General features: G+C 40.8%; 32 protein-coding genes, 6 long non-coding RNA genes and 2 pseudogenes across 71 annotated transcripts in view; 21 read left to right on the top strand and 19 right to left on the bottom strand.

Annotated features, from left to right (window-relative positions):
* The window catches only part of LOC115744513 (protein SMAX1-LIKE 4-like), a 4,810-nt gene extending 3,360 nt beyond the window's left edge, over positions 1-1,450 (top strand). Inside the window, exon 3 of the mRNA XM_030679730.2 lies at positions 1-1,450. This exon is cut by the window's left edge and continues 191 nt beyond it. Coding sequence (XP_030535590.1) covers positions 1-1,393 — 1,393 coding nt within the window. The 3' untranslated portion in view covers positions 1,394-1,450.
* A 1,730-nt stretch (positions 1,451-3,180) lies between these two features.
* Positions 3,181-15,743, bottom strand: LOC115744515 (protein TRANSPARENT TESTA 9). Of its 4 annotated transcripts, none has more exons than XM_048278153.1 (22): positions 15,300-15,743; positions 13,739-13,790; positions 13,580-13,656; positions 13,359-13,492; positions 13,171-13,267; positions 12,982-13,039; positions 12,358-12,466; positions 12,115-12,238; positions 11,845-12,031; positions 10,690-11,012; positions 9,285-9,373; positions 9,130-9,200; positions 8,473-8,583; positions 7,518-7,583; positions 6,874-7,011; positions 5,900-6,005; positions 5,750-5,818; positions 5,546-5,604; positions 5,171-5,330; positions 4,445-4,611; positions 4,090-4,299; positions 3,181-3,566 (listed from the first exon to the last, which is right to left on the bottom strand). In XM_048278153.1, exons 1-22 carry the CDS (start codon positions 15,350-15,352, stop codon positions 3,243-3,245), a joined length of 2,784 nt encoding a protein of 927 aa, XP_048134110.1. In that variant the 5' UTR covers positions 15,353-15,743; the 3' UTR covers positions 3,181-3,242. The 4 variants fall into 4 exon arrangements, with proteins under 4 accessions (XP_048134110.1, XP_048134111.1, XP_048134112.1 ...); XM_048278154.1 differs by having other exon boundaries at positions 3,182-3,482; positions 15,300-15,742; XM_048278155.1 differs by having other exon boundaries at positions 3,326-3,454; positions 15,300-15,741.
* Positions 15,744-21,739: 5,996 nt separating this feature from the next.
* LOC115744565 lies at positions 21,740-22,337 on the top strand. Its single transcript, XM_048278313.1, has one exon. The coding sequence runs from the start codon at positions 21,883-21,885 to the stop codon at positions 22,087-22,089; it is 207 nt and encodes a 68-aa protein (XP_048134270.1). The 5' UTR covers positions 21,740-21,882; the 3' UTR covers positions 22,090-22,337.
* Positions 22,338-52,256: 29,919 nt separating this feature from the next.
* On the top strand, positions 52,257-71,630 carry LOC115744586 (calcium-transporting ATPase 10, plasma membrane-type-like). Of its 3 annotated transcripts, XM_048278169.1 has the most exons (36): positions 52,257-52,425; positions 53,006-53,092; positions 55,111-55,324; positions 57,553-57,669; positions 57,757-57,796; positions 58,301-58,407; positions 58,733-58,864; positions 59,023-59,112; positions 59,587-59,656; positions 60,037-60,107; positions 60,189-60,272; positions 60,363-60,440; positions 60,529-60,600; positions 61,283-61,366; positions 61,462-61,544; positions 61,635-61,743; positions 61,817-61,872; positions 62,089-62,131; positions 62,228-62,311; positions 62,591-62,728; positions 62,804-62,869; positions 62,968-63,066; positions 64,135-64,245; positions 64,773-64,943; positions 65,397-65,456; positions 65,891-66,055; positions 66,137-66,253; positions 66,761-66,859; positions 67,389-67,526; positions 67,626-67,726; positions 67,914-67,959; positions 68,037-68,171; positions 68,874-68,981; positions 69,067-69,158; positions 69,378-69,469; positions 71,174-71,630. In XM_048278169.1, exons 3-36 carry the CDS (start codon positions 55,163-55,165, stop codon positions 71,314-71,316), a joined length of 3,363 nt encoding a protein of 1,120 aa, XP_048134126.1. In that variant the 5' UTR covers positions 52,257-52,425; positions 53,006-53,092; positions 55,111-55,162; the 3' UTR covers positions 71,317-71,630. The 3 variants fall into 3 exon arrangements, 2 of the variants coding, with proteins under 2 accessions (XP_048134126.1, XP_048134125.1); XM_048278168.1 differs by lacking the exon at positions 53,006-53,092 and having other exon boundaries at positions 55,096-55,324; XR_007198235.1 differs by lacking the exons at positions 53,006-53,092; positions 68,037-68,171; positions 68,874-68,981; ... (1 more) ...; positions 69,378-69,469; positions 71,174-71,630 and having other exon boundaries at positions 55,096-55,324; positions 67,389-67,500; positions 67,914-67,964.
* Positions 71,237-74,200, bottom strand: LOC115744588 (choline monooxygenase, chloroplastic). Of its 2 annotated transcripts, XM_048278170.1 has the most exons (8): positions 73,848-74,200; positions 73,540-73,585; positions 73,171-73,306; positions 72,344-72,418; positions 72,040-72,252; positions 71,677-71,772; positions 71,377-71,464; positions 71,237-71,290 (listed from the first exon to the last, which is right to left on the bottom strand). In XM_048278170.1, the coding sequence occupies exons 1-7, from the start codon at positions 74,140-74,142 to the stop codon at positions 71,384-71,386; spliced, it is 942 nt and encodes a 313-aa protein (XP_048134127.1). In that variant the 5' UTR covers positions 74,143-74,200; the 3' UTR covers positions 71,237-71,290; positions 71,377-71,383. The 2 variants fall into 2 exon arrangements, with proteins under 2 accessions (XP_048134127.1, XP_030535695.2); XM_030679835.2 differs by lacking the exon at positions 71,237-71,290 and having other exon boundaries at positions 71,373-71,498; positions 73,848-74,199.
* Positions 74,201-76,541: 2,341 nt separating this feature from the next.
* On the bottom strand, positions 76,542-78,395 carry LOC115744501 (protein MANNAN SYNTHESIS-RELATED 2-like). Its single transcript, XM_030679718.1, has 4 exons — positions 78,309-78,395; positions 77,856-77,941; positions 76,921-77,500; positions 76,542-76,838 (listed from the first exon to the last, which is right to left on the bottom strand). Exons 1-4 carry the CDS (start codon positions 78,393-78,395, stop codon positions 76,569-76,571), a joined length of 1,023 nt encoding a protein of 340 aa, XP_030535578.1. The 3' UTR covers positions 76,542-76,568.
* Positions 78,396-86,694: 8,299 nt separating this feature from the next.
* LOC115744590 (plant intracellular Ras-group-related LRR protein 6-like) lies at positions 86,695-91,053 on the top strand. Its single transcript, XM_030679839.2, has 3 exons — positions 86,695-87,018; positions 87,911-88,080; positions 89,851-91,053. Exons 1-3 carry the CDS (start codon positions 86,806-86,808, stop codon positions 90,524-90,526), a joined length of 1,059 nt encoding a protein of 352 aa, XP_030535699.1. The 5' UTR covers positions 86,695-86,805; the 3' UTR covers positions 90,527-91,053.
* A 1,708-nt stretch (positions 91,054-92,761) lies between these two features.
* LOC125314538 lies at positions 92,762-107,990 on the bottom strand. Its single transcript, XR_007197998.1, has 3 exons — positions 107,589-107,990; positions 105,279-105,281; positions 92,762-92,772 (listed from the first exon to the last, which is right to left on the bottom strand). It is a non-coding gene; the product is annotated as an uncharacterized LOC125314538 (long non-coding RNA).
* On the bottom strand, positions 93,116-93,910 carry LOC115744591 (oligosaccharyltransferase complex subunit ostc). The gene has a single exon (XM_030679840.2). The coding sequence runs from the start codon at positions 93,793-93,795 to the stop codon at positions 93,265-93,267; it is 531 nt and encodes a 176-aa protein (XP_030535700.1). The 5' UTR covers positions 93,796-93,910; the 3' UTR covers positions 93,116-93,264.
* On the bottom strand, positions 94,602-95,257 carry LOC115744592 (pathogenesis-related protein PRB1-3-like). The gene has a single exon (XM_030679842.2). The coding sequence runs from the start codon at positions 95,189-95,191 to the stop codon at positions 94,667-94,669; it is 525 nt and encodes a 174-aa protein (XP_030535702.1). The 5' UTR covers positions 95,192-95,257; the 3' UTR covers positions 94,602-94,666.
* Positions 103,217-109,431, top strand: LOC115744589 (nucleotide-sugar uncharacterized transporter 1). 3 transcript variants are annotated; one of them, XM_030679837.2, is made up of 8 exons: positions 103,220-103,633; positions 103,730-103,886; positions 106,051-106,202; positions 106,323-106,531; positions 106,610-106,703; positions 107,997-108,163; positions 108,245-108,415; positions 108,951-109,431. In XM_030679837.2, exons 2-8 carry the CDS (start codon positions 103,808-103,810, stop codon positions 109,228-109,230), a joined length of 1,152 nt encoding a protein of 383 aa, XP_030535697.1. In that variant the 5' UTR covers positions 103,220-103,633; positions 103,730-103,807; the 3' UTR covers positions 109,231-109,431. The 3 variants fall into 3 exon arrangements, with proteins under 3 accessions (XP_030535698.1, XP_030535697.1, XP_030535696.1); XM_030679838.2 differs by having other exon boundaries at positions 103,217-103,886; positions 106,023-106,202; XM_030679836.2 differs by having other exon boundaries at positions 103,220-103,886.
* A 2,027-nt stretch (positions 109,432-111,458) lies between these two features.
* On the bottom strand, positions 111,459-114,569 carry LOC115744587 (auxin efflux carrier component 2). Of its 2 annotated transcripts, none has more exons than XM_030679832.2 (6): positions 113,284-114,569; positions 112,812-113,136; positions 112,548-112,633; positions 112,276-112,433; positions 112,015-112,091; positions 111,459-111,916 (listed from the first exon to the last, which is right to left on the bottom strand). In XM_030679832.2, exons 1-6 carry the CDS (start codon positions 114,536-114,538, stop codon positions 111,850-111,852), a joined length of 1,968 nt encoding a protein of 655 aa, XP_030535692.1. In that variant the 5' UTR covers positions 114,539-114,569; the 3' UTR covers positions 111,459-111,849. The 2 variants fall into 2 exon arrangements, with proteins under 2 accessions (XP_030535692.1, XP_030535694.1); XM_030679834.2 differs by having other exon boundaries at positions 112,812-113,133.
* A 4,425-nt stretch (positions 114,570-118,994) lies between these two features.
* On the top strand, positions 118,995-120,091 carry LOC115744509 (WRKY transcription factor WRKY51-like). Its single transcript, XM_048278067.1, has 2 exons — positions 118,995-119,818; positions 119,905-120,091. Exons 1-2 carry the CDS (start codon positions 119,127-119,129, stop codon positions 120,089-120,091), a joined length of 879 nt encoding a protein of 292 aa, XP_048134024.1. The 5' UTR covers positions 118,995-119,126.
* A 3,329-nt stretch (positions 120,092-123,420) lies between these two features.
* On the bottom strand, positions 123,421-132,658 carry LOC125314781. The gene is made up of 2 exons (XR_007198211.1): positions 132,543-132,658; positions 123,421-123,455 (listed from the first exon to the last, which is right to left on the bottom strand). It is a non-coding gene; the product is annotated as an uncharacterized LOC125314781 (long non-coding RNA).
* On the top strand, positions 126,250-127,082 carry LOC115744512 (transmembrane protein 230-like). The gene is made up of 2 exons (XM_030679729.2): positions 126,250-126,608; positions 126,717-127,082. Exons 1-2 carry the CDS (start codon positions 126,419-126,421, stop codon positions 126,836-126,838), a joined length of 312 nt encoding a protein of 103 aa, XP_030535589.1. The 5' UTR covers positions 126,250-126,418; the 3' UTR covers positions 126,839-127,082.
* On the bottom strand, positions 129,161-130,856 carry LOC115744511. Its single transcript, XR_007198209.1, has 2 exons — positions 129,888-130,856; positions 129,161-129,758 (listed from the first exon to the last, which is right to left on the bottom strand). It is a non-coding gene; the product is annotated as an uncharacterized LOC115744511 (long non-coding RNA).
* LOC115744510 (homeobox-leucine zipper protein HAT22-like) lies at positions 132,086-133,907 on the top strand. Its single transcript, XM_030679726.2, has 3 exons — positions 132,086-132,965; positions 133,225-133,304; positions 133,413-133,907. The coding sequence occupies exons 1-3, from the start codon at positions 132,561-132,563 to the stop codon at positions 133,633-133,635; spliced, it is 708 nt and encodes a 235-aa protein (XP_030535586.1). The 5' UTR covers positions 132,086-132,560; the 3' UTR covers positions 133,636-133,907.
* A 3,341-nt stretch (positions 133,908-137,248) lies between these two features.
* On the bottom strand, positions 137,249-141,753 carry LOC115744507 (protein trichome birefringence-like 5). The gene is made up of 5 exons (XM_030679721.2): positions 140,911-141,753; positions 139,480-139,672; positions 138,562-138,755; positions 138,064-138,222; positions 137,249-137,856 (listed from the first exon to the last, which is right to left on the bottom strand). The coding sequence occupies exons 1-5, from the start codon at positions 141,429-141,431 to the stop codon at positions 137,517-137,519; spliced, it is 1,407 nt and encodes a 468-aa protein (XP_030535581.1). The 5' UTR covers positions 141,432-141,753; the 3' UTR covers positions 137,249-137,516.
* A 558-nt stretch (positions 141,754-142,311) lies between these two features.
* On the bottom strand, positions 142,312-146,484 carry LOC115744508 (extracellular ribonuclease-like). 6 transcript variants are annotated; one of them, XM_030679724.2, is made up of 8 exons: positions 145,969-146,372; positions 145,581-145,732; positions 145,434-145,498; positions 145,259-145,323; positions 144,667-144,753; positions 144,456-144,586; positions 143,945-144,050; positions 142,312-142,891 (listed from the first exon to the last, which is right to left on the bottom strand). In XM_030679724.2, the coding sequence occupies exons 1-8, from the start codon at positions 146,183-146,185 to the stop codon at positions 142,722-142,724; spliced, it is 993 nt and encodes a 330-aa protein (XP_030535584.1). In that variant the 5' UTR covers positions 146,186-146,372; the 3' UTR covers positions 142,312-142,721. The 6 variants fall into 6 exon arrangements, with proteins under 6 accessions (XP_030535584.1, XP_048133843.1, XP_030535583.1 ...); XM_048277886.1 differs by having other exon boundaries at positions 145,581-145,821; positions 145,969-146,213; XM_030679723.2 differs by having other exon boundaries at positions 145,581-145,827; positions 145,969-146,201.
* A 1,352-nt stretch (positions 146,485-147,836) lies between these two features.
* LOC115744615 (histone H3.v1-like) lies at positions 147,837-152,018 on the top strand. The gene is made up of 5 exons (XM_030679875.2): positions 147,837-148,513; positions 150,585-150,764; positions 151,291-151,455; positions 151,547-151,666; positions 151,787-152,018. The coding sequence occupies exons 1-5, from the start codon at positions 148,430-148,432 to the stop codon at positions 151,898-151,900; spliced, it is 663 nt and encodes a 220-aa protein (XP_030535735.1). The 5' UTR covers positions 147,837-148,429; the 3' UTR covers positions 151,901-152,018.
* An 850-nt stretch (positions 152,019-152,868) lies between these two features.
* LOC115744502 (basic blue protein-like) lies at positions 152,869-153,423 on the bottom strand. Its single transcript, XM_030679719.2, has 2 exons — positions 153,195-153,423; positions 152,869-153,086 (listed from the first exon to the last, which is right to left on the bottom strand). Exons 1-2 carry the CDS (start codon positions 153,421-153,423, stop codon positions 152,869-152,871), a joined length of 447 nt encoding a protein of 148 aa, XP_030535579.2.
* A 766-nt stretch (positions 153,424-154,189) lies between these two features.
* Positions 154,190-157,126, top strand: LOC115744503 (annotated as a pseudogene).
* Positions 157,127-157,958: 832 nt separating this feature from the next.
* Positions 157,959-159,805, bottom strand: LOC115744523 (pre-mRNA-splicing factor ISY1 homolog). The gene is made up of 2 exons (XM_030679745.2): positions 159,241-159,805; positions 157,959-158,714 (listed from the first exon to the last, which is right to left on the bottom strand). The coding sequence occupies exons 1-2, from the start codon at positions 159,650-159,652 to the stop codon at positions 158,224-158,226; spliced, it is 903 nt and encodes a 300-aa protein (XP_030535605.1). The 5' UTR covers positions 159,653-159,805; the 3' UTR covers positions 157,959-158,223.
* A 155-nt stretch (positions 159,806-159,960) lies between these two features.
* Positions 159,961-160,730, top strand: LOC115744524 (mitochondrial import receptor subunit TOM7-1-like). Its single transcript, XM_030679746.2, has one exon. The coding sequence runs from the start codon at positions 159,999-160,001 to the stop codon at positions 160,233-160,235; it is 237 nt and encodes a 78-aa protein (XP_030535606.1). The 5' UTR covers positions 159,961-159,998; the 3' UTR covers positions 160,236-160,730.
* Positions 160,731-163,829: 3,099 nt separating this feature from the next.
* Positions 163,830-168,512, top strand: LOC115744521 (methyl-CpG-binding domain-containing protein 2). 2 transcript variants are annotated; one of them, XM_048277882.1, is made up of 5 exons: positions 163,830-164,025; positions 165,219-165,851; positions 166,550-166,603; positions 166,741-166,898; positions 167,919-168,512. In XM_048277882.1, the coding sequence occupies exons 2-5, from the start codon at positions 165,238-165,240 to the stop codon at positions 168,152-168,154; spliced, it is 1,062 nt and encodes a 353-aa protein (XP_048133839.1). In that variant the 5' UTR covers positions 163,830-164,025; positions 165,219-165,237; the 3' UTR covers positions 168,155-168,512. The 2 variants fall into 2 exon arrangements, with proteins under 2 accessions (XP_048133839.1, XP_048133840.1); XM_048277883.1 differs by having other exon boundaries at positions 163,830-164,026; positions 165,207-165,851.
* LOC125314780 lies at positions 166,987-167,401 on the bottom strand. Its single transcript, XR_007198210.1, has 2 exons — positions 167,276-167,401; positions 166,987-167,224 (listed from the first exon to the last, which is right to left on the bottom strand). It is a non-coding gene; the product is annotated as an uncharacterized LOC125314780 (long non-coding RNA).
* A 2,186-nt stretch (positions 168,513-170,698) lies between the features above and the next one.
* On the top strand, positions 170,699-172,572 carry LOC115744505 (annotated as a pseudogene).
* A 779-nt stretch (positions 172,573-173,351) lies between these two features.
* Positions 173,352-184,055, top strand: LOC115744642 (DExH-box ATP-dependent RNA helicase DExH10). Of its 3 annotated transcripts, XM_048277135.1 has the most exons (18): positions 173,352-173,675; positions 174,500-175,508; positions 176,663-176,977; positions 177,091-177,195; positions 177,310-177,378; positions 177,625-177,792; positions 177,884-177,955; positions 178,066-178,182; positions 178,481-178,690; positions 178,800-178,958; positions 180,604-180,693; positions 180,772-180,864; positions 181,060-181,213; positions 181,927-182,075; positions 182,151-182,246; positions 183,004-183,096; positions 183,707-183,858; positions 183,980-184,055. In XM_048277135.1, the coding sequence occupies exons 2-17, from the start codon at positions 174,528-174,530 to the stop codon at positions 183,815-183,817; spliced, it is 2,982 nt and encodes a 993-aa protein (XP_048133092.1). In that variant the 5' UTR covers positions 173,352-173,675; positions 174,500-174,527; the 3' UTR covers positions 183,818-183,858; positions 183,980-184,055. The 3 variants fall into 3 exon arrangements, with proteins under 3 accessions (XP_048133092.1, XP_030535778.1, XP_048133093.1); XM_030679918.2 differs by having other exon boundaries at positions 183,707-184,055; XM_048277136.1 differs by lacking the exons at positions 183,004-183,096; positions 183,707-183,858; positions 183,980-184,055 and adding an exon at positions 182,428-182,917.
* A 523-nt stretch (positions 184,056-184,578) lies between these two features.
* On the bottom strand, positions 184,579-186,600 carry LOC115744644 (cytochrome P450 CYP73A100-like). Its single transcript, XM_030679922.2, has 2 exons — positions 185,663-186,600; positions 184,579-185,557 (listed from the first exon to the last, which is right to left on the bottom strand). The coding sequence occupies exons 1-2, from the start codon at positions 186,526-186,528 to the stop codon at positions 184,813-184,815; spliced, it is 1,611 nt and encodes a 536-aa protein (XP_030535782.1). The 5' UTR covers positions 186,529-186,600; the 3' UTR covers positions 184,579-184,812.
* Positions 186,601-188,102: 1,502 nt separating this feature from the next.
* Positions 188,103-191,869, top strand: LOC115744645 (pentatricopeptide repeat-containing protein At3g42630). The gene is made up of 2 exons (XM_048277137.1): positions 188,103-189,573; positions 191,026-191,869. Exon 1 carries the CDS (start codon positions 188,120-188,122, stop codon positions 189,374-189,376), a length of 1,257 nt encoding a protein of 418 aa, XP_048133094.1. The 5' UTR covers positions 188,103-188,119; the 3' UTR covers positions 189,377-189,573; positions 191,026-191,869.
* Positions 191,870-193,007: 1,138 nt separating this feature from the next.
* Positions 193,008-198,289, bottom strand: LOC115744643 (U-box domain-containing protein 35). Of its 2 annotated transcripts, XM_030679921.2 has the most exons (11): positions 197,896-198,289; positions 197,691-197,812; positions 197,475-197,596; positions 196,813-197,006; positions 196,667-196,721; positions 196,145-196,436; positions 195,480-195,581; positions 194,822-195,250; positions 193,451-194,212; positions 193,237-193,312; positions 193,008-193,148 (listed from the first exon to the last, which is right to left on the bottom strand). In XM_030679921.2, the coding sequence occupies exons 1-11, from the start codon at positions 198,074-198,076 to the stop codon at positions 193,141-193,143; spliced, it is 2,343 nt and encodes a 780-aa protein (XP_030535781.1). In that variant the 5' UTR covers positions 198,077-198,289; the 3' UTR covers positions 193,008-193,140. The 2 variants fall into 2 exon arrangements, with proteins under 2 accessions (XP_030535781.1, XP_030535780.1); XM_030679920.2 differs by lacking the exon at positions 193,008-193,148 and having other exon boundaries at positions 193,193-193,312.
* Positions 193,640-196,621, top strand: LOC125314796. Its single transcript, XR_007198229.1, has 3 exons — positions 193,640-193,776; positions 193,842-194,227; positions 196,163-196,621. It is a non-coding gene; the product is annotated as an uncharacterized LOC125314796 (long non-coding RNA).
* Positions 198,290-199,715: 1,426 nt separating the features above from the next.
* Positions 199,716-209,048, top strand: LOC115744548 (26S proteasome regulatory subunit RPN13). Of its 3 annotated transcripts, XM_030679781.2 has the most exons (13): positions 199,716-199,860; positions 199,939-200,026; positions 200,118-200,177; positions 201,889-201,927; positions 202,246-202,320; positions 202,411-202,477; positions 205,847-205,928; positions 206,053-206,171; positions 206,267-206,290; positions 207,590-207,684; positions 207,764-207,841; positions 207,928-207,982; positions 208,708-209,048. In XM_030679781.2, the coding sequence occupies exons 2-13, from the start codon at positions 199,940-199,942 to the stop codon at positions 208,848-208,850; spliced, it is 924 nt and encodes a 307-aa protein (XP_030535641.1). In that variant the 5' UTR covers positions 199,716-199,860; position 199,939; the 3' UTR covers positions 208,851-209,048. The 3 variants fall into 3 exon arrangements, with proteins under 3 accessions (XP_030535641.1, XP_048133576.1, XP_048133577.1); XM_048277619.1 differs by lacking the exon at positions 199,716-199,860 and having other exon boundaries at positions 199,879-200,026; XM_048277620.1 differs by lacking the exon at positions 199,716-199,860 and having other exon boundaries at positions 199,879-200,026; positions 208,668-208,736.
* An 828-nt stretch (positions 209,049-209,876) lies between these two features.
* Positions 209,877-219,547, top strand: LOC115744608 (TORTIFOLIA1-like protein 2). Of its 6 annotated transcripts, none has more exons than XM_030679869.2 (8): positions 209,877-210,219; positions 210,682-211,492; positions 212,087-212,281; positions 212,363-212,465; positions 214,475-215,130; positions 215,520-216,209; positions 216,622-216,787; positions 218,639-219,187. In XM_030679869.2, the coding sequence occupies exons 2-8, from the start codon at positions 210,842-210,844 to the stop codon at positions 218,644-218,646; spliced, it is 2,469 nt and encodes an 822-aa protein (XP_030535729.1). In that variant the 5' UTR covers positions 209,877-210,219; positions 210,682-210,841; the 3' UTR covers positions 218,647-219,187. The 6 variants fall into 6 exon arrangements, with proteins under 6 accessions (XP_030535729.1, XP_030535728.1, XP_030535725.1 ...); XM_030679868.2 differs by lacking the exon at positions 218,639-219,187 and adding an exon at positions 219,293-219,547 and having other exon boundaries at positions 209,879-210,163; positions 210,704-211,492; XM_030679865.2 differs by lacking the exon at positions 218,639-219,187 and adding an exon at positions 219,293-219,547 and having other exon boundaries at positions 209,879-210,163.
* Positions 219,548-220,273: 726 nt separating this feature from the next.
* LOC115744527 (probable serine/threonine-protein kinase PBL17) lies at positions 220,274-227,559 on the bottom strand. Of its 3 annotated transcripts, none has more exons than XM_048277618.1 (7): positions 227,410-227,559; positions 227,196-227,328; positions 226,543-226,874; positions 225,823-225,958; positions 224,218-224,354; positions 223,793-223,916; positions 220,274-221,010 (listed from the first exon to the last, which is right to left on the bottom strand). In XM_048277618.1, exons 2-7 carry the CDS (start codon positions 227,302-227,304, stop codon positions 220,499-220,501), a joined length of 1,350 nt encoding a protein of 449 aa, XP_048133575.1. In that variant the 5' UTR covers positions 227,305-227,328; positions 227,410-227,559; the 3' UTR covers positions 220,274-220,498. The 3 variants fall into 3 exon arrangements, with proteins under 3 accessions (XP_048133575.1, XP_030535610.1, XP_048133574.1); XM_030679750.2 differs by having other exon boundaries at positions 227,196-227,316; XM_048277617.1 differs by having other exon boundaries at positions 227,196-227,548.
* Positions 227,560-235,259: 7,700 nt separating this feature from the next.
* On the top strand, positions 235,260-237,186 carry LOC115744526 (beta-amyrin 28-monooxygenase-like). Its single transcript, XM_030679748.2, has 3 exons — positions 235,260-236,292; positions 236,428-236,615; positions 236,709-237,186. Exons 1-3 carry the CDS (start codon positions 235,332-235,334, stop codon positions 237,006-237,008), a joined length of 1,449 nt encoding a protein of 482 aa, XP_030535608.1. The 5' UTR covers positions 235,260-235,331; the 3' UTR covers positions 237,009-237,186.
* Positions 237,187-251,715: 14,529 nt separating this feature from the next.
* On the top strand, positions 251,716-255,805 carry LOC115744473 (serine/threonine-protein kinase STY13-like). Of its 2 annotated transcripts, none has more exons than XM_030679682.2 (3): positions 251,716-251,995; positions 252,451-253,453; positions 255,173-255,805. In XM_030679682.2, exons 2-3 carry the CDS (start codon positions 252,543-252,545, stop codon positions 255,510-255,512), a joined length of 1,251 nt encoding a protein of 416 aa, XP_030535542.1. In that variant the 5' UTR covers positions 251,716-251,995; positions 252,451-252,542; the 3' UTR covers positions 255,513-255,805. The 2 variants fall into 2 exon arrangements, with proteins under 2 accessions (XP_030535542.1, XP_030535540.1); XM_030679680.2 differs by having other exon boundaries at positions 251,716-252,000.
* A 605-nt stretch (positions 255,806-256,410) lies between these two features.
* LOC115744474 (serine/threonine-protein kinase STY13-like) lies at positions 256,411-260,451 on the top strand. 2 transcript variants are annotated; one of them, XM_030679683.2, is made up of 3 exons: positions 256,411-256,637; positions 257,083-258,091; positions 259,809-260,451. In XM_030679683.2, exons 2-3 carry the CDS (start codon positions 257,181-257,183, stop codon positions 260,146-260,148), a joined length of 1,251 nt encoding a protein of 416 aa, XP_030535543.1. In that variant the 5' UTR covers positions 256,411-256,637; positions 257,083-257,180; the 3' UTR covers positions 260,149-260,451. The 2 variants fall into 2 exon arrangements, with proteins under 2 accessions (XP_030535543.1, XP_048134248.1); XM_048278291.1 differs by having other exon boundaries at positions 256,411-256,639; positions 257,086-258,091.
* LOC125314917 lies at positions 258,326-258,698 on the bottom strand. The gene is made up of 2 exons (XR_007198261.1): positions 258,584-258,698; positions 258,326-258,515 (listed from the first exon to the last, which is right to left on the bottom strand). It is a non-coding gene; the product is annotated as an uncharacterized LOC125314917 (long non-coding RNA).
* Positions 260,452-261,544: 1,093 nt separating the features above from the next.
* Positions 261,545-269,590, bottom strand: LOC115744475 (zinc finger CCCH domain-containing protein 16). 5 transcript variants are annotated; one of them, XR_007198260.1, is made up of 10 exons: positions 269,328-269,590; positions 268,844-269,009; positions 268,591-268,688; positions 268,390-268,485; positions 267,157-267,250; positions 264,896-265,110; positions 264,619-264,719; positions 262,759-262,834; positions 262,261-262,343; positions 261,545-262,217 (listed from the first exon to the last, which is right to left on the bottom strand). XR_007198260.1 is itself a non-coding variant. In XM_030679686.2 (10 exons), the coding sequence occupies exons 1-10, from the start codon at positions 269,369-269,371 to the stop codon at positions 262,621-262,623; spliced, it is 1,005 nt and encodes a 334-aa protein (XP_030535546.1). In that variant the 5' UTR covers positions 269,372-269,590; the 3' UTR covers positions 262,258-262,620. The 5 variants fall into 5 exon arrangements, 2 of the variants coding, with proteins under 2 accessions (XP_030535546.1, XP_030535547.1); XR_007198259.1 differs by lacking the exon at positions 261,545-262,217 and adding an exon at positions 263,289-263,371 and having other exon boundaries at positions 262,258-262,343; XM_030679686.2 differs by lacking the exon at positions 261,545-262,217 and adding an exon at positions 263,293-263,371 and having other exon boundaries at positions 262,258-262,656.
* Between the last annotated feature and the right edge of the window lie 4,879 nt (positions 269,591-274,469).

Raw genomic sequence — 274,469 nt, 5'->3', positions numbered from 1 at the left:
GTTTGCTAGCTCGCCATTGAAGCCTAATCAGGGTTCCAATACTGTGCCCCGTTTCAGACGGCAACAATCCTGCACCATCGAGTTCAATTCCGGTGCCTGGGCTGAGGATAAGCATGGTAGGCCAGAACCAAACTTGTATTCTCTCAAGAACACCGAAGGAAAGGAGGTGAAGATCACTCTCACTCTTGGCCATTCCCTTTTCGATGATCCGGGGAAAATGGCAGAGCAGAATATTGAGAGGATGTTGCTGCGAGGGAACATGCGACGGTTGCTTCAGGATAATGTGCCGTGGCAATCTGAAACAATTCCTGCAATTGTGGAGGCCTTGTTCGATGCCAAATGCAGCAAGAAGGATAGTTGGCTACTGATTCTGGGAAATGACACGGTCGGAAAGAGAAGGTTGGCGCATTCGATCGCAGAGTCGATGTTTGGGTCGACTGATTTCCTTTTCCAGATTAACATGAGAACAAAACGTGGTAAGGAGGCCTCATCAGATGAAATAGAGGCAAGGACCTCAAAGAATGATGACAAACTTGTGGTCTTGGTGGAAGACATTGATTTGGCAGACAAACAATTTATTAGGTACCTTGCTGACCGATTTGAGACTGGAAAATTTACAGATTCAAGCCAGGGAGAACAAAACCAAGGTCAAGTTGTGTTCATATTGACTAGTGGGGACTCCACGGGTTATGATGGTCGAATCAGACAGAATTCAGCAGTTCAGATGACTGTAAAGGTCATTGAAACGACAACCAAATCCAATCACAAGAGGAAATCCGAGTGGGGCTTGTTAGATAAGATGAAAAGTCCGAGAACCGATGGGTACGAGGGCGCATATTGGGGTTCTTTGGAGAAAGGGAACATTGAGGGAGTTCTCTCGAGGCAGTCCAGCTTCAATGCCATTGATCTAAATATGAAGGCCGACGAGGACTATGAACCTGGCGGGAAACCTGAGGACTTGAGCCCCAATTCCAGTGACTTGACCCGCGAAAGTTCAGGCGAAATCCAATGCCCACGGACATTCCTGGAATCCATTGAGAACCGGTTCACCTTTAACCGAAGCCTGACTCGAGATAGGGAGACAACGGAGTTTTTCTTGTCCATGGTAAAGAAATCTTTCGAAGGGGTATACGGGGATGGAAATAAGGATAGGTTTAGTGTAGAGGAAGGGGTTTTAGAGGAGATAGTAGCTGGTGGGGGTTTTTTTCTGAACAGTTTGTTTGAGAAATGGTTAAAGGACATTTTCCAAACAGCCATGCAAATAGTCACAAGTAAGGGGAGGGATGGTATAAGTTTTAGGCTCTGTTTAGGGGGTAAAGGTGAAGGAAACTTGGAAGAAGGGTTCATGAGCACATGCCTACCCAAGAAAATCCAAATTTCCTACGGGGACTAATCGGTTTATGTAACTTGCTAATGTTCATAAGGAGATGTGTTTATTTGGTTTGGTTCACTCTCTTTTGTCAGCCTTTTCTCTACAGACTCTCTCTCTTATGCGCGCACCCGCTCGAGGAATTGATGAGCCATACAGGAAACACATATCAGCTACGAATACTACTCATGTGAATAAACTAAAAGCATGTGTTTCGGAGTTACGCGTTAGGGAAAAAAAGGAAGTTAACAATCATAAATATTCATCTGAATCTCAGAGACGGTGGCTAGATGGATATAGCCAATTTTGCAGGCAAGAAATTTCCCTCAGCATTTTTGTAAGAATCGACCATGCTGAGCTACACAACTATGATCTGTAGTTTGCTTTGAGCTTCTTGAGAGTAGGGAGCAACTCCGTCCAAGACTCTTTCAGGTGATGATTCACGTACGAACTTAAATTGATCTTTCATTCTTGCATTTGAACTAATTGATTCTTAGTCGATCTCAGTTTCCCATCCTTTTGAAAGCAGGCCGTCAGGTGATCCTTTCGGTCCCTGTTAACCAAATCAAACCCGCAGCCGCCCCCCCTCCAACACTTCTTCTGAGATAGAATCTATTTCTCTTCTTCAACCCTCCTGTGCATAACATCCTTCTAGTATTAACCTCGACCGAGCTCAGTTGCTAGTGCAAGAAAAAAGGGAGTGTACGCTAGTGAGGATCAGCGTCCCCACAATAGACATTAAAAACTCGATGACCAGTCGACAGTTGTGCATTAAGAATGTGCATACTAAGCTATGAAGTGGTGGAGCAAAGATCATAGAAGATAACAAAGTGGGAAGCTTAGGACCGGGAGGATGTGGAATTCACTTAGCAACCCAAGTTTATAAAGAGCCCTTTCTTTGCATATACAATGTTATCCTGAGCAAAATCGAGTCTTATCATTTCATCCACTGTTTTAACTGTGCAATAAGTGGTGACTTGTATGATGAAGCATTAAAACCAGAAAAGGGTTCATCATAACCTTTTCTATTGGCTTCTATAAAGACAGAGGAACGCATCTTCTTCTCCACTACGAGCCAATGACACTTTCTAGTTTCAAAAATCCTTTATTTAGAATCTGCATCATTACTTTTGACTCTAAAGGCTTCATAATAAACCAAGATATCATTGCATCGAACGGCGGATGTGGGACCTGTCTTCCTATCATAGAACACATAACTATTCACTCTCTCTCCACTTTGGGATATGACGATCAAACTTGCACCTGCTTTAGAAAAGTTGTCAAGTGTCCTAGTCCCTATTTCATTGAGAAAATTTTGTCTATAATATGGGAACGATGGGCATGCTCCCATTAAAGTCCAGTACCTAACATACTACTTTCCTTAGAGATTGATTGATGATCCATTAGCTGGACCATATATGTAGAATAATCGTACAAGTATTATATTTTTTGTATTCAATGAGCCATGGATGTCTTCAATCACTTTCCTTCAGTTGACAAGTCCCTGACCCACCTCATTTCCCTCCTTTAGCCACTACTTCAGGCCCTCCATTTTCCTTGGTATTTGCTTTTGTATCTTGTTAACGAGTGCCCGTTGGGCACCAGTTGAGCTAACTAAAAAGGAAAATGACACTTGGACATTCACTGAGTTTTAATAAGGGCCCAAGGACACTCATTAACATTTTCCTTTGCTTTTTAATGGCCAAGGCGAATTCCACTGGCAACTTCTCCCTGCAATTCTGTGGCTGGTATTTGCATGACATGAGAATTAAACCTGCATTATAAGGTTATTGGATTTTAGGTGATCCAGGAAAAGAGTTATCTTTCCCTGCTTCGACAGAACTTCGAGGGAAACTCTTGAGTACAAACATAGTCAATGAGAATATTCACTGAACCATCTGTCTGAAATCTTCTCTTCATGGTTCTGTGTATCCGCGAGCTCCTTTACAGTTAGATAGAAGGCATGACTGAATGAAACAGCACATCCCAAATACGCGTGTATAGCAGTTGCAGTTATGCAAGAAAACTGTAGAAAGGCAAAACTCCGGAGGCAACGACCTATACCATCACTGTCCTGAGTATCACCTGCACAGCAAGCAAATGACCTCCCAGCCTGATGATCATCCTCAAAATTCAGATTATGTTGAATTATAATCTCTCCCAAGATTCCAAAAATCGGAAGCACTTTGTCCGGTTCCTTAAATCCAGAAAGTAACGGCAAAAATTACTGCAAATTTTGGAAGAACATGCCATATATGCAGGTACAAAATGTTCTGAACAAAGTAGGCACTCTTGATCTTGGGAAAAAAACTGCTCTGAAAAATTCACTAATGACTTTGTCTGAGAAGTACAATGATTTTACAGCTTTTGACCCGTTACAGCTTTTGACCCCTGAAATATACATACTCTTGACAGCAGCTGCTAAAGAAAAGGGAAAAAAACCCATAAATAGAAAATCGAGCTCAACACTCATATACAAAGAATGACACAGAGGAAGCTAATCTACATTTTGGCGTATCTACAAGAAGGGCTCCTATAAAGGGTGAATAATCCTAATAAATCTCACCCCCACAAAATGTGAACTATTTTTTCAGCTTAAAACCAAGAAATTAATTGTTGGGTGGAAAGCTTTCAGTTTAAGAGGAAGTCTCATGCTGAAGAATGTCAGATAAACCTAAGGCATTTTCAAGGTCGAGTAAAGGTTTTAGCCTCTTCTCTACCTCATTACTCTGCAGATCTGTCTCCTCGACAATCATAGACAAAGCAGTCTTGCATGACTCCTCATCCCTGAATGCCAGGGTCCACCTCCCATCCACCATAGTTCTTGACTTCACTTTTCCATCTGAAGTTTTTGTGGGATCCAAAGAGGGTATTGAGGACGGGCGGATTCGCAAGTGTAACCACTTTGGGTGCTTATCATCAATTCTGGGCTGAGGACACAAGGAAGCAAACACGTTTACGCAAAATTTAAAAGCCGTCTTTGCGAAAATAAGATTCCTCATCATCAACAAACACAATCTATTCAACGAAATAAGTGACAAAACAAAAACAACACAATTGCATCAGCTTCCATACATTTGAACCGGCCAAAGGTGCAGCAACACGAATAATTCCATAGTTCTGCTTCAATGGTAATTCTTCAGCAAGAATAAGCCATCCTGAAATTCCCGCAGAGACAGCAAGAAAGCGAAAGTGACGTTCTTTACCCCTCTCGAAGGCAATTCTGCACGGCAGAGCATCAACTGCAGATGACCATAAGCAGCAACATCAAGTAAACCACATAATATCTGACATCTTACAAAGTTACACAACTCTGACTTGTATGAAATCTGAAAAGTTGACAAAGGGAAAAAAGATGTATCTCCTCATGAACTTGACTCGAACCTCGAGAATTAACTCCAGGAAAAGGGCGTTTTACATTTTCTTTTTTAATCGAGCCCAATTGTCGTAACCTTCAGTCTTCAAGTTTGGTAAGGTACTAGTATTCAGCAAAGCATAAACGAAAACAAATCCATTCATGAATCTATCTGATTTCTAAAAACAGTAACCTTTGAAGCACCTTCTTCAAAACTAGTTTCTAATAAACAGTAAGAAATGATATATGTATTCTACAAGAATCCAATTTCCAATCTACAATGAGGGGAGTAAAGAATTCTCACAAGCACGCTTTGGGTGGACAGTCCACCATTTGTCAACAATGTGAATCCTTTACCGTTGTAACTCGACTTCAATTTAATAGTAACATTAAATTCTAGATAAATCCATAAATCAGTAAACTTTTGAACTAATTCTTGGACTTACCAACTTTTAATTCAGTACCAGGCTTTGGAACAGAAACATCAAGCCCAGATGTTTTTGCACGTGAATTTTCAGGGTGATCACCTTGTGGATTAATAGAAGGCTGCTCTGGCAAAGGTCTACCAAGGGAAAATAGTTGAACTTGATGCAGTAGTACAAACACCTAAAACCAAAGGCGGAAACTATTAGGTATATAGAGAACCACTCGGCTGACAATAGACAGAGATATTCTCTTAGAAACTGAATGCAACCACGTGAAAAGCAAAGCAAGGCTTTAGAGGAGGAGAAATCTAGAGAAGATCATTCCTCACACGCCACTAATGAAATGAACAAAAGAAAGAAGCAATATATCAAACGTTAATGGAGACAGAAACAAACCTTTACCACCTCACACATCCGTTCACCAGCAGGAATGGATGATTCACTTGGAGCAACCTCTGTAAGAAAGAGAAAGACTTATCATCTGCAAAGTGGAAAAGTTATATGGTACAGAGCACTGTGTAGAGTACACCAGTGAGATGCTAAAAAAACATAGTGGTGAGTATTATCTTATCTTCTGGGAGAATAACTAGTGGCTTTTACCTTCATGGAACTTCCACTGTGACAAGAGTATGCTCTTAGGCTCCTTTCTGGGGGATGAAGCCTCAATTGCTAGAAATGGAATGTAATTATTCAGACGCATAAACAAACCACATGTAAGACCAGACAACGTTTGGAAACTATGTCAAGTACCTCTTTTGCACTTCTTCCACTCATTAATAATAATTGTTAGGACCATATCAGGCCATAATCCTCTAGCCTCCTGTAAAAGAGCACAAGTACAGCTCCTGTATGATTCCTGCGTAAAAAGGCTGCCGAGTTATTCCTCAACATTTGTTGGCTTGTCATTAGAATAGAAGGATAAAAAGACATAACAAATGAGAATTCCATGACACGTGAAACTTGTTTGCATCTTCACCACACAATTACCTGAACATATCAGCCATAGCAACTTCCAAAATTTCTCATTCATGGTTTGAAGGCAAAAATAGCGACTAAAAATAATACACCTCCAGAGCATCAACCAAGAAAGAAGGAAAACAAAAGCCGGTGTTAAAACTAAATACACAAAGGATACCATAATTCCCAGAGTAAATGCTTTGCAATTTAATTATGAACGCAATTTGCTTATTTATTCTCACTCCAGTTGCACATGCTATCACTGCAGCAAACCCACAATTCACCAAAGCAGCACTCATCCCAAATTTAGGGATTTGCTCGGAGAGACTCTCTCCACAAAATAAAGAGCATCCCAGTGGATAAGGGCCTATTTCGTAACAATTCTGATCCCGGGAACAATTTCTTAGCAAAAATGATTTTTTTTTAATTCTGCTCCTGGAAACAAAGAAGTGAATTTTTTTTGCTTCTTGTTTCTGTTCCAAATCTGTTCCCTGGCCACTTATCTATTCCCGGGAACAGAAAAATTAACTAACGTTACCAAACAGATTTTGTTCTTTTTCTGTTCCCGAGAGCAAAAGAACATGAATTGGAGAAACGGAAGCGTTACCAAACAGGCCCCAAGATTGCTTTGGTCACTCTGACACCACTTACTACTTCATTTTCAAGAACAAACAACAATAAAAGTTCATCAAGAGTGATTAAATGCAGCTATTCAAAGGTTACAGTTTACGATTATATATCCCGCTACATTCAGACGTGACACTTACTTTGAGCAACACCAGATGATGACTGCTAAACTCTGCCTCGCCATGAGGAAGCAATTGACGCAAAAGCCAGCCCCCATCCCACAATGTCTCTCCTGGTATATTGGAGCGACAGAAAAGAGCAACCAACGCATCTAGCACCTTCAAGAAAGGTCACCGACAAAAGGCAATTCGTCAATTTCAAAGTTAAGGAATGCTCCAAAAATCTTTGAAAAGACAGTCAAACAATTTTATACTAGTGTGGAAAACAAGCACATCATCCAAACATCATCGCGTAAAGTTTCATAAGAAGTCCAGACAATTGAGAACAAAAGAGTGCATCACTCTTATTTCACCGAAAAAAAAAAAAGAGTGCATCACTCTTACAGCTCACAAGTAAAAGGGCCGACCTTCTAAGATGATCTTAGCCAATAAATATGAGTCACAAAACACAAATCGCTTCCTAAGTAATCGGGTTAGTAATAGTTGGGTTCAACCCAAAAACCAACATGCTAAACTGAACTGAAATAAGGACTAGATGAGTATTTGAAGACAAAAAATTAACCAAAGAGCGAGTTGGTAATCACCAGGAAAAATTACAGACATATCACAAAATAAAATTCTGACTAGCCCTCTAAAAGAAGAATTTTGTTCGATAGCCAACTTACCTGAAATCTAGGACACCTACGGGTTGATCGCTCGGCCGTACTCGAAGTTGACACACAATACTGGTCCTGTTAGATGGAAAAGTGCAGAAGAGAAGTGTAAGGAAGTTGCCACTTTTTTATTAATGTCATGTATGCAGAGAGATATCAGAAGGAAGTAACAACCAAGAACAATATTGACAGTACAACAATGACCCACTGCAGAATAAAAATCTTCCTAACTTAAAACTGCTCCAAAAACAAAATATTGTGCCTAGGTTATCACCAAACCATAGAAAGAAAAGAAATACAAGAGACATGAAATCAAAGGAAAGCCAAATCCTCAACCTTCAGAAAAGGAAATAGTATTCTGATATGGAAATAGTACCTACAAATCTTGAACATCATTTTGAAGGACTGCCCCCTATTAAATGAGCCGGAAGTATACGACGGACCAATCATAATAAGATCAACATTAATAACACCAATTTGAGAGATCAGATACACGATTAAATTAAGTTTCTCCATCTTTTCTTTGAAGGGCTGGGGAATGGGGCTACAATAGAGATAAGGCACATCATAACAAAGCTGGACATATGATGGATACAAAACCAAGAATCATCATAAAATTTGCAAATCCCAAATTGGTACAAACGCTAAAAACAGAAATGGGTTTACCCTTCACAGGACAGCTTGATGAAGTTCTTGCCCAACAATGTAACAGTACGTATTAGATTTCCGTATAACACGGCAAGAAGAATTGAGAGCTTTTTCCCACTAAATGCCAAATTGGTTGCATAAGCAGATACTTTCACATCACTGCACCCTAGTCAAACCAATTTCCTCCAAGCTAGGATTAAAGACATAAGTATAACAGAAACATTCGTATAAGCGATGTTCATACATCAAACTTATATAAAGCTAAAGGAAAAGGCACAAGAATTGAAGCAGAAAGGGAGGGGGAAACATCAATTTATACCTTGATTCTTTGTAGATAAGCGTCTAGTTCACCACTTAATCCATCTTTCATTAAAATGCTTTCAGAAGAAAACAGTTGCTCTTCACCAGAACCCTCGCCAACCAAAGATTCCTACAAGATAATAGGCAGAAGAGAACACTAATAACAGAGGCTTCAAGCACAATGGAGTACGAGAAACAAACCTAGTTGGCTAGACTAATCAATATCATCTACTTAAAATGGTATTAGAAAAACGACAATTTGTTTTTCAAATGAGCTAAAAACAGCAAAATCTCATTGAAGAAAAGACTGATATTGAAAAGAAAAACTGACCAAAGATGCACATGAGAACAAATTCAGAAAATATTAACAGCTTGATGATCTCTTCATAGAAAGCTTTTCTTCAACCAACAAGTTTAGCATATCTCAAGATATTGCAAATGTGTTTATAATGGACCATCAACAAGTCTTGATCAGACGGCGAAATCCTTCAAATTATCACTGGATGAATTTTCAAACATTAGTTTTTTGAGGTCCAAATTTCTTGCATAACACTAGGAATTAATATCGTTTAAGTAACGTGTAATTGATAAAGCAAAAACACGAATATTACAAGCAAGGCACTTTGCTAAATTCATTTACAGAGTGCTAAAGCAATGAAGAATCAATAATGCTTACCAGCAAGAGTTTCTTCTGCTTTTTGCGCTGAGGAAGAATTCCAAGAGCATCCAGCATTGACTCATCCAGTTCTGTAAAAGCAAATGTTGATGATAAATGGTATTATATACCCAATAAGGATTTGTAACCAAGCTGGAAAGATCCAACCGTAGAACCTTTTGTCTGTAACAACATGGCCAACACACTCAACGAACCCAAAACTTGAAAATTGTTCCCATCTCTGATGTACAAAAGTAATGTCTCCCTGCAAAGTTATAATGTAAGAGAGAGAATAATGGAGAAAATATTGACAAAAAACTTCTGCTACTCTGCTACTTCAGCATTTTTCATATAGAACGGCATAGAACCAATTACAGAACTATGAAAGGGATCTCACTCAGCAAAAGGACGAGATAAAACACTAGGTGGCACATTTATTCTATCGTTTGGGTCGTTGTAACAAGATCGTAACCATAAGACTCAAAAGATCGCAAGTTAACAGTTTCTTTGCCATAGACAACGGTTGTTCATATTGTTTTCAAATAAGCTTAAGCTATGACGGTTGCCAAAGAAATTGAAAAGATTGATTTGCTTCATCTTTTCAGAGGTTACGTAACCTTTCCAGGAGTAGAGTGCTGATAATGATATACATAGAAGTGACTTAAAAAAAGAGAAGCCCACAACGAGGAGTTCTTAAATGAGGCGTCCCAATATAAGTCCATGAACTATTGGGAAGTGCAACACTGAAATTTCAGCATAATCCCCTGTTTCTTCATAAACATCCAAAGGTGTCTATCTTGTCTCTCGAAGTAAGTCTTAGTCATAGACAACACTCCGGTTTGGATATTTCATGTGAGAGAAACCTCAGCAATTAATTAGCTGATCCTTCTCTCTACCTCAGTTAATAAAAGCACAAAAGAATTCTTACTGTCTCAAGGAAAAAAAAAAATGAAGGAAAGTCATCAGAGTTGTGCAACCCAGCACGTCAATCCCAAAAAACTCACTCTAATGCTTATTTATCGAATTTGATTTTTTTTCTACTCTTCCAATGTCCATGGAACAGCAATTCCTGACCCTTAATCAACCATCAAAGAAACCCACAACTTGCAGTTAAGAAAGCTCACAAGTTCTTTATTAGTCCCTAATTAACAAAATCTGAGCGGTCCTTTCAGAGAAGAGGCCATCAAATTTGCAGCTTCTAAGAACTATTTAAAACAATAACAATGACAACAATATAAAAAATCCATGTTCATGTCATTGACAACAATGTAAAAAATCCATGTACATGTCATTGGGAAAGCATTCCAAAAGCATAGCTACACAATTTTTCTCTATCAACTTCTGAGCATGGTCAAAAAGAGATAAGGGAATAGAGCTTCCCTCTAATCAATTTCCTTTTTCAATCTAATCCAACATGAAACAAAAAGGAGAATGTACAATTGGCTCCATTCTCGAACCTAAATTAATGGATGTAAAAGCATATGGCAATCCTAAAGATCCGTAAGATCAAATGTGGATCCAAAATAATAAATACTACAAATGTTAAAGATCTATGGAAAGCTAAATCACACGTCATGTTACCTCAATGCAACAGAGGAATCAATACTAACATTTGCCTTGATGGCAGCCTCTTCATGAACTTGTGTACCACTAGTGCAGTCAACCAGATGGGCCTTCAAGGAATCATTTTCACTGCCAAGCCTTTCGTTGTCAGATGGTTCGCTTTCATTGGTAAGTTCATGAACAGATGAGAAACCATTGGCTTTATTCCCAGAATTTGCGACGAACACCTCCGGAGGAATAAAAAGCCCAGCAGCTATACTATTCGCCAAATCTTTGATCTTAACAATATGAAGGATGCAGCAAATCAAGTACAAAGAAGTGACAGAACCAATCTTTACTTCCTGCACTTATTTAGTACCAAGATATAGAGAAAAGATTAATGCCACACAAATCAATCAAAATGGACGAACTTTATAAGAAATTCCAATTTTTCCACCACGGTTCTCTAATCACATTGCAAATCATGCATCGAACACCTCATTGCTCGAATTATCAAAAAGAATAAAATCAACTAATAAAATTGGTAAGGGAGACCAATAGGTAAATAAACAACATCTCCTCACTGAGGGTTCATTTGGTATAGCTGTAGCTGCATTCAAGCAGTGTTGTGCTGTAATTACGTCCTAACGTATTGTTGGCAAAACATATTTAAAGCTGTAACACTTCCAAGCTGGGTGAGCAACTTTGTAGAAGCTACTGGGAGATGTTACAACTGTAGTTATGAAGATACTTCAATGTTGCAAAGTGGAAGCCATGTCACTGTGATATATCGATTCCTCGCAACAATTACTTGATTTACCTTGTGATAAGTCATAGAAGTTCCAATGATGGGTATTCTTCTTCAAGGCCATAAGATGATCATAAAAGATCCTATATTCCTTTTTTTTCCTTGTATTCATTGATACTAATGAGATGCCAAAGGACCTAATAAAGCCGATTTGAACAGACCCAATAGACTCAAGTGCAATCCAAGTCTAATTTATTTGATATATTTGGTCAAAAGTTCAGTGTAAGTTTAATTTGGAAGAATATAACAGTATTGGAATGAGAATTTTAAATCTAAATAAATGGGTTTAGAATGGTACTTTATAAACAACACTAGCGGACACAAGAACCATGATGATCAGAAGAGGAAAAAAAAACACACTGAAGTCAAGAGGTTAAGTCATTTACATAAGTAGGTTCTGTCTTCAGAGAAGGAAGGAGCAAAGGGAACACCAAATGCTTCAAAAACTTGTCAGTCAATAACCTCCCAACATCAGGAATACCAGCAGAGGTGATATCGCTAAAATAGTACAGAGCATCCTCAAGCTCATCTACTGCAGCAAGAATAGTAGATGCTGGTTCCAGACCAGATTTTCTGCATACATAACCATAATAGTTAGCATTTCAGGGTGTTCCCCTTGATATACAAAAAAAATGGTGAAGCACCCAGAGTCTTACTTCAGAGCATCTGAAACCAATTCACTCAACTCCAAGCACTGCTTGCAGAAGTATTTGACCAAGGTTGAAAAATATTTAGACTGTGGAGGGTTGGCAACAAATCTGTTCACAGATTCATCACCAACTAAAGGCAAAACAAAAAAATCACAACGTAAACACATGGAGCTAAGCAAATTGGCACTAAAAAGAAAGGAACAACAGGAGCATAATAGTGAGAATATAAGGAGACAACCGGTAGCTCACCATGGTAAACATTAAGTGAAAGAGCACGTATGGCTGTACGGACCATATTTTCTTCATGGAAGGCAAACCGTATTGCCTCAGTATATAGTGGGAAAGAAACTACGTCATCCTAGATGTTGCACAGTATAAAAGAAATTTTAAGATAGAGAGAGAGGGGGGGCAAAAAAGCAAATAAAAATTATCTTGGAATGGAGAATCCGTAAGTCAGTTAAAGGTTGAAAAAAAAAAAAAAGCTAATTGAGCATAACCGGTCAACCATCAATTGCATTAGCATATGCAAAAGGGGGATGGAAAATGAACAGAAGAAGAGAGGCTGGGAGTAATAACTGGTGAAAGAAAGTAGGAACCAGAGTCAGGGATGATGCCAAGTATCAGATGTAAAAATAAACTCTTTCCTTTTATCGGTTTTCTTTTTCTCTTTGCTTTCCCTTTTTTTCTTTTTCTTTTTTTGCAGGGGGAAGGAAAGGAAAAATTGATGAAAAATCATTCTCCTAATTGCAAAAATGAAGATTGCAATACAGCGATGCCGCTACTCTTCACTAATAAAGACAATGAAAAACTTTAGCAACGAAGAATATGCTGGGCGGGACGAGGAAAACAGAAGACAGAAAAGAACAAACTCACATCTTGAGTCTTCACCAGCAGAGAAATTGTGTTTTTATTTAGCTTCCCACTTATTGCTCTTTACATGCCACAATATGTAGGAACATTGAGAACAAAAGAAAATATCAGTTAAAATTACAGTTACAAAGGGATGAGAAACATAAAGAAAAGTTACCAACTACTTTGGTAGTAAGGAAGTAGACTACAAACCTTAAGAAAGATATATAGTAGGATAGTAGCTCCTCATTGTCAAAGTTGAATGAATAGGTTATTAGGTAGTTGATATGCTCATTGCTGAACATATAATCTGCAACATATCCATGACAGTCTTTTAATCATCGTGTTGAACAAACATAATTTCAAAGCCGAATTTAATAAGCTGCAACAAAGAAATTTACATATGGCATGTTCACTTTTAAGGTTTTGGATCATTATACTCAACGTCTGAAGCAACTGAAGTGAAACACTGACAGGTCTACTAATCTTCAAAATTCGTACAAACTCGCCCATGACTTGCTTCTCCATGAAAAACCTGCAGCAACCAGAATGGCACAATATCAGCTGGCATTTCCCCATTTCAAGTTTTCTAATAAGAAAAGGTAAACCTTCAAAGTCTCACTCAAAAAAGGCGGAGTCATGCTGATCGCCATATGTTATCAATTCCGCAATCGATCGCAGAGCCTCAATGACAAAATCCTACATGATCAAATACTGTTAAAAAGTGCATGAGAAGAACGTACTATTTAGCAAGCTCAAATTAATAATTTATCATCATTACCTTGTTCACCTCGTTGACAACTTGGATTCTAAAGAGTTGATCAGTTAAATATCTGCAACAGATAGGCTTCAGAAAAAACACTGCTCTGATAAATGCAACTCAATGCTCTTCATAGAAGTACATGTCACGTGTATGTGCACATTAATACTCCAAGAACTCTATTGCTGAAAAGTCCTGTCGCATAATTGTTTCAATTTCTACTTAAGATTGCCCACAAAAAGACTAGCACTACCGCAGTTACTCTCATTTTGGATTTCCGTTCATTCAAAGATCTGTTTGTTTTTCCACCTTATTTTCTACACGACAGACTTTGAAAAGGAGCCTGCCAAACACCGACATATATAGCGCACATAGTGGGTACCAATCAATAAAACTGCTGAAACCCAGAGTTGTCCGTCAGAAACTTTCGAAACCACAACTTTTTGAACTTCTAAGGCTTACCATCTCAAGCTTGAGCATCTCAACCATCTGAGTAGTATTTGGAAATGAATGTCATCTAAGTTCAGTAAATTATATTTGAAGATTCAAAGCAGCAAGCTTTAGATAGAATCAAGTTTCAAGTATACCTTGAACATGCTCAATTTGACTAACCTCAACTACAATGATTCAATCTATCTACACACTAGACATACAAATGCAATTTTCTCTATGCATCACATAACGATGCATCGAGGTCCTTTGAAGAGCCATTTGAGAGAAACGTAACATGAACTTTGCAAAGTATGACAGAATGGCTTCTCCTTCGATCAGAGATAGTGCCTGGTTGTGCCATGGCAATGTTGGTTTATACTGCACTTTGATGTTGGCACCTTACTTTTGTGTCAAGTTTCATTCGGAATCTATAGCCATCAAAACATCTTAGCTGTTGCACTCGCTGTTCCTAAAGCTTGTTATCACGGAATTAGAGGATAGATTGCAACAAACCCCATATAGCAGCAACCAGTGATTTTCTTCCTCTAATTCTCCAAACCCGTTGACACACCACGAGAAGTAACAATGAGCACTTTACTACAGATTCTATCTAGTCAATGGCAAATTGAACCCTAGACGTCCGGTCCGCAGCATGCGTTAGGGACATTGATGCTCCTCCTGATGAGACTAAGTAAATCGCGCACACTCTTTCTACAGTATCATGTCATCAAGACGTCCACGCTCGTCAAAATTGGTGCAGAGAACCAAAAGAGGCCTGACCAACCAATGACAAGATGTGCACATCTTTATCCAAAGAAGGTTAACTTTACTACTATTATTTTCATCATGTTTAAATGCAAACTGAGGAAGTAAACAAAATAAATAAGAGAACCACAGAATGGACGAAATCACAAGAGATTAGCTTTTGCTGCCACCTTCACATTCACGCGCTAAGTAAGAAAACCGTCTCATGGAACAACAAAAATGACGATCGCCAGCAATTTACTTAGGTCCTATCTACGCTATAATACCGACCACGCAACTCGTACACCAGCAAATTTTTCGCCTTGCAACCGCTCAAGCAAGACATTTGACAAACGAACGTACACGATATGTATAAATGGAAATTCATGCAGATTGCATTGCACACCTGAGCTCGTCAAGGGAGAGTCGATTTCTCGATCTCCAGAAGCCAAGCCACATGATTTGGGACAATCAGGCTTCCGGATTCCGCATGCTAACCAAGCTTCAATTCGCTCCGCAACGCATATAGTTCAAGATTAGAGACAACTGAAAAAAGCTCGAGGAGGAGTGAGATTTGGGAATTGAAGGGTGGAAAGGCTATGGGATGGGACGTGATCCGGGGAGGAAGAGAGCAGAGAAAGCTGAAGGGGGTCTCCGCTCGCTGATGATGAGAGGAACGATAATGAAGGGTGGCAAGTCCGGCGAGTGAGAAGAGAAACGAGCGAGAAGATTGAGGAAAGCGAAGCAACGAGAATGAATTGGCCGGAGACACGGACACGGACACGAACACAAACAAAAAGGCAGCTTCGGCGTGCGAGGACGAGGTGGAGCTGGCAGCCTGGCAAAGGCAATTTGCTCCACTTCGTATTCTAGTCGGATCCGAGATCGCATTAGATCCGAATGAAGCGTGGACACTCGAGGTTGAAAAGGAATATTCTTTTCCGACATGGATTTGGGCCAGCTCGCACGATACTGAAGAGGTCCGCCCATCAATTACCAGTTCATGCCACTCGGGCCCGCTACGGCCCTCATAACAGCAACCATTACAATTGATCCGACACGATTGCACGACAGGGCCTGGTCTGTGAGCCCGGCCCTACGGAATACATTGTTAGAACCGGTTCCCAGTTTTTAAAACCTGGAACCGGTCTGTTTTTCCGGTCTGACTCACAAATTTATCCGAAAACCCATTTTTCTTTTGTTCTTTTTTGTGTCATTTTTCACAACAAATAATTTGAGCAACAAAACAGTTCAAAGTAAAAAGATGAACGAAGGCGAACGACCGGAGGCGAGTCAAGAACGAGCGAGGGTTGCGAGACCGAAATGAGCGAGCAAGAATGAGGGTGAGTGTATCGAGAAAGAGAGAGATTCGTTAAGCGTCCGAGTGAGATTGGTGAGAACAAAAAAAGAAAGGAGAAACATGGAGAAAAAAAACTAAAAGAAAAACTATGATTTTTAGGCTTTATGAAACCTATTCCAAATTTGGTCCGATCAATCCAATTCTCGGATGATTTTTCATTCGAAACCGAGAATCGAACTAGTTCTAACAGAAAATTTGAAACTAAACCGATTTTCAAGACTGTCCGATTATACATCACTAATATTGATCGAACATTACTTTTGGATAGTCACGAGAAAGTTGTGTGTACACAATGCAATCTATCGATGAAACAAATGGAACCTCAGTTAAAGACCGCAGCCCAACATGTGTACCTTGATCTGTTCTACAAAACATGTCTCGGCAATAATTTCTCCTCCGGGAGGAGCGCCGCAGTTTGTGCCGAAAGAAAGCATTTAAAATAGCACAAAACAAAATTAAGACAAGTGCAAGAAAAGAAAGCAAGTAGAAAACGGGTAGAAGTACCCACGAACCAGAACCGGTTGACCGACGTAAGATCTGGCCAGCAGCAGCCTTCTTGTTCTGACAAAAAGCAAAACATGTAGTAATAATCATAAAAGAAAATCCTCAATTTCGGCACGCTTTTCATTTCGAAGTTACACCCAAACCTCGTGTGGGAAACACTAGATCAGGTCAAGAAAGCACCCCGGTCATCAAACGCGGCTAATACTGGCGGACGGTGTCGCGGTCGCATCGTGGAGCTAGCGGAAGTGCGAGCCTATCCACATCATCCCGACCAGTTTGATAAAAAATCATTGGTGTTGACGCCGTATGTGTCATATAGGACTAAAATTGTTAACATAGATGATTTTTGCATTTTAAAAAAAAATGAACATTTGCTATTTTTGTAATAATTTTTTTTGTTTTTAGTTTTTCATAGTGACTGCTGAGGGACGACTTGCTCGTGGCCAACAAAGCCGCAATGGCCTACTCCCCCACCTAGTGATCGACAACCCTCTCGTCGGCCACAATGGAAAAACAAATACTAAAATATATAAAAAAAAATCTTTAAGAATTGTCAAAATTATCCTCGTCGGCACCGGTCGTGGCACGTCGGACGGTTAGCATCCATGTCATTGATTTCCGATCAAAGAGATTATAATGGTCAATTTAAAAAGTTTAAAATTGAATTTGCTTCTCTATAATAAATTTATGATTTTTTTTTTTGGTAATTATTACTAGAAGTAGGAGTAAGTTGTTTCTTCCTGGCAAACTATGTAAGTACTTTCAATTGCGTGTGCTTACAGGTTAATAGGTGCGAATTTCAAGACAAATCGTTATTCCAACAAATTTTCCTATTCCAATCTATAGATACTCGAGTAATACCGCTCCAGATCACAAGCGAATCTACTAAGGCTACATTTGTTTCACGGAAAATGAAATGTTTCTGAAAAATGTTTTCTAGGAAGTCTTTTTCTAAGAAAATAATAATATTTTCCGGTGTTTGGCTGAAAGTTGAAAACAACTTGGAAAATGTTTTCCGTCGTTTGGTGAAGAAAATCAATTTCTATGACACATAAATTTTTTATTTTTTAATTATCTTTTTACTTTTTTTTCATTTTTTCAATTTTTTTGTTGCATAATTACATGGCTATGGAGGAACACACACATATATAAATTTTTTATTTTTTTATTATCTTTTTATTTTTTTTTCATTTTTTCGAATTTTTTGTCAAACTTTTTTTTTTTTTTAAAGGGAAGTGGAAGGTGTGAGCGCACTCCGCCATGAAAATGGCGGTCCCCTACCCCGTTTTCATGCTCTGCAAGCAAATTTCGCATCTCGTCCGCAACAACAGCAATGGATTCGAGAAATTGAACAACGTTAGGGCCGTTGCTCTGGTGCTTGCCGCCGCCACTCCTCTTCGGAGCAATCTTGCACCGGTGCCTCGAGTGGCCGGCTCGAACGAGGCGGGCGTGGCCACGCAGGTCCGACAGCATAGGAGGGGGCTTGGTTGCGGCCGAGACCGGGAGCACAGGGGGGAGGGATTGGAGAAGAACCCGAATTTGGAGGAGATTCTGGGGCTATTGCCAAGTCTGTCGCATTGGTTGATCCTCGGGAGCTTTCGGGAGAAGGTCTTGGCATCGTCGTCATCTTTAGGGATGGAGGTGCAGAACGCTCTTCCAACCAAGAACTATTGTTCGTCCTTGTGTCTGCTTCGTTTTGGGAGGGGGGAGAAAGAGAACGAGAGAGAGAACAAGGATGGAGGAGAGAGAACGAGAGAGAATAGGGATGAAGAGAGAGAACGTGGACTGAAGAGGGAGAATAAGGATGAGGAGAGAGTTTTTTTTCAATGTCAGAAACTTACGTGCCCACAGGGCTAAGATGGAGGGGGGAAATGATTTTCATTTCTCAAGACGAGGAAATCATTTTCTTTAATTTTAGAAGATTTTATCAATTGACCAGAAAATATTTTCCGTTGATCACTCATTTTTAGTCCCCCAAATACCGGAAATTAGAGAAAATATTTTTCAGGAAAACATTTTTCGTGAAACAAACGGAGCCTAAGTTGAATGATAAAGTATAAGACTTTATTTTGTTGGACCTTGGACATTATTTGTGAATGCAAGACGAATTACTAATTCAGCATCGAACACAAGATTTTACCCTCCGTCGTGAATAGACAACTTTACATTTATTAAATTTGCCAAAGGCACGCTCAGCCTATGGTAGTTTCAGGGTGGGGCAAGGCAAAAGGAAATACACATATTTAAGGATGTGTTTATTTCACGAATAATTCCATGAAAAAAATAATTTTCGGGAAGTCATTTTACAAGAATATGGTTTGTTTTTCTTTGTTTAATGATATGTGACTGAAAGTATATTTCAGTGTTTGGTTCTCATTTGAAATATGATTTCAATCGCATGACTTTATTTTAAGTAATTTTAAAAACTTTGAGTTTTTGTTTTAAAAATATAATTTTATTATTTTCTTTTGTCTTCTACCTAGTTGGGCAAGCTCAAGCTCTTGAGCTTGCCAGCTTGTGCCTGTGGTTAGTCATCGATTGTCACCGAAGGAAAAAAAAAAAAAAGAAAAAAGAAAATATTAAGATAAAATATTAACAAATTCGATATGAGTAATTCCGAAATGTGGTTTCACCTATTTGGATTGGGAAATTCACTTTTTTGATTTTATGCATGAATGTTAAGTGTTTTCAGTTGACTTGTCATTTTTGCGAGTTCAAAAAATGAATTTCCAAAAAACACTGTGATCGAAACAAACACACTTTAAGAATTACTCTTGAAAAAATTATTGTATAAGCTTTAGAAAAAATTTCAAATAATAACTCAAAGTGCCTTCACTTTTCAAATAAGAGACTGATGTGGATCTTATTTTAATTAAGGGCATGAAGCACCCCCTTTATTTTAAAGAAAAGCCTGAAGTGAATATTGGTTTAAATAAAGGCATGAAGTGTGAATATCAGTACCAAAAAAAGGCATGACTCATCAATTGATTAAGGGCATTTTCGTCATTTCCATTTTTTTTAAAAATTAAAAACAAGTGCAAGTTAAAAAAAAAAAAAAAAAACAAGGAAGAGAAGAAGAAGAGACAAGTGGGAGAGTTGCCTCTTGCTTGTAGCTAGTGCCTCACGAACCAAAGGCGAGGGCCTATTGGCCCTTGCCAAAACCAAAACTAGGTGGAGGCGAGCGACCCTTGCCCAGCCACCCCTCACCCAAATCTAGCTCGGTGAGGGTCGCGGGTCCTTGCCAAGGCACCGGCAACTCTATCGGCGGCGCCTGATGGCCCATTAAAGGTAGGGCGGTGGCTATAGACGCCTATGTGTTCTTCTTCCCTTCCGCCTGTGTGTTCTTCTTCTTCCTTTTATTTCGGTTTTTTAGTTTTTATTTAATTTTACTACAAATTAAATTTAAGTTGTATTTTTATGAAAATGGACATAGTTGGTTGGAATATACGATCGGTCGTCCGGCCGACGAGGTTAGGCTCTCATTTAAAATAACCATATCCACTTCAGGCTCTTATTTAAAATAATGATAGTATTTTAAGTCTTTATTTGAAATAAAATCTACTCTAAATCCTTATTTGAGAAAATTATACCACTTCGAGCCTTATTTGGAATTTTACGTAGCGAACTCTGTATTTAAGGATTATTCTATGTTGTGAGGGCACCGTCACCGGGGGAAGGGAACGTTAACTGCGTAGGTGCTGACGTGTGGAAGGCGCAGTATCCATCCACGCGCGTACGTTAGAGAGGTTCTTCCATGGAAAACCACGGGCGTGCGCCGCCCGATCTCGGACTCTTTCAAACCAACGGGTCGACGACCCACGAAACGACAGAACGGGCTGAAGACCGAAACAGAAAATGTCAGTCAGTGGGCCAAACGTGTAGCCAGCGGGCAGCGGCTTTATGGGGGCTTACGTGTCGCTTCCCGAGACGCCGCCATGCGCACTGATCGAAATGACTTTCCATTGAATCAGAATTAGCAAAAATTAGGGTTAGACCTCGTGTTAATCATATGAAGGTGAAGCACGATCTTTTTATTTTTTATTTTTTTTCTGGTCTGGATTTGACAATTGAGGGACAGAAGGTGGGGCCGACGCGACAGCGCAGATTCAACCGAGGGCGTTTGGGGGGGGATGGATTGACCGCCTAAAATTCCCTTCCCCCCAAATTGAAACGTAACCGGCCTGGTATTTTTACCGTCATTTCCGCTTTATCATTTCTTTTCTCGGTTTTGATATTTTGCCCGCAGCAACTTTTTATGTCCATGTAAATAAGACTTCACCCGGCATTACGAACTGCCAAACTGTTCCCGAGATTGATGTCCGAATTTTATGATTATTCGGCCCCCCGATCCTCTCGAGAAGACTCCTAAAAGGAATGTTGGTATAAAGAGAAGACGCGAAATTCCAATACCAAGGAAATTACATGGAATGTGATATGTTCATTTTATTTATCTTCAATTCTTACTTCAATTTATATGAGGAAGGACGGTCCTCTGCGACTTAACCAACTATCGAAGCGTAAATAACAAGTTACAAATTAAACGATGAGGGCTACGATGAAAATGAAAATACTCATTTGAAGTTAAATTGCATTTTTGGGATGAAAAAATTGCTATGGCCTTCCGTGAAATAAATTTTCCCAACTTAGTCCTTTTTCTATTTTTTGGTCTGGACGGGAATAGAAGTGGGGGACCTCTCTACCGCCTGTGTCTATACTTAGTCCTTAACTTTGATTATTGGATACGTCATGTCATCTTAGTAATTTTCCAACCCCTTCTTCGAAAAGAAAACGGCATGTGGATTAAGTACGAGGGAAAAAAAACAGAGAAGCAAAGTGAAAGTCAATATTCGGTCATTAAACAAATAATTCCCCAAAATCGTCAATCCTTAGCTTGATCCGCAGAATATCCGATTGCTTTCACCCCCTCTAACTCTAAGCTCCACTCCGACCTACCTCTCTATATAAGCCCTCTGCCTGGGTCTTGTCGAAGGCGTTCCCCTCTGTTGAATTCCTCGTTCGCTTTTCCCACTTGGCTTCATCAATTTTTCTACGTTACATATAAAGCTTGGACAGGAGCGGACCGGACCCATCCGAAGAAGAAGAAGAAGAAGAAGAAGAAGAAGAAATGAGCGTGATGTTCATATGCGACGAAGAGGAAAAGGAACTGGGAAGGCAACAAGCTTCCGGTTCATGTCCTCACTGCGGGGGGAAAGTGGAGGCCATCGACGTCGAGAGCCATTGGAGATTCTGCTTCTTGCCCGTTTGCTTTCACGTCAAGCGTAAATATTTCTGCACTCTCTGTGGTCGACGTTTGGTCCTGAACCAGTATTAATTCAAAGAAATGGTCCATCTCATCTTTTACCCTGTTGGGTCTCTCTGAAAATCCTTTCTTCGCATGTTCAAAGAAGCAGCAGTTTCTGCTCTGCGGTAGAACTAAAGAAGGGTCGTTAGGCTGTGGCCTAGCTTAGCAAATGACTTGGGGTGGTTCTTTCATGTCTTTAACTAATCTCTCTGATGTGCTGGAGATTTTGATGTATCCATCAGTATCGCGTGTGACCAAGCTTGTCAATTTTGCTATTGCATGTTTCCCCCTTTTGCGCGCTTTGGACGGAGAAGAGTTTCGGTTTTCTCTCGTCGTGCCTTGGTTCTATCGAAAGACTTCGAAACGCATTGAAGAAGCAGAGGATAAAGCCTCTTTTTTTTTTTTTTTTTGTTCTTTTAGCTGAGAATCAGGAGGGAATCTGAGATTTTGTGTAGCGACCCATGTTTAATTTGGTCTCTGCTTCCCGACAGCGAAGAGAAGCGTCTGGAAGTCTCGATCGTTTGCAATTTCTCGAGTCTCCCAAGAGACGATCCTTCTACATCGTGCCCAGGATCCACATTGTTCTTGGGTTGCCTCCCTTTGGACAGTTGAACTAGGATGTCTGGAGTTTTTCTTTGCTTTGCGTCTTTCAAATCCAACAGAAAACGAAACGGACAAATGAGTTCGCCTCTTAAAATCGAATAGAATCTCTTCTGGTGGCAATCTTCATCAGTGATCCATCTAAAAAATTTTGCAGGCATTCGATTAGATCGTTGCATGGATGCTAGGAACTAAATGAACTGTGCCAAGTAGTACCAGATGCGCGAAAGCCGTATTGTTAAATCTCAAACCCAGGTAAAGCCGAAGCATGAACGCAGTCGGGCGAAGGGTCCTGCTAAATCGCCATCCACTACACCAGAATGTGAATAAAGAAAAATGACAATGATTGTGCAACAAAGAAGTAGCCGGGATCACAGATTTTTTGTTGGGGACGAGTGATTCGGGGACAAGGCAGGCGAGGAACTGTTGCTTTTTGGGCAGAGGTACGGCTTTGTCGTTTACCGAGCACGAGCTGGGGCCCTCCCAAGTTCTCAACCGGAAATGGTAATCAATCATTCACCCGGGAAGTGCAAAGAGCCATATGAGTTCGCAGCTTCTTTGTTGCTACCGGAAAAGATTCTCAACCATTGGAGCAACAGAATAAGATCTTGGGTCCATCCCATCTCTCTGTCCTCGAGGAACACAACAAGGCATGAAACTTCAGCAGCCGGATTATGGAATGGCAACCCATCTCGTCTCCCCAATTTGCAAGCAACTCTACAGCCCAAAAAGCTCAAGAAAGGATACCCAGAAACCACAAAGTGGAAAATTTATGAGTCCCTTCTTTGATCGTTGAACACTTCTCTCTCTTTTCGTAGGTTTTGCTTATGATAATAGGCTAATGACTTACAAGTTGCAAAGTAGCCACAGCTATATTCTAAAAGACTACAACCTATATGCCGTTCGGGTAACAAATGATGCAATACAGGATTATTCAGGAGCCAAGGGTTCTGAGAGATTTAATATATCCAGATTCATGGCATACTCAGCATTCATCCGATGCTTGTTCCTCGGTACTCCGTCGTGATTTCTCTCAGAATTAAGGTGAATATAACCTCCTTCCAAAGACAGTTCAAGCACTTTAAAATTGTCCTTGATGAACAAGATTTGCAGAAGAGCACTACAAGTCCTCAATGTAGAGTCAAAGTGAGATCTATTAGCTGTCATAGAAGATTAAAGTTTCCACAACCCCATGTGACGTAGAAAATTCTCTGGGAGAACGCTCGTACGACGAACAACTGAATAAAAGGGAAAACAACGAATCGTGCCATGCGATGCTTCGTCTATGTGCATCAATAGTTTCTTCGATTCTCTCCTAATTTGAAATAATTATTCAAAAATTTTAAAATTATTGCCGATTCAATCTCGAATATACGTTTTTTAATCGAGACATAAACCTTTTGTATTCATGTCAATTTAATCAATTTGATCAATTTTTTTTTGAATTGAAACATGAACATCGGTACTGTAGTCAGGCCATGGCGACGGCGAGGGCCACGACCCTGTTTGGGGCCCTCACCTAGTGATCAGCAACTTTCGCTTACCACCGTACGAACGTTCATGTCGGCGATTTTCAATCAAAATTGATTATACGGACTGAATTGATAAAAATACAAAAGTCTTTAACCTTTATTTTTTTTTTTTTGTGGATTTAGCTTTGATGTGTAACGTGAATCAAGGATACCCATAATTCGTTTTATTAATTTGGTTTCGCATTGATATCTAGAATTGGGCAGTGGATGGCCTGCTTTCTTGGTTCCAGAAAAGAAGAAGAGGTGCCACTTCCATCCCACGAGTTAAATGCGAGACGTTGAGAAAAGCTGCACTTGCGTCCTCCCCAAACCAAATAAAGAGAGTCATCACCTGCCACTACGAAATTGGGGAGGGTGTCGCATTCATCATCAGATCCGTGCAACACTCACGTGGGTCTGCAACTTGTACGTCATCCGCCGACGGTCGGTAAACAACATCAACACGGTCAATTAGATGCTACGTTAGTATCTACTAATTTTCCATTAAAATCAAGCTCAGGCCTAAGGAAAGACCTCTATGGTAGTAAAGCGACAATCCCAGAATAAGAACAATGGGATTGGGATTACCACTTTAGGAAGTTGCTGTCGAATCAATGCGTGCGCGGATAGTGATGATTCGGCCATTTTCGCGACGGAACATTAGTAATTTCATAAGCTCCATCAGCTAGTCGACAAACATTCATGACATTCTTATTTCTCAGCAAGAGGCCATTACTGCGTCAAATTTTGGTTCATGTACTCTGATATGGCAAGCTAAGCTTACACATAGGCGATTTCCTCTTATGGACGTCTTTCAGAATTAGGAAATGGGTAATTCTAAGAAAGATCAACCAAACTAGGATTTTGAATACTGGACGGTTCTTTTGAAGGATAGGGTTGAGTGGGAAGATATGGTCCAAATAAAACCCAATATATTCATGGACGGAAAAATTATCCAAAAAAATCCTAAATCTATTACACTTATTGTAGTTCGGTCTAAACTTTCGATTGTGTCAATTTAGTCCTAAATATTTTCACGTTTTGCTAATGTGGTCCATTCCATCAATTTTAGTCGGGAATCGCTTGCGTGGACTCCCATTGTTCTATATGACACGTCCAATGATGATGTGGATAAATTTTCTTGCAAAAAATCTATCTTCAAGCAATCTAACAACATGGACCAAAGATGGCCGTGCACCAAGCTAGATCTGCAATTTCCTAGATGATGATCGAAATTACTCAGACGCTTGAAAGTTGCACGCCCGGCTTCGGAAAAGTAGAAATAAAATATGAACAAGGCGCATGCATGCAATTTGCGAAATCTCCTAGAGGATCCCACGATGAGGATATGCACCGAGCACATTCTGAGGAAGCAAATGCTTGTGCCCATGTCTTACAAAGTAGAAAAGAGAGCAGCAATAGGATACACGAAGACATGACATGACCCATGTGCCCTCGATATTGACAAAAGAAATATGACAACCTAAAAAGAGTCCCTTTCTTGTAACTTCGGAGTGTTGATCGTAAGGGTGAACGATTTTCGGGTGGTCCGATTCTCACTTAAAAATCGAGAATCGAATTACGTAATCTTAGAAGTGGACCGCACCAGATCAATTGATCCAATCCGGTTCTCCGGTGATCCAATGAAATCGTGCACTTTTCCTAATAGCTGCTCTTGACGTTGTCAGCACCTAATCCGTGCTGGTTTCACTTATACTCGATTGGCTCTACATGCCCAGCGAACTCCAGGAGGAACGGTGACACCGAGACGAGATCATAAATGCGATCTTGCTTCTAGATCTCCTCCATCCATTGCTCGTGCTCCACGTGTACCCTACGCGCCTCCACTTAGTCAGGTCTATCACTGTCATCCCTTCTGTTGAAGTAGCATGGCATCCAGCAGGCGAATGCGCCGGCGAGGCGTGAGTTCAACCATACGCCTCTGGTGAAGTTCGCGTGGCAATATTCCGACGCACCGGTCGTCCTCGGGCCTAGACTGGTCTTAGAGATGTCGTCGACGATGACTAAATCGAAATCCAAGTAAATTACCATGCTGACGTAGGGCTCGAGTAGATCGGCCAAGTAATTCCTCGCATAATTGAGAGGTTGTTCGAGGGCTTGCCTAACTGAGGTTTGTGAAAGAAAGCGAGCGATCGGATGTGGGTGTGTGATGCATGAAGAATGATAGCGATTAGGTTTTTTCTTTTTTTTATTTAAATGGGAATAGGCTTTTTCAGATTCGTAAGGAATAAAAAATAATAATCGGTTTGATCTGGTGGGCGGTTAAACCCCTAGAACTAGGAACCATATCGAAATTCATTTGTTCCAATTTTACGGAACCGAAAACCAAATCGTTGATCCTGGGAATCGCCCAAAACTAGTATGTTTGGTCCGGTCCGGGTGGTTTCTTTTGCTCACCCCTAATTGATAGATATGTAGTGAAGATCACGGACGGTTTGGATGAATATGTACTCATGTATAAATGACGTATAGATGTATACCTTATGGCATGTAAAACTTTCTAAAAATGTCACGTCCATAACATTAATAACGATTTGTTGGTCGCCCAAATAAATCCATCATGTAGAACAAAGCATAGACAACCCATGTGGTATCAATGTCATGGGTTGACTTTTACTTCCTTGGACTGTTGGAGGATTGCTTTCTCGTTCTTCCGGATCATCAAAAGAGAAAGTGTTTAGAGAGAGAAGCTCTATGAAATAATTCTTTGTGTTGCTTCAAGGATTGGACGAGGACATCTCTATTTATACTAGAAAGCTTCTCATTACAACAGATGATCTATTCTTGATCTAATGGCCTAGATTGCATCTCTTCGTTCAATAACTGCCGGTGTTAAAGAAGAGAGTTCTGAAATGGGGGACAATTAATGAATCATCCGCGCCTAATAATATTCTAGAAAACCCTATAAATCAAGACACATCAAATCTTGTGGTCCACCTGGGCTATGTGGTCGATTGATTGGCTCACGAGACCCCCGGTCCGTGAGATACGCATGCTTCCTGCATTAGGCACCATTGTATCTGCAGATAACACTTTGTAAGGATCGAGACAGCAACGCTCGAAAGCACAAGCTCGTCAGCGATCCGCGATCAAGATCTCGCTCGAATTTGTGACGTCCGCGAAGGCAGAGCAAGCACGCATGCGAAGCCGAGCGCAATCGGTGGCGTGCATTGGGCCGACAACTCGGTGCTCACGTACTTGAACATCCATTTTCGATGGCGAAGAAGGAGCAGGACTTGACTTTTGAGATCCAGAAGCATCACAATGAGAAGCCCATGCAAGTCGGCCCGGTCTTAATTTGTAAACGAGTTCCAAAATCCTCTGGTTTTAGGCCGACAATCTCGTTTATCATCGCCCAGACCAAAGGAAAATCCATAAATTTGAACGAACATCAAAATTTCTTTCTAATCCATTTCAATGTTGAATTAACAGCCACTTTGTGAAGTCGAAGGATGAGAATGAAGACTAATCTTTTTTCCCTTTTGACCGAAAGAAGGAAGACACTAGTTCAACGAAGAGAACTCGTAAAGAAAGAAACTGATTTTCGCGGTACTAAGGGACCAAATGGAGAAAACCTGTGATGGACAAGGCCATTGTTATAAGATAACATGTCATTGTTCGAGTAGGAGCCAGCCAAGATCATCGTGATGTAAGTCTCCAGCCAGTCGTGATTTATTGGATGTCTACTTGTCTTCAACTTCAAGATTCTTAAAAAGTATCATAGCGTAGACAATTTACATATAAGTTTCGTTACTATCTTTGTTACTTTTGACGTAATTACAAGTAATTTGTGTTTTGAAGTCACTTTTCTAATTGGAGAATTTTTTTTTTTGGGGGTCAGAGATAGTAGAAGTTAACCGCCACGGTAAAACACTCACTTCCTCTTATAATTGGGTGGCCAGCTTGTTGGGCTCGCCCGGGCCCATTGAGCTAAAGCGTAAAATATGTGGGCCTGGCCTAGCAATCCCTGTTTTTGGGACTGGCTCGACCAGCCCTATCATTTTATTTTATTTTTTGGAAAACGAGATAAATGTTCCATAAACTTTGCTCTATTGTGTAACATAGTCATTGAAAATTGATAAATGTTCAATCTAGCCCCTAAATTATATGAAAATGTTTACTGTTGCCCTTTCCTTTAATTCGAGTTAACGAAATCTGCCGATATGACTTCAATTTCATTCAGATTGAACAAGAGGCAAAAGAAATTACACGTAGATTATCCGTGTAATATATTCATTCGAAAACATGATATGATAATCCACTTCATTAAATAACGATGGACATGTTAACTCATCATTTTCAAACATTCAATTTGACATATAATGATCCACATCATCAAACAAAGTTTGGTTTGTCATTTGTTCATAAACCACATTGAATAAATTAAAAGTTCAAAATCGACATTGCACATTAGGTCAAAGTTCATGGACCATTTAAGCATGATGAAACTGGACAAAGACACTTGGGACCAAACGTCAAATCCAACATGTCCACCGATCGTGCCTAAATTCCATTGTATAACAATGGGAAAATTATACAGATAATTATTAATTCATGTGGCGTGAGCATGGAAGGATATGCTAAAATTGGCCATCTCCAATTTAATTGAAATTACGCTGAATTTATAACGGAAAATATAATTAAAAAGATGATTATTTAGTAATTTCAAAATAAGCTTAAAAAAATTAGAAAATCGATGACTACTTACGAATGACAGTGAGATGATAGAAATCACCGTTCTTATAAATTACTTTTGGAAATTTCTCCTCTTATTTACTTGTTTAGCACACGAGCCTTCCTAACTTGAAAAGATGTGTTCAAGTGAAAATGACAAAAAAAAAAAGGACATTGTCAGTGACACAAAAGGTAAATAAAAATTATTCTGTTTTTCTGCGGGAAAAGATGACACGTGCCCAAAGGAACAAGAATCCTAATTTGATTGGTTAAAAAAAAGAAGGAAAAGTGAAAAAGTAAAGCGGAAGGGATAATGCTTTTAACCATTGGCTTTGGACATGGGGATAAAATATGAGATAAAGCTGTAAAATTGTACGTTATCTATGAGTGATTTATAATATGAACTTCGGTAAGACTTTATTTATTTCGCAAAAAATAAATAAGAGTGATTTTTTTAAGAAATTATTTCTCAAATCACTCATTTTTGCGATATAAATATATAATAAAATTTTTTCCCTCTGCATGACCTGCAGATTTGCAAGAAGATGTAAGCACATGAGAGTGTTTTATCTCACTTTCCAACACCCACCATCTTGTTTCATTTCCCTAAAAATCAAAACCTTCATTTTCCTGTCACATTTTCTAAATTAGTTGTTTAAAATTAAAGATAGCAATCACTCAAATAAAAAGGAAAAAGAAAAAAGAAAAAAGATAGTTGTGTAAAATAAGGCCCCTTTTCTTTTTTGAGAAGTCAATTCATTTATTGAATAATATGGCTGGGCATAGTATTTTCAATTAACCAATTTTCTATGAATTGTATCACTTCATGAAATGACATGCTAAATGATTTAACGAATATGAAGTGATCTTAAATCATTTCATATATATATATATATATAGAGACACTTGACATTCATATGGGACAAATTTTTTTATGTGAAATAGCCAAGTTTCATTTCAACGTGCCCCATGTAATTATTATTGGATTTTGGGGTCTATGGAAAGGGCCATAGTCCGCCCATGTAGGCTATCACAGTCTCTTATCCCTTTTGATAATTGCCAAGGAAAGTTATATTTGAACGTAAAAAGGCACGTTCTTTAACTGATGAAAGGGAAGTTACGTTCTTCTCAAGATGTTCATTGATGAAATGAAAGAATAGAGAGAAAACAGGAAAAACTCGCGATGGTTCTCCGCTCGTCTCCCTAACGTAAAACTGTGATCATAGTCTCTTTCGAGGATTGCAAGAGGAATACTTAATCCGTGAAAAACGAGGTATGTCCGTTACGTGATATACCTTTACGATCAATGATTCAATGAATTTCTTGGATATGTTTTCCATGTGATTCCGCTCTATTCCGCTGTTATGTTTATGAAATTTGTTCCCTTCATTAGTATCAAAGCATAGTCATTCTTGTTTCCTGATCATATTGAGTTGTGTCGTTAATTCAAGCACAAAAAATCCTTTTTTCGTCGGTACTGTTCACAGTTCGTTCGTGACTTTTTGTGCAATAAAAAAAAATTTGAACACATATTCGGAACGGGCTTGGCGACAACAGAAATTTGAGTGGTAGCCCATCGCGAGGGGACGCCGGGAGAGGCCACACGTGCGCTACGTGCTGCGACGGGATTAGGTCCCCGAGGTAGCGGAGAACAATTATTTTTTCGTGTAATTTCGCTCAGTGAAAATGGAATATAAGTACACCATTACACTCGTATTGACAAGATGAGCATTTTGAGGGGTGGCTTGTCGCCGGAGGTGGTTGGAAAAATCCGCACAAGCCGAAGGGGTCCGCTGTGCTTGGGATTCACGCGCCAATGTGCGGGGCACATGCTAGTGTCCCGGACCTGGTTTTACCTTATCCCAAACCTGGTTTAGTCCTACTCCAAACTTGTTTTTGACTTATCCTTGATGCAGCCCGCATCGAAGACAAGCTCACTTGGCCGAGGAGATCAGCCCGCATTCAAGCTCGACAAGTCGCACCGATATCGAAAGAACACAAATCGGAAACCACATCCGCGAGTCCACCCCGTAATAAAGGCTTTGTCATTTCCTACGCATTGGAAGCTTGAGGCTTTGTCATTTCCTATGCATTGGAAGCTTGAGAACACCTTGGGATAGTTACGAAGACGTTGGGAAATATCTCGCTCTTTATGGCTTCTAGTTTCTAAGAACTTTAATGTTTTATGGTTTCTATGTTCTTAATGTTCTCCGGTTTCTAGATTTGATTTTAGTATTTTCATTTGCGTCTCTTTGGCTATAAAATGCCATCTAATTGCTGTATCTAGCAGACAATCTTGATTAATGAAAATTTGCTTTATGCAATTATCCCGAACCTTGAAGAGTTCATACCACCCCCGAAAACCTAGAAGAGTTTTCACTCCGTCCTTGAAGAGTCGGAGGCTTTCAAAAATCTGCATCCTTGAAGAGTTGCAGTCATCGATCTAGAAGAATCGTTGTCCAATCAACTTCCTTGGAGGCCTAGAAGAGCAACCATCGAAGATCATAATTACTGCCCGCGTATGTAAGTTCCTCTCCCGATCCTTTTTGTTCGAATAGCCTATCCTAGGCTGCACCATTTTGGTATCAGAGCTTTGGAGGAGAGAACAATGCCCCCAAGACAAGCCAGACGTCGTGGCGGCCGAACCATCCCACTGGATGAAGTGCACACGCTCGTTGACAATTTACAGCAACACATGCAACAACAAATTGATGAGTTGACGCGGGAAGTTCAACGTCCGAAGGCAGAAGCAAACAATCCTCCACCCCGTTCCAGGACCGAAGATTCCTATGGTGACTCTTCATCTTCGGAGAGTGTTCAATCTTTTCGCGGTCAAAGGAATGCTCAACATCGCGTACAGAACGTTCGCGAACCGGAGTGGGAAAAGGAAGTAAAAAAAGATGTCCCAGAATTTTCAGGTAATGATTCTTCCGATGAAATTGTTGACTGGCTGACACTTGTGAATGAAGTTTTTGAGCATCGAAGTGTTCCGGAGGATCGTCGAGTCGGGATCATCGCTATGCGATTCCGAGGCAAGGCCATCGCTTGGTGGAGGCGTGAGAAGCAAACCCGCCAATCCGTTGGCAAAGCGCCGATCACTTCATGGAGAAAAATGGAGGACAAGATCCGAAAATATTTTCTACCTAAAGGATACAAAAGGGAGCTCTACCAACGGTACCAAAATCTAAGATAAGGTACGCGAACGGTGGACCAAGACACCAATGAATTCAACGAATTGGTGATTCGCAACAACGTCCGGGATCCGGAGGAGGTGCTTGTGAACAAGTACTTGAATGGTCTTCAACTTCACATCCAAGATGCCTTGGAACTCCTCGACATTTGGGACTTAGGAGATGCACATCAACGGGCACTCAAAGTGGAGCGTTCCCGCTCTAGGAGGCAACAGTTATCTGCCATATTGAGCCGAACCGCTAGGAGTACCACCGGCACAACCAAAGTTGCTGAGGCTACAATGCAAACCACTAGCAAGTCTTCCACTCAACCCAACATTTCGAAGCAACCAACAACGTCCAATAGACGTTGCTATTCTTGTGGGGAGTTGGGTCATCGTGCTAGCAATTGTCGAGTTAACAAGAATCGACCGGCCGGGAGAGCCCTCTTGGTGGATAATGATTCTGATGAGCATGTGGAGGATCCGCTCGAAGAAGAGTTGAACGATGATGAAGAAGCTGCGGTTGACGAACAAATATTGCATGCTGATTCTGGCAAACTTCTCATGGTGAGAAAAATTTTCCTCACTCCTCGTGATGATATTGGAGATAGGTGGCTACGCACCAATATTTTTCATTCCGCTTGCACAATAAAGGGGAAGGTATGTCAATTAATTATTGACTCGGGTTGCTGTGAGAATATAATTTCTGAAGTAGCGGCAAACAAGCTGAAGTTGGAATTGAAGGCGCACCCCACGCCTTACAAAATGTCGTGGTTGACGAAAGGCACCGAGGTAACCGTTTCCAAACGCTGCCTTGTCAATCTGTCCATTGGTTCTATTTATTATGACAAAATATGGTGCGATGTTCTACCGATGGATGCTAGTCATGTTATTCTTGGGCGACCATGGCAATTTGATAGGAGAACTACTCATGACGGTTATCGTAACACGTACTCTTTTGAGTTTGGAGGGAAGAAAATTACATTAGCACCTAGTAAGGAGCCTCTAAAAACTCCCGTAGTTGAAAATTCTTCATCCCCTACGTTGCTTACGATGAAGGATGTGAAAGGTGCTTTGAAAGGGGTTAGTATTGTGTATGTTTTACTTCATAAAATAGGTGTGGAGAACGAAGTTGTTTCTTCCAAGCCCCAACAAGTTCAGCCGCTTTTGGAAGAGTTCCAGGATGTTTTCCTGACGGACTTACCAGTAGGTCTCCCTCCTATGAGAGACATTCAACATCAAATCGATTTGATGCCCGAAGCCTCCCTACCGAATTTAGCTCATTACCGAATGAGTCCGATCGAACATGAGGAATTGCATCGACGCATTATAGAACTCTTGAATAAGGGTTTTATACGAGAAAGCCTCAGTCCATGTGCCGTTCTAGCTCTCTTAGTACCTAAGAAAAATGGTACTTGGAGGATGTGTGTTGACAAGAGGGCGATTAACAAGATCACCATCAAGTACCGATTTCCTATTCCTCGCCTTGATGATCTCTTGGATCAACTTTCTGGTGCGATTATCTTCTCAAAGCTGGATTTGAAAAGTGGATATCATCAAATCAGAATCAAGCCCGGAGATGAATGGAAGACAGCATTCAAGACGAAAGATGGGTTGTATGAATGGCTAGTCATGCCATTTGGATTGTCGAATGCGCCATCGACATTCATGAGGTTCATGACCCAGGTTTTGAAGCCCTTTTTGGGAAAATTTGTTGTGGTTTATTTTGATGATATTTTGATTTTTAGCAAGTCTACTGATGAGCACTTGCAGCATCTTCAAAAAGTATTACATGTGTTAAGGCGGGAGCGCTTGTATGCAGCCCCCGACAAGTGCTACTTCATGGTATCGCAAATCCTTTTCTTGGGATTTCATATTTCAAATAAAGGCATCTCGGTGGATGATACCAAGATCAAAGTGATTCAAGAGTGGCCGACTCCAACAAATGTGCATGAAGTACGAAGCTTTCATGGTCTCGCTTCTTTCTATCGGCGGTTTATTGCGCATTTCAGCACCATTGCGGCTCCACTCACTTCGTGCATGAAGAAAGGAGTTTTTGAATGGACAAGTGCGGCTCAAAAAAGTTTTGAACAGCTCAAAGAAAAATTGAGCACAGCCCCGGTACTTGCATTACCTAACTTTGATCTTGTTTTTGAAGTGCATTGCGACGCATCGGGTTACGGTATAGGAGGAGTTCTAAGTTAAGGAGGTCGACCCATTGCCTTCTTTAGCGAAAAGTTGAACGGTGCAAAACTTCGTTACAGCACCTATGATCCGGAGTTCTATGCACTGTTTCGCACACTTGAACATTGGAGGCAATATCCGATTCATCGTGAGTTTATTTTGTACACCGATCATGAAGCTCTCAAGTATATTTCGGGGCAGCAAAAGCTTAATTCCAGGCGTGCAAAATGGGTTGAATATGTCCAGGAGTTCACTTTCATCATTAAGCATAAGGCTGGAGTTCAGAATCAGGTTGCCAACGCTCTTAGTAGAAAGAAGAGCTTACTCCATACAATGAGATCTACTGTTCTTGGATTTGATTCTTTCCAAGAGTTATATCATGAAGATCCTTATTTTCCAAAATCATTCCCGAAGCACAAGAAAAGAAACTTGCTGATTTCACTGAATGTGATGGTTTTCTTTTCAAAGGAAATAGTTCATGTGTGCCTGATTGTTCTCTTCGGCAAAGGGTGATCGATGAAGTTCACCGCGAAGGACATTTTGGGCGTGACAAGACCGTGCAACTTGTTTCAGCCAAATACTTTTGGCCTCATTTGAAACGTGATGTACATCGACATGTGATGAGGTGTCGACGTTGCCAAATTGGGAAAGGACAAGCTACTAATGCTGGTCTTTATTTGCCCTTGCCGATTCCGCAAGCACCATGGGAAGATATCTCTATGGACTTTGTTCTTGGACTACCACGCACACTCAGTGGTATGGATTCGATCTTTGTTGTTGTTGATCGATTTTCAAAGATGGCGCATTTTCTTCCTTGCCGCAAAACTATGGATGCTTCCCGTATTGCCGAATTATTTTTCAAGGAAGTCTATAAGTTGCATGGCATTCCGAAGACTATTACTTCTGACCGGGACACTAAATTTCTTAGTCACTTTTGGCGGCAACTATGGAAGAATGTCGGTACTAAATTGCAATATAGTATCGTGTTTCATCCCCAAACCGATGGGCGGGCTGAAGTCGTCAATCGAACATTGGGAAATCTTTTGAGGACTTTGATCGATGATAATCCCCGCTCTTGGGAAACGCGGTTGTCACTTGGCGAATTTGCATATAATTGTGTTGTGAATCGTACCACTGGATATAGCCCTTTTCCGATCGTGTATGGACGACAACCAAACACCGCTCTTGATCTTGCACCAATTCCTTTTACTGCAAGGTTGAGTAGTAAAGTCGACGATATTGTTTCTCAAATGAGAACAATTCATGAAGATGTGCGCCAAAGGATGGAGAGCAAAACTGAATCTTACAAAATGAACATCGATAAACGGCAGCGTGAAGTTATCTTCGAACCAGGAGATTTTGTTTGGGCTTATCTGCCACCGGAGCGTCATCCCGTTGGAAGCTACAACAAGCTCGGTGATCGAAAGCTTGGTCCCCTCAAAGTTCTTGAGCGCATCAATCCTAATGCATATCGATTGAAGCTTCCTTCTCACATGAAGATACATGATGTATTCAACGTTCGGCATTTAACACCTTATGTGGGTGACTCAACCGATGATGACATGAATTCGGGGACAAATTCTTTTAAAGAAGGGGAGGATGATGCAGTCCGCATCGAAGACAAGCTCACTCGGCCAAGGAGATCAGCCCGCATTCAAGCTCGACAAGTCGCACCGATATCGAAAGAACACAAATCGGAAACCACATCCGCGAGTCCACCCCGTAATAAAGGCTTTGTCATTTCCTACGCATTGGAAGCTTGAGGCTTTGTCATTTCCTATGCATTGGAAGCTTGAGAACACCTTGGGATAGTTACAAAGACGTTGGGAAATATCTCGCTATTTATGGCTTCTAGTTTCTAAGAACTTTAATGTTTTATGGTTTCTATGTTCTTAATGTTCTCCGGTTTCTAGATTTGATTTTAGTATTTTCATTTGCGTCTCTTTGGCTATAAAATGCCATCTAATTGCTGTATCTAGCAGACAATCTTGATTAATGAAAATTTGCTTTATGCAATTATCCCGAACCTTGAAGAGTTCATACCACCCCCGAAAACCTAGAAGAGTTTTCACTCCGTCCTTGAAGAGTCGGAGGCTTTCAAAAATCTGCATCCTTGAAGAGTTGCAGTCATCGATCTAGAAGAATCGTTGTCCAATCAACTTCCTTGGAGGCCTAGAAGAGCAACTATCGAAGATCATAATTACTGTCCGCGTGTGTAAGTTCCTCTCCCGATCCTTTTTGTTCGAATAGCCTATCCTAGGCTGCACCAATCCTAAACCCATATATAACTAGTTCCAAACTGGTTGGTCTCCGATCTTTCTAAAAATTGCAATTTGATCCCCAAACTTTTTGAGAATTTCAATTTGGTCAATGAATTTTATCATAATTGTAATTTGGTCCTTGGATTTTTTGGAAATTATAATTTGGTCCCTGAATTTTCAAAAATTGCAATTTGGTCCCATGATTTTTCAAACATTACAATTTGGTCGGTGAGGTCAACTCTGACCGTTGACCACGCGTTGACCGAATGCGCTGAAACTTTAACTAGCTCGTACAAGCGCGTTTGAGCTTCGTTGGGGGCGTGCGAGATATTGTTACGTTCGTTTTTGGATTATCTACACTATGGTATAGATATTGTACATGTTTGATATATTTAAGGTTATCAAAATACGTATAAAACCCATGTACACATATTTTGGGGCATTTTTCTAGTATTTTTACTCGTATCTCTCTAGTTTTTGGAAAATGCACAATATATCTCACATGTGGATAACTACATAAAAATCATGTAGAGCATGTTTTATTGGTAGCATGTATAAAGTTCAGTGTACTTGCTATTTATACCTTGTATTCCGCAATTTGAGTATAATTCAATGAATGAATTATTTGTCTATTAGCTCAAATCATGTCATGTAATTTTATGATTACAAGATGAGGAGATCTTTGTATTATTTATGATCCTTTATTTGAGTGGGAGTTCTAGAAAGTTTTAGTAACTTTAGTGAACTCAATTTTACATAAATAATTATGTTAATGGTAATTTCAAACGAGGATTCTTAGGCGACGATTGGGAACATAGTGAACTCTGGAATCGGAGACCTTATGTGAAATTATTCATTATTATAATTAGTTAGTGAAAACTATATGTGTAAATGTTAGGCATCAATAGTTCATGAGTACATATCTATAGAACTTTATGTTCAAATACAGTGGCTATAGTATTTTAGAATATTGTAGCTGAGCTAAATAAAGGAGATAAATGAAACGGCGGAAATTATGAAAACTGGAATATGAAAATCTAGTTTATGCTATAAAACCAAGAAGCACTAAAAGTTCTTAATCTAATTATGGAAGAACCTAAACATGAGAATCTACACGATATATAAGGGAAAGAGAATCATTTGTTGCATGGAAAAAGATGAACTCTATTGCTAGCATTATGTTGCTGAATAGCATGAAAAATGGTTTTATGCATGAGTTCAAGCATTTAGGAAAATGCCAAAGTCAAGTGAGAAGTATTAAAGTTTAATTTGGTTAGATATCAATCACCAAGTTGAAACAGATCACTATGAAATTTGATAATTATATGATGCCTTAGGGGCAAGATTATGAAACAATTTTTGTGGGGCGTGTCAAACATAATAAATGAAATGTAAGATGCAGGCCACTTTTTGACTAATGAGCAGCGAGTGCAAGCAGTAATCTATTCTTTACCTCATAACTGTGTGCATATGAAAATCCACTTAATCCACAATAAATAGTAAAGACTTTTGAGGATGCTATGCGTCGTCTTGAACTAGAGGTAGACTGCCTTCTAGCGGATAAACCAGATATTGATATTTGTTATGCTGGTTCTAACTCAAATGGGGCTTCGTGCTCCGGGCGTAAGCTTCAAGGTGGGTTCAAGAAGTGGAAAGGACAAAGGAACAACTCTTTTATGATAGAAATCGAAGTTTAACCGACATGGAAAAGGAAAATGTCCTTTAAAAAAAAATATCTCAAAGATGAAATATTTTAACTGTGGTAATAAGGATAACTTTGCTCATGATTGTGGTGAGCCAAAGAAGCTAGAAGCTTTTTGTGCACTTGAGAGTGTTATTTAAGTCTCCAGTTCATTTTTTGTAACTGAATCACATTTTTTGTGAATTGTAAACTTAAGGGCCACAGACCATGTAGCGAATGACAGAAATGCTTTAATGGAATTTCAACGAGTTTCACATGAAGCAAAGTGGATAAATGTGGAAAATAATTCGTAAGTGAAAGTTAAAGAGATTGACACCTACCAATAGAATATGGGCGGTGGTTGCACTATGTTCTTACATGGTGTTATATGCTCCAAAAACTCGGCGGAATTTAGCTTTTGTGTTAGTTTAGGTTAAACTTGGTTTCAATTTGAACTTTCATAACGATAATGATGACTTGTCATTAAGAACAAGTTATTATGGTTCTGGATATTTTCTGGGTGGTTTCATTATGCTAATTATTAAGTACAATAATGTGAATGTTAATTATCACCTATTTACATCTTTTATGAAGATGTGTATATATGGCATGCTAGGCCGGGTCATATTGACCAATAAAGAATATTTAGATAAGCCAAAAAGAGCTTATTGGGCAATATCCAAAAAGTCGATTTGCCGATTTGTGAGCATTTTTTAGAGGGAAAAATAATGAGGAAACTATTTGAAAAAGGAACAAAAGCCGAGTTTCCTTTGCGGTTGATCCATTTGGACATATGTGGTTCAATGAATATGAAAGCAAAGCATGGGGCTGTTTATTTCATCACATTCATCGATGATTACACTTGATTTGGACTTTTTTTTATTTCTCATGAATCTAAGGCATGAGTTGCTTTGAGAAATTTTTTAGAGCTTTTAGAAAATCAATTTAAAATAAAAAAAATTAAGGTGGAGAAAATCTATCTGATTAGTTTACATGTTTATGTGATAAAAAGGAATAGAAAGGCAATTGACTATTCCAACGATTCCTCAACAAAATAGAACTGCAAAGAGAAGAAATAGGCCCCAATGGAAATGGTCGGATCTATGATGGCACATGCTAATTTGCCTATCACATTTCGGGGTGAAGTTTTTTATTGATTACTGTCTAGATATTTCTCCGTGTGCCTTCTAAATCAGTTACTTTCACTCTATATGAGTTATGGACAAGTCGAAAATAAGATTTGAGTTTTATTAAATATTGAGGATGTGCTTCGTATACACACAAGTCCTCCCACATGTATGAGAAACTTGGTCCTAGAGGTAAAAAAAAAGAGTATTTTCATGAGATGCTGAAGGCGCTCGAAAGGGTATGTGTTATAGGTGAGCAAAAAAATGATAGTGTAACTGAATTTGAACCACGAGATGTGACATTCTTAGTGAATGAATTTTTGAAAAAGGACGAGATAGGTGAAGACTATTCTTTAGATAGTGATAGTGATTTTACTAGAGCATCTCATCCAAGTGGGAGGAATGTGAGAAGTGGGGAATTTGTTTCGAACCAATCTCAATTGTAACCACTTGATATGAAGATGTCGTTGTTATCTAATCCGAGTGGGAGCATAATGGAAAATGATGTACTAAGTATACAATTTCCAATATAGCGAACAAGTCGCCAAGTAAGAACGTAATGGAGCATGAGTGTACGATCCCCAATTTGGCGAACAAGTCATAACAACGTTCTCCGTTGACTCGTCAACGTTTAGATATTGAAGGCAAAGCTTTCATGGTCACTCTATAAGAAAAGGATGAGCCAAGGAATGTAAATGAGGCTATAGCTTGCCGTAATAAAGAAAAGTGTATACAAGTAATTGAAGAAGAGATGGAGTCAATGAGGTCAAATCAGGTTTGGGAATTGGTTAATTTTCCGAACCGGCACAAAGCCATTGAGAACAAGTGGGTTCTCAAAATAAAGCGTAAAGCTCATAGGTTGATTGAGAGATATAAAACTCGTCTTGTGGTAAAATGGTATAATCAACTAGAATGAATTGATTATGAAGAGGGTTTTTCTCCTATGATGAGATTTACCTTAATTCACCTTATTATGGTAATAGGGATTAGTATGGATCTTGAATTACATCAAATGGATGTAAAGACTACGATTCTCAATGGAGAATTAAAAGAAGAAATTTATATAAAACAACTCACTATGTTTGTTACAAAAGGCCAAGAATAAAAAGTATATCGACTTTTGAGATCGATATATGGCCTTATATAGTCTTCTAGACAATGTATATACTTGTTTCGTAATACCGTAGCATATGATTTTATAATGATTGATGAAGATCATTGCGTATATATCAAAAGATCCAAAGATCAATATGTGATTCCATTACCCATATGTTGATGAAGTAACATAGTTTGTTAATATGGTCAAGAATTGGTTATGTTCCAATTTTGAGATAAAAGATATGGGTGAATCCGCATACATTTTTAAAGTTAAGATTTCAATATATTGTTCAAAGATATTGTGATATCTTTCACAAGAGATTTATATAGATAAAGTCCTTGAATAGTTTCGTTTGCAAGATTGTAAACTCAAAATACTCCTATTGTAAGAGGTGAAAGTTCGAGTCGTAAAATGTGTCCCGAGACTCTACAAGCAAAGGAAGAAATGAAAAGTGTTCCATATGCTAGTGCTATTGAAAGCTTGCTGTACGCTATGATATGTATAAGACCTGATATTTGTTATGCAGTTGAAATGGTAAGTAGGTACCAATCCAATCTAGGTTAAGCACATTAGATTACCATCAAGAGAATCCTAAAGTATCTGAAAAGTATTGTTGATTTTTTGCTGAGTTATCAATGTAGAGATCTGCGTCTTGAAGGCTATACTAATGTTGACTAAGGAAGAAGTTTAGATGAGAGGAAATCTACCTATGGGCTTGTACTCTTATTGTGCAATGGTGTAATATCTTGGAGTAGTAAGAAGCAAACGTGTATAGCCTTATCCACAATAGAAATTGTCTTGTGGTATTATTAGCAATAATACAAGATAGTGTTTGGGTTAAGAGATATTTGACTCGGTGAGGTGTTGCTAAGGATGCTACAGGTTCAATTATTGGTTAATTGTGATAGCCAAGCAGTAATATCTTACACTAAGGATCTATTGCAAAAGCAAACAAATAGAAGTGAAGCATATTTTTGTGAAAGACATGGTCATACAAAAAGTTATGAACGTGCAGTACATATCTACGCATAGAATGATAGCAGATCCTATGACGAAGTCAATTCACAGAGATATTTTCCTTGCTCATGTGTTGACAAAGGGATTAGTTCCATACATTGAAATCTCTAAAAGTGCGTAGAAGTTGTAGTACTATATATTTATGTTTCCCAAAGTTCACAATTAATGGTATTTGTTATCATTATTGATGCCTAAGAGTTTGTATGACATTTATGCATATTAGTGCTTAATGCATTATATTGAGAAAGTATATCGGATAAATAAGAGATTCGCCCACTCACGCGGATAATCGCCTTTATTTACTGTGTGACGAATAGATATAAGATGATTTCAAGCTTATTATCTAGGTGATAATTGAGAGCTTAAGCTTGAAATTTTTTGATGTCGCCTTGACAGGAGTGTTAAGATCAGGTCATAATAAGTTATGCTCGAAAGTGAAGTAACTACGTATTTTACTTTATTTGGCTTTGATGCTAGATGTGAGTTCCGATGGATTCTTTGAAAGGGAGTAGATTTGTGAACTCAAGCTAGACATTGAGTATATTTGAGCTATTATCCGTACAGTATTATTAAGTAGAAAGACATACGCTCCATGGGAAAGAAGAAAATACAGTAATATGTATTTCATACTACGTATGCATGAGGCAACCAATAAGAGTTGGCGAAAATTTTGATTTCAACTTTTAAGCCGCGTGAAACTCTTGAGGATAAGTGTTCCTCAACTAAGTTCCCTCACGACTCTTACTTATTCTCAAGATTTCTATTCGGTGTTCGCTATCTTAAGATGTTACCGATGGTCATGAGCTTGATTCGATCTAATGGGACATTTCTAGAAAAGCGAGCTGAACCGAGATTGAAAGACTAAAAGGAAGATGAAGATCAATTTATTTTGATATCACATTATATCTTTGTATTCACAAGTTGCCCAATTATGATTATTTGAGCTTAATCATAATTGTGAATACAATGTGTTTGAATACTCAAAGAGATCAAGTGAGATATGATGTAAATGTGATTGATTGGTCTAGAGTACTGCATACCGAATCTACTTTGAGGTAATGTGCCTATTTTGAGCTATTATATCCTCTCAACAGATGTATGGCAACGAGCTCTCATAATACGCTGGTTGCACGGATTATTTGTTGATATGAACCTTGCAAAGAATAGAAAGTTATGGATAACTATTCATAGGTGAGTGAAAGATGTTATATTTTGAGGGTGTATGGGAAGGACCGTGGTCCGCCCATGTGGGCTATTACAGCCTCTTATCCCTTTTAATAACTGTCAATGAAAGTTATCTTATATTTGAACGTGAAAGACACGTTCTTTAACCGATGAAAAGAGAAGTTACGTTCTTCTCAAAATGTTCATTGATGGAATGAAAAAATAGAGAGAAAACAGGAAAAACTCACGATGATTTTCTGCTCGTCTCCCTAACGTTAAACCGTGATCGTACTCTCTCTCTCTCGAGGACTGCAAGAGGAACACTTAATCCTTGGAAAACGAGGTATGTCCGTTACATGATATACCTTTACGATCAGTAATTCAAGTAAGTTCTTCGGCACATTGTCCATGTGATTCCGCTGTAATCTGCTGTTATGTTTATGAGATTCGTTCCCTTCAATTATCTTTTCATATGTGATTTTTTTGTTCATTCTTATTTTTACAATTCTTCAACTCTATTTGAGTTCTTCATGCAATCTTATTTGTGACATGTGAGAAGGAATGTTGAAATTAACTCACATTATTCATAAGCGATTTATTCATAAATTTGTATTCATGTCATCTCACTTTAGAGGAAAATTACAAAAAAAGTCCTCAACCTATTGCAGCTGTGCCAATTCAATCTCAATTTTTTTTTTATTTACCGATTCAGTCCTAAATCTTTGTAATTGTGCCAATTCAGTTCATCTGATGAATTTTGGCCCTACGGCGCCGACGTGGATGCCCGCTAGCCGGAGACCTAATATTTTAATATTTTTTAATTTTTTAATTTTTTCTTTTCTTTTCTTTTTTCTTCCCCTCTCCTCTTCTTCCTCCCTCCCTCCCATCTTCTTCCTCTAGCTAGTCATCGAAGCTTGGCAATCGTTCAAAGAATGGCCACCTCATCCTCCCCAAGGCCGGGCGAGGCCGAGCCTCGCCATGGTCGAGCGAGGAGCCTCGCCATGGTCGAGCGAGGCTCGCCTTGCTAGCCTAGATCCGGCGAGGTCAAGCTTTACCCGGCCACGACGAGGCTTGGCCGGCCATCGGACATTGGTGGCTGGTCGTTCCTCCGAAGAAGAGGGAGGGAAAGAGAGAGGAAAAAGAAAATAAAAAAATAAAAAAAAGTACAACATGTTACAAAAAATTCAATATATTAAAAAAATTCATTTTGGTCATTGGCGGGTGGGCGTCCACGTCAACATCGACCGGCCAAAGTTTGTCGGATGGGTTAAATTGGCACAATTGCAAAAGCTTTTAGACTAAATCGGCAAAAAAAAAAAGTTTAGGACTGAATTGACATAATTACAATAAGTTTAACAAGTGATTCCAAGACACCTACCAATCACATTTGATTTCGGATTATTTAACTTTCAAAGTAGCGATCTCACAACACGAAATCAGTTGGTGCATTGAAAATCACACTGTTTTTTCAAATGAATACTTAGTATTATGAGTGTCAATGATTTATTTAGGTTCGATTTTTCAAGAAAACCAAATTGAATTGAACCGTTAGGGTGCAGGTTGGAACGGAACTGAATCTTAACCTAAACTAAATATGAATTGAATAAAAAATCCAGCTTGGTTCGGTTCAGTTCGGTTTTTGAATTTTCTTTTTCCATTTTTTATTTCATTTTTATTTTTTTTTTTTTTTTTCTTTTTTGGTTCAATGTCGGCAGAGCCGCCACCCTCGCCTAGTCTTTGTCGGCCCTTTGCACCAAAAAAGGAAAAAAGAAAAGAAAAGAAAGAAAAAAGAAAAAAGAAAAGTACAAAAAGAATTGTTATTTTGGAGTTTCTCGGTGCGATTTGGTTAACCGAACAATACCGAATTAATCAAACTGGAAAAAAAATGGTTATTTTTTAATTACTCGAATCGAAAATCGAACCAAACTGAAATGCACGAAATTTTCGATTTGATTAGCGATTTGGTTTGATTTTTCGATTCGGTTGATATCCATACTTCATATGTGTGGTCGAGACATATGCTAACAAAATCACGTCGGAAACGGAACCGGATTCCCTAACATTGCTTGGCAATGTTAGGGGTGACATGATCGATCCGGGCCGTCCAAATAAAAAATGGATGGCCCGAATTGATTCACATCACTTTTTTTAAAATTTTGAAATTTCCTGCCAAAAAATCCCCCCCTTTTAAAAGATGATGTGGATGAATCTGGGCTGTTCATTTTAAAATGGATGGTCCAGATCCATCAATGTCACCCCTACCTTTATGGTAGGGGATCCGGATCCGTCGGAAACATCCTTGGAAATATAGCTGAAAGACTTCGCGTCCGAACGCAATTTCCGGAGAAAAGACTAGCAATATCAAATGGGTAGGGGGGGTGGGGGCTGGTAGTACTGGCAATGTCTGGATTCTTTGTAACTTCACATGTGATTTGGAAAAGTATCGTGGGACTTCACATGTCGTCTCCGGAAAGGTCTATAACTCTTTACCTAGCCAACCTGGATAAGAGTCAGCAGATGAACGTGGAGATGACTCAGCCTTCTTGAAATGGCTGAGCAAATCCAGACTGACTGTCGAGGATGGCGTGGAGCTTGGTCTTCGTGGAAGTCGTCGTGGCGCGTCCATCACGCCCGAAACTTTCATAGAATTTGAACCTCGAAGATATAAATAATTTATCCTCAAATGACATATTCAAAATTTTTGTTTCTTACGTCAGAAAAACTCTTATTACGGTTGTCTCCCTTCAACTGTTGGCATGAAGTGTTCATACCAGAAGGTATCAAAAAAGTGTTGTCCCCTATTTTAAAGATTCCTTTTGGTACCACCATTTTGCATGGATAGGTTGAATCTACGTGAAGAGAGCGTGTGCGTTGGGAATGGAGAAAAGAATTCCAGGAGGGAATGTCCGAAGTTTTTTTTTTTTTCACCGTCATGTCCAAAGTTGAAGAGGGGTTAATTAGGTACAACAACAGACTTGAGAAGTCGTGAATCATTTCAGCAAGATGGGTCCATCCAGCGTGCCGTTGGTTGAAAAAGTGGGGTGGGTGGCCAAATTGGCTCCACCCGAATGACGAACTCGCTCTTGAAACTTCTGGGCAGGAAGGGAGTAGAATCTCTGAGCGCTTCCCATAAGAAACTATTCTTCGGACCTCAATCCCGGCCATTTTAAAGCTTGGTCTTGTATCGGATAAGTATATACTTGTATATGTACGGCTCTGCTCTTCTCTATAATGGTTGAATAATCGTGCTCAGTTTGCCTTGGAAGTAAGTTAATGGATGCACAAGGAAAAGGACCGACGGAAGAAAGTTACAAGAAAACACATCGTGTTGGCGACGTCTAATCTCGGGTAACTTCCAGGAAATTTCGCAGCTGAGTCCCCTCGTATAAGTGGTTCAGTTGCAACAACCGGGGGTTATCACAATCGTCAGAGACAACCACCAAAGAGTTAGTGGGCTGTCTCATCATTCCCAAGCTTAAGTGCCTTCGGTGACACGAGCTCCGCACTGAAGCTATGGCTGTGCCCATCTAAAAAGAAGAAGAACCATCTTCTTTCACTGCTTCTCTGCATTTTGAAGGCAACCCCTCCACGTTTCCATTTGAATTCCTTCCCTACATGGATGCTCACATATGCTTCTCCGAGAAAGCCTTCCCGTTTCCAGGCTTTTTCGAAGGTCCTCATCGAGCTTTTCCGCTGATTTACAGGTTTGGTCGGTCGACCGAGCTCTAGCTTTGGCCACGACTGTGCGTAGATTTGGCAAAGGTGAGTCATTTTCGTTGGAACATTCACAAGATAACTTTCGGCTTCCCTTAGACGAACTTAGAACACCGAAAGTCCCCCAGGTAACGCGCTTTATCCCAAACTAGAATAGTAATTGTCAAAACACCCGGGAATGTTTCAAAAGAGTTTGGACAGACCCCCCTCCCACAAATTCTGCAATAGATACCAAAGCCAGTTGTTTATGATCTTCTGATCGATTGTATGCGAGACGCATCAGAAACTTCGAGCTCAAGTAAATTATGCAGCTTGAGTCAGAAGGCTTCATGGAGAAGTAGCTTATGGCCTTTTCCACGCACATAGCTTATTTTCAAGCATGTGTATAGAGAGATGCAACGGTGCACCGCCCTAAATTGACTACATCACCCCTTGCAGGATCCGCTCTCGATCTAGTTTTTACATTTTTTTGGCTTCAATTTTGTTGAAAGACAAACCTACCCACATTTCTGTCAAAGGATAGATGTTTAGAGAGCACAAACAATAATGTTTTAGGGAGCATTTTCTTTAGCATTTGCTCGACAATGATGGATGTTTAGAAGTTTTAATGTAATCGATGCTTTAATTTTTTTTTTTTTTAAATCATGCAGTGATGGCATGATAAATAGATAAAATCGGACTACTCGATTAACATAATAAAATGAAGGTTGAGCAATTAAGGGTGCGCATGAAAACACTTCTCCATGAGAAATCATTTTCCGATCAGAAGTTGATTTCTCCGCTTCTCCTCAAAAGTAGAAGTTAATTTTTCTACTTCTACTCCGGATTGACTTCTGATCAAAAAAATTAGTTTGATAATGGTTGAAAATTTCTACTTTTGAAACATTATTAACAAAATCTTCGGCGGCAATGGTTGATGGTGGAGGGGGTCGGCGGTGGTCGGCGGCCACGGCGGGCGGCAGCGGTGGTCGGCGGCGGCGGCGGCCGATGGTCGCAAGAACGGTGGTTGGCGGAGGTGGTGGTCGGCGGCGGCGGGCGGCGGTCGGCGAAGGTCGGCGGTGGTCAATGGTGGTCGACGGCGGTCGGCGATAGTCGGCAGTGGTCGGCGGCGGTGGAGGTCGGTGGCGGCTGTGGTCGGCGGCCGACCATCACAGAATCGGTGGTCGGCGGAGACGGGTGTGGTCCAAGAAGTGATTTTACAGCCGAGAAGTTAAAATTTTTGACTTCTCAAAATTGGCCAAAAATTCTATCATAAGTGAAAAATCTTACCAGAAATGAAAAATCAAACCAAAAGTCAATTTTTTTACCAAACGGATTTCTATTTCGATCAGATTTTTATCAAACACATTTCTCTGCCATATGGGCTTCCGGCAGAGAAATGCAATTTCTGAAATGTTTTCATGCGCACCCTAAAAGACATAGACAATAATGTAATGATACATGTCAAAGTTTTAAATAAACGGAATGCATACTAAAAGAAGAAGAGGAAGAGACTAGAAAAATGAGAAAAGCACATCAGGAGTGAGTTCCACATTCGACCTTTATAAATGTTGTTTGAGAGTAATACGGGTAGAGTTTTGTTTTCTGGTAAAATTAAAACAAAAAGAAAAAAAAAGACGAAAGAAAAAGTAAGAAATAATCTAAAATCAAGAATTAAACCCACAAGGAATAATGCGATCAATTCGAGGTGGTAAGGCATTGAGGTTGAGGAGTCGACAAAGGAATCGACAAAATGCGAGCCCAATTACAATTAAAAAAAAATTAGAATTACTAAAATCGATGCAAGCTTTCCAAAAGAAGAAGTTCGAATTACAAAAATCGGTGCAAGCTTTCCAAAAGAAGAAGTTATTCCTTGCTGGATGATAAAGCAATGCTCGAAGGAAAAGCAAAGCCAATATAGTCCGAAAGTGAAGGGAATACTTATCTGACCAAAAAAAAGGGAATACTTTGAAAAAAATAGTCAGCAAAGCTATGAGTGGGGGACTTGAGTGAGAAATTCTTTGGTCTATCTAACTAAAGCAATACATAAAAGCATCTCCACCTTCTTTCCATTCCCAGGGCTAAGGTCAGCTGATGATTTTGGGCAATCTGGTGGAGGGTATTAACTACTATTAAGCTCTGGGAATTGGTGAACAAGCTTCGGTTTCTTCTGGAGAGGCACGTGCCCCGGGGCTGTACTTGGTAAGCTTCCGATTCAAATTTCCATGCTTTGAGTGATTGAATAACAAAGATTCTGAGCGATTAGATTCCAGCTACCTGATCATCACTCGTGGCAAAGAATGCCTCAAAGGTCATCATATGAATGGATCGATCTCCTTCATCTGCTTCTCCTTTGTTGCATTCTCTTTTCCCTTTGTTGCATTCTCTTTTCCGAAGATGGAGGAGATTGATCCATTCATATGATGACCTTTGAGGCATTCTTTGCCACGAGTAATGATCGCGTAACTGGAATCTAATTGGTTAGAATCTTTCTTATTCTTTTCCGAAGATGGATAATTGTTCTCTTCTTTTCATTTTGTCTTTCGCTTCGCCCGACACTTATGAATTATGATGAGGCCATAAAGCATAAAGGGGGTTCGCTGTAAGGACTGACATACGATTGTACTAGCTACTGTCTAGGGGTGAGCATGGTTCCATAATAGAAGCGGATCTATCCATCAGTCCAGCTCTAGTTCTAGGGTATACATTGTAGGTTCTAAGGTCCAAAAATTGAGATATCGGTTACGAATTTATTTATACCTTTGGTAGAGTTTGAAAGATGGCGTCCAATGATGAGTGTCTAATAGGAAATCATTGGTCTAAGTTTTCATTTTTGACAATATTCATGATCGAGATTTTTACTTTATTAATATCTCATATTTTTTGTGTGTCTAAATATGAGTTGTGGTCAGGAATTGTAGTAGCAAATGATAGTCGTTAGAGATGATGATTCACTGTAAGGGTACACCTTGAGATCGACTCGAAACATGTGCGGGGTAGGTTCTAGGCTTCATGATATGAAAGGTAGGTTCTAGAGTCCCAAAATTGGGGAAGCGGTTTTAACAGGTAGATTCCACGTTCCCGAAGGAACATGGAACGACTTTGGGATCGCTCATCCCTACGACCGCATTCAAGCAAAAATTATACTAAGTTTAAAAGAAAATCGTAATTTCGGGCAAAATTGGCGAGAAGGGCTACATTGAAAAATTGTCAAAGGGTTTATGACTAAATTAGTCGGTTTGAAAATTTTATGGCCAAATTAGCTGCCGTAATTTAGGAATTTTTGGACAAATGTCCCGAGTATATAGTTTGGAAGCCCCGATTGGGTTCTAAAATTGAACTTGTAAATGAAAATAAACCAAAATTTTAGTACAATAAAGGAAATCAAATCATCTAAGCTATACTTTAAAATCACCTAAGATACTTATTTTTGGGAGTTGGTAGCTTTTAGCACAAGATTGCAAAGTCAACACCAGAAATGAAACATAAAAGGAAATAAAATAACGTCATAATCTCATAATATATTATTCTTGTAGGAACCAAAGAATAGAACAAGAGGAAATCGACCAATTGGATTGTTGCCTAGATAATCAGAGTAGTCCCTTCTTTGTGCGATTATCTCTTGGTCACGATTAATGTGCATCTTTCATTTGGACTAATCACGGCACCGCTAGGGTTCTGGATCATGATTAATGTGTATTTTCATAAGGAATTGTGCTAGAAATCACGGCACCTCTATAGTTTTTTGTCCACGCATCATTTGTATCCGGAAAATTGACAATAAAAAGATTTTTGCGAAATCACCTTCTATAGAATATGTGTATCTACTCGATTTAGTGAAAGTAGGAGGTGAGAGAATGTTCACTTCTATGCTCGCCACGGTAATTCACTTTGCCTCTGTGATTGTTACGTTTTGCATAGTTTTGTTCGACCAATAAATTTTTTTAACATTTATCATCTCTAAACGTCTCATCTTTTATTGATTTTGAATTAGAAAATGGATAAAGAGAGAGTATGTCTAGCTATAGTTTCTTTATTACCGTCACGCACACGCATGTAAAATGCACATATAAATTAAACAAACTTTTAAAAAGGGAAAATGAAAATATCAATATTAACATAACTACAACCGACTTTAACCCTTCACCTTGTCTTCTTTTTCGTGCCCTCGCTTTTATTATTTGTGGAGTTAAACAATCGTCCAAGATAGGAATCAAATGAAGGCGAGACTCCTATTGCATGGTGAATGAGATCCCTTTCTTATCTCCTTTCCCGACTAGCGTTCAAGCGTTAGATTAGATAGTTCGACAAGGTGAATTATTGTGCTTTGAGTCAATATGCCAAAGCAAAACCACATAAGCACTGTCAGGAAACCAGTGGCCACATCAGTGTCTCTTAGATGTTACTATCCTAGGTGGGCACTTGCACGGAGAGCAAGCAGCTTCGAAGTGTTTCAGACGCGTTGCCGACATCTATCTATGTATTCTTCTCTAGCTAGTGTCCTACTCGACCCCAGTGGTCGCAGTCAGTTGATGCTGAAGGCATTTCTTTTGATCGGAATATTACAGGAAAGGAGGCCAGGAGGTGATAGGATGGGATATGCTTTTGAGATAGTTGTTTCTTCTGGGTTTTCGGGATTTGGAAGAGCAAGTTGCATTCACCCTTTTAGTGAGGCTTTTCGAATTCCAACCAGGGGTTTCTGTATGATGATGGATGCAATAAGATGATAAAACTAAACCAACAACAAGAAAAAGGAAAAATACTTTGATCTGCTTGAGCTAATCCAACGAGCTAAACTTTAAGGATGAAATGGTAGAAGATAGAGAGGGGGAATTGTAACAACCTAGCTTGATTTTCAAGGGCCAAGCTCTCAAAAGATGTACTCAATGTGAAATTTCTTTTGAGAGCGATTCCTAGTTATATGAATTACTTTGCAATACCTCGTAGAGCTGAGCATAATAGATCGATCGGGTTGGGAATAGCATGGCTTGGCCCACGATTCGGTCCTGTTTCGAGGGAGCTCCAGTTTGGTTCTCGATTCCTAAAAGTGGAATTGGTATTTGAGCAATTGGTTCCCGATTCTAGTTGGGGAACCGGACCGATGGGTTGCCCAACTGGATCGACAAATTTTCTTTTTTTATTTTTAATTTTTTTAAATACAAAAAATAGTTTGAGGCTCCCAATCATGTTAATCAAATGAGAACAGAAGTTTTTTTTTCTCTATCATTTAATGCTATTCACTAAGTTTTTGAGAGGTAAATAGTGAACTTCTTTCTCTTTTTCTTTTTTTATTTTAAATTCACTAATTCCTTTCTTTATGTTAAACTTCGGTTTCACTGGATAGTCTTGGAACCGGACCGGTTGATCCGGTCCCCGATGCCGAAATTTTGGGAACCGAATCAACGCGGACCATGCCCACCTCTAATACCTCGAACTATTCTCCGAATTATGCACTTTAGCAAGTTATGCACCTTATGCTTCCCACCGGCGGAAATAAAGCGACAAATAGTTATTAAGGGAAATTCTTCTCATGCATACATATATACTCATGCATCATCAAAACCAGAAGGATCTTCGAGCATGGCAATAAAGTACAAGTACCGAGGATTAATATTCTTGGATTCTAATTCCACATATGAACGCATCAATTGAAATCGCAAAGAGAATTTTTGAAAGGTAGACGCGTCCAGTTAAAGGGGGAGCATTTGCATCTTTGATATTATCACCTACGGTAGAAAGGGAAGATTTGCCAGTTATAATTTCGGGATCCAGAAAATATAATTAAAGATCTGAAAAATATATTCTTTGGCGAAATCAATCTTTGAAAAGAGCGACTGTGAGGAAGAATTACGGTATCAATGCAGCAACCATGGACCCAACATTTCGAGAAAGGAAAGAATATCTATATCTATATATATATGCTTTCTGGTAACTTTGAAAAATAACCTAAGCATATATGCCCCATGACGTAATGATCTCGCAGGGGATAAAAGGGCCCAATCTATGCCGTGTAGTTCTCTCTGCCGACTTCATTCCTCAACAGGGTCGTTTGCGCTCCCCGTTGCCGATGCTCAGCAGTTCGGAAGCAGGAAGTGATCAGATACGACGTGGGCACGCCTAAGGTTTCTGCAATCTCCCTGAAAAGCTACAAGTCTCCAAAGGGTAAGTGTTGCGCACAGTGTTTCTATCCTTCCAACTTTTTTTTTTTTTTTTTTTAAAGTTAGAGGGAGCCCGGTTGACCTAGAAAAGGGGGAACAGGTCAAACGAGTTTGGTTAAATTATGAACGCTGATTACGCGCCTGAAGCGAAAGAGAGAAGAGAAACGAATGCTTTCAAGTGAAGGGCAGAGCGTGGCCTGCTGCATGATTGGGGAAGAAGCAACGTGTCCTGGACTCCTGGCATTCTTTAGTCGATTATAATGACTTCTGTTTTAAATAATGTTAAGACACCGGACCCAGACCGTGTTCCAAGTCCCACAAAGCTGTTTTCTCCTAGCTTCTGGAGATCTCTTGGTCTGCCTAGTGTGCTTTCCATTCTTCTATTACGTGGCGGGCCTGCAAGCCAACCATAAGATCTGAGCTGCCTTGGACAGGGTCGTGGCCACGATTATATGACGCCATCTGGCGCATGCGTTCTCGGATTGGACTTCCAATCACTCTGTTGTTGTTTCGCTCATCCCGTGTCCCAACATCATCTTCATCTTCTCCTTCTTATTCTCATCGCATGGTTCTTCGTCCTGCAGCGGCTACCGCCATTGTCTCCGAGCAGTTGGTTTCCTTGCTGCGAAGTTCCTGTCTTCCCGATACCACCTGAGCTCCATTCGTTAAAGGTAAGCATTTGCAAAACATCTCGTGATTCTTTTCAGAATAATCATGTGGATACCGCGTCTCGTCTCACTATCAGTATCGACAAAGACGGTAAAAGGGTCTCTTGATTTGTCCGCCCTTAATGCTTTCACGGCCGGGGATGACCTTATGACCTGACCGCCACCCCAATCTCCACCTACTCTAGCTAGTTTGGGATCGAATGCTATAAATCCGGTGGATGGATACCAAGGGATCCATCACACTTTTACCAGTCGAAAATTTTGCCTGGGTTTGGGGTACCTGGTAAGATCGCATGGCTTGTGGGAATGTGCTTCAGTTTAGAAGAAGGGCGAAAATGTCAAGTTTTGCAGTTGAGAAATTGCGGAAGAAGTTGACGGTAAGGACAGCGGGTATGTCGGGATTTGCGGTGGACTAATGACCGTCCACATTTTATTACGTCTTGCATAGAGTTTTGCAAAAGTTGCATTATCCGTCGGCAGAGTCGTATCGAAAACAGGAATGCCCGCAAATCGGAAATCTTGTCCTTTTCTGTCAAAGTCACATGGTCGTAATTGAGCGGAGCGGTGGTCCAATCGTAGCGTGCAACGGAAGGAAAGGGCGGTGAGCAAAAGCAGCTCACCTCTCTGAAAGCGAGGGGGGGGAGGTGGCACGCTGTGGTCGAGCCCAGTGTCACGTTCGATGCCCCCGAGTCCCATAGGATAGTTGATGCAGCCCACGGGGTTCCCCTGCTTTGTATTCGCGGTCACATGGGTTCGAACCCAACTTGCTCCTGGCCCAAGTCATTTCCATCTCCACCTTGAAAAAGTTCATGTAGTTTCCTGAACTATTCAGAATCATCCAAATCACTTTTTAATTCCCTTTCGAATTAGATTAGAACATAGGTCCTTGGAGTTTAGGTTATATACGCCATTTACGAGGAAGGTATTTCGAGTTACTTCTTGAGACGATCGTATCATGATTTGCTATGCTCAACACATACAATAATATGATATTAAATGCATTTGATTAAGATTTCTCGCTCAGATAGATTGGATTTATGTAAGAATTGTTATTGAAATAAAGAAGAATACATGTAAGGTTATTTTGTTTTAGATTTGTGTGAACAAGCTTGTTAAATAGGGAAAAACAAAAGGGAAAGCATATCTATCTTTTTATGATTTGTTTATTTTTCGGTCGAAGTGATCTGTGCATTGACAATTGTGATCTTTTCATAAATTACGGTTCCCGCTCTTATGCGGGTCTAAATTCGAGGGGCGGGCCTCGGGTATGAGGGTAACTGACAAACCGACCAATTGGAATATTTTCTGTGAGTCCAGAGGGGAGCGGTTGCATTTTGTGCAGAGAGGCGATAAAGAAATCAGTAGACGGTACCTTTTTTGAATCGTACGCCTCCTCCGTTGCCATTTCCATCGCATGCCTGTTTTTCACCCTTCCCCTCTCGTAACCGTCTCCTTCTCACATTTTCTTTCTTTTTAATTTTTTTTCCTTTTGTTTTTATTTTATTTTTTTTATTTTCCCTCCTCCTTCGGTCGCTAGCCACGGGCGAGGGAGGCCAATCGTCCCATTCCTTCTGCATTTTCAGCATCCCACCATTTCGCAACACCGACGGATAACGATCGTTGGGAAAACCGCTTCTAACTCACGATTCGAGTGCGTGGCCTCAATTTGAATCTCCTCACTGGGCGTGAGGTTGGTGACGGAGGGTGACAAATTACCTAACCAACCCAGTGACCGTGGCATCTTCTACCATAGAGGTAGGAGTGATATTGAGGGATCCGAGCCGTCTATTTCGAAATAGATGATCTGGATTCATCCACGTCATCAAATTTCAAAATTTTAAAAAAAGTTATGTGAATCAATTTAGACCATTCATTTTTTATTTGGACGGTTTGGATCGATTATATCACCCTTAACATTGTCACTCCTTTAGTCTTACTCCCTCTCTTTACTTGCGGTTTTGTTCTCACGAGTGTGCTGAGGCTGTGAGTGGTGTTTTTCATTTGTTGTGGCGGTTTTGCAGAGAAGGGACTCGAGTGGGTGACTGTCGGTGTCGTTCACCCCGCGACAGTAGAATGGATGAACCGCCCAGTATTTCTTCGCCCTACCGGCGTCAGCGTGATTTGGAGGTTGGAGGTGGACGCTCCGGCGTTTTCGCTGAGGATGAGTCCTCTGATGGTGCTTTCGACATCACCAGCACTAAACACGTCTCCGTCGATCGTCTCAGGCGATGGAGGGTAATCTATTCCTTTCTTTTCTGCATTTCTCCTTTCTCTTTTGTTTTCGTAGTTTTCGGCTGCAGTTGATCGCTTGCTATTTTAAACCTCTTTGTGATATCATCTCTCCAGTTGATTAAACGCGTTACGCGTCATTGTCCATATCTGTCCGTCTTCTTTTTAACGTAATACCTGCGCCGAATCATCGATTATATTATGTATGAATGTTGACTTCTTTGTTCTCTCTTGACTCGCACACCAAAATGAAGAGAATGATCTGTGATTTTTTTGGTCTGCGGGTCGTGAGTAGATGAGAAAGGCAGTTTGACATTTAAATTTCTTAGAACTTCTCAGTTGCTCTAGGCCGAGATCGGACTTAGTATTTAATTTGATTATATACATTGTTCATATTGCATAAGTGGAATTCGAGGTTCTAGTTACTCCATGTAAACCTAATATTATAATCTTAGGTGTGTCTGTTCTTTTTCTCCCCCATGAACTTTTGACGAATTAAACCTATCATCCATTGCCTCTCACAAAACGATTGAGGAATTGACCTGTAAGTTTGAAGTTTCTTGTAAGGTTCTTGGAAAGACGGGTAGGTTTTCATTGCACCTGTAAACAAAGTTGGTGAGGTCCTAGACGGCAGTCAACTAATACAATCACTCACCCACTCCTTATCAATGTAAAGATGTAGATGTGTTTAAGAAGTAACAAGGAAGATATGCTCAAGTATAGGTGACTCGGACCGTGTGACGTGTTTGTGGTGAGCAAAGTCTCAAGATGCTCAACTATTCAAGCTAGATAAAGGGCATGGGTGTGTGTGCTTCCAATATGTAAAATAAGGTCACGTGGCAGATTGATGTTCAATTGTACCTCAGGGAAGCAAAGAATGAAGCAACGAGTGTGTCTAGGAATATGAATGCAATTTTAAGGAGAACGTTTCGGTGCAATTGGACAAGTTGAAGGAACGGATTGGAAACTTTGATGGGAGAGTTCCTCAAAGCAAGTAAATATTGTTGTTCTTGAAGTTCCATATAATTTGTCGTGATGGTCTAGTTTCCTCCATTTAGAGGAGAGTAAGCAAACCACATACAAGGCATGAGTCTCAAGATATTGACATGATTGCCAAATTTTGGTGAAAATATTTTGTCGGTGGTCTATGACACAAATCATGGCCCCGTTGGACATTGCAAGATCATAGCTACTCCATGATATATCTCCCAAAGATTATGAGTTTACGACATTGTTATGAGTATCAGAGGTCTATTGCAATATAGTCTGTTTGACTTCCTTATTTGTAAACTTGGAGCTTGATTCTAGATTAAGATTAAAAGAGTCTATGGAAAATGGTTAGTGTTCCAAGGGGCTTCAAGATGGTAATTACTCTAGTATATTTCCCCAAGTTTGATTATTCTTATCAACACTAGAGGTCCATAGGGAGTTGCTCTGTTTGACTTTCTTATTTCTCTACTTGGAACAAGGTTTCACTGATAGATTCTTGGCTAGAAGAGTGTTAAATATGTTTGGATTATCCTTATTAAGATGCTCATGGAAGTGACTTTAGTTTCTGAGGGGTTCTGTGCATGTGAGTTGCGTGATGCAGGGCCTGTTTGCTTGCGCTTATCAACGACTTCTGACTAATATTTATGAATTCTCCCCCAGAATTCGAGGGAAAAAAACTGTTCAAGATTCCAAAATTATGGAAATATTTTGTGAGATCCTGCATGTTGACATTTGAATAATTTGAAAGGTTTTAAGTATTACTGATTACATAAAAGGAAAAGTGTGAATGGTGTAGAATTACAAAGGTAAAAGTTAGTCCAGTCACCTCAAAGGTCAAACTCAGAAGCTTTTTATGTTACAAGGGATTCCTTCTTCACGACTTGCTGTTTATTACCGCTTTTTCTTTTTTTGTGTTTCTCTTTTTGGTTTTTAAATAATAGTATCCAAATTGAGTTTCCAATTCATATATGGATGTCCTTTATCCACATCATATACTTGAATAGTGGGTATCGTCCTATGTCATGGCTCATATTTAACAGATCTCCATTAAACTTTTATCTTACAAACTTTTCAGACTTTATTCCTTGCCCCGTGACAATTTTCTATATTACTTAGGACGAACTATGATTTTTGAGTCATGATATAGAGGTCGGATGACGTCTAATTGCTTATGTGGTTGATAAATCATTTGGATTGTTGTGAATTCTTTTAATCCTCATTTACCTAATTATGTGTGCTTGTAGCAAGCTGCACTCGTGTTGAACGCCTCTCGACGATTTAGATACACCCTTGACTTGAAGAAGGAAGAACAGGTGAAGATAACGTTGCAGAAAATTAGAGCTCACGCTCAGGCCATACGCGTAAGTAGATTAGATCAGAGTTTTGATCTTTTAGAGCGACATCTTTTATGTACCTATGACATCTAACTGAGCTTTTCATTGCATCAGGCTGCACAGCTTTTTCAAGAACAATGTCGACAACCTAATGGTGCTTATTTCCCCTTCTTGTGCTTAATTGTCCCTAGGCGCAAGCTTTGATACATTCAGGGTGTCTTTCTCTTTGGACATAAATAAGTTAGTGAACTGTCACCATGCTCGTGCTATGCATGCCAAAATGGGGAGTAAAATAATCCATTACTGATGCGCAGGAGTAGTTTTATATTGCAGCTCTCCTTCAATTTAGCCATATATGGGACATTGATATTTCCATCCTTGCAGTGGTTTCTAGCTCCTCCTTCACCGTTTCCTTTCAGTATTGCTAGCGTGCTAGTTTGTTGACGTTTCTTTTTGTTTATAATCTCTTCTCATCTTCTATTGAGGCATTGAAAAGTCTGTAGAATCTATGTTCCTGAGTTGTACCATGTCTTTGTGCCAAAGACATTTTGGCATGAAAATGATTGTGTACATGTAGTTCACTTCTTTGGTTTGACATGATCACACTATGCAGCTGGAAAATCTTATGTAAATTCTTCTTTTCCTCCTTGTTTTCCAGGAATCTCAGAAAGGCCCATCCCAAAAGGTGATTTTGGGATCAGTCAAGAGCAACTTGCTTTGATGACCAGAGACAATAATGTTTCTACTCTGGGGGACTATGGAGGGGTAATTATCCCAAAAGAGCATGCTTCTGCTTCTGTTGAGAAAAATGTGGCATCTTGCCTTGGAATTTTAAGTGACATGTGTTGCATCCGACAACTGCTTTCTGTCTTCTATCCCCTTTCTATTGAGAAAACTGTGACTTTTCCAAGAGCTGATGTATTTTGCAGCACTGCAGCAAAGGGTGGTGCTAGAAAATCAACAAATAACTCGTCTCCTTTTTTCTAGTCAGAATAGTTAAAATTGTTCGAACATCTAAAAGAAGGAGGAAAAAAGTGACTTTGGAGATGCTTTTTGTGTCTGTGATTTAATCTGGCGATTGAATGATTAGGTTAAAGGACTAGCCGAGTTGTTGAAGACAAATTTGGATAAGGGTATTCATGGAGATGATGCTGATTTATTGGCTCGAAAGAACACATATGGATCAAATACATACCCTCGGAAGAAAGGAAGGAGTTTTTGGGTAATCTCTTTGACATTATCCCCATTCAATTTTTTTCCTCTTTCTTCTTCGGTTTAGACACACAGGTTTTGTTTGTTGATTAAGTGTAGACTACCTACTTTTCTCATCTAGTTGTTAATCTTCTCATCAGTACTTCTTTTGTCTTTTGTATCATGTAGATGTTCCTTTGGGAAGCCTGGCAAGATCTTACTTTGATCATACTGATAATAGCAGCAGTCGCTTCTTTGGTACTCGGAATAAAGACGGAGGTGGGCCTGGCCTGCTCACATACGAGTGGATATTGTGATTTGTCTTAGTTTCTTTCTAGTTGCTTTCATGTGTTCTCATTCGTTGCCCAAGCTGACATAATCAAAATAAACAAACGTATATGAAAGCTTTGCTGAAAGATTTTGAAAAACTTCTTGGTCCATATAATGGTCCTTTCTCGGATTAGTTTCCTGTGTATGCCAGCACAATGATGCATTGCCGTAGGGACAAAATAACTTTCTATCGAGATGGACCACTTATCACTTGTAAAACTAGTCTTGCAATTATTTTTTTGTCAAAACAAGTGAACACATGTATCTCTATCAGACAAGCGGTGCTTATGCCTCATCTGTCATGTGTCATGTGAATTCTGTTTTTTCTTTTTGAAGCCTTTGGTTTTTTTGTATGATCTATGAGTCTTCAATCATTTTTTATTCTAAGATTGATTATGCAATCTATTCCGTGTGCTTTTTTAGGGCATTAAGGAAGGATGGTATGATGGTGGGAGCATTGCTTTTGCTGTTATTCTCGTCATTGTTGTCACAGGTAGGATTCAGTTTGATTACAAGACCCGTTTGCATTGGATTTTAGCTAATTCCATCGTGGTGATGCAGCAAATGTTTTGGGTAACTGATCAGATGGTAGCTTAATATACTCAGGAGCATGTTATCATGCTGCATATTTTCTTCTGATTGATCAGATCATGACTTTTATGCCCAGGAGACATGTTATACTGCTGCATTGTTTTAGTTTCTTCTGATAAGGTTGCAGAATAATTCGACAAGAGAAAGCAATCAATGTGTTGATTTGCAGTAAATAGTTTAGTTTCTTCACTATGGATGCTGTTGACTGCTGTGAGATGCAATGACTTTGGAATTGTTCGTCATAAGTTAGTCTCTTAATTGGTGTTGGTTTTTTGTCTGCAGCAATAAGTGATTACAGACAGTCTCTGCAGTTTCAAAACTTAAATGAGGAGAAAAGAAATATACACTTGGAGGTGGGTACTTTTTATGAGATGTATGTCTTATGCTCTTCTCTTTCCCGTATGCATTTGGATGAAGGTGTTGCATGTTTATAGGTTGTCAGAGGCGGCAGAAGAGTGGAAGTTTCAATATATGATATTGTTGTCGGTGATGTTATTCCCCTTAATATTGGTGATCAGGCAAGTAACTTAAACCAGTTCTGGATTTGGTACCCTGCCCTTGTGGACGCTGGATATGTTCTTATATGTGATGTTTACTTTTCTCTCCAGGTTCCTGCAGATGGAGTCTTGATTTCTGGTCACTCCCTGGCGATTGATGAATCTAGCATGACTGGAGAGAGCAAAATTGTAATGTGTTGTGGATATTTTGCTCTCATTGGGCAATTAATCTATTCACAAGCTGGTCTTTCTTATTTAATTCTGTCATTTTGATCAGGTTCACAAGGATGGAAGAGATCCCTTTCTAATGTCTGGTTGCAAAGTTGCCGATGGCCACGGCAGTATGCTTGTGAGATTTTTTCCATTCTACTACTTTGCTTTCCTCAGCATACTTGTCAATGCTCTTATCTCGCATTACAGAGAAGATCTGTATTTCATGAGATAGCTTATTATTCTCTTGCAACATATTTCTACTGTACACGATTTTTTGCTAAATGTTCGTGGAAAATTGGTAGTTAGGAGTTCTTGAGCTAATTTGGTAAAGGAACATGACTCTTTCAATTTCAACTCTCTGTTTTGAAATAGAGGGTGGACCCTTAAAGTGATGAGTCACTTGTTCTTAGATAAGTAAATCCTGTTTGTTTGTAATCTTTTAGTTACTCGAAGGAAAAGAGAGGTGAAAATTTTATGTGGAAAGAAGCTCACTTTACTGATTAAAGAAAAGATTTTAAGAAAGTACTGGAATATTTAGAACGACATGTTTGTTCTCTTCTTGAAGCCACATCAAATTTGAATTGAATGAACCACTCCATTCCTTGGAACATGCACTTATACCCTTCTCTTTGCCTGTCTCTCAATGGATTTTAAGCTGCAAGTATCTGTATATGCTTTTGTCTCTTATATCAGAAGTTAGTTTGTCAAGATTGCTGCTTCCTGAGATGGGGTTACTCTGTTCCAAGTCCGTCTTTATCACAAATCAAGGCTTTATTCCAGCTGTATTCTGCCTCACATTTAAAATTTTTGCCTCTCAGGTGACGAGTGTGGGGATTAATACTGAGTGGGGTTTGCTCATGGCTAGTATTTCGGAAGATACTGGGGAAGAGACACCCCTGCAGGTGAGTTTCTTTAAACTCTTTTTATCATTTCCATTTTATTTTTTTGATAGATATGGATTTTGCTAGTCATTCTGATTTCTTCATTCTTATATTAGGTTCGGTTGAATGGGGTTGCTACTTTCATTGGTATTGTTGGACTGTCTGTAGCTGTTGTTGTTTTGGTTGTTCTTTTGGCAAGGTAACTGCTGCTGTTTAAAAAAATGCAATTGCAGTTAATTAGGTCCACAAATTGAAATCGTAAGATCTTACGAACTCAAGCTTCTTGCAGATATTTTACTGGCCATACAAAAAATCCAGATGGGACTGTTCAGTTTAAGGCTGGGAAAACCAGTGTTAGCGATGCTGTAGATGGAGCAATCAAAATAATCACTGTTGCAGTAAGTGTATTTCTGATGGAATAGTTTTGCAAATTATATCAGTTAGCTCTTAAATAACTTTTAAACTTTCCAGGTTACCATTGTGGTAGTTGCAGTACCTGAAGGGCTCCCTTTAGCTGTTACACTGACGTAAGTTTGTCCCCTATAATGAACTAATTTTTCAATGATATTTGTGCGGTCCTTTCCATGTTACTGTTGTGTTTTATCACATTTGATTTTGTAGAGTTTGATTTAGCTGGATAGTGTCTCATCTCAATAATAATCTGTGTGGTCTTTGAATGAGTTTATGTGAAAGTTTACAATGTTCATTTGTCTCTCATTTTTTACCTTTGATTCGATGAACAGGCTTGCTTACTCAATGAGAAAAATGATGGCGGACAAAGCTTTGGTATGGAGATGATTTTCCCCTCCTTACATCGACCTTCATTTGAATGTTTTACGGCAGTAAAAGGGAATTCCTAATCACCAATAGTAAAAATTTCAGGTTCGAAGGCTTTCTGCATGCGAGACTATGGGCTCTGCCACAACTATCTGCAGTGATAAAACTGGAACCTTGACTTTAAATGAGGTATGTTTTGTTACAGGTTGCTTTTTCTGATCCAAGCATGGTGTCAAGGACTCCTAAATTGCCGTTTATCTGAGTGCAAGTAGATTTGAACTATTTCAGAGCTGTACAGCTGTTGTAGCAGTGAAATATTCTTGCGCACAGATATCATATGATGGTGCTATTGATAACATTAGTTTTAGGTTAATAGTTTGACTATGAATGATCCTATAGTAAGTCATGCTTTTGGAAAGAAACTTTGAGACCCTTGATAATTTGAAGAAAATGTCCATTATGTGACAGATGACTGTGGTCGAGGCCTATGCTTGTGGAAGAAAAGTTGATCCTCCAGACAGCAACTCACAGTTATCGACTTCTCTGATCTCTCTATTGATTGAAGGCATTGCTCAGAATTCAAATGGCAGTGTTTATGTGCCTGAGGTGAGGCTGTAGCATCAGTAATGGCTGTTTAGTAACGGTTACCAATAATAACTTCATGTGTTTGAACTTCTTTAGACTGGGGGAGATGTAGAGCTGTCCGGTTCACCAACTGAAAAGGCCATTTTACAGTGGGGGATCAAGGTTCATGCTTAAGTTTTCTATTGCTTTCCTATCTTTGGTTCATCTATTTGATTCAGGTGCAATATCATGTTAAACTAATCATGATGCTTTATTTGCAGCTGGGGATGGATTTTGAAGCTATTAGGTCAAGATCCTCTATAATTCATGTTTTCCCTTTCAATTCTGAGAAAAAACGAGGTGGAGTTGCTGTAAAGCTGGTATGCTTCTCAGTCTTTGGTTTTAGTGATCATGAATGCACTGCCGAGGCGGACGTTTATAATAATTACGTCATGCACACATTGGCTTATGGTTATCGTATTGGTTTGTGAATCTTGTAATGCAGATTGGCTAGAATAAAAAAATCTAGTCTTGCAGACAGTACCAGTGTCATTGGAACAACTTTTGAGCTTGTACTGAGTTGATATAACAATAACTGAAGTTTTGGCAAAATGTTTGTGTACGTGAAAATAACTCATAAGACAGTGAGGAGTCTGTTGTGTTTGCCCTTGAACAGCTTTACTTTGAAGGCAGTATTAGTTTGGTGCTTTTCTTTGTGCTTACCATTTTAAATTTGTCTTAAGGACAATGACGTTAAGGCCTCCAAGGTACGGTAAAACTTCGGATCACAATTTCACATAGGGATGGCTTGGTTGGGGGTGTCTGAAGGACTATATTGTAATTGAATCTGGATTAGTAAGTTCTAGAAACTTTAAAGTACTTATCATTTCAAAGTAAATAATTATAGGTCTCCTGAGCTTAAATTTCTAAAGATTATATCCCAAGTCTATTTTTATAGCTATACTAGACTAAATAGAACAAATCTAAATGATATTGAGTCGACAAGATCGGCTCCTTCAATCATCTGATTTTGTCACGTAGGATGCGACTCCGCTTAAGATGCCAACATGATCAGATCTGGATATTGGTTAAGATGGAACAGTACATGGATCCTAGTATCAGATTTGAGATTTTACTCGCCATTACTATGGGCAAAGCCATGCATCCTTTCTGTATGATAGTCGTGTAAAGGCCATTAACTGTGGGGTTCATGAACCATTGAATCTCTTTCTTTAACTCTTTGGTGGTCTGAAGAAAAAAAGAATTTGCTGTTATAAGGGAACTAACTTTTGGTCTTGGCTAGTACTAGGTTATGATGCATACCCAAATTGCGCACAGTTATTGGGTTGAGCTGTGACAGTGTTAAATGTCCTGCATATTTGTGCTACAATTGTATAGTGATGAATGTAAGCCATAATTAATGATTGTTTTTTGTCTTTCATGCGCAGCCCGACTCAGAAGTTCGCATACACTGGAAAGGAGCTGCTGAATTAGTTTTGGCTTCTTGTACTAAGTACATGGATGCAAATGATCAAGTGGTAGCAATGGATGAAGATAAGGTTGGGAAATAATTGACTATTGTTATCTATACCAATTCAATGGCTGTTATGGTTTTTCTTGCCTATAGTACCACAGTACTATTGTAGTTTGCGATACTTTTTGACGAAATTTCATTTCTTTGCTGCAATGTTCTTTCTGTGATGGCATAGCACACACTCTGGTACTGCACTTATGTTCTTCGTGATATTATAACTTGACATGTTTCCGGTCTTATTTTAATCATTTAGTTTTGGAAGTTTTGTGAATTACTCATTACATTCCATGGGAGGCAGATCTTGAGTCCTCCGAACTACTCTTTCCAACACAACTATTCTTGATTACCTTGGTTTGCATGTGTATCTCATGTTTGGTACTTTTATATTCATGTTTATGTTTTTATTTATTGTTGAGGTTCTTAAATCTTCTCATTAAGAGATTAGGCTTTTTCCTAGTCTTAGAGGTACTGTGTAAATTGTTTTCTGGCCTGTCACTAGTCATTGACAGTATTGACGGAAGATCTTTAAATGAGTTCTTTCTTGTTTTGCAGAAGATGTACTTTAGACAGGCTATTGAAGATATGGCTGCGGGCAGTCTACGCTGTGTTACCATTGCATATAGACCCTATGACATAAAAGAAGTTCCTCTAGATGAAGAACAGTTAAGCAAATGGGCATTACCTGAGGATGAGCTTATTTTACTGGCTATTGTAGGCATAAAGGTATATTCTTGTCAAGCTTATTTTACATTATATTAAGTAAAAGGGACATTGATTTTTATTTGTTCTTATTTTGGTCATGAAAGGTTCCCTGCCTGATGATGTGACTTTTGGAATGTTTTAAATTGTTGGAGGTTTTCTGACATTCAGAGAAAACTTCTGCTTTGGATATTCCAGTGCTTTCCATGACCTTGAGGAGTTCTTATTGTGGACCTAGGAGAAGTTTAATGTTTGTGTCATTTCATTGACACCGGCTTGTTGATCCAATTTTTGTTTAAATGATCTTTTGGAATCCCGTAGAACTCTGTCTTGGTACAAGTGGCTGGCAAGTGAAGACTGAAAACATTTTCTTAAATTTGGCTGGATGCATTGTTAATCATTTGCTAGACTCACTCTTGGTATTGTGCAGTTTAATTGTAGGAATAATAAATTCTCTTATACGTTCATACCGTGCAGGATCCTTGTCGTCCTGGAGTGAAAGATGCAGTGAAACTCTGCCAAAATGCTGGAGTTAAGGTACTTGTAATTTTGATTATTTGTTAAGACCGGTTATTTGGGGATATGATCCTTCGTCCCTTCTGCTGTTTTTATTTTATTTTATTCATTGTTATTTCTGTAACTCAAGATTTGAGTTTCTCATCATTTGCATCCTTTTAGGTGGTCATATTGGATATTTATGTTGGTTCGATGCTTTTGGATTGAGCATAATTTATCCTTGTATAATGAGGTTATTATGAAGGCTAAGACGTTGAGATTCTGTTTATCGACCACGATTGCGAAGTGCATTGTCATTTAGTCGTATCAGTGTAGGGTGCTTCAAACATTTCTTTCTGAGGATGCTAATCATTGATGCTGGATTTCCAATAGTAATCTTCTGCAGCATGACAGATTGAGGATAGGTACTTATCTAGATGTGACCTCAGTATGAAATGCATCTTATTGGGTGATAGGTACGAATGGTTACTGGTGATAATCTTCAAACTGCCAAAGCAATTGCTTTGGAATGCGGGATACTAGATCCAGAAGCAGATGCTACTGCGCCAAACCTTATTGAAGGAAAAGCTTTTCGTTCCTTAACTGATACGGAAAGAGAAAAAGCTGCTGAGAATATATCAGTATGGCATTGCTTTCTTTTGTGTAATCAATAATGTCTTCTGTTCGAGGGTATGCCAACAATCTTTCTGTTCTTGCACCAGGTTATGGGAAGATCATCTCCTAATGACAAGCTTCTGCTTGTTCAAGCGTTGAGAAGGCGAGGACACGTTGTAGCTGTGACTGGGGATGGCACTAATGATGCTCCTGCTCTACACGAGGTTGACACCATTTTTCTGGGGGTTCCTTGGATGTGCTACTGGTGTTATCACCTTTTTCATTGATCCATGACTTCTGTCATTCTAGCATCTCTAAGATTCAGCAGACACACCAGACCAAGATGCCTTGAAGTCTTTTGACATAACTGGTTTATATAGTCTTCAAGTCCCTAGATGTCTCATAGCATCTTTCTTTTCTGTTTTTTCATAGTCTCATAGTATCTTGCTGCGCAGTCTGTTGGTATATTTGTTTGTAGTCTTGGAGTCACTCCAGAGTCTGGAAGTTGGCTTGTTCTTGCATCTCTTATAAGGTGGATAGATTGCAAGTTTTTAAAAAATGTAGAATCTTAGCTTGCCATGCTTTTAGAAAAAAATTTGTTGTCATGTATGGCTCTTGAGCATTCATTTCTTTGGTCCACATATAGCAGTGCACTAATGCTGTGCCTTGACTTTGAACTCTTTTCATCTAATAATTTGTTTCTTGGATGCCTATTTGATCTTGGAATTCAGGCAGATATTGGCCTTGCGATGGGTATTCAAGGGACAGAAGTTGCAAAAGAGAGTTCGGACATTATAATTTTGGATGATAATTTTGCTTCTGTTGTTAAGGTTGGTTAATCGACGATGATCTTCCATGGTATACTGCCTGAATTTAATTAAAATAGGAATTCAGCATGTTCATGACATATTTGACTTTTCTGAAGAGAGGTGTCAACTAATGGCAGATAGATATAGTGGAGCTTGAGTACATTAGCAACTTGGAGAGTTTTCTCCAAGGAAAGATTTGTACTAATTTGACTGGATTAAGATTGGTTTCATGCAACTTGACTTGACTTGGGTACCTAGTCTTTTTTTTTTTTTTAATTTCGGTCAGAAACTTGGGTACCTAGTCTAGATTTCTCAAAGGAGTCAATAGTAAAATTTCGCCTGCACATCTGGAGATTTTTTTATATGTAAAACTGCAATAGAATTGGGTCTTCGCAAATTTTTTCTTACTTAATGCTTAGTGGAATATTTGTTCCGCATTGTCAACTTAATGATTTTGACTATTGTGATTTATGATTTTGATTTCGGGGTTGATTAACCCTTAAAAAGTGCAGTGATGGTTGACAGACTTCAAATTACCTGTGGAATGTAGGTCGTCAGGTGGGGAAGATCTGTGTATGCAAATATTCAAAAATTTATCCAGTTTCAGCTTACAGTTAACGTTGCAGCTCTTGTCATAAACGTTGTTGCTGCTGTTTCCACAGGTGATGTTCCACTGAATGCAGTACAGGTACTCTCTCTTCCACCCCCACCCCCCCACCCCCTGTGATGCAGACCTCCACATGAGATTTGCTTTCTCTAGTTCTGAATTTTTTTTCTTTTCTTGCAGCTTCTCTGGGTTAATCTTATCATGGACACCCTTGGAGCATTAGCACTGGCTACGGAGCCTCCAACTGACCACCTTATGCATAGGCCTCCAGTCGGTAGGAGGTAAGAGTGAGTGCTTGTTTTGGGTGCAAGATACATCAAGAATTTCAGTCCCAAGCTTGGAGATTGTGTTTTTTCTTTCCCTGTTTCTTTAGATCTGTATCGCGACATCTTCACTTGCTGGAACCTGTTGTTTATCCCTTACTCTTTCTTTGACTATGCACTGACTGGCTGATTTTCTCAATTGCAGAGAGCCTCTTATTACAAATATCATGTGGAGGAATTTATTGATACAGGTATGGCCACTAACACTTCATACGAAAGAGTTTTTGCTGGCTTTTTGCTCCTAACACTGTAGAGTTTGGATCTTTAGGCTGCCTATCAAGTGAGTGTCCTGCTTGTCCTCAATTTCCGAGGTAAAAGCTTACTGAATTTGGAGCATGATACCAGCAATCATGCTAACAAAGTGAAGAATACACTGATCTTCAACGCGTTCGTCCTTTGCCAAGTAAGTTTGGCGCCTTACAGTCAAAGAATGCAGTACAATTGAAGATTCTGGGCTGCTATTGTTAAGATTACTTGTGCATTTAACTTTTATCGGAATTGAATGGGTTGGATCTCTAGTTAGGACATTTGGCAATATGATTATTTCATCAGCTGAGAAAGATTGAATGATCTGCAAGCTGTACTTCAACATTGAATCTATTTTCTTGTGCAGCGAAAGAAATTGATTTTCAATTGCTTGCAAGTTGGTTTCTCTGTGGCATTCTTGTTGTTTGAAGAAAACTACTCCCTCTGAGAGAGAGAGAGAGAGAGAGAGAGATCCCTGCAGTGTGCCTACTAGCACATTTTCTACATATGTATGGAAGCCAAACACTCCAGAGCTCCAAATTCTGGAGGGTGAGCACTTGGAAAGCATGTATATCATTCAGAGCCTGGATTCTCTCTTGTTTCTTGTTTGTTGACAATTAAATTGTTGATACCTGGACGGCATCTACAGTGCCCTTATTATAATTGGTTAGTATAAATGTTGCGCTGATTCTGATTCATATAGTCTGGGCATCAGCTCGAGGAGCACATTGATAATGGATTTTCATTTCTATCTAGGCTTTGCCTGTATTCATGATGCTATTATCAAGTTGATTGACAATTCTCACTATTTTTCTCTTAACCCACAATTTTGACAAGCATGTGAATGTTGAATCTTCAGATATTCAATGAATTTAATGCCCGGAAACCAGATGAGTTCAATGTTTTCAAGGGAATAACGAAGAATCGTCTCTTCATGGGAATAGTAGGTCTGACTCTTGTACTTCAGGTGAGAAACTTCCAGCTTCTTTCTTGATTGAGTTAAGATATCATGTAAGAATATCTGATGATCTTTTATCTTGCCTTCTCTTTAGGTCATTATCATAGAGTTTCTCGGGAAGTTTACTTCAACAGTGAGACTTAATTGGAAGCAGTGGATCATATCTATTGTTATTGCTTTTATCAGGTCTGTAGCTTGTACCATTCGAATTCTTATTATTCCCTACGGAGAGCTTCTTATAACGTTCTAATTCTTGTTACCTTTCTATTATATTTGGGTTTTGTTGGTGCATTGAATAATGAACATTATGGAAAGAACAATAACACCACTGACCACATGCTCTCTGTTAAATTTGTCGGCTCTTTACCAATGGTTCCTTTATGGTTTTCACTTCTTTGAAAACAGTTGGCCTCTGGCTGTTGTTGGAAAGCTAATACCCGTCCCCGAAACTTTGATTCATGTGTATTTTGCAAGAATATGCTGTCGACGAGGTAGAAGTAAGAGTTCTTTGCTCCTTTTCTGTGCGCACTAAGCTCCCAAGATTTTCAGTTGCCTAGCCGCTAATTTTCCTTTTCCTCCTGCAGGTTAACCGAGTGGTGGAACAGTGTGTGTGATAGGTTAAAAATACACTTCTGACGTAGATGGTTAGAGTTCTGATGGTTAGGCTGACTACCCTTTTGGAGATGTTTTTTGTCCATTGTACATATGACTTGGGGGGAATTTCTTTTTCATAAGAGTTTTTTTTTATCGATATCTCTCTGTAAATGCAATATTTGGATTAAAAGTTGAAATGTGGTGAATTGAAGGTTGCTACGTGCTTGCAGTTTGACAAAGTCCTGTCGACTAGAAAGCTCTAGTTATCATGCTTTTCACAGGAGAAGACGGGTTCAAGAAGGCTGCATTCGAAGGACAAAAGTGGGTTTCTCGAATAAGGCTCATTTCAGCCAAGCCATTGTTGCATTTGGCTTGGTCGTTATATATACACGCCGGCTTTAAGGTTCCTTACTTCAAAAAGCTTTTGACTATTTTCATCTCTAAGGCCCCCTTACCCGTGGGTTTCTTCCATTTTGGGGTCAGATGAGATCTCGCTATCTAAAGCATCTTTTTATCCCCTAAGCAAAGCTAAGCCGATTTATAGACCTATTAGAATTACGTTTGTTGGAACATAGAGAAAAATCGAAAGGCGTCATGGGTTGAGAGTAATTTCTGCTAAAGCTCGGATGGCGTTTATATCTCAAAGAGCCTGGAAATGGAAAGCGAAAAAAGCAAGGACTTTAGGTTTTTCACCCTCACCGAACAAAATATGTGCAATTTACCCTTTGAGGTTACGATAGACCAGGCCATGGAAATGGTACATGGCATTTTCAACCGTCGGCGCATATCGTCCACTGCAATACGCTGGAGATTCGAGGCCTTTTTGAACGCCTTCGCACAAAACAATGTCTTCCATCTGCAATTCCCCAAATACGTGAGGATCGTCGCATTGCCCATGTGTTGATCCCTACGGATTAGACATAATGTTTTACTTTCTTATACCTGTACTCTTTCACTATCCTGCAGACTTCTCTCTACGAAAATCTTGTCATCCTGTAATCAAAGGAAGCGGATGAGATGAATTACTGAAAATGACGTGAAATTTGGAGGAAAAAACTTGAACCTGAATAGCTATACACATCTAACTCGATCATGTTGAGAAAACTCGCATAATTGAATTTCCTATGAACTAGAACACCATCATAGGATTCAGCATCATGGTAAATCACTAAATGTGTGGACCAATGAATTGATGGATGTGAGTAGTGTCAAAAGGGAAGAGGGACGAAAAAGAATATGGAAACAGAAATCGTGGAGGACAGTGAAAACTGTTTGTTTTCACAAGATATGATAGTAGAATAGACGGGCATATGTACAGATCTGCGTCTTTAGCTACTTAGCTCTACTTTCAAAAGGCATGCTGCCCTATGATGTACTCTATTTGCCGCTAACCTTCCGTGGTAATAGCAATCACCCAAAGGGGTGAAGGCATGTATATTAAAAGCTGCATTATGAGTTCATGTATGAGATTAATGTTTTTGTTTGATGAGGTTACTACTTTTCCTAGATATTCTGGTTTTACTACGTGCACACTATTCCATTTTTTTTTCCTGCAACGGTACTGGAATTTCTGAAAGAACATTCAAAGTTGCTAATTGATACTCCAGGGACTAACTGGAATTTAGATCACCTTGAGAGAATCTTTCAGAAAATAGTCAAATATCACAAGGCATTTCCTGGGTCCCAGGGGCAGTACAAGATTTGTGTCCATCCATGGTCCGTACCTATAAAAACAGTAAACCTCAACTAGAGAAGAGAAGTAAGATTAACTGCTTTATCCATACCGAAAATCTGATGACTGAATTATCACCTGTTTATCATGAAATTGGGATAAATGAAAGCATAAAGAGCTTTCGCTCCAAGTCGGTCAAAATCATCGGCACTGCCGGCTGATCCACCTTCACATATTTGTAGACTTACTTTTTCATGTATCTAGGACGAAGCAATGACTAAAATGAAAACCATAAACAGTTGCAGATATTAAGTAACAACCATACAATAAGTTTTACTCTGTAAAAAGTATTGAGGATGATTCCAGGGAAATGCAGGAACAACGCTTACATATAGGGAATGGGCATTATGAAAATGTACAATTTGTGACCAGTCATACCGTGGTGGAGTAAGAGTCCAGCTTGAGACCAGACGCTAGGCCCTTGTGTGCATATGGTACATGATAGCCACCATCTAAATAATTGTCACAGAAAACCTACAAGAATGAACAATTTCTATCAGTTGCCTGAGAATCATCACTGAGACAAGGATTGGAATTTCTCTGTCAAGATTTGAAATCTGAATCTAGTTTAAAATTTTTAAAGGATGGTCAAATGATTTTAAGAAAGCTGATAATATAATCATCCTTGAAGCATTAGACAATCGAAGCAGTAAAAAATTACACTATACAGAGCAGAACCAAGGATACTGATTAAAACACGATAAGAGGCAGCAAATTAAAATCAAAAGAGCAGCTACAGACCTTCCAGTTACACTCAACGGTGTATTCACGACTACAAAGATAAGTTAGTGATGGATCGATGCAGCTGTTGCCCAGAATATCTACACAGCTACCAGCCCATTCCTTTGCTGCTATGTCACTTTCAACTTTGTGAGCGGGTGAAACATCTTTCTCGAAATTGAGAAGAACAAATGGGCCCCAAGTAGCTACTTTTAGTGGTACGAGCCCAAACTCCTGCATCACACAGCCGCAAGCAACCTCAATATCATATTATTTGAAAATGCTGCACAACAATAGGAATGAGATATAAGTAACAATTGCCTGCCTTTACATCAAAGTTTCGGATTCCTTTGATTCGAGTTGCTCTGAGGAGGGCTCCATTCAGTGCGTAAGTCCACCCCTGCGGAAAAAGCAAGATAACTTGGTCTGCTTATCACGTGGTATAAGTAGATTTACCATCACAAAGCTTGTATTTAGTTGTTAGTCTCCTCAATGACGCAAGGTATTCAAATTTCAAAGAGAAGTTCAACAAGAAATAGCAAGTGCCAATATAGACTTAGAAGCATTTCCAAAGTGCATCTGCATAAACGATCTACGAAAGCTTTGAATACTTTCTTCATGGGTAGATTGCTGATCTTTTTTGGGTCGTAAATGCATTCCAATTGTTTCAATAGCATGATAATGGAAAGAATCTGCTTATAAATCTATTACTTTCACCCAGCACGTTTTCTCTCAAACTCAACTGCTATGTGATGCGTTCATCATTAATCAAGTCGGGATGAAAAATGACTTGCCATTGCTTTTAAATCTCAAGATAGAGATCATTATAGGAAAATTTGGTGTTCCAATGTGCTATCAATAAGTTAAATACTCAAAGCAATCTTCAACTACGCTACTCTGTAAGCATTTATCACATGAGTTGCAGCACAATGAGATGCATTCCAAACAAGATAGAGTAAAGGTTTGCTTGAAATGAGCCTTTTGCTTTATCCATTCAAGAACACAGTGAATCAGATTGCCAAACTATCGGCATCGATTTCCTTTTAACCAACCGTCATCAAGGAACAAAAGTTTACAAGAAAATGGAAGAACAACCATATAACTCTTGACTTCTTAGGTTTAACATGAAAATGAAAATGAAAATGAACTAACATGGTATGGGCACACAAAGCACGACTTCCTGCCACTTCCTGATGCAAGAAGAGAAGCATGATGGCGACAGACATTGTGAAAGGCATGGATTTTTCCATTCTCATCTCGACACACCACAAATTCTACATTTCCCAATCTGCAGCATTTAACCATAACTGGGATTTTGGAAGTCATGCCTAAACAGAGAAACAAAACGGTAATTTAACTAGGAAAGGTGCTGTTTCTAATTATCTCACTCCTGTACATAAAAGAATTGTCCCGAGAATGAAAACCATAGCAAAAGGGAGAAAATTTTTCAGACTATGATAAAGTCAAGTGGTTACTCCGTGCCACAGAGCATAGTAATTGCTTACTGACGCTCCTCAGTACCTGCCAGTGAAGAAGTCCTGAGGCGATTTAACCTGATCCGTGTATCCTGACGGTCAAGAAAGAGCGACGACAGTATATGTCAGGAAACACTTAAATCCATAATCCAGTCCAACAATTAAAAGGAAAGTCAAAGTGAGATGTCAAAAGACAGGAAACAGAAGAACATAAATCCGGCCGGTTATGAAAGTCATCGTCCCGAACTGGATCGGACAGATACCCAAGGAACAAAGCCAATTCACGTCCTTAAGAACAAATTGAGTCGAAAGCATGAAGCTTGAGGAGAGGAAATGAAATCGAAGAGGACGGACCAACAGCCTGCCAGCCTCGATAGAAGACGCGATCGAGCTCGAGGTCGAGGAAAGAAGGGTCGGTGTACCACGAGCTCGGCGGAGTCAAGGCCTCTTCAATTGGCAGCTCCGGGTCGAAGTCGTCCACCGGCGACTTTGTTGCAGACGGTGCCACTGAGCCGAGACAAGTGGTGGGATGAGTCATGACTCGGTGGAGCGGCGTATGAGTGGTGCGGTGATTGAGTCGAGCCCTGCGAGATTGACAGATGAGCGGAGACACGGGTTTGATGACGAGCATCGTCGTGGCCATGGACATGGTTTGGTTGCTTCCGGTGCGGTGGCCGGGATGTTCGGACTGCGTTGACTCCCAGTTACTAGCGCCTTTAAGCTATCTTCGTTAGGCACGCCGGCACTATAATCTCTTCTCTTCCTTTTCGTTCGTTTATAGACGAATTTCCCCTTTTCATGCTCTTAAATTTCTGCTTAATATTAAAGCCATTAAAACCTTTCAGATTATTCAAATATTAACAGAAACAATTGTACATAACACTCTGACGATCCTTTTAAAGTTAAAATAATCTTTTTCTTTTTCAGATTTTACGGTAAAGTCAATGGCAGAAGTTACAAGCAAATGAAAAGAGCATCAATAATCGAATTTCGAGCTTTCTTAGTTATTAACGACAGTTATTTCTTTCATGAACAATCTATTTGTCTCTTATGTAATCGATAGCGTGAATATAAGAAAAGATGAAACTTATCATTGTTCTTTAAAATAGAGATACCAAATGGGTGGATCGGATCGGATCGAATATAGTCCTATCCATATTGACCAATTTAATCAGCTTTTATTCATATTCGTGCAAGTCTGATTTAATGATCCATATTCGACCTGACCCGATCCGTAGTACTTAAAAAAACTTCTATATTTAACTGAATTATGGAATTTCTTTTTTTTAATATTTTTATTTTATTTTGTTCTATTTTCTATTTTATTTTCCTTTTCGCCAACAGCTAAAGACAATGATCGAGACGTGGCATTCTACTTCTTGGAACAATTTTTATATTCTTTAATTTTATTTTTAAATTTTCTTTCTTTCTTTTACTTCTAAAAAAATAAAATATAATTTAAAAAAAATACAAATTAATAAATTTTACGAGCTGAGCAAATTGTAAATATGTTGGGTTTGTCTAGCTAAATGGGTTGTAAATGGATTCAAAGATAAACCCATTATCAGGCTTAAAATTCATACCCATTAACAATCAATTCACACCCATTAACACTAGGGGTGAGCAAAAAGGACCACCCGGACCGGACCGGACCGGGACCGATGGTCCGGTTCCCAATTTTAGGGAGATCCGGTCCGGTTCCCGATTCCTAAAATTGGAACCGGTGATAGGGTGGTCCGGTTCCCGGTTCCAAGGCCTAGGATCGGACCGGACCACCCGGACCGGACCGATCCTTTTTTAAAAAATTTTTTTTTTTAAAACAAACCGAACGTTTATTTGTTGTTTAGATTTAGGTCATTTAGAGTTCGATCCGAAGCCGTTAATTGAAGAGGCCTTGACTCCGTCGAGCTCGTGGTACACCGACCCTTATTTCCTCGACCTCGAGCTCGACCACGTCTTCTATCAAAATGTGCATCTACTTTTCAGAACCGTGAATTGGAAACCCTTAGAACAGCCTGAGAATCGGACTGGACCGACGGTCCGGTCCGGTTCCTTGCTCCAAGGGTGGTCGGTCCAATCCGCAGTTCCGAAAAGTGGGAACCAGGACCACCGGTCCGGTTCCCGATTTTGTATGGGAATCGGGACCACCGGTCCGGTTCCCGGTTTTGTATGGGAACCGGACCGGACCGGGAACCGCTTACCCCTAATTAACACCTCTACTTTTGGGCTTACCAGTTGAATGATGCTCGTAGAATAGAAATCGTGCACATGCACAGAATCGATCAACATTCCAAAACAAAGTTTATAAAAATACATATCTTTATTCTTCGAATTTGTTTCAAAAGGGAAAATAAATAAATTTTATAGAGTCTATTTTGTATTTTACGAATTTTAACTTGACCATTGCAAATTAATGGATTAAACGGGAAAAATGAACACATAACCATACGCAAACTTTTAATTTCCTTAATTATGGTATAGTTTTTTACTTCTTCCCAACAAGTCAAATAATGATTATTTTGCGAACAAATGAATAATTTGGGTGTATTCTATCCGATGTTTTAATATAAGATACATTTTTTAACATTGAAGGATGCGGTTAAATGAAGGACAAACAAAAAAGAAGAGGAAGATGAAAATGAGCAAGCGGTGACACATAGCAATCAGCTTCTCCTTGTGGAATGGCCATCTAAGATTCTAAGACAACTCCTCCAGCTTAGTCTGTAATTATTTCTTTGCTGTGGATTGTCAAATGAATGTGATTCTCTGATGAACTTGTTGTGTCCACAATGCTATGCTAATTGCTATGGTCCAATCCCGGCACATTCGCGAAATGCAAAACGAGAAACGAGAAATTGGGAGTACAAGGAGAGCGGCATAATGCAAAGAGAACACTGAGCTGATCATTGATGTTCAAAGGGGCATCTACGGCTACACCCGCCATTTTACACCAGTGGCTTACATATGGTGCGTACTTATTTGAGGCGTGAAACCTTATAAAACGCTATACATTGGCATTGAGAGATGGAGAGAAGGTGATTTGGCTAACTGCTAAATCCTGATTTTCCCAGGAACTCAACAGAAACATGAATAAGCATAGTGCTTCCTCTCGGAGATGTAAGGGGATATGTGACTCGAGGAGGAGGAGGAGGTCAACGTCGGCACGAGTATCCGGGTCCTCCCCGAAGCTATTCTTGACCCGGCAACCGTTGCATAAAACCAATTAGCCGAGGCAGGTATGAAGACATCGCTTTCAGATGCTAGATAGAAGTCGATAACCTTCTCGAGTTCGCAACTCGCACTGCTCAGGAACATATCCTTTTTGTCTGGTGGCATCAGAAACTCCTGTCACAGTTCCTAAAGAGGTACTTGATTTTGCCAAAGGAACTAAATGGAAGTGAACAGTTGTCAAAAACCAGTTCTATACCTTTGTAAAGGTTCTCGGGAAGATGTCTGTCAATGGTTTGAGATTCTTGTGCCATCTGGACTGAGTCACATAGATAGGAGTCTCTGTGCTAACACCAGTTTTGGTCAGAAACTCACCTACATCCTGTGCATGATGGCAAAACTTCATTTCAGCACTCCCACTTGGCTGACAACTCTTGCTTTGTGCAGCTTCAACCCTCAGGTCAACCGCAATAAATTGGCCATTTGACTCCCCTCCCAATGTCTTTAGTCTGCCAATCATTTGGTCGACGAGTTGCCGGACCTTGGTTTGCAGTCGGAGGGTCCTGAACATCGTCAAGCACGTAATTGGGTCCAAAACTTTAGTCGCTTCTGCCTTTTTCATGTTAATGGAAGACAAGGGAGTCTCAAGCCTTATACTTCCCTCTGCTTTGAAGAATGGCTTGATATGTGTTCTAATATAGTCTTTGGATACCATGTAAGGCACCTTAACTACTGCAAGCTTTCTAGAGGATGCCAAAGCCAGCTGATTCCTTGCCACTTTGACGACACCATTCAGTCTATTTGCAAACTCCTCAACGTCATAAATCTCTCTGAAATTCCTGTCCCAAGGTTGGTCATATATCAGCGATGTCGGTGTAAAATTGCAAGTTATTCAACTTTTCCATATCACAATAGAGCATAACTTTATGTGACATTATCAGTTGCAGAGTTTGAAATATGATTTCCAGAGCTATAGCATTAGAGGTCTCCCCGGAGCTAACCAGGACTGGAACTGAGGGGCAATCAAATGACGTTGTTATGGCGCTGAGCATCCTATGAAGTATCTATTAACTATGACATGTTCCTTATTTGCATTATACCATACTCAGAGATCAATAACGGCTGGCAGGAAAGGAAATAATATGCATAGCAGAAACCACCAAGACTGAATTTAGTGTGGAGTTCAGATTTGACCTCCTGTCTCCTGGTTTGCTGCCCCTGATATCGGGGAGCACAAGGCTTGCCCCCAACTCTCTAGCTACTAGCACCGCAACTGCAACCTGTAAAATCAGTAAAAAACTTTGGCATCATCAGGTTTCACCAAGAACTTAGCAATGTTCAACAAAATCTAGGAGAAGAGGCTGTGCAGAAAAGCAAAAAGATCAATATTTAGATCTCATGAGTATATGTCACAAATGGTGTAGATATCAATAATTTTCAGGGAGCAGTTGCTGATTTTCGTTTGGCCTCAAAAACTACATGTGCTGAACCGTTGATACCGTTGTTGCATAGTCTTCTCCAAATTGGCTGGATGTGCACGCATAACGCTTGTCAAGGGAGATGCAGAGTAATAGCTACACATATCACGTGAGCCGATGACAGGCTAAACATAGGAAAATATTTTATACTTGATAGTGTATACGATACCTGTAAAATGTGATATTCAGGGCCGTTTGTCAGTGAGAATGTTATGTAACCTTGCGATGGTTGTTGTCCTGTGACTAGAGAGCACATCATTAAAGGTTGGGAAAGTATAAATCCGAGTTCAAATCTAATCTGATTAAGAACAGCCCAACAAGGGACCTTACTTGGTGCAGAGATGTTCCAACATGGTTTAAGCCTATGACCGTCATCCATCCAAAACCGTTCGTTTGCGCTTGCCTGACTAACTAGGCTTGGCCCGGTGATCTTTATCTTGTTAAACTGAATGGTGGATCTTGCTGGATACTTTACCTTCATTTAAAAACAATAACGCAGGGATGAACTTCTGCAAGCACCCTACACCGCAACTTGTGAACTGGAATACTACCAACGTTTTAGTTTTTGGACAGTGGGAGACGTGTCAAATTTTAATTTCGTATGAAGGCCTTGTTCTTTGTTGCTGTTCTGTTTGGCTAAACAACTTGTGATGGCACGGAAAAGCTGAGAAAAGAAATTGAAGAGAACAGGTAATGAAAAGAATTGATCGAGTACATGAGCCGTTTCATGGAATTCTACTGCTGTCAACTGTCATAGCCGTGCTAGTCACCAATCTGAAGTCACGAGAATTTAGTCAAAAATGCAAGAAAAACAATGATTATATTGCTTAATCTCTATACAAAATGTTTGCGATCAGAATGAGAATGCCGCTAAGGGCTAACTGGTTTCTAAATGTGGTTGAAGTACGATGAGAAGTAGGAGGATGAAGAAATTACGGATAGAACATCCATGAAGTGAAGTATGAAGTAATAAAAGAGGTAGGAGAGGCATATACTTGGAGGGTGTCGAAGTGGTCACGCTTGATCATATTCCCCACCATACCAAACATTGACAGCGTGAGGAATGCGGCCATAACTTGCCTTAGATCTATGCCTCTCCCTCTCATCCTTCTCTCTCTCTCTCAACACACGCACACAACACAGTAACACACGTTCACACAAACACGAGTCACACAAAGACCACTGTGCTGTGTTCAGATAAGTAAAGCTGCAATATAGAGAGAGGGAGGGAAGAGGTCAATGAAGAAGAGGGGGGATGTTGACAAGTTTGGACAACAAGGGCATACGAGAGAGAGAGGCTACGTGCATGAGAACACGACGTGGAAGGCTTTTGGTGTCTTTTATTCTCTTTGGAAGATTATGCAAATGGCGTTTGCTTTCGGACTGCTTTCATTATCCCACCTCCCTGAAATCATTCACCCACCCACAACACGATGGAATTTGCCCCCGAGGATACAGCTACTCCAATCCAAAGAATCGCATTCATTTCCCCGGTTGGGCAGATGGGGCAAGCTGTCAGGTGGGATTACAGCACAGCTTCCCGAAAATGCTATTATTCTCTGCTCTTCTTCAGAAGCCATAAGCATTCCCTGAATTGGCCACAACACAAGGTTTTGAAATTGCATATCACTCGCATGAGGTTTATAAGCTTTTATAGTTGGCGTTTTAGGTTGGTTTTTCACTATAAATTTTACTTTTAGCATTGGAATTCTAGTACGTTAACATGTGTCATCGACCGGAGAAATAGTAAAAGCGACCCAGGTCAAGCCCCCTTTCGATCGTGTTCTGTACAGATCCAGGTTCAGGCCCAACTTCAGTTCTTGGTTGACTGACTGATGCTCGTGGGGTTAAGCCTAAATCTAATGCCACTGTGGAATCATGACGTGAGCAAGATATGAAATTTTTTTTTGGTCGAAGATTCAATATCAAGTTCGGTTGATATATGAAGATTCCAGTTCAAATATTTCTCGACGATCGTACTATTTCATCTTTTTAGGGCTAATTGAAAGATATTAGATGAGGAGTTAATTTCAGTTTATCTCGCTTTCTGAGAAAAGAACAAAAAATATTCTTAAACCTATTGTATTAATATTAATTCAATCCTAAATATTGTAATTGTATCAATTTAATCCTAAACCTTTAACGTTTATACCAATTCAGTCCACACAACCAATTTTGGCCGGTGATAACCGTCGTAGACGCCGGTCATCATACGGGGCATAATCGACGTTGATGAGAATATGTTTTTGCAAAAACAATTCACAAAAAAAAATTTTAATTAGTTTTTTCTTTTTTCAGTTTGATTTTGGCCGATAAGAGTCACTGGGGCTAGGGTCACAGCTCTCGCCAAATCTGGGCGAGGCCTTCGCTAGGCGCGGGCAAGGGCACAAAGGCCCCCCTCACCAGATCTAAGCGAGTAAGTGAGCCTTTCTAAACATTAAAGGCGTGTGGATTATAAATATGGGAGTGAGTCTACGTGCAATGCACACAAGTTTGTAAGAGCAGCAATTGGAAGGTTTCGATAGTTTAGGGTCTGTCTGGTAACATTTCTGATTAACCATTTTTTTTTGGTTTTTCGAAATAAAAAAGGAACATAAACTAGATTGTATACGTTAATTGATTTTTTGTTCCGAGGAACAAATTTATGTCCCCGAGAACATAAACAAGAAGTAAAAAAAGTAGCTTTTTTGTGTTCCCAGGAACAATAAGAGAAATAATATCATTTTAGAAAAACAAACTCGGTGTCACTTAATGTTTGTCTTTATAACCACGAGTCCACTATCGGTCACCGCCCGAGTTGCCGGCCGCCCGGCTGCCCGTTGCCACCGCCGGTCGCCGATCGCTGCATCCGCCGCCTCCATTGACATTTTTATAATAATAAAAAAATGGGAATATAATTTTTTTAGTGTCGTATCATATGCATTCATGCTCTTTTTCTATTTCGAGAATATAAATTATATGCAGTTACCAAACGTGTTTTTCTACTCAAGAATCGTTCTCGAAAATAGAATTAGAAAAAAAAAATCATTCCTGTTAAAAAAAATAATTCCCGAGGACAGAAACGTTATCACACGCGCGCTTAAAAATTTCTGTGTGACAAAGGCACCTACGCCGACAACCAGACAATATATTCTGGGCATAACTAGTAGAACGTAGCCCTAATTAGCCTCTTAAAGCTGGAAAAGAGAATGTGGGTATAAAATGCCTAGCCTTTGTAAAGGGGATTTGAACTTTCTCTTTTCCTTGTTAGTTCACGTTAAGGGTAGAAGCGGAATTTTCGATGAAGTTGGTTGTGCAAAATCAGGTCGTGGTTTAAAAAAAAAAAAAATTCAGATCGCCCGTCTTAATTGCTTATTTGGGCCTACCACACCCTAAGCAAAAGGCTCAGTATCTAGAATAACACAGACATAATTACATTCAAATCGATCCTCTCATCAGCATAAGAGAGTTTTGAACCATGCGATTTTCTTTTGTTTTCCAATGGACCATTATTCCGAGCTAAACCACCAGATCCGCAAGGAGTGGTAATCGACGCGCTTGCAATGCATGAAAATGTTGAAAGTCGAAGCAGGAATAAGAATGAAAATATAGTAAGGGCTCGAGACTTACCCTCGAAGTGGTTGCCACCAGATCTGGGTTCTCTGAAAATTAACATCGATGCTTCCTTCGTAGCCGGAACAAATACAGGAGCCGTTGTCGGAGTATGTAGAGACGCCCCTGGTGTGTTGCTTGGTGGTTTTGCCCGTGAGGTGAAGGCTCAATCTGCACTGCACGCAAAAACCCTAGCGATTATTGAGGGCTTGAAGTTCGCAGCCAAGTGAGAGAGAGAAAGAAAGTCATGTTTCTACTTTGGAGTCTGACTGTCCAATTTCAGTTCAGTTGCTTTTGGGAACAGATCATGCACCATGGGAAGTTACTGTGCTTATCAACAAAGACTAGGCCGCACTTGCTTCTTTACCTCATATTTGCTTGACCCATTGTCCCAGAGGCCAAAATAAAACTGCGGACTTGGCTGTTAATGCTCAACTTCGTCAGTCTCTTCCTCAAAATTGGGTTTCAAGACCCCCACAACTTCTTTTGGATGTTCTTTGTTCTGAGGCCCATTTGGATTGTCATTCCACATCATCTACTTGAAATGAAATGAAATTATTTTTTGACCAAAAAAAAAAAAAAAATGTCCAGTTCAACCCCCCTCATCTTTGCAAATCAACATTCAATGAATTCGAAAGGTATTTCTGTTCGACGAGTCGATGATAATATATAATAAGAACCGATCATCAATCACCATTTTGCTAAGAATATTAAAATGTTATAATCAAAGAATTTGTATTCAAATGCATTTGTTCATGTGGATAAAGAGCAGGTTCCAATGGGTTGGCTGACCTCAAAGCGCAATTCCATTTTCCAATACTACTTTTTCAAGCACGAACAATCCAACTCGACCGAGTTACCAAAGAATGGTAATGCAGATTACAAAACTAGGTGCTACGTGGTACGTAATGCATGGCTGTACTCCTCAAGATTGACGGGCATATCGAGTCCAATTCAACCAAGATTTTGCGGTGGGCTTTCGGACCATTTCATTCCCCCGCATGTTCTGCGGAATTCAAGCACGTTTCCTTGGAGTTATCGATGCTTCATCCAGATCCGATTGACCTTTTCCCCCTCTCGCTCATTTCATTCTTCTCTATTCATTCCTTAATTTTAAGAAAAATGGTGTCACAAGTTGGCGCATCATGCTACCGTTCAAAGCTTAGAGACCAGCAAAATCAAACTCGTTGGCTCGTCCAGGTTCATACACACCTGCGATCGCTCGAGATTGACGGGCATTTTGGGTCCGATTTCAATAGAATAAAAGCGACATTAATCGCCATCGACGGATATGTATCACAAGGAATCGTACTCATCCACCCAACAAAGCTAAATTAAGATTTAAGCAGTCGGTAGCATCATGTTTCCGCGTATCTCGCTCTCCATTAAAGTTGACCAAAGGAAGGGGTATGATCACCAGTTGGATCATACGAAAACGCAAAAAGGACCTTACAACACCCGGCAACCATACGTATATTTATATCTATATGTGTTCATTTGTCAAACAGCTTGGAAATCTCCATCTAATAAATAATTCGGATAAGGTTGTTTGTCCTCGTACGGAAATTTGTGAGATAGGTTTCCAATGGAAGCCGCCAGTGTCATCATCAATTTGATTGCTGTTCCTAAGCTCCCTTCCAATTTCGGTTGCGTCATGTGCTCAAGTCTTAACAGTACTCTCTTGTTCTTATCTGTCATCTCCGCAGCAGATGGCGTGGCTGATTAGTGCTAAGTAAATCAATCTTTCGTCTCCCGCATATACGCCAAATGATCGCCATTTTTCCACCCTCGTTGTACAAGCAATTCCTATAAGATAATACAACATGTCGCCGTAAACTTTGCCTTAAGATACTGTGTTTTTGACTTGCATTAGATGGTCGAGCCGAGCATGTCCCCCACCTTTGCCTTTCAAAAGGCAACTCCCTCTTAAACAAGTTTGGAGTAAGTTTAGCTCAGAAATGTGGAGACAGCTCGTCATGGACTGCCGTTTTGGATCTCGGGAGGAGAAAATTTAGGGGCGAGGGTCTGAGTAAATTATCCTCTCGAGTCTCGAGCCTATTTTCTGGCCACCCCCAGCGATTCCTTGCATCAATTCTCAGTGACCGACACAAAAGCATCGCTTGGAGCATGAGACTGAGGAATCTGCAATGCCTAAGTGAGGGTGAGATGTAGAAATTTTACTTGGAATTTCAGTGGGAGTATAATATGTATTTGGAAAAATTTCAAAAACTCATTTCTACTTTGGCACTCAATATTCATTATCATCTTCAATTTTTGCATCTCCACGCAAAATTCCCTCGCTAAAAGGACCAAAATACTTCTCCAAGGCATGAACCTTGATCCCATCTCTCCCCTCTCCGTTACTTTTTCCAAGGCTGCATTTGATTCTGCTTTAGAAATGAACCTTAGGAAGATGCAAAGGACTTTAACCTAAGGGGCTTTGAGAAAATGCAAATAGCATTTGGTAAAAATTCCTCTGAAAAATAACTTTGGGTTAAGTAGTGTTTGTTAAAAAAAAAATTGCCACTAAAAAAAAAATCAAACACTTCCTCGGCTTTAGTGAAGAGCTCGGGCCGCCACCGGCCGCCCGTCAAAGTCGCACGACCTCGGGTGATCCTCGATAAGGGTCGTATGACCTTGGTGAGGGGGGTCGGGCGGCCCTCGCCGGGGTCGCATAACTCCGTGTGACGAGGCCTGGTGTCTTGCAACCTAGGTGACCGTCGGTTGGTCGGTCATGACCTTAGGTGACAACCTCGCCGGCCTCTTGCCGGCCTTTCGCTAGCTTTTCGTCGGCCAGATCTAGCCTCATCGACCTTCGCGCAAAGAAGATACAATAAAAACGATGGGAAGAATCGAAAAACTAAAGAATTGATAAGGGTAGTTTGAAAGAATTGTTCTTATTAAAACTCGGTTTCAGCATTCCACAAATGCTGAAAGCCAAGGTAGGCTCTCAATGCTACTTTTTGGCCTAAAACTCCTTGGGCATGGTTGCCAAACATTCCAAATTTTTCTCAACAAGACTTTCAAAATGCTGAACTAAATACACCCTCTCTCTACTACATCTCTAACCGATTGAAGCCACCGCAAGCCCTAATTGAAGCCGTTGCAACCCCCAATGCCGACACCTCCATGTCAACCTCCACATCTTTATGTCCGCCCCTCCGCTTGGTCTCCCTTGTCTTCCGCCAAGTTAGCCATGGCTGAAGCCTCCAAGGTCCTGGCGCCATTGAGCTCGACCATATCTCATATGCAGCCAACGCCGATGTGAGGCTCAACTTGATCTATCGAGCTCGATAGATAGGGCAAACATGTACCATCATCAAGATCCAGGGATAGTTCATATTTGTCAATAATAGAGCTTTGCTACGCATATTTATATTAACTTAGACATGTCCCACGATGAAGGACCAAACGATATCTATAACTACATATATCGGGGTAAAATTTTGCTTGATACTTTTGAAAATACAAATGATTATCTTAGTCAAAATATCAAAATATACAAAACGGCAAGAAACACTAATCGAATGCCTAGTTGATCTAGATGTGACATATCAACAACATTGACAAAGTATACTAGCATGATCAATTTCTTCAACTGTAAAAAATTGGAAACCAATTGGGCAGGAGAACAACATCAAACCAACTATTTCATAGGCAGAGGAATTCCTCTGGCCACCGTGCTTGTCGTGGTTGGCAGCTCCGATTTCTTTTAATACCGGCGGCCAAAATAATCTGGCGAACTGAAAAATCGACATCTGACCAACAGCTAACGCACATATGGCGGTTGGTCCATATGTCCAAAAATAAATAGCTAGATATTTAGTTGCTGAAGAATCTTGCAATGAGGGCGGCCCAAAAGAAAATAATATAGATAGATGAATGACAGGCGCCGCCTGGTTTTAATAAGCCAACTCTCTTATCAAGGCGTGAATAAGATAGTCCGGAAATCGGCCTTCAACTTCAAAGAAGACGTAATGATAAACTCAACTTGTTATCACACCAAGAGAACGGGTCAATCCCAGCACCATCTGTACCCTCCCATGTGATCCATCGTGCCTATCATTGGCCAAACGAAAACTTTGCGATCATATCATATGTTTCTCTCCCATTTACATATCTCCGAGTCCGCTTCCTTACACCCACTCGAAGAAGCATGCCACGCCAGCAATTTGTGTAAAGTCGATATCTGTTCGAATTTATCTCCTTTAGAGTAGTTGGGTTATTGCATTCCGGATCATAGAAAACAAAAGTACGGGTTTTTCTTGTATTATGTCATTCACGTCTTCGTCTCTTAGTTCTCTTTTCTATGCGATGGGAACATCGACATTTAGCTTAAAGATCTTCTCCTACTTTAATGACTTAAATATCTAGATTACTCGGATGCTCGCTCAATTTAGATGGGATTAGTTTCGACTTGAAAGAGATTTTATCCAATTCATGGAAACGCAAATCAAAGGACCATCACATAATGAGCCCATAAGATATCAAGATGGTGAGGCGGGGGAGGAGTATATACCTTGGACACAAGAATCTTCATTAGAGGCTATTAATTTAATACACTAGTCAAGTAAATATGTACAAACATATAGTGGTTATATACATTTGTCAAATGTTTTGTTCGCTTGTTTGTTTGACTTGGGGGACAATGGGGGGGAAAAGAAATAGCAAGTGGGAGGAAATGGTCCGACGAAGGGAAAGATAAAAGGGCAAGGCAAGCTGCCGAGAGAGGCGGGCAGCCAAGGTTTCTCAACTGGAGTGATGGGTTGACTTTTGATAGAGGAAAGACACGTGGCGACGCAACCCTTCGTATACGGTCTTCGTCCTTTGAAGAAGCACAAGCTCATGCACACGTGTTTGTCGCCTTCCTCTTCTCCCTCATCCGTACGTCCTCGCCATCTCTCTGCTTATAAATGTGATGTACGGCTTCGCTTGTTTCTCTCATCCTCCTTCAAAAGCCCACCCCCTCTTTCTCTTTCTCTTTCTCTTTCTCTCGTCACTAGTAAATTCTGCGTTTTTCTCGTTTGCCTTCTTCTCCTCTTTTGTGGGTTTTGTTTTCTGGGGTTTGTTCGAAGATGATGTACGAGCAGCAGCAGCAGCAAGTGAGATTGGATTGGAGGAGGAAGACAGGGACAGCGGATCAGAGAAAGGGAGGATCCGCCATTATTGAGGAAGATGAGAGCCTTGAAGTTGTGGATTTGAGTGGCTTGTCCATGGAGTCTCTCCCTAACCCTACCCTGAATTTAGCCCTCGTTTGCAAGTTGGACCTCTCTAACAACAACCTTCAGGTACTCACTGCCTCTCTCTCTCTCTCTCTCTCTCTCTCTCTCTCTACCTGAATTTTTTTTGCTTTCTTCGGCCACCTCTTGTTGGATTTATGTCAGTAGTTTCGATCGTTACGTTTCCCACCCAGAAAAGGCCTATTTGACAAAAATTGACAGCATGCATGAAGGATCAAGATGGGAACTGAGTGCTTGTCTGGCTAAGTCAAACTCACCACGAAAATGCTACCCTTTTGACATATCTCCACGTGAGTGGCTGCGATAAATGCATGACTGCAAAGACAATTCAATACTCCCCCTCTCTCTCTCTGCAGTATTGATGATGAGTCCTTTTGACTTGGCCAAGATAAGGACAATGAATTTGGTGTTCCAGGATCAGTTTCAATACGCTTTTCAACTTTTCATAAATACCAGCAAATTTTCTTATAAGGAAGTTGGTTGTCACTTACCGTCTTCCATGCTTATCAACTCTCTCTGTCTCTGTCTCTGATTGTTTGTGTGACACCCTTTCACTTCCGCCAAAGGACAAATTGCCTCGGCGTTATATCCTCCGGCAAGGGAAGAGGATGAGGGTTCAAATCTTGAATTGTCGGGGTGTGATGAGGTTAGGAAAGAAAGTTCCTTCAAGAACTGTTAGGCCATTATCTTACGACTTACCAAAAACAACCTTTCGTTTCTTGAACCTTGATATGACAAACAAATCGTTAACGGAACAAAGTAGAAGGAGCTAGCCTTTGACCATTCAAGTTTAAGGGATGGTACTATTTGCATGTATTGAACACCTTCTCATCATGCCACAAAGCTAGCTTCAGAGGATCCCTAATAAGCTAGTATTTTGATGTCCTCCTGATGGTGAATGCGACTTAAATCTGGAGAGATGGAAATGAATGTATGGCAGACAATACCGGAGTCGCTGACGGCAAGATTGCTAAACGTGGTGGTGCTGGACGTCCACTCCAACCAACTGAAGGTGCTTCCGAACTCAATCGGGTGTCTCTCCAAGCTCAAGGTTTTGAATGTTGCTGGAAACTATCTTCGGTTCCTCCCCAGGACTATTGAGAATTGCAGGTTAATAATCCTAATCTCTCCTTCTCTTCCACTTCCCTTTTTTCTTTTTTCTTTTTTGCAATCTCATTACTCTAATGCTCATGCAATTATTGACATAGCACCATCAAAAGCTAAAAGCTGCTATTTTCGTTACATAGCAAAAGAAAAGGGCATGGACATTAGGAGTTTGAAAATAAGAACCCTAACGACAATTAGGGATTAAAAAACAAAGAGTAAGCCGCGAGCACAGGATGCTTTTTCTAATCATTGAAGTCATTTTCCCTTTTCCCCTATTGCATAAGCTGACCCTTTTAAAATCAGTTGCTAAGACTAGCATGTTCTGTTGTCTTTGCTAAGACTAGTAAGATTTTCATTTTGCTTATATGAAATTTTAAACTATAGATTGAGAGGAGATGAGAATCGAGTAATACTACAAGCACCCATAACCAAACAGCGTGGCATGGTTTGGATTACTATAACGATACTGTACGTTGAATGAGCTTATTAGCTTGTTTTCTTTTTTGCTATGATAATTGCATATTCTTGCATGTATTATTACCCTTCTTATATCGTTAAGATGCATCATTCATAGGATGAGTTTTTCTACATGTGTTTCCGGAGAGCATTAGTTCATAAAGTTATAAATCGTTAAAGTGTGCCCTTCAATGTTCTTGCTTCGCTAGTATGAATTTGTAAGTTGCCCCACCACCTGTCCTACGCATTAGAATTTTGGACATTCCAAAAGGCCGGCATAGACTACACAATGAAGCATGTGTTGGTCTATTCTAAGGCATGAATTGTTTTTTTTATATAGCACGGAGCAGAGATTTATCAATTTATCAGCATGCAAATATCAATTTATATATGTTAGAATAACTTTAGGGGCTATCACTTTATACAAAACCTTTGAGTAAATGGGTAAAGTCAATTCGTGTACAAGGGAAGAATCATTCTTAATTATACCAAAATGATCAATCCACGTGGGCTATAAGATAATCGGCTTAATAGATATTTGAAGTTGAACGCAATTTTCAGTGGCAAGAAATGCAGAAAGATTAATCGTCTGCCGGGAGAGTTGTGTTTATGTGCGACATAAGAGAAATCAGTAAACAAGACTACTGTATCTGCATATGAATCTTTAGTTGGAAAGAATATATACATTTCTGCAGAGGACATGTATAATCAATCTGTACAAACATTGACAAATCTCCACTGAGCTAAGTTTATTAATCGAGTTTGACAAAAAAAAAAGTATATTAATCGAGTGCCGGCTCATCACAAAAAACGTTTACATATAGTTTGAGGAAGTGTTGGCTTTGAAAGATACACACTTGTTTTGTTTCTTATAGCAAAATGAAGATGCCGATGTCAGGATCATCATATTTGAGTTAGGAAACAAGATGAAAAGAGTGATGTAAGTGACAACCGCCTCCGCAAATCTCGTGTTATCTCCCGGTAAAACTGGGATCTTTTGTCCCTTACATCAGACACGTTTCCCCTTTCTTCACGGGATATACAAAAGCCAAAGTAACCTTATATACGCAGGAGTACCTGTTCGGTAACGTCCTCTGACGGATCATGTTGTGGTCTGTTTTCTAAAGAATACAGTATTCTGCGTAAGTAGTAGAGGTTACTACTCCCTAATAGAAAATTTAGGATGTCCCGAGCCGTTGTTACAACTAATGTGATTTGAAAATGTCAAGGTCGCGATCGAGAGAGAGGGGTTCTTGCATGTTTCAACGTCTTGTAGGGTCATTAACAAGTAAACTACTTGTTCCCCTCGCATCCCAGATCACTTGAGGAACTGAATGCAAATTTCAACCAGCTTACGAGACTACCGGACACCATTGGCTTTGAGCTCCTGAACCTTAAGAAGCTCTCAATCAGTTCGAACAAGCTCGTGTTTCTCCCTCACTCCATCTCCCACCTCACCTCCCTACGCATCCTCGATGCTCGTCTCAACTGCCTTCACTCGCTGCCTGAAGACATGGAGAACTTAATCAACCTCGAAGTTCTCAACCTTAGCCAAAACTTCCAGTGCCTCGAGACCCTCCCCTACTCTATAGGCCTACTGTTATCCCTCGTCGAGCTGGATGTTAGCTATAACAAGATCACGGCCTTGCCAGACTCCATGGGATGTCTCAAGAAGCTCCAGAAGCTCTATGTCGAAGGAAACCCGCTCACTTCGCCTCCGCCGGAAGTCGTTGAGCAAGGGTTGCACGCCGTGAGGGAGTACTTGAGCGATAAGATGAATGCAGGACATCAAAGTCCAGTCAAGAAGAAGTCGTGGATCAGCAAGTTGGTCAGGTATGGTACATTCAATGGGAGCCAAGTTAGTAGAATGAACCAGGAGGAAAGGGAAGGGTTTATGGCAATCGACTATCAGAGAATTGCTGGACTTGCCTCGCCGAGATATGTGGGGAGGTTCTCACCGCGCCGCCTCTTTTCTCCAAGAAGAAGTCATTAATAATAGTTAACGTTTTGTAAAGTTTTCTACAGTAGTGGTATTGTGTGATTATGACCGTGTTGCCAAATTAAGGTCCGTCCATTAGCACTAGGGCACTTTGTGATACTATCTATTAGCGTCACATGATGGTAGATGAGCCCACATACATATACATAATGGTGTTCTTGGTTCATTTGGCTGTATGACAAGTTGCTTTTTTCCCCCTACGCTCATGTTGATCTTCAGGGCAAGACAGAGATCATCTTCTTGGCGAATAGTAATGTAGTGTTCCCGGAGGCTGTGTCCTTGTGCTGGGTGGAAGTAAACTTAACGAAACAACTAACCATCCCCTAAAGCACTTGCCAATGAACATTCCTCAGTTCCGTGGTTGTTGAGGCGTTGAGCTAAGCCATATAATGCACAACAAGAATCAATCAGAACTTTTCAGTAATGCAAACAACCAAAGTTTACACTGTCTCCGGTCTGAGTGGCGCTCAAGTTTACAGCTGCATCTTCACCAATACCGTCGGCACTATCCTTAGCAGATATTGTGAACACTTGTCTCTGATTAGACGCAGTCGTATGAGCAACAAGAGGCATTGATTCGCAGAGTCAGGGTTGCTTATTCACATTTAGCTAGACAATCAGATACAACAATGGTAATTTCGTGCTATTACTCTCGGATACAGTGCCTTGATGAGAGCAGCAATTTATTATGTAGCCACACAAATGACAATGCTCAATCTTGTGCACTGGTCCTTACGAGTTACAATCAGATCCCTGATATGGAAGTACGAGAGATTGGCTTTTTCAAGACAGTAGCTCAAAGGAATGCCCCCATAGAAGTAACTTACACACCTTAATCCAAGCTATTTGTATAATTTATATTGGATATAGATTTCTAGGGAGATTGTTGGCATAAACCCCCGGAATGTTGACATTCTCAAAGAAGTATGATCTGTAAATTCATTTTGTCCGGGTTTCAAAGTAAAATTATGCATAAGTATGCCCTGAATGAGAAATAAGTGTACAAATCAGCCTATGCATCTATTGAAGTCCACCAGGCCATTAATTCATCTAGTGTACAAATCTTGCTGCCAGTGCTGGCAGCAAGATTAAACAAGTTTCCTCCAACACATGGTTTAGACATGCTTCGAGAATCAGTTCTAGGCAACCGTTAGTCCTTTCAATGGTTGTGGAAGAAAGCATAATTCCCAAAACAATACAATATACAAAATAGGTAACTAGAGTACGAACAGACATGGCTATCGATGTCAATGGATATCTAGGCAGCAGAGGACCACAAGGTTCATCTGCTTGCTCTTCACAACCTCATCTGTGTAAGCACCTTTCAAAAGATTTGCTGAGTTTGGTTGAGATAAAGGCATCTCTGACTTCGTATAGTAACATTAATACCTTCTTTGAACAAAGTCAGAGGGGGTATATCAGAAGGCTAAGAAATGACAGACTCAAAAGAGATGCACTGATATTCAACTGAGAGAAGGATGAAAATAAACTAGGCCGGCAAGCAAAATAGTACAACAAAATGCTCTTAGGATGATAAGAGAGACTCAAATCAACCATGGTGAAAGTGACTAACTAGAAGCCACTCGCCATTGTTTAAAGGCACATGCCCAAGCATAGGAAAAAGTATATCTTTTCTTTTTTTAAAGGAAAACATGGTACATAATGTACATTTCAGCAAAGGGTGTAGAAAATATTGGCAATTAGCTTCGGACAATTTGAGAAGGTGATTTCTATATCCCTGAAGTTAAGCAGTTAAGGCTACTTGAAGATTTCGTCTAATGAGCAGCAAGATCAAGAGAAGTAGATATCTTTAGTCAATCAAAGAAAGGAAATACTAATTACGAGTGTTTGCACTCTTTTAGACGACCAAATCAGCCATCATGTGCACAAGGAAACAATCTCTTATAGTCACAAGTAAATGGAGAACTCCTACAGTAACAATTATGTAATATGTGCCCATAAAGTATTCTTTCATTGTGCAGAGTGTCTACATGCCCTGTTGCAATATCTCTTGCTCCTATAATGAGTCAAGCAAGAAACAAATTGGACCTAACTTATCTAGGGATACACAAATTCGTCAAGCGACATTGGCATGTTGTCTCGATGGTAACTCGAAACAGACATTGAGAAAGAAATTCACAAAATGCTGGAGATAATTAAACTATGTAAGAAAATAGCAGAGATACTAGCAAGTCATTAACAAACTATCTAGCTACATTCGCACTCGGAAGAATTTAATTCTAGTTGTTCAATGGGTGTTGACATGAATTGAGGATTAACCAGGAGAATTGCTCTCACGGAGAATTTGAGTCACCCAACAGTGAAAATAAATTCCTCACGCGATTTGCATCTACCCTTGCCTTCGAGCCGGCTAGCTCAATCTTTCATTCCCATGGTACAATGCGTCCAAACCTCAGCCGGCCATCTCTTTAATTCAAAATTAGCGAGGTTATTGCTGCTTAAGTCATGACTACTTATTCAGCAAATTTGCTTGAGGACTTAAACAGCGATATTCACAGTGGATGAGATAAATCCACAAGGATAATCTATGGAACACTACCTATGATGACACCAGCCGATAGCTATGCCAAATTTCCCAGCGTCATTACGATATATGATAGTAAATAATAGCAGCACAAAATCGACAATTGTATGTAGAGATCTCGAAACATGTAAAAACCTGAGAAGCTAGATTAAAAAGGAACGCCCAGCTCAACCTCAAGATTGAATCACTAGCTAAGATAAGCGGGGATCTTGATGCGAATGAAGAGCATACTCATGACATAAGCAAGCACCACCGACGAGATCCCGGCCGTCGCGAAGGACGTCTTCACGCTCTTGGCCCGATTCTTGTCCAGGGCGAGATCCATGAGCACGATCCCGACCCCACCCAGGACGAACATGAACCCAGAAGAGAGACCCTCGATGATGTACTGGCCGTTGACCCGACCGGGCATGAACACGACGGGGCGGACGGATCCGGTATAGGGGTCCTGGGTGGAGCCGATGCCGGGGGGCTCGACGATGACGTCGTAGACGATCCCGGAGACGACCATGAAGTAGGTGAGGAGGACGAGGGCGTAGACGGTCATGGGGGATGGGAGGGTGAGGGTGGGCAGCTTCAGGCGGAGGCGCGGCGGCCGGAGGAAGGAGAAAGGCAGGATCTTTAGGATGTGGAAAAGGGGGTCGATGGAGGCGGGGGTCGACGACGGAGGGTCGAGGGTGGAGTGCGGCGAATTCGGCGTCTCCGGCTTCGGGGCCATCTTGGGAGGTGGGGAAACGGTCGATGGATCAGTGCCCAGAGTCTCGTGTTTCAGTATTTTCAGATCAGCACGGACGACAGAGCTGAGGGAAGCTGACTCCTTGTTCGAAGTGTATGGTAATGGCTTGCTTTGGGGCTGAGGTTGGAGTGGAATTGGGCTGGTAATGTAATAATCATTCATAACGCCGGATAAGGCCTTGTATTGTATATAACGATTTTCGGTCCAACATTTGTCGCTCTGTTCTGAATCCGTATTTCCATTTCTCCGACCACAGCATAGCAAAGCAAATCCCACCAAAGATGCGCCTAATTTAAGTGACATAATTTTGATGGGGCATACAACATAGAGAGGTGAGCACAAGAATCGATCGGACCATAGAAACCGCCTGAATCGGACCTAGTTTACTAGGGTGCTGGTCCAGTTTCCAATTCTATGAAAAAAAAAAAACCGATAATTATTGGTTCGGTTTCCGGTTCTAGGGGTGGAATCGCTTGGACTGGACCGACTATTTTTTTTTCAATTTTATTTTTTAAGAATTTTTAAAGAAATCATTTAAACTTTTAAGTATTACTAGTACTTCTACACATATAAATTGTGAATATATATTTCAAGCACATGCAACAGGTTTCATTGGATTGCCCAGGATCCAGTCCTCGATTTCGGAGTAAGATCAACCGATCACTCCTAATACAGCATTAGTCGTGTAAAGAGCTATTACATTAATTAGTGCACTTTGGAAGAATCATAAGACACTAGGTGGAGGAGGAGGAGGAGGAGGAGAGGAAAAAGAGACCCAACGCTGTATTTGTAAAGATAAAGAGGAAGAGAAAAAAAAGCAGTAAAAGGATTCATGCGCTATGCATGCTAATGCTTAATTGATGTAAGGCCTTTGGCCGATGTAGTTGCCCGGAGGATAGTACTCGCACGCTATGAAAGTGTCGCCGGAGTTGCATATGATCTTGGAGCAGCCCACGCGGCGTGTCGTCCGCCACACCACCTGCGTGTAGTGCGTGCACTCCTGGCCAGAGCACGAGTTGTCGGCGTAGTGGTACCACCGCTTCTCCGCCACCCACGCCGCCGTGGCGTCCCCGGCGCTCCACCGCCCCCCTTGCCCCCAGAACAAGTTCTCCCCGAACGCGTACCCCGGGGAGTGCACCAGCCTGCAGTCCGCACGCCTCTGGTTCGCGTACGCTCGCGCGTAGGTGGCGAGCGACGCGTCCCACGCGAGCAGCGGCACTCCCACCGCCTTCCTCGCCGCGTTGTGGCCGTCCAGGAACTCCCGTATCATCTGCGCGCTGGTTGCCGAAGCTTCGACGGCCGTTGTCGAGAGGGTGGTGAGGATGATGAAGAAGCATGCAAGTGAGACGGCCGAGTGCATCATGGCGCGCGAATTCATGTGGAAGGAGGAGGACACGGCTTGCTACGTTCGGATGCTGGGGAGCTACCTACAGCTTATAGCTTCTTCTTGGATCAGAGTTCACGTTGTATCTTGAATCACAAGCCGAAGCTAAAGTTGCTTGCAAACAGAATGATGGAGGTGGAGTAAGAAGGTCCAAAGCCTAACTTAGAACTCGCACCTGGCTTCTTGGTTTGGACATGATGGTCGGGAGAGGTAAGCTTACGTTAATTGTTTCGAACCTAGAAAAATAATTAGTTGTATAGCCTAGAAAAATTAATTAATAAAAAAAAATATTTTCATTATTGACATTAATTTACGCTTGATTTGTTTTTGGCGATGATAGGGATATTTTTCAAAGGTTATTTTTCCTAAGGTCTAATCTACTTGGAGTGATTAATCAACTTCCGGGTACAAATTTGATGCGCAAGATTTCTATTGGCCGCCATTTGGACGGACCCCCCATGCGTGTTTCTGACTTTGTTGGCTTTAATGACCGACAATTCATCATTCTCTGTTGGGAAAAATAGTAAGGCACAAGTCGGAAAATAGCACATTCTAGTATTTGTCCCGACCGAATAATACATCATTCCGTTTTTCTTAGAGACAGTATTACATAATTTCGTAAGTTTACTAACTTCTTTTTCAGATTATAAAATTTGCAACCTGGGTTGAGCCACTGCACTGCTGCGGGCGGCTATCTGAATTGTACTGGATGTGTACAACTTTGTGCTGCAACAGTTCCTCCGATGCACGCTTGTAAAACAGAGAATTTCGATTCAACAAGTGTTGTTCTTTTCCTGCCCCGTGTCGGTTCTCGAAATGTCAATTGTTGCTGTCGCTCCTCTGCACATTTCACATAGGCTGAGTCTGTGCCCACCTTCGAATGGGACCCGAAAAGGATTTTTGTCCAATTGGGCAAAAAGACCAGCCTTGGATCGTACCATCACTTGATAAAAGCTTATGGCGAGTGGTGCACATGAAAGGATGAAAGAAGATCGCCTTTCGATTTTACGATTCTAATCATGAATATGGGTAATCGAGTTAACTAAGCACGATACAATTCTTCATGTCTAATTGATCCGCGGTAACTACAGAGCTATAAGATCGAGGGTCATTCATTATGATATGATTGTGCCGGTTCTTTTTTACATGCTGAATATAATTAAAGCCGTTAGAATGTCTAGGATTCGCAAGATATTTGCAATTGAACGTAGTTCGATAACACATATGTTATTGGGTGGGTTTGAGCAGTCTCTTAGATTATTGAATTTAGACGTATGTTAATGAGTTATTTTATCCTAAAAAAGTAGAGACCATCTTTTAATTTGTTTAATATGGTCATTGAACTTTTAGTTTGTTCAACGTGTTCCATGGACTTTAGGTATATGTTCAACTTAGCCCATGAACTATATGGAAATATTAAATAGTGTCCTTACATTTTCATATAATTCAAAGATTAAATTGTATATATACCTAAAGTTCAGGGATTACATTAAATTGGGTCAAAATTTAGGAACTAATTGTGTTGTGTTCCCAATAGAGCAATAATGTGACATCCCGAATTCCGACCCACTTTTGAAGCTATAAATGAATGAAATATCTCATTGATGTATTTCGGTCTAATCTCACTCGAAGTTGATCCCTCTCGAGCGTACTAACCAAATGGGAATGGCTAGCTAGGAAAATCAAGTACGTGGACCTAAGAACTTGATCCTGGATTGACTCTTTGGCCATGAAAATTGTCGAGGGAATATTCTGGACCAATATAGGCCGATCCTAGAATGATTAAGGAACGATTTGGATAATACCCTACGCTTGGATCACGGGTGATTCCGTTTGACCTCGTATGGGTTCCGAACGTCCCTAAATTATTTTCTAACGATCGTGTCCATCGGGACTAGTGATTGACCCTCGCAATTGAATGACAACCAAGGTCGCCATGGCTCGATTAATTCTTAAACGTGATTTTAATCACGGGTCGATATGCGTAACTCCTAAAAGCCGCCCGTTAGTTTGAGATACGCCGAAAATTCTATTGATCGAGATTGGTCACGAATCGAGCTTCGTAATTTGACGTCGGACCTTCGGGGGTTTCAATAAATAAAATTTTTGATGTTTCCTCATCCTACGTGCTATTCCTTCGCGGTTAGCCCCAAAGAGGTTCAGGAAAACTATATTTGGACTGGAAATGGGAAATGACCCATTTGCCCTCGAAAAATACCCCATTTTTCACTTGGAGCGAAGGGTATTTTGGTCATTTTTCCCTTTGGCCGAGATTGACTAGTCTTGGTGGGGAGGAAATTATTTTTTTTTATCCCTCTTGACTTTGTGGATCCAATAATTATCTTAACTTATATTAATTATTATTTTGGCCCCTTCTTCTTCATTTTTCAAGAGCACACTCTCTCTCTAGCTCACTTTCTCTCTCTACCTCACACTCCCTCACTTGGCCAAATTCTCTCTCTCTCACCCTCCATTGCCGAAAATTCTTCAAGCGCCGCCGGTGTCGCCTTGGACCGCCGGAGCTTAACTTTCACCGTGAGTCGCCCGGGACCGCCGAATCTTTGGGGGGTTTTAGCCGACCAAGAGAGCCGCCGGATTGGAATCAAATTTTCTCTCGTTTTCTCGCCGGAAAATTCGCTAGAATTGTGGTAAGTTGGTCCCTAACCTTATATTAGGTATCTAGGGTGCTAATAGACCATAGATTATGTAGTTTTGGGTGAAAAATTGGTGGTTTTTGGCCATTTTCATGCCTTGGCCGAAAATGGAGGGAGTGAGGAGAGAGAAACCATGGTCTTGAGATGAATAGTGAAATCAAGAGGGTTTGGGTGTGGTCAAAGCTTGACCATGGTTACTTTATGCCTAAACTAGAGTTACTTTATGCTATTGTTTAATCATGGTTAGGTTAGTATTTGACTCTAGTTAATTTTTGAACCATGGTTAGTTTGTATATTAACTAGGGTTACTTTTATGTGACATAAAGTTGTTATGCCATGGTACCAATTAAATGTGGCATGATTACTATAGTTTAGTACTATAGTCATAAATTAATTATATGTTAGAAAATTATTATTGTTCGGCCGTGATAAATTTCCACGTTAGTATAATTTTAGTGGCGCGTGATTTATATATTGCTACGTTAGCGTAATATGGTCGCATGACGTGGATTGGATACTATGGTAGTATTAATTGATCGGGTAGTCTGAATTAATATTTGGATTAGTGTGAATTAATCGGGTGATCCCGAATTATTAATTCTCTAACGTGAGCGAATCACGTGGTCCCGATCTATTCTCGGAAAATATGAGGGTCGTATTCAATCAAGTCGTCCGAGGCCAAAGTGAGCCGTATTCGTCCGATTGTTTGAGACCGAGAAAGTATGAAAGTCGTGTTCAATTAAGTCGTCCGAGACCAAAGTGAGTCGTGTTCGACTAATTGTCCGAGACTTAATCCGGTCGTGTTCCTATGTGTCCGAGACCGAGATTTATGGGTCGTATTCAATCAAGTCGTCCGAGGCCAAAGTGAGCCGTATTCGTCCGATTGTCCGAGACCGAGAAAGTATGAAAGTCGTGTTCAATTAAGTCGTCCGAGACCAAAGTGAGTCGTGTTCGACTAATTGTCCGAGACTTGATCCGGTCGTGTTCCTATGTGTCCGAGACCGAGATTTGTGGGTCGTATTCCTTTGTGTCCGAGACCCTGGAATATATATATAAGTAGAGCCGTGTTCTATAAAGGTCCGAGGCTCATTGTTATGAACTTGTATGATGGCGATGGAGTAACATGGAATATTCTGGAGTAACGTGGAATATTCTGGAGTAGTGTGGAATATTTTCGGAGTAACGTGGAATATTCTGGAGTAACGTGGAATATTTTGGAGTAACGTGGAATATTCTAGAGTAGTGTGGAATATTTTCGGTGTAACGTGGAATTTTCTATGACAGCCTGATGCGTTAAACACGGGCTTTGGATCAATGTGGATATTTATATTATGGCCTAATGCGTTAAATGCGGGCCCCGGAGCACGTGGAATATTTTATTATCGGACCGAGGCGTGGAACGCCGAATCGGGAGTAACGTAGAATATTTGAGAAGGTGTGGAAATTTTCGGAGAAAGAACGGAATTTTCTGGAATTAAATTGTGGAATTTTTAGTAAGAAAGAAGAGTTGTTGGAAATTGTTCATTGAAAATGTGTCTGGAGGCACTAGGGCCCTAATATAGGATTAGGGGCTAGCTTACTGAGATTTTATCTCACCCCGTCGTGGGTTCGTTGTTTTTCGGACCCTCCGTCGCAAGTATGAATGACCCGTCTCAAAGGTTCGGTATTCCCCGAGGTAATGGTACCGGGAGAAGATGGGGAGGCTGTAGAGCCATCGGATGCGGAACAGCCACCCGAGCTTGACGAGGATGAGTTGGAGGCGAGAGATGATATAGTACCGGATAGCGAGGACGAGGCCTAGGGTAGTTGGCCTCTTGACTTTTGCTGGCTGTTTTATTTTGGATGTATAGTAGGCTTCGATCACGTAATCTTTTTTTTTGTTCTAGTGGTCATAGGCTTGTACAGTGGCCTCCGAAGCCGTAGGTTTGGAAAATTGTATAGAACGTGTGGATATGTATATAAGTTTGTTTTTACAGTCCCAAGTCATCGTGATGTTAATTGTTTCTGTACGGGGATTCGTTTTTTGCTTCCGAATGAATTAGTTGGCCTTTGGATCCTGGAGAACTGTACATAAGCGTGGCCAGGTGGGATGTCGACGAGCTCGCGGGGTTCGGGTCGTGACAAATAACTCAAACTAGATCCCTATATTTGCATTTCAGGCTAAGCGAGCTCTTAAATCCACGGTTAACTCTACTTAGCAATGGTAGTGGTGGCCACAGGCCGGTTTGGGCCCGGAACCGGCCTATGGCCAAACTCGTAACCGGCCCGTTGACCGGGCCCGCCGATTCCAAACCGAAACTAGCTCGTCCCATATAGGCCTGTTACAGGTCCATGTTACGTGGAATTGGCTTTATAGCCATTCGAAAAAAATAAAAATAAGTGGGGCGGCTCTTTCCCCCGATCGCTGCAAGGCAACGGCCATTTCCCCCACCCCCTCTCCTTTTTTTTTAATTAATTTATTAATTATATCCTAACTATTATAAATACCCCTTTCCATTTTTCATTTTTTCTCATAATTTCTCTCAATTTCTCTTAATTCTCTTAATCCGCTTAATTCTCTCAATTTTCTGAATCCATTTTCCGCTCAATTCTCCTAAAAAATGGCAAGTGGAAGCAAACTTAGTGATAGAGGAAAGAGCCCGATTGGGGAATCCGATTATCCTCATGATCATCGTGATTTTGCATATTGAGGATACGATGTTGATGATATCAACATTATTCCCAACGTCAAGTACGTCCCAACCCAAGAAAGTTTTCATCTTCCTACGGGTATCAAAGAAATGTCAACAACAAAGGAGCCAGAACTGGAGGTTACATCCGACATATGGAAACACTTCACGAATGAACATTTAGGCACTATTGTGGGGCAACATACAAATTCATAGGTGGAGGCGGCTATGGAACATTTAAACGGCATCTAAGGTCGAAGCATCCAACATAAGCGGGGATAGACATCGGCTAACAACAAATTTCCGGGTACGTCAATCCTAACACTCCTCTTTTATTTTGTTACAGTGACAAAGTTTATAAAGAAGAATTAGCTGAATGTGTTGCCGTTGAACATTTATCTTTTAATTTTGGTGAAAATTTTGATGTTAATCATTTTATACAAACTGCAGCTACTCCACAAGCAAAGCCTATTTCGACAAATACACTTAAAAGCCAACTTTTTGATCTTTTTAAAAGAGAAAAATAAGTTTTAACAAATTTTTTTATGAATTTTAATGGACGTGTGCATATAGATAGCAACATTTGGAGTGATCTTTGGCAAATTCATTCTTATATGGGCATTACATGTCATTGGATAGATGATGATTGGAACATTCGAAAAAAAGTTATTGCATTTTCAAGTTTTTGATGATAGGCATACAACAAATAATATTTATGGAATAATTAAGCAAGTTTTAGAAGAATATTTTTTGCTTAATAAAATTTTTTCAGTTGGGTTTGATAAAGTCACGGCAAATATCCCTTCAATTATCGAGTTAGAAAAGATTTGTAAACCCGCTTTTGATGGATAATTTTTTGACATTAGATGTGTTTGCCTTGTTTAAATTTATGCGTACACGATGGTTTAAAAACTCTTGATGTTTTTCTCATCCCAATAAAAATAGTAGTTCAATTTTTATGGGAACATCTCCAAATTTTGAAAGAATGGGGTAGATTTTGTAAAGCAAATAGAAGAAGACCAAAAAGATTTTCAAGAGATGTTCCAACTCGTTGGAATTCTACATATGAGTTGCTTAATCAATCTTTTGCATATAAACATTTATTACGTACATTTATTTCGAATAATGTTTCTCAAATTAATTTATTCCCAAAAGAGTACAATATTTGCAAAAAAAATAATTAGATTTTTTAAAATTTTTTAATGATGCAACTTATACTTTATCCGATATTTATTATCCTACTACGTATTTATTTTTAATAGAGTATATTAATATTGCTGGTGTTTTTGAAGAAAATGAAAAATATGATCAATTAGGTCCAACTATTATAGCAATGCGAACAAAATGCTTGCATTATTATATCGAAATTCCTCTTATTTATTTAGTTACTTCTGCTTTTGATCTACGTATCAAATTAGATGGTTTTGGTGATTATTTGACTATGTATTATGAATGCTTACATTTGATTGAAATGGTAAATGTTAGAGCTATACAAACATCGGTTAAAAATGCAATAGTAGAATTGTATAATTAATTTTGTAGTAAATTTAATCTAGGTGATAGTGGATCTTCCCAACTTAGTGAGATACAAAGCAGGGACGTAGGTAAACTTAGTAGAGGGTACAAACTTCTGATGAATAGGCAAAAAAAAAAGGAGGGGGGAGCAATAGGAAATATTTTTGAAATAAAGATCTATTTAACTATTTCTTTTGAGTTTGGTGAATTCGAAGGCGGCACGGATTTCACAATTATAGATTGGTGGAAGAGGCATTCAACTCAATTCTCAATTTTTGCTCTCATCGCAAGACAGGTTTTAGCAATTCCTTGTTCAACAATTGCGGTTGAACAAGCGTTTAGCGTTGAAGGCAACATTTTGGACGATCAACATTCAAAATTAGCTCCGGATTCGGTGGAGGCTGAAACTTAGACAAAGGCTTAATATCAACATCAATAAATGGATCGCAATAATGAAGCCGAATTCTTCAATGATTGAGATACCATTGCCACTGCCACGGGTAGCGGTCCAATAGTGACGATTGAGGATGAGGTAAATATAGAGTTATCAAAGGTAAAAGAACTACATAGGCTTTGATTCTTCTATCCCAATAAAATATGTATTCGCTTAATGATAATTTATTAAGTTCAAGAACCTTCCCCCTTCCTTTTTTTTTCCCCAAATTTGATTACAATTTGTATTTGATAATTTATTATTTCATAATTTCATAATTTAATTTTTTAAATTTCATAATTCATTATTTAAAAATTAAATTTAAAAATCGAAATCAGAACCGGAATCGGCGGTTCCATTTTCGATTTTGAACGGGAATCGGGCCTTGAATTGGCCTGGAATTGCCGGTTCAAAACTGGAACCGGAACCGCCCCTTAAGTTCCAGTCGATTCCGGCCCATGGCCATCTCTAAGCAATAGGATGGTGCTGGAAAAGACAAAAGTAGATTGACAAATTGGTGTGAAAATGAAATTTTCTTTGATCATCTTTCAGTTAATTCATGCATAATTTCTGCAAAGGCTCAATCACTCGTAATTTCTAGCTGTCAAAACATTGGTATGGTATCATAAAGAAGCCCATTATGGCACATTAGTCACTTAAACTATCATAGAATAAGACCTCAAATACCGGACATTAATTGGGTCAATCCGCAATTAGACTTCATTACATTCGACAGAAACATCAGCCGAATTTTCGGTCCTCTGTCACTTTTATATTGAACCTCTAGCGACCGACTGCCGTCGCCCGACCGCTTTTCCTGTTGGTGACTCGCTGTTGTTATTGTCCAAGAAAGGTCAAAAAGGGGAGAGAAAATGGAGATAGTGGGCGACTGTGAGCGCGAGAGAGACCGTGATTTCCTCAATTTCTCCTCTCTCTCAACTCCATTTTCCGGCATCAACGCTCTTATATGACCACGTGTCCGCCCTCGATCCTTGCGTGCGACCGCTCCCTACCTTTTTGTTTTGCTCGCAATCCCTGTTTCTCTCGTTTTGGTGGCATTTTTGAACTCAAAACTGCGATCTTTCTTCTTCTTCTTCTTCTTTTTTTCACGCTACCCAGTACCCATCAACATCTGCCTGCTTCAGGAAAACTACTCCCCAGAAAGGTGTTACAGATTTATACTGATTAAGCACAGCAACTGCTGCTTCAGGACGATACCCACTACTCCCTTCCACTGAATTTTTGGGTTCGGGGGGTTTAGGGCTCTATCGGAACTGCTCGTTTGAGCATGTCATCTCAGTCGCAGAAAGAGGAGTGAAGCTGCTCTCCTTCATTATTTATGAAAATGCTTAGCTTCTTGCTAAAGAAAGATGTGAGGAAGATTCTGAAGCGCAAGGACAGCGATGTTGGTGAAAAAGGTAACTGCTTTACCACTTGGGTACTTGCTCATCAACTCTCAGATACTTGATTCTCGAGTTCTCGCTTAGTTTTTGCAATGCAGTTTGTTTCCCAGTCGTTGGAGTGGCTCGTATGTTTGATTTCATTGATCTGTCACTTTTCAGTTCTATTGAATCTCGATTTGTTAGTCTCTGTTAGATGATGCACATTTCATGCTCTCTTTTTTCTCGCTTCTCTGGCCTTGCATTTATCTTATGAGCTCTAGTCTTCCAGAAATCTGTTCCTTTTTCCTCTTTTCCGAGTTTCGGTCAATTACACGTGGTTTCAGTTTATCGACCTTTTTCAATTATCTGGCATTGCGGATAGATGGTAGCAGAAGTCTTCACACGACAAGTGTTATCATCTGGTCTAAGAAGAGATCAAAACATGTCCTTGATATAGGAAATTCCTTTCAATTTGAAATTTATCTTGGAGGTTTTGAGCCTGTAAGATGCAGTTGTGGTTATTTTCCGTGTAGGCTAGATTTTTGGCCGGAATGAAGGTTAAAAGGGTAAATTCTCTCCTTTTCCTCCTGTCGGTGGGTGGGGCATTGTACCGTGGAAGAGTTTACTTGTTTGCAAGCTCACATTGGCATGTCCAGTTGCTTGTTAAGTGAGATTAAGTGCCGTATAATTTTTCCGTTTTTTAATTTTTGCAGCAGAAAGCAACGGTGCATTATCCATGGAAAAGACTCACTTTTTTCTCTCAGTTGGATGATTCTAACTGACTACCCTTGTTTTAATTAGGAGTATTTGCTCTCTACTTTCCTCCGTTCAAGTGTTTCTGATCAAGTTATTCTCTTTTCAAAAGTTCCCCCAACCTAAGTAGAACCAACACCGACACCGACACCAACACCGACACGTGACACGACACGGCACGTCATTTAAAAAAAAAAAATAGAGGGTTCCGACACGTTGGGGCACATTGTATATTAAATGAATTTTATATGAGTTTTTTTCTTCTTCTTATATCGAGGATTCATGATTATGCTTTTTTTTTGCTGACTGGGTATGTTAATTTTTTTGTGGCTGGATATATGATTTAAGTATATGTATTTTTTATAAATCTATATTTTGATCCCCAATTTATTGAAAATACTTAAAATTAACCTCATGCGTGGCGAAATGGGGTGTTGGGATGCTGGACTCGCATGTCGTTGGGGTGTCTGGATTATAGATTGCATGTTGGAGAGTGTCGGGAGAGTCCGACACGACACGGAGGCCTTCGGAGAGTGTTGATGCTTCCTAGTCCCCAACTTCAGTATAGTAATGCTTTCTACGCAATTGCCATGCTTGGAATTTTGTCTCTTTGTTGAGTATGTGTTTGGGTTTCACTAATAGAACATCAAAGACTTGAAAAAGATTTGCAACTACATTCTTGTTCTTGCCTTTCCTTATTCTATATTTTTCATCCATTCTACATGGTAGAGGTACTTTGAGATGTCATACACGGTTTGAATCACAAATTAAAGCCTCATGAATCGCCTTTGATCATTTGTTGAGTGTCGATTTCTTAAGCAGTCATAAGTTTTGGGCCTCAGTAGGGGTGAGCATGGTTCCGGGGTATGGAAGGTAGGTTCTAGGTTTTAAAAATTGGGGAATCGGTTTTAACGGGTAGGTTCTAGATGAAACTTGTCTTTGTGTTTTTCTTGTTCTATGTTTTTGCGAGATCGTGTGGTATTCTATAGTGTCCGATGATGATTGTGTAATATGGAATCACGAGTCTCGGCTTCCATTTCCAGCGATATCCTTGATTGAGACTCTTACTTTGTTGATATTTCATATTCTTTGTGTATTTAAATATGAGTTGTGGTCAGTGGATTATAGTAGAAAATGTTGGTCATTCGAGGTGATGATTCATTGTAATCGTTCAATGAAGAATACAAGTGGAACATGTGACCGGGGAGTTAGGTTCAAGGTTCAAGGTTTCAAAAATTGGGGAACCTGTTTTGATGAGTAGGTTCCAGAGTTTAGGTGGAATCTCAACTGACCCTGGAACCGCTCACCCCTAAGCCTTAGGTGTTTTCATTTACTTTCGTGTATTGTGTCTTGGTTATCTGTGATCTATTCGAATAAGATTTCAACTTAAATAATTTTCATTTAACTGTAACGTTTTAGTTTTGCTTAAATTTCCTAATAAACGCAGGACGAGCGCTGGAAGACCTGCGGGCCTCTCTGTTTAATGAATTTCGCTCATCTGATGGTGCCAAGCGTCAGCAGCAACGCATATGTCGACCAATTGTTGCTCTTTCATTCAACTTTGTCGTTGCTGTTGGTATTATATTCACGAATAAACTGGTATGTGCCTCAGCCTTCATGCAATACCTATCTTGACAAGCATTGTCATGAAGGATTGCAATGTAGCCCATTGTCCGGCCTGGTTCAGTAAACAATGTTTCTAACTTTCTGGCTTTTCAGGTGCTTCAGAATGTTGGATTCCAGTTCCCCATATTTCTCACGTTCATACACTACGTAATAAGCTGGGTATTAATGGCTATTCTGAATGTTTTCTCGATCCTGCCTGCATCCCCTCCTTCAAAGTCAAACCGTTTAACTGCCTTACTCACTCTGGGGGTTGTGATGTCTCTGTCAACTGGCCTTGCTAATGTTAGCTTGAAATACAATAGGTGAGAATGGTTTCTTTATTCCTATTGTTACAGTCTCTGTTGGTGATGCATTGTATGTGATTCATGTGCACCCTTCAGTGTGGGTTTTTATCAGATGTCGAAGATTGCTGTAACACCATCAATTGTTCTGGCTGAATTCATTTTCTACGACAAAAGAGTATCTTTCTTAAAGGTAATTGTCTCATCTAAAGAAAAAGGGTCTCATTCATGTTTCTATGCGAAGTATATGCCTGAATATAACTTCTGCTTATGACATGGGAGAGATTGTCTAAGTACCAGTTTGATATGATTTGCAGTTTGTGGATGGCTTCAAGACTGACATGTTTAGTTCACTAGATAAATGATAAATGTAGCATCAAAATATTGCTGTTGCTGCTTCATTTATTTATTTCCTCCTTATAACAAGCTTGACAGATCTGAATTCTGGCCACGTGAAATTCTTGCCTCCCTTTTGAAAGAGGATAGATGGTTTGAAAGAGAATCTACCAAATGTTTATTTTGGGATGTAATTGTTGTGGATAGTTGACTTTGTGAAAATGATATTGAGGTTAATTTCCTTTGAAAGTTTGTATTCTGGTCATGCAAGATTTATATGATAGAACACTGGAAAGGTCAGTGTTATTTGTCTCATTTTATTTTTGGCAACTTTAATGTTGTTCAAGAAAGTCATCTCCATGTGCTTGAGGCTGTGAAGTCTGTTCAACACGGAATTGAGTGTTGGATCAACCTCAACTGGGTACACATACTTAAGTTATGCACTAGAACTTCGTTACTGGAGTTCTTGTGTATAATCATTTCGAGCATAGAAGCATATTCCCATCAAAGCTAACATGTTCCTATATAACACGTCCTCGACCAGGTATCACATTTCCACTGTTCTGATATTAGTTGTCCGATAGAGTGGCATAACAACTCGGGTTCTTACAGCTTCATATATCTTGATTTTTGGTGCTATTCTGCATTGGAGAATACTCTATTTGCATTTACCAATTCATCAATTCAACTCTGTTGCAGCAAAGATATCTCCATCAATCCTCCATCTCTATATGGAACCGACCTAAAACTGTAAAATCGTTGATTTTTATGCTTACTTTCGCCCTTGATTTCTGCTTTACATTTTCAGATTTCCAGCTCAATGAAATCAAAAGTCTTTCAATGAACCTTTTCACCATAAGACGAGTTTTGCAGTTAATCTGGTCTCTTGTAGCCTCTGTGGACTTACCTGCTGCACACACTTGCCATATTTTGAAACAGTATGGTGCTCATTAATATATCTCTTTACAGGATCTTCTGGTCAACCCATGCAGTGATTCAATTACTTCTAAGGCCTTAGATATATTTTATTCATCCGTCAGTGTTAGGTGATGCTATTGAGTGCATTAGAATATGCAGTATATTTTCTTTTACCGTTACTGAATATATATCCTTCTCCGGCTTTTTAGGTATCTTACTGTAAATTTTTCAGGTGCTTGCACTTACAGTTGTTTCCATTGGCGTTGCTGTGGCTACCGTTACAGATTTGCAATTCGACTTTTTTGGTGCGTGCGTAGCATTGGCATGGATAGTCCCAAGTGCAGTTAACAAAATTCTGTGGTCCAGGTTGCAACAGCAGGAAAATTGGACAGCCTTGGCGTACGTCATTTGTTTCTGCAAGGACATGTTCTTTGTTTTACGCCTTGTTGAAGCTTAATGTCTTCCGAAATTCTTGAGCAGGTTAATGTGGAAGACAACACCAATCACCTTGGTTTTCCTTGTGCTTTTGATTCCTTGGCTTGATCCCCCTGGCGCCCTCTCTTTTGATTGGACCTTGAACAACACAGTGGCCATTCTCATGTCAGCTTTTCTCGGATTCTTGCTTCAGTGGTCTGGTGCTTTGGCACTTGGGTAGGTGAAATCTGGCACTCATCTCAAGTTATATGTTGATTCTTGTTTGGCTCTACCTAGCTCTGATACATGATGTGGTTTGTCATCTACAATTGCTGTTGTTAGTTGCCTGTGGGCTCCCGTATTAGACAAAACAAAATTCTAGATATCTCAGGAGTGACCCTTCCCTTTTTTCCTCAATAGTGCACTGTTGAAAATGGTAGAATAAGAGATACTTTGCCAAGCTCTCATAGTTTTTGAAATTTTCACTGCTGACTCGATAGGGGACAAGGAGCTCAAAATCAGCTTCTTGTTGTACACACCCAGATGACTTTCCTTCTTATGTTCCCTTTAGCAGTATGAATATGAACACAAAAACTTGTGCAAAGGCTGCGGCATCCATTGATTGGCCGTATGGCTAGCTTGGTCAAACTAAGCACTCTGTTGAGAACTTCAAGTGCCTTCTGTAGGGCTAGTTGCAGAGTGTTTATCTGAAATATGTTAGCGAGGTTGTTATATCTCATCCACTCTCTCTCTCTCACATCCTCTCTCACAGGGCTACATCTCCCACAACACACGTGGTCCTTGGACAGTTCAAGACATGTGTTATTCTTCTAGGAAATTACTATATTTTCGGTTCCAATCCTGGCAGAACAAGCATTTCAGGGGCATTTGCAGCTATCGGTGGCATGTCCTTGTACACTTACCTGAATTTACAGAACCAGAAACAACAACCGAGCAAATCAACTTCCCGTCAAGCCTCTTTACCAAAGTCTAAACTGAAGAGAGAAAATGGCAATACTCAGGATGGAAATTTCGGGTCCGATGCAGTCTAGACTGCCACTCAGCAGTCACCCTCGATGCTCACTATCTCAGAAGACACGAAAACTTCTCTTAAACTGACCCCCTACACGTTGTTTCGTTCCATTTATTTAATTTCATAGGATGTTGCAGGATAGCTCTCTCCGTTCATGGCTAATTTGTAAATCCCACATGGGTAGCAAGATACATTCCTGAAAGGGATTGCTTGTTGAACAGCGCTGCCCTCCTTTGAGCTGAGGTGTGCATATTTTAGCAAATGTAGGAATTTAGACAGATTTTCCGACTCTGGCAGTGCATGTTTGGCATGCTATAATTGCCTGTAGCTTACAGTTTAGATGGACTTGTGGAGACGAATGATGCGGGACAAATTGGTAGGGTATGAAGTTGCACGACAGAGAAGCGAGCAACCTTAAACAACAGAAAAAAAAAAAAAATGAAAGCCATAAGAATGGCCATGTTGGAGACGTTGGAGGAGTGGGTTTGGGCCACTGGAGAGTTTGGTCAGTGGCCTTCCAACTCGTCCTGAATTTGCACCCAAAATGAATGTACAGAGTGAGAAGAGAGCTCGATAAAGGGCAGGTTCTTTGCAACTCGTTTCTTAAATTTCGATCGGTATCCGGTGTTATTAACAAAAGGAGCGAGCAACCTACATAAATCCCATAATAAAGATCTGTACATAAAGCAAAGGTGGACCGAGCTGTTCTTTCCCCCCGACAGCAGCTGACAGACCCCTGCTACAAGAAATTTAATTCAGTGGGAAGGCCTTGGAACTCGGAACTCATCAAGACGCTATTATTAGACACATCGATCCGTCCTAGATTTATGTGAAAACCCATTAAAGAGTTGTATTCAGAGAGAGAGAGAGAGAGAGAGAGGGAGAGAGAGAGAGGGAGATACAAATGTGGGTTGGGGCTCGGTTGGCGATGTTAAGGTGTCGGCTCCAGGGTCTACAGAATTTCTTCGGGCCCTTGTTATTTATCAAACCCATGTCTCCGGAATTGGCAGAGCGGCTAAGAAAAAGATAGAGCACAGTGAAACCCGCCAGAGTTGCATGAAATATGAGCTCATTAACCTATCTAATTGAACTCGCCTTCTGTCAAAATTCAAATCACTAAATTATGAGTCATCTATAACATTCTAGTTACTTTACATCACACAAATTTTTCGATTCGAGGTGAGACTTTGATAACGAAAGAGACAGTTCCAACAGCAGTAGCAATGAGATTAATGCGGATAGAAGGGAAAACAGTGATCCTGAAACATGATTGAGAGACCGTAAATTGTTTTTATTGGACACGTTTCAGGTTGCTTTAATGTCTTGGACGCGCATTGGCCCAGTCTGCTTTGTCTCATCCTCAGTTTTCCAATCTTTCTTTCTTTTATTTTTATTTTTTTTCAGTTCTTGGTCAATTTGATGGGATCCCAGCATTGGTTCCCAAAAGCTAACCTTAGATCTGAATTTGACGCGACTGTTCCCGGATAAGGCCAAAGCTATGTTTTTTTTTTTTCTAGGATGTACATGTACTTTGTCAGTTCGGACACTAGCAGTATTCTGCCTCTCCCCAACATCAAATCTGGCACATGAGCTCCTGCCGCAGTGCTCTTTAGATTTCAGGGTAGCAGTTGGTGTCTGAGGTTCACATGCTCCAGTCCAATGTATTTGTATAATCACCCTCGCTCGCTTCGCATATGAACCAAAATTTAAGCCCTTAACTGTTCAGTTCATTGAAGCTGCCCTTCTTTCTGTCGGTTCTTTCTGCCGACACAGAGTACCTCACATGGAAAAAGTGAATCGATCCCCACTCAATATCAACGAAACTCTCAACTCCTCATGTGACCCTTTTTTTGTTAAATTGCCAAGATGCATTCTATATGCTAAACTAAGCCGATCACGCATCGCGAATCCATAAGATTGAGAGAGTTGGTCTCGCTTAAGAGCGCCTTATCTAGATGATCCAAGTTCATTATGATGGATATAATCAGGTTAGGATAGTTATACAGGGACGGTTTTTTGACGACTTATCACAAAACAGTTCCTTCCTCTCACATTGTGCATAGTCAAGTTGAGTCATTTACTGCGCTGCCAAAGAGATGCTCTTACTACAGAAATTAGAAATAATTAGCTCGGAACAAACAATGGGATGCAAGAGCCCCTGCGAAAAAGTCAACAGCTTGAGGCTTAACCTATATATGGACCGGATTGGACTGGATTGGACTGGCTATGAGTTGAATAAAAGAAAAGAGCTACATTGATATTGGTGTGCACGCTACCAAAAATAAACTAAAGTTACACATAGATTTCAACTCCTATCAGGCACGATCTTCTAAGTCTCCCCTATCACTATCCGCCTAACTTGTCGCTGAGAAAACAAGATTAAACAAATTGATTACATTGACCAAACGAGCCACAAAGAAGGCTTTTACATCCTTAGCCCCATTTGATCCGCGCGACATGCTATCTTATGCTTTCGTCGAACTCATTCCAACGCAATAACTTTTGAAATAATGTGGCTGTTCATCGATCCAGCTTAGCCCGACTCGAATCGGAGTTGAAACGAGCAGTGCCGGGCCTACCCACTATTTTCTCTCTGAAACGAGAGCTGTGGCCCTCTGCATTAACTCGTCGCGCAAAGTCAGACCCCGAGAAGTACGTAGTAGAGGACTGTTATGGGCAAGGCTACCAGCATTCCGAAAATGACCCTGCACGACGAAGTTCATTAGCATTCAAACTCAAACGCAGTAATTAGCTAAGGTCGACTCGTGTAGACAAATGTGGAAAAGTTAATGGAGAAACTCACGCGGTGCTGAGTATGTCCGGATGAACATTATACTCCTTTGCGAACACAAAGGGAACGATTCCTTGGGGAAGAGCAGCCTGAGAATCAACAATAAAACAAGGGAGGTACATTTTAAAAGATTCTCTTCTTGTTTTGTTCTTGTACCTACGTACGTACGTACACGAACCCACACGAGGAGGGGTGGTTTCCGACAAGAGGAGGAGACTAATGGGGTCACTGTGAATTCATCAACAGTTGCTGTTAAGAGTCTGAGATTTTCACCTGGACGATGGCGACGTGCAAAAGGACACCACGAAGGCCGATGGCTATGGAGGTTGCCGCAATCACGGCAGGGCCGGTCAAGAACCTCACCGCCATTGAAAATGTGGCCACTGATTTCCCGCACGCTATGATCTTCGGTTGCAACGCCATGAACAGACCTGGTCGTGGGTTCATAATACTCTCCTTATGTCAATGATTTGTCTCTGGAAATTGATAACAACAAAAGCTCCTGAGTAAAAGGATGAGCCGACATTGCGGTCCTCATCACATACCTAGACTGAACATGGCCATTCCAAGACCAGCATCCGATAATATCGAGATGGATCCTTTTACTAGCGAGGGCATTTCGATGTTCCACCTACCAGAAAGAGAGAGAGAGAGAGAGAGAGAGAGAGAAACATAAGCTTATGTAGGAGCTCAGTTCAGTATGGAAACAGTGTGAAGTAACCTAGAAACGATAAAGTAAGTTAAACATGCTGGATTTTTTCGTACTCCAAGTTATAAGGACTTTGCATTTACTAGTAAGGCTATGGTACCTGAAAGAGATGAGGGACCAGGCGAGACCGAGGAGACTAGAGTAGGTGTTAGGGTTGCGGATGAGCTTCCTCCAAACCATGATGAGGATGAGCCTTGTCATTACGCTCGCCGGCGGCATCTGTTGCTTCTTCTTCTCTCCAATCCCATCTTCCTCGTCGGCCACCTTCTTCTGGCAGCTGTTGGCGTAAGGTGACCCATTCGCTGGGAACTTGCAAGCGCCTGATCCATCCTCTATCTGATGCTGTTCCACTTCCTTGTTATTGTCATCCACTATTCTCTTTCCTGGCGGTGGACTCATGTTCTCTATCAAATCCTGCATTCCTGCTTCATTGGGACAGGAAAAAAAAAAAAAAAAAGCAAGAAAGGCCTTGTTGATGATGGAAAAGAAGATAAAATTCTGAAGCTTCACCTAGGTACCCGTCAAATGCAAAAGGGTCACACTGAGTCGATCATTGGTAGTAGGTAATGTACCTTTGGAATTGGTAGGAGCAGTTTCTGCATGTTGAAGAGATGCGTTAGCAGCATCGACGAGACCTAGTTCAGTGGAAGTGGCTCTATTCACCGCCTGTCTCATGTTGCCTTCGGACACCGGCGACGCGCTTGAGCTCCACACGAACATATGCAGCTCCTTGTTGTTCCCACCGTCCTTCATCTTCTTCGTATTGCCGCTCGTCGACCCCGAAAACATCGGGTTTGGAGGCGGATACGAAGGGAAGACATTGTTACCTAGACCCCCGTTGAAGAGCTCTCCGCTGATGCTCCTCCCTCCGCGTCTTTTGGCGTTCGCGTTGTTGCTGCCGCTCATCTTCATCATCTCCTCGTCGAAGTTGGACGTCCTTGGTGTCGCCACCTTGGACGACTGCAACGAGTAAACGTCCGGGAATCCTCCCTGGAAGCTGTTGTTGTAGCCGTGCTTGGGACTCGCTGCTTTGCTCGCGAACATGGCGTAGAAGTCCGTTTGGTTGAAGCTCGAAGCCCTTGGGGTCGGTTCTCGGGACGACTGCACCGAGTATATCTCGACGCCGGTGAGGTTGGAGGCGCGCGGCGTGATGGAGTTGAGGCCATGAGACTTGAAGGATGAGATCATGGAGGAAGCGTTGGACCTGCGGACAACCACGTGGAGCTTGCCGTCCTCACCGATCTCGGCGTCGGCCTGCAGCGGCTCACGACCGTTGAGCGAGACGACGTCGGACTCGACCCGGAACGAGGTGATGGATCCCGCGGTCTCGGGGAACTGCTCGTTGATGAGGAGCTTGGCGCCTCGGTACTCGAACATGAAGAGCATGAGGGTGTACCAAATGACGCTCTGCATCACCACGATCTGGACCATGAGAGAGCCCGAGAAGTCGCCGTACATGGCCTTGAGGAGAGGAATGCCCATCACCAGCGTGTTGGGGAGGGTGGAGAGAGAGAAGAGGGTGATCGTCCACTCGAGGTTGCTGTGCTTGGTGAAGGCGTGCCAGAGGAAGAGCGCGAAGAGGATGACCACCTTCTGCAGGGAGTCGGCGGCAATGAAGTGGTAGTTCATGGCGTAAATGTTGTTGGTGGAGATGAAGTGGAAGGAGAGGAGGGGCACGGCGAACACAGCCACGAACCGGTTGATCCCCGAGCACTGGTCCGGGGTGAAGATCTTCCACCACCGCACCGACCCATAGGCCAGGATCATCGCCACGTAGAGCGGCACCACCGCCGCAAGCACGTCGTATATGTCCTTCCCGGTGATCATGGCAGCTGTTATAGGGGAAGATCGGTTGGCGAGGGAGCTGTTGCGGTTGCGAGTTGAATCTGTGCTTTGTCAGGAGAGAAAAGAAGATAGGGACGCATGAACGGGGACTCGAGTAGTGGTAAGTAAAAGTGCATTAGGGGCTGTGTGTTGGGATAAAGACATGTGGAGAACCAAAAGGGAACCGGAAAGGGACAGCAAAATGGGGGACTTTGTCACCTAATTATAGACGGGGCCTTTAATTCGTCTCGAAAATAATGCAAGATGAGATAGTTCATGTGCAGAAGGCGGTGGTGATGCAATGGGAACAGACAGTTTCTGTCCAGAAAAAAATCTTTCCTTTTTATCAAATTTCGAGAAAAGATGCACAAAGGGTGTGATTTATTGGAGGTCGATAGCGACCCCACATGGGCACAGAACGTCTTGCTGTCCCTGGATGCATGGCGTCGGCTCTGCGGCGGACAAGGTTTCCAAGGACTCAGTATTTGTTTTAATCAAAACATGTCTAGGCTAGGCCTTAGGAGGAGTTTGGCAAGATTTGGTGAGGCGGGGCCGGCCTTCATGTGCACTTTTTCGTTAGCTCTGAATTCTCACGATCTAGACTCCACGCGCATTAAACAAAAGATGACAACTCTGGATGCTGGCGTGCCCCCCACGTGAGGAGAATTATTCTAATCGAATCACCACTGCCTTTGAGGAATACTTTTAATGCGTGGAATTATGACGTCATTTTCCTTCTCCTTCTTCGTACTCGTCGTCTTTATTGCTAGAAAGAACACGGAGTTATGAGCTTTGAAAATGTTTGTTTGGAGCAAATCGGTTGAACGGAAGCGAATTGAGAATACCATGCAGAAGCAAAAGCACAAGTTGGGGTTATTGTCTTCTTTTCACTTTTAATGCATGTCCAACCAATTCTTCGTTGGATTCGATTCTTCATTAGATGATACGGGCCGTTCGATGGCTAATCATTTTGCTTATATATATAATGAAAGATCCGTTAGTAAGATGGAGCAGTCAAAGAAGTAGGCTAGTCGAAATGATTAGTAGGGCAACTTGGGAGGACGAATTTCAGTAAGCATCCGAGTTCCAAAGCTCACATGCGTGTCTCCTCGTGGACCCATTTTCCTTCCATTGACCTTAGGGATCTTCCGGCTCGAGAGATGTGTCAAAGAGGTTCCGAATCTTCTCCAGAGTATGGACACGTCCTGCTAGTAAAGTTGGATTTTCTCATGGAAGGAAGGGACCCCAACGCTGGAGAAAAGCGCAAGTCAACGCCAAAGCTTCAAGTGGGGGAAGCTAAGCTGAAGATTACTACATTGGACTCAAAAGTCAAAGAAAAAGCAAAGGAATAAGGCGCTTTTCTCCACGAGTCCCACGTTTCCGATGTGGACCTCAATCCCAGCCCAGATGGTTATTACAAGCCCAATTCAAAGTCAGCCCAGTACCCCGAATTACGCCTATTGATTTCTGGAGTATGGGCCTGAGGCAGAGCCGAGTCTTGATCTTTTAATTAGTATGGTTGCTCATGTTTGTAGCGAGAGCGCATGGACCACCGGATGGGAAAGCTGGGAAATGTCCCAACCCAACTCAGATGGCTTTGGATGAGGACTCAGATAGGGGTGAGCATGGGTCGGGTGGGCCGAGTCCAGACCTAGATCCCGAAACCGATCCTGTTATAACCGGTTCCCAGTTTTTAGAATCGAGAACCGATCCTGTTTGCCTTGAAACCTGTTTTGGAACCGACCACATTTTTGATCCGGTTCCAGGGTCCGTTCGAGAACCTGTTTTTTTTTTTTTTAATCAAAATAATATGAGTATCGATGAAATGAGCAATAAAAATTACAATCCACCAAAAGCAACAGTCCAAAATATAATAATAGATAATACGACGAGATGGGAAGAAACAGAGGACCGAGAGGAGGTGAGGGCCGTGAGGCAACCAAAAGGCAAGCGACGCTAGATTGGACACTAGGATTTCTTTCTTTAAAAAAAAAAAAAAACTAAAAACCGGTTCTAAAATGGGTACGGGTGGGTCTTCACTTAGAACCAAAAACCGAACCGGTTTCAATCGGTTCCCAAAAATTGGAATCGATTCCCGGACCGGTTTGAGCAAGAACCGATTCTCAACCCCGTTTTTCGGGTAGGCCGATCCAGATTCCGGACAGACCCGATCTGGTTGCACACCTCTAGACTCAGGCACTCCCCTCACCATCGTTATCATTACACAGCAATGTCAAATGTTCCAGGAAGTTTCCGTTGCCCCTGGTATTCCCACTTCTCTCACTGTCCATCTTCACCCGCTTTTCTTTCCAGACGAAGCGCGTCAAAATGCACAGCTTACGTAATGAGTTTGGCACAACTCGACTTAGTTTCTGGGAACTCTCCTTTGTCACCCTTTCCTTTCAGAAAGCATTTGAGCGTCACCAAGATCCAAACGCGGCCATTTTCGGAAAGGGGAATTGCACGAGTCCTCAATCATCGATGATCGTCTCTCGCAGAACGCATCGCCCATCCTTAGCTTTGCCTCGGCAAGTTTAACATCAACTATTCGCTCGGAACAAGTTCGCAACAACTTGGTCCAAAATCGTTCAGCGAAGCAGTAGTCGCTAACTATTGGCAATGGATCAATCGGTACGGTGCTCTGAACTCTTTAAGGAACAGCGCCAAACTGTAGTATTTTTCATCATTTAAAATCCAAAGTAAGGACATGGAAAGGGACATGAAATCGAAGCCAATTGAATGAATTTGAGAACAGAACTAAAAAAAAACAAACATGAGCAAGCAGAGGCAGAGGTGTTGTTTCGGACGAAAGTTCCCACTACGTTCCTAAAAAATCCAAAAACCGGGGAAGAGACGTGGAGAACTAATATTCTACGGCCCCCCACGTGGTGGTGGGAAAACCCAAGCCGGAGACGTCATTCGTTTCGTGGTACTATTCTATTCTCAGGTCAACCACTACGAAACCCACAGCGGCCGTCCGATGGTAGCGAGGGAGCATCCGACGGACGCGAGGAGCTCCCTTCCCCTGCGGGTTTCTCTCTCACAGCAAGTTGCTGAAAAGTCAGTCAACAGTTTCACTCGTGAAATTGAGATTGGTAATGTCAACACCTTGGGGGACCCACCCCCCACGCTCCTGAGCATGATACAAGGAGGAAACTTCTCCCACTAGGGTCAATCTCAATTCCACGCAAACCCCGAGAAAAAAACTAAGAATCCGCAATTTCCCACCCTCCCTCATCCTAGCTTGCACAGAACTAGCCTTTGACCCCCCTCCCCCGCCCAGAAATTACAAACGACACAGTCAATTTGTTTGTGCTCGGACTCAGTATTGCGCCAAGTTTTCCTCCTCCTTTCTCCTTCTCAATTGTCAAGTCTACACCAGCTTAACTTCGTTCATTTTCCCTCGGTTGTTCGTTAGTATTTTCGGCACTTTGGGTTCGGACTAATCAATAAAAAGAAGTTGGAATCTTAATGTAGCATTGTTTGAGATGGCTCGAGGCAAACGAATTGTGTGTAGGACTCTGTGTATTATTAAAGTGACAATGGAGTATAGTCAAACATGCAATAATGGATAGCGGGCGAATCCCATCCCTCCACCCGCCCCCCCACATATGACCCCACAATTTTTTTCTATAGTTGGAATACCACCATTGACATTTCTCGCATCCCATCATATTTGATTTAATTAAGAAAGCAAGTGGAATAGATCCGGGGGGCGTTGCACTTAAGAAAACGATGGGGGATCGTTGACTTTTGCACAGAGAGCAGGAACACATCGACGTGCGAAGAGAAAGAGGGGAAAAAAAAGGGGAGAGAGAGGGAGAGAGGAAATGATGGGTTCTCTCTCCATTGTTAGTTGATCAACTTTTTGACCCGTCTCTTCTCTCCTTCACAAAATTCAAACCCCTCACTAAATGCCCAGTACGACTTTAACCAAAAACATATTATATACTTGGTCAATAGTAGAGAGGAATCATGTTAACAATGCATTTCTCTAGTCATTTATCCCGTTGTATTTAATTTAAGACGCTATATAATAGCATAATTTCTCATATTTATGAGAAACTTCTTGATTCATCTCGAAAAGCCGTGCATATGAATTTCTCCAAAGAAAAAAAGAAGAAGAAGCTATCTATTTTGCTGAATCATAGCAATTGTATGACTGTTCTTCTCTGTTTTGAAAGGGATTTCGTGACCTCTATGCATACAAATGGCCGATTTCATCGCCACCCATGAGGGATTAAAATTTGTAAATCGAAATTTTGGATTTTTTTTTTTTTGGGTTGCTTTTTAATCTTTTTGGAAAGAGGACCCCACCACTAGATTTAATAACCGAGGCTTCCTAATACAGTGATAACTCCCCCCCACTAACTCTCTGCTTTTGTCGTCTTCCCCGCCACCTCATTGGCCTCGACTCGAGTAAGAAGCAGCCTTGGATTCTCTCTCCCACCTCCACCACCACCACCACTTTCCCCTTTCTTTTATATCAACCCGCTCTCCTTCCCCCACCCACTTCTTCTTCTTCTCCTCTTAAACCTCGTCCCCTCTCCACCCGTCCGGAGCTTCGTTTCTTGTCCGCGGATCTCGTCTGATGGCTGTGGATTGCGTGAAGATGGTGGACAACGAGAGGGCCATCCAAGAAGCGGCCGCGGCTGGGCTGAAGAGCATGCAGCATCTCATCTCCTTCTTCTCTTCCCCCCACGATTCCGTCTCCAACCACCCCCTGCCTTCCGACTCCGCCGCTCACCTCACCCACTTCACCGTCTCCAAGTTCAAGCAGGTCATCTCTCTCTTGAACCGCACCGGCCACGCCCGCTTCCGCCGCGCCCCGCAGAAGCCCCTCCCTCTCGATCTCGTGCCCGAATCCAAACCCGATCCGAAGCCCGCGGCCAAGCCTCTGAGTCTGAGCCAGACCCACCCCTCGCTGTGCCACTCCCAGTCGCTGTCGCTGTCCCAGTCCCAGTCGCAGGACTTCTTCAGCTTGTCTCAGCCCATGTCGTCCGCCACCTCGTCCTTCCTCTCCACTATCACCGGCGACGGCAGCGTCTCCAACGGCAAGCAGGGGTTGTCGCCCCCGACGATTTCCGCCGGGAAGCCGCCTCTGGCATCGACTCACAGGAAGAAGTGCATGGAGGAGGCCCTCTCCGCCGGGAGATGCCACTGTTCGAAGAAAAGGAAGCACAGAGCGAAGAGGACGATAAGAGTGGCGGCAGAGATACCGGCGGACCCGTACACGTGGAGGAAGTACGGGCAAAAGCCCATCAAAGGATCGCCATTCCCACGGTAAGCGACATCACCATCACGATCTATGTAAGCATCCTATGTTTGATTACGGATTGAAATGGAAACTGATGGATTCACGGATGCAGAGGGTACTACAAGTGCAGCAGCGTGAGAGGATGCCCGGCGAGGAAGCACGTGGAGAGAGCCCAGGACGATCCGAGGATGCTGACGGTGACGTACGAGGGGGAGCACCGCCACTCCGTCGTCAACGCCAACACCAACACCAACACCAACACCAATACCATCTCCTACGCCCCGGCCCCCCACTCTTGAGAATGGGGGAAGGGGTCCTGCCTGAGATCTGGTCCAAAAGTACCTGCCGTGGATGGATGGGTTCACGGGAAGCGCAAACGGCAGATCAAAAAAAGACAGAGACAGAGGGCGGGCCGAGAGTCCAACTTGTGCACGCAATTCAATGCAAACTTCTGGGTCGAAGAGTCGTTGGATGGGGTTGGGCATAAAGGGGCATCTCTCTTTTTTTGGCTGCTACTGTAAATTATAGCTGAAAACAAGAAAAATCAGTGGAAATATGAGAATGCAAGTTCGATTAGTCTTCCCTGTTAATCATTTTTTCTGCGTGATTTGTGGACTTTGATGGCTTTTGTTAAAGACTTTCAATTGCAATAAGCGAGACAGGATCCGATGTGGGGTTTCGCAAAAAAGAGCATCAGATGCCCACTGTCGAACGGAAAAGTCTGAAACCGTGGGTGGTGGTGGTGGTGGTGGTGGGGCCCCAATTTAATGTCGTGATTCGTGCGCCAAAGTCAAACATCGGGTGCCCCGCCATAATTGCTTCGTTGACCATGACCACTCCGAGGCCTGTCAGATTGTCACTGCGCGCTCTCTCTCTCTGCGCGTCTGTTTATTAAAGTCAAATGAATGGATTGGTTAGAAAAAACCGTGGGACCTTCTCTCTACTTTAATGAAGAAAACATGTCCAGATTTGTTCACGTAAGTGGACCGAGAAAGCAAGTCGGTTTTGCACACTCACTGTTCTTCTACTCTAATTTCAAACGATTTGTTGTCGTTTCAACGTCAGGTAAATACTCAAATTTCAGAGGGTCTTGGGAGTACCGTCCTGCTCCGAAGCGAATAAGAAGATGTGTACAGTAGAAATGTACGCATGATTTGGTACGAAAGTGTTTTCGTTTATGTTGGATCCAGCCGGAAGGAGGCCCAACAACATATATCGGGGCTTTGGCCAGCCCAAACATTTAGGCCCAGTAAAAGACAAGTGGCCACGCTTGAGTACTGACTTGACTTTGACATTTTTGGTCATTGGAAATCAACCAGCTGGGGAGACTACTTCCGGATTCAAGAAAGAGCGACGGTCGATTCAGTAACAAGTTCTTGGCGAGCTATATTTAATTAGATCATGTAGCAAACACTAGCAAAAACTCATCGATTGTTTACATATATGGTTGTTGGCACTCAAAATAATCTGTCGGTTCATACATGTGCTGCACACATGAAAAATCAACACACGTGCTAAACACGTGAGGAGCAAGCACCTCGACAGAGTACAAATCATATACGAAGTGCGTGAGGATTCTTGTGGGTATTGATTAATGAGAGACACTAAACAAGTTATCGATACCAACAAGGAACAATGCCATCTGTCCGGGTAGTAAGTGTGATACCCTAGAAAGCACCGATACTCTCTGGAGGTCTTCATACCATGTTGGATACTCTTGACACTCTCTGACATATGATCGACACATAATCGGTGCTCCAAACACACCAGCAACACGCGAATCCATCGTCCCGACACGTCATTTGATACGCATGAGGTTGAAACATTTTCAATAAATTAGGGATCAAAATACTTAAGTAATTTGCCCAATAACCTCAAAATTAATATATCCAGCTAGCCAAAAAAAAAAAAAAACTCATAAAAGAAAAGGAAGAAGAAACTCACAACTAATATTTTCATATATACATGATAATTTATCATGTTTATATAAATAAATACATTTAATATATAATGTGTCCTAACATGTCAAAATTCTCTTTTTTTAAAGAAATAACGTATCGGCATGTCGTGTCGTGTCGCGTGTTGTGTGCTTCTGTCAGTGCTACTTAGGTGATACGATATGTCCAAAGTAACGGAATATACCAAGGATGCATCAAGTAAGCCATAAATATGGACGCCAACGAAAAGTAGTTCCGCCAAAGATCCAAATACTTTTCGGGGAGCGCCAAAGAAGACGAAAAATCCTCCTCGAGTTACTTGGTAGGGATGCGGTTATCAACAGGTAGCGATTAGATAACTCCTTGAAAGTACGGCCCAAGAACCCATGTAGTACGAAGGACGTGAACACAAGCAACACGAACAAGAAGGTTTAGTTGCACGGTTAATCTAGAGGCTATCGAAAATTACTGAGATTTTTAAATTTCGAAGGTACAGAACGTGGACATGATTGGTCCGAGTAAGAAGGCAAAGCTGAAGCTAAGATATTGACAGTTATTTGAAGCTAAATAACCACTTAAAGACTTGGTCAAAAGAGTTCGTGGGAGATTATAGACATGACAATTATCGAAGCGCTAAAAGTTACAATCGTTAAAAGGCGGTTACTTACTCAACCATTATAGATATCACCAAACGTCCACAAAAGGTGCTCCCAAACAAATCAACAAAATTTATCTTATCTTTACTTATCGTATCGCACTTTACTTTTCTTAGCTGTAACTTTCAGATTCTCGTTGTCGAGTTAAACTCTGACGTTTATCTTTATCTTAGATTTTACACCATTGAGTCAAACTACGGTGTATTATTGAGGTGTATTCGGGCTTTGTCGTTGAGTTAAACTCCGGCATATTTTTGGTTATGTTTGGTTTGTTATCTATCGAAAGGAATTGTGCTTGCAAAGCCGTCTGGTTGTGTCAAGCCGGTTCGGTTTACGTTTATGCAATTAATTTCAAGTTCCCCTATGTGATTTCCTTCGAGTTGTTCTTATTAAGTTTCTCCATTGAGTTAAACTCTAGTTGAGACTATATTTGTGTAATTCTATCGAAGTCTTTACGGATCTCACGTGTTGATTTTCCGACTATTTGGATCTCTTACGTCGAAGATTTTCACTTGACTCTTTATCACATTTAAAAATTGAAGAACGTAATCGACCAAAGATGGGGAACTCGATTCGGGAACTCTCGCCTGAAAACTCGCTTAATTAGCTATTATGATCGACGTGGGTACAATGCACATGAGTTGGAACTAAACAGTGAGGTCCGAGCCAAAATGTGGACATAATTACACATTCTCTCAGATTTTAATCAACTGGGGATTCTAAGCTTCAGGGGATCAGAAAATCTAGTGATCATTCTGAGCTGCCTCGTACCTATCCGCTTGTTTGCTAATTCTATCTCAGACTTTCTAGGCCCTCGAAACTTTGGTCTCTCTCTAGAAATATACGCTGCATTTCAATATAAGGGAACGATCTCTCATCTCGACATAAATAATCGATCACCGCATCGTAAGAGCACTAGTGAAAACACACTTGATGACCAGAGAAGCATGTGATAATTGCAGCTTTTGTTGCTCGCTTGTGCCCTATTATTCCATTCCTCATGTGAATTGGATCTTAAGCAACCTCTTCTCTCTCTCTCTCTCTCTCTCTCTCTCTCTCTCTCTCTCTCTCTTTATTCTTTGTTAATTACTATATACAAACAAAACTGACAAGTTTCATGCGATTCGCTGTGTAAACAGCGACGCCGCCAGGGATTGTTTGGCCCTCACGACGCAGCACTATCGAATCAGGTGATTGCTGCATAAACCGGTAAGAACTGCGACAGGTTGCACAAGTTATCCATCAACCTGTGTTGAGCTGTGTATTTTGGGGGCGTTTGTAGCGAAAGTGAAGTTGTACTGTGAAGGTAAAAAAACAAAGGTGGAAAGATGAGGCGACGTAGCGTATGAGGAGTTGACTTTTGTATCGGCACAATTATGGCCGACACACGAGGAGCCCAGCCGCATCATGCAGGGAATTCTAAGGGAAAAGAGACCAAAATGAAACTAGCAAAGGTCCTAAAGGTTATTGGCACTATTCGGTTTGGGAAGGTGACTTTGAGAATTCGGTTCATAGATCGAACAGGACTGGAATTTGGCGGTTTGGTTGGGTCTGATCTTTTCCGAACCGAAGTGTTTTTCGGTGACTTCGGAATTGGAGACTTGCAAGGAAGAACACCAACATAGGTCGAAGGCGCCAACGTTATTGTTCACGGGACTTACAGATAATTGCATTAACTTTCAGTTATGAACCGTGCCTTTATGAACCATGCCCTTAGTCTGCCAACCAAAAAAGAACCGAGTTATGAATGAGAAATGCTCGCTCACTTCCATTTCCAGAGCGCAACTGACATTTGCTTTTCATAAAACATGGAAAAAGGTCGTTGTCATGTTGCGCCACTTATATCGTCCAAGTCTTGCACCATGATTCATCCTCATCACTCCCATCTGTCTCTCTTTCATCACCACTCATCAATTGCCTCTATGCACGCCTTTGTCTCTCTCCCTCTCTCAAAGCAGTTTGATCTCTTTTTGTATCAAAGATCATCAAACCCTCGGCGTCCAAGGAACTGGTGTAGTGGACTGAAGAGAATACGTGCCACAAGCAAGCAAACTGGGCTGCAAGTGGAGAAATCACACTTGGGAATGGGAGTCTCAGAAGAGTTGAGGCCATCAACCCCAATTAGAACCGTCATCGTCAGCTCTGGATCTAAGCTCTCTGACTTACCACCGCATGAGAGAAAACAGCTTCACTCCTCATCTCACGATGAAGACAGGTGCCGCACCCCCAAGTCATATCCTGATCCTATGACTGGCCGCGCCGCCAAGGCATGTCCACTGGCTCCGAAGAAACCTCGGCCTCCGAGGAGAAAAGCGTCGGGGCCGCCTCCTCAAGGATTCTTTCAGGTTCCACGCGATCTTGCCTCCGTCTTCCTGGTCATTGCCAAGCCCTCTAAGAAGATAAGATCAAGTTGAGAGAGATATCTTCTTCTAGCTCGCTGGTTATGGTAGTGTCATACATACGTACCCAACTATATCTATCAGCACTTTTATTTGATTGTACTCATCTTTCTGTTTTGTCATGGTGATTCGGTATTAGGCTTCTTTCTTCTTCTTATGGGTTTCCTTGCTAGTCCGTAAAGACAGCTGGTAATTTTTGTGAGAGATCTGAATGCGAGTCCACACCACATTGTTAGATTGTGTTTACAGCAAGCACTGGGCTCAGCACTCAAACTGTATAGGTTTCCGCATTTTGAGGGACAACTACAACTACGGCTTATCCATAAGCAAAGCAAGGGCCAGGAGACTCTGCTAGAAAACCATGCAAAGCAGAGACCTATAAGCCCACTAGACTTGGAGCTACCTTACGCCGTGCATCGGTTCGTTTCCGTCGAAAGTCATTTGCATTAGTACGACCGCATAGCTGAGCAAATCGAAGTGTAAAAACGACATTCAAACGCAATTCACGTGTGGAAATGTCGCTTAACTTGTAACAGATGTATAATTAGGAAAAGAGCATAAATATGAAATATGCGTCAAGCTAAGCCTTCATAGTCCATACAACTAGAAGAGTAACCTTGAGTTATGTTGATCAAGTGGCGAAAACGGCTGTGGAAACTTGGGCTCTTGCAATTTGTGATTGCAAGGTAGAGTAAACTTGAATTATGTTGATCAAGTGGTGAAATAACTGTTGATCATGGCACGCAAAATATAAAATTACAAGGTATAATATCTCTTTGTATAACATATTTTCGAAACGAAAGTCGTACAATTAGAAAGTATTTAACACAAGCTTTCCTACATCATCTTATTTGCATTTTTCCTTTGGAGGTTTACAAGATATTCCCCCACTTTTGAAGTTTTTTTTATCAAAATTTAAAAGATGGCAACGTTGGCGCCCAATCAAACCGTGGCGGCATACTATGACAAACGCTATCGTGGCTATTCAGGGGACGTGGATACCAAGTGAGCGTGACGTGGACGAATCACATGTTGACACTTGGCAATAAGAGCTGCGCTAGTGGCTAGTTGGCCTGGCCATTTGCTCATGGAAGGTTATGTGCTCCACGATTTTTTATGCTTAAATATATGGAAGCTGCTAGTTTGACAATCCGACGATATTGTAAGTTATCTTTTACCACACGATCTCCCAATTAATAAGCATTTTGTGCAAAATACGTGCTGATAGTATGTGGATCTGCAGTTGAGATTGTACATAGAATCATTTCCCAAACATATTCTTCTTCTGGTTTATTATTGTTTAGCAACAAGATATGTATGTAAATCGAGAACCTGCAGGCCAGGCTTGATTATGGGCCCGGTTGCCCAAGCCTAGTTAGTTTGTCCATGGAAGCTCAAGCTCGGCCTACCCGATGAATCGAGTCGAAAAGACCACTTTTGTTGTTGTCCTCCTGTCTCTGGTCCTCCTTTTGCTTTGAAAGAAGAAAAGTCATCCATCCCTGATCTTTTCTTCTTCTCGAAACAAACGAATTTGCAGAAACTCCCTTCTTCGTTCAAAGTCGAGAAACTTTTTGTTCAGCTCAAACCAACCAAGACCAGACCGACCCACGGTTTCTTTGCTTTCAGCTGGGGAAATGGCGTACGTGGACCATGCCTTCTCGATCTCGGACGAGGACATGATGATGGACTCCCCTTACGCTGTCAACAGCAGACCCCCCATCAAGGAGATCGCCCTCGCCGTCTCCCTCCTCGTCGTCGGCACCCTCGGCATCGTCCTCGGCGTCCTCATGGCCTCCTACCGAGTCGGCGGCGACCGTACCCACGGTACTTTCTCTTCCTAATGCTGCTTCTACTCTATTGCTCCCTCCCATTCTACTCCTCCGAGCTTTCTTTGTTATTTGATTCATTGCATTCGAACGACTTGCGCTGCAGGGGTGTTCTTCGCGATTCTTGGCTCAATCTTGTTCATCCCTGGATTCTATTACACACGCATTGCTTACTATGCGTATAAGGGATATAAAGGTTTCTCCTTTGCCAACATACCTGCTGTTTAAGAGGAGCTCTCATCTTTCGTCTTCTCGTCCTGTACACATCTTTCTCCTCTTTTGTTTTCCTTGTCCCTTCTTTAGTTTCTTCGGATTCGTTCTATGCTTACCTTCAGTGATTCCTGGGAAGTCTGTAGTAGTGTAATTGTTGATGTCGTCGTAGTGCAAGGGAAGAGTGTGTACATAGAAGAAAACAAACAATAACACCTTGCTCTATGAATAAATGCATTTGGATGTATGCTTCTCTGAGTAATCATAAGGACTCCCACCACTTTCATTGCTTTCTCTTCTCTCTAACAACGCTCGTACGTTGGCTGAACCCGTATTTGCTTTCTTTAATTTGGGGGTTTCTATGTCCTCCAGACTTAACATGTCATAATTTACCTCTTTCCTTTTACTGTAGTGTTTGGATAGACTGACCTTCATGGACATAAAAGGTTTAGAATAGTTGCTCTGAATTCATTTCTGATTGTGACTCATCTGGTGCATCCTCTATCTCGAGCGATGTGCACGGAGAGCAAAAGCACTCAAACGCTGCAGCGGCAATTCCACGCATCACCGAGTATCTTCTTGCATATGCTCGGCTAGTCCCCAGTGGATAAGAGCAGGAAATGAGAAAAAGACGGAATAATTCTTAGGATAGGATGATCCTTAGGAACACTGGTCAGAAAAATGTTCAGACTTCTGAGTTATGAGCCCTATGAGGAGTTAATAGAGGCGTGCTTTTGTCCAGTTGCTTGTACTTTGATTGCCTCATTTCATATCTCTTTTTTCCAGATTCATGTTCTGAAGCTAGATATCATTTTCAAAACACACACACAAAAAAAAAAAAAAAAGAACACCTGTCCTCTCTATTATACAGGGCATTTTAGTCCCCAATATTTTTTCTATGCAGCTTAAGTAGGCATGTCTCTTCAGAGTGGTTGCAAACTTCTAAAGGAATTCTATCGGGTTTCCCCTGGTGGTCTGCATAATCTTCTTTATCTCATACATCATAATTGAACTAGCAAACAGGCATTTCTTTCTTGAAAACTGTCCTCACCCTGATTTCATTATTCTTGAGCGACGTCTTTTGGTCTGCATATCCACTACTTCTTTAACTTTATTCATGTTTTAAACCTCCTTGTCCCTCATAGTCAATTTTCCAATATTACTCTCCCTGTCTGGTTTCAACCTTGCAATACGATCATGTAGATGTTTAGCTCTGTCCATCTCTCTTCCTTGTCTGTTTCTTTCTCAACAAATGTAATATACTTCTCTTTTGTCAATAAGGTGAGTTTGGGGGAAATCCCCTCTCCTCCCCTTTGATATGTCTCTTTAACTCTTGTATCTTTGGTGTTGCTAGTTGCTAAGAGTACTGATTACACTCATCATATTGGGCTAGATGGCTTTGTGATCTTTGTCCTTGTGCAACCACGCATCGCACTGGTCCTCTTATATACTTGGACATGTAGTTGTGCGATGCCAGATAATTTCATTGGTTTCTCTCCTGTAAATCTCAGAATCTTACAACAATGTTGAAAATTTCTTGAAACATTGGCTTTAAGAATCTTCAATTTGTTAGACCAGTCGAGAAGATAAGGCATGCATGTGGACTGGTTGTGGCCAAAGGACAAGTTTCTGTAAGCAGATATTGGATCTATTGGATCCCACATTTATCTGCCTTGATGGGCATGCCTGTGCAAATTGTGCTTGTAAGGCAAAATCTCTCTCTCTCTCTCTCTCTCTCTCTCTTGCACAAATCTCAAAACAGCAAGTGAAAGAGGCTGGTTTTGAGGAAGAAATGGTGAATATGAGTCTACTATTCTGGAGCTCATTTTTAACAACAATGGTCTTCTTAGATGTATAGTTTCTCTCCTTCATCTATTTCATTTTAAAAGGAGTGGAAGGCTCGGGAGAGTTTTTGTCAGGAGAGAGTTCAACTGAAGCTACTGCACTGATATCCTTTTCTTTGGTGATATTGGAACTATAGCCATGAATAGTGCTCCTTTTATTTGTTTCAGCTCCAGAAGCAACTCATTTGCATCTTTTTTCATTTCACAGATGGCTTCCTTGATCCTGAGAATCCATTCCATTCTATGGTCGAGTTAAATTTGGCCATGGAGATTCAAAGTCTCTGGTTGCGTTTAGTTTTGTTGTCTTTGGATCCGAATAGCTGTTTCTTTTCACGAGAACCAGCAAACCGTAGCCATTTACTCATCAAATTAAGTTGGAACTGGCTGATGAAAGGCAACCTTCAGGCATTGTAAATATCACAGTTGGAGAGTATGAAGATTGATGTTGTGGTTTAGAAGGCTGTAAGAATGTTGAATCAGGAAGAAATATTTATGAACATGGTTGTCATAGATTCTGATGGGGAACAGAAAATCCGTTTTCTTCGTTTTGGTATAGAATGTAAAGGGAGGAGGTCCATTCATGTAGTTTGACTATTAAAACCTGCAAGACATATCATCACAATAGACATCACACAGAGACTTGAGGAATAAAGAGCTGTTAGATTAGAAAGTATGCAACTGCATAGAATGACAATTTCCTTGGTCGGTCACTGTATTTGAGCAAGCAGATCACAAAGCTGAATTTTCTCTCAGATCTGTTATTATAATTCATCTCATTTTTGTGTATTACCGTGACAACTACGTCCTTTATGAAAGCGAAATGTTAGGAAAAGACGCATGAAGAATGTTGCTGATGACGCAAGCGACTAATACATGATTTTTCATACTGGAGAGTTTACATGAAAAGTTGGACAAGCATAATCTCCGGCGTTTGCTGTGTTTTAGGGGTGTTTTGGAGTTGGAGTTGGATGAGTTGTTACTCCATGGTAGTCGATGTGATACACGAGGTCATCCATCCTGTCATTGTTGCTCAAAGTCTGAAGTTCAGTGCTGCCCTGCCGAACATTTGATGTTTCCCTTTCATCATCAAGAACCTGCACTTATGTATCCATGTCATGATCATAGGGACTGAAGGAACCTGAGCAAACTGGAGAGATACGTAAGAGATGTGGCAGGTGAAGCTAAACTCAATATGTTTGTTGATTAGCAGAACAGTAATGTACCTTGAAGTTGTGGCTTTTGAGCTTTCTGTTGACAAAGGGCATGTTCAGATCTTTTGTCATCGTGGCTCGTCGTCCGGTGTCATGCAAAACTAAGGAATCAGCTGGCAAGCTTGAAGAGGAGCAGAGATAGAAGGCAGTAGTAATAAGGAGACACAGGGAGAGAAGTGAAGGATTCATCATCTGGAGGGCTATGCAGGTGGAGAGACGGGAAGAAAGAAAGAGAGTTGGATAAATCAGAGAGCACTCGCATTTGCGGAGAGTATATCATCAACATGATAGAGGGGAGTGAGGTGAGGACACGAGCTTCATACGTTATGGTTTGATGGGGTCTTTGGGTCAGTCAAATGAAGAAGCGAAGCTTGGGGTTCACGTGAGTGTTCCCATGCCAAACAAGACCGCTCATGACACCATGATTGAACCATGTTTTGTCTTGGTCCTTCCGGACGACCCTATCGGACCTACGCCATGTTTGGGATCTTCTTCCCCATCTATCTATATCTTTTACAAATTTACAATGGAGGTCTTGGGAATCTTTGATTTCTCTCTTGGTTTCAGTGCCCGAGATTGCCTGTCATCATGTGTTCCATCTGATCATGGTGAAAACAGTCACTTCTCAGTTTGATCCAACGCAAGTTACGCCCTTTTCTTTTTGTGGTCCGAGTGGGTTTGGCGTAGTAACAGTAAATGCCACTCATCAACCACCGCACCTCGATTCGATCCCTGACATTAGCGAGATGGGGTCGGTTTGACCATGGTCTTGGAAATGTTCGCAGAGAACACTGTACGTATGCAGAAGCAGACCATCTTTTGGTGTCTTTAGCACAAGAAACATGATTCACTGCAAGCAACAGTTTCATGCTCATCTCACTAACGTTTGAACCCGATAGATCTGTGTCTAAAATGCCTGAACGCCGTGCCTAAAATGTCTCAAAGCCGTGCGTTTTCCAGACCTGTGGCTGGAGCACAACATTGGCTTGTCCGAAACAGATCGGAGTGACCGAGTGAGAAATACTGAGGATTGAGATGGATGAAAGTCAAAGAAAAACACTATTGTGGGACTCGGGTTCTCGGCAAGCCCAACTATGGATATGGGTGGTGATTAATGGGACATCCGCTAACAACGTTAAAGTTAAAGCCAAGGCCCATCATCGTCCTTCTCATGCTCGTCCTAGTTTCCTGAACTTATTCGCCCGCATCATTTAATCCTCATTATCTCAACCGATGCTCGACAGCCATATTCCCCACTGTTAGGACGAAAGACCCTTCAAACTCCTGTTAAAACTTCATTGTCGGAGCAAACCCTGAGAAAAATTCTTCAACTTTCATTCTGAAAGAGGCGAAAACTGATCCTATGAAGCCACGTAACAAAGTGAAAAATCTCAATATGCCTAGCGGACTCAAATAAACAACACTAGATCATACGATGTCTTTCAATAAATGGTAAGATTATAAGATATCTCAACAACAATTTAGATTGAGAGAAACATTTCTTGGCAAGCTTCGACTTCATGGACCAATCCATACCGTCACACATGTATTCGAGGCAAGAAAATTTGACAAGGGCGATCCATTAAATTTGGGTTTGCAGCTGCTGTTCAGCTTGAGGATGATGGGCCTAGAAAGGCAGAACAAGAAATCTGTATAAAGGGTATGTACGGATGAGTCTACGCTCCCCGGAATCATTAGCTCTGATGACTTGAGATCAAGAAATTACCTGCCAAGACATACATACCTTAACGAAAACAATTCAATGGCTCTGATGATTTCTCTCTCAACGATTCCTCTCTCTGTAGAAGAGAAGTAGCTTGAACCAGTTCAACAAGTCTTTTGCTTCTGTTTGGGAACACCCGAGTAGTCAATACTGCATTTGCAGCCTGCCTATTCAAAGTAGTCACGCAGACAAACGTTTCCTCTCCTTCCGAAAGGCCAGAAAAGGTTGGTGGGATCTTGCGATTCGATTCTTCCTCTCCTTTTTTATTTTTATTTTTTTTGAAGGAGATTAGAGATGGGGTTGCGTCCTAATCTTAGCAATGGAGTAGAGTAGGGGCCTCGGAAGCAGCTTAATCAATTATCAAGGGGGCAATAAATTGTGGGCTGTCGTCCATATCATGCTAACTAGGAGGAATAAAGTGGGCGGTGACCACTACCACCACCACCAGCAGTCGCCTGAGTCGCCCTTATAATTAGCCCCTCCTCACTCTCAAACCAATTATGGACTTTAGTTAGAGGAGGGAGGGCCACGACGTTTTCTTCACCACAAATAATGGCGATTCTAGAATAGTTATGATGCCCTTGTTTGGACCGACTTTGAAAGAGATATCGAGAGACTCTGGGCTTGTTTGGAATTGGATGGGAATGTGGCAAAGTCAAAAGCATTCAAAGAGGGGGAAGTTATATCTTGGTTTCCTCAAAGGAGTCAAGTCCCCCCCCTCCCTCACCCAAATATTCTAACGCATGCCTTACTTTTTCTCCATTCTAATTGTCTCATGTAATGCCACACACACACCCAATTAAAGAAACCAAGTCTCTCCTCCCCTTCCCCCCCCAACGCATAACTGATTCGTTCCTCAATATAATCCTCTCTTACCTTCCCCCCTCACTTTTCCACTTTGTCAATTGTAAAGCAAAAGCACCTTTTGTTTTCTCTCTCTCCACCTCTCTGTGGTTTCGGCCATGGGAGATGTTGAAGAAGCATGCAACACGGGGTTGTTTCTCGGGTTAGGCGTCGGCGGGTGCGCGACCAAGCGGAAGGAAGAGAGGAAGAAGAAGAATAGGCTGAATAGTACTACTTCTTCTTCAACGGTGGGCTTGGGGCTCTCCTTCTCCATTTACTGCTCGTCATCCAAGGTGGAAACTGATGATCATCCCTCCAACAGCATTAATAACACTGAATATTCAACCAGGTCAAGCTTTCGCAACAGCTTTGACCAGTCTCAGGATGACCACAATAGCCCACCTCGCAGCAGCAGCAACAACGCCGGAGATTTTAGCGGCGGTGGCCGGAAGAAACTCAGATTAACCAGAGAACAGTCTGCCTTGCTCGAAGAGAGCTTCAAACTTCACACCACTCTCGCGCCGGTATGAGTCCATTCCCTCTTCTTTTTTCTTTATAATAAGTAAAGATTATTCTGCATCTAATTATCATCCATATGGAGATCATATGCGGGATTGACAAGAGCCATGAAAAATAATTGACCATGGATTCAGTTGGGATTGGGGTCTTCAATATCTTCCTACACATGCTTCTTCTTGTCATGACCCGGATATGTTTCGAGTCTATATGTTCCGAGAGAGAAGGCCAAAAACAAAAAGGAAAGTTCATCGATCTTCCATGCAGGCACAGAAACAATCATTGGCTGACCAACTCAAGTTGAAGCCTCGGCAAGTGGAAGTTTGGTTTCAGAATAGGAGAGCAAGGTCCAAGAATTCATTCCTTCTCTTCCTCATCTTTGAGATTTGGATCGTTCCTTGTATTACTATGATAGATATATGTATATGTATCTGAGGTCTGACTGATATTTGCAGGAGCAAACTGAAGCAGACGGAAGTGGACTGCGAGTTCTTGAAAAAGTGCTGCGAGACCTTGAGCGACGAGAACCGGAGGCTGAAGAGAGAATTGCAGGAGTTGCGGTCATGTTCGCCGTACGTCCAAGCACCGAAGACGGCGGCGGTCATGTTATGCCCTTCTTGTGAGATACTCGCGAGAGGCAATTCCGAAGCCACGAGGAAAGAGAATTGCAGTATTTGAGGCTCCGGGGAAGAAGGGCAAAACGAGTAGCAGAAGAAGAAGAGCGGATTCGGTCAGGCAGAGCGAAGCAAACAAATCGAATGACATCCTAGCTCATCATCTGATCATGGAGGAGCTGATTTAACCGAAAACCCTTGTAGATAACATGAGCGGAGAGAGGAGAGGCTACTTGGAATCGGAATAAGCATGGAATGTGCAGAGAATTTTTTGCATGTCCGTTTTCCATTTTTTTATGGTGAATAAATCTATCAGTAAAAGACTCGTCGCTTTCACATTGCTGCGTTTTGACCATCTCGCTCGCCCTCTTGAGGTAGGTTGACTGGCAAATTCTTTAATGGTCCGTGGGACGACGAATTGTCTTTGTTTTCTGCGGAGCAGTCGTCAGATTGCATTGTGCATGGATCCTCCCATGTCCATAATTCTGCGAAAAATTACATATTTCCTCGCGCAGGAAATATGTTGTGTCGGGGATTGAAATACGAGTTAATAACGTATTCGATATGTCGCAGGCAGATTCTACACGACTGTTTTTTTTTTTTTACTTTCTCAAATCATCCATCATAAGTTTGCACGTGCGCATACCTTTATGTTTGAGCGACAACGAACGATTAGGTGATGAGTAGTAAATAAGATGATGCGGCTCGATGAATTCTAATATATTTTTGCTCATGTTCTTGCTTTTCACCTTACCTTAAATATTAGCATTTGTGTCCAAATATTCTCTTTGCTGTGAAGATGAGATGATGTGTTCTCTTGAGGGCTTTCAATGGATTCCACTAAATTCTTAGAAATGGGGACATTAAATGTGGCTAAATCGAACTGTAATAAGAGCGATTGATGGAGGCCACGTGATTATGTGCGCAGCTTTGACCAAGCAAATTTAATGGGGTTTTGCTCAACGAGTTTTGAAGAGTCTTTCCTTCTCTAGTGAAAGTAACTGTTGGTTCTCTGAGGAACTTTGGGAAAAAACCATAAAAATCACGTGTTCCGCGGTTACTTTTCTTAATTGCGCTAAGCTTTGCTGACCGCGCACGGTCATGCGTCCGGTCAATCGACAAAAACCAAAGTCCCATGTTATGAATGAAAGCATTGGCAGCTTCGTTACTAAGACATCGGTTGCAAAATGAGTTACTTCACATGAACTTTGCGAGTGTTAAGATAATTTGTTTCGATCTCGGAAAGCATCTCAGTGAAGGGAAAGGTTCCAATTGATTAAGCGCGATGATTGCTATCCGTACACGGTCGATTAGTTACTTTGAACATCATTAGGATAGCATCGCATAACTGGAAAAATTGTTAAAAAAAAATCATAAATCTATTGTATTTTGACATGTCCAGTCTTAAATCTTTCCACTATGCTAATTGAGTCCTAAGCCTTTTGATTACGTGGTACGGCCGACGCCGACAGTTGACAATTTTTATAGTTTTTTTTTTAAAACTTGTGGGTTTTGTTTTTCATCTTTTTTTTTCCTTTTCTTTATTTCTTTTCCTATTTTTCTGCCAAGCCCAGTGAGGGCCAGTCAACCCTTTCCTAGGTCTGGCAAGGGCTTCGCGGCCCTTGCCTAGTGGCTGACTAAGGCCATCGACCCTCGATTGTGGTTGGCCTCGCGCGGACTTGATAGGAAAAAAAAAAGAAAAAAAAATTTCTAAATTTCTAAATGAAGATGATAAAAAATTATCCATATCAAAGTCGGCAATCCTACGTGGCATCACCGACGTTCACGTCGGTGATTTGTGTTAAAATTGGTTGGATAGACTCTATTGGCAAAATGTCAAAAGATTTATGACTCAATTATCAAAATTGAAAGGTTTATGATTGCATTGGTCAAAAAGTGCAATAAATTTACGACTTTTGGGGATAATTTTCTATCCGATAACTCGACGTTAAATCGTTAACCCATCAAAGAAAGCAATTTGGCGAAAAGCTAACGCATTCGCTGGGGTCGGTCAAACTATGTATATATTTTCCTTCTAGAACTTGCGCGAGGCGAAATCAAATCAAGATTAATTCCTAATATCAAACAACACGATTTCTTCTCTTGTTTTTGTATTGACAAGGAAGGGTAATCAATGGATGGCAGAGCCTGTAAACCTAACACGAAAGTACGGTGAGGGGAATGGGGTGGGGGTGAATCTATTTGCAATTCGGTATCTAGAAGCATCATCGAAAATCACCCACCAAATTATCAAATCATGAAAACAGTGATGAAGCTATAATAATAACAATAATAATAGTAGTAGTAGCATTAGGAGTGCGGTCCACACCCTCTTTGCTTCCTCGCCTCCCCCCCCTCTAGAATTAGTAATTACCAACGTGGAACTCCAAATCATTTGCTTAGACTGCCTCCCTCCCAGACGGCACAAGAATATACACATGAGCTACTCTCTCTATAGTCCTTGCCCCCACCCCCCAACCTTCGCCCTCCTAATCTAATTCATCTAGTTCGCCCCCAAATCAAAGATCAATTGATGAAATTACCAACCACGCCCCGCCCCGCCCCCACAGAAGGAAAAAGGGCTGCCCAAAAAAAAAAGGATTAAAAAAAAGGACTTCAACAAACACCATCTATAATTGAGTAGAGAGTATTATTAGCATCTAGTTCGTCACCCTCCTCCTAATAATGAAGTCGGCTAAACAAGTGGCTTGCCTCGCCATGTCAAGCAACATAGCGTGGGTAGTAGTAGCCATTCATTGGAACTTCGCTCGACATTAGACATAAACCCTCCATTCTCTTTCCGGCAACATTCTTTTTCGCTGACCAAGATTGCTAATTCCGTGTGCACCGGTTCGGTTCGGTTCGGGGACGAGTTCCGTTCCCTTGACCCTGTCGATCCCCACTTCCATCTGCGTCTTCCGGCGTGAAAGACAAGCAAGTCCCTCGCCTCGCGACAAAGAGATGACAGATAAAAAGTCAACGGAGCACAAACCTCCGTGGGGTCCACACCCACAACAGCATGTCTTGGAAAATCTAATCAGAAGCCCAGCGAAGTCAATCTTCGCCATCCCCAACTCCCCCGTTCAAAAAAGGGGGTTCTTGTCAAGTTTCCCTACAACTTCAAGCGCTGCTCCTCTCTTCGCTATGTGCCCCTCAAAAAAGTCTCTCCTCGCGACACAAGTCAATTCCACAAATCATTCCCTCTGTTTTTGAGGGTTGCTTACTTTTCCTGGGTGCATGATTGGCGGATTCAGCCCCGTGCTGGAATTTAACGAGCGACGAACCCCGTACATACGTCGACATACAAAAAGTCACCCGATCAATCTTAGTATATATCTAACGTTGCCCGTTCCCTAGGACGAATCGATGAAAGGGTGATGTGTGGTCTATCTTTTCTCTCGAGTGTGAATCATAGTTTGACTACGAGAGACGAATCGTGCGGTACAAACCGAATGCCTTACTGGTTCAATTGCACAACAGATTTCACAAGCAGTCAACCAGGGGGACGAGCTGATATTATATCTTTTTAAGACCAATGATTTTCCTGTCAGCATGAAACAGGGTTTTTTATCTTCCCATACCGGTTCAAGAGGACTTGGTCTCGAAATGATTTGTCTTTGCCGACCAATGTCGGGATGGTCCAATGAAGAAGTTAAAAGAGTCCTTGGGCTGGCTTCGAGTAAATATTAAGGATTTCTTCTTCCTTTCAGATCATCCGAGACAAGATTTGAGGGCCCTGCCTTCCGGCAGAAGTAACATGGAAATCTACAGAGGAGTTTGAATGAAGACCACCCCACGTTTTTGTCCTCTCTTCTTAGAATTCACTAGAGGTCAAACTCTTTTTCTCTCCACATGCGTACGCCCCATTTCACATGCTCCTCGCAACCTTGTCCCCGCCGTTGAATTAGAAAGAAACGCACATATATTATATTATATACTCACGTATTACGTGTAGCTTGTGGAAATGGTTTGTTGGAAGACAAGAGAGGCATAAATGAGCTCATTCCACAAATCGGGAACCCCGGGAAGGCACCAATGACTGCAATCTTGCCGTCTGGTCGACACCTTCCGTCCGCCGGTCGGGTTCTTACCATATACTGATGGATGGCCGTCCTTGCGGAAGTTGGTCAACCTCGTGACATTGAGAAGCATCACGGGAACTCGCATTTCCTTGATGACCTCCTCCACTATCCTCATTTTCAAAGGATAGTTGTTGAGGAATCCCCCACTGGAGATCGGTGCTGTTTCTCCATTACATGTCCCACCTGAATCCCAATCTCCACCTCTGTTTTCGTGAACATGTGTACAATACATCCTTATGTCAGTGGCTATCTTAATTATAATTGAAGACATTCATTCTCCGCAACAACTTCCATATTAGTAGCTCCTTAGAATTCATTATCTCAGGTAAAGTTAACTAGAAGAAAAGGTTCAACAAATGTGGACGCGAGCCAACTAAAAACCGAATTTTTAATGATGATTGTGGACATACCTGAAATGGGCAGATGAGTATCCCCGATAAAAGACCAACTGCTTCTCAGAATTCACATTCTCATCTATCCACTTTGCCCAGGTTCTCAAAGCCCTTCTATAAGCCTCTACTGCATCAAATTTTGGATAGACATAGTCACCTTCTTTATAATAGTTCTTCCTGCAAGAAAAAAGTCATATAACTACTTGTTTCCCAAAAATTCGAAGGACCAAAATCTGGAAGAATCGATTCTGTCACCCTTAAGTGTATCTAATCATCAGCATACACCAGAACACAAATGCAAGAGTTAATTATCGCTACTGCATTTGGAAAAATGAACTTGAGAAATATGAACACAAATCCGCAAGAAAAACATCCATAATCATCATATTTACCAAAATATACAGACAGCACACAAGCATAAATATAACTGACCAAAATAGAACCACGGCAGGTCAGATACAAGAGCAAACGTGAATTTGAATAGCATATCAACAAGATAGATGGCAGCACATATACCCTCTAGCAGTCTTTCCATGGGTCCACCAGTGGCCAGTATTAAATACGAGAATATCTGCCCCCTTCCATCGTTTAGCTGATTTGTCGATCCTATCTATTGACAGAGTTGGATTTGAGTTTCCTTGTCCATTGATACGCACTCCTTCCCTCACAAGAAAATGCGATCTCACAAATACCACCGTACAGTTATAATCCTGCTCAAGCAATTAAATGCATGTGAGTTAAATCCACAAACCATGATTTTCCTGTTTCTAATGGTGATCGTCTAGCATGCAACCATCCATGTGGAAGGCACTTGATCTCCTGAAATAGATATTTATTGACATACTTCTGATATTTTAAGTCACTCAAGCATCCAACAGAGAATGGAAACATGTGACATGCAGGACTAATTTCTAGATAAGTAATAACCTCTGTAGTTACTCATGACTTCGTCAAGTCAGAGTCAATCTCTGCAATGAGGATCGTTTCTCTCTCTAGGTCTTTATATCGGACATAAACATTGTCCATTGTAAACTCCGCAATCCTCACAACATCCGACATCGATGAAATGGTAAATCAAAAGATCGACACTTGCTACCATCCTCCAGTAATATTTCGAGGGAGAGAAGTTTGAAGGCATTTTAGGGCCTAGAGTCTAATTCTTTAATGTAAAGTTAGCTGGTTAAATTTGAAGTTTTTGGGTCACTGAAAACCCATTCTTCAATTTGGATCACTAAGGCCCACTTTTGTCCGTGAAGCATCTTGTTCCAATGCCATACTATGGAATGAGGAGTTTGTGCAATGAAAAACTACATTATCACCACAACAACTTGGTTGGGCAACAAAATGAGTAACTAGGATCAAACATTTTAATTCATGTCCCAAAAGTTCATTAAGTCGGCTCTGAATAACATAAAAAGCGAATAATCAAATTACCGTGAACTTGAACACATAGTATCCTCTTCCCTTGGTTATTTTGTGTCCATGGATTTCAGACATTCCATTCCTGTCCGACAGGCCTTCTCGTAGGAGGCATAGGATGGACTCGAATTGGTTGCGATTCATGGAGTCTCCAACCAGCATCAACCTTTTTCCTCTTAGTCTCACCAAGAAGTCTGTTGCATTAAACCTACAAGTGAGGCATTTGGCCAAATTAAAGAAACGAGTGAGCGTGGAAAGCATCACTAGATTTGATGATGACAGATTTATTGTCGACGGCAATTGTGTTTGCATGCATGTGTGTGTGTAGTAGTAGACTCACACACCCAACTTTGAGCAACAGCAAAACTTAAGTAGAAACAGGCATACTGTAAGGCACGTTTACTATTGAACAGCAGTAAAATTATGGAGAGAGAGAAATAGGATATACAGCAGTGCCAGCAACCTAATCATTCATATCTATCATACGAAAGGAATTGATAATTAAACCATCTAATATCAGAGATGAAACTAACCAAAACCTCATAAGAGCCCCACTTCCTCATCTTATCATGCATTATGTTCTTCTTTGTTTCTGAAGAAATGAACATATACATCTTCATAAACAACAAAGAAAGGAGAACAAGAAATAAAGGAATATGTCATCTCAAGCCGCCTAGATAACCAAATAGAAGTCTCTGCATAAACATAAAAGTGAAGACAATCATATGTAAATTGTCCACTCACGTGACGACGATCAATATCCCAACCACACTAGTCAACTGCTTCAGCAGCTGGTGTATTCCACACATGGTACCTCAGTGTCTAGATATCAGAAATATAGAATTAATATCAGAAATGTAAAATTATATCATCAGCACAAAAACTAACCCGAGAACTTTTAAGCTTCGGAACTCTACATCTAGGTATGAAGTGCCAATGTATCAATCACCGGCTTCTTGTTCAACATCTTGATTTTGAATATGAGGTAAAGACTAGTTTACAGCTTAGGCTGACGTAGTTAGATACTCTGGAATGGAGGCTTGACTACGCATTGTCATTACCTTATTTAGACACAAGAAATTCCGGTGATTCGTAAACCGACCTCAATCTGAATGAGTAAAATCATCCAATCACAAGTTGGAGATTTCATTAACCAACCATGAACTTTACTCACAGAAATTATTTGTTTTGAGTTGCAATCTATGTGAATGGATAAGGTTCTCGCTCTATCACGCTCGGACCAGTCGTCTGTTTCTTCCTGAAGCCTATGCTCCCTCATTTCCTCATTTTCCATCTACCCATCACAACAGCAGTAGATATTGAAACCATGACTTAAAACGACCAAGCCAGCTACCCTCACCCGCAATGTCCACAACCGCATCCAAGCGATTGCAGCTACCAAACATTGAACATAATGAGTAGGAGGAAAACAGCAATAGGCATTACCTGGGGAGATCGCAACCATCGGGCTTCCATCGCCATTTTAAATAGTCTGAATCGGGCCTTCCGTTGTTTTGGCAATCAAAAGCTTCGTCCACGTAGGGGCACAACCCAGGCGCGTAAATCGGGTACTCTTCATCCTTCACCCACGTCCCCATGTACAGATCACATTTCTTGAGGCTATCCGTCGTCAAGTCGCCACCTTTTTCAGCGACTGAACCAACAGGCGGAACATTGGAAACTGGGTTTTGCTCGGATTCGGAAATGAGGTCCGAATGTGGGCTGCCATCGACATCAGAGTCCGACGGCTCGACCGGAGAATATGGAGATAGGAGTTCTTGGTGGAGCGATGAGTTGGAGAGGGGAGAAGGAGAACGAGTTTGGGAGAAGAGATGACGGTAGAAGGAGACGGAAGGATGGAGGGAGCGAGAGCGCCAGTTGAAGAGGAAGATTGAGAGGAGGAACAATGGGAGGAAGACAGAGATGACCCAAGTGTAATGCTTCTTCGGAGAAGGCGATTTTGCCATGTGGTGAAGTAGGGAAGGGAGATGGTGAACATGTCCCCCTTCCTCTGGGAACGGTTTTACGCACACGAAGAGTGCGAGCGAGAGCGATCCCCCGTCAAGGGAGGACTAAATATGGATGGACTCACTGCTCATCAGGCAAATAGAAACTTCGGGAGATTGAGGAGGCTTTCAGTTTTATTTCCCGCAAAAGAATGCCTTCAAAGTAAATCGCGGACGCACGTCCCTAAAGAGGGAGGATTGGAATAGGCGACGAACAACAGCAGAAGAAGCAACATTACATGGTTTCTTCAGAGAAGACGATGTTGCTCTCCTTGGAGTTCCAACTTCTTGTTTCGGGAGTGTGATGGCCTTGAAAGTGTCGACAAGAAGAAGTCTTTGCTCACTATTCTCTGGACTCTCTAAGGTTACAACTCCACCGTATTCCTAGGTCAAGAGAGAAAGCAACATCACGTGGTTCTGTGACTTCTGTCCTCCTCTGCCATTCCTCTTGTAAGGGGCGATTCGCATGACCCGTCCCTTTCAAACCGTAAAGAGTTTACCGACATTCATTAGTTCTTTCTCTGCTGACTTCCAGAACATACAAAGTTTACATCTATTTGAGCATCTTACTTTCAAGAGTTCAGGATCATTTCCGTGTTAAAATGTGGCTTCAGTGCTCCTTCTCTGTCACCCTCTGGTCTCAGTTCAGGCCATCCCTTAAATCGATCTCCATCATTCTGCTTTTGAATTCCAAGCCACTCCAGTATTTCATTTACATTAGTCCCTTGAAAGAACATAACTCTTACTCCTGCCCCGTACGTCCAATGGACCATTCCACAGCTAAGACTGCAGATACGTCTCCTTGTGCTCTAAAAAGGGAGCTGAATTTTGAAAAATAAACTTACAACAGCTTGGAAAAGCACTTTGAATTTCGCCAGATTTCCAACTCAGAAGTCGGATCGTTTAAACCACGCAAACCACTTTTTTCTTTATCAAGATATACTTTGATTAAGAAAACGAAAGAAACAGAACGCCACAACCCTTCGCAGCGCACCATCTTCCTCTCAACAAAATCCAACTCCAAAACATGAGAAGCAGCTAAATAAGTAGGACTGCTCCCAGCCAACTTGGAAGTACTGGCAGCAATGTGACAGAATGCAAGTCTGAGGGCCTTTTGGTGCGACGACAAATGAAACGCCAGGCAGCACACATAGAAATGCCGCCTTGCAGTACAATCATATTGTTTGTCTGTTCGTCTAACATGGATTAACCATAATTTTTTATTATGATTACAAGATTGAATCGCCTTAACTATTTTAGCTTCCATATCAGATCAGCATACTCTGGATGATCAACAAAAGGATTTCTATTATGCTGATAAAACTTGCATATCCGGTCATTTCTCAGCTTCTCTTCCCTTGAAGGTGGATCGAGTTTATTCCATCTCAGCAGTGTAGAAAGCAGTCCCATCTCCTTTTTCTCTGCATTTAGTCAGTGGCACATATCATAAGACACATTCCATCACATGCTAAATCTATTCGGCGTGAGAAAGTAGAATTTTCAACTTCCTAGTTGAAAATGGAGAACCGGCAGAAAAGAAAGGCAATAAGACATGAAGAATAAGTTCTTGGAATCTGATGTTTAAACTGCCAGCGAATCAAGCTGGTTGCGATGGAGGAGCAAATGGACGGAGTAAAATAGCATCAATGATCAGACAGAACTAGGAATATACCAAAAAGGGAACCGTCATCTTAAAGTATATCTAACACCATTCAAGCTTATAAGATAAATAGATTCATGTACCACATATGAGAAAAAAGAAAGGCATAAACTCCCATGTTGCTATCAGAAAACTCCACCTAGACATTTGAAGAGGATCGATTGTGAAAGACAACCGAAAGTCTCAGCTTTGACTTTTCCGTTGAAGATTCGACTTGAGAAATGCTGAAGCTCAAACATTACTGAATAGGAATACTGACAAGCCAAAAAAAAAGAATAATATTCTTCTCCTCTGGTACTTGATTCCACTTAAAAGCCTATACACTTAAAAGCTTCAGTATCATACTTACAAACAGAAGATATACCCAAATGATTCCCAACACCTCAAATGCAGGCATTCGGGTAATGAATCATTTAGAAAGGTCCTAGTTGACATTTTTATCGTTTTAATTGTCAAGAGCAAAAGAAATCAAATGCCTATGAGCTCAGTCTTGTCCTACTCATAAAGCACGACCAAATCTAGTACTGAATTGGAAAAAAAAAGGGAATAAGGGGAGGAAACAGAGAAGCAAGTATGCTGATGGAAGTCTAGTTGGGTTTTAAGAGTGTCTTCCACTAGAAAGCTTTATACTAAGCTTAACATGGAGTGTGTACAAACTTGAAGGAGAGATGGGGACAGAAAGATCTAAGAGCTCTCATGTAAAAGGCGAAATATCAGTCCTAGTTATCGTTGCAAAACAAGAGAATAATAATATGCAGGTCAAGGAGTAGCAGATGCAGAAAGAGTACAGATGCACTAAATTAGTACAGCCTACCAATGCTTGGAGAATCAGAGAGTTGAAGATCAGAGCCTCCACCTGGTTGATGATACCCATAGCAGACAGCCATATACATTAATGCCCGTGCAATATCCCCTCTAACCTGATGATAAGAAAAGAACATCAACATGTTCTCCCAATCTCATGCCAAGAGAAGATATGAACTATAGAAAAACAAAACATACGGCTGATCAACTAAATGGAAATCTTAGACCAATTCATACCAGATTAGCATACAAGTGGATTCAATTGTCCTGAAGATTCATGAATCATGTGATGCATTAAACATTCAGTGTTCAATTAGCAAGCAATAGCTATTGTGGCATGTATGCTAATGATAAGTTTCAAAATAATGTGGACATTGCCACAACCACGCTTAATTCCTTCTAACATGCTTAGAGGTTGTCCCGCAAATTGTGAAACTTTCAATTGTCTTAGGTATCGATGAGTGCTAAAGGATCAAATCTAAAATATTGCAAGCATGCCAGCGTCATGAGAAAGAATGGACCTGCCTAGGTGGAGCCCAACTCTTGCTATCTGATTCCGTGTCAATTGCAGCTTCCTTATTCGCTGGTCTCAGACATTTGGCTGAGGTAAAAGCACATTCTCCATAATACTTGTTTCCTCTGGATGAATTAACTGCAAGGGACAACTATGGGCGAGCTATTCCAAGTTGTGATTGGTATCTCCATTTACACTAAAGCAGGATCAGCTCTTACCATTTATATCAGATGGGCGAAGGTTGTGTAAATCGCTCAGTGACACACGATCAACTAACCCATAAGAACGAGGCCATAAGTGCTCCCCTGGCAAAGTTTTTTGCTGGTGTGAACACTTCTGAATCTATTCCAACTACTATAGGACATGATCAAAGCCAAATTTTTATGTCACCACAGAAGGTAAAAATTGGGTTTAGTGACCGAATTTCAACCGATCAGAGTGGGGTCTTCTTAATCTCTGAAGTAAATAATCACGTAAATAATCTGTCAAACTGGATTGCTCAGACCAGTGCATTTGCACCATGGCTTAGACCCCCCTTTTCCAACAATGGTCAACTCTGAAGAGCTTGTTTGGAACCACGGATAATATAACCAATCCACTTCACTCAGAAAATGACTTCAATGTGGGGAAAAGGAAAAAAAAAAAGAAAAGCACCCAACATAATCTGTGCCGCTTCAGTACTTAAACACCTGAGCACTATGTATTATTATTATTATTGTTGTTGTTTGGGGGGTGGGGGGTGTTTCCTAACCTGAGCACTATGTATTACGTAACGAGTGCAAATAGCAGAAAAACACGAAAGTGACTCACTATTCCATCCGTCAGGTTTTCCAGCTAAAGCCTTGGGGACGATCTTGAGAGTATAAATTTCAACTCTGCGCAACAAGAAAAAGAGAAACAGTTCCTTTCTAAGAGTGCACAAGGATACATGCGTATGAAATACTATTACTAATGGGATGTTTATAATGGGTATGAGAAACCATACACCCCGGGCGAAGCTTCAGGGTTATCGACATCAGCAGCATCAAGGATCTTGAGGACATCCCACACCTGTTTATGGAAAGAAGATGCTTGTTCGCATATGCATGATATGATACAACACCAACATCAAGAATTAGGAATTGGGGGTGACCTGCTTGTAGGACAAGGAGCGATGAGTATAGATGAGGGAATGAAGCTTTTTCGGAAGAGCCTGGCCTTTGGAATTCCGGAGCTGGGCGTAATAAGTGTCGATATCCTCACAGACGTGAGTGAAGGAAGGAGGGGAACGATAATCACGTGCCTCTGAAACAGAAACAGAGGTGAGGAGGGACAAGTAAAGGGAAAGAAATCGAGAGACCCATCTCCAAGTCCACGTCCAACCCCATGAATTGCTCCTCCTAAGCAGAAACGAGGATTCAAATGAGACAATGCAATGCCCCTCGGATGGAATTAAGTTGAATTCCAACTTGTGCTTCTTAATGAGAACTTTGGAAGAGAGAGAGAGAGAGAGAGTAAAGAAAACGAATTGGAGGCATTACCTGGGGGGAGAGCTGGATGGAGAAGAGAGGGGAAGAGCCGGGTGATGAAGGAGAGGGAATTTCGCAAGGGAAGGACGAGTGCTTGGCCTTGGACAGGAGGACAATGTGGTCGCGCACGGCATGTCCGTCGGTTTGCGGCAAAAGCTAGCACCTTTCCATTGTCTACCCGAATATGACAACGTATGACAATGAAACGCATCACCAGAAAAAAGCCCATTGGGCTCCCTTTTTATTGTCTCGTTCTGCAACGTAGGCCCAGCCCACCGTCAAACCTCTCGCGAGGTAGCTCGACACCAGGAGAATCTTCACAACTTGAAAACAGACTGTCATCTTGTCAGCTCTAATTTAACCAGAAACGTAGCAAAGCAATGCCAGATGCATTCGCTCTTCCTGTAAATTTTGACCAACATGAAAGGGCTCTCATGGAATGTATTCTTTTAATTGGCCTTGAAAGTCCCCCCACTGCTTTGCAGATGTAATGGCCAGCAATTTAAAGCAAAATCAGCAAAGACCAACTACGACCTTATCCTTTCTCCTAAATATCAGATGCTGTATGTAGTCCTAGCTAGATCGAACCGACAGGCACATTTATGAAATTGGCCAACTTTGGGGTTGCTTGGGAGGTAACTGCACACTGTACTGTACTGTCCTGTGTTGGCTATTTCGATTTATTAGAGACACCAAATCCGGAGGCCATTCATGTCCACCTCGGCCAACCTGATGAATCCTTTGTTCTTTGTTATGCTATAAAAAAAAGAGCCTTCCTCTTCTTTCAAATTGCAGTCAGTTCAACAGAGTCCCAATAATGGCGATCATGGTGCCATCACACTTTTCCAAATACATGGTGATCCTCATGTGCGCTTTTCTGCTGGTGTCGAAGCAAATACACCCAGCAGAAGCAGCCCGTAAACTGCTGGCTCCAACCACGTTCGACGTCCCGACGTTCCCGACGTTCCCGACAATGTGCTTCGTTCCCTTCTTCCCTTTTCCGCCGACTCCGCCTTTCTCCACTTTCACTCCCTTCCCTTTCCTCTCTCCACCTTCTGAGCCTGCTCCTTGATTATCAGGATGCTCCACTGTGGGTGGTGATGCATGAAGATCTCTACTATATATAGATGTGGCTGCCAGTTTCGTGCGATCTGGTGTGTAGTTGGTTAATTATCATGATTCTGGATGGTTGAGTGAAAAGCTGGCGGGACAAACACTCTGCTATGATGGGTGTCCTTCTCTTGGCTTCGTTAGTGTACATTAGCCATCCAACGTTTATGTGTATGATAATGACTTATAATGATCGTCTTCCTCCTACTTGTGTTGGGGGTAGCTTGTTCTTCAGACGGGTGAATAAAATCAAGATATGTATATATGTATGGAATGATCTGCTTCTACCCAACATGCAGGTAGATTTCTTCCCTATAGTGAACTCAGATGAATGGGGACATCTGGATGATGTGCGACCAATTCCAAGATGTGGCCTACAAATCTGCACCTTATAACTGTAAAATTATTCTCTATCCTACTCCAAGCAAGGATCGATGACCATAAACACCGGTTCGCTCTTTAAGAACTTTTTAACAACATTCGATAGAGCCTATTTTGGAGCTTTGAGTTTTGCTCGGTCTGTCCTGTAATAATAATAATTTTTTTTTTTCGAAATTCTTGAGTTTGCGTTGAACATTAAGTTAATGTGGAGCGCCCATAATGTTTAAAATGATATAAACAACATGAATTTGATGTGGCAAGAAAAGCTAGAACGGAGTTCGATGTTCCCCTCGAAGCGCTAAAGCTTCCACGAACGAAATAAGGATTGTCCTAGCCAAGAATGAGAAACGCTGGAAAAGGAAAGAAATCTGGGTCAAATGGTTGTCGACATAGATTACTGTCAATCGAGAGGAGGGCTGCAGATTTTAGTCGAATTTGATGGGTTGGAACTGGAAAGCGAAGAAGCGGAGTGAGGAAGGAGATGAAAACAGAGTCTTCCAACCGCAGATTTCGCGTGATTTGGGTTCCTCAATATTACAGATACAGAATCTTCCTTGTCTCGTCTACGTTTCGAAACCCATAAAACCAACTCGACACAGTAATTCACGAGCAGAGCCCAGATGCAGAAAGAGCCAAAACGATTAGTAACAGCAACGTTGCAACTCAGAACACTAAACTACAGAATTAGGTGTCATTCAAACTGGGTTACTTCACAGCTTATGGCCTCATTAGGAAATCAACGAGTAATTAATTATCCTGCTGGCTCTCTTCATGCACTCACTGAAAATAGGCATTCCACCCAGGGGTTTTCACGACCCGGTTGCACTCTCAATCCTGTCCCTCGTTCTTATCGTGATCGAACGTTACATTACTCTTTGATACGATGCACTAGAGTAGACCGACTCTGCTTCGGTACGAATACAAGCAACACAAAAAACAGAAGACGAGACTTGTTTCTGGGTTGCTCTCAGAGGGGGTGAAAATGGCTGATGCTCAGGGGAATTCATCAGCATCATCATCAACATTGGACTCTCTTTCTCCTGTCGATGATGTTACTGACGTCAAGGTGCGCCTTTTTATCTTTCTTCCTTCCTTTCTTCTTTATTACTTTTCTGGGTCGGTCATCACTTTTATTTATCTATTTTTTTCTCACTTGTATATGATTCAGACTACTGGTATGGCAGACTTAACAAAGGTTGGGTTCGTGTATGGCCAAACATACTGAATCTTCTTGAGTGGTGTTCTCATTGATTGTTTCTGTCCACAGTTGTACCTGTGTACTACATTTAGTTTTTAAAAATTTCATCTTTTTCATGATCACTTGTGTTTCAACCTTTCCTTATGTTCATCAAACAAAACCATTCGGCAGGTCAGGTGCTTTGTTTTCCTGCTAGGCTCATACAACTTTTTAAGCCCTAAAAAATTTCCCCTTTTTGTACCCGTCTCGCACATGTAAATGCGGTCTCGCACTGTCTTAGGCTTTTTCTTAGCTTCTTTCTATGATACAATGCCATGGTCATGTGGGAAAGTTTTTGTTCTGCCGGAGCAGACAAAATGGCTTGTGTCTGATTTCTAGTATGTGAGATACAGCGCATGTGCTCTTTGCTTTTTATGGAATAAAGCATGAAGTTCGGAAAACAGAGAAATGGTTGAAATAGAATGTAGGAACTATAATAACTGTGACGTACATGTGTTCTATCAACGATCAACTGATTCATCTTATCTAACGGGGGTACTAACGGTCAGAACTACTCGTTTCCTATGCGGAAACGACATTTGTAGCCTTTTTTCCATCACATCTGTGGTTTAATGCCGTTAAGTTTATTATCGGAAAAAGGAAAGTGTACTCTTGTTGTTGAAGCGGCTACGGTTGCGGCATTAAATGATTAATGCTACCATAAATGGGTTATATGGGTTTATTTGTCTACCTTTCAATTCTGTCTGTCTCAAGTAGGATGTTCAAATGAGCATTCAGGATACCCGTAAGTTCTGACACATGCCACGCAGCATTCTTTTTTCTGTACTCGTGCAATTTCAAGTTGTTACATTTGCTAGCTTCTTGAGCAGCAAACTCACTGAGTGGCTGCTAATATCGTGCCTGATTGCTGCACGAGGCTAAGCGGTTTCCGACTTCTTCATAGTCCAATACCTTTAATTATTTGAATAGTTAAGCTAAGTATGGACCATACTATAACTTTTCTAGCTGTTAGAGGAGGATGGTCAAGTATGGCAATACGACTATAGAAGAGCCACATACGGCTATAGAAGAGACAACTCCAGTAAGCTGGAATCCGCTCTATAATTATAGTTCTAGACTACAAGAATGTTGTAGAGCAAGTTCAGTATTTTAGCTTATAGGAGTGCTGATGCTTAATGATGAAAAATGTGAAAACATACAGAAGTTTTAAGTTCCAGTCACATGCTCAATTTTGGGCTACTGGGAACAATTGGCAAACTTAGCTTGCTGGCATGAGAAATTAGAATATAAATCAGTAACAATTATTTCAAGAGAACACCTTCAACTGTTTATCTGAGAATCTGGAATTTCGCATGCAGTTAACGATAATAATCTTGAAAGATAAAACATCTTAACTATGGTAAAAGCTATTGTACTTACAATGAGGCTAATCGAAACAGAAAAGCTGAAGGAAATGAAGTAGGCCCTATGATAAACGAATAGCTTTCGATACACAATGATTATTTTCCACATTATACCTGTAAATTAAGAGCTACTATCATCTGAACCTTTAGAAAAGTCAGGCAAACACTTACGCATATCATGCACCGATGTGGTGCGTCTTCTGATATTCTTCAGTGACTTTTGATATGTGACCTGATAAAAGAATATTAAGGGAACATCATATCCTCGAGTGAAAGCCTCACTGTGGGGAAAATTTTCTTTCCCAATTATGAACTTCTTTAAAGGAAAGTATCCTACTCTAATACTTCTGAAGTAATTGTAACTTTGTGATTTGCAACCATTCTTGCATGCTATAGCCATGTTAATAGACAATTACTGCTTTTACATTTCCATTTGAAAGAGTTGTATCAATAGCAGGAACCGAAAGAAATGTCAAGATTCATGCTCATACTTCGTCCAATTTAAAGTAACAAATCTCTTCTGTTGATTTTATTAGCATGACACCAATCCGGAAACAGGAGAAGAATTCTTTCACGACAAAGAACAAGAAGGAGATGAAGGAGAAGGAGAAGGAGAAGAAGAAGAAGAAGATAGAGAAGAATATGAAGATGAAGAAGATGAGGAAGAGGAAGCAAACCTGAATTCTGCAGCTGCGGAAGAAGAAAATCCATTCCAGGTTTTTGATAACGAACCTACTGATTTTTCCCTTGGTAAACTGGTCCTGTCATCTGCACCAAGTTGAGCTAGGGCATTTATATGCCATCTGTCGACTTCGCATTTCCTTGTTCATAGCCAATTTTTCCTTTTCTGGTATAGTACTGTTCTTATCTGACATTTCTAATGCCCCATCTGGCATTGCATAGTCACATAGATAGCTCTTTCATTTCTTGAACGACCAAAACTACGTGTATGCATCTGGACATACAAGTGCATAGAGGTGTCTTTGAAATGCATTTTGTTACCATCCATAAGCTATAAACTTGAACATTAGTGTCCTAGCCAGTGCCATGCCCATATGAAATTTGATGAATCAATTTTTCACCCATCTTATTGATGCACAACTATTATCAGCACCACCTACTCGAATGTATAGGAGAACAACCACAACGATACCGTGGAATATATATGCCCTGCTAAATCAGTTGTAATTTCGGTCAGTTCCGATTTTTAGCTCTGTTTCCTCATAGTTCCGGCCTTTTCAGGTATTAATTTGTGCATGGGAATTTACAAGGCGAGCGGAAATAAGGAGAAATTTACGGGCATTGAGAGGAGAACTGGATGATCCTCTGAATAAACGATGCACTCGTTGTAAACTAAGAGGACATGTTTGTTTGGACTGCCCCCTGCCACTTCGCTTCATACCTTGGGTAAGTCCAAGAAGATTTAGCATGTCTCTAGCAGATATTTCTCTTATTCGCCTCTCCTTTTCTTTGTTTTTCCACCATCTTGTTCTTAAAGCATCATAGGTGGGGCACTGTACCTCAGCAAAACCCTGTGCAGCCAAATGAGGCACACTCTCCTGGACAAGGACAAGCAACAAGTCCGTCGAAGGGTGGATGTACTGGTTCAAGTTCTCAGGTAAGTGGAGGGCCTCTATTTTTATTCCCTACACCTGTTTGGGGAACTTTTGTCAATATTAACTTCTCGTTGGTTTGACTTTTCACTGTTTCGCCATTTTTGTTGGATTTGATTATTCAGGAAGTTGATCCTGAGACTGCAGTTCCATCCCTTTCAAGTGAAAGGGCTAGCCAACTCGGGAAAAGGAAATCAGAATCAGGAAGCAGAACGGGCTCTCCGACTGGAAAGCTCTGAGACGCTAGTAATATTATATAGATCTTGCGGGTTTGGTGGCATTTGATGGCTATGAGCTCCTTTCATAACTTGAAAGGTTTCTTTTTATTCAGACATTAAACAGGAACATTCCTTTTCTCTTCGTTCTTCTGAATGGGGATGTTAACTGTTAAGAACCTACCTGGACTATATTATGCTGAATATGGCAAGCGAGTGAGATGGAACGTTTATTTGAACGTGAATCGGGACAATATCGGAGTAGAGATTGGACAGGCGGGCATTTCTATACTAAAATCAAAGACTAGGCATGGAGAAGAGAAAAGAAGATGGAAGAGTGCATTGATCCCGAAACTTGATTGCTCGAGACTGTCTGGAACTGGAAGACCATCATGAGCTAAAAATTTAGTCATAGTAGGACAAAAGGTTACCACGGGCCTTGTGTCCCCAAACCAGGACTTGCCTAGGCCGATTTAACTATGGCCTTCTCCGCGCCTCGAGAAAGATGGAGAGCTTATCTTTCTGCTTAACATGCTCTAAATGCAAACTGGCGATGCAGGGACAAGTATGTGCGTCTCTCCGTAGCAGCTTGTGGCTCCATAATAAACACCACACTAGGATGCAGTTCAGTATTTCCACCGTCCTAGGAATACAGTGGGGACTGGGGAGACCTTGGTCTACACGGCATTCAACCATGTTGGTGGGATAATCTTAATGACGGGCATTCATATATCTAGATCAATCATGTCGGTGAAAGCATCAGCTATTAGGAAGCGATCCGGGTGCAGCTTGTTTAGTATGCAAAATGATTGTAGTTGACAAACTAGCAAGTGATGATCTCGAGTGAATTTGCGTCGAAACCCGGTTTTGAGAATTGGAGCTTTCATAGATCACGAACCATGTACAGGGAACAGAGGAATTTTATTTCGTGCTAGCATAAACGGGGTAAATCATGGACCGTCGGACAGACAACATACTATTTTTTTCCTTGCTCACATGCGAGGAGGGAAATCCCAGGCATGGACTTCGATCTTCATCTTCTTATCGCAGTCCCCATCCTCACTGCTGAAGAAGAAACTATTGCCCTTCTCCAACACCACACGATCGTTCCCGGTGTCATACATCTTATATTTCTCTCCCAGCGTGCATGTGTCGTAGCTATCTAAATCCACCGCCACCACGTTGTGCAGAAGGGGATCGTACTTGAATACTGCGTGGTGCCCATGATGATGAATAGACGATGGTGAGTTTTTGCATGCACAAAGCAATCCAAATTGTAGGACTAGTTCTAGTACAAAAGTAAAAGTTTTTTACTCACTCAGCACATCGCCAGGCCTAAACTTCTTGCCTTGAGTCCAGCCTTCGATGTCGATGGTCCAACCGCGCTCGTCTCCGACCGTGTACTCCGCTCCGCTCGCATTCTTGATACCGACACACGACAATACTAGACAAGTCACGACCGCAACTAGCCTGCCCATCTTCCAACTTTGGAAGATGGCTCTTGCAATGTCGAGACACTTTTGCGGAGGATTCCTCCTCTCTTCCATCTATATATATGTATAAACAGATCCTCTCGCGGAAAGTGAATTTTATTGCGATTTAATTGATGAGAAAGAGGTAATTGACAATTCATATCGATGGAGATATCATATCACGACGATCTTCTTACTTAATATGCATGTTTCTCTGTACTGATTTGTTATTGAACTACTGATATAAATCCCCACTTTAATGAAAAAGATGCTCAAGATCAACTTTAGAATCGTCCAAGAAACTTTTTAAAATATGTTGGAATATGAGAACTGAGAGTAGTAAATCATGATATAGGGTAATGAGATTGCTTTCCCACAACACTAGAAGTTGTGTTGCCAAAAATAACTGAAGCTTTTGATAGACTTAGGCTCCATTTATCTCGTGAAAAATGTGAAATTTTCGGTATTTGGTTGACACCTCAAAATGAACTAGAAAATATTATCCGCCATTTGGTAAGGAAAAACTAATTTAAATTTCCGAGTCACCGTTTGGCCCGTAATTGCCGACGTAGATGGCGGTCATTCCGCTTAGTAACGTAGACAATTTTTGTAAATTTTTTTAATTTTCCTTTCTTTCTTTTTCTTTTTCCTCCTTCTTCCGTTGCGACTAGCCAGCGATAACCACAAGCGAGCCTCGAGCTCGCCGGCCTCCAAGGGTGCGGGACGGGCAAGACTTGGGGCTTGGCCTCAATATTACCGGGCCCGGTGTTCCAAGCACGGGCTCCAGTGTTCCAGGCTCGGCCTTGATGGACTCGGTGTGGTGAGCGGGCTCTTGGGCACAATGGCCAATGTATCAGGCGCGGCTAGATTGTCACGCTCCGATCACCGGGTATGCAACAACCTTACCAAAATGCCTCAAGTCATAAAAGGACACGTCCCGGGCACATCGTCGGCCTATTCTTTTTATCTTTTATTTAAGCGCATGTGGAACGTTCTACTTCCCCATAAAATGGTTAACAACAATGGGGAAGATATAAAATCTTGGTGAATCAATGCCTAAGTTCAAATAGGGTGCTGATTCGCTCAGGGCGGCCTAAACACGCAAGACAAGTATCGATAACGGATTAATAGCATGCGAATGTCGCCACGCTTTAACTACCACAGGATCAGGCATATCTTGGAAGAATTCTCCGTCCTCTTTTACTGGTCAACCATTTAAAGATAATCAAAGCACTGAAAGGGGACCGGTATGATTTCCCAACTTTGTTGAGCATGGGGATTGTTGAACTTGTTGGGGCCGAAGAGGAAGAAGACTCTTGCACAGCGTGGAGTGTCAAGAACCTCTTCATGGAAGATGATCAAAACTGCCCTTTAAAATATTCACATTGCGAACTTGACATGTCATATCTGCTAGGGTTAAGCTGCAGTATCATTCCTATCGCAAATCATGATCATGCAAGAAGAGTCCTTTATGAGTCTGAGAAGCATCTTTATAAGTCTGAGAAGCATTCTCAGCAGGGAATTGGTTTCTCCACAACGAATCCAAATATCAGCGTAGACACCCTTGCCCACCAGTTGTACTATCCTCAGAGGCCACTCTTCCGGACAATCATATCTGATTGCCTCCGAAAACAAGGGAACTGTCTTGTTAACAAGGGAACGCTCCCAAAGCCAAAGTTCTTTAGGGTTTGCATGATAACACTTCTATTTTCGGATTTCTCTGCCAGAAGTCAATCTGGCAGGAAAATTCGTTTGGTAAAAACTTTGCCGAAGTAGAAATCCGTTTGGTAAAAAAATTAACTTACGGTAGGATTTTTAACTTCCGGCAAGATTTTTGGCCAATTTTGAGAAGCAATTTTTTTTTACTTCTCCACCTTAGAATTACTTCTTTGATCACACCGACCACCGCCGGCCACCCATCGCCGCCCGCCGCCGCCCACCGCCGCCGCCAGTCGCCGCCGCCGGTCAGAAGTAAAAATTTGTTTCGGTTATCAAACGTATTTCTACGTCAGAAATCAACTTATGAAGCAGAAATAGAAAAAACTACTTTTGCTAAAAAGCAGAAGCTGAAAAATTCACTTCTTGCCAGAATGACTTCTGGAACCGAGAAGTGTTATCATGCACTACCTTAATGGCCAGAATGCTATTGTCGCAATGAATGTTCATCTCGGCTACAACCAGGAGGATTCCTTAGCGATGAATCGTGCTTCAATGGAATGCGGAATGTTCCATCAGAGCACATCAGGAGCTACAAGGCTGATGTTGAGAATACAGAATCTCTTGAGAAGGAACGTAGATCGAAGGACTCGGTAAATATTGGAAAAATGCAGAGCAAATTCGGACGAGTTGACAGCCTCGACAATGATGGCCTTCCATTTGTTGGTGCCAACTTGCACAGCGACGACATTGTCATTGATAGGTTTGCAGAATCTGGGGCGGATCACAGCATTAAGCTCAAGCACCCAGAAAGAGGAATGGTACAGAAAGTTGTGCTCTCCGCAAATGATGATGGAAAGAACTTTGCCGCGGTTTCTCTTAGACAGGTAATCAAGCATTTCTCTCGCTTAAGCACTAGTTATGTTAAATTTGATTTGCATACCTCATGCATTGTCCTTTACCTTTGTTAAGGTAGTGATTGACCACCTGAGCTTGCGCTTGCTGTTAGTTATTGGTGAAATTTGCTATCCAGAGTATATATGTCATGTTACTCCCATAATCAGTTTGCTTATAACATTCCGCCATGTAGGTTCGATCCCCTTGCCTCGGAGACAAGTTTGCTAGCATGCATGGGCAAAAGGGTGTCCTTGGCTTTCTCGAGTCACAAGAGAATTTCCCCTTCACCATGCAGGGCATAGTCCCAGATGTCGTTATAAACCCGCATGCTTTTCCCTCACAGCAAACACCTGGCCAGCTGCTGGAAGCTGCTTTAGGAAAGGGGATTGCTCTCGGAGGGCCGGTAACATATGCTGCCCCTTTCTCGGCACCCTCAGTAGAAGACATTACCAACCAATTGAACAGGTGATTATGGAAACCTGCACCATCCGTGCATCCTGTTGTGTTTACCATGTGCTGACGTATGTGCGGATCACGTGTCCTCCATAATCTCCGATTACGACTTTCTAAATTGTAAAATGCTGCCTACATGCTGCAGTGCTGGATTTCCGAGGTGGGGTAACGAAAGATTTATGGGCCGGTCGGACTGGTGAAATGGTCCGATCATTAATATTTATGGGCCCGACATTTCACCAGCGGTTGATCCATATGGGGGAAGACAAGGTCAAGTTCAGAAACACTGGACCGGTCCACCCGCTCACGCGGCAGCTGGTTGCAAATCGCAAACGATTTGGGGGGATTGAGTTCGGCGAGATGGAGAGAGATTGCCTCATTGCCCACAGCGCATCCGCCAATCTCCATGAGGGCCTCTTTACACTTAGTGATTCCTCTCAAATGCATGTGTGCCTAAAATGTAAGACTTTGGCCAATGTCATTATGCGATCGGTACTGGGTGGTCGAAAGGTAAGAGGTCCTTACTGCCGGATGTGCGAGTCAGCCGACGACATTGTGAAGGTGAATGCACCTTACGGTGCTAAGTTGCTGTGCCAGGAGCTCTTTAGCATGTGCCAGGAGCCTTAAGTTTGATACCCAGCTGTGTTAAGTGTACTGTTTGTTTGGGGGTTGCAGGGCTCTAATGTGGCTGGCTTTTGGGGTTTTGACCTCAAGAATGATGTTTCCTTATCACCTACGATTCGTATATAATGTTAGAATCACAGTTGCAACAGATTAATTTGAAATTAATTACTAATTAAGGGGGAAATGCAATCTGATACTCAGCGCTATAATAGGTACGTGATATATAAATCCCCTTGAGACAATAAAGCGTGCGACAGAGAGGTTTTGAAAACTTTCGAAGTATTTCGCTAGACTGGCACGGAAGGGATAACAGAACAAACTACAGCATCTATCATTTTTTCCGATTGCTCGACAATTTAATCCTTCCACGCACTGAAAGTGGTCGTGAGTTCTATGCAAAGTGGGACGTAACGAGAAGTAACTCGTGGCACTTGGACTACACGTCAATGGCAAGCAATATTTATCAAGTACACCAATGTACCGAACCATCTCATCCTCAATGACTCTTTTACACCTGATTAACATGACAAAACAATTTTACGATGTTCTACTAGGTTCTTGTACTTAATTACGACTACGACACGACGGGTGTATAGCCCAACACCCGGTACCATAAAGGTGCCCCTCGGTAACTCAGTAAGAGATGCCCCTGGGGCATGGAGCATCAGGCAACATTCATCAGACGGTATACGAGGCGACTGAGGCAAGGCCATGCAAAAACTTGTACTAGGTGCCACCCAATTCCAAACCATCATAATACTTCAGATATAAAACCAAACGAAAATGAGAACACGGGGAAAGATCACAATATGAAGGAACTTTTACTTTCTTTTATTGTCCTCAAATATATAAGCCAAATCATTTGAATCCAGATTGTAAGTAAAGATTAAGAAAACAAAGAAAGAAGCACTAGATTTTCCTCTTTCTCGTGTATATATACTGTGATAAGTTTGTCAAGAAAGACTAAATATCCAACGAAATTTTTCAAGAGAAATTGGCGATGCATGTCTGAAGTCTCTAACATATAGTCGCACAAAACTCAGGTCGTATCATGGAATCATCTTCTTTGTGAGAAGTTATACTTAACAAAATAACCCAGGCACAAAGTCAGAACAGGAAGCAGTAGATGCAATTTAAGAGATGATACTTACACGAACCATACCACCAAGAATTGACATTGGCTAATATCTCAATCTATTACAGAAGGAAAAACTTTAGGCTAACCGCTGAGAATCATAAACCAAGTCACCGCTGAATGTTCAGCATTTCTTTAGCCTCAGTCTGTTCCACCAACAGTTCTTCGCTCGCATATTTGCTCAGTAGCTCCATCTTCTTCTTCTCCACGATCATCCTCTCAATCTCCTTCTCATCTGGCAGTGGCACATGAACCACAAACTCCCTCTCCTTCTCTTTTCTTTCTTTCTCCTCCCTCTCCCTCTCCCTACTTCTTTCTTCCTCGACCACATCCTCCTCCTCCTCAAAGAGCACCTCCTTCACGTTTACTACTTCCCCGCTCTTCACAGCCTTCTTCGCCTCCAGCCTGATTTCCTCCATCCTCTTCCATTCCTCCACTGCCTCCGCCCTCATCTTTGCTTCTGCTGGCCCCTCTACTCTCTCCAGCACACCGTCCTCATCGTCCCTGTACCCGTAATAGCTAGCGTCAATCCTTTTGTATATGTCATACCTTGTCCTCCTCTTCCTCAATTCTGGTGGCTTCTCAAACAATTCCCGCACACCTGAAAACAGTTTGATGAAAGATCAGCCACACTCTTGATGCTAAACAAACAAGGGAAGTGACGGAATCAAACTTCCAGAAATACACCGACATATCACATGACAAACTGCCGGATTGAACAAAACCCGCATATACACATCCTGAACCGAGCACAAAACAAGCTGTAGCAATAGCACGAATCGAACAAGGTAAACTCTACCGACTGTTTCAAATTGCCTGCTTCTACACTAGAATCTATACCATGCAGCAGTAACAGAGAGGTGCCCTGAAATAAAGCATCATCCATTCAAGCACATCATGCAGCGGCAGCAGTCGATACAAGATCTTGAAACTGGCTCGGCCAGTGGTCAAGAAGCGAGAATGCGGCCACGTGAATGAGAATCCGATGACTGAAGTGTGCTACTGAGCTAGTATTTCTAAGTTGGCATAATTCATATCAGTTGATTACATAAACATGAACTGGCGTAACTTGGTCATGTATCCATGATTCCACGGCACTCAAATAAAATGCAAAAAGAGAAAATTACCAGGCAACTTTTTAGCAGCACCAAAGTAACGATAGCCAGGGCCGCGACCACTAGGGTTGGGAACGTCGACGATATTGCCCTCCAAATCGGTCATCTTAGCGGCATGGCGGGCATAATTGGGGCCGCCAAGCTCGACAATCCGGCGCTCCCAATGGGACTTCTCGCGGATGAGCTTGTTGATCTCGTCGTTGAGGTCGCGGAGGCGATGCTCGCCGAGGCCTTCGTTCTGGATCTCGGCGACCTTGCGGCCAATCTCACGCATGATCTGCTGCCGCCACTTGTCGGCCTCCGAGAGGTCACGGCACTCGGAGGCGAGGTAAGGGCGGCGCTCCTTGGGCTTCTTCTTCTCCTCCGCCTTGAGGGCTATGAACCGGTTCAGCATCGACTGCGCTTTCTCCTCGTTACGCGCCATTTCTCCCTTCTCTCTCTGTTTCTACACTAACAGCGCAAGGCGATATAGAAGACGAGATCGAGATTGAAACACAAAGAAGCAGCAATGCAGGAGGAGAATCGGAGTCGGAAGAAGTAGGGTTTAATCAGAAGGCGAAATCGAATTGAATCGACGCTCGCTCTACAACGTGTCCCATTACATGAATGGGAAATGCTGATTTTGGATTGGGCCGGGCTTTTCATGGGCCGAGTTGTGCCAGACAAAGCCTTTTTCCATCTTCGAATGGGCTCGGCTGCCTACTGCTTCTAGAGGTATAAAGGAAGCCACATCAGAAGAGGAGAAGTGAAGGGAAAACGGACAATCTAGGATGGCGTCGAGGGTTTCGCTGAAGAGTGGCGGCAAGGGAAAGGGAGGCAGGGGAAGCGGCGCCCGAGCGGCGGAGGACGACGGTTGGGCGGCGGCTCAGGCGATCAAGGAGTGGAGCACGTGGGCGATGAAGAAGGCCAAGGTCATCACCCACTATGGTTTCATCCCCCTCGTCATCATCATCGGCATGAACTCCGAACCCAAGCCCCACCTCTCTCAGCTCCTCTCTCCCGTCTAAGTCTCTCATGCTTCCGCTTCTTTTCTTTTTCAGTTTTCATTTCTGCTTGTTCGAGCTTGAGCAGGAGCTGTTCCCCCACCTGCTACTTTTAGTTACGTCTAAATAGTGTCTACTACTCACCGCTTCATATAATCGATCCGCTGCTTGTCAGTTTCGCTTCTGCTATCGATTGTTCCTTTATTGCTCTCGCGTTATGGCCCAGCGTTGGCGGATCAGATCATTCTCTCCTTGTGGATTGTTGATCTTGTGTCATGTCTTGGCTGTTTGGGTTCAGAAATGTTATCCTTCTGTTTCGGATTTTGGCAGACAATCTCCATTTCTTGCGTGTGCTTCACGGATTCACAGAAGATCAAACCACACTGCCTAGGATTATAGAATAACACAAGAGAGTTATGATTCTCGAATGTTGCGCTGAAGCATTCTTCTTTGGACTCGAACACTTGTCTGTACTCGTTTTATGCAGAAGCCTTATACAATCTATACAGCCTTTAGTTATGTGATTGATGGTGCTCCTTCCATTTGCCTTATATGGCAACAACCGGTGGGTGGTGTTTATCTGTGTTTGGCAAAGCAAAACCAGCTCAATTCTTTTATTCCGATGCCAGCTTCTATTTGATTGCAAATTCTTGAATTATGAGAACTTGATTATAATACTGTCTCGCCATTCTCGTACTCTCGGTTTCGAAAGGAATGATCGATGCTATTCTCTGCAACGCTGGCGTGCACCCGTTTCGCGCTTTCTTTTTGCATGTCATTTGTTTCTCTCTGTCTTCATATGTCCCCGTTTTAAGAAGGGGCCTAGTTGGATTATCTTTTGGTTGGCAGAAGGAATGTAGTTCTGAAGATATTGCTCATCGGCGAGACTCTATTTAGGCTCGCTGTTCACCGTCCTGATTATTCCTGCACATCTGGTGACGGATCGATGTTTTTTTAGTCATTTGGTTTGACAATCTTACACCAGGAATATGGGTGTTCTTTGTATGCTGGTCATAAACATAACCAACTTCTCAAAATTGACAGGCGTACTTGCCGTCGATTTAGGAGGTCCTCAGGTCTACAATGTTCAATAGCAACTCAGCCAGGCTGAGGTCTAGGATCTCTGTTCTTGTATGGCAATTTCACTATTTATTTGGTGCGAATGGTTGATTTAAGCAGCCTTTGGGCATATGAGGCATGGTTATTGTGGATTTTACCAGATATGGATGTTTTTTTTCTTCTGTCTCGTCTGGTTTTATGAACCAATACACTACAAGAGCTTTTGTGTGGTCCCTCAGGGTTCATTTTTGTTGGAACTTCCATACCAAGTGTGACTTTGATTTTGGTGAGGTACGTTGGTTGATTGGTCCCCTCAGAGTCTGGCCCTAGACAGCAGTTAGCATTTGATGTCGTGGGGACATCAGAGTTTTTGAATGTGTGAACTGAGAAAGAGGGCCATTCTTTGATGTGGCGAAGTATCTTCTGCGCATATGCTTTTGACTAATGAAGATCTGTTCCTGTAATGACTGCTTACTAAATTGGAATCGTGGGAGTTGGTGTTTTTTGGTCGGAAGTTGAATGGATCTGCAGATTCTCTTCTTGGAGAAGTACTTGCCTTCAGTTTGTTAGATGGAGATTGTGTTGAAGAATTTTATCAATTAGCTCACTCGAGGAGTTGGTCTGGCAGAGTAGGAAATAGCATGCAGTGTCCTCTATTCTTGTTCTTCCCTTTGAGAACCGATTTATGATATAAGGAAGTTATGCTGGGGCGATGGAGCGAAGTTGAATGCGTCCTTCAGGGTATATTTACTGCGGGCTGCGACGCATTAGATGCGTATAGAGACCGAGAAGCATGTTTTCTTTTGGTATCCATAGCCTGTGGTGGGACTGGGGCCTTGGATTGTAGTGAGGAAATTTGGTCAGCTTGGCCAAATGAGTTGGAACGGGGACAGGCACCCTTCTTTCATTTCCACTGTTTTGGAACTCCGGATCGTCATCTGTTGTTGGAAGGATAATGGAGGTCGATTCCTCGAGATGGAAGAGAGCAAATGGTTCAAATGCTTTCTACTAGATAGAAAGGGGAGAGGACGTCCGGTCCTTTTTCACAGTTATGCCCAAGGGTGGTTGGACTCGGAAGCTTCGGTCAAAGTATGAGCATCTCTTTGGTACTAACAAGCAGTCCATTCTTTTTTCTGTAAAATGGAATGGGCAACCTGTATTCAAAACTTACACTCCAATTAAATACTTTTTCTGTTTTGAAAATCTAGAATTTCCATCGTTAGGCGAAGTTCCCGGATTAACAAGACCAAAAGACTCCCAAGCCATCTCTCTCATTCTCTTTGATCTCGCAGTTCCCACTCTCTCTCTCTCCCGCGTTGACTCATTCTCTCTCTCTCTCTCTCTCTCTCTCTCTCTGGTCCCATTTATCCCGCAGTTCTCTCTCACTCTCTTTCATGTCGACTCATTCATTGCTGCTGGTCACTTCTATGCCCAACCGACCGAAGCTGTCGCTCCCGCTATCCATGCGGCGGCCGCCCTTGCCATTGCTTTCCACAAGTTGGCCCCTGCGTCTCTATCTTTCCCTTGGCCTCGCCTCTGTGCCATGGGTTAGCCAAGGCCAATGCCCTTTGAGGCCTAATCAACATCGAGGTCGACCAGGTCATTGTCGAGCTTCGCAATGGGGTCAAGCTCGATGCCATGGCTGAGCTTGAAACCAAACGTAGATGGATGGAGTCGTGACTGAGGAGGAGCTAGGCTTGGGTTTGGTTAGGGTTTTGGTTAGGTAGGTTTTTATGATCATGGGTCTGCATAAGTTATTATAAGTAAACTGAATATGATACGTAGGTTTTTATGATCATGGGTCTGCATAAGTTATTATAAGTGAACTGAATATGATACGTTGGTACATTCTCAAACACAACACGAGATAGAATACGAGCTACAATGAAAAAATATAAATATGCAACGACACGACACACTAAACTTTAGGTTAACACGAGTTTGACACGAATTAATATACTTTTTAGTGTGATTCAATTATTTGACATTTAGACTCAAAATCAACAATAATTAATACGTATTACAAATATGATAATGACATGCCAATACCAATTATCAGTCTTGTTGACGTATAAATTTAGAGGGAAAATGACAAGATGTCCCGGTGAGGAAGTAGTTAAAGTCCGGAAAACATATTGGAGTTGGTCAGTATTTTCGAGGTAGTTAAGATTAAAATTGCACGCTCTATGGAACTTGTGATGTAATGTGTAATTTAAGAAAGAGTATGTCAAGTATAAAACGGATTATAGAAGAAATCGTGCGAGTAAAAAAGGTTGTAATTTTTAGAAGGCAGTCATTAATCATATCGTATAAAGAAATTTTTTTTTTTTATTTTCAATGTATTGGCATGAGAATTTGCGGGTGTTTTAGAAATAACCAATTGTCTTTATTGAGCCGCTTAACAAATCATCTAACAGGAAATTTTTTATTTTTATTTTTATAACATGAAAAGGGAAAGATAAACTTCTTCGGGTGTAAATTTCCCCCAAAAAAGAAGAAGATGATATTATTTGATTTAAGGGGGTTAAAAAGGCAAATCGGTATTGATGACATTCTTCTCCCCTCATTTGTTCTTCTCTCGGTTACCGAGGGGAACAAAGCAAAGAGAAGGAATAGAGAGAGAGAGAGAGAGAGGTGTGTGAAGAAGCAAAGAGGAGATTAGCTGGTCGGACTTTCAATCTAGGAACCTCCGCATGCTCTCCTTACGATCCCTCCAGCATTCCTTCATGTGATCAGCTCCCTCCGATTCGTCTCCCCGTAATCTCTTCTTCCTTTCAATTGCTCCGTATTCGGGAATCCCTTATGTTTTGGATGTTTTGTCGGTAGATCTCCCTTTGCTGCCTCGATCGTAGGGTTTCTCCCGCTTTGAATCTTAGTAGATGTGTTCACTCGTTGTTCCCTCGGAAGCAGAGTGATTGTTCAGCTAAGCAAGGCTCGATTCCGTTAGTTAGTGGTGCGTTCTGGCCCGGTTTTTTTTTTTTTTTTGTGGGGGTGGGGTGTTTCATTTGTACTTCGGTATCGAAGGTTTTTCACCGCTCGACTATTTACTTCAATTGTCGTTGCAAATGACTGCTGCTAAGATTATATGTAGTTGCTACCGCGTGGAATAAATAATGTCTGCATCATTTCGCCTGCCTTCTCGATCTGAGCTTTTCGAGTGCATGCTCAGCTGATGGATCATTTGTGTCGAATTCGGTTGCCGCTTTCTCGTTCATTTCCTCCATGCCATGATGGCACGGGATAGCACGAATTGAGCTTTTTGCCCTCCGCCTGTGATGGAATGCATAGAAAGATGCATCCTCATGACTCATGAGGTTAAATCTTCTCGAGAGAGAGAGAGAGAGAGCGGACTTTTCTATTGTCTGCATCTTGGTTCCCTGCCTTATGCAAGGAACGGTGGGATGCTGTTCGCAAACTTTTCTTCAAGCGATGCTATAAAAATACCGTGTCGTTAGGATGCAGGCGAACCCAATTCCAGTGGATCTCTTTCTTCTAGCAAGAAAATTCCCTTATGAGAAGAGTGTTTAGATGTTAAATCATGCTCCATATGTCTCCTTGTTTAGAATTAGGGTTCGTTGTTTGGGCTTCGGTGAGCCCATCCCTGTGGGACTGTTTTAGTGTTTATTTTTGCAACTATGCCTTGTTCATCCATTTAAGTTTACTGAAAAATTGAGAACGGTCCCATGCAACAAATAGTCAAGAGCTACAAAAGGAGTGTTTGCACAATGTTTTTGATGATCTTAGTGAGAAATTTCTACTGCGGGCCATACTTATGGCGTTTGCGCATCATTTTGGTAGATTCGCAGCACATTTTCTTGCCAATTTCTATAATTATTACGAACTTGCCATTTGTGATTTGATGTGATATAGAGGTGTCACGTATTGCAATTTCTTAGTTACCGTAATGTTGCCTTTTGCTTGATGTGCTCATAACTGTGTTTCCTGTAGGTAATTGAGATCTATTCAGATGCAGACCCAGCCTGGAAAACCCAACCTTAAGTTCATTTTCAAATTAAAAAAGAAAGAGGAAGAGCTAGGATCTTCAGATTCACCAGATCATGCGGATTGCTCTGTTCCAGAAACTATAGATACTTCGCCTCGGAAGGAGGATGTTGAATCTCAGGAGAAAGAGGACGAGGCGGACCAATCAAATGACGACTCTACAAAACAGTTGGTCGTTTATGACCCTGCTGCGAATGGTCAAGGTGAAATTGTACCTATGCCCGATCCCATTCAGTCCCGTTGCCCTTCGTTTTTGAGATCCCCTGGCCCAAATCAACCTTCCAAAATCTCACCATCTGTGGGAGCATTTACCGTCCAGTGTGCTAAGTGCTTTAAATGGAGGCTTATACCCACTAAAGAGAAGTATGAAGAAATTCGCGAGCATATCCTAGAAGATCCTTTCTACTGTGAAACAGCCCGTGAGTGGCGCCCAGATATTTCATGTGATGATCCTGAGGACATATCTCAAGATGGTAGCCGACTTTGGGCAATTGATAAGCCTAACATTGCCCAACCTCCTCCTGGGTGGCAGCGGTTGCTACATATCAGAGGCGAAGGAAGCACCAAGTTTGCAGATGTGTATGTGTCTCTTTAAAGTTGCTCTCTTAACCTCACTTTGTTTTGAGAGTAGCTGGCCAGGAGGAGTCCTAGCAAGTTTTTCATAATATAACTGATCTGTCACTGCATGGGTCCATATAAAGAGACATTCTTGTAGATAGTGAAATATCCAAAACACCATTCTCTTGTCCCGAGTATCGTGAAACACATATCTTGCGGTTGTATGAGGCGATTCAAATATGACGTCGCAAGGAGTCAAACCCACCAGGTCTATCTGTCATTAGTGGTTCCTAATTCTTGCCTTTCCCCCTCTTTCCAGTGGAGGTGTAAATTCCAATTGGTTGTCTTATATTCTAAGTCCATATATTAAAATCAGCTCTTACTTAACTGTGTTAGTGATTGGTTTGTAAGTGGGATCTCATCTAGTCTATACCGGTCCCCCTTGTCATTTTATTCATTCTGGGGACAAGCATTAAATGAACAAGTTCCACTTAGATCATTTTGATATCCTTTTAACTTGTAGGGTAGGAACTGCTGTCCGCACGTAGTCTTTCTTCATAAGGTTTATCTTCCATTTTCGACGTGTTTCTTGAGAGTCCAATTGGGAGCATAGAATCTTACTCTGATGCTATAGCTTTAGGTACAAGATTATTGTCCTCTCTACTTCTGGATGCACTTATTACTTGTTGAAATCATCTGGCATTTTTTACTGTTTTCAGGTATTATGTGGCACCATCTGGGAAGAGGCTCCGTTCAATGGTCGAGGTACAAAAGTATGTTCCAAGCCTTTGTCATTTGACCTATTCTCTTTAGTAACGAATCCAATAGCAGATTTATAATGATAGTTCAGTTGGTTTCACAGTAGTTAAGAGTTAAGCTATACATTTTAACAGCTTTATCAACCTGATAGGTACTTACTGGACCACCCAGAGTTTACAAGAGATGGAGTGACTCTTTCCCAATTTTCTTTTCAAATTCCTAGGCCTTTGCATGACAATTATGTCAGGAAGCGTCCTGCACGCACTCCTGCCCCTTGTGATGGTGGTGGGCTTCTTGAACCTGGTGAAGGTCTGCAGAGAGAATTTCTTTAATGGCAGTTAAAATTTCTGTGCTTTAGCACTCTATCAGTTCTGTCAATTCTAGTCTGACATTTTTGTGCACTTCCTGACATGTGCTCATTAGAATATTCCATGTTTAAGTTTGACAATGCATATGAAACTTTAATGGAGAGCACATGCAAAGTTGATACACGAGACTCTTAATGAACTGCTTAAGAATTCTAATGTTTTTTATTTTTTGAACCTTTGGTTCATGCTATGTTGTCAAGAATTTTCTCTCTAATTCATGGGCTTCATTCTTAAGTTGGGTAATGAGTTTATAACTGATTAAATGACCTTTGATATACGGGGAAAATTTGAGTAAAGTCGTGCTTTGAGCTGGGCAACAGTCATATAATACTAGCCTACTAGTTTATATCCATCTTGTATCTCACTCTTGTGATTTTACAGCCCTTATTTTGATCAATTTGCCTCTTGCTGTCCTTTTGTTTTTGGTAAACATTTTTGTTTGGCGAGAAGTTTACACGCCATGGGGTATTTTTCTCGTAAAACTTGGTATAATGATCCTTGTGTTTGTCCCATTGAGTAAGTTTCAACAGTTTTACAGATGGTCTGTAATCTTCCAATAAGCAGCTTGTTGAAAGTGAATGTTCAGGTGAATATTCGGAATGCTATATGGCGTTCTGTTCAATGGATTACCATTTCCTGTGGATAGTTGTTGCATTGTTAGGGATAGTTTGTATCTTTCAATTTCCTTCCGCAAAGACAATTTAAGTATTTTCACTTTATCCTGTTCAGCTAGATTCACTTAATGGGCTAGTTTATTCGGTAGTTTTTATTCTTGTGGCTGTGTGCATGAGTCGTGAGATTAGGACTGATTGCAATAGGCTACCTGTTTAGTCTGTTAATTGTGACATTCATTAATCCACTAGAACATGTGATCACCTGCTGTCTTGTGGCGGCATTTCTAGCTAAGTGTGTATTTTTCCTGAATATCCACATGACTTGTATCATCTTGATACCCATACAGCGAGACCACTGGCATGGGCGGGGCCTGATGACTTAACGGAGTTGCATATGAAAATGCCGGGTTTCCCATCTCCTCGTTCGGAGACATCTGATCTTGATCTGGTTCCACCCTCGGCGAAGAAGCGCTCGAAGAAAGCACTGAACAAACAGATGTACAGCAGTAAACCGGTGAACAATCAGCACGATTTTGGCGTGGAGGATCCTAGTCAATGCAGAAGTAGCAATTATGAGATATGATGCCCTTTAGTCATGTTTGTATTTTGTCCAACTATAGGAAGAAAAAGGTGGGTGTTTTCCAGGTAACTTTCTGAAAGATGGGTGATCTTGATCGTTGGGTAGGGGGATGTTGTATCTTTTTGTCTGGGGTAATTGACATCTATCTATCTATCCATCTATCCATCTATCTATCTATGGATCGAGTTAAATGTACCTATGTATTAGTTCATATCAGAAACAAAGATTTCCTGGACAGTTGTATTTTTCTGAGGCCATCCCTAGACACTGCATGAGCTTGGGCAGGCATGTGCCTGAGACTGTACCGCAGGTGTATCACGGAGATCCTGCCTCATATACATTTATTTATTTGTTTTTTTTTCCTTTTTCTAGTAAATTTCGTGATTGAATATGAGCTGGTGCCATTGATACAAGGCAAGAGAGGGAGCGCCTGGATCATGGACATACGCTTTGGGATTTCAATGTGGTACCTCTTTGTTTTGGCTTTGTCATGTCATACGTAGTTCGGGAATGGGCTTAGACAACTTATATTTTGTGGTCTGCCTTAGTAAACTGCATGCAGAATGTTTCCAGATATTAATGGTTTATCAGCTATGTAATAAGAAAGCGGATTCGTTCACAGCTCCGCTTCAGTTATGCAGAGAAGTGACAGAGTTGAGGATGATACGCTTTGCCCGAGATATATTACCATTGCAGGTCCTTACTGACCCACACAGCAGAAAGGAGCGTCGTACAATGGCTCTATAGGGCGGTATCGGTTTGTAGTGAGATATCCACGAGTGGATCCTAATTAGCGATGGTGATGCATGTATTTGTCTTTAAAATGGTTGGTGCATTTGCTGCTTAGCCAAGGGCTTTGTGGGATCATATCTAAGATTATTCTCAGCAAAGCAAGAGAAACAATTTGGGTGGCCCGTTCCTTCTTTCCCACTTGTCTTGGAAGCATGAGCTTCAACTTCCATTTGCTCATGGAGGCCAAGCATGTGCCGTGAAGTCATATCCCTGAGGTGCTATTCTTTCCCTTTCATGAAGTCTTAAGCTTTCAGATTTTGCTAATGATGTGCCTCGATTGCTTCCCGTATGTGAACTTGACAATTTGTTCTCTTTGATTGACAGATATTTGCAGAACGCGACAATGTTCATCACCAGTCTCCCCTCATTCCTTTCCTTCCAGGAACTAGAATTTAGTTGGATCGTTGAGGAAAATCCTTATAAGTAGGTAGATTCCGTATTGTGAAATGCTAGTTACTGGTAGGAAGATAGGATGTATTTTCCATTTGTTCCTTTAATTGTTGTCGATATAATTTTAATGTCACACCTCAACCAAAACATGTTCCAAATAGTACTTCAAATAAAGATCAGATAACATTGATAGATAGAAAAGGCAGGAGAGGGTTTAGGAGGTATTTTGAGAGCATGCCCGTTGCTTTAATAGAGAAAGGACCTGGCATTTCACTCTTTGTTGTGGGGTTGTCACAGATTGGCTGGCCATACGGATAGGAAAGTCGTTCTTGTGTGTTGTAGATTAATACTTGCATCATTTGATGATACCATGTGAATCGCTAGAAACATGTGAAGTGTATGGCTAACCCAATAATAAAAGCTCTGTTTGTTTTGCGGAATATGAATATTTAGAAAATACTTTTCTAAAAATTATCCCTTGTGGCCTTTTGAAACTTTTTTTTTTTTCTAAACATCTTTATAAATAATGAAAACATTATTTGTCTATTCATTTGTGTAAGAGTTACCGGCGATCATTTTTAGGGAATTATTTTGCAAATTTTGAGTTTTTCGTGAAACAAACCCTACGTAAATCTTCAACTTGTCAACCAAAATACAATTGAGAAAGAAACGCGACTGGTGGTTTAGGGGCTTCTGTTCATTGCCTTCGTACTTTTGTGGTTAGGTGGAGATGTGAATTAAGATCGACAAAATGGGGACGAAAATTATTTTCCCCTTTAGAAATTTTGCACTAAATTGCTGTTTAACGTGTAATGTTTGTGATTTTTTTCTCTTTTGCAAATGGCACGATTTGGCATGTGGGTGACATTAAAGCCCAAAGAAGTAAACAATCGTCAAAGATGCAAATCACTCCACAGTTGCTTCAAGAGAATGAGGTTATTCATGACTACATGGCCATTCCTCAATTTGTCAAAGTTTGATTAATTTCTAGCCGCTGCGAAGATAGAAAGCAAAGGGTCCCGCTTATTTACCTTGGGCAATTTGTCGTCTGTCATACATTTTGTATCTTGCTGAGGAGTTTGCCAAACGCTTCAGAAAAATGGTGTAGCACACCGCTTTGGAGAAATTGTACGAAACAGGCTTTTTAGTATGATCTTTTGTTTAGATGCTTGCTAGGCACAGCCGCGCGGAAAGGATACTTTCATGGGCAAAGGTAGATTCGTGACCCCTGTGCACTCAAATAAATAATTAGACAAATTTTTGGACACAAGAAATCGTGAAGAGTATGTATCTTCTTTGATTATTATAGCCGACCAAACGCATATTTATTCTGGCCCCGGACAAAGTATTTGAGTCCGTTTTCGCATGTCCTATTCAAGAAGCTGCCCACTCAATCTAGAGATCAACTATTTCTCGAGTTTTGCTTCTCTGCCGCTGTTCAAAGGAAGTATTGACAGATCTCCTAGCAGGTTGGGACAACGAATAAATGCATATATCTCGTTGCGAAAGCTAGGAATGATCCGTTGCATCATCACATCGCCCCGTTACATGATCCTTGCAGGTAAGCGGAGGTGTCTTTTGTTGTTAAACGCGGCTTCGAAGGTTGCAGGGAAATGAAACATTAAGCGAATCCTCCTCAGTTGTCGGCTCGTTGTTCAAACCGCCATGCGCAGCTTTATAGGTCATTGGATTTTGCCGAGTTTGGTTGCTGCATTGTTCTCTTGTTATGATACTTCAGGTGTTGAGTGTTTTTTGTTGCTGCATTATTCTCCTTGTGTTTTGCACTATGTTGTTTGGCACTGAGAAGTGATTGCCTAGTTTTAAAAAGAAAATAAAAAATGAACTGCTCAATCTTGGGTTGAGACTTTTGATTTGATTTGATGCAATCAAACAAGCTAAGCTACTGTGCGTACTGAAACTTTGCAAGTCTCTAGCAGGAAAGAACAGAGATGGAGCCCCAGACCATGTTGCCACGGCTAGGAATGGAACGGCCAATGGCATAGATCATGATGATGGTGACGCTTCTCTTCCTTGGAACTCCTCCGCTTCAATGTACCACCATGACATCAGAGCATTGAAGGCCGCCGCCGAGCAGGACATTGCCGCTTTCAATTTCCCTGGGCACAATAGAGGCAGTGCTGCTCCGTCTTCATTGGCTCGGGTCATTGGTATCTCCCCCTTCATCTGCGATATCCTCGCGATCCCGGAGCTGGACAACCTTCATTCTCCAAAGGGCCCCATCTTAGATGCGCAGAAGCAAGGGCGGAATTGTTCGGGTCGCACCACCAGACATGGCTCCAACCTGCAGGATCCATGCTGCCATAATGTCCAGTTGTCCCCCCGGCGACACTCTCGTTCTCCTTCGGAATGCTCATTTGTCGGCAACCTCCGCCATGGTCTTGCCTGGTGCGATTCCAAAGTACATCGTGCCTGAATATAACTCCGAATGGGACATTGCTGGTGGTATCGATGCAGAACAGGTTAGTTCAGCAAAGCTCAGTTATTCAGAATTAGACATTGTCGCAGCCTGCAGAAGGAAGAACATCCACGGTTAATGTGCCATTTCTCACGCAAATTGCAATCCTCGTTCGCGTTCTTGGAGGTGGAGAAAGCAATGAGTGAACTGGAATGAAAAAAGGTGGAAAAGCCGCTGCGGTTTTTGTGACTTCCCCAACTTATTATGGTGTATGCAGCGACATCATCACCGAGCTTTCCCAGCTAAGTCATTCTTATGGGATTCCACTCATTGTGGACGAGGCTCACGGTGCACATCTAGGATTCCACCGTCAGCTCCCAAGTTCGGCCCTCTGGCAAGGTGCCAACATGACATCGTCGCGCAGTCTACTCACAAAGTCTTATGCTCCCTATATATAACCCAGTCATCCATGATGCATGTGTCGGGGAACATGGTCGACAAAGAGAAAATATGCAAATGCCTCCAAGCTCTAATGACCGCGAGTCCTAGTCATTTGCTTTTGGGCATCCTTGGATGCGGCAAGAGCTCAGCTGAGCGAAAACCCGGGAAACCATATTCGACAAAGCTATTGATTTGTCCATTATGGCAAAAGGAGTTGCTTGCAGAAATTCCGGGCGTATCTGTGCTCGACTTATTGAGCTTCCCTGGCTCTTGAGCAATGGATCCTTTGTGCCTCACCGTAGTCGGTTTCCGGCAGCTTGGCAATTCAGGTCACGAGGCAAATGAAATCCTATACTATACAGAGAGATCCACGGGATTGTGAGCGAAACTTGTTGTACTTTTGAACCTTGGAACACTGAAAACAGCATATTTTATTATTGGCAGGCTAGTCTCGGGAATAAAGCTCCTCTCCAAAGAAGCATCACCTTCCAAGATTGCTCACGGGGATCTGCAAATGGCTCTTTGCTTGGCAAGATTTTTGGTGGAGAGATGATATGTCCCTCTCCGCCAGGAATTCCAGTGTTGAACCGAGGAGAGAGGATCATTGAGCGAGCTGTCGACTACTTACTTGTTGCGTGTTCAAAGGGACGGCGGTCTCATCACCGGAGCGCCTCCGATCCAACGCTCTCTTCCATAGTCCGTCTGCGCGACCGAGTGGATTTACGCACCCGGGATTTGTCTTAATAATGATAAGATTAGGAATATGAGGTAGCTAATAATGAAAATGGGATGTATCTTTTTGTGATCATCTACTGATGATGCATGGCTAATAATGTTAATATTCGGGACACCCACTAACTTTCTTTGTGGCTCACAGACAATCTATTGTATTCTCACAGACATTTAAAGATTATCATGCTTATATTGTTTAAAGAATATGTCTTTTTTTTTTCCTTTTTGTAAATTGAAGTCAAAAGAAATTAAAAGTCTCGAAAGAATTATCAAAACTATAGACGAATTCTCACCTGTCAAAGAAAGATTTTCCAGAAAACAATAAAATGTGTTTTCAGTAATCTGTCGGGAACGTTGCATAATTGCAATTTTCTTGTCGTATAAAACGAAGTCAGATTCGTTGCTCAACAAACGAGGTGGCGTCTCTGAATCGATTCACCTTCCCAGCCGTTTTTAAGACGGGACTCTCTGCATTGGCCCGAGCCAAGCTCGAGCCGAGCCGACGCCATCGCTTTTGTTTCTCGTTGGAAGAAGCAGCCGCCCTCGCCATCTCTCTCTCTCTCTCTCTCCCTCTGTCTCTCGCGTTCGAGCCCGAGCTCAAGCCCTGAACCAGAGGTCGTGGTTTGGTTGTTTTGGGGGTCCCTCTCCCTCTCCTCGGTTCCGCTTTTCTCCCTCTTTACTCTCTTTCTCCGCCGTCCTACTTCAGACCTCGGAGCACCATAGCAGCCGCCAGCTTCCGAGTCATCCGCCAAGGTAACTCTCTCTCTCTCTCTCTCTCTCTCTGCAGCCGCTAGGTGCTCGGCAAAATTCGTAAACTTTTTGACCTAGACGTGCTTTGGACCCTCACTCCTCAATATTCTGCCGCCTCCTCCAGTCTACTTGGAATAGTTTTCAGGGAGTGTTGTAGCTACCCTTCTGGTTTACTTGCACATCATCCCTCTCTACCGAGGCGGCCAATGGAGTTCCTTCAGCTGGTCTTCATGTAGAGAATGGGGCACACTATTATTACCTGGAGATAACAAGACATCATTCTAACGGCTAGAAGGCGTCCTCCGTCGCTAATGAGATTACAGTGGCAATTTTTATGTTTAAGGACTGAACTCTGACCTGCCATCTGGATTAGTGAACAGGGCTCTCTTGTTCATGAGCCATGATGATCTTAATGCTCAGCATACAAATTGGTTTGACGAGCTTCAGAAATCATGTCATTATAAGAATAAAACCGCAATCTTTGATTGTGAGAAATTGTATTCTGATGGCATTGTTTTCGTACTTGGGCCATTCTTCAAACGAAGTGATTCTAGATTAGTTACGACATCTCCAAGCTCATGCCTGTTGCATTCGCATCTTTTCTGGACGTTTTAGTGTTTTCTGGACCTTTTTTGGGTTTTTACTTTTTTGATGTTTTGTTCACGGTGAATGTTAATACTGTTCTAGTTTTATTTTGTTTATGGAAAGGCTGCAACTCCCAATGGCCCGAAATTGTTAAATTGCTAGATTTTTTTTTTTTTTTTTTTTGCTGAAGAGAGGACAACAATATCATTCATGAAACTATTTTCTCTTGGACTTCGATTTAGGTGCGCTTGACGTCTTTACGGGTAAAATATGGAAGCTTTGGGGAAAAGGAAAGGACCAGACTCTTCTGAAATCACCGATCCCTATACTGGGTCTTCAGATCAAAGAAATGATGAATCCGCTGCGAAGCGGCATAATTCGAGTCGGACATGTGTGCATGAAGTTGCTGTTCCAACTGGTTATAATTCAAATGCAGATGAATCACTGTATGGGACTCTCTCAAATCCTGCTTACAGTGGTGAGATGGCAAAAACTTACCCATTCAAACTTGACCCTTTTCAGCAAGTTTCTGTAGCATGTTTGGAGCGAAAGGAGTCAGTTTTAGTGTCAGCACACACTTCAGCCGGTAAAACTGCAGTTGCTGAATATGCCATTGCAATGTCTTTTAGAGATAAACAAAGGGTAATATATACATCTCCTTTGAAAGCTTTGAGCAACCAGAAGTATAGGGAGCTAAGTCAAGAGTTTAAAGATGTCGGGTTGATGACTGGTGATGTTACCATTGCACCTAATGCTAGCTGCTTGGTCATGACAACAGAAATTCTTAGAGGGATGCTGTATAGGGGTTCTGAGGTATTAAAGGAAGTTGCATGGGTTATCTTTGATGAGATACATTACATGAAGGATCGAGAAAGAGGTGTTGTTTGGGAGGAGAGTATTATATTCTTGCCACCTGCCATTAAAATGGTTTTTCTTTCTGCAACAATGTCAAATGCTACTGAGTTCGCAGAATGGATTTGCAACTTGCATAAACAGCCATGCCATGTAGTATACACAGATTTCAGACCAACTCCGCTGCAGCATTATGTTTTCCCTATGGGTGGGAGTGGTTTGTATCTTGTAGTTGATGAGCGCGAGCAATTCAGAGAGGACAACTTTCTTAAGCTTCAAGATACTTTTACAAAGCAGAAAGTTGGCGAGGGGAGCAAGTTTACCAATGGAAAAGCGAGCGGGAGAATTGCCAAAAGCGGCAATGCCTCAGGGGGTTCTAGCATATACAAAATTGTGAAGGTAAGTTTGCAGACAATTCTACGGTCACTTGCTTAGTGTATATTTTATCACACAGTCTCTGTCTCTCTCTCTCTCTGGGTTTTGACCACCACGGATGTACTTTTGGTAGCCTTTCTCAATTTTCATATTCAACATTTTATTTTTGTCTATTGAATCCAATTACCACTATACTAGGGAAGTGTTAGGGCATTGAATGAGAGTCTGCATTCATATATAGCAATTTAAGCTGCTAGATTAGAAGGCAGTTGTTACAGATTAATTAAACGAATTTTCAAGACATTAAATTTTGTATCATGCTTTATGATATTGAGAATAATAATTACTTTTTTGGCACTATCTCTTAAGTTGCTGGTAAGTTGATTGCGGATTTTGAAGGCTTTGTAAATATTGTCGAGAGCTTTTTGAGAGTTTTAAATGTAAGTTTTTTGATTCCTTTCTTGTCTTACTTTAGTCGTCGATCGCATGTTTTCAGCAAGTGTGTTTTGGTGATATTGCACGAGATATCAATATGAAGAAAATGTTCAATTGTTACTGCTTGCTTTTTTAATATCTTATAAGATGCTTGACATTTTGAGATTTCGCTTTACTGAATTCTCTTTCTGTTTCATCAGGGCTCTTTTAGTTGTAGCTTGCCAGCTTATTTTCTGTAATGGTGATTTACAGTTCTGCAAAGTTGATTTCTCGCCATGTTGTGAGAATAATGACCTACTTAAGATGAGACAACATGATGAAAGCATGTCCTCTCTTATGATGTCTCTACTTTACTTAAGCAGATCATGCATCTACATCTCTTTTAACACTTCCTTTCAGAGGTCTGTTTTTTCCATCCTGAGTGCTATTCACTTTGTGCCCCATTGGCCCATGGTTCTGCTCTATCTAGCTCTCATTGCATATTTATTTCTTGGATTCACAAATGAACATCAGAGCTATCTCGATTGAGCCATTTTAGTATGTCAGCAAGTGTATCTAGCTTTGTACAGGTTGGTACACAATATGGGTACTCTTTCAATGAATTTCATTTTTGACATTAGGTATCAATTAGCAATCACCTGGTTGCAGTTTGATCTCAATGTCTGTGATCTAGGTTTTGCATAAGTTTTTCTTTCATGCATTAAATTCCGCAGTGCTTGAATTGGAATCTTTGATGATTTCAGATGATAATGGAGCGTAAGTTTCAACCTGTCATAGTTTTCAGCTTTAGTAGGCGAGAGTGTGAACAACATGCAATGTCAATGTCCAAGCTTGATTTTAACACACAGGAGGAAAAGGATGTGGTGGAGCAAGTTTTTCGCAATGCTGTCCTGTGCTTGAATGAGGAAGATAGAAACTTACCTGCCATTGAGTTGATGCTGCCGTTACTTCAACGTGGAATTGCTGTTCATCATTCTGGCCTTCTCCCTGTTCTTAAGGAATTGGTGGAGCTTCTTTTCCAGGAAGGCTTAGTGAAGGCTCTTTTTGCTACAGAAACTGTGAGTTTTCCTTTGTAAATAGAAGGTTTCTCTCCCTGCACGTGCATTAGGTTTCGTTGGGTGTTCTTACCTAGAGTAACTAGACATAATGTATGACAAGTAATTTCCTACAGTTTGCCATGGGTCTGAACATGCCTGCAAAGACAGTGGTTTTTACAGCAGTTAAGAAGTGGGATGGTGATAGTCATCGGTACATTGGATCTGGGGAGTACATTCAGGTGAGTAAAGGAGCCATTGCTTAAGTTATAGATTTCTAATCATCACTTTATCTGAATATCTAACTTCTGCGAAGTCATCTGCTTTACTTAATTACTACTTTGAATTATTTGTAGATGAGTGGAAGAGCTGGCCGTCGTGGAAAAGATGAGCGTGGTATCTGTATTATAATGATTGATGAGCAGGTAATGTATATTTAACTCTCTCTCTCTCCCTCCCTCCCTCCCTCCCTCCCTCTCTCTCTCTCTCTCTCTCTCTCTCTCTCTCTCTCATACTTGTGTTTTTCAATCTCGGATGTCATAGATGCTGCGAATTTTGAAAATTTTGGGGAGCCTTTTTTTGGATACAGTTGATGGAGAATATGGCTTCTTTTTTATATATGTATATTCTCCTTGGTTTATGCCAAAAAATATTCACTCTTTTTATTTCAGATGGAGATGAATACACTCAAGGACATGGTTTTGGGGAAACCAGCTCCTTTAGTTAGCACATTCAGACTAAGCTATTACTCAATTTTGAATCTGATGAGCCGAGCTGAAGGACAATTTACTGCTGAACATGTCATAAAGAACTCATTTCATCAATTTCAGTATGAGAAGGTGTCTGCCTATTCCATCATGCTTTTATTGTTTTGGCATCTTCAAAGTAGTTGTTCTATGCCTGATTATAATGATTACTGTCATCTTCCAGGCCTTGCCCAACATTGGAAGAAAAGTTCAAAAACTGGAAGAAGAAGTTGCAAGTCTCGATGCTTCTGGGGAGGTAATTGTTTTTTTTATGTTTTACTCTAGTGGCACTGAAAATGAAAAAGATAAAAGACCAGATGGATTATGATGTGTGGTGCAAACCTTGAAAATTATATGACTTCCTAGGTTGAAGTAGCCGAGTATCATAAGCTGAAGTTGGAAATTGCTCAACTGGAGAAGAACATGATGGCAGAGATAACCAGGCCTGAGAGAGTTCTCTATTTTCTTTTGCCGGGCCGGCTGGTATGTGAATCTATGAATTTTAAATTTAAATTGCTGTTGCCTTTTCTATCTTCTCCATGACACTTTGCATGCGTCGACAGTTCATACAGTCTGTCCATGATGAAAAGGGATGAGCTGCAATTCCTTGTGCTGTCACTTTAATGATAGATAGCTAATCACCGAGTGATATTTTAATATATTCAGGTTTTCCTTCGCCATCACAATTCCTTGTGTCCTGTCATATTGGCAATTCTCTTTTCTATTGTTGCTTATCTGCTGTCTTGTTTCATGAAGTAACTGGTGCTTTTCCTCATCTCAGGTGAGGATTAGGGAAGGTGGAACAGATTGGGGTTGGGGAGTTGTAGTTAATGTTATCAAAAAGCCCTCAACTGGTTTGGGTACATTGCCATCACGAGGTGGTGGATATATTGTGGATACTTTACTTCATTGTTCTCCAGCTTTAGGTGAGAATAGTTCAAGGCCCAAACCTTGTCCACCTCGCCCTGGAGAAAAGGGCGAAATGCATGTGGTAAGTTGATATATGCAGAGAGCAACTATTGACACTATCTTTTGTGGCATCCTGTGCGACATGCAGATTGAGCTTTTCGGTTGATAACATCCACTTTTATGTTTTCTAGGTCCCTGTGCAGTTGTCCTTAGTTTCTGCTCTTAGCAAACTCAGAATTTCAATTCCTGCTGATCTCCGACCACTGGAAGCAAGGCAAAGCATATTACTTGCTGTCCAAGAGCTTGGAAGTCGTTTTCCTCAGGGTCTCCCAAAGCTTAATCCTGTAAAGGTAGTTTGGCAAACTATGACGTACCGGCAGCACTTTCCTTTTCAAACTAAGCAAGATGGTTTGGCAAATTCAATTTAGACTGTTGTCTCGCAACTACATTGCTTAGCAAAAAAGGAGTGTCCCTCATGTAAGTTTAGTTTTGGTATAGTTTAAGTTAGTGACCTTTGTTTTAAGTCATCCTGATTTAAAAATAAATAAATTCTCCCTATTTATATGAGTAGGTTGGATTTCTGTCATACTTTAGTTCCAAAGTTAGGAAAGAGACGAGGAAGTATGAGCTCTTTGGGTCTCATTTCCCTCACTAAGAGGTCAATGATTACCCCGCCGATATAAGGATCCATTGGTGAATTATAGAGCAGTCTAGCTCAATGCTCAATTATTTTTTGGCCTTTTATTATCTTATTGTTAGCCATAGAAAATCAGCAATTAACAATGGCTTCATGGCTGTGTTTACTCTCAATACAGCTCTTTCCTCTCCTAGGTTCTCAAGAGACAATCAATCTCCTTGAAGAGATTAAACTCTTTGATTGTTTGTTAAAGGAAGAAGAATTAAGCGGAAGATTTTATTTTACTTATGATTCTGTAGGAAGCCATCATGAATCTTGTTTACCCTTTTGCTTTTCTGGCATAAGAATGCAATTAATTGTCGTACTGTAAGACCATCTTCTGGTGAAATAGTAGTTCCTCCTTCCCTTGCACTTACCCTGATGTTATCTCCATGTGTACCATTTAGTACATCCCTATCCCATCTCAAACTCTGCAGATGAAAGAGAGTCTTCTTGAACTCTGCTAAAACTTATGCTCTCTGCCATTAGTGTGTGTATGACCAGATATTAGCAATTTTTTTAACTGAGCAATTTTGATCTATCCTTTTGGAAAGAATAATGCATCAGGCACTCAATTTCGTTTATTGACATTTGGCATCAAAATTTTTGCATTTGCCAACTACTTCCTTCTCTACAGTGCCACAGTAATGTAAAGATCGTGTGCATGTCAATAAAATTGGGCAGGAAATATTGAGTAAAATATGCTCACTGCAAACTAGTTCTTAAATTATGTGAGATACTTCTAAGAAGGTGTTGTTGGGTGCAATTTCTGTACAAGTTTGCTCAAAACAATTGATCCCTCTTTTCCTGCTGAGGTAGAAAACACAACTGCCAGTACCTTTAACCAGCATATACCTTGTGGACTGATCACACGATATAAAGAAAATGCTAAAAAGACTTGCTCTTCTATTCTTGTATCACCACTTCAAGGCTACTGTTGTGTGGATTTGGATTTCTTTTCCTTTGGGATCGAGTAAAGTGACCTCAGGGAAGTTGACTTCCTATATTTACAAAAGAAGTCTGTTTCTGTACATTTGAGGGGAAATTTGAGGGTGTTTTCATAATATACCCTATTCTAAAAGCCTCCTTTCTGTTTTTATTCGCTCTCTCTGCTGCTTTGTACTGAGTGTAGTGTCTCTGTTTTTAGAGACCTCTTCACCCCGGTATTTTACTCTGACTCAACCAAAGTAGGTTTTATACCAAATTATGTAAGAATGAGGTGATAATGACTTCTCCCCTATGATTCTTCTCGGAGGGAATAGCGCAAAATTAACACAATCCTCTATTTTCCACTTTTCTACGCAAATGTCATCTCGCAGGACATGGGTATTGAGGATCCAGATATAGTTGAGTTGGTCAATCAGATCGAGGAACTTGAACGAAAATTATTGTCTCATCCATTGCACAAGGTTGGTCATCTTCTGAGTGAAATTTTATCATGTCATCCTTCATTGTTGATGGTATGGCTTTACTGAGTATCAATGCAGTCTCAAGATGCACATCAGATGAGAAGTTTTCAAAGAAAAGCAGAAGTGAATCATGAAATTCAAGAACTTAAATCGAAGATGCGTGAATCTCAGGTACTTATCTACACTGGATTGGGTTGTTTATTTATTTGATCCTGCATGCTTTGTCGCTTGGGCCGGGGTTGCTTATATAGTTATTTGACTTGCATACCATTGAACTTGCGCCGCTGCACTGGTGCAGACAGTTGTATATTGTGTCTCGCTTCTCTGGCTATCATGCAAATCAGCTTCTCTTATTTCTATATGCAGCTGCAAAAATTTCGTGATGAACTTAAGAACCGTTCTCGGGTCTTAAAAAAGCTTGGCCACATTGATGCTGATGGTGTTGTCCAGTTAAAGGGACGGGCAGCCTGCTTGATTGACACAGGGGATGAACTACTTGTCACTGAACTGATGTTTAACGGTGATTGTTTGAGGCTTAATTATCTCCTTATACCAGCTAATTGAGTTATATTTATCCACTATGTTGTTTATATTGTTTGGTTGAAATTGTTTTCACTCTCGGTAAGGAGATAGTGCATGAATGAGCTCGCATGAACCATTGTGGAGGGTTCTGTTGTTGTATCCTGAACCGAATTCTGTCAAATTTTCAAAACTCAAGTTGGCTACTTTTGAGAGATTTTAAAACAAGTTCATACCTTATCTGGTTTAGCTGGCTATAACAATGGTAATATTTGTCGCGGTGGGGCCTTGAGCTAATCTTTGGCAGGGAGAAGCTGTCTGGCTCGTTCCGTATAGAATTCTGTACTTTCCTTATGCTATTGCTAGCAATTTTGAAAGTTAGTTTCGAGGTGCTTACGGTCTCAAATGAGGGAAGTTTCTTAACTAGGCGGTGCAGACCACCATGACCAATGAATATCATCCATTGACCGTAGGGTTCGATCACCCGATCCATGTGGACAAGGACCATGTAAGAATTTCCCCCTAAAAGGGCAAGACTCTGGGCAGATTTTTGGAAGGGGGCTATTATAAGGTTGTTCTAATTTTCTGACTAATGGTCCATGGGTTATGTCAAGGAAATTGTGTCTGCTTTAGTGGCTGTTGTGTGAAGGTTTCCTTTTCCTATTCTTTTTCTTTTAGTCACTGAATTGTTGATAAATTTGGATTTCTGGTCAGGTACATTCAATGATCTTGATCATCACCAAATTGCGGCTCTTGCTAGTTGTTTCATCCCTGGAGATAAATCGAATGAACAGATTCATTTGAGGACTGAACTTGCCAGACCATTGCAGCAACTCCAGGACAGTGCAAGGAGAATAGCGGAGGTAGTTTAATTGAGGTTTCTTATCCCGTAGACTTTGCAAGTTAGAGGTGTAAAACATTTGGTAATGTCCTTTTAGGTGCAAAGGGAGTGCAAGTTAGATGTAAATGTGGATGAATATGTGGAATCCACAGTCAGACCATACTTAATGGATGTGATCTACTGCTGGTCAAAGGTCAGTTCAGAAGAATTGTGCTACAAAATTCTGGACCATGTCTTACAGTTTGCACTGTGTGCACAATTTGCTTTGCATATTCTGTTACATAAGCTGAATGGAAGGTTTCATCACCTTTTCTCGAGGTTGATGTCCAGTGTGAACTTTGAATCTGTTTGTATCATGTTTGAGCAAAATCTAGGAGAAGAGAACAAATATATCTTTCTTGGGATGGCAAAGGGAGGAGAGGATATACAATCTGTCTCACAAGCTAATCATGCCCAGATTATTCATGGTTATCAGTGTTTTCCCAAGTATGGTGTTGATCATCATGAGTCTAAAGTTAGTCACGTGTTTCCAATATTTTTGGTGTTTGAGAGGCTTGTTTGATAATTATTAGAATCGTGTCTTATCTAAGTAGTTCCTGTTTGTTGCTACTTGAAACAGGAGTAATGTCGATATTCGTTCATGTGCCTTTCATCTTCCTGACATACACGGATTTCGTTGACTGTCTATGAGTTTTCAACTCATCATCTGCTTCTGAATCTGTCTGTTTTTAATGAGCTATGATTTATGTCCTCTAAAAGCTATCTCATTACTCACTGAATGCTGCATTCTCGTTGCTTTTCTTCTGCATATTGTGACAATTTTGATTGAATGACCAGCCAATGTGTTGCTTTATGGAACCAGAGAGGATGCCCATAAAACCTAAGAGACTAAACCAATGGTTAATACCTGATAGACATGAAAGTACTTTCCTCTGTTTTTGGATTTCCAGGGAGCAAGCTTTGCAGAAGTTATACAGATGACTGATATATTTGAGGGTAGCATTATTAGAAGTGCCAGAAGGCTTGATGAGTTTTTGAACCAGGTATGACATTTGAACCTTTACTATACAAGCAATACACCATGTGAAGATGAGGACTAAATGCTGCAGAGGACTTGTCCAAGCTAATTGTATCTAGAAAATCAGTGAATATTTGCAGCAATTTCCACCTTTTATGTTTCCTTTAGGCTTTTGGCATTAAATATTTGATCTCTGATTCCTTGAACGAAGGCAATCAGCCTTTTTTCCATCCCAGAACAAAGTTCTAGATGTAAGTGAATAAATGCAATTATTATTATGTCATTAAGCGGAATTTCTTCAATTAGGCCTTCACAACTTTAAGTTCAACGGTTCATTATACTTTTTCAGTCTGCATACCGATCTAGAGATATGACTGGCGGTTTTTTGCTCTCTCGTACTTGTTTTTCTTCTTGGTCTTGTCTTTTTGCCCTTTTTTTTTTTAGGGATGGAAGGGGGTAGGAGGATGTTATGCCTTTTAACTTTTCTTGATCAAAACTTGGATAGGGTGTCTTCGAATCAAGAAATAAAGAATCCTCTGTTGTTATGCTTCCTCTTGCTTATCTGATGATGATGCACCTTTTGAATGGTTAACTGTGCTACTGATTGCTTGTTTTTTTTTTTTTTTTCCATCAAGCTTCGAGCTGCTGCTAATGCGGTGGGAGAAACCAATCTCGAAAACAAATTTGCTGCAGCCAGTGAAAGTCTCCATAGGGGGATAATGTTTGCCAATTCCCTCTACCTCTAAAGCATCTGAAGCCACGCACCATTATTGTCATAATGATAGAGCGAACAGCAGATTAGGAATTAACATTGAATTTTTATTTTCTTCTGAGTTGGTACCTTTAGTTATTTTATTGAACAGAAAATTTGTTATAGTGATGAGGAAAGAATGTAAAACTAATTGTACAGAAAATTTTGGGACTTTGTTGGAGAAAAGGAAGGAATATCTGATGATTCATCCGGCATAGTGGCCTTTCACGATTGTGTTCCAGAGAATTAGAGAGAGATCAGTAAATGATACTGAACTTGGAGTGTTGCCCTTCTTTAAGTTGAGCAAGCACACCTCACTCAGTGTGTTATTGCTGGGACAGTGTTCAGCCTTCAGCAGCTACGACTGTTGCACATTGCCCGATCTGTTGCAAGGAGGCTTTCTCTCCTGTGAAGTTATTTACTTCTCTCTTGTGAACCAATATGTTTCGATCATACGCCATCGCTACTGATGGGCTTACCTAATTCAGGTTAAATGAGCTTCATTTACATGGTCTATATACCATATAGTTTTTTTGGCTCTACTCACCCATCCTCTTTTTTCATTCTAGAGTCTCTGGTTTGTGTCCAGTAGCCAACCAAAAAAGAAAACTGTATCTGCAGATTACAGAGGTGCAGTATAACATGCTAGTCGCGGACGAGGTCAATCATAAATTGACGAGTCCCTTTCAGAGAAAGGTCCGGGGATTACCAGTCCCTTTGAACAATTTACTGTCAAATCACTTCTTGGATTCTACATGGACTACCAAAACGGCTCACAATGATCTGTCTGGCTATATAGCAAGGGAAATGGAAGAGGAATCCAACATTGAGGAGACGATATCCACTGTTATTATGACGTGCTTAAATTACACATATCACAAATTCACTTTGCGTACAGTGTCTGCAAAGATACTCGAAAAACAAAGAAGAAAGAAAGGGCTTGTTCAAGTTCCAAAATGGTTGGCTGCTATTTGGTTTAATGTGATGGAATCAAATCTCCAGGGGAGCAATGGGCTCAAAGACGACGGTAGAATGGTTGGCAATATGCAAACTGAATTGGCCTCCTTTCTCGCTCATGTCGAGCTTGTCCATTCCCGGGGGGACTTTCATCTCGAAGTTGGACACCAACTTTGCGACGACAAGACCTAATATTGGAAGGGCGAGTATGATGCCTGGGCAGCTCCTCCTCCCCACCCCAAATGGCAAGTACCTGAAATCCACCTTCCCGCCCGCCACTGCATCTGTCCCACTTTCCTCTTCCAAGAACCTCTCTGGCCTGAAGTCTTCCGGGTTCTTCCACCATGCAGGGTTGTTGGCCAACCACCATGCATTCACCACCACCTTTGACTCTTTGGGGATGGTGTAGCCGCCTAGCTTGGCTTCTTCCAGGTTCATGTGAGGCACCAATAGAGGTATGGGTGTGTGCAGCCTGAGTGTTTCCTTCACTGTTGCTTGCAAATAGGGTAACTCGTCCAGGTTCGATTCTGTGACCGGTTTCCCTCTCAGGACGGCCGAGATCTCCTCCCTGATTTTGCGTTGGACAGTCGGATGATTGACCAGCTCTGCTATGGCCCATTCCATGGACCACAGAGTTGTTTCTATCGCCGCCACATTTATGTTCTCCACGATGTAGAGCACGTTGGCTTCGCTGATTTCGCCCTTTGTTTGTGCGTCTATGATGTGATCTATGGCACAACTTATCTGGTGCTTGTCCCCATTCGCAGCCATTATTTTCCTGACAATTAAGAACAAAGAACATTAGCTTTGAGGTCATTAAATCATGGACGATCGAATTCACATGACCTAGCCGACGCGAAAACTAAGAATTGCGATTGCAAACCTTCTTCTCTCAACATAGTAGTTGTTAAAAAATGCGAGGCGCCTGCGCTGCAAGTCTCTGCACTTGTTCAAGTATCCTTTCAAGAGTGGTCTGAGCATGGGAATGAAATCCCCGTAGTTGTAGTCAAAACTCTGAGCCAAGCGACTCCTTTCGGAGTTGAACTTGGTGGCTTCAACGAACAACGGATCCTGCACGGACTCGAACTTGGAGTCGAACATCATTCGATACATGATGTTGTAGAGCATCAACTGCAGACGCTTCCTGATAACGATCCCTTCGCTTCTCACTCGCTCATCTCTGGTCAGGTCGCTGACAACCAAGTCCATTTCTTGTTCCCACATATCACTGTAGCTGTGCACCACCTTGCTGGTGAAGAAGGGGAGCGTCATGATGCGACGCATTTTGCGCCAATGGTCGCCATAGATGGTGAACACCATGTCCTGCCCATTGCCCGTGAAAATGTCGAACACGACATTTCTAGGGCGGGATCCGAATTCGACGCCTTGGGTATGGAGGACGTGTGTGGTCAGCTCGGGGTCGGACACCACAACTAGGTTCTTCACGCCGAGTTTAAGTAGGAAAACGGGGCCATAAGTCTTTGACATGGAGGCTAGAAGGCGGTGATTGAGGTCATTCCCCACTTGGAGCCAGTTCCCGAAAATCGGGACGGCCAGAGGGCCCGGGGGTAAGTTGGCGCCGCAGTCGAAAACAGTGTGGAGCAAGTAAGCGAAGAAAGGAAGAGAGACATAGAGAGAGGTCGGCAAGAAAGGTAATTGAATGGACAAAAGGGATGCCAAAAAGTTGGCGAACGTAACGAGTGTGGATACAAGGAGAGTTGCATAAATGAAAGTGGTAAGACGAGCCATGTTCACCGAGAGAGAGAGAGAGAGAGAGAGAGAGAGAGAGAGAGAGATTTTTGGAGGTTTGGAACTTGGGGGGTAGAGAGGAGGGAAAATTGGGTTTATATTGAGTTGGTGTCAAATGGTTTTGTTGGGGGGGAAATCCATGGGCTGTAACTTGCAATCAAGGTAGGAAGCCTCTGTTTCTTAACAGGTCAAAATGGGGTTGGTCGATTGGTTGGTCGGTAGGTGATGCATTTTGTGCCTTCAATCTTCCGTTGATCACATCAACATTATCATTCAGCTTAGTTGTTTGTAAACAAATGAAGCATAGCATGAACGAATGAGTCACCAGCTCAACAGTCAGTTTCACCAGATATTGCATCTTCTCGCAGTTTCTACATATTTGTCATCCAAACTGGTTAATGCCGCATCTGTCGATGTGGATCGGTGGGCAATCGAGCCATAACAGTGCGAAGCTCGAGCTCGATTCGACTTGCATATTTGATGCCCGAAACTCGACTCAAACTTAATTGACAAGTCAGTCTCTCTCCCTCCTTTTCTCTCTCAAAACTTGTATACAAAATTGAGATACTCGAACTTGACTTGACTTGACTTAATTGCAATCAATTTATAAAGAAGCTTGGGCTTCATCTTGAAAGCTCAAATATTGTCAACTTTTGTAACTATCAATATTTTAATGAAAAAAAAAAAACAATATGAGTTTGATTAGGCATACGAGGCTCTTGAGTAAAAATGAGCTTGATCTCGACTCAATAAAATACTCATATAGCTCGAACTCAACTCAAGATCAGCTTGTCATGATGTAAGTTCAAGATACCCACGAGTAGCTTAACTCGGTTTCGACCCTGCCTAAGGTTGGGATATAGTTACACATTAGTATCTTTATCATTTTTTTTCCCTTTTTATCTTGTATTTTTTCATTGTGGCCTCGCAAGGTCGGCCTCGCTAGTGCTAAGTTGAGGAGGGTAAGATTTAGATCCTTGCCGGAGGCCGCGAGGTCGAAGGCCACGAGGGCTCGAGCCTCACCAGCCCAACCTTTGGTGAGGTCGAGCCTTACCGGCTTAGCTTTAGCGAGGCCGACCTCGCCCAACGACGTTGGTGTTGAGTTTTGTCGGCCATAATGAAAAAATAAAAAATAAAAAGGAAAGAAATATAAAATAATAAAAAGTTCACAAATTTTCTTTTAAAAAATTTTTATAAAAATTATCCAAATAAGGGCAATGTAGGATTGTATGCGTGTACATTAGTGATTTCCGATCAAAATTGGCAAAAAGGTTTAAGACTATCTTTTATGTTTCAATATCGAACATCTTTGTTTTAGTTATGACACTTAATGAACGAAGTTCCTTTTCGATAAGAAAAAAAATTAAATTAAAAGATTTACGGTCGAATTGATATAAATATAATAAATTTAGGAGTTTTCTCGATAATAACCAACGACATGATCACGTGAGTTTGGATCAATATAAGATTAAGAGGAAGCGATGACTGAAGGAGACAAATCTAGCTTAAACTATTTTTAAGGAGACAGAAATTCCAAAATCATGGTATCGACAGAACAGAAAACGAGGATGATTACAGATTTTGCAGAGCGATGATGGAGGAAGGAGAAGAAGGAGAAGGGTGTTTCGCTCGCATTCGTCTCTGCCTCATTTCAATCTTCTTCCCCATGAATACTCCTCGTTCCCCTTGTCTCCAATTCGTTATTCAGCTCAAGCACACCCCCCACTTCCCTCCTTCTCCTCCTTCTTCTTCTTGGCTCCCCTTTGGCGCTCCGAAGCCAGTCCCGCCACGCTTTGTCGCTCTCGCAGCTACACCTCACCCCGCTCATCGCACCCCGTCCTCCGCTCTGTTGCTCAGCTACGCAACCCACGGCCTCTTGCATCGAGCATGGCCCCTTTGGCTCCATCTCTCGTCCGACCCTTCTTTCCTCCCCGACCTTCCCCTTCTTTCCCTCTTAATCTCTGCGTGCGGCGCCGCCCGCCGTTTCGACCTGGTCCTCCGAATTCTGGACCACCTCTCTTCGGCCGCGGTTCCTCCTGACTTGCTTCCCCGGGTTCACTCCCTCGCCATCTCTTGCTTCGCCGATCATGCCCAGCTTCACTTGATGGAGCACACCTTGAGCCTCATGCTGTCCCGGGGCTTCCCAGTTGATTCCGCCACCGGCGATGCCTTCCTCCGATATTACAGCCGTTTCGCTTCTTTGGACGACATGGAGAATGCTTATTCCTGGCTCAAGCGCTCTCGCCATCTCCCCCGCCAAGTAGGAATCAGGGCCGTGGCTCTTGCTTATGTCAGGGATCGCAAGCTCTACAGGTTAGGACACTTCTTGAGGGATGTCGGCCTCGGTAGGAAAGACCTCGGCAATCTTCTGTGGAACCTGTTGTTGCTCTCTTATGCTGCCAATTTTAAGATGAAGAGCTTGCAGAGGGAATTCTTGAACATGGTTCGTGCCGGGTTCTGTCCTGACGTCACCACCTTTAACATCCGCCTCCTCGCTTTTTCGAGGTTGTCCTTGTTCTGGGATCTTCATCTCAGCCTCGAGCACATGAAACACACCGGCATCGTTCCCGATCTCGTCACTTATGGTTGCGTTGTTGATTCCTACTTGGATAGGAAGCTTGGGAGAAATCTGAGGTTTGTATTAGACAAGATGAACCTGGACGATTCTCCTCAGGTGTTGACAGACTCATTTGTATTTGAAGCTTTTGGCAAAGGCAATTTCCATTCAACTTCGGAGGCGTTTTTGGAGTTTCCGAGCAACAATCCCTGGACTTACCGGAAAGTTGTCACCGCGTATCTGCGAAAACAATACAGGAGGGATCGGAACCATATCTTTTGGAATTACTAACTAGCTGCCTAAGATTGCTGTCCAAGAATTCTACCTTTTTTTTTTATCTTTAATCTACTACTCAAGTTTGCATGGCTGAGAAGTACTACATTCTAGTTTATGATTCAGGTTCCACCACTAGAGCTCATAATTAGTGTTTAACAACATCGTGCTGGTAATGGAAGCATCGTCATCTTGGGTCTTTGACCATGGGAAAGGTAAGGGAAAGATCTGTCAGTAAGATTTTTATTTATTCGGGCTATTATGAAGTGATTATTTGATGTTTGTGGAAGGTAAGATGGGCAATCTATATTTCTCATGGGCTTATGCACCCTTCTCATGATAAAATTTTGATGGACAAGTTTTAGGCAACATTTCATATCCCGGCCCTCACTCCTCAATTCTGCCTCCTCCAACAACTACCAAGATTGATTTCCCAGGAGTTCTAGCCGCCCTTGTGGATTACTGCAAATTGATCCCCCTCGACTGATGCAGCCAGTGGGGGCTACTTTGCTGGTCTTAATAATTTCGTTGGGCTGCTTCTTCCTGTGATTTCGTTTTAGCTGGATATGACTTGCTATTCACTGAACATGTAAAAACGTACTGCACTAGTCTTTATCCACAAGAAAAAAGAGAACATTAAAAAAGAAGATTGTAGTTAGCGACTGAGTAGTCATTCGAGGAAAGCAGTCATTGGGGACTAAATTAAAATAAACCTTTTCACATATGCGGTGTATGGTGTTCATCCAGTTGCCTTGACAATATCTTGGGATGCTCTTTGATTAATAGTCTAATGGTTAAGTATGCCAACTAGACAATCATTGTAGTACAGTGGCCCTATCCTCCATAATTGTCACTACTGCTAATGACATAGAAACTATAGGAAAGAGTATACGAGTATAGAGACTTCAGTGCCCCATTAATTTTCCCTTCTATCTGAAGTGCCTGGCATTCTATGTTTAAGGCATGCACTCTGATGAGCAATCTGGCGTAGACCCTAACTGAATTGCAAGCAGGGCTTCTCTTAATCATGAGCTCTGATGATCTTAATATTCCCATTGATGTTTATCCCTGATGAATCTCAAAGTGGTTTCAGTTCTATTTTGCTTAAAAAAAAAAGTTTGCAGCACCATGGAATCTGAAATTCTTAAATTGGTCGACTGTTTTTGCTGAAGAGAGGACAATGATATCTTATTTGAAACTGTTTGCAGTTGGGACTCTATTATAGGTTTGCTTGACGTGTGCAAGTAAAATGATGGAAGGTGTATCAATTTGGAATTTTTCGTGGTATTAACCCAATTTTACGGAGGGTAAATTTGTTATAGGTGTACCAGTTTGGGGTTTTTCGTGGTTAAAAAAATTATTTTAGGATAAATTTGTTACAAATAAACTAGTTTAGGGTTTTTGGTGGTCAAAAAAATAGTTTGGGGTAAATTTATCACACGTATACCAGTTTGGGGTTTTTCGTGATAAAAAAAATAGTTTGGGATAAATTTGTCACAGGTGTACTAGTTTGGGGTTTTTTATGGTATTAACCCGTTCTATTTTGCTTAAAAAAAAAGTTTGCAGCACCATGGAATCTGAAATTCTTAAATTGCTTGACTCTTTTTCCTGAAGAGAGGACAATGATATCTTATTTGAAACTGTTTGCAGTTGGGACTCTGTTATAGGTTTGCTTGACATGTGCAAGTAAAATGATGGAAGCTGTGGGAAAAAGGAAAGAACCAGACTCTTCTGAAATAATTGATTCCAATGCTGGATCTCCAGCACGTCAATGAAAAATCTGCTTCGAAGCAGCGTAATTCGGGTAGTACGTGGATGGATGAGGTTGTTGTTGCAAGTGGTTATACTTTAAAGAAAGTTGAATCATTGTTGGGGATATCTCAAATCCTGTCTACACTGGCAAGATGACTAAAAGCTGCCCATTCAAACTTGACCCTTTCCAGCGAGATTAATAGCTTGTTTGGAGTGAAAAAAGTCAGTTTTAGTACTGGCACACTTCAGCTGCTAAAAGCTGTGGTTGATGAATATGTCATTGCAATGGCTTTGAGAGATGAATGGAGGGTGATATATTTAACACCTTGAAAGCTTTGGGCAGCCAGAAGTATGGGGTGCTAAGTCAAGTGTTCTGTCTCGTTGCACCTACTGCTAGCTGCTTGGTTATGAGGGTAATGCTGTATAGGGGACTTGAGGTGCTAAAGGAAGCTGCATGGTTTATTTCTATGAGTTACATTACTCAGAGGATCGTCAAAGGGGTGTTGTCTGGGAGATCTTTTTTCTCTTTTTCGCCGCTGGTCATAAAAATGGTTTTCCTTTCTGTGGCAATGTCAAATTTCAAATGCTAGTGAGTTCATATAATGGAGTTGCAGCTTGCATAAGCAGCCATGCCATGTGGTGTACACATACTCCTTACCACTCCTCTGCTCTGCAGGGTTACATTCTGCCAATCGGTGGGAGTGGCTTGTACTTTGGAGTTGATGAGCACAAACAATTTAGATAGAACAAGTTTCTCAATGGTTCAAAATGCTTTGACAAAGCAGAAAGTTGGCAAGGGGAACAAGTTTACATATGGAGAATTGAGTGGAAGAATTGCCAAAAGCGGCAATGCCTCGGGGTTCTGACAAATACAGAATTGTGGAAATTAAGTCTGCAGACATTTCTGTGGTCAGTAAGCCTGCTAGCGTTTCATTTTTCTACCCAATCCACAACTCAGGAAGCCTTTCTCTAAGTCAAAGAATGAAATATTCGTACAAGCACCTTGGTTTCTACCTTTTTATTCTAGTTGATGAAGATACATCAGTAGATGTATGTATATTTGATCAGTCAACTGAGGATTCTAATTTGGTGCAGCCATGAGAATTAGTAGAGAATCAAAACATCAAACCCCGCTCCCATCTAACAGCTTAAGTTTTACATCAATGGGCAGTAGATTACATAAGTTTACATGGTACATGTTCGAATCTCTCGTGGTCCTATAAATTCCCTTGTTTTCTGTTTTGGCCCAAGCCCAACCTACGCGTAAGAGAGAATTTGAGCATTAAGATTGCAAACGACATTTGTATGGAACAATCAAAGTTTTAGATGATGCACTAGTGATGGTTCTGCAATTTTTAAAGAATTTCAAAGCGTTATATAGGTAGCTTGCTCTATGATACTAAATGTGTACTTTGTTGTCAGTGTCTCTTAAGTTGCTGGGCATTCGTTTTCTGAGAGTGTAGGGTTTGTAGATATTGCTTGCAGTTATCAAGAGGTTGTTTTGTATAAATGTAATTTCCCTTGATAATTCCTAATCCAGCCCTAGGATTTCTACTAATAGGAAAATCTGTGATAAGTACTTTGTTGGCATTGTCTCATAGGTATTTATTTGATGCAAAATTTACTAAGTACCTTGTTGGCATTGTCTCTTATGTATTATCTCCTTTAATAGGAGTTATGCAATAAGCAAGCATCTTGTTGCCAATGTCACTTTGTTGTGAGGAGCATTTGGAGAACCTCCTGACTGACAACCATAGATGCTAAGTTTGATATTATTTGTTGTTTTCTACACTGTATAATTGTGTTTGGATAGATAAGCGCTTTTGGCTTTCTAACACTTTGGACTAACAGGACTTATTTTCTAGTCAATACAACTCACAGTAAGAGGCCAGGGAATGTAGTCTGGTCTCTTCAGACTGTGGTAGTACAAATTTGGTGCTACTACAACTTAACCGACAAGCCAGCTTCACATGATTTAGGTGGTCTTCAAATTGAACCCTTGCATTGGTTTCGACATACTCCAAGAAACTTCAGTCTCCTATCATGAAATAAAACAATATCCAGTTCAGATTTGTCTCTTGGATGACGTTAAGGAATGTTGTTGCAGAAGTTTGCTGAGAACTTACTTATTCTTCCTGTGAAGGATGATGTACTTGAGCTCTGACATACAGACTCTGTCAGCTGGGTTTCTGTCATCAAATCCTTAAGAAATATGGGATGATATCAACGTCAAAGCCTTAGCCATCATTCAATCAAAATGAATGGAATGGGAAATTATAGCTGAACATAAATTAAAACCTCATGTTGTAATCAGAATAAATACAATGTACATCTTCTCACCTGACTTGTGCTTGAAATATGACTGCTGCTTGATGATGCTCCTGAACCGCTTGATTGTGTGATGCTGGGCATGGCATCCTCAGCCAGTGCTCTCAGTCTATTAAGTTCAGGTAAAACTACGGTACCTAGATCAGGTCTGTCCTTTCTTCTCAATTCTGCACACTTAAGAGATAACTTTGCGAATGATAACGCCTGTTCAACTGGCCAATCAGGAATTGCTGGATCAAGCGTCTCTGCGAAGTTCCCTTTCTCAATAGCCCGTTCCACAAGATGAGTCAAACCCATTGGGGGCTTTGCCGTTATTATTTGAAGAAGCAAGATCCCAAGTGAGTAGATATCAGATTTTATTCCAAGCATTCCAGTTTGTTGGTATTCTGGATCTATGTAACAGAAAGTCCCGGCCGTTGATGTCATGCGATACTGAGTTACAGTATTGGCTACTGATGGAGGGACAAGCCTGGCCAAGCCAACATCGCTAATCTTGCTGACGTAGTTACGATCAAGCAAAATGTTGCCAGGTTTTAGGTCACGATGCACAAGTGGTTCTGGCTTGGTTTGGTGGAGAAAAAGTAGGCCAGTGCCAATCTCTGCGGCTATTCTGAATCTATGTTGCCAAGGAAGTACTGGGCTGTTTCCTCGTCGGAAGAGACGGTCATCCAAGCTTCCATTGGCCATATACTCATAGACCAAGCAACCATATTCTGGGCAGGCGCCTAGAAGGAGAACCATGTTTGGATGTCGAATGCAGCTTAGTACTTCAACCTGCGTCATCATTGAGTGAATTAGAAGATTCACGACTTTTGTGGTTATGTACGCTGGAATCCCAGACAGGAAAGACGTTTTTAACTTCTGTTTTATCCTCAGTATGAGATCATGAATGTATGGTTTGAATAGAGACTGGTGTGTTACGGTTAAATTTTATTTCTTTTTCGCTTTTTCCCTTAAGAATTTTCCCATATAAGGATTAATTCTTGAGTCCTTGCCTTCGTGAAATAGATCATGATATATTACTTAAAGATCTTGAAACCAAATCTGGTTTTGGCCCTCTATGATGAGCTAGAATTCAAATCAAACTTTCCTATATTCTAGACCTTTCAGATATATCCGTCAGGTATATAGTCATCCTTATAGACATTATTTTAGGTATGTAGGAGATTGTTTTATATGCAATTTCATGAAACAAATATCAACTTAGTTATGTTTTTCTATGCCTCTGCTGACCCCTAGCATGGTCTTAAAATTCTTATTACAATCTTGTATAATGTTCAACGGTTGTTTTCCCTATATTGCTGTGTAGATGTCAATTTGTGACAATCAAACCTCACTGAGTTTCTAGCTGCTAGTATGAATAGTCAAGATGGGACTGCAAACCTCTTGCTGAAACTGTGCTTGTCCCTGTGCCGCATCTGGACGCAAAACTTTAATGGCCACCGGTGTGTGATCTAAGTAACACTTGTAAACTGGTCCATATCCTCCTTCCCCGATCTTACGGGACGCTGCAAAATCCTCCGTAGCTGCTTCAATCTCCTCAATTGTGTATTTCCTGTACCTAATTTCATTCTGTGCCATTGAACTTAGAATCTTCTTTCTCTCCTCAGCTTCTTTGAGAGCTTTCTTTTCGGCAAATATTCTCTTTTGCGCTTCTCGCTCTGCAATTCTCTGAGCTTGTTCAGCTGCTTGAATCGCTGCCACACACTTTGCTTTCTCCTTTTCTGCAATAGCCAATGCAGCTTCCTCAGCTAGTCTTGCCTCTTCTAACCGTTGTTCCTCGTCCATTTTCCAACGATGAAGCTCCCTAGCCTGATAAAATGCCATTAAAACTTCTTTGCAGGCACAACATCATTTTCTCAAATCTAAATACCACATTGTGCTCCTGTGTCTACGGGTTATGTGAGACATGCCACATACTTATATCTATACAGAGGCTCGCATTTGTGTCTACATGCATTGCATCAACATTGAGCTTCTTGGGTCCAAGAATCTGAGATACGATGTCACTTTAATTAGACAAGGTTTAGCTGGCAGGTACCTTTTGTTTTGCTGTGAGGGCTTCCTTGCATGCCGTACTGTACATATCAATCGTTTGCTGAAGCTCGAGCCTGAGCCTTCTCATCTCTGCTTGCACATCGTCCTACAATTTTAAAAGCATTTGCTATAATTCGCTTTTGTTATTTGTGATCCTTTATGAACAAAAGAAGTTTAGGACATAAATCAGAAATCTTAGTTACAATAAGCAGCGTAAGGATCTGAAGATCCGGGATGTTACTCTACTTCATTGCTAGAAGGAAAACCACTATTTGATATTCAGTATGAATCCTGGACTCGAACACTTATATGAGTGTACCTGCTTTCATCACTACCTTGTCAGATGATTCATGACATTGCGGGTGACATGATATAAGCAAGATGCTACCATGTTGACTTCTTTATTGAACTATCATGAAACTCCCAACTCATATAAAGATATGGAATGGGACAAGAAGAATCTTCACTTTGCTTTAGCAGGATATCGACAATAAAAATTCAATAAAAACAGCTTCCTTCTAGGCATGAATAAATAAAGATTGAAGTGATCTTGATTGAGCAGTGACTTGTGTATGTGATGCAAGGCATAACTGAGCCAATGTTTTCTATGTTTTGAAGATGACGACTTGGAGGTTAACCATGTTTTTGGCAGATGAGGTCATAGAGTACCATGTTCTGTGCTGATAGTGACATTCTTCCGCTCTCTGGCGGAGAGGATGAGAAGTCAAGTGGTTGCAAAGTCATATCGAAAGACTTGTTCCCGGAGAAAGATGAGGCAAAACTATTGTTGTCAAAGTCTGAACTGGTGGAAGAAAGCCTGCCGGGTTCCACGTTATCGTAGAGGGAAGGAAGCATGTGATCAGTGCTCGGTCTCCCAGTGCTTACGAAGGATATGTCGCTATCTGTTGAGGACAACTCAAATGATTTATTGGTTGAAGCTCTTCCTCTGGTGAATGGCGACCTGTTTCAGTTCTCAATCAGTTAGTCTTCCCCATTAAAGCACTGTTTTTCTGCCCATCAGGGTGGTGATGGAAGACTCTTGTTCTCACAAGTAATTAGTGTCCCTGTGACTGGTTTTTTGATTCCCTGCACTGTATTTCGTTCATAAATATGTCTCGATTTTTAAATCCATTGGTGCCTTGAGCATGGAATAGGCCAATGAATATGTCAGGTGGCTAGAAGAGAACGTACTTGATTTCTATATCATTCTGAGGATTCCGAGGCATGACGGGAGTCCTCTCAGCGGCTGCAAATAGAAAAATTAGAAATGGTCTTGGTTAGTAATTGTTGAAAAGGTAAGATCAGAGTTGTGGTTTCATGGTGTTGATGGAAAGGACCTTTCGGGATTTGATTATGCATGGGACGACCCTCGTTTGGATTGTTGGACATGTTAGCAGGTTGTGGAGGCTTGGATGGCGGCGCAGAGGTGGCGGATTTCACAGACGATATCTTTCCTTTGGAGATGACATACACAGTACAAAAGTCTGGCACTGCTTTACACACGCTGGTCGGAACATCTGAGGTCTTGAATCTTCAGTCAATAAAGCTTCCAAAGGTTAGCTATCTGGCATATGCACCCTCAACAGCACATTACATACACATACACATTACACACCCTATGCATTATGCTTAATCAAGATTCGCCTATGTAAATATAAGCATATATAGTTTAGGTTTAAAAGCTTGATCTGTTCTGATTTTAATATCACCCTATTATTCGTGAACTAAACAAATTTTAACATATACAGATGATATAGTTCCTGATATTCACCGAGACAAGAAAATACATTTCTTGGTCGAAATATGAAATTTTTGAAGTGACGATCTTTAAATAGTTTCAAAGACATTAGTGAACCTGTACCACGGTCTTTTAATTTGAAATGCTATTGTTGTATAAGAATTGAAGAATAAATAGACAATAAAGTGTTAGAACTTGCAGTCTCGTGCTAGTGAGGAAGAGATAAAATTCATAGGGAGGTCTTGTTGTATCAAGAGAAACCTGAAGAGGCCACTTTTAGAGGGAGCTCCAAGCACCAGAATATCGAGGGGAGTTGCATTGACGAAGTCCACTATGCCCTTAGCGATGTCTGTGTCCTCCACAATGAGCTCGTTGCATCGTATCTAATGTCACCATAACATTTGCTTTAGCACGCGAAAAGCTCGAAATCACAGATGCAAACGCTATGACGAACCATCCAGGAGTGTTCCGACTTACCTCCTTTCGAGTACAAAAGCAACGGAAGGGAAGGAACATTTCCTTGGCTTGGCTCTCACCTTGTTGCCTGTACGTTCTCGCCACTTCATCGTTCACGTCGGAGATGGCGACATGGCTGCCCACTGCACGCGCGTTCCATTATATTTCAAAAACCAAAGAAAAAGCAGGAGATGAAGAAGAGAGATGGATCAGGGAGGGCGGTTACTTGGAGTGGGGATGGAGGAAGCTCCGGTTTTGATGTGGAGGAGAGTTAAAGCTTGGCCGCGGGAGAGGAGGTGATCGACCGTCCATTTGAGGGCGTGCTGGCTCGCTTTGTCCTTGTCTATGGCCACCGCCACGTTCTCCTCTCTCTTGCGTTCTCCGTTGTTGCTGTTCCTTCTCGCCATATCGGAAGCACCTGCTATTCTTCCTTCTTCCTTCCAAATGCTTCTCTTCTGATGCAGAGATATCTCCAGAGCCTGCTCCTCACACTGCTTTTATCTACTACTCCCCGGACATTCAATGTACAATGAAGAGCATTAGCAGGAGAGCGTGTTGAGGTTGGCCCTTGATGAATGAAGGAAAGGAAGAGCCAAGGCAACAAAACGCCGGGCGAGCTAACAAACATGAGCAACTAACTTAACTGACAACTGTTGTGGCTGTGTCCAAATTAGGGGTTGGTGGTTTGTCAGCGGCCACCACCTTCTAATTTTAGACTTGCGCGTCAAAGGCTGTTTCTACAATGATGCAGATGCAGATGCAGATGCAGTCCCTCGCTCGTCCATTCCCCATGGACGACCCAACCCTCCCTTTGACTGCCTTCACTTGACCCTTCTGGAGTATCATCACGTTGACAAAAATTCCATGCACGTGTGCTCTGCTCGCATCTTGTCCACATACTTTTTTTCTGGTTGACGTGGCACACGCCATATCATCAATCGTGTGGGCAAAAATTAAGGAAAGCATAATGCAGTGGAAATCACATTTCGATGAAGTTGTATGGTTCTAGGGAATCAAAGAAGAAAAGAAATTCATTGAAGCACCTCTCCACTCTTACTCCTCACTTGGTGGAGCCTTCTCCTTTTACTAGTCAAATCATTTTTGTCGACTCTGCCCACAGGTCGTGACATGACAATGACACAGCAAGCCTCACAAAGGTTCATTTGTCAATTTGTAAGGTTTTCATATCAAGGGTACACCTATTCCGCAAAAATAATAAATAAAAATATCAAGGGTATACCTATTTCGCGAGAAAACAAAATCTTTTCTTAAAAAGTGCGCATTCATATAGCTTACAAAAATGAATAGATAAAAATTATTTTCATCGTCCAGGAAAATATTTAAAGGTAGATTATTATCAATATTGAAAATATTTTTTATTGATTAATTATTTCAAATGATATAATTAAATTATTTTTGGGATTATAAACTATTAATTTTTCGCAAAAACAAACTTAGCCTAAAATCTAAGTACATGTATCACAACCTTGTCTCTTTTGCAGCAATTTTGAATATTAATAATCTGATGTTTCAACTTAACCTCTTTCTTTGTTGCACTGTAGCCACGAGATGCTTTAGATCAATTTTTTTTTTATATCAAATTAATCTCATTACAGAAGGCAATCCATTCACATTTTGAAACTCAAGATTCGAGAGAAATTATTTCCACGGCTGCTGAGGGCATGCAATTTCAATTGACAGATGTTAGAAAAGAAGGATGCTTTGCAATTTCATCATTAGGGATTTGATTTTGAATGAGCTTTTTCCCTAATTAGCCATGTTTAGACATCTATGATGAAGCCTTACTGTTAAATGTTTAGCTGTTTAATTAGGGCGACGTTTCGAACGAAAAATTAGGGCGACCTTTGGACCAAAAAAAAAAAAAAAGTTAGGGCGACCTTAAATATAAAAAATCCGTAGGTTTTTATATTTTAAAAAAAATACTGGAGATGTTTTAGCATAACAGTCCAAAGTGCAAAAAAAAAAAAAAAAAAAAAAAGGGTAAAAGCCCAAAAAGAATAATAAAAAAGAAAGTCGCCACGCTCGTATTTAAGATGCAAACGGTATGCCGGCAGGCCATTTTCCATCTCTCTCTCAATTCGACCATCGGAAAACAATAAATCTGCTCTCCAATCTATTTGAGCCCTAATCAGCATTCCTTTGGCCGTATATCCCTCTTCTGTCAACCAAAGTTCGTTCTTTTTGCTCTTTCCTTTTGGCCTTGGTGATTTGGCGGCGTCTCTCTGACTAACACTTGATTACTGGTCAGGATGCTGGAGTTTCGCGCCGGTAAGATGCACCTCGAGGGGACAACAGTTGTCCCCGATGCTCGTAAAGGCCTCGTTCGCATAACCAGGGTATGTATTCTGCTTTGTCTTTCACCAGATCATTTGCTTATAGTTGTTCAAATTGGCGTCTTTTTTTTTTTTTTTTTTTTGTGTGTGTCAGGGTGAAGAGGGACTGACGCATTTTCAGTGGTTTGATCGCGCTCAGGACGTCCTCGAAGACGTATCCTGTCCTGTTTTTGATTTACATGTAGTGAGCTATACCTAAATTGGTATTCTCATGTACCGTGGTGAAGAATTTGTTAGTGGGTCTTTAGGAACTTTGGCATGCCCTGTGATTGATCCAGTTTGGTTATTTTCCCCTCGTCTGATGCTTGCATTCGAATCTTTTGGATTGCCCATATGGCCCCCTGCGCTCATCTTCATGCAGTTACATCATTTAGCTTGTGAGTTCATGACCCGTTTAGGTACATTTGTCAAGGCAATTCTAATCTCAATTGGCTCATCTAGTTCTCCGTTTACGGCTTTCGGCGATTTTCAGAAGGTACCTGCCTATGTTATTGGTTCATACGTACGTGCATGCTGTACACGTGATTGCGCACATCCGGCACACGGGGCAATGTTGGAGTTGGTTACTTATGATCTTTCCACTGTCTAAAGTATATTAATATTCACGAATTCATTGCCCGCTGGCCTCGAACACCGAGATCATCTCAGAAACTAGTCTGCAGAGGTGTTTTTACTCACCTCTTGATCTTTTGGACGAACATTTTGGTGGTGCGTTGTTTGCTCCGTAGTATTCATTTTAGTGCCAAGGGAATTTTCTCTCCTAAACTGGGATGGGTAGAGAAATAATAAGAAGAAAGCGAGGAGAGACTTTTAAATGTTGATGGCTGCTGACTGCAGTAAGGAGTGTGGAATAGCATTACTTTGGTCATTTTGTCATGAAAATGTACACATCATGTAGAAACGTTTTATGCAGATTTTGGTTCATTCTTCTTGAGCAAGTGTATCATTTCTTTGGTATATCCAGATCCCAGATCTTGTTGGAAGCGCCAACATCATGTCGTTGTTGCCAGAGTGAATGCTCTATCTGCATCTCTGCTGGAAAGATTGGACATATTGAAGGAATTCCTTGTTTTCAATAATGAATTTGAAGTGTTTATTATGCAGAAGTGTACGGTTACATTATAATGGTTTGCCTAAGCAATGCTTCTCTACCAAGTAAGGAAGGAAGTGAGAATTTGAAGTTAACAAAGACTATTGCTACAGCTGGCACTTTTTATAGCTAATGGTAATGTTTGGCAGTGTCTTGTCATTAATTTTAGTAGTTTATTGAGTCATGAAAAAAGGACATAAATGGAAAGGTGAACTGAAGACTTAAATCTGTTTACTGTACAGTGAGACAGTCCTGTGTGTGAAAAAATCATCTCATTAATGACAGTTAGATCTTCATAATGCTGTTTCCACAGTATCGACAAATTTCAGAGGCTATTGGCAGTTCTCTGTGAAGTTTTAGCGACGGGTTCAGTAAAAACAGCAGAGCAGGCATAATGCACTGGACGGTTGAGTAGATTAACAAATAGTCAGCTCTTGGTGTGTCTTGGGTGAAATAACTGTGAACGGTAATTGCTTTCCGTTTGCACATGCTGTTGGCTGTGAGGATATTGTCTATGGAAGTTTATCTGGAAAGAGAGTTTTATAGGTTGCACCCATGTTCTGTGTGACTTTTTTGCCTATAACAACCAAACCAGGAAATCCCGTCATTAATTGATAATTAGCTCATAGTTTCATGTGTGCCGATTCCTTTTCATCCGTTTTCTTCCTTTGTTTGTCTTCGTCACTTTAGTCTTCAGCATTGTCATTACATGGTTGCTATTCGTCCATGGTCTGTCTATTCGTTTTTTGAAGTTTCTTGACGAAGTGTATCTTAGGATCAGATTATTTTTCCAGAGGAAGCAGTGTTTGAGAAGGTATTCTAGTTCTCTTAACCTTTTTCAAGTACTCCTACTCCTCCTCCGCCTCCTTCCTTCCCCCTTTGCCCCTCTTTTTAAAAGCTGTAATTTGGTTGAAGGCCGCACCTTTGTGCAATGATTAAGGCTGCCCCCAGTATTGAAAAGGGGCTGCTTCTTTAGAATACGGCAGTTCGTCTGGGTGCAGTTGACCCTCCCCAGACATTGCAACGCAGGGATTCTTGTGTGTGGAGGCTTTTCTCATTACATTTGTAATATAGAATGTTTGATGACTTTGTTATGCAGTAGTCTTATACTCTTTCTGGTACGACATGTTAGGTAAATCAAGCTTCAGGGAGGGTTTACATCTTGAAGTTCAATAGCGATGACAGGAAGTTCTTCTTTTGGATGCAGGTTCCTTAATGTCATTTCTTTCTTTCTACAATAACCCATCATGAAAATTCACAATTTCTTTAGATGAGCATGGATTACTTTTGCTTTCAGGAGCTAAATGCTGAAGTTGATGAACAATTATGTAACTCTGTCAACTTCTACATCAACCAACCGATTGGTATGTGCTTTGCTAGTCCAGATTTTCTATATTAGTATCTATCTAGCTTTATTTTGCAGTTATTACTAGCCCCAAGACAATATATATGTGGGTACATATGGACCTCTCTAAATGTGACCGGTTGGGCAAGCCCTTGGTCCTATATTAACTGTTCTTGAGGTTTCTGATTGTAAACCTTTGACAATGTCATCTCCGTGAAACAATAGTATCAGCTTATGGATGTCAACATCCATAATCCATGGCTACAAAATTAGATTTGACATTTTTTATCTGAAAAATTTGTGAGTTAGTGTATTGTTAGACATTATGTGATCAGGCGTTATTGCAGTTGGAGATAGAAAGAAAAGGAGCTAGGGCTTGGTATAATGGTGTCCCTATCGAAGGGTTGGTCTATTTGGAGTGACTTCTGTTTTTTCTTTAAACATTTTTCGTTTTTCAGATTTTGCTGCTTTCACACTCTGAATTTATTTAACGTGAAAAACCTGGGATTTTCAATGTATGCACGTGTAGAATGATACATAATGTTCTTTTGATATTTTAGTTGAAATCTATATAGATAAACTTGTATTCTGCCATTAAATGTGGGATATTTATGACAAGTTGTTATTGCCTGTTAATAGATTATAGGACTCAACTGTTAAGGGGAGTCTGGTAGGAGTAACTTGAGTGAAGTGAAACGTTTGGGAGGGGTTTGATCCTTCCTTAGGCCTATCCTGACCAGTTCTTTCTTATTCGGTCGATTTCCTCAACATTGTCTTTACTGTGACGACTAGGTCCTCGAGTCAATTAAATAATATTGTTTAGTATAAACAGTGTTGTTCGTTGAAAAGAAAAAAATATATAGCGTATGAATAACAGTAGTAATCGAACTAGTTTGAAATGGAGAATTGCGAGTATCTCCATATTCACCACGTTGTATCAAAATGCATGAAGACTAGAGAGATATTTTGCTTTTAACTTTTAGTGAGGTAATTCTAATTACGTATAAAATTACAAGTAAATAGTGTATCGAAAAATTGTCAATAAATAATGAACAATAAAGACATATTTCTTGAAAATTTTCAGGTAATCAATTGATAAGGAAGAAATAGATATAAGTCTTGAGCATTGCATTGGTCTCTATGCTAGTTTTTAAGAGACAGTAAAAAGTAGGGAAAAGCTTTTTCTTTTAAGTTCAGGCAAACGGAGGGATGAGGAGGGAAGAGAAAGGATTAGGAAAAGACAATCTTGTTTGGAGGGAAGGAGAAAGAGGGAAATAAAATTAGAGAAAGGATTAGAAAGGATTATGAAAATAATGGGGAATCTGTTAAGCTATTTTTTGTACATTTTAATCCCTCAAAATCCATTCAAATATGGAGGGGTATGAAGGCAAGTTGTATATTGATAAACAAACCTTTTCTTCTTTCTCACTTATATTTACATTTATTCCAAAAACATAGCAGGATATTCATGTCACATTCTTTATGTTCTTTCCCTCACGAGCATTCAAACAACACTGTAGCTCAAACATTTCAAATTATTTTTCTTCCCTCATAATTATTTGAATCGCTTCTTTTCCTTTCTAATCACCCCTACCAAATATAGTAAATTCCTGGAGGCCTTAGTTTGTTGTAGAGTATATATTCTGGATAGAGGGGGGAGTAAAACAAGAACCAGTGATTGGCAGTGTAGTCAAAGACGTAAAAGGTGAGCGTCTGCTCGATCAGGCGAGGTGGGCATCAGCTTTTCGTTTCTAAGAATGCAAAGCGATGCACATTTGCTCATGAAAGCAAGAAAGCGACGGGGACTGGTAGTGTCGTCAAAGGTGCAAAAGGTGAGCACCTAGGCAGTCAAGCAAGTCAGTGTGTCAGGTTTTGGCTTCTGAGAATGCAAAGCGATGTGCATTCACCAAGTTGAGTGCCTTTTGCACTTAAGCCATCAGGCACAAAGCTTTGCTGCCCTCGCCTGACCCAAAACAGGCTAAAAAATGTTATTTTCATACCAAAGACTTTTTAAGACAGATTTTGGGAAAAGGTTCAGCCGTAGTGAATGGTCAAGAAAGTACTTTTAAGACTAAAGAATTTTTCGACTTGAATAGAAAGCTGGAACCTGTCTCCACTGCTACAGCCTATAGCATAGTCACCAGAAGAAAAGACCAAAGTCACAGTACCCCAACTCTCACTTTTCTTGTGTGTTTGATTCTCTTTCTTTCTCTAGCTTCTCTGCTCAGTTTATTTTCCTTTCCTTTTGTTGTTACTGAGCTATGTTTTTCGATCTTTTTTTCGATACCAATAGTGAATGTATATTTTTCTGGTAGACATTATTTTACTATTAAATTGATATAGTTGAAATGTTCATCTCTGTTAAAAACTGTTATTACTTATAACTTTTAATTAATGTGCTTGCTTCACTCAGGCGAGCACTTTTTTTTTTTTTTTTGCACTTTTGGCCTGAGGCGTTTTGTGGCCTAGTGCCTGAAGTGTGTCTTTTGGCTTTGACTACACTGGCGATTGGCCTCTACCTGGATATTCGGATTTGCTCATTTCTCTTGAAATATAGATTTTTCTGCATTATGAAACAAAATTTAATGGGCTAGTTGAGTTGGCAATATATATTAATGTAAGGCTGTGGTTAACTGTTGGCTTCAGGGACCTTAGTTACTTAATCTTTATAGGTTAATTTATCTTTAATTTCATATCCCAGAGTATGATACAGAATATGTGTCTATATTTAGTGATTAATCACGTAGTTCTAGTGACCACTATAAATTACGGGGTACTTCTTTGATCAATTGATGGAACTGGACAGTGGCTGTAACCATGGCAAGAGAAATCCCTCACATTTTATCTTGTTCCTGTACGCTCTAGCCTTGATTTTAATTCAAACCAAGATCTCCTTCTCCTCTTTCCTCTCTTCTTTCCATCTTTAATTGTTCTTAGGTTCTACATGTGTGTAGCCAGCTTTAAAATGGCATGAACATGTCTCAACCCTCGATTTACTTTTTATTGGCATCATCTAATAACGGTTTTGCTGAGAGCATTGCCAAAGTCGTGTAGTTACATTTTAGATGATGAAATAATGCCATATGGTGGTGCCCTTGGTTTGCCTATAGGTGGCATTGCTCTCCACCTAACTACTTATCTTACACATTTTCGGGCAACTGAGTTCTCATGTAAAGTGTGTGTATGGTATTTACATGCTGCGGTTTGAGTAAATGTCAGCATCCGCTCCCTAACTGCTTGGATTTATTTTCTTTCTATGCGAGCACTATGCATTTCGTAAATCGTTAGTCCTTTTTGATCAATTCTTCTCAGAGAATCAATTTGTCCGATTCTACAGATTTCTTGGTAATTATTAAGAAAGTAAATTAATGCCTTCTCTGTATGATAGAGCTCCCTGCTGAAGATGGGCCTGAGGAATCTGTTCCTCTTCAAGACTCTGAGGATATGGTTGAAGATGACATCTCATCAAGGTAAGCTGTCCATGCTTTGTATCTTCCTGCTGTACTAAAAGGAGTTCAGTAAGGCTGATCAAGCTACCCTTGCTGGATCTTTGTTTGTGATTGGTTTTATGTAGCTTACATTTATCATTTACAGAGCTGGAAACTTGGTTGGTCCCAGTTTGGGTGCTGAAGCAATTAGTGATGTTAGCTCCTCTGCTGGACCAGTGAAATTGGAAGACTTGCAAAGAATTCTCAGTAGCATTGAACCTGGAGGTGTAGGATCTGTCCTTAAACAAGTTTTCCTGGGGTTTTTGTTTTCCTTATTCTTCTTGTTGCTATGAGCTCTTATATCCGTTCATGATCTGCAGATAATGCTGGAGATCCAGATGGAGGTGAATGTTTTTCCCCCTTATGACTTGTCAGTGAAAGTTATTTGTGCTAACAGCTCTAATGGTCCTTACAAGTAGAAAGTCAGCTATAGTGTTTGATGTGGTACTTTTTGTTTGCGGCCATTGCATCCGTCATTTCTGAAATTTACGCTAAGATTTAGTATTTTTAATTTGGGTTACCTGTGTTTCTTTCTGGAAAGAGACTGAACAATAAGCTGATATTTGCAAAAGTTAATCCTATACTCCTTTTAAGTTAAGTCCCTGCTTTTGGATATTGTATCAGAAAGTTAGGGTGGAGGAAGGCAGTCTGGCTACTTAACTTATGGTACTTAACCACTTAGGGTGGGTTTGGTTCAGCTTTTCCAATGTGCATTGGGGAAAATGTAGGGCGTTTGGCAACCATTCTCAATGGGCTTTGGGATGAAAGGTGGCCTTGGGAATGCTGAGTAAGGATTTTTTCTTCAAAAAATATCCTCACTTTTTCTTTCAAATTCCGATTTTGTCCCTTATTTTTTATATAAAAAATGAAAATAAAATAAAATAAAATGAAACCCGAGGCTGCCGGCGAGCTAGATCTGGCAGGCCGGAGGCTGCGCCCGTGGCCGCCAAGGGTCGTGGGACCCCCGGCGAGGGCTGCCTGGGGCGGCGTGACCCCCAACGGCCATCGCCTGGGCAGCATGAGCCCAAGCGATGACTGTTGGGGGTCGTGTGACCCAGGCAACCTTAGCCGGGGGTCACCCGACCCCCCGGTGACGGCCGCCTAGTGTCACATGGCCCAGGCGACCATCGCTGGAGGTTGCCTGACCCCTGGCGGCCTCAGTTGACCGTCGTCGGCACCAAATCTGGCTTGCCAGTGGCCACCGGCCTTTGCCCTAGGTTTGATTTTCCTTTTTATATTTTTTAATTATATTTTGTTTAAAAAGAAATATTGTAAGAAAGCTCATTTACAAATTTTTCTTGCCAAACACTAGTTAGGCCAAAGTTGCTTTTAAAGTATTTTTACCAAACGTTATTTGCATTTCTCCAAAGCCCCTTAGGCTAAAGGTATTTGCATTTCCCCAAAGCCCATTTGCAAAGTCGAACCAAACCCACCCTTAGTCATGTAACTAGTGGATCAGTCAGTGAGTTCTGCCCTTTGACAGCTTTATGTTTATTTTCTCTGCCAGGCTGTCTATATTGGCACCTTGTTTAGAATTTTGATTGGGTTAATATGTGCAACAGCATACAAAGGCCTGACACAAACCCTTATCTCGTCTTGTCTTGATAATTTAGAACCTGTCATTTCTTGCTTTATCACGATAGGGTTCGGGCTTGGGGACATTTTGAAGCCAGACTTGATCATGCCATTGATAGGCACATTGCCAGTGGAACAGCGGTTAGCTTCATACTTACCTGAGGTACTTGTGATCCTTACATGTTGCTTCTTTGTTCTCTTTTTCTGTTTAGACACCTCTTGTGACTGTCATGAGTTTGCAGGGGCAGTGGTCTGCTGAGGAAATTCTGGAGCTGTTTCAGAGTCCTCCTTTTCGCCAACAAGTGGATTCCTTCTCTTACGTGAGAATTTTGGAGTATTTTTCGTCAGTTCAGACGCTTTCAGGAGATTATCGAAATGTAGTTGATTCTCGTGTTCTTGATCACAGGTGCTTCGTACAGGACAGATAGATCTGTCTCAGTTTGGGATTGACTCAACCAAATGTAAGTACTCCTGTAGGGAACTTTTGGTCTAACTCCATGTTGAAGTTAACGCAAAGTGCAGGTTGTTTCACCTCACGTTTTTAGTTGCAGCTCATCTAGAATTTGCTTGGGTTCTTTGAGTTTGAGGGATATAGGATGGAAGAATAGTTAGACAAAACGTTTTGGCCATGTTAAGAAAAAGTAAATTCCCTACTTCTGGACGCCAATATTTGCATAACACTACCTTACGAAACTGTTAAAGGTGCCTTAATAAGGCAATTTGTTGAGCTTCTTTTTAATGTGCTTTGACTTTATTAAAATCTGTAATTCTTTCATTTTCAAAGTGTTTCGGAAAATGTTATTTCCACTTTAGTTGACTAGTGCCCTATCAATTTGTCCTAAGTTTTGGCTTTTGTGAAAGAGGGAAAATTTTTGGATATTTAGGTTTTGAGACAGTCATATCAAGTTGTGAAAGCCATATCCTCTTCTACTTGTGCATGCATAATTAGATACAGTTTGTTCTGATCCTCCAGGTCTGATCTATGTGTGTTGGAGCAGTTTCGTCCTTTCTTTTTTATTTATTTGTTGATCAGACTTTTGAAGGAGTGTTAAGGCAAAAAAAGCTTTGCCTATGTGAAGGACATGTGAATTTGGATTTGCATGAAATTCAGTCGTGACTTGATTTGATATCTGCCTCCTCTTTCAGTTGTACAGGCACTTAGATAATGTGTCCTCTCTTCTTGCAGACAAGTTTACTGTTCTTTCTTTTCTCGAGGCTCTTGAAGATTCCGTGTCTAGATCAAGTGACTCAGATGAATCAAGGCGTGATGACAAGAACTTGAGATCTCAATCTTGTAATCAGAACGATCCCATGGATGAGGCACAATAGTGCTGCACCTTCTTGATTTACTTGATTGCTCCATTTTGTTGGGTTGATAGAAGAACTCCCCATTTTTAGCTAGAATGAAATAGCCAAATCATTGCGAGTAAAATTTCATGCATTGACTATTGTAGAAAAGATGGCATTGGAGTTACTGTGTTGGTTGGGGGTACCTTACACTATTTCAATACAAGAAATTTTGAGGGATGCCCGTCCTATGTTTTAACTTAAAACTCCTGTGAGTGCGATTTGAAGTTCCAACAAAAAAAGAAAGTGCCGTCATTTGTTTTTTTCCACCTTTGTCTGCGTTTGATTTTCTTGTGATGCGTATTGAAAGTACAAACTGAATGTATATATTTACGTACCCCTTTCGCATGGTTCCCAATGAGTAAGTATGTTTCTATTTCCTATGCCAAACATTCATGTTCACGATCAAAAACTCACTTTCGATGAATTTCCTTCTCGCTGGTTTTGTAAATTTTAGTTTTCTATAATATCGGAGGATATTAGCCCTTATAACTAGATGAATGTCTACGGGCACACAGAATATTGCAGTATAGTACCATCTTTTTACTCGTTAGTCAACTTCTGAATCAATTAGCAATTCGTAAGAAAATCCAAAGAAGTCAGTATATTTTCAGCATGAGGAAAAGTGAATCGTTAATGCTCGCCATTGAATTATATTCAATCGTAGTAAACTATGCCTTTTACGAGCGCCATTAACTAGACATGTAATGTAGAAAATTCATGTCCAACATGAAGGGGAAACTTACTCAAATCAGTCATGAATTTGTTCGATAGATAGCGAATGGGATATCTCTTAAGACAAATCGAACAAGTGAATTTTAATACAAGTTATTAGTCTTATATATATATATATATGGTAATATGCGGAATGAACAGAAAAAGGTGGATGAAAAAAGCAAAAGTGAGAGTTTGAAACTTTGAAGTGAGAAACAAAAAGAGAGAAGGGGGCCCAAAAGCCGAGGCAAGCTCCGGCCCACGATGAAGTTGAAGACGCTCCCCCCGTCGTTCAAATCGCCATGGGAGTGTGAGAGCGCGAAATTTCAAGCAAAATCAAATCTTTAAAATACTCGTAACAAGAGAAAAATAAGGTGTCGATCTCGGAGTAGGAGATTTGGATTCTCAGTCTCGCCGCATTGAGATTCGTCCCCGTTTCTTTTGCTGGTAGGATCCGCAACTTCTGTGAATTTGAAATGCGATGAATGCTTCCTTCACTTAGACTTGGTTGTGCGCTTCTCCTCTTCCTTTCCTTGTACCCTACCCCTTTCCTCGTCGCTCGCTCGCTCGTCGTTGAACTGGTACGTAGCGCCTTATTCGTTTCTGCTTCCATTGTCTCGCTTGCACCACCCAAGAAGTTGGCTTCATTCACCGTTTGAATCATTTCCTTTCTTCTTCTTCTTTCTCTGCCTTTTCTTGTGGTTTCTCTTGTCCGAGTCTGACAATTTCATGGAAAACTCTTTATAAGTCCGATTGCGACCCATAAGGCTTCCCTTTGGTTAGCACCCTCCATTCCAGTCTAAACTGGTTATTTGAATTCCTTTCTCTGGGAGCAGGAGATTCAAATTTGTCTGGGCCTGACTTGTTTTATACCCTTTTGTGGTGTACACCCATTCGATATAAGCAATAACTGCTGTCGGATGTGCCCTGCTGATAGTATTTTGCACCGTATGGATTACTAAGATGAGCTTCCCTTAACTTTGCTGAAGTTGCTTGCTTGTTTCTTTGAAAGTTTTAAGAACAGCGGAAAACTTTTGAGATATTGCAGTTACTTCTTTATTCTTCTTTTAACTCCTATCCAATCTTTTTTGCATGATAGGATCAATATGGTGTCTTCACAGGCAAAGGTTCACCGTAGCCTTAAGTGCACCAAGTCCTTGTCCAAATGCTGTGAAAATCGCTCTTAGCCAATCGACTATGTTGCAAGACGTGATTCTGGCTTCTGCAGATTAGGTGCTTACTCTCCGTTTCTTGGTAGGATGAAGAACCAGGCGTCCATAAGAGGGAGAGGATCCGGTAGGGCAACTACCCAACAGATTATCTTTGAGCTGAAGCAGAAGGTGGTTCTTGCCCTTAACAAGCTTGCAGATAGAGATACACAGCAAATTGGAGTTGACGAATTGGAAAAGGCCGCTGAGGGCTTAAATCCGGACACTATAGCCCCATTTCTGTCTTGCATACTGGACACTGATTCTGAACAAAAATGTGCTATTAGAAGGGAATGTATACGGCTGATGGGGACATTGGTAAAATCCCACGAGGGTCTCATTGAGCCATATCTTGTTAAGATGGTCTCTAGCATTGTTAAACGGCTCAAGGACCCGGATTCGGGTGTGAGGGATGCTTGTGTGCAGACGATGGGTGTTTTGGCTTCATCATTAACTAACCACCCAGGCGAGAGAGGTCAGACTTTTGTTACACTGGTGAGGCCGCTTTTTGAATCCCTGGGCGAACAGAATAAGCAGGTGCAGTCAGGTTCAGCCTTGTGTTTAGCAAGGATCATTGACAGTACCAGCGACCCTCCAGCATTAATTCTACAGCGCATCTTGACTCGAACAACAAAGTTGCTCAGGAACCCCCATTTCATGGCCAAAGCAGCAGTCATTGAGCTAAATAGAAGTATCATTCAGGTAATTTTACGTAGATTTTGACAGTGTGAAACTTGCCACGTTTTGTTAATGGTATGATTTTGAGGTTTTCTGGGATCTCGCATCATTCAGCTAACCGTGTTAGACAAAAGATTCAATCACCATAAAGGTTACAAATGCACATGCTTAAGATGTGCATTAGTGTGTGCTAGCGTGGCTCTTTTTGCTTTTGAATGTCATATGGCTAGCTATGAAGAGGACAGTCTGTCAGTTTGGATAGTTCTTGTGGTAAATTGCCTTAGTCAGGTCTGAGTGCATGATATTGAATTTTCTGTGTATCTTGTATTCTGCTGCTTTTTGGGGATTGTTCTTGACGTACACTATTTTTTCTCATTAGCAAATCGATATTTACAGAAGGGGGAAAGACCAGCATTTCCTTCATCATACATTGCACAACTTGGGGACGGATGTTTATTTTTGAGTTGCAACTCACAGAGGGAGATGATGCCTGTGCATTTCCTTTTGACCTATATTAGGCTTAAATATCATTCTACAGATAGGTTAAATCTACTTTTTGTTTACATATTCTTATGGTACGCGAAGGAATTCTCTTGAGAGAAGCTAACTCTCTTCCAGGCAGGCGGTGCTGCAACAGTAAATGGTTTGTCTGCTGCACTAACTAGTATTCAAGAAGCATTAAAAAGTGGTGATTGGGCTACGCGTAAAGCTGCTTCCTTAGCATTAGCAGAAATTGCTTCGAGTGGTGGATGTTTCTTGGGAACTTTTAAGGTGTCCTGCGTACGATCCCTCGAAGCATGTCGTTTTGATAAGGTTTCTCATTAAGATAACTCTTCTTGTGTTCCTGCAACAAAGATTTCCTGATCATATCTGAGTAGTTATTATTTCAATTAGGTTAAACCAGTGAGAGACACAGTTTTGCAAGCACTACATTGCTGGAGAAATATTCCTGGTCAGGATCATCCTGAACCATCAGAGTGTGGATCTTCTGTCAAAGGTTCAGACTATTTTTCTTTCGTTTTTTGGTACTAATAATTTTGTGGATAGATGTTGGCTATATACTCATGTGATTAAAAATCCATAGGTTTGATCTACCTCTAGAAACAAGAAAGTATGAACTGATGTAAACTGTGTGGCCTGACTTTGCACTGTTCTGCTTATGTTTCTTATTCAACTAATATTGTTTCTTTGGTAAGGCGTATGCGGGTACATATGTAATGAAACAAAATGAATTGATCGTTCTTTTACAAATCATCTGCAAGAGGTTGCACCATCATTCTAGGACATGCATATAGCCTTGATGATAGTGAATTTCGAGGTTCAATCGTTTCTTTGTCCTTGCTAATCAAGTTTTGATTTGTCTTCTTAGTTGGTTTAACTTAAGTTCACAAGTAGCCTAGGTTTTATGTCATGCCATGGAGATAATGTACACTAGGTAGATGTGTATCCCCTTTTGTCTCCCAATTTTTTCTTAAGCTGCCCTGAAAGGTAAGGTAGCCATACACTTTACTATTTACATATGTTTGGACAACCATACCTGGTCAGCGTTGTTGTATTGTGCTTTTTCTTTTTTCCTTCACTTCTAATTTTGGAGAATGCATGCGTAAGACCATTCCAATGCCTATCACCTAGGAAGCACCGACACTCTCCGGAGGCCTCCATGTCGTGTCATGTCATGTCTTGTCGGACACACTCCGAAACTCTCCAACATGTGATCGACATGTGGTCAACTCTCCGGACACACCAATGACACGTGAGTCCAGTATCTCGAAACGCCATTTCGACTCACAATGGGTCAATTTTAAATATTTTCATAAATTAGGGGTCAAAATGTAAATCTATCAGAAATATAAATACTTTAAGTCACATACCTAGTCATCCCAAAATTAACGTACCTAGCTAGCTCCAAAAAAATCTAATCGTGAATCCCTAATAGAAGAAGAAGAAGAAGAAGAAACTCACCGTTGATATTTTTATCATATCTACATGAAAATATACATTTAATATACAACGTGTCCCTATGTGTCGGAATTCTCTATTTTTGAGAAATGATGAGTAGATGTGTCATGTCATGTCGTGTCACGTGTCCCATATCGGTGCCGGTGCTACTTAGCCTATCACTTCATGTTACATTTTTGCGTTAGTAATATGCAAGAAGGGAGCATGAGAGGATAACTAAAGATGCTGAAGTCAAACATACGTACTTATATCCTGCGTATTTTCTGCTGCTTCCTATGCCTCTGCATCAATGGCACCAGAAATTGGCATTATTTCAAAAGTTGTTTGAATTTATATGTTTTCTTTTCAAAAAGTCCGTTTGTCTTTTGCCATGTGTTCTTGCTTTGCATCTCTTCGAACATAATTCTTTTGGCCTTCTAATGTGAAGTCAAGAGAAAAGAATGGTTTACTTGGACTCAAGACAAAAGAATGACCACCAGGTTATATGGAGGATCAAGATTTCAATGAAGATCATACAAATTTTAACAGAGATTTTATCTATATGGAATGTCTTTTTATTCGCGGTAGCAGTTTCTTGTAAGGTAATATTGAGAGTTAACACAGCTTTAAACTGTTTGTTCTAAGTGAGTAGATCTTTAATGTCTATCTTTTATGTCTCGTTACGTGCGTGACAATCTGAGTGGTTTTCCTGAAAGCCGCGGATAGTAGTATATACAATGTACCTAGCAATTCGAGATCCTGGTCCTTGCTCTAAAAATAGAGTTACCTTGCATTTTAGGTTGGTTGGAACATTCAAATGTTTATCATGGAGGGTTTTGACACCTGAGCTTAGGCTTTACATGTTTACCTTTACACAGAGTTCTGTTGGCTGTAGACACAAGCAGGATAACCTCTCATAGCTTTTGCTTTCGACATCTGTTAATTTGAAAAGTTAACTTTCGGTCATGTAAGGAGAAACAACTTTTAAGTAGTGTTCTGTCTAAGTTGTCTTCATAAGCCCTTTTTGTGTACACTTCTGTCATTGGTCTAATCATGCATTTATTTCAGAAAACAATTATGGCGGTGACTTCAGTGATTTGACTAGTGCAAGTGAATCTGGGCGGGCGGTCATCTTAAAAAATGTCGGTCAAGATTCAGTGAAGAAGAGGATTGGGTTGAGTGCTAGAAAAGCATGTCAAAATTTTGTAGAGAAGCAAGAACATCCAAAACCAGAGGAATGGAATGTAGAAATTGCGGTTCCCAGAAACACAAAGATATCTGTCGAACATTGTGAGGAGCAAGAACCTGATGGTAGTTTTTTTACCAATGGAGCAGAGAGAATAAGTGCCAACATCACAAGCATGCAAGAAGATGTTTATGATTATGGCATCATAGATGACCAACAAGAGTGCTCTTCTGTTTCCAATCTTGGTGCTGATAGTCTCAAGACCAAGCTCATGACTGTTTCTAAAGGCTGTATTGATGAGAGTTCTCCTGATTTCCGTGGAACCAGTCATCAGCGTGTTATTGAAGAAGTTAGTAGCGAAGGACCCATGTATCCATTTACAATGCAGGATCGCAGAAGTCTTGATTCTACTGTGACAGAATCCAGCTATCCAGCCATGTCTGGATGTTGTCAGAAAGCAGCAAATGAAATGATTTCCATTCACAAGCAGCTTTCGGCGATAGAGAAGCAACAGTCAAATTTGTTGGATCTCTTGCAGGTGACAAAATCAATAATATTTTGAGGTTTTAACTACTATAATGTGTTGGTGTGTGTGTACATGCAGTGAACATGATCTATATTTCATAGGCTAAACCACCAGTTAAACTTATTTTCTCGTCTCTTAGATAAGAAACCATGCTCCAAATAACTAATTGTCCTGATTTACTTGCCATGATGTGCCAAGTTAGCCACTTAGCCTTGTCCATTCTAAAATTGTCATGTTTTGTCATGAACTATCTTTCTTTCTTTCTTTCTCTTTTTTAATATTGCTCTTTCTCCTGTTGAAAGCACTGATTATCATTGGTGTCAGCATGCTTGTGCATGTATTGAAGCCTATAAGAAGTGAAAAACCTCCTACATTCTTGCTCATGTGAAGATAATATTCAGGTGTTCACAACCAGCACGAGTGAAAGCTTGTCTCTCATAAAGTCAAAAGTGATTGCTTTAGAGCTTGCTGTTGGTAGAATTTCTCAGGACTTTATTCATGAAGACGGATATGATATTATGGGGGTTTCCAAATGTATGAGAAAAGATGAAAGTATTGATTCTCCAAGACTCTCTATATGTACCCCCCGGCCATCAATGGATATGCAGCAAAGACAACCTTCAATTATGACTCGGAAGAAGAGCGAATTTGGGTATAACAATCCACTTGATAGGAACTGGAGCAAATCAGCAAATTTAAAGCCAGATGAGGATATGTGGATGGCTTCCAGTACAAGGTTGTCCAGGAGTCATTTAGGTAAGGATTGTCATAAATTCTCAGAGCAGGGAGCACAAAGCATTGTTAGCGTTCGGAGAAAAGGATATACATGTGCAAATGCTAGACAAATTGGTCCCACTAAGAATAGTGCGTGGAAGCAAATCAGGGATTTTCTTCGTGAAGGTGACCTCGAATCTGCATATGCTGAAGCTCTGGTATTAGGTGATAAGCATGTTCTGAATGAGCTTGTCCATGCAACTGGTCCTGTTCTGGATAGTTTATCGCAGAAAACTGCAAGTGACCTTCTTTGTACTTTGGCTTCACTCTTCAAGGAGCAAAGGTCTGTGGGCTCCATGGTTCCATGGTTGCAGCAGGTAAGTCGCTTTAGTATCATAAAATCAAAGTGTCTTGTAAGGCAGTTCATAGATGGCTGTGCTTTGTTTATTCATCCTGATGTATCGTAGAAAAAGAGGTGCTCAATAGAGTTGAAATTGTATCTTGATGCACTTATCACGGGCATTGCCTATGAGTAAAGCCTTTTACATATTAAGGTGTTTTTTTTTTTTTTTTGGGTAAATCAAGTCTGGGAAGTCTATATTAGCACCCTTAAGCTCTTTTTTATTTCCCTTTAGTTTACATGATTTTTATGAATGAATTATGCCCTCCATAGATGTTCGTTCCATAGATCTTGTCAGTTTCTCATAGTAAGTTTTGTACTTTTTAGAAATAATAATTTCTTGGTTGATATGTGAACTGTATAAACTCTGTTTTGTTTTCCTACTTCAGGTAGTGGATTTGAGCACCATCCATGGGCCCAATTACTTCATTCTCTCTATGAAAGCAAAGGACGAAGTCATGTCTGCTACTCATGAAGTTGTTAAAATGGAGTTCTCTAGTAGTGCGGAAAGAAGATCCGCTAATCAAATGGCTGTGAAATTGCACTACTTATTGGGTATTGTGCTCAACTTTATTGACTTTGAATCATGCACTTATTCTCTTGAAGTAGTTTTGTTGTGTGCGAGATTCTAGTTAGCACTCATCCAATTGGAGACCCTTGTACGTTATCTTTTCAAATGGCAAGACATCTTGCAAAGCTGTAGTATAATTTTTGGTAGTGCAATAGTCAAATACATGGAAAAGACAGCTACCACTACATTGAGCAAGACATGGTACTTGAGCGATACATGGGGGCATGGTCCAAAGAAGAGGAGTGCAGTGGGTGGTGATGTCGAAAGTGGATGAGTACTGTAGGATAACCATTTTTGCTCAAGTACCGTGGTAATGTCCACGAACATGAAAGAATTGAGTTTTTATGATCATGGACAGGCTGAATTAATGACTTACAGGGACATGTTTTATGATTTAATCTAAGGCTATGGTGTGGGTCGAGTGATACATTTAATTCACTACTGGCATAAGCATTTTTTATTTTTATTTTTTGTTCGCTAAACCAATTGGCATTAGCATGTAAGACTAATAGATTTAACTCTACACGCATTGATAGCACAAAACAGTTTTTCAACGCTTGGTCCCATTTACACCCCTTGATGTCTTGCTAGTGTCAAGTGGATTGCCCTTTAAATTTGACATTCTGTTGTCCACGCATCTGAATACCACCTTCACCTTCCCTCGGTTATCTTTTAATGTGCAGCAGTCCAAGTGACACCCTCCCCCACCCTTGTTTTTGTTTTTGTTTGTTTGTTTTTTTTTTTAAAAGATTCAAAGCTATCTCATGCCCTCTGTGCAAAGGCTTTTGATCTCTCTTTTTTCTAAGTGATATAACAGATCGTCTTCCATGTCACACCGTAGGCAACCACATTGAATTCAATCTACAATTTCTTCTTTTACATTATCTTATACTCCTTACAGCTTTAAGACTAAACCTCTAAGGAAGGATGAGGTATCTAACAGGTAAAAATCAGAGCTTACTCTTGGAACTCTACCCAGATTGGCTTCTGAAGTGGGGTTTTCTTACATGAAAACATTTTCCTGTTTTGAAGCAATCTGAAGTGAATGAAAGGGTAGTTGTGGCACATTTTCTTAGTCTACTCATATTTAAACAATATCAGTATGGTTAGTCTTGTGTGTATGCCAACAAAGAGAAACAAAACTACTGTACTTGCTTCAACCGGTGGGTACAGTTTTGTTATATTTGCTATGGATTAATGGTATTGCTCAATGAATTGTTATAAAGTACTGTATTATGCATGTTCTGCAGTATAATATTTTCTCATTTTCTTCTCTAAACTCGAGAAAAAGGAACTCTTATCTCTTTTAAAGCCCAAAAGTTTCATTGGTCTAATAGATATTTCCAGGTTGTATTGCCTCTTTTTTGTTATTCCACATTGTATCTATTAATTTAAGCTTTTAAATTAGACATTTTAATATGTCATTAGAGTCCAGTTTTGCCCCAATTTTCTTTTGCATGTCCCCTTGGCTGTCAATTTTACTTGCCGTTCTTAGTACGGTTTCCATGTGAGATTGGGTGTTGAAGTATCTCACATTACTCGTCTACAAGGTTTATGGGCCTTGTAAACATTTTGTCTAAGGTATCTCACATCGCTTGTTTAACATATCTCACCTAATAATTTAGAAATTGGGTTAGAAATTTTAGCAACCTCCAATAATTTCAGGTGATAACGATGTCTGGGGATAGTATAACTTGCCATTGTAGTTTCTGCACATCCTTAATTGCTTCATGTCAGTTTCACTTTCAGTGTACCCCATGGGTAGCGGTAATTGTTTTATTTTTTATAGTTGTGCATTTGTTTTCTTAGACTAGTGAACCCTGACTTATTATCAGGTGGATGAGTACATAAACCAGAGAAAGGAGGTCAAATATTGAACTTGATGCATGATATTTGGAGTAGTGGAGTGCTAAAAAAATTGGGCTTTAAACCTTTTCCATGGAATCCAAATAAAAAAATAACCTTTTCTATGGAATCAATAAAGCTAGAAACTGGAAGAAAAGTTCTAGCTTGCATATCTTAGCTATAGCAGTTAGAATCTTCGTGTGTCATTGTCCCCCAGTGGCAATTGGCAAATAATGTAAAAGTTATCCACTGAGACAGATTTGGTAACAATTCAGGTTCTTAGGTACATTTGATGTTCCATTGACTATTATGTCATGATGCAACTATCAAAGGCTGGCTGGTTTCTTATATGTGGCATTTTGTTTTTTATCCAGAAAAGGGGTTTGGATGCATCGATTCTCTTTCCATGTATCATATTTCTTATGATTTTTCCTTAATTAAATTCCTTTATTAGTTAGTGTTTGCAATGATTTGGTCATTCCACAGGAACTTTGTATATAAATTCATTGAGTTTTATGGGGCTAAATATTGTTTCGAAGAGTCACCTAGCCAAAGATTTTTTCTTTTGTTTGAGTCTTCTGTTTAAACTGAATATTAAAATGTTACGTAACTTATCATTATCGACCGTTCTTTTCTATCTCCAGGAAAGGGCGGCTGATTTATTTAGGTGGAAGAAAGAAGTGAAGCTGCCAGTCTGCCTTTGGACTGACTTGGGGCCATTATAGCATGTCCAAGACAACGGCACATTTCATGTCCACTATAGCTATGTTGAATCGCCTATAAAAAAAAGTGATTTCAATTTATGCTTGTTTGCTTCAAATTGATTAGGGGCCTTTTTGAAACTAGCAATTGTATCTGATTTCCATTTTTGCAAGTTTATTTCAAGGAATGTTCAATCATCAAACCTGCAAAGTGAAAAATGTGACTAGCAAATTTAGCATTAGACTTTTGAATTGATAAGGTTGAAAAGATCATGCTTCCTAATGGGAAAGGAAACTGCAGGAATAAATCTTATTTTGGAATGTAATTCATGTTTCCTTATGCTGCATTTTAGAAGGAAATGAGCCAATAAAGTAATAGCTTCGAGAGGAATGTCTAGGATACCAGATTGCAAGAATGAGAGATTTGTTTATGTTTAAATTGGGAATTAAGCATCTGACCGAAAAAAAAAAAATTGGGAATTAAGCAACGTAACAATCAAGCATTGTCAACTCTTTGTTGTCTCGTTCGCTTTCTAGTGTCTACTCTGACAGATAACTAAGGTTATAAGTGGCGAATTTATCATTTTCAAGGCTTTAATGACATGCTTTCAGTTAGTGCTAGAAGTATGCATGTAGGTTCATTATCATTCCTCATTAGGACGTGTCCAGCATCCTTCCCATCCTGCCAATAGGAATAGTCTAGCGTAAGCTTACTATTTGTTAGATCAATGATGAGAGAATTCCAGACTGAGGAAAAGCCCACGGTAAAAATTACTCCAAATGGTTTATTGCATTAAGCTGGTGGCAAAGAATAATGCAAATTAGTATAATCATCAGTACAATCATCGTAATAGGAGCTTTGCTATTTTAGAGAACAACCGCGCATGAGCAACTAATGCCCCTGCAGCGGTCTCCAAATAAATGTAAATCAAAACCTACCATCATATATTTGAGGGCAAGATGAACAAATGTCAAGCAATGAACCCAAGCGACATTCGTAGCTGGTACTCAAATATGTTGGACCTCCAATTTCTATGGCAATAAATAATCAAATAGCTACAAGGGGACAAGAAAGTTGATAGATTACAAGATTTCAACTTCCATCCACACGAGGCAAAACTTCAACTTCTGCTAGAAGCCGATTTCGCATTAATCCAAATCCGGAGAACGATTATAAAGGTCAAGCTCATTAGGAGGTTGACTCTTGGTCCCTCGAAGGACTGGTTGTCTACTCTGCACCTCCTTCCTTTCACTTTCTGATTTCAGGGTCCTATGCTTCTCAGTCTCCTTTGAAACCTCAAAAAGAGTAACACTCCCACCTCCACTCTCAATCATCATTTGTTCCTGGCATTCTTCCTTCGACTGAAAACTTTCTAGGATTTCAACAACATGGTTCATTAATGGTCTTCCCTTTGGATTTTGGCTAAGGCATTGATATGCCAAATTGGCCACCTTCATAGCAGTTTTAACTGAGTACTGTCCTTCAACTCTGGGGTCCAAGATCCTAAGAAGCTTCTTATTATTATTCAGCAGAGGTCGGGCCCACTCTACCAGGTTATGCTCTCGACTAGGTTTTGACTTGTCCATTGCTCTCCTTCCAATAAGCATTTCAAGTAGAACCACCCCAAACCCATAAACATCACTTCGAGCAGTTAAATGACCTGGCCAAACATGAAGAATAATCCATTAAAAAATACTTGACAGGCTGTGGCAATGTCAATTAACGCAATTCTGCTTCAACACTCCAGGATATGAACAAGTTTCTTTAGTAAATAGCAATTATTTACCTTTTTATTGCCCCTTGTATTCAACACAAATTAACGCCAAAGAGATTAGCATACACAATTGATTTACAAAGTGATATTTGCATCCCAACTTCAATTACAAATTTTTTTTTATGGCAATCCAACTACTGCACTCATTTAGCAAGACGGAGTCTCATATTTGACCTTGATAATTGTTGCATGTCTGATGCAGCCCACAATATTGAACAAATTGATGTTGGTGTTTTTTTTTCATTATCATCACATTTTGGTGAGAATGGATGTTGCATCGATCCACAAAAAATAAGAAGTCTTAAAAGGATGAGGATTCTCCTTCGATTCAATTAGTACATTTGTAGTCAGAGCACCATTAGAACTATATGAAGTTTCCTTCTTTTGTTAGAAGTTACAAGTTTCCTGCTTACAAATTTCCTATTTCAGTAAAATTACCCCTTTAGAGGTTTTCAACTGTGCCTATGTAAGATTTAGCCAATATTGGAGGTCCTAAGCCCAGATAGAACAAGAGAGGTGTGCCTCAGGAACTTGACAGCCGATTCTCCATTGTCTACTGTCTTTAAAGTTCTTCATGTGAATTAACAACATCCAAAGCAAGCATAGCAAATTTAATGAAATTTTTGAGCAACTGGTCAGGATTCTCATTACCCTAGAAGTGCCACCCACCGAAGCAAATTTTAATCAGCCCCTTCTAATACAAAAATAGTGAAGGCGTGAACAATCTTAAAGTGTCGGGCGAATCCATGATTGAAGATGAAAAAGTTGAATCACAAGAAATGGTTGATTGCATGTTGAAGATCAAGAATGCCGATGAATCAAGCATGGAAATGAACTTGTTCAATGTGTGCTTCAAATGTGGGGAACTGGGCCATTTTGCATATCAATGTCCAGACGAAACACATGTTGGGAAAAGAAAAATCAGATCAAGGTGGCCACGAAGATTATGTGTAGATGAGGAAATTGATTCCATGATACCATTCAAACTGAAGGATCCAAAAGGATTTGTTCAACAGATATTCCCACGAGTTCCAATTATTCATTAATTTGTTTGAGTTACAAAGCTCACAATTATTAGAGTGAAACTGACAAATCTGATTGTTTAGGACTTCAAAACTCGAGGATGAGTTTCTCCCATCCAGAGGAGAATGATGGCAGCCCACAATTTTGGATAGTTAGACAGTTGTCTCAGTATTAACATTATCATCAAATCTGGTGAAGATGGATATTGCATGGGTCCATGATGCAGATGGGAGTCCTGAAAGAACTAGAGTTCTCCTGCGAGTTCAATTAGTAAACTTATCACCAAAGAGTTTAGCACTGTTAGGATCTTACTCCTGTTCTTTTCGTTTTTGTTATTGTTTCATAAAGATTTTGTGTTCCGCTTTAGAGGTTTCCCATCGTAGAAGTATATCGACATCGCGTTTCTATAGGGTTTCAATGGGCTCTCTATTCATGTAGTCTCCATCCATTAATCAGCTTAAACTATTATATTAAACATTCAAATGTGGATCAGAGCTAGGTTCCATCCCAAATATATTTAGCGCATGGGGCTCCCCATTCATCAATTCCATGTGCTGCTCTCTATCGAATTTAGTTGTGAAAGGAGGTATTAAAGTACTGTGAGATTTTATGGGACCACTGCCAACTGTTCTAAAAGCTTAAGCTGCTAGTTGAACGCGTGGTTTAATATTTAATTACTCTAACACCCCCCCTCACGCTTAGTCCGGTCTTTTTGCCTAATATTAAGCATGGAAATATTTCATTAGGGAAGCAAATAAGGGCCCGAAAAGGTTTGAATTCATGACCTCCTGCTTTGATACCAAGTGAGATTTTGTGAAACCATTGCCAACTATTTTAAAAACTTAAGCTGCTAGATGAAAGCGTGGTTTAATATTTAATTACTCTAACAAGTACATTATGCATCGCTTGTTGAAAGGGAGTAAATGGGCCTTATATTCATGAAGTCTCACTCCGCTTATCGACTTAAGGTTTTGGGTTGGACATTCTAACGCCTATTTTAATTATGATTCTAGTTAAAGGTGTCCTATTTCCATCATGATTAGCATTTTTAGAAGAGCCTATAAAAAATGTTGCAATTCTTACTTTTCAACTTTAGTTGATGGGTTATAAATTTCGCAAGTCTTCCCTTTAAAATGTGTGATGCCTAAAGAAAGCTGCTTCATAAGTCATTTTTCATTGGGATTCTATTCAAGTTCTAAACTCAAATGACTCGAGCTAAACATGTCAGGACTCATTGTTCTATGTCGGTGTCATTGTAGAGCAAGAAAGACCAAACAACCATACTTGGAGCGTAGCAAGCAGCCACATCATACATTCCATAAGCTACATCTGATGCAGAGAAAAGGAACAATCAGGCTGTCAAGAGTTGAAGCTGAGAAAGAGTGCAATGGGTCTCTCTAGTATTGACGCAGTAAGCTTATGGTGCAAACCTTGAGGACCATCTAAAAGCTTGGGTGCTATAGAGGCTGAAGATTATTATTTCCTATATATTTCCAGTTATTTCGGCATTCTAGTTACCCTTTTTGTGGGGTCCCGAACAGTTCTAGTCAGTAAAAGCATACACATTTGCTTTAACTACAACGGTCGCATATGCTCTGACACCACCTGATTAATTAATGACGCATTAGTAACAGTGAATATGTACCAGTCATTATGTACTCTGGTGCAGCATAGCCATATGTGCCCATTACACGTGTTGAGACATGTGTTTGGTCGCCCACAGGTCCATCCTTCGCAAGCCCAAAGTCTGAAAGCTTTGCATTAAAATCCTGCAATAATAATCATTGATTATCAAGCGGAAATTTGAGAACAGGAAGTTGCCCATGAGAATTTTAAATATACACATCCGTTTCGAAGCTATGCATAAAAATATGCTACCCTGACATGATGATTTCAGTAAGAAATAGCTCCTATTTCATATAGCTGCTAGTCATCTCTTCCAATCTCTAAACATGATCTATAAGATCAATCCTTTATCTCAATAGATCTAGATCTTTTGTTTTATAGTGCAGATCACCGATAATATAATTTATTCTGCAAAAAGCTGTGGGAAACTTATGAAAGACTTACTGCATCCAGCAAGATGTTTGATGTCTTGAAATCGCGGTATATAATTGATCTTTCTGCACCATGGAGAACAGCAAGCCCTTTTGCAGCATCTAAAGCTATCTTCATGCGTTTTGACCATGTCAGAGAGCAACCAACTCCTAGCATCCAAACACTGGTCATACTAAAATGGTGTTTTCAACAATTTCATCATTGTATAGTGTACTAAAGCAGGAGGCATCAGCTAATGAGCAAATTTTCTACGCACTTATCATCATTGGAGTACAATACGAGTTTGGTACATGCAGCAACATATAAACAACGAAGAGAAGCGTCTTACAAAGTTTCTTCTTATGATACTCACAGAGTCACTACTTGGTTCTCTGTGGATCTTATTCGAGACTTGCGACAACATTACCATCTATTCACCATTATTTGAGAAAAAGATATACTTGAAATGCACCATTTGTCTATGTGCCACATCACTGATAATCTTAGCTTTTGTATTCTATAAAGCGAGGACATACAATGTGATGTCACAGTAGAGAAGGAAAGGACCTATAATAGGCAGTCAAAAGTGCAATTATCAAGAGATTAGTCATTCTACAAAAGGTAGTCCAAACTCCACAGAGCGAATGTGCACTATACAAGGAGGAGCAGCCAGTTCTTGGATGGATGATATAAACATGAGGGGAGTTTCTATAGCATAGCGCAGTATAGTTTTGACAACTCCTTTTGATCTCTCCATGTATTTTAATCTTCATTAATTTGTGTGTAGTAATGCAACCCAGGTTATAAAAGATAATGGGAAAGCATCTCAAGAACCAAAGGGAAGGAAAAACTGATAAAGAAGAACTGCTAGTATATATATTGGGTAATTCACTTTCAGATGAATAACTGAGCATGCATCTTTAAAGGAAATCCTCCTTGTTTATCAGCGACTAGAATAACTTCTCATTTACATGAAGTAATCAGCAATAACAAGCGCCAGAGTAAAACCATTGATGATACAAGTGTAATTGCAACAATTTTGGATCTCAAGATTATGAAAAGAGTTCGCCTGCAGTCAAATTAAACTTTCTTTTGCAAGATCAGCCACATGTCACGTTAGATCATTGGACTTTTGACTCAAAACAATATCTGGAATTGAATATTTTGCAATAAACATGATACCATCTAACACCAATGAATTGTCAAATTTAGTTTGAGCTCCAAATATCTTTATTCATTGCTTATCTCTAAATTCTTGCAAAGAGAAAGCTCTAGTCTGTCGATAACAATCCACCGGTGGCACGACCACATATGAAAAACAACATTATTCTCTAGCAAACAAACTTCGCGTGACAATTATAAAACGTGTATACACCACCACAAGTCCTCCTAGTTAAACACCCATAGCACTTACAGCCACACCCCATTGTAACTATTTGATTCAAGTCAACTAAACAGGGTCGGGCATTATCCATATGTGAGCTTGATGTGAACAACCATCAAGGGCAAGCACAAGCATTTCAGATCATGCTATTTCACTTACTAGCATTTAAACTATACACATTTTTTTGTTAACTAATTTATAACTTCAATTAAAGCCTTTAAGTTGCATAAACTTGCACTATATGAACAACTTACTTCGAAAAAGATGTTTCTCAAGACTCCCCCCAGCCATGTATTCGTAGACTAACAGCCTATGCTCATCTTCACAGCAGTATCCAATAAGCTTCACAAGATTTGGGTGACGAAGCTGCCCCAAGTAGTTGACTTCAGCCTGCAAAACCAAGATCTATATAGCAAACTAATACCATAGATATCACTAAAGGTACAATGCCCAGATGGGGAGTTACAAAACTGCTAGTGCCAGCCAATGGAAAAAGCTTGGCTCATGTTAGTTTTAGTATTTTCGAAGGTCAATATCCATAATATACAAAGAGGGGTCCCTTCTCCAAGCATCTCTCTACGTGATATAACTGCATACGGACGGACAGGATAACTGGAGATTCTGAAGTACTTAAAAGCACTATCGATATAGGAAAGTCTGAGACTGAACTTACGAGGAATAAAAAATTTGTAGACATTATTCCATATGCTTAAGTTAATGAGCAATTCAGCAGAATGCTTATTAGCTTATCTAAGGCTTCAAGCATTCGTGGGGTTCCATTCTGAATGCTCTTCTCGCCAAGGGAAACTAATGCAATGAGATTTTACGTTCCTTCAAGGTCTATATCTTCGACTTCTTAAATGTAGGTAAGAGAATCTTGTGAAACTGTTCCCTTGAACATTCAGTGGATCTCCCAAAGTTTTAACTAGAACAAAAGAAGATATTAAAGAAAAATCAAGAAAAGATGCATATACCAGCCATTCCCTGTCGCCTTGAAAGCCCTCCCGATTTAGCTCCTTAATGGCAACTTGAACAGTTTGGTAGCCTGGCCTAACAGTCTCGTCTATGGTTCCTTTGTAGACAATTCCAAACCCACCTTCACCGAGAATCAAGTCTGGCCGAAATTGCTTCGTCGCCAACCTCATTTCCTCATATGTAAAGATATCAACATTGGAGTAACCCGGGCTTTGCCGCAGGTCTTTAACATTCTTGGATGCCAATGGCATGCCAGCCATGCTTTGCACACTGCCAACCTCTACTTTATTTGATTTAGTAGAAGATGTTGAGAAATCATTCCCTGCATCGACTGAATTTTTTTTTTTTTTCAGCAGAAGAACCGGTGCTTAGCAATTGCATATTTAAGGGATTGAAACTAAAGGCACTTTTATTGTTATCCTCCACATTTAATAATACCTCAGCACACAATCATATCTTGCAGTTATTTGACCCATAAAAAAGAAGGAAAAAAAAAAATCATAACTTGCAGTTATCCTCCACATTATAGTCGATCGCATTTACTGTGATATGGATATCGCAGGCAAGGATCCAAGGCAAGCAGCATTTTCACATTATTTTGTTCGCCAAGAATAAATGGCGAACAACCAAAATGAGAAGAATAGATAAAAACCTGGGATCCGCTCCATGTATTGCCGTCCCTGAACGCGTTGGTCGGAACTGAAACAACCCCCCATGAATTTGAATCCCAACCCAAAGACAGGCGGGGGATTGCCTTTCATCTCTGGCCCATTCTGGGGTGAAGCCTGTAATATTGAGCGAAGGAACCGAATCAGATCCAGGTAACACGGGGAAATCGCAAAGAAGAAGACGGGAGCAAATGTCACCTGGGAGAGAACCCAACCATGTCGGGCATTTTACATTGCCCAGAACAATGAGGCCAGAAATGGTGGGTATGTGGGGGTTGAACGATGTCGACAAGGAAGCAAGGAACGAACCGAGAGAGAGAGAGAGAGAGAGGTAATTCCAAAGTTGTTTTGAAAATTGTGAAGCCACGACCATGTCCAGAGACCGTTTTGCGAACAAGAAAAGAAAAATCAGGCAAAAAAGAAGAAGAAGAAGAAGAGAATAATCAAAACCAAATTGTTGTTGTTATTCACTTATTCCTGTTATTATTAGCAGTATTTGGTCAAAGCAAGAAACAGATAATCTAAACTAAATTGCGAAGAGCCCAAGAAGTGATATTAGTTGAAGGAAATTTTTTTCAAATAAGTACCTCAAATGCCGTTATTTTTTCAAATAAGGGATTTCAAGTTGACTTTCTTTCAAATTATGACATGAAATGCTCTTATTGTTTCAAAGAAGAGCCTTACTAAGAGTATTTTTGTGATTTATATTTTTTCTTTTTTCTTTTTTTTTCCTCTTTTTTCTCCTTCCTTTTTTTCCGATGGCCGCTCTTAGGAGTTGGCCGACGATTGCCTAAGCGAGGCCGCCCCACCCAAGCAAAGTTGCCCAGACCTTGTCGGTGGCTAGGCTCCCCGATGGCCATTCCCTTCCTTGAAGGAAAAAAAATTCAGAAAATGTAAATGGTGAAAATATCATTGGCGAGGCCATTCTTTGAAATACTAAGAGCACTTCAAACCTTTTTTTGAAATAAGGTCTAGTTCATGCTCTTATTTGAGAAAATGATGGCATTTCGGACTCTTGTTTAGAATTTTGTCTCAAGTAAAGCCGAGCAAGTAATTATATGAACATGATTTAAATATTCTTTTTTTAGAGGTTCTTATGAGAAAGTTTTGGAATTTGAATTGTCTTACATAAGTTGTGTTTCAATATTGTAGGTACAATTTGAGATTTAACAAATGAAGATAGGGTTTCACTTTAATCTTGGTTTGTTTTTCTTAATTTCATCTCAACTTCCACTTCCAGTTCTATCTTTAATTGGTTCTCATGAACTAGTCATGCAACTATTAATATCGAAAAGCCCTATTTTTTTTTTTTTGTCAATGAGTATTTCACACTAATTATTCAGCATCTTTTATCATCATTTCTAAATACCATCGTGCGTTGTATCACAGCTTCATTTAATAATCCACAATCATTTAAATGGTCATGAAATGGGTCATAACAAACTTAACAAAACACCATAATGTGTCTACAAAACAAAGAGACAAAATTATAAATGGGTCCATTGTGAACCCATTTATATCCCACTTAACACAACCCATTTAAGAGACATTTACCTTTTCAATGTCAAGGGAATTAATCCATTTGAAAAACACAACAATTAATAGGATTTTCAAAATATTTTTTTTTTGAAATTTTTGAACTGCTTGATAATTTTAATTTTTTTTCCTTTTTTAATTTATTTTCGTTTTCTATCTTTCCTATTCTTTTTTTCTTTTCGACGATCATTGTTTTGGTTTTCCTTTTGCATTACAAAAAAATGGATCATAAACGGGTTAATGTATCGGTTTGTATCGGACTATTTATGACTCGATTCAAACCTAACCCAACACGTCTTTTTGATAGATCTAGCTACCATATTTTCATTAACGTTAGAGAAGGTGGGAATGAATAAGAAGGGTAGGCATATGACCCCACAAAAAAACAGGAAATTCCACAAATCCAGGAATGTTTACGGCATAACAACTACTAAATCAAGAAACTTGTTAGAACATCTGTCTCATTCCTTTTTTCACTCTTCTTTCTTCGGCAACTTTTGAAAATAAAGTTCTTGATTAATCTCACTAAACTTCAAACACATCACATTAATTCCAAGGCGTTACGATAGGGCAATTCAAACTAGGAAAAATGAAACAAATGACCTCTGAATTTTGATTCAATGTGCAATGTCGTGCATGAACTTTTTATTTGTTCAATGTAGACGAATGAACTTTTGATACATATTTAATTTAGTCCATGGATTATATGAAAACATTCAATGTTGCTTTTCTATTAATTAGGGAAAATGACACAAATCTTGTACGTTTGAACTGTGGACTGATTCCGAGAAAAAAAAACGGTAGACTTAAAATATGTTTCATGTGGATAATCAATGTTACATATTCAATTCAAATCAAGATATAATATTCCTTCTAATTTGTTTAATTCCGAAAGATGATTGGCCGTATTATTTGATGGGTGTGAATTTTTATATTTTGTGTCTCTGAGTTACATGCCCTATATCCTTTGGTGGATTGCTTAAGTGGCAAGCATTTATTTTGTCGCACTTTTTTATTTTCTAAACCTCCTACCACTCTGGTATCGGTTAATGTCGACAAGTGCAACAACAATTGGCGCAATCTCAGTTGTTGAGTCGCGATGATCCACGTCGGCATAATGAAAAGGGTCAGGACCATGAAGAGGAAGAAGACGAAGAGGAGGACCAGGTTAAACCCTTTCATGAAGACCATTCCGAGCCACCTTAGTGAAGTGAAGGGGCTCTCTTTTGCATTATCCTCCTTGGAAATGGAATGATGATTTTCATGATTTCGATGTCCAAGCGACATTTCAAACTTTGAAGGCACTATGCATCCAGAGAAAACTTCATCCATTGGCTCAGCGTAATCGAGCGAGCTTTTCGACTACAAGAATATTGAAGAGAATCGAAAAGCGGAATTTCTGGCTACCAAACCTAAAATCCGTGCCTTGATTTTTGCGGGAAAATCATAAGCGTCGAAGAGCTCCTGAAGATGCGTGGCGAATTGAAACGGGGGTTAAATTGAAGAAGGAGCTCAAGAAGAAGTTTCTTCCTGAAACTTATGTGCCAGATGTTTTATTCAAACTCCACTCTTTTATATAGGAGGAGTTGTCCTCGAAAGAGTATGCCGCCGCTGAATTTGAGCATCTCAAGCTTCGATATGATGGGATGAGGCCGAGGAGCAAACTATGGCTCATTACCTTGCCGGCATTGAACGGAAAATGCCAATGTTGTTCAGTTGTAACCCTATTGGATTTTAACGATGCTTGCAAATTACCCATAAATGCGGGGAAGCACCTCAAGGGAAAGAGCAAGAGAAGCCGTAAACCGTTAAGGACAATCTAACCAAGGAAGTTCGAGCCACGAGTCTTTCTTGCCATCGAAGGTGACCTCCTCAAAACCACTGTATAAAGAAGCATCTCAAGCTAATCATCCCAACATTTCTAGCGGTAACTTAAGAAAGTGTTTTAAGGGTCATGGATTTAGTCATATCGCTTTGGAGCGGCCTAATAGGAAGATCGTTACTCGTATGTAGGATGCACGTGAAGACGAGTCCCAATATGACTCCCTGCTCCAAGAGGACTCAATGAAGAAGAAATCACTTTCGGAGTTCAAGGAGAGTAAAGGAGCTTAAACACCATTCATCTCGAGGACGATATATGGCTTAATGTAACAACGTATGTCAGACCTAGTGAGTGCCCTTTTCATGGCAAGGCATGCAATGTCATCATTGATGGAGATGTGAGAATGGTGGGGCTACCACCATGGAGACAAACAAGCTGTTATTATGTGTGATGTCACTCCAAATGGTGTGGCCCACGCAAGGCGGAGAGTATCTAAACCTACTCAAGAAGAAGGAAGAAATCTTCTATTCCAAGTCTCATTTTTCCAAAGCATTTTAGGATTATTGTGAGGCTTAAGCTCTTATTATGGTGGAGGAAAATAAAGCAAAAGAGGAGATCCAAATAATTTTGGGATTTTTACGTAATAGGTTCCGTGACGTCATACCCGATGAAATTCCATTTAGCCTTTTTCCTGTGAAGGAAACTCAACATTGCATAAATTTTGTGGCCAATGCTTTTATTCCAAACAAGACAGCCTATCCAATGAGTCCAAAAGAGATGCTATCTCCTGACTGCATTAGGGAAATCTAATTGAAAGCAAATGGTCCATTTCGAATCTTAAAAGAGAATAAACTATGTAAGAGCAAATATGCCTGTGATTATGGTGTTTGGACAACATGTCTCCAATCTTTCTCCTTATGTTGATGATGAGAATGAGCCCAACTTGAGGACAAGACTTCTCCGACCAGAAGAATAATCTCAAGGGGACTCGTCGGCCTTATCCACCATGTACAATAGTTTTGGGGGGATAAGTTCAACTCTGCTGGCAGAATTTTAAGAGTCGATTTTTTTTACATTTTGATAAGAATTTCGTGCTCCGATTTGATCTCATAAGACACGATTGGAAAGCTCAATGTAGCTAGTTTCTAATGCATCAAGTTTCATACTATTTGGATCCTTCTAAAGGAATTCATGCTCTCCGACGCAGGAAAAAAAGCGAGAGAGGAAATTATGTTCAATTTACTAAGTTGCACTAAGTTTACACGAGAATTGGCCTCTGAGCCTTTTTACGTGGCTGTTGGGTCCTATGCCGAGGTATCTTACTCCTAGGGTCATTTTGAATCAAGATTCAATCTTCTTATTTAATTTTTGTCAAGGATTATTGGTCTTGTCTTGGAACAAAAGATAAGGGGTACTAGAATTTGTTTATGCTTGGAGGGTTGTTCCAAACTTTTTTTTTTTGTCAAAAATAAAATTTCATTCACTTTTCTTGAAATACAAGAGAAAAAAAATCTTGATTCAAAGAGCACATCATCAAATCCAGAAAAATTTCAGACAACTTCAAAATAAAACAAACTCATAATAAGAGAAATAATCGGAATAAGGTTATAGGTCATATACTCAAAGAGTACAAGTATGACTTCTTCATACCAAAATCGGTGGCCGATCATCGAATCCATCTTCAGTAATAAACACTAACGTAGAACTCCATTTGTTGCTACAGCTTAACCTTTCAGCAGTGCGCACCTATGTTTGGCATCTCCAACACCATCACCGACAAAGTAAAAAGGTTAAACGAGTATAGATCCGACACCTTTGAGAGTGAAACTTGCTCGAAACTCCTTTGATCTTCGTCAAAACTGAACTTGTTTACCAATTAAATCAGAAGAAAGCGAAATCCCGTAAACATACCCGCAAAAATTCCAAATCTAGACAAGATCAAGATAGAAATCTTCTCAAAATGGGATAGAAAAGCTTCCAGATCTATATTAAATCGGAAGAGAAAAGCTCCCCAAATGGAAGGGAAGCAACAAAGGAAATAAAGAATGAAAAAAGACAAAGAAAAATAGGAGGGGAGGGAAGATCTAGCTCAAATCCTTCCCTCCATAAAGGAAGAAGAAGGAACTTGTGTGGAGATGGGAGGTTGTTCCAAATTGAGTGTATTTAAACTCCTCTAAAGTTTCCTTGGGGGTAGAATCTCTCAATTAATAGAATTCATAATTGAACTTCTCAATTAATTGATTTCATAATTGAACTCTTGTATTAAAGCTATATCTTAACTCTTTATCTATTTTGTGGATTCAATTGATGGTGAGTTTAATGCCCCTTGTCCTGAAGTAGATTGCTTCGGTAGTGAGTACTGACCCCATTAAATACCATGCATTCTAAGGTGGATTCTTGGACGCGCTAGACATTGGGATTGTGGTTATGATAGAATCATTAAATATATTAAGTCACACATTCATCTAATAGGGTAAGCTTTTTGAATAGTTAGCAGTGATCCTACAAAATCACACATGATGTTAGAATAGAAATTCTTAAGTTCAAATATTTTCAAGTCCCATTTGTCTACTCAATTAAAAATACGTTTACCCTTAGTATTAGGCAAAAAAAATTGGACTAACGGGTGCGAGTGGTAGTGATAGAAATAAGTAGATATTAAACAACGTTTTCGTCTAATAGCTTAAATTTTTAGAACGGTTGGTAGTGATCTTATAGAATTTCACATGACAAGGCTGAGATTTTAAGGCCCATGGATGAGTAGCTGCGTGCTCAAAGAAGAAAAAAAAACAGAGGCAAGGAGGTCGGGCTCGGCTTGGACGCGGGGCAGTGGCAGAGCTCGTGACGCACAGCGGTGGTGAGGTAGTGTCCGGGTGGCTCTCGTCTAGCCTAATTAGACAACATCCGGAACTCAAATCAATCAGGATCTTGTCATGCCTGCACTGATGATATCAGACTTAAAAGCAATCGTGGAGCCACCAGCCAAAGTAGGCACTTGTAGCAGTAGGCCCAGTGACCAGGTATGTCTCTAGTCCTTGGCTTGGTTTTTGTCCACCGCCCTTATAGTTGTATCCGACTATTAATGCTCTAGTCACCATATCGTATCCCAGTTGGAAGGAGCCAGCCTATGCTTTGAGCAGCAACTATGGATCGATCGAGAGCCGAATGTGCTGTTACTACTTACTACCCAATACCCAACCCAGAAAAGGACCTCCTCGTCCTCGTTTGTGGATCAAAGATAGCACATGCTGACCTAGCTTAGCTGGTGCATGTGAACTCTCTCCCACCGTGTGTTCTGACTGGTCGACTTGGTGGTGGAGGGGCGGGGCATTTGGGACATTAGCGGAGCTTCTTTAGGCTAACAATATATAAAGAGGTTCCGTCACGTCAATTACTTAAATATTGGGCTGATAGCCGTCAAGTTAGAAAAATGTTCCCACCAACCAATTTGGACCAACGACGTCCCTGTATGTATATCTCTCAAATATCGTATCAGGAAGAACCTAGAACTGACACCGCCAAATCAATGCCCGTCCACTAAAGACTTTTTGAAGCCTCCTTCTCCATCTCAACCCCGCTCCCTATTTTCTTCCCCCCGCCTTATGAATACTAGCATTCTTCAAGCCTAGGCTAATCCCCGGACCAAATAAGCACATTTCGTATCCACTTGGAGTCAATAGCGGTAAGGAGAACATGTAAAATTATTTCGGCCCTACCCAATTCTGGGTCTCGCTGCTGAGTGTGCTTAGATACTCACATTAAGTAAACTGTTTCGGTCCCACTCTATTTTTCAACAACGTTCACTAGTTCACGTGTGGTAAGAGGAAAGTAAATTTAATTACGAAACGAACTTTTCGTTTGCATTTTCCGTGAAGATTTGGGCACTTGGATATACTATTGCACGACATGATTAGAGCTTGCCTGAATTAGGTGCATCAAATTTTGTAGTTCGGCAGCTTCTGCAACTAGTGTAGTTTTGATAAATATTCTGGTTATTTCTTGTAGGCGAAGGGACCAAAGCTAGGTACGACTCAAAACACTGTGCAGCTCCCAAGTCAAAAGTAAGGAGATTGTCCTCGTTTGACCCGGTAGGAACAAGAACACACCTCAGCATCTCTTGTTGAAAAGCCTCCAAACTTGGGCATATATTGTTGTCCAGTATGGAGGGAGAGGAAAGCCAGGAAATGTCGTTGTTCACATGATCCCCCCAAACATGCATGTAAAGCTAAGTTTTTGACACGTCTCGTTTGATGCCTCTTGCTGGACTGGGGTACTGATCAGATAATACTCACAGGAACACGTAGATATGATCCATTTTTTTTGGGTGTCCTTGGGTCTCCAAACTCAATAATGGGGATCGTGAGTTTGTATGTTGTAGATAGAAGAGAAGGGGGGCCCCGCTGATGACCAAGGCAACGAGCATTTTCAATGGCTATTATGATTAAATTGGATTAGAATGGGTTAGGGAGTCAAGCACACCTTAAACGAGTGGAATCCGAGGGAGCTCCCCTTCTTTGACTTTTGCTCAACTGGGGACTCCCAAAACTCAAGCCCCCCACTGATGACTGCTGACCATCTTTTAATTTTAAAAAAGAGAAAAAGCCTTTTACCGTTTTTTACCAAACCCCCACTTCAAACGGATGCTTCAGCCTATAAAGGGGCAAGCCCTCCTCATTGCATTGCATTGCCACCCGCACCAATACCCGACTACACAGTTGTGAGTTTTTGAGTTGAAGTTGAAGCGCAGGGAGCTCAGGAGAGGATGATGGAGGTGAACATGTATGCGGCTCTGCTCTTGTCCTTCGTCTCCTTCGTCACCATCTCCCTCTTCGGGATGGTGTACAAGCACCTCTCCCACTTCCGGGGCAACAACCTCCCTCCCGGCAAATTCGGCCTCCCCTTCCTCGGTGAGACCCTCCACTTCCTTAGATCCGGATGGGATGGCCACCCCGAGAAGTTCATCTTCGACCGCATCTCCGCCTACTCCTCCCAGGTCTTCAAGACCTCCATCCTGGCCGAGCCCACCGCCGTCTTCTGTGGCGCCCCCGGCAACAAGTTCCTCTTCTCCAACGAGAACAAGCTCGTCACCGCCTGGTGGCCCGACTCCGTCAACAAGGTCTTCCCCTCCTCCCTCCAGACCTCGTCCAAGGAAGAGGCCAAGAAGATGCGCAAGATGCTCCCCAACTTCCTCAAGCCCGAGGCCTTGCAGCGCTACATCGGCATGATGGACGAGATCGCCCACCGCCACTTCGCCATGTCCTGGGAGAACAAGGACGAGGTCGTCGTCTTCCCTCTCGCCAAGCGCTTCACCTTCTGGCTCGCCTGCCGAGTCTTCGTCAGCGTCCAGGACCCCGACCACGTCGCCAAGTTCGCCGACCCTTTCAACGACATCGCCTCCGGGATCTTCTCCGTCCCCATCGACCTGCCGGGGACCCCCCTCAACAAAGCGAAGCACGCCTCCAACTTCATAAGGAAGGAGCTGAGGGCCATCATCAAGCAAAGGAAGCTGGACTTGGCGGAAGGCAGGGCGTCGGCCACTCAGGACATATTGTCGCACATGCTGTTGGCCACGGACGAAGACGGGAAGCACATGAACGAGATGGACATCGCTGATAAGATCTTGGGATTGTTGATCGGGGGCCACGACACTGCCAGTGCTGCCTGTACCTTCATCGTCAAGTACCTCGCCGAGCTTCCCGACGTCTACGAGCGAGTCTACCAGGGTATTCTTCTTCTTCTTCTTTCGAATAGAAATGATTTGGTCGGGTACTATTAGGATTCGATTAGAAAGCCCTTTCGTCCTGTCTAGTCTAGTGTAGAATCTGATCTAGATATATGTGTGTGTATATGGTGAATAGAGCAAATGGAGATTGCCAACTCGAAAGCCCCAGGGGAGTTGTTGAACTGGGATGACATCCAGAAGATGAGATACTCATGGAACGTGGCGTGCGAGGTGCTGCGATTGGCGCCTCCCCTCCAGGGAGCATTCAGAGAAGCCCTCAATGACTTCATCTTCAACGGTTTCTCCATTCCGAAAGGCTGGAAGGTAAATTTAACTACCATTAATCGATTGATTATTCACCTTGCCAAACCCCCACAACGCATATATATTGATCTTTTAATGAATATTTGGACACAGATCTACTGGAGTGCCCATTCGACTCACAGGAGCGCCGAATACTTCCCGGAGCCCGAGAAGTTCGACCCGTCACGATACGATGGGAACGGACCAGCGCCGTACACGTTTGTGCCGTTTGGGGGAGGGCCGAGGATGTGCCCAGGGAAAGAGTACGCGCGCTTGGAGATACTCGTGTTCATGCACAACGTGGTGAAGAGGTTCAAGTGGGAGAATCTCATCCCAGACGAGAAGATTGTGGTTGATCCCATGCCCATGCCTGCCAAGGGTCTCCCCGTTCGCCTCATCCCCCACAAAGCTTGATCCCAACTGCCTCTGCATTTCCTTTCACGTGTATGAAAACCAAGAAGAAGGGGCGCAGCTTCGTTACCTGAGTTTTTGTGCCTCCTGTTTCCATTTTCGTTTATGCGATCCGATCTAGAGATTTAAAAAATGTAAAAAAAGACAAACAAAGTTTATGAATAAACATATTGTCCCACTCATGTGTTGTCCCATGATATACTTTGCTTCAACTCGATCTTATACTTTTGCCTGTTGGGTATGGTCGGCTCCGTGTCGACGATGCAGCGTTTGCCCATCTTGCTTTGTTACCACTAGGAAAAAAGTCACAAAAAACCCCAAATTATATCCATTGTGACACATTTATTTAATTTTTTTTTGCGTCATAAAATACCCAAAACTTTTATTCATGTGACACATTTATCCTAAACTTATACTAGTGTGACACATTTACCTCTCTTTTATTTGTGACACTAAAAATCTTAAATTTGTATCCGTGTAATATATTTATCTCAAAATTTAGAGCAAATATGTCACAAAGGCCCTGTTTGGTTCAGCATTTGGCCAAGGGATTTTGAGAAAATGCAAATACCTTTGGGCTAAAGGCTTTTTTCAAAATGTAAGTAGTGTTTGGTAAAGTATATTTTGGAAACACATTTGGAAAGCAACTTTGACATAAATGTTGTTTGGTGAAAAGTGAACTTTATAAAATGTTTTTTCTTTATGAAAAAAAGGCGGCGGCGGCGGCAACGGTGGCGATAGGTGATAGCGGCCGGTGGTGGCGGCGGCGAGTGACCAGCAACGGCGGCCGATGGACGATGGCGGTGGGCAGCGGCGACGGCAAGCGAAGGTGACAAAATTAAAATAATAATAAAAATTAGTTGCATTTTGCAAAAGTCCTTTAGCCCAAATGCTCATTTGCAATACTGAATCAAACATGGCCAAACCTACAAGTTTTGGGATTTTTTGTGTCACGAAAAGATGATTTGGAGTAAATATGTCACATTGATGTAATTTTGAAATTTTTTGTGTCATAAAAAAATATTTGGGATAAATATGTTGTACGAGTATAAATTTGGGGTTTTTGATATCACAAAAAGAAGTTTAAGGTAAATATGTTACGGTGGGCATAATTTAGAATTTTTGGTGGTATTTTCCTTTTATCATTATAGCATTCTCATTTCATCACTTCCACTGGGGCATCAAAACACGCAAAACTACTTTTTTGACATAACACAGCGTTGGTATCAGCGTTGACTTAATCAATGCTTTTGAGATCTTTTCGGGAGAGAATATGCTCGATCCACCAAATTCTACCGAATCAAGCTATCCGCGGTTATCCTCATCAGTTTAACTCCAAGATACGAATAAATGAAGCAAGAATTGTTGGATACAAGTGTTGTGTTGTTAGGGAGAAAGCTAACAATTCATCGGCAGCAACAACCAGCCTCTACATTCAAGCAATATCAACTCCAACAACAGCAGGTATAGTGCTGGAAAATTAGAGACAAGGATTTGCTTCGTCCGCCTACAATTTTTCATTCCAAAAACTTTACTCCACTCATTTTTCAAGCTTTTAATTTTTCTTGGCATCATCACCAACTATCAACATTTCATCCACGGAGAGTAGGACGATAATGAAATCATTATTCAAGAATATTTTCATAAGAGACAAGAATTTGAGTTAGTCTTACGCTATCCATAATCCTCCGTGAATAATTCAAACTTCATGTACCATTGCCTGAGTTCTTGCTTGAGACCATATAACATTTTCCTCAACCTGCATAAAAGTTGCTTCTTGCCTTTAGCTTCACAACCCTCGAGCTACTCCATATATGTTTCTTCTTCTAAGTGAATATATTTTTATATCAAGCTGCTCAATTTCTAAATCTAACCTAGCTGCCAAATCGAGAACAATTCGCATAGAACTTTCTTTTTACCACTGATGAAAGATCTCTTCGAATCAAAGCCCTTAACTTAAAGCCCAGCCTTGTATTGAGGTAGCAAACTACTTTCTTTTGTCTTTAACTTGAAAGTCCACTTGCTTTTCGAGAAGAAATTGAGCGGGTTGGTGTAAAATGAATAAACAAAAGTTATTTTTCGAAACTAAGATTTTCTTGAAAGCGATCACTTGTATCGCTTATTAAAATTACTGAATGATTTTTTTTATTATCCACAAAAATGTACAAACACAAATTATTATCGATAACAAAAAATGTTTTTTGTTAACCAATTATTCAACCGATACAAGCGATCATTTTTAGGAAAATATTTTCAACTCATTCATTCTACGCGAAACAAATAAACCCAAGTATTCTCTTGCCTTTAGGTAGCTTCAGTAATTCAATACGAGGTTCTCATACAAGGATTTGAGCTCCTTATGTACGTCTTCATGCTACTTATATCTTTTGCCACACGACATAGCCTCTTGATAAATTTCTGGCTCTCATGTATCCGTGAGTAACACATACTTATGTGGCTATATCTCTGTGAAGGTTTTTGTTGGGGCTAACAATGCAACATAAAAGGAGGGTTTAATAGGCCGAGTATTGATAGTCTAAAACTTTTGCGAAATATCAAACAATCAGCACTTAAGATAGCATTGCAGCATGTGTGATGCTAGTAAGTAAGTCAAAGTGAGTAAAAATAACACAACAACAATATATTATAATTCGGCTTTATAACCAAGCATACATCCACTCTTAGATTAACATTCTTAATCGTGGCTGGGTTCCACTTGTGATGCCCTAGAATTTTGACATCCGTAAGATAACCGGCCTCAATTTAGGTCCAATTGTGAATTTCAGTTTGTCATATAAAATTGGATTTTGAGGATTTAAGTGACAATGGTTGGATATTTTCTAAGACGTTGGTCAGAATAGATTAGGCTTTGTTAGTTCGGTTGTCGCATAATAGCTTCGAGAACCGCACGCTCGAGCCTAATCCCGACCGAGCTCGAGTTACGAAAAGACCAAAATGCCCTCCGTCGATTGAGCCAAATGTCCAACCAGTCCTAAAATATCAAAATGCCCCTGCCTTTTATGCACTTGAAGACAAAAGATTTGAATTTTGTGGGTTCTACAAGTCTAGTCTCACCAAGCCCATCACCTCACTCTTACATCCATCACATCTAGTCAAGTCAACTCTCTCTCTCTCTCTCTCTCTTCTCTTTCTCTCTCTCCCCCTCCACCTTGCGGTTTTGCGCGGCCACCAACCCCTCCATTTGCCGTTGCTCCGGCCATCTTGAGTTGCCGCCTTGTCCGCTTGTCGCCGGCCAATCGTTGCACCGTCCACCGTTCGTCCCTCGCCACCACCGCCACTCTCTTTCTCCCCCCACTCACCTCGGTTGGTCTCGGCAACCACCCGACCTCGACACCCCCTCACCTGCCCACTCCGCCCGCAATCGCCCAACCCCCGACCATCCCTCGACGTCCGACGCTGCGTCCTAGCTGCTAGCTCTTCATGCCGCCCCCAACTACCCTTGCCGTCGTTGTTGTTGCCGGCCTCGCAGAGCTTGAGTACCACGACGTCTCCCCTTCACTCTCTATTCAACCGCGGCTCCGTCGCCTCCACCCGTTGTCTCGCTTTGCTGCCGGCCTCTCATCACCCTACGGTAGCCCCGAACTCCTCCGCTAGCCGTTCTGCCCTCCTTCGCCACCTCGCCCGATTTGCGCCTTTACGGCCGACGTGCCTTGCCGTGAGCCACGGCCGCCGCGAGTCGCCGCCGCTCATGCCGTCTTGTCATCGCCATCGTTGGATTGCGGTTAGCCCCTAACTCTTGGTTAGGATGCTAATTGCATTTAGGGATAGGTAATTAGTTTATTAGGGTGCTTAGGTAGATTAATTAGGGTCGATTAAGATTAGAAATTTGGTTTAGGCTAAATGACCCTAATCGCTTAAGTTAGTTTAGTTAGCTAAGGATCGGCAGCTATTTGGTGATAGATTGATTGATTATTGATTGCCGCGGTTTAATCGCGAGCGAGCGATAAGTTAGAAACAAGTGTATGATCGATTACCGAATTGAATTAATTAAAACCGACTTGATGTTATGAAACGGACCTTAATAAGCATAGTCGAATTGAATATTCATAACTGATTCAAATGATGTTGGTTTGATCAATCGTCCGTATTGATTGTTTGGTTGAATGTATTGCCCACTGTCTAGTGTTATGGGTGACTATTTGGGGGGTTAATCGCCCGGTGACAGTTGCAAGGTCCGGTCTTTAAAGCTGTGCATTCATATAAGCATGTATGGATCAAATTGCATGTTTTGGCATGAAAATGGCCTTGCGTCGAGTTTTTGAGCACGTCTGCATGAGCATTCGGTTAAAAACAAAAATAAAAACCGATTAGTTGCTGGATGTGCTTGAATGATCATATAATGGGATTGTAATGAGATCCCCGACAAGTTCATACCATGCCGGTTGTACAGAACCACACGACTTATTAGACACATGTCAATCCGTGCCCATGCCAATAGTATGCATCACACGGATTGTCGGATGCTGGTCGTAGCTTGTGACAGACCGATGCTCCTTATAGGAATGCTTGTCTCCTATGCCGTGCCGCTTGCACCGGATACATGATTTTTAATCGCCGTCACTGGAAGTAAGAGACAATGCCTAGTCTTGCCGATAGACACCGCCCGACGTAGTGTTAGGCCATACCAGTTGTGTGCGTCATCCACGCCGATCACGTGGGTCATCTATTAATAAATGGATTTCGTGTGGTGTCCTATGCATGCAATTTAATGTAATGTCATGCCAATTGATTGTTTGATGTAACTGTTGGGTCAAGTCGAGCATTGCATTATGTATAGCTAAAGGCTGGTAAGCTTGCATGTAATTGACGTATACATTGTGATTCCGTGTTTGGTTGATAGAATGCTCTAAGCGAATCAACGCCCTAGCTAAGCTTAGGCGTTGACTTATTGAGATTATTCTTATTCTGTTGTTTAACACTTTCAGATCCCAAATAATGGAGAGACATATCCGATTCGGCATCCCTACAAGTTAGTCTTTTTATATCATCCACTATCCAATCGTGGGCACAGAGCATATCCGGGAGCACCACATCATGACAATCTACGTGGACGAGGGGTTACCTCACTTAGTGGCATACCTCTTCAAAGCCCGATTCTTTCGTAACGAGGACCAGCTCTTCGGCTCACTTCGTGGATTTGAGGGGCCACCTAACCCCTTATGTCCCCGCCTAGGATCCAATGGATTTAGATGCACCCGATGGAGAGGTAATGGACCTTGAGTTCGATATGGTCCGAACCCTCTATGGCCACACCCTCTTCTAGCCGGGACTCTTTGTCCTAGGCATGTGACGATCCCCTTTTTGAGAGCCCTTTTGATGCTTAGGCCGAGGGTGACGTAGCCCCTCTTTTGGGAGTAGATGAGAGATTAACCCTTCCCGATCGCGGTATCTTTTTTTGATCTTAGAGAGCCTCCCTAAAGAATGGGGTTGTTAATAATCATCTATTTGTATTAATGAATTGAAAACTATCTTTTGGTTGAATGACTATGTTGCTTTCCTGCTTTTCTATCCCTATTTGATATTTTGTCCGGGAGTTGTACGTTTTCGCTTGCGTAATAAAAGATAAAATGATTGAGTTGATAACGTGCATGGAACGTTATCCTTCATGACCTGTGGCGATTTGGTAGAGATGTTGCGTGCTCAAGAGTCGAGACGTAACACCATTAGCAAGTGGCAATGCAAGTTACAATTGCCTAGTGTAGTTCCCTTCACTTGATAGATCACATTATCGGGACATAAGAACATCACACTTACTCTTGTACACTTGACACTTCAATATTACAGTGATAACCTAAATATAAAGAGATATATAGAACAATATTAGTGACGATTTTTAGCTTAGAAGACAATAACATTATTTTCATGTTATATCTCTCTTCTTTGCAGCAATACTGGTTCTTACATGCTAAGGTCTTCAATATGTCCGTTTTTTGACCTTCAAGAACGATTTGCTAGCCGTTTGAGAGTTATTGGGGGCTTTCTCTGCCAATATCGAGATTGCTTGTAGTGTCTTAGGTTGCTACTTCCTTACTATTCGTGCTTTAGTTTAATATGATATTACATAACATGATGGTGCAAGTGGAAGACTAGAAACATAAGACAATCAGACGGCTATACATTAACATACAAGTGCATTCAAAAGACTTAGGCATGACACCTAAAGGTATGGCCTCATAGGGTTCTCCACCCGTATCAAGTACGCAAATAGACCACTTAATGATTTCTGAAAATAACTTCATTTTATATATCATGAACGTTTAAATACATCGTTCCAAAAACAAAAGAAAGACAGATAACCGGGAGACAATAAAAAAGGTCTCAGCTCCTTCCATAAACCACCATCGCCGGCATGTCACATCGACGCCATGTCTACAAGCATCACACGGCTAAAGTCACCGCCGTGATCTCCATCGTCCAAAAGCCTACATGTACAACCTATAATAATTGCCTTCCATCACACTAGTAACTCATACTATCTCCATCGTTGCCATCACTATCATCACCCGTAAGAAGACACGGGAATGGCTCAATCCATTATCCTAAGCCTCGTATGTGAACAACGATGAAATGATGCTCAATACGTCCCATCGATTGTCTTATATTGATTATCACTATTGTGCATAGCTTCCCGTAATGCATGAATGGGGGACATGGCTTGGTACGCACCTCTTATGTCCTCGTAATATGCACAAGTGTGCCAAAGTGATAGGTAACCCTAGTGGAAGGAGCGATGGTTGACATAACTATCTAGCTAAAAAGATAACAACCAATGAGGATGAGCATGAAACCTAGCAAGCAGCACGTCTATCAAACGACTAAACTATCTAATATATCCATTGATTAAGCAAAAAACCCATGAGCAATAACACCAGGGCACGCAATGTCAATCACCATGTGCATACACAAATGGCCACAAGAACTCATACATGAAACAGGCCCGACAAACGAGCTACAATACCCCGCAATTGGCCTTTTCGGTGCTTGCGGGCCGAACCTCCTCTTGTACGGTGCGACTTTAATTTGTGTCTATTCAACAATAAATGGAGCAATCAACTCACATAATTTACTTACCCATGGCCTACCGAAGCTAGTAAAAGTGACAGATCATGCATGCAACATCATCCTTTCCCAACATGTAAGTAAAATTACCCTCCGGGACACCCACATTTCAAACCACGCCTTTAGCTAATCGAGGGATCTTTGGATAGGCTAATAATGAGGATAGAAGCACTACTTCCTTTAGGTCGATGTGCAAAGAAGAATGAAGCCCCGAGTCACCAAATGAACCACGGACCTCCCCTTCCTTCTTCGGTATCATTAGAGTTAGGGTGAGAGAGAGAGAGCGAGCGTTGAGGCGACAGAGGGCTCGAGCCGTCACTAGGCTCGAGCTCGAAGGAATAACGGTGGTATCGATTTGGTGGCATCATTGGTAGTCGGGCGAGATTGAGAGAGATGAGCCGAGAAGGAGAGCAGGAGGATGAACCGAGGGAGAGGAGAGGGAGAGCTCCTATGGGGGTTGTCCACGAGGGGTGAGAATGAGGAGAGAGAGAGTGAGTTTAGGGTTTATATAGGTGGAGGAGTAGGTGGGTCGGTTAATAGAGGTTTCACGGTTCAATTTAGTTTGAACTTTAGGCGCGGCCCATGCTTGCGGGGTCCCAAAATAAATATCAAAACATAACGGTCCGACGTTTCAAATTTTGTTGCGCTCGTTAACAAGCTAACGTCTAATAATTCCCTACACAATAATTCACATTTGCCACGATATCGAGCCCGATAATTATCGTTCTGCATTTTAATCCCTTTTTAGGTCGTCACATTGCTTTTACAACCTCTTCTCTCACTCACATAGGTTTACGAAAAAGGCTTCTAATGTAGTTGTCTTGTCTAAGAAATCCGTCCGCCGTGTTGTATCTAGCAATAACACCTAGAGGGGGGGGTGAATAGGTGCTTCTAAACAAAAAGTGAAACTTAATGCGGAATTAAACAGCTTTCAAGTCCAATCGAATGAGATCAATGAAACAACGTGCATGTGATCTAACAAAATATTAAGAGTTTAGAGAAAGTGAGATTGCATGCTGAGTTTATTGTGGTTCGGCTTGTTAGGCCTACGTCCACTCTCCCACGATGACAATCAATTGGATGGACTCCACTAAAATGAATCAATGGAGGTTACAAGAGATGATACTCTCGATCGCTCTTACAACACCTAACTCAAAACAAGTATATGAATATGAACAACTCCGGCCCTTTTGAAATTATATATGTTCATTGACTCACTTTGCTGGTCACCATGGCTCTTCTATTATACGCCTTTGCTTCTAAACTAGCCGTTAGATAGACCTTCAAAGGATCGCTCTTCAATCATTGATTGGACTTCATCAATCGTGACTCGTACGAGACCGTATCTTTGAGAATATATGGTCGCTGTTGGAGTAAAGTCCGAACTCTTCAGATTCGGTCGCCCATACAATCATCAATTTCCAAAAGTAGAGTTAATTTAAATAAACCACAAAACTTATTTATGGAAAGTAATATCCAATCGTAGATACTCTTCCGATTTGGTTGAAGAAATATCTTGTCAATCAAATATTGCAAGCTTCCATGAAAGATACGCCATTATTGAAAAACTGCCAAAAGTGGGTCTTCAGAATCTATCCCAAAGAAATCGTACAATCCGAACTTTATCCAAAAGCAGCCTTTAGAAATAGAGACCATCCGAATCTAAACAGACTTTGGAACAGTGACACCGAGCCTTAATAAAGTCCTTTTGACATGTCATGTAAGGCTTCAAACGAAAGCAACCTTCGGAGGCGATCATATACATTATCCGAACTACTTCGAAGCAAATATATGACTACTTCTACTTGAGCCAAAATGCCAGAGTTTGATCAATATAAGCTTCGTTCACCTCGTTCATTCCTCAACAAACGTTAAGAACATTTATACAGATTCTATTTGAACAAATATAGTTTTTTTAGAATCAAAATATTCGAAGGGAAGGTTTTCTCAACACACTGCTTTTCTGATACAAAATCCAATTTATCGGCTAAGGAATCTAGAGCTTCAACGGCTATTTTTTGTACCATTAATGGTTTTCTTCTAGTGCGTATCTCACTATCATCAAACCTAATGCATTATTTACACGATCTAATACACACTATCACCGATGCAAATTGTGAGTGACCCGGTCGACTATTTTCGTAATGATACGAACCTGTTTGATGTGTGATGTTAAGATCAATGATCTTTTTCATCTTCATTAGTACTAAAAGCTAAGATAACTATCTCAACTGGCCCTTCCAAGCTACCATAAGACATCAATCTCTCTAGTACTTGGTCTCCCAAAAGTCAAAGACTAATAGCTCGTCTTCATCGATTTGTAGTATCATTGATAATGATAACCTATTTTGGTATTTGCATTCATCGTTGTAACCATAAGCGCTAAAGATAGTTTGATGATCATTAAAATATCATAGGGATGTTTTCCAACAGTCTACATTATCTTCCGGATCTTCTTACTTGAGGCACGATGGGGTATTCTTGCTCAACGGGTTGTTCTTGCACAACTCCTCATTTTGGCTCAATTTTCACACCTGTTTCACTTGAAGAATCAATATTTTTGTGTAGACTCAACGACTTCACGATTGCAATGATTTTCTTGCACTTCTCCCCCTTAATTTCCACCCAATGTGATAATAGGATTTAGACTAAAACTAATAGAGTGTTAAGCTACATTCTTTGACCTCACTAACTTGTCAATGTCTTCAATGATTTGGTTTTAAAAGAAAACCACATCTCAACCTCTAATGACTTTCTCTGTAGATAGACCCCATGACATCTAGCAATACTATTCACGTCCATATCCTAAGAAAATACATTGCTTTGATCAACTAATGAGTCCCCCACTGCATTTACCTTCCTTCTTAATCGAATAAGCTTGCATAATATAGTTAGTTCAAATATTTTTGCTCCTAGCCACTACCATTGAAAACTTACTCAATTTTCATTTGCCATCACAAAAAGAATTGCACTGACCACCATTATCCGAGGTACTTTTGGAGAACAAATGAAGACGAATGTCCTGAATAGTAGCAAATTACATCTAACAATAGTTCTAATTGAATATCTCACATATTGATAATCTTAGAAATACCAATGTTCCCATTCTAACGAAATCAAAATCACCATGCGATATGATGCGAAGTAGTCGCAATGAGAGGTAACATGAAATGACCATGCGGAGTTAACCACCCACCAAGAGTATTGGCATGTAAGGTTCACACAAGCATCGTTATAAATGAGCACAACATCACCCTTGGATGTAACTGCTGTTGTCTCTTGTTTCTTGAGTTACTTTAAACCTATTTTAAGCAACATGTCTTCTACTTGCTGGGAAGTTTTCTATTAATTCAAGTCCAAATTCCCTAACAAAATTAAGCTCAAATCCCATGCTGTCAATCCAAACATGCAAATGCAATGCATGAATGCTAAAAAATGAATATGGAAAATGATTTAGCTGTTTTTTTTTTGTGAGAACTAAAATTAGTTCTAATTTTGTATGCATAAATGACTTTAAAAGATTAGTCAAAATTTCGGGAACAAAAATTTTGTCCAGTTACCAAATACGTTCTTATCATAATTTTGTGGGGTCTTCTTATCAACAATTTTGATCCAAAAAAGTGATTCTTATTAGAATTGATTTTTCTGAAATTTTATCTTACATTTTGAATTAATTGAAGATTAATTCATATTGATTCTCTTGTATAATATATTGCATATTGCATATAACATTTTTTCATGTTAATTCGTTTAATTGCCATGTCATAACAAATCATTTTAAGCTTAAGAAAAGAGAGATCATATTGGGTTAGCGTGTGATTTCAAATTTGCTTGAGCTCTCCCGAGCTTATATCAAATTGCAATGAGGGAATATCAAATTCGATCTTAGTGTGGTCGGTGGCATGTGTATGTGTACATGCAAATGAGTTTCCATCATTTTTTTAGGAAGGTAGACCGAAAACCTTATCAAACGGTCGGGAGAAACCGTTCAATTCTACGCAACCACATAAATCCAGGTCCGGGAACTTGGTTATGTCATTATTTCCACAAACTCCTTTTTGGCACCGACGTTGAGTATTTTCTAAACGTGTTTCATGCAAATTTTCAATCCATTTTTAAATTAATGAGGTAAGCCAATGCTAAGTGTTTACACATGTTGTTTTTGTCTTTTTCTAAATTTTCTAAAATTAGACTAAGTCTAAAGTACCCAAACCTAAGCAAATCGCAACCAATGAAATCAAGTGCACAATCAAGGAATCATGACATTTGTAAATCGCATAATATACTAATGAAGCCCTAAGAGCTTAGAGTAATGTGATTCGGGTTTAATTTCAAAGATGCTTATGATTTTCTTAAAAAAAAAAAAAAAAATTTATGAAATTTAGGGAATCTAGGGCCAAATTTATGAAAAATAGGTCAAATTAGCCTAATCTAAGCTTTTTCTATTTTTAGCGATTTTCTGAAATTTTCCTGATTGTTTAGAATTTTTTTCCAATTTTTTTCAAACTTTTTTCTTTTAATTTTAATTTTTTGTTATCTTGTATATTTTTCTTTGAAAATGAGACCATGTTCTGTTTTAGGTTGAGGAAAAAATGATAAGAGAACCGAAAGGGAAAAGTGAGAGATGCGAGACTTCATTATGTTTTGTGATTCTTAAAAGTAATTCTTTTTTCCAAAATTAATTTTTTTTTGTTCCTATTTTTCCTTCAAAACTGTTCTTGGAAGCGGAATTAGAATTAGAATCATTTACGTCGTCAAAAATGATTCTCATCCTTATTTATTTCGGGGAGCAGAATTAGAAAATCAGAATGGTCGTCATGCAGGCCCTTAAAGATCTTGTAATTTATTTCCCAATTTTCAGCATTTGTTTCTTGACCAACCTGATGGAAAACACTATTGGCAATCCATCGTTGAACAAAGCTAACTATTTGCAGTACATTTGCTCCCATTATTTATCTTTCTCGTCTCCTTTAACCTCATCCCATTGAGAAGATGATATAGATCTTTACAATGCACTGTTTCTTCCGTCCAAGGCTTCCCCAATGGAATAATTTAAGACATTTAACTTAAACACGGCGCCACTTGTTTCTTCCAAATAATTTTAGAACCTTCAAACTGGCTTTGATACCACTTTATTGGAGAGAAAGCTAACAATTCTACCTCAAGAGCAAACCTGCTACTATAGTCAAGCAATGTCAACCTCAAAGACAGGAAATATATTGCTGGAAACAAGGTAGCAACAACACCAACAAATTTTTCGTGAAAAACCCAATGCGGGAAAGATGCACAATAGTTCATCTCATCACACAACTTGAAGCTCAACACATTAACAATGTAGCGCTATAGTGGATTAACACCAAATTTAACCATTGCCAGAGAAATTGAGAGAATTTGAAAAAGCATTTCAACAATTGGAACATTCCCTTTGTAGATTTTTGATCTCATGAACACAAACATCTGATTCCAACGAGTTTTCACCGTTGATTCTTCCCGAAAGTTGGCTGCCTCGTCTCCTCTCAAAACCGTCGGCCTCTGTCCCTCTGTTTTTTTTTCCTTTTTCTGCGGTCCCCCCACGACCGTTCAGCTGCTCCTCTTCTCTTTGTTTTTCCATTTATAGGATGACGAGCTGGGCCCATGAGGCAGACCCAGCCCAACAAGTGTGGATAGCCCTCACGTCAAGTTCAATTCTTTCAAATTCAAGATTTGTACTCTTTAAGTGAAGTCACTAAGAGTTCAACAACCTCCTAAAGAAAAGTTGTTAACATATAAATAGAGATCAAGCCACTGATCCACTGGAACTACGTGACATTAAGTCGTTAAGAGCATGGAAAAGGGTATAATAACCAAGCCGCTGCCGGCGAGAGTAATCGGCTCCCGGTTTCGGGAAACCGTGGATCGGACCGGAGGTCCCTCCCGACCATACTAGATTGAGTGATCCGGTTCGGTTCCCAAGCGGTTTAATAAAGCCGGTTGAGTTTGACTTGTTGAAGATTTTAAACACAACAAATATTGCTCCTGAATTCTTGAATTTCGAATTCATGGCGAGAGTTGATGAATAATTCTCAAATTGGGTCTCTTCGTGGATACGTGAACTGCTGTGGAAGATGAAAGGAAGGGGGATCTCACGAAGCCTGCAAGTGAAGTTTTGTACCTTGAAGTCTGAGCATGCCGAGACTTGAAAAATTACATCTACCCTGACGGACCAAGTTCAGTGAGAGATTACTACATCTACATGCCGCAAGCTTCGATATTTAGAATATTAGGTTTTGTATTTAAAAAATAGAAAAATGAAAAGAAAATGTCGGTCCGATTCCCCCTAGAACTGGGCACCACACAACTTGGTCTCCGGTTCCATTTTTATGTAGAAAAAGATGCCCTCTACGATCACTAGAAAAATGGAATACCATCACGAAATCTTTCGTTCATATAATTTAAGGCATCCTATCACGACTAAATCAAATTGAAATACATTTCACTTTTCAATCTTCATTTCTCAGTTGTCTGTCGTAGTCTTTGATATCATTATTGCTGTTTTCTTGAGGAGTGCCGGGAGAGAGAGAGAGAGAGAGAGAGAGAGAGAGAGTCAAATGATGTCACGGAAGAGTTGGGCTAGATGATAAATCGTGCCACTATGGATGTAAAACATAAGGGAATAATAATGTTACATCCATTTTTATTAAGGGAGCCTCATAATGCCGGGCGAAGGGGACCGACTGATTCATTCCATGGGGACGCTTTATTCTCGAGGAAAGGAATAAATAGAAATCCGTCCAGGTAAAGCGACAACCATCGTAAAAAAATTTATGCATGAGGTTGAGGGCCTTTTTGGACATTGCACACTTCATCTTGTCATCAAACAGTTACGGCTTTTAAGGCACTCGAATCACAAGACCATTTATAAGACAGAGTGAGACGAGAAAGGTTGGAATTCCAAATTCAAATTTCCTTTTTTTTTTCAATAATTAAACAGCCTAAGATTTTAAAAATAGAAAAATCAATAAAAAATAAAAATAAACACGAGCAGCCTGTGCCAGACCTCCCCTCCTTTTTCTATCTTTTTTTTTTTTTTTGGGTCGAACTTCACCTCCTTCGATGAATTGAACGTCAATAGTCTTCTAGTACTAGTGATTGCCTTTCGAGGTGGTCTAAACGAAAAACCCTCATTATGAGCAATCCCATTTGACAGCAATAATTGTGTGCGGCAATCGAAGTCACCACTTTTGATTGCTTAGTCGCTGTTGTCTAAAAGGTTCGTTAACATAATAAATACAATTGTAACATAAAGATTTAAAATCACATTCGAAAGTAATCGTTATGTCAATAAAATAATTGAAAAAATTTATGTCTTGTGCATAATAAAACTCATTACATTGCTCGTACTAAAAAATAACATCTCTTTTCGGAGATCATAATTTTTTTTTTCCAATTATTGCTATGTCTTATTATCTTATATAACACATCTTGCTTGAATATTTATGAAGTGAAATGTCAGCATTTTTAGATACTGCTACGGAATTGTTATGAAATTGAAGTTTTTGGGAAAAGCGATGCCACTAGGCCTGCTCGGACCGGGACTTGGAGCTGAAGAGTAATGTAATAACAAAAGGAGAAAGAAGATGAGCCAAAAAGCGAAGACCCCGAACCCGAAGGAAGACCACTGTTCCCTGCCATTGCAGCTCCTCCTCCTCTTCTTCTCGTCCTCTTCATCATCATCATCATCATCATCATCATCTTCTTCTTCTTCTTCTCTTGATCACCTCTCTCTCTCTCTCTCTCTCTCTCTAGATTCGCTCCTGTGGTTCTGGATTAGATTTGATTCGATTAGATTCGATCCGACTGAGTGAGGGGAAGTCGTAGCTGTCGACTTGTGCTTCCCTCGAATTCCCCAAGTCAAAGTGCTCTCCGTCGAGTCGAGGTAAAGCTTTCTTTTAATCAGCTTCCTGCATTGGTCGATTGCAGCTCCCTCCTTTGTTTGTTTCTTTCTTTCTTCCGTCATTTCCCTTAACATGGCTTTCCTACTCTCCGACAAATGGTCTCTTTTCAATTTCCGCTTCATTTTACTTCTGAATATGTCTTCTCTACTCCTCAATTCGGGCATGAATGAAGTTAGAGGGTCGGAATATGTGGGGGCGTACCGCTCATTTTGGAGCTTCCTTGGGATCTTCGCTCGGATTTTTGGTCTAGGTTTAGCTGCTTGGAGGACCAATTCTAGCGGTAATAAAATTTCATCGTATTCTTTAGGCCCCCAGTAGCGCCGCGATCTTTTATCACCCCAAGTGTATTGCCCGGTTTTCTCTCGATAGTCATTTGATTGATGATCTTCCCAGCGCGATGATGCTTATACTAGGGTTTGCTACTCTTGCAGGGTCTAATTACAAATGTGGACTGCCATCTGCAGTTTCATGTAGCTTATGAACTGAACAGAGGCTGAGCACCGGTACTTTTGGGGACTCAGGAATGTTGGACGGCGGTCAGAAGTTTCCTGGAATTATCGGTCTCAAGAACCATGATCACACTTATTATGATTTGTCCCAAGGATTCTATCATAAACTCAGCGAGGGTTCTAACATGTCGATAGAGAGCTTTGGAAGCCTGCAAACAAGCAATGGTGGAGGGTCTGTTGCGATGTCCATAGATAACAGCAGTGTTGACTCTAGTGATTCCCATGCTCGCATTCTGGATCACCAAGGCCTGCGACGGCGGGCCAATGATAACTATTCTGTTCAACAGAGTGAGAATCACAGAGGAGGAGTCACACATGCTTTGAGTGATGATGCATTGGCCCAAGCTCTTATGGATAACAGTTCCCCGACCTTGGGACTTGAAAATTTTGAGGAGTGGACTATCGATCTGAGGAAACTCTATATGGGTGCACCTTTTGCCCAAGGTGCTTTTGGAAAGCTATATAGAGGTACTTACAATGGCGAGGAAGTTGCCATCAAGATCTTGGAGAGGCCAGAGAATGATCCAGAAAGGGCGCAGCTGATGGAGCAACAGTTTCAGCAAGAAGTCATGATGTTGGCCACATTGAAACATCCTAACATTGTCCGATTCATTGGTGCATGCCGTAAGCCAATGGTCTGGTGCATTGTTACAGAATACGCAAAAGGAGGTTCTGTGCGGCAGTTTTTGATGAAACGGCACAATCGGGCCGTTCCATTGAAATTGGCTGTCAGGCAGGCCTTGGATGTTGCTAGGGGAATGGCGTATGTTCACGGGCTTAGTTTGATCCACAGAGACTTAAAGTCTGATAATCTACTAATTTTCTCTGATAAATCAATCAAAATTGCTGATTTCGGGGTTGCTCGAATTGAGGTCCAGACCGAAGGAATGACACCCGAGACGGGAACTTACCGTTGGATGGCCCCGTAAGATTCTTCACTGCTCAAATATGGAGCTCTAATTACTTAATGTCAAACATATTCAAGCTCGGCATGCTATGTGGGAGAAGCTTAACTTGTTTGTGCCTGATTTTTTGCTCGTTAGAACTTTCTGTTTGGTTGTCTAGAATAATTTGCTTACCACGTGTACCCAAGTATGCTTTTGCATTCTGGTGGCATTAGGAACTTGCGTAGGCTTATTCTTCATTGGATTTTACAATGTTTTTACCCTATTCCAAAGAGAAACACCTTGCCACAAACACTGCAAATTAGTCTGATTTTAGAAGAATAGAAGCAATTAGATGAACAGGTCGATTTCAGTTGGATGTATTACTACCACCGCTGCTGGAAGGCTGAAATGTCAAAGAAGGGACATCACTTAAATTGCTATATGCTCTAGCAAAAAGTTGAAAACTGTTTTGTGCTTTTATCTAATGAGTCACCTTTGGAACTTTTCACCTTTCCTTCCCCCTCGCCTCCCACTATTTGTTCCAACAGACATTAACTAGTCCTTTATGCATGGAGTGACATTCAAAGGAGCAAATGCCTTAGGCCAATTCATATATCAGTAGCTCTAATTCTTGATCTTCAGCTCAAATGTCATGGACAAGATTAATAATCAGTCACTGGATGGGTTTGCTTGCAAAATTGACCCTTTCTGTGAGAAGATTGCGATTTATCAGGTTATGCTGTCACAGCGAACCCTAGACTTCCCTAAGATAATGCGACCCAATCTGGTTTTTCCCCCCGTGGCTTATTCTTCTATTTTGCAATGGATTTGGTGAGGCTAACATCTTAATTAGAATTTTCAGGGTCTGACTATGGGGGTGTTTTGGATTTGTATCTTCAATTCCTAGTGTTAATCCGGTATGATTTGGACTGTTGGTTCTCCTTTCAATTCTTGTTACTTAATTTAAATCTGTTTTTGTTCCATCTCCATTCAACATGTGTGTTTACAAGTAGACGATTGAACACGTTGTGGACCCTCTCGCCTCTGCCAAGTGGCTTTCGATACGTGCTATGTAGTTGGCCGCATTGTCTATTTGGCCTTATAAGATGTCATGTTTTCTATAGCTGGTAGGGCATGGCACCCTATTTTCTGTTAGAATTAGAATACTTGCTTGTAGTAGGAAGTTCCTATGACAATAGGAACTGTGGAGTGGTTTCCAATGGTTGTGCAGTGTTAGCGTGATATCAATTGAAGTAGGGAAATAGGGATGAAGACAACAAAAAGTGGAATGCTCTTCCCATCATATTAATCGGGATATAATCAATGTGTTTGTTATCTTACTAGTTACCGTCTGTTTCTGGCCATCTGCAATCTTCGAGGCCAACCCAGGCGACAATTAGAACACTCTCTTGCTGAAAATGATGTGTTGACATTATTGAAATTGAAAGAAAGGGACTCAAAGGCCCTGTTGGGCTTCATATGGTTATTCTTGCATCCAGCAGGTCTTGTACTGAATTCTGTAGATTACACAAGCTGGATTTTTTCGGTCATAGACCCAGATATCGTGTTTTAATGGTGCGATGACGAGCTTCTGCATATCTAGTCAAATTTGTGATGTCGAGAGAGCTAATAAGAAGCACCAATTAGCTTTCAGGGTTGCGAAAATCTTTTTGTGTATGTTCCAGTCTTGAAACTATCCGAATTTCTGTCTGTCTATCCTCAGCTGCATTTCTGTACCTCTTCCTATATTCATGCAGGGAGATGATCCAGCACAGGCCCTACACTCAGAAAGTGGATGTATATAGTTTTGGAATCGTCCTGTGGGAACTAATCACAGGAATGCTCCCCTTCCAAAACATGACCGCCGTGCAGGCGGCATTTGCAGTTGTCAACAAAGGTGTCCGCCCAATCATCCCCGGAGATTGTCTACCCATTCTCAGCGACATTATGACTAGATGCTGGGATGCCAACCCAGATGTCAGGCCTCCTTTCGCTGAAGTAGTGAGAATGCTTGAGAATGCAGAGACTGAAATCATGACGACTGTTCGCAAGGCTCGCTTCAGGTGTTGCATTACCCAGCCAATGACTATGGAGTGATTCGAGTTATGGGGAAATAAGGCCATGGCGACATACATGATACAAGGGCTTGAAGAAGAAGAAGAAGAAGAGGAAGAGGAAGAGGAAGAGGGGTTGTGACGGGAGTTCAAACCCAGGTCTAAGTAGAATTAATTGTAGTGGAAGAAGGTATTAAATGTGTGTATACTTGCGTTCTTGGCTTATACGTCACTTAACTGCTTTGATTATGCTATGTACACTTGATTCAGTACTCTCTCTCTTTCTTATTTTATTTTTCATTGTTACCCAAATATGCCAGTTTCTCGGTTTTACGACTTCTCATGCATATATATATAACAAATGATAGAGCTTTCGATTCGGCCAACTTTAAAAGGCGAATGATTTAGAAAAATTTCAAGTTAGTCATATGCGAATAGAAAAGGAAAATTGGAGGTGGGAATTTATTCCCAACAAAAAACTAATTGGTTGATCCCAAAAATCAGTTTCGGGAGGATGTCGAAAAATTAATATGTCTCATTGCCTTGGATATTTTCGGATCATTCGACAGCAATGTGTGTGTGTGTGTTTGTTTGTTTTTTTTCTAACGTAAACAAATGAAATGAATCCCTTTTTTTTTTTTATTTAATAAAAATGTTAATCGAATCATGTGTTTATGGGTCCGAGGATGAAAATCGAAGTCCGAACAGCGGACGAAGGGGTGCGAATGGGCTTGGGGCTTTTAAGCAAAAGGAGGCCCGGCCCAGTGAGCGAGCTGGTGATCGACTGCCTTGCCACGTGGGAGTTGGGAGTGGTGTGGGGGGTGGGAGGGAGGGAAAGGGTAAAGTGTGAGTGCTCACACGATAGGCCTGCTCGGTCGGACCGGGACTCCAAGAGGGAGCCAAGGGTAAATAACAACAAAGAAGCAAAAGCGGAGATGAGCCAAAAAGCGAAGACCCGAAGACCACTGTTTCTTGCCATTGCAGCTTCTTCTTCTTCTTCTTCCTCTTCTCTTTGATCACCATCTCTTTCCTTTTCCCTCAAAATTCGCTGTGGCTTTTGGGCTAGATCAGATTCGATCAGATTCCGGCGTGTGAAGGCAGTCCTACTTCTCCTCCACTTGTCCTTCATCCAATTGCCCAAAGTCAAAGTGGTCTCCCCCCACCGCCCAGGTATGCTCTCCTTCAATCCGCTTGCTCCTCCTCGAGGGGCCGTCGATTTGCAGCTCCCCCTCTTTTGTTTCCTTTGTCTCTACTGTTAATTTGCCTGATTACGCCTTTTCACTCTCCTTAAAATTCGCTCCCGCTTCTCCTATTTCGTCCCTTCATTCTATTTCTGGATATGTTCGCATATCGGGCACAAGTTGAGTTAAGAGGATCGAACTTTCTAGGGCGTGCTGCTTCTCTCGGCGCTTCCTTGGGTTCTTCACGTCCGATTTTTACTCTAGATTTAGCTCTTTCGTAGGACCAATTAGTTTCATCGTATGTTTTCGCACCAGCAGCTGCGCTAGCCCTTGTTGCACCAAGCCTATTGCCCCGTCTTCCCTCGATAAAATCTTGCGATGGGTGAGATTCAATCGGCAAGATGATGCTGAAAAATGGGTTTGCTACTCTTGCAGGGTTTCATTACTACTGTGGACTGACATCTCCAGTTATAAATTGCTTATGAACTGAACTGAGGCTGAGAGCCTGTGCTTTTTTTGGGACTTTGGAAATGTTGGAGGCCGGCCAGAAGTTTCCTGGGATTATTGGTCTGAAGAACCATGACAACAATTTCTATGATTCGTCCCAAGCCTTTTATCACAAACTCAGCGAGGGTTCCAACATGTCCATAGAGAGTTTTGGAAGCCTCCAAACAAGCAATGGTGGAGGGTCTGTTGCGATGTCCATAGATAACAGCAGTGTCGACTCTAGTGATTCCCATACTCGCATTCTGAATCACCAAGGCCTGCGACGGCGTGCCAATGACAACTATTCTGTTGCCCAGAGTGTGAATCACAGAGGAAGAGTCACGCATGCTTTGAGTGATGATGCATTGGCCCAAGCTCTTATGGATAACAGTTCTCCAACCTTGGGACTTGAAAATTTTGACGAGTGGACTATCGATCTGAGGAAACTCAATATGGGTGCACCTTTTGCGCAAGGGGCTTTTGGAAAGCTCTACAGAGGTACTTACAATGGCGAGGAAGTTGCCATCAAGATCTTGGAGAGGCCAGAGAATGATCCAGAAAGGGCGCAGCTGATGGAGCAGCAGTTTCAGCAAGAAGTCATGATGTTGGCCACATTGAAGCATCCTAATATTGTCCGATTCATTGGTGCATGCCGTAAGCCAATGGTCTGGTGCATTGTTACAGAATATGCAAAAGGAGGTTCAGTTCGGCAGTTTTTGATGAAACGGCACAATAGGTCCGTTCCGTTGAAATTGGCTGTTAGACAGGCCTTGGATGTTGCTAAGGGAATGGAGTACGTTCACGGGCTTGGTTTGATCCACAGAGATTTAAAATCTGACAATCTCCTAATTTTTTCTGATAAATCAATCAAGATTGCTGATTTTGGGGTTGCTCGAATTGAGGTCCAGACCGAAGGAATGACCCCCGAGACAGGGACTTACCGTTGGATGGCCCCGTAAGATTACTCACTACTGTTCTCTTCAGTGTTGATCATATTTAAACTCAGAATGTCATGCGGGAGAAGCTTTAACTTGTTTGTTCCTATCTCTTGCTCATTAAAACTTTCTGTGGTTGTCTTGAAGAAATTGATACTTCACTATGCTTTTGCGTTCTGGAGGCATTGGCACTTGCATAGTAGAGTTATTCTTCAATTTCTGAATTTGCCTTGTGTTTGGTTGGTTGGTTGTTCTTAGATGAAACTCCCAAAGAAAATTTCCTCCCAGCAAATGTTATAAATTAGCTTTTGTTAGGAATATACACGATTAAAAGAACATTTCAAATGCCAATTTGATGTTTTCCTCCCGACTGCCGATGGAAGGCTGAAAGTCAAAGAAGGGGCATTAACTAAATTGCTTTATGCTCTAGCAAAAAGTTAAAAACTGTTTTGTCCTTTTATCTAATGATTCTTCTCTGGAGCCTTTCACCTTTCCTTCTCCTTGCCTCCCACTTGTTGAAATAAATAGTCCTTTATGCACAAAGTGACATTGAAAGGAACAAATGCCTTAGTTAGGCCGATTCCTATATAGGAGTTTTAAGAGTAGCTCTAATTCTTGATCTCTAGCTAAAATGTTATGTATGTGATGAACAATCAGTTGCTGGATGGGTTTGCTTGCAAAGTTGACCCTTCTGCGAGAAGATTGTGATTTATCAGGTTATGCTGAGTTGGCCACCAAATACCAGACTAGACTTCCCAAAGATGGTGCAACCTGACCTGGTTTTTTTACCCTGGCTTATTCTTCTATTGTGCATTTGATTTGGCTAACATCTGACTTAAAACTTTTGCAGTGCAGACTGTGAGGGTGTTTAATTGGAGTTGGATTTGTATTTCAATTCCTTATGTTAGTTTGGGGTGATTGGGACCACTTGGCCTTATTTTTTTTTTCCCTTTTGTTACTTAATTTGAACACATTTTCATTGCATCTCAGTTCAATATTGGTCTGTAAGTAGGCGACCGAGTATGTTGTGGATCCTCACACCTCAACCATGTGGCTTGCAAGATGTGCCATTTAGCTGGCCACATCTCTATTTGGCAATGTCATACTTTCTTTAGTGGTGGGCATGTTACCCTTTTTGTGTGTTAGAAATAGAATACTAGTATGTCATGGGAACGGTGGATTGGCGACATTCATTTTGTATACTGTTAGCATGAGTTCAATTGAAGTTTGGAAGTAAGGATGAAGATGACAGAAACCGGAATTTGCTACCCCATCATATTAATCGTGATATAGTTGATGTATTTGTTATCTTACTCGCTACTGTTTGTTCCTGGTCATCTGCGACTTTCAAGGCAGACCTAGTTGACCAAGTAAAACTCATCTTGCTGGAGAGGACATAATGTCATTGTACAATTGTAGGAAAGGGACTGAGAAGGCCCTATCGGGCTTGATATGGCTATTGTTGCATCCAACATGTTACTGTACTGTATCCTGTAACTGACACAAGCTGGCTTTTTTGGGTCATAGACCCAGTTGTTATCTTTCAATGTTGCAATGACAAGAGATTCTCCATATATTATTCAAATTTTCCAATCTCGGGAGAGCTAATAATAGAAAACATCATCAAAGTAGCTTTCTGGGTTGTGAGAAATCCTCTTTATATGTTCCAGTCTTCATATTCTCCAATTCTGCCTGTCTATCCTTGATTGCATTTCTTTACTTCTTATATTTGTGCAGAGAGATGATCCAGCACAGGCCCTACACACAGAAAGTGGATGTATACAGTTTTGGCATCGTCTTGTGGGAGCTAATCACAGGAATGCTTCCCTTCCAAAACATGACGGCTGTGCAGGCAGCTTTTGCCGTGGTCAACAAAGGTGTCCGTCCAATCATCCCCACAGATTGTCTACCGATTCTCAGTGACATCATGACTAGATGCTGGGATGCCAACCCAGATGTCAGGCCTCCTTTCACTGAAGTTGTGAGAATGCTTGAGAATGCAGAGACTGAAATCCTGACCACTGTTCGCAAAGCTCGCTTCAGGTGTTGCATGACCCAACCAATGACTATGGATTGATTTGAGTTCTCAGGAAATAAGCCATGGCGACACACATGATACAAGGTCTTGAAGAAGAAGAGGGATTCTGACGAGAAAGTTCTATTTAAATCGTCTGCCTAGTGGGTTTCTTGTGATAAGGGAAAATCTATTGACTATATCAGTGGAAAAACGTGAATGTCGGGTAATACTTGTTTTTTGGTTGTAGTCGATGAAGGTGTTAAATGTGTGTATACTTGTGTTCTTTGCTTATACGTCACCGTGACTGTTAATTATGCTGTGTACACTTGATTGAGGAGTCTATTTGACTTTTACTAGTGTCTCGGTTTTCCAGTGCCCAATCCAAATTCAGTGGCATGATATTCATGTTACCGCCAGTTGCGTCCTCTTTTTTTCTGGTGACTGACACAACCAGGACTGTGAAAAATAGTAAAGCAACTTAATAGTGCTGAATAGAATTTTCACAAGGATCACAAGAACAGTTGCTTATAAGAGTGGTGTGGGAATCGCAAGAGGTGCTTTCAGATTTTCCTGGACGAAGGGGAGGAGGTGGTGCATTCATGCACAAGAAGCCTACTATCTGTTGTGGCTCTTAACCAGAAAGACCCATCACCTATGGAGCATGTTGATTTGTATATTCTTGTCCATATATTCGGAGTCAAGTTTTTAAGTATTCTCTCATTTCTTCGAAAGCTATTGTTGTTCTTGTTCCTCTAGCCACTCTCAAGAAATCTGATATCTATTAATGTAGGAAAACTTACCCACCGCAGAGCTGTCAAATATTATTTTCCGTGGAAATTTTGAATCAGGGCATTGATATGATGGTTAGCTCAGTAGATGCTTTCTTGTAGCTCTGCCTTTTGAGTTCCTTTTTTGTCTAGTAGCTACGCAAGTGGTAGAAGCGGTACTATTAATTCTGTGCTAAGTGCTCAGCCCGCTCAGGGCTTGGAAGAACCATATCAAATAGAATGAATACATTTGGATTCATTATTCGATTCCAGTGTTAATCAGCATGTAATGCTATTTCGTATAATTTTTCAACTGTGTTAGTTGGAAGTACGTGAAAAAGTGGGATTATCATTATCTTATCAGCCATGGTTTTTATTTTGTAGCGACTCCAGTTATGTGTGGCAATTGTCTATGGAGAGATTTAGTGAGCAGGGTAGGAATTGAGTCATGAAAGCACTTTAGTTGACATAGTTTTCATAGTGGGATTTCCAGTACTACTCTCATATGTCTTACCTTGGTCTTATGCCTAGTTCACCTTACCTGGTTGATTACTCTTGTTTTCGTTAATCATATGAACTCATGGTACACATTTATGCCTATCATTCATCAATCTAAATCAATCTAGTTCTCCATTTAAGTTCAGTTGGTATCATTTTGGTACTCAACTACGCCTACACCAAAAGAACAATTGATAGAGCTCGCTAGAACGTTAGATAACTTCAGTGATGAAGCAATCTTCTGACAAGAGAAGGTTCTCAAGATATCAGACATTGGAAACGAGATGGTCCTTCACCAATATCAATTTTTCATCTCATTGTATAAAACAACACTTGCGGGTGGGCAAGAAGAGGCTTCAATGGTGATTTTTGATGCTGTGGCCATAGTAGTAGCGGAGGATATCGGTGTCCTTGTCGTCAACCGTGGGGTTCTAAGTACAACTCCGTCACTTTGAGCCACTTCGAAGTGTAGGTATGACATTCACGGCTTTAACCCGGGTGGTGATGGGTTGTGCGGCGGAAGTCATGTCCATAGATCTGGCGAAGGAGCTTTTGGGGGCCCCAGCCGATGGGTGAGGTACATTTGGTACGATAACAATACTTTGACCTGCTCCTCCTAAGATTGCTTCTACTGGATGGATGGTGGGTGGTGTTGCCGTTTTGCTTTCTAGTTGCCGCCTCGCACATATGAGCTCAACTGGTTCTTATCTGTTCTCTATTTTAATACACTTCATCCACCAGTAAGACCTTACGTGAAAATTCAATCGTTGCTTAGTAGCACTTTACAAAACAATTTGTTTGACAATGGGTAATTCAAGTTAATTATTATAACATACCTATATAACTCCGCTCTTCGTTACATGGGTGATTGATTGGTCGAGATTAAAAATCACGGGGCTCTAGCAGGAGAAAGAATATCCCATAAACTCAGCTGTATCACACTTGACATCATCCATTCAATCATATATCCTCTTCCCTTTCCTCAATAACCTAATAATCGAATGCGAAAACTTAAAACAGGAAACACAAATCCATGGTTTCCACCAAAAATGATACTAAACATTATGGAAAAACTCCCCTCAAAACATTGCGGAATCCCCATGGATGCCTCATCCCAACACCACAAGCAAATCTGATCTTTAATCATTTTAACCTACCAAGCCGCTTGAAATACTGAAGCAAAAGATAATAAAAGGTTGGCTGGACTCTATCTGCATTAAAAGAAAAAAACAAATGACAGCCATGCCTATAATCTGAATATGGCCTTCTAAATGAATGTGTCGGGAGGCGCCTCTTCAGGAATCTGTTTGATAGAGAAAGAGAAAGGTCAAAATAAAACTAAAACCAACCATCTACGAAGTATTTAACAGTTTTATGTTGCTATCATGTGACCCGAATCTTTTACCTCTCCAGGGCTCCATTTCTCTTTCAGCCAAACAATGGCATCTCTTGATTCATGCCCACTCTGATGCACATTATTTCTGAAGGATGAAGACCAGAGATTTGTAAGAAAATCTCACAAATCCGCAATGTTCAATAGGCAATCATTAGAAGTCACTTTCGGTAGAGTCCTTTTAACTGAACAAAACAAATGTAAATTACCAATGTGAATCATGTCAAAGATCTTATATATGTAAATTACATGTTGAGTTTACAAACAATTAAGCAGAGCTGATGCATCATTTAACACCACCTAAATGAATGAAGAGATCAACTTATCCTGACTGAGTCAAAACAGTTGCACATCAGAAAAATTACATAACTGTTACAGCTTATCAACTTAACCTTTTCTTGTTTGGCCAAAATCAACTGAACTAGTTCACCAGTGAGATCGTTCCAACAAAGGCTATAACCGGAGTCTAAAGATTATGGTATAGTACTGATAAATAAGATGGAGTTAGTATAAAACAAATGAAACAAGGATTCTCAGTATACTTACTTTTGTTGATCATGAACAGCTTTTTGTCCAACAACAATGCTAAAATTGTTGTTTGTTGAATTCGACATTTGTTGTGACACTGTTTATGCACACAAGGAGTCAGTTCCAGCAATAATCAGCCACCATTGTTAAAGCTACATATTCTGATAAGAACTTCCATAAAATGTTCAAGTTGGCAGGACTATGGCTAAAACTCAATACCCATGCAACACTAATAATCCACGCAAGTTCATTATTCGTATAACTAGATCACATGCGAGTTAGATTACTGCCAGTTATTCATTACAAAGGCTATGTGGACGACGTTCACGAGGAGGTATCAGAGTTCCACTGTCTTTTTTTTTTCTAGGCTGGCTGGGGAGGAGGGAGGAAGGTTTTTTTTTTTTGTTTGGCCCGGGGGGGAGAGGGGGGAGAGGGGGAAGAAAGTGGCTAAGAATTTAAGTGATTCTGTAAATGAGCTGATTCTGCAGCAGAGTGATGATAAGATAGTTTTGACTAAAACAAGCTTCTACACATGAAATATTGATTAATCCAAAGAAAGGGCCTTGATCAAAATCCAATTTCCTTGCAACAGACCAAATTGGGAGGGCCAAACTAGACTGATCCTGACTAGGTTCATCACCAGAGGAATTGCCTCTGAATCTCAGATATCTCAGGATGATGGAACTAATTGATCGGGCTGAAGGACATCTTTCTAGAGAGCTGGAAAGCAAATTTGATTGGTGGTGCCTCTTTAGGCTGGTGATTATACCTTAGGAAAAGTGACAAGCTTCGCTGGTAAGATAGACAGCACAACCTCGACAAAATTTCCGGAATCTGACAATGTCAACAGATCTACAATGCAAAGTCTCTAAGGGAGGGAGCAAAAGAGAGAGAGAGAGGACCTGCCCCTAAGATTTGCAGATAGAATAAGCTTAGGGAGCCCACACAATTCCTTTCAAGGTATCAATTTTGCCAAGTCATATGTTTCTGAGAGTCAATGGAATCACAAATTCCAATGATATCACTAAATTATCTAATATTGTGTCACCTTCAAGTCCTGAAAGTGTCATCTAAGATTCTTAAAAATCTAGAAAACCTTTAAAGTGAAGTATCACCAAATGTCCCTTGATGCTCAAGATCTGAGGACAAAATACATCTTATTATCTCCAGAACCAACTACTACGTTCAAGAACTGACTCGACCCCAGATTGCTAAGGCTTTGATCGGAAATGAGTTGCCATTGTTTGACACAACAAATCACAGAAGAAAAAACCAATTCTTTGTCCCCATCCTATAGCTGCGTTAGGAGAATAGAAGAACAGTCTCTCATAAAAGAACCTGTACCTCCAGAGGGCAAATAACTTTGTCCAAATGCACTTGCAGTCTGCTGCAAAGTTGAAGAAGAACTTAGACTCCCCGAAGCAGTGTTTGAAGGCACATAGGGACTGGAGGGGAGCAACAGGTCAGTACAAGAACTCAAGTCGAGCATTGACACAGGATTTACAAGAACCAGTAGAATACACTCATCTTTTTGCAACTGATATCCATTTAATACTTTAAAGAGGAAGTCAGATATTGCCTCCCATGACTACCTAACAGAGTGGAACAGGAAGATCCTTGCCTTGATCCCCCAGCACTAGATGACGCATGGAGCACACCAAAATTCAAGGCCACAGATTGGCCAGTATTTTGAGCTGATAATGAGAATGTATTTGCCCCAAAACCAAGGCGTGCGCTTTGGCTAGCAGTTGAGGACGGTGAAGCCACATACGGGCTGCGAAGCAAATTCTCAAACTCAGATAATTTGATGTTAAGTGCATTCCTCTCCCTCTCGACCTGTAGAGAGAGATCTGCTCAGTCATCATGGCAGCAATGGAATGAAAATAGCATATTTCTAGAACAAATCAGTAAATTTCTTGTGATGGTTTTCTCTTACACCCTTAAAATTGACAAATTGAACAAAACCACAGCAGCACTCCAGTTTCAGCCCTCTCATGAATGTCATAACCTATTTCTTAAAGCATGAGCAAGTTAGCTAAGTCACAGGCTGTAGCTTCTAAATGGTCATGGATGCCAAGTAGCTACTTTTGTCAAGTCAGTCCACACAGCAAGTCATCAATATATGTGAAAATAGCACATCTAGAGTTTTAAGGTAAAATAGAAATACTTGTTTCCCACCACGGCATCACCATCTCTCACATATACAAGAAACCATAACAGCCTTTAGCATCAGCGCTAGCTTAGCTTGTCAATTGAATCCACTACTATAGCAATATTGATGTAGGGGGAAAAGTTCAATCTCATACTTATAGCTTCTCGAAATGATAAAAAACAGTCTTTTGTTCATGATTTTTAATAGAACATCGTGTATCCTTACAATAAAATGATTCATTCAAAGAAATCAAGCATCATTTCTTTGGATGGCAATGAAGGGGTGAAAAAGCAGAAAGTAACCACCTTTTGAAATTGAAAAAGTCAAAAGTTAGGTTCATCCATCATACGTCTACTGACAAAATTTAAATAAGATATTCAGCACTTCAAAAGGCAAACTCATCCTTGTTGGAATTGGACAAAGGACATGATCTAACAATTACCATAGGAAGTGCCAGATATACATTACAACACACACACACACACACAAAAATGGTGAATAAATATAGATTTACTATTAGAGTTATAACCACCAATTTTCACAAATGCGGAGAGCAGTCATATCAATCGGTCAACCACGAAGCTATCATACATAGCTATCAAAGCATTTCCTTCACAAAGAGATGCCTTCAAATGTCTAATTTTGTCTCTCGCCCATGCCAGCAACCAAATTTTCAACCCTTCAATGTTAAATACTAATGAGCTTGAGTTGTTCATATTAAGTTTCTTTATTTGCATAAGTAAAAGCAAAGTTTAAGAGAAAGAGAACTGCTTCAGGACATCAAGAATACTCAAAGAACAGAAAGCATGAAAGAAATGAGTTCACAACTAGGACACTTTTTAAGCAACCTAATTAGATACTTACTTCAATATCTTCCACAGAGTACCACATGAATGCATCATCAAATTTGGGAGACAAGCTTTTTTGGTTTTGGTAACACTATTAATGTTGCCAAGATAGTATTAGAAAGATAAATAGTTGAGCTAGGTAGCGTTCAGTGGTTGCCATTCGTAGCAAATAAATGATTTTATTTTGAAGGCAAAGCATAATTTTATCAAAGTAAAGTCGGATGGGAGCCTCCCATATACAAAAACTTGAGAATGAAAGACTAATTGTATAATTCCCAACCGTCTTAAAGCTGAAAGAATCCCAAGACAGTACTTCTTCTTGAAAAGCTCTCATGTTGTTTCTTTTGAAATGAGCCTAAAAAAGATGTGAGTAATCGTCTTGACAATTTGCTTCTTCCCTGAGCACGAGTAGATAGCTTTCCATGTCCAAAGTTCCTCTTGTACCGTTCTAATTGCAACCCACCTCACCCCTAATGGTGTGAAAACTGTAGTCCAAATCTGTCTGATTCATCTATAATCTAACAGCAGATGATGGGTCACACTCTTTCCACCATTCTGACAGAAGAAATCCAGCTACCAACACTTTTCCTCTCTTTCAAAGATGATCTGTTCGTACAAATAGGTCACCTAAATTGACTGTTGAAATATTGATTGGTCACTAATAAAATTTCAAAGTTGATAACCTACTCATGAACTTGACACTGGTTACTTCATAAGTCTGTTGGTACTTTACTAACAAGTAATAGGCTAAACAGCATGTTGGTCATCTCATCTCCACTAATGCGGTTTGAAAAATTACTATTATGTATTTACCAAATCAAGGACACTAGAAGCACTAGAATTCTGTAGTACAATGATGAAATGAGGCAGTCAACTTCTTACAATTGACTGCAAGCTCAACCCGCGTTTAGCATCATCATATGCCGCAGCCCGCAATTCTTCATAGCTAATGTCACCACTAATATCACACGGAGCACTGCAGGAGACAATTGTCCTGAACTGTGAGTCAAAGCAACTGTCTTTTTGAATTTTATGCAATAACATGTTTATTCACCAGATCACGTTCCACAAAGTAAATCCAAAAAAGCAGCCACACTGCTTGCAATATGCAGAAAATTAAAGTAAATAAGCACCTTTTGATGTCAAGATTACATCTTTAATTTGGCCATTAACCGGAAAACCTTGACTCTAGATGCTTTTCCAAGTTTGCTTCCAACAAAAAAACATACAAGCAATATACTAACCTCCCATTACCCGTTTGTCAACCTAGACATTTGATGCATACGTGGATGTTGACCTGCCGCTAATGTGATATCAACAGATGATAGAATCGGACACTGCATATCTAGAAAGCACATCTTCTTATTGGATACCTAAACCACCTTAAAGAACTTTCACTTATTTTATTCTTAACTAGCCATAAAAATGTTTTCTCGAACATATATCTTTCCAGTGAAGCTTTTTCTCTTTTCCTTTTCCTGAGCACATGCATGTTGATAACCTTGACTTTCCTGGATGCTGTGGTACTTAACACAAGCAATACCAGGTACAAGCCATACCATGACAGTTCAAAAGAACTGACCCTTGAGCTCTGCGACAGTCCTAAGTTGCGCTAGTCATAGGCTTTGCACTGTGTGGGTGACAAATCTATCAATATTTCCATCTCTTTAGGAAATGGATCTATGATGCTGGAAGCCTGCAATCATTCACTACTTAGTAATTCCAGGCATACTTAGCACTGCATCATTCAGCCTCTTCCTTCAGAGAATTGCGTAGATCCCATTAATCTAGTTTTACCACTCCCTAGCAAACTCCCCCATTGTGCTAGAAGGAAGCTCCCTGACAAAGAGGTGATCCCGTGTATAGGCAGAAAATTTAACTAGCTCTCGCCAGCATAAAGCACATTGTGTTGAAACTTGAAACCACTTCTTGACAGCAAAATTGCCAGCCATGATTAAAAATTGTGAAAATTAGGATTTGGTGACACCAAAACTAAATCGACCAAGACACCACTATTCTGCATTAAGCGCAAGCTCACGCAACACATGCATATAAATATGTATAACAACAAACGTTTACTAAAATTTATCTGAGGGGTGTTACAGATAAACATACTATTTGCAATGACCATAACATGTAAGCTTCCATGACGGTCTTTCATGCTCAAAATCTTCAACAATTACTCGTTTGCAGGACTCCGGATCTGTGCATCTTCTCAACAAGGAGCAAATAATTAGGCACGACTTCTCAAATCAGGAAAAAGTTGGACGTAGTTATCAAGCTGCTTGGAGGGACTACAATTAGCAAAGGACTTACTTGTGATTTCCCGATTGACTATGATTATCAGAGTGATGTGATGGAGTGACGGAAGCATTCGAAATAGGAGAGAAGCGAGTCCACTTATTTTCGAATGGCTGAATCAGATATGAGATAGATGTTAGAATGATTCCAGGATCTCGAAACCGAAAGGTGAAATTATCAATACTTGTAATATAAACGGAATCTTCATTGGAACTGGCCAGAGATATCTTAACCAACTCTATTTTCAACTGTACAAAGGGGAAAGAACCTTAAACTGGTTATGCTTCGACGCAAAGTCAGCAGCTGCTCTTGGCTGAGAGCTACTCTGAACACCAAATCCAAAAGGATTGGGCTTTTGTTGTTGGTTTGAGCCACTAGGCCGGAACTGCTGCTGAGTTTCATGGAGAAATTTACACCTTTCGCCGTACTGACAGCTGCAAGAATTCAAATTAACATCCGAGATGAAGAGAAGTGGAGGAAAAGGCATACAACTTTAAACTGTAAACTTCACAAGGTACATCCATCTCAAATCCAAATCACAAATGGATTAGTTTTTCATGGTAGAACACTTACCTGGAGAACCATCTTAAATCCAAGTACGGAAAAGCGATAGGTTTTTTGCGCTACTGGGCAAATTCCATTGTCAAGGAGATAGAATACGAGATAGATGGTACTCAACTCAACAGGGATTGACAAGCACAACACAACCGAGCAACAAAATCATCAATCAATCGATCAGTAAAGTAACAAACCTTCCGCGCAGAAAATTTCTGCACAATTCTTTCTTTAGAGGCATCTTTCCCCAAAACCAATCAGCGCTGTAATCAAATTGGGGGGTTCAGGCAGGTCTGGCTTGTCCGCCCTCAGCCCTCACACTCCACCGTGAAGCAAGCGAAAGCACCTCCCTTAACGAGTTCCATTGACATCTTAGCTGAGGAACGGCTCGGACTATATTGCCCCGTGGGGTATTTTGGTGGAGCTGTGCTACTGCTGACTGGACTCCCCCAATGTCGGTCTGTTGTTGACTGAATGGGACGGAACCGACGGTTGTCTCCGGGCGACTTCCAATTTCCAAAACAATCAATTCGGTTCCGGCTCCCCGTGCGAAACCGGACCAGTAATTTTTATTTTTATTTTTTCGTAATTTTATTCCGGTAAATTTATCACGTGTATTGGTTTCGTGTTTTTGGTGATCTAAAAATTAATTTGGGGTAAATTTATCATATGTATCGGTTTGAGGTTTTTCACAATATTAACCCTCAACATGAAAGGCTTTTTTTATTTTATTTTATGTATAGTTTCTTTTGTCGGAACTTAGGGGATTTTTTGCGGTTTTGACGGCGTTTGGGGTATTTAGGATATTTCGATTATCCAAGAGATTCTTTGAAGGCCTTTTGTTGATGAATTATTAAGATCGTGTTTAGTCGTCTGGATTTCTAGTCATGAATGGAGTATGTACATTATATGATAAGAAATTCAAGATAAGCAGAGGTAAAACACTCCCGAGATTGACTTTGTTTTGTTGAAAGATTGGAATGCTTTAGGAATTATTCGGTGATGAGTTTTGATGAATGAGTCATTTATTGAGTAGAGCTTTGGGCCATCCGAATTCGAGCACGACGTTGACCGAGCGGACATGGTAGAACCGGGGGTCTTAATTTGAAGTTGAATCCTTTGAGAACGACTCACTGGCCTTATTTGTTATCTTGTTGAGTGAGTAAATAAGTGCTAAACAATCGATTTATTCAGCATCTTTTCATAATTTGAAGATGTACTCATGCATGTTGTCTAAGAGAGGTACCTTGAAAGTTAATGATTAACCTCGAGTTCTTCATAATATGTCGAGACCCCTTTTGAATGTTGAAAATGTTCAACTGATTAACGAACGAGGGGCATGATATGATATCGCGCCAAGAATTGATTAAAAGATGAGGTAGTGGAGATACCCGGCTTTGCGGCCAAAGACCCCGGCTTGGTGCCATCGGAGGGGCGGTAATGGTTGACGGTCACCACCACTGGAGAGACGGTCCTACACAACGAAGAGGCTGCCTGACGTAGAGGAGAGGTGATGGTTGTGGGACAAACCCGATTCTCCTTGTGTCTACTCTCTTGAGAAATCTTGCCTAAGTTTTTACCACCCTTCTCTAGATTTATTTTTCTGGGTTATATTTTCATTTATCCTATCCTAGACAACTACCAAACACATGATATTACAAAACATATCCTTTTTTTTTTATCCACGACAACCAAATGTAGCTTAAGGGCTTTACATTTGATAGTTACGATAAAAGTCAGGATAATCTAAATATTATATCATCCTGTGTTTGCTTGTTGTCCAATACTAAATAAGATCATATATAAGAGATATAATCAAAATAAAAAAATTCCCATATTTGGGGGAGGGGGTGTGGAATAGATGTTATTAGGATACGGGTGGGTTTGGTTCAATTTTCCAAAGGGGTTTTAGGCCTCCAAAGTCCCTTGAAAAAAAAAAAAGAGGTGTTTGGCAATCACTTTTGAGATTCTATTGGCCAAATGCTAGCATTGGAAAAGCTAAAAGCCCAAGCCAGGTGGAGACTTGCCTTAGGCATTCAGTATTTTTGGAATGAAGAGGGTGTCTGACAATTTGCACTTGCTTTTCATACGAATAGCTTGGCATATGAGTTAGAATCCTCCACTTCTATCGTCACAAAGGAATTGAATTTGAATCCATGCCAAGAAAAATCTCAACCACGCACCATCACAAATATATGTTAAGATTTTTCTTGTGATCAAATTTGCCTCCTCACACTCAACTCCTTTCCATGCGGAAGAAGTTTGAAGAACAAAAACAAGAATTGGATAAAAATGTACGGCTCCATTAAGATCCATTTGTAGATTCATTGGCGGATGAATGAGGGTAAAACCTCAACCGATTTTGAAGTTGACAAAACGATCCATGATCTCTTAAATCTGAGTTAATGCATTGAAATACTAATTTTACAAATTGTCCATGGGTGTGGAATCACTACAAAAAAAAAAAAAAAACAGATTTAGCCACCAAAAATTTGCGATGAAAAAAATTCGTCGCTAATTTCCAACGAAAATAGTGACCAAAGCAAGATTCGTCGCTATTTGCGACGAAATTAGCGACGGAAAAAAATTTCATCACTAATTTGCGACGAAAATGGCCAGGAAATATTTTTCGTTGCTAATTTGCGATGAAAATAGCCACGAAAAATATTTCATCGCTAATTTGCGACAAAAATGGCCACAAAATTTTTTTTTTTCGCACATTAGCAATGAAAACGGCCATCAAAATATTATTCGTCGCTATATCCTTTGTGACGAAAATAGGATTCGTCGCCAATTAGCGACAAAAGGCCACGTTTCGTCGCTAATTAGTGACGAACGTCTTTTTTCGTCGCAAATTCTTTTCTTAAAAGTTAGTGACGAACTGTTATTTTCGTCGCAAAATTAGCACTGTGAATAAAAATAATAAAGAAAAAATTAAAATTAACGACGAATAAATATTTTCATGGCTAATTTAGCGATGAAACATATTATTCGCCGCTAATACGATATAAATAAAAATAAAAATGAAAATGAAAAAATAATTAGCGATGAACAGTGTTTTTTGTCGCTAACCTCCTATTGAGCAATTAGCGTTGAAAACCAAATTTCATTGCAAATTTATTGCTAAGCATTTAGCAACGAATGTTGATTTCGTCGCACAATTAGCACTATGTAGCGACGAATCATGGTTTTCGTCGCTAATATGATAGAAATATAAAAAAAATATTCAATTTAGCGATGAAATGTTATATTCGTCGTGAAATTAGCAATATGAATAAAAATAACAACAAAAATATTAAAATTAGCGACGAATTGCTATTGTCATCGCTAATTTAGCGACAAAATGTATTATTCGTCACTAACATGATAGAAATAAAAATAAGAAAGAAAATGTTCAATTTAGCGACGAATCACTATTTTCGTCACTAATGTAGCGACGAAATGTATTATTCGTCGCTAATACGATTTAAATAAAAATAAAAATAAAATAAAAATAAAAAATAATTAGTGATGAGTAGTGTTTTTCATCGCTAACCTCCTATTGAGCATTTAGTGATGAAAACCAAATTTCGTCGCAAATTTTTTGCTAAGCATTTAGCGACGAACCATGTTCTTCGTCGGAAATTCTCTTCTTGAAAATTAGCGATGAAAATTGTCGTTTGTCGCTAATTTGCGACGAATAACAATTTCATCGCTAATTACTATCCTTAATTTATATTTTTTTCCCATGTTTATTAGAACCTTTTTTTTTTATATTTATTACATATATAAAGTAGTGAACAAACAAAAAATAGAGGTCAATTTTTTTGATAAAATATAGCTTAGAAAAATATTCAACTTTGATGAGATACTAAATAGAGTAGAGTAAGGATCTATTCGAAAACGATTTGCTTTGCATAATATTAAATCGCCATAAATATATATTGTAATTGTGTCATTCAGAAAAATGAAATTGATCGATTCTTTCTTCTAAGATGGATAAGATACTATCAGCGAATAAGAGATGTTCCAAATCAATTAATGAAGTTTTCAAAAACATTATCAGAAAAAAGGAAGTTTTTTTCAAAATTGGGAGAAATTATTTCTTTTTTATTTCGACTAATAAAATATTATGAAAGCTTAAGAAATGTGTCGGTTGGGGGAAGAATCGCACCGAATTGGATTTTTTGAGGAACATCTCGAGAGATAATTGGATTTGGTTAGACAATGTGTGGTTGGTAAACAAGGATCAGTTTTTTTAGCAAGGTAAGGAATGCATCCTCAAATATTCAATATGATTATACAAGATCTAGTTTCATTCAAGTAACGGATTTTAGCCAATTGAAAGGATCTTCCGATCAATCCAGAGATCATTTCAATTCTATTAGTAATGATGATTCGGAATATCACACATTGATCAATCAAAGAGAGATTCAACAAATAAAAGAAAGATCGATTCTTTGGGATTTTTTTTTCGTCAAACCATGAATGATTTAAATAAGAAACGCCTATAATACGTTGTTTAGCTTAGCTTATTTATGTTATTTCTTATATTCTATTTTCTATTAATTTATATTCATTCTTTTTAATAGAAAATGAAAATAGAGAGAATATTATTTAAATTAAAAAATTGAATATATTATTAATTAAGTAAAGATTACATTAATAAGCAAAAATGAAGAGTGATCAATTTATTTATTTCTATTATCCTTGTTCCCGAAGTAGAAAGCGTTCCTACTGTTCCTGGATAGCTTCTTTCAAAAGGGCTTCTACTTCCTCGGTGAATGTTTTAGTAGAAGATATAATTTATTGGAATTGAGGCTTATTCGTTTTTAATGAATATTGATACATGCATTGAATTAGTATTCATGTATCAGACTGGAAGGGAAGACAATGCATGGGGTGTAAGTTTTTGTTTCACATACCATACATATATGGCTAATTAGCGATAAAATATAGGTTCGTCGCTAATTAGCGACGGATAACTCTTTTCGTAGCTAATTCGCGACGAATTGTACTTCTCGTCGCTATTTAGTGACAAATAATTAGCAACGAATAGTTAATTTCGTCACTAATTAGCGACGAACTCCCTATTTCATCCCTAATTAACTACTTAGTGACGAACTTCAGTTTTTGTCGCTAATTAGCAACGAACAATTATTTTCGTTGCTACTTAGCGATGAAACATGTTCGTCGCAAAATGTAAACCCATCCAGCCAAATCTTCCAAAATTTTCATTTTTCGGACTTCCCCCTAGGTTTCTTTATTCACCCTCTCGCACTCACCCAAATCGTCGAACACGCTTTTTCTCTTGCGTTCTCTAGTCCCATTCCACCACAAGCCATTATGTGGGTCCCTTG

Source organism: Rhodamnia argentea, chromosome 4 (assembly GCF_020921035.1).
Source record: "Rhodamnia argentea isolate NSW1041297 chromosome 4, ASM2092103v1, whole genome shotgun sequence".
NCBI lineage: Eukaryota > Viridiplantae > Streptophyta > Magnoliopsida > Myrtales > Myrtaceae > Rhodamnia > Rhodamnia argentea.
This window is presented reverse-complemented; position numbering and strand designations above follow the sequence as displayed.

What these genes read in the sequence shown, in the direction of transcription:
- LOC115744515 (XM_048278153.1), bottom strand. Translation starts at nt 15,352, where the DNA reads ATGTGGCTTGGCTTCTGGAGATCGAGAAATCGACTCTCCCTTGACGAG. An exon ending in CATGACTCCGCCTTTTTTGA is followed by an intron (nt 13,493 to 13,579) that starts GTGAGACTTTGA and finishes TGGTTGCTGCAG; the next exon opens with GTTTTTCATGGAGAAGCAAG. An exon ending in TACTATATATCTTTCTTAAG is followed by an intron (nt 13,040 to 13,170) that starts GTTTGTAGTCTA and finishes TGGCATGTAAAG; the next exon opens with AGCAATAAGTGGGAAGCTAA.
- LOC115744565 (XM_048278313.1), top strand. Translation starts at nt 21,883, where the DNA reads ATGAGCGTGATGTTCATATGCGACGAAGAGGAAAAGGAACTGGGAAGG.
- LOC115744586 (XM_048278168.1), top strand. Translation starts at nt 55,163, where the DNA reads ATGGATGAACCGCCCAGTATTTCTTCGCCCTACCGGCGTCAGCGTGAT. An exon ending in TTTTACAGTGGGGGATCAAG is followed by an intron (nt 62,870 to 62,967) that starts GTTCATGCTTAA and finishes CTTTATTTGCAG; the next exon opens with CTGGGGATGGATTTTGAAGC. An exon ending in ATGCTCCTGCTCTACACGAG is followed by an intron (nt 66,254 to 66,760) that starts GTTGACACCATT and finishes CTTGGAATTCAG; the next exon opens with GCAGATATTGGCCTTGCGAT.
- LOC115744588 (XM_030679835.2), bottom strand. Translation starts at nt 74,142, where the DNA reads ATGTCCATGGCCACGACGATGCTCGTCATCAAACCCGTGTCTCCGCTC. An exon ending in TCCGAAACTTTGATGTAAAG is followed by an intron (nt 72,253 to 72,343) that starts GCAGGCAATTGT and finishes TGTGTGATGCAG; the next exon opens with GAGTTTGGGCTCGTACCACT. An exon ending in CCGTTGAGTGTAACTGGAAG is followed by an intron (nt 71,773 to 72,039) that starts GTCTGTAGCTGC and finishes TCATTCTTGTAG; the next exon opens with GTTTTCTGTGACAATTATTT.
- LOC115744501 (XM_030679718.1), bottom strand. Translation starts at nt 78,395, where the DNA reads ATGTGCTCTCTAGTCACAGGACAACAACCATCGCAAGGTTACATAACA. An exon ending in CTGAATATCACATTTTACAG is followed by an intron (nt 77,942 to 78,308) that starts GTATCGTATACA and finishes CTGATTTTACAG; the next exon opens with GTTGCAGTTGCGGTGCTAGT. An exon ending in TCCCGAGAACCTTTACAAAG is followed by an intron (nt 76,839 to 76,920) that starts GTATAGAACTGG and finishes GAACTGTGACAG; the next exon opens with GAGTTTCTGATGCCACCAGA.
- LOC115744590 (XM_030679839.2), top strand. Translation starts at nt 86,806, where the DNA reads ATGATGTACGAGCAGCAGCAGCAGCAAGTGAGATTGGATTGGAGGAGG. An exon ending in TCTCTAACAACAACCTTCAG is followed by an intron (nt 87,019 to 87,910) that starts GTACTCACTGCC and finishes AATGTATGGCAG; the next exon opens with ACAATACCGGAGTCGCTGAC. An exon ending in AGGACTATTGAGAATTGCAG is followed by an intron (nt 88,081 to 89,850) that starts GTTAATAATCCT and finishes CTCGCATCCCAG; the next exon opens with ATCACTTGAGGAACTGAATG.
- LOC115744591 (XM_030679840.2), bottom strand. Translation starts at nt 93,795, where the DNA reads ATGGCCCCGAAGCCGGAGACGCCGAATTCGCCGCACTCCACCCTCGAC.
- LOC115744592 (XM_030679842.2), bottom strand. Translation starts at nt 95,191, where the DNA reads ATGAATTCGCGCGCCATGATGCACTCGGCCGTCTCACTTGCATGCTTC.
- LOC115744589 (XM_030679837.2), top strand. Translation starts at nt 103,808, where the DNA reads ATGAAAATGCTTAGCTTCTTGCTAAAGAAAGATGTGAGGAAGATTCTG. An exon ending in TTATATTCACGAATAAACTG is followed by an intron (nt 106,203 to 106,322) that starts GTATGTGCCTCA and finishes CTGGCTTTTCAG; the next exon opens with GTGCTTCAGAATGTTGGATT. An exon ending in TCTGGTGCTTTGGCACTTGG is followed by an intron (nt 108,416 to 108,950) that starts GTAGGTGAAATC and finishes CCTCTCTCACAG; the next exon opens with GGCTACATCTCCCACAACAC.
- LOC115744587 (XM_030679832.2), bottom strand. Translation starts at nt 114,538, where the DNA reads ATGATCACCGGGAAGGACATATACGACGTGCTTGCGGCGGTGGTGCCG. An exon ending in TGGTCCCTCATCTCTTTCAG is followed by an intron (nt 112,634 to 112,811) that starts GTACCATAGCCT and finishes TCTTTCTGGTAG; the next exon opens with GTGGAACATCGAAATGCCCT. An exon ending in CCGGACATACTCAGCACCGC is followed by an intron (nt 111,917 to 112,014) that starts GTGAGTTTCTCC and finishes TTCGTCGTGCAG; the next exon opens with GGTCATTTTCGGAATGCTGG.
- LOC115744509 (XM_048278067.1), top strand. Translation starts at nt 119,127, where the DNA reads ATGGCTGTGGATTGCGTGAAGATGGTGGACAACGAGAGGGCCATCCAA. An exon ending in AAAGGATCGCCATTCCCACG is followed by an intron (nt 119,819 to 119,904) that starts GTAAGCGACATC and finishes TCACGGATGCAG; the next exon opens with AGGGTACTACAAGTGCAGCA.
- LOC115744512 (XM_030679729.2), top strand. Translation starts at nt 126,419, where the DNA reads ATGGCGTACGTGGACCATGCCTTCTCGATCTCGGACGAGGACATGATG. An exon ending in CGGCGGCGACCGTACCCACG is followed by an intron (nt 126,609 to 126,716) that starts GTACTTTCTCTT and finishes CTTGCGCTGCAG; the next exon opens with GGGTGTTCTTCGCGATTCTT.
- LOC115744510 (XM_030679726.2), top strand. Translation starts at nt 132,561, where the DNA reads ATGGGAGATGTTGAAGAAGCATGCAACACGGGGTTGTTTCTCGGGTTA. An exon ending in TTCACACCACTCTCGCGCCG is followed by an intron (nt 132,966 to 133,224) that starts GTATGAGTCCAT and finishes TCTTCCATGCAG; the next exon opens with GCACAGAAACAATCATTGGC. An exon ending in TTTCAGAATAGGAGAGCAAG is followed by an intron (nt 133,305 to 133,412) that starts GTCCAAGAATTC and finishes TGATATTTGCAG; the next exon opens with GAGCAAACTGAAGCAGACGG.
- LOC115744507 (XM_030679721.2), bottom strand. Translation starts at nt 141,431, where the DNA reads ATGGCAAAATCGCCTTCTCCGAAGAAGCATTACACTTGGGTCATCTCT. An exon ending in CATGGAAAGACTGCTAGAGG is followed by an intron (nt 138,223 to 138,561) that starts GTATATGTGCTG and finishes TTTTTCTTGCAG; the next exon opens with GAAGAACTATTATAAAGAAG. An exon ending in TACTCATCTGCCCATTTCAG is followed by an intron (nt 137,857 to 138,063) that starts GTATGTCCACAA and finishes TCACGAAAACAG; the next exon opens with AGGTGGAGATTGGGATTCAG.
- LOC115744508 (XM_048277884.1), bottom strand. Translation starts at nt 146,185, where the DNA reads ATGGGCTTTTTTCTGGTGATGCGTTTCATTGTCATACGTTGTCATATT. An exon ending in GCTCCTTGTCCTACAAGCAG is followed by an intron (nt 145,499 to 145,580) that starts GTCACCCCCAAT and finishes TTCCATAAACAG; the next exon opens with GTGTGGGATGTCCTCAAGAT. An exon ending in CCTGAAGCTTCGCCCGGGGT is followed by an intron (nt 144,754 to 145,433) that starts GTATGGTTTCTC and finishes AAACTTTGCCAG; the next exon opens with GGGAGCACTTATGGCCTCGT.
- LOC115744615 (XM_030679875.2), top strand. Translation starts at nt 148,430, where the DNA reads ATGGCTGATGCTCAGGGGAATTCATCAGCATCATCATCAACATTGGAC. An exon ending in AAGAAGAAAATCCATTCCAG is followed by an intron (nt 150,765 to 151,290) that starts GTTTTTGATAAC and finishes CGGCCTTTTCAG; the next exon opens with GTATTAATTTGTGCATGGGA. An exon ending in GTACTGGTTCAAGTTCTCAG is followed by an intron (nt 151,667 to 151,786) that starts GTAAGTGGAGGG and finishes TTGATTATTCAG; the next exon opens with GAAGTTGATCCTGAGACTGC.
- LOC115744502 (XM_030679719.2), bottom strand. Translation starts at nt 153,423, where the DNA reads ATGGAAGAGAGGAGGAATCCTCCGCAAAAGTGTCTCGACATTGCAAGA. An exon ending in TAGGCCTGGCGATGTGCTGA is followed by an intron (nt 153,087 to 153,194) that starts GTGAGTAAAAAA and finishes GGCACCACGCAG; the next exon opens with TATTCAAGTACGATCCCCTT.
- LOC115744523 (XM_030679745.2), bottom strand. Translation starts at nt 159,652, where the DNA reads ATGGCGCGTAACGAGGAGAAAGCGCAGTCGATGCTGAACCGGTTCATA. An exon ending in TGCTGCTAAAAAGTTGCCTG is followed by an intron (nt 158,715 to 159,240) that starts GTAATTTTCTCT and finishes AACTGTTTTCAG; the next exon opens with GTGTGCGGGAATTGTTTGAG.
- LOC115744524 (XM_030679746.2), top strand. Translation starts at nt 159,999, where the DNA reads ATGGCGTCGAGGGTTTCGCTGAAGAGTGGCGGCAAGGGAAAGGGAGGC.
- LOC115744521 (XM_048277882.1), top strand. Translation starts at nt 165,238, where the DNA reads ATGCAGACCCAGCCTGGAAAACCCAACCTTAAGTTCATTTTCAAATTA. An exon ending in AGCACCAAGTTTGCAGATGT is followed by an intron (nt 165,852 to 166,549) that starts GTATGTGTCTCT and finishes TACTGTTTTCAG; the next exon opens with GTATTATGTGGCACCATCTG. An exon ending in GCTTCTTGAACCTGGTGAAG is followed by an intron (nt 166,899 to 167,918) that starts GTCTGCAGAGAG and finishes ATACCCATACAG; the next exon opens with CGAGACCACTGGCATGGGCG.
- LOC115744642 (XM_048277135.1), top strand. Translation starts at nt 174,528, where the DNA reads ATGGAAGCTTTGGGGAAAAGGAAAGGACCAGACTCTTCTGAAATCACC. An exon ending in AAAAGGGCGAAATGCATGTG is followed by an intron (nt 178,691 to 178,799) that starts GTAAGTTGATAT and finishes TATGTTTTCTAG; the next exon opens with GTCCCTGTGCAGTTGTCCTT. An exon ending in TGATCTACTGCTGGTCAAAG is followed by an intron (nt 182,247 to 183,003) that starts GTCAGTTCAGAA and finishes TTGGATTTCCAG; the next exon opens with GGAGCAAGCTTTGCAGAAGT.
- LOC115744644 (XM_030679922.2), bottom strand. Translation starts at nt 186,528, where the DNA reads ATGGCTCGTCTTACCACTTTCATTTATGCAACTCTCCTTGTATCCACA. An exon ending in TACTATGTTGAGAGAAGAAG is followed by an intron (nt 185,558 to 185,662) that starts GTTTGCAATCGC and finishes CTTAATTGTCAG; the next exon opens with GAAAATAATGGCTGCGAATG.
- LOC115744645 (XM_048277137.1), top strand. Translation starts at nt 188,120, where the DNA reads ATGATGGAGGAAGGAGAAGAAGGAGAAGGGTGTTTCGCTCGCATTCGT.
- LOC115744643 (XM_030679920.2), bottom strand. Translation starts at nt 198,076, where the DNA reads ATGGCGAGAAGGAACAGCAACAACGGAGAACGCAAGAGAGAGGAGAAC. An exon ending in CAGAATGATATAGAAATCAA is followed by an intron (nt 196,437 to 196,666) that starts GTACGTTCTCTT and finishes GAACTGAAACAG; the next exon opens with GTCGCCATTCACCAGAGGAA. An exon ending in CCCTCACAGCAAAACAAAAG is followed by an intron (nt 195,251 to 195,479) that starts GTACCTGCCAGC and finishes GCATTTTATCAG; the next exon opens with GCTAGGGAGCTTCATCGTTG.
- LOC115744548 (XM_030679781.2), top strand. Translation starts at nt 199,940, where the DNA reads ATGCTGGAGTTTCGCGCCGGTAAGATGCACCTCGAGGGGACAACAGTT. An exon ending in GAAGATGACATCTCATCAAG is followed by an intron (nt 205,929 to 206,052) that starts GTAAGCTGTCCA and finishes TATCATTTACAG; the next exon opens with AGCTGGAAACTTGGTTGGTC. An exon ending in CAGTAGCATTGAACCTGGAG is followed by an intron (nt 206,172 to 206,266) that starts GTGTAGGATCTG and finishes CATGATCTGCAG; the next exon opens with ATAATGCTGGAGATCCAGAT.
- LOC115744608 (XM_030679868.2), top strand. Translation starts at nt 210,842, where the DNA reads ATGAAGAACCAGGCGTCCATAAGAGGGAGAGGATCCGGTAGGGCAACT. An exon ending in AAGCATGTCGTTTTGATAAG is followed by an intron (nt 212,282 to 212,362) that starts GTTTCTCATTAA and finishes TATTTCAATTAG; the next exon opens with GTTAAACCAGTGAGAGACAC. An exon ending in ATTTGTTGGATCTCTTGCAG is followed by an intron (nt 215,131 to 215,519) that starts GTGACAAAATCA and finishes GATAATATTCAG; the next exon opens with GTGTTCACAACCAGCACGAG.
- LOC115744527 (XM_048277618.1), bottom strand. Translation starts at nt 227,304, where the DNA reads ATGAAAGGCAATCCCCCGCCTGTCTTTGGGTTGGGATTCAAATTCATG. An exon ending in CAAACATCTTGCTGGATGCA is followed by an intron (nt 223,917 to 224,217) that starts GTAAGTCTTTCA and finishes TTATTATTGCAG; the next exon opens with GATTTTAATGCAAAGCTTTC. An exon ending in ACCAGAGTACATAATGACTG is followed by an intron (nt 221,011 to 223,792) that starts GTACATATTCAC and finishes ATGTTTGGCCAG; the next exon opens with GTCATTTAACTGCTCGAAGT.
- LOC115744526 (XM_030679748.2), top strand. Translation starts at nt 235,332, where the DNA reads ATGATGGAGGTGAACATGTATGCGGCTCTGCTCTTGTCCTTCGTCTCC. An exon ending in CTACGAGCGAGTCTACCAGG is followed by an intron (nt 236,293 to 236,427) that starts GTATTCTTCTTC and finishes TATGGTGAATAG; the next exon opens with AGCAAATGGAGATTGCCAAC. An exon ending in CCATTCCGAAAGGCTGGAAG is followed by an intron (nt 236,616 to 236,708) that starts GTAAATTTAACT and finishes ATTTGGACACAG; the next exon opens with ATCTACTGGAGTGCCCATTC.
- LOC115744473 (XM_030679682.2), top strand. Translation starts at nt 252,543, where the DNA reads ATGTTGGACGGCGGTCAGAAGTTTCCTGGAATTATCGGTCTCAAGAAC. An exon ending in ACTTACCGTTGGATGGCCCC is followed by an intron (nt 253,454 to 255,172) that starts GTAAGATTCTTC and finishes ATATTCATGCAG; the next exon opens with GGAGATGATCCAGCACAGGC.
- LOC115744474 (XM_030679683.2), top strand. Translation starts at nt 257,181, where the DNA reads ATGTTGGAGGCCGGCCAGAAGTTTCCTGGGATTATTGGTCTGAAGAAC. An exon ending in ACTTACCGTTGGATGGCCCC is followed by an intron (nt 258,092 to 259,808) that starts GTAAGATTACTC and finishes ATATTTGTGCAG; the next exon opens with AGAGATGATCCAGCACAGGC.
- LOC115744475 (XM_030679686.2), bottom strand. Translation starts at nt 269,371, where the DNA reads ATGCCTCTAAAGAAAGAATTGTGCAGAAATTTTCTGCGCGGAAG. An exon ending in TGTTATGGTCATTGCAAATA is followed by an intron (nt 267,251 to 268,389) that starts GTATGTTTATCT and finishes TGTCTCCTGCAG; the next exon opens with TGCTCCGTGTGATATTAGTG. An exon ending in TCTAGTGCTGGGGGATCAAG is followed by an intron (nt 264,720 to 264,895) that starts GCAAGGATCTTC and finishes GCTCCCCTCCAG; the next exon opens with TCCCTATGTGCCTTCAAACA.